This window comes from Oncorhynchus mykiss, chromosome 12 (genome assembly GCF_013265735.2).
Source record: "Oncorhynchus mykiss isolate Arlee chromosome 12, USDA_OmykA_1.1, whole genome shotgun sequence".
Lineage (NCBI taxonomy): Eukaryota > Metazoa > Chordata > Actinopteri > Salmoniformes > Salmonidae > Oncorhynchus > Oncorhynchus mykiss.
Window position 1 is genome coordinate 30,402,752 of NC_048576.1, and position 241,292 is coordinate 30,644,043.

Consider the following 241,292-nt stretch of genomic DNA (forward strand, 5'->3'; position numbering starts at 1 on the left):
GTTGCTGTGGGGGTACAGGGCTCTTGACCGGGATACGGGTAGGCAGGTGGAAAGCATGGCCAGCCGTAGAAAAATTCTTATTGAAATTCTCAGTAATCGTGGATTTATTGGTGGTGACAGTGTTTCCTAGCCTCAGTGCAGTGGGCAGCTGGGAGGAGGTGCTCTTATTCTCCATGGACTTTAGTGTCCCAGAACTTTTTAGAGTGTGTGCTACAGGATGCAAATTTATGTTTGAAAAAGCTAGCCTTTGCTTTCTTAACTGCCTGTGTATATTAGTTCCTAACTTCCCTGAAAGTTGCATATCGCGGGGGATATTCGATGCTAATGCGGTACGCCACAGGATGTTTTTGTACTGGTCAAGGGCAGTCAGGTCTGGAGTGAACCTAGGGCTATATATGTTCCTGGTTCTAAATTTTTTGAATAGGGCATGCTTATTTAAGATGGTGAGGAAAGCACTTTTAAAGAATAACCAGGCATCCTCTACTGATGGAATGAGGTCGATATCCTTCCAGGATACCCTGGCCAGGTCGATTAGAAAGGCCTGCTCGCTGAAGTGTTTTCGGGAGCATTTGACAGTGATGAGGGGTGGTCGTTTGACCGCAGACCCATTACGGACGCAGGCAATGAGGCAATGATCGCTGAGATCCTGGTTGAAGACAGCAGAGGTGTATTTGGAGGGCAGGTTGGTTAGGATGATATCTATGAGGGTGCCCGTGTTTACGGTTTTGGGGTTGTACCTGGTAGGTTAATTGATAATTTGTGTGAGATTGAGGGCATCAAATTTAGAATGTAGGATGTAATAGTTGTCATCTACATTTAACTTATTTCCAGAATGTTCATATATAATAGTGTAGAACAGACATGTTTCACTATATTGTAAAAAAAAAAAAAAAAGGGGGGGGGAAAGGAGCTCTGTTCTACACATTGCAATTATGTTTGCAATGCTCTGAACGTTGCATCCCCAAAAGCACTACCATTTGGGCGTATCGCCTTCTGATAGTGCGTAGGTATTGCGCAATGCTACAGTACTCTTCCCCAAAAGCGCATCTTTATTGCTGCACGGATCGGATGAGTTCCTGCTTTTGCGGAAGCGAAATTGCTAGCGCTAGAGAGCAAATAAGCTTGCAAGGGTGGAAGAAAAGACACCATAAAATTAAGTGAAAAAAAATAAGAAAAATACATCCATCTACCGAAAGCCCGTCGAGGAGATGGGGGATAAGGCCGGCACTAGGTAAGGATTAATTCCTCCGCAATCTCTTATTTGCTGGTGCCTTGTGTGGAGGCGAGGGTACAGCGAGCTAGTTACACTAGCATTTGAGCTAACTAGCGAGACATTGGACTACTCAGCCTTCTCCACATGCATCAACTTCATATTGGTATTTACTAAGGCAAAGAGAGGACCTAGCTGTTTAATGAAACATTGGAGAGTAGCTAGATTATTAAGACAAAACTCCTATACTCGTAACATTTCGTTGACCGTGTTTTTATTACAGTATACAAAACAGAAACAGGTAGACCCGTGTGTTCCCTAGCTAGTTAGCAGCGGTAACTAGCTAGAATTGTTCGCGCGGGAGACTTCGCTTTCCTCTTGAATGCCTTGTACATACTAATGGCGATTTGATCTTTGTAGTTTTAAAAAACATGTTCTAACAGCTAGCTGCAGGGTGGGGTCAGCCGTGATGGCCAGCGTGGTGTGTGGGTTAAGTTCTCTCACACCAACAACAAGCTAGCTCAAAATGAATAAATGAGCTGACCATATGATTGATAGCTATGCTGTTTTGAGTAAACGAGCGTATAATTAATTAGCCGTCGTTTCTCTTGCTTGACTCAAGTGTTGAATGTTGATGATTATTTGGCCCTCATCAGTGACGTATATTTGACGTAGGTTTTACGCATAATCGCCCACATTGTTATTTTATAAATATCCTGCATGGAAATGTAAACAAACAAGCACACACGTCTGTCCAGCTATTGATGATATGTGCCATACACGTGATGGTTACTGTATATAGCATGATGTTGTAAAGCCGCTGCTGTGCACTGTCCATATCAAGCCAGGGCAATTTACCATGCAACTATTCATACACTTGCCTGCCTGACACATTTGATCACTTCAAAGTATTTTGCTCTTGGTAATCAGCTGCTTGCATCTGCCTCAGTATGTACAGTCTGACTCTGAGCAGCTGAACTTCCCCATTAGGTTATTTTGGATCAGTGGCTTCTGCAAGTGACTAAATAATGTGGACTAGAGTTGGTGGTTGTGCAGCATGATTCACTACTGACATTAATTGATTTGATGTTGAAATTCCTTGGTTATTCTGCTGTGGGCAGAGTCCCTTTATTCACAATAGTTTGAAATAAATGGTCAGGTTGTGTTTAGGGTCAAGGTCCTGTGGTTGAGTAAGTCCAGGTTAATAGATTATTTTTGTGTTGTGGTCTCTGAAGCGTCAGCAGCACTGGCAAAAGGTAGTGGGCCTGTGGCGTGTTTGAGGGGTGGGGTTTGGCTGATATCTGGTGGTGAGGTATGAAATATACCACTGGCTCGTAAATGAAGAGACAGCAGAGCTCTAGGCCAAGGAGATCTAAACTGAGTGTTTGCAGAGAAGACACATTCACCCTGGACCTGTGCTAAGGGGATATGCACCATGTAGTCTCAGAAACCCAGACCCTAGCTTGCTAGCTACTATTTGTATCCGGGGGATGTGGGCAATGAGCGGATAAGGCAGTGAAGTACACTGAATAAACCTATAAACGCAACATTTAAAGTCTTTGTCCCATGTTTCATGAGCTGAAATAAAAGATCCCTGAAATTTTCCAAATGCACAAAAAACGTATTTCTTTCAAATTCTGTGCCCAAATTTGTTAACATCCCTGTTAGTGAGCATTTCTCCTTTGCCAAGATAATCCGTCCACTTGACAGGTGTGGCAAATCAAGGAGCTGATTAAATAGCATGATCATTAAACAGGTGTACCTTGTGCTGGGGACAATAAAAGGCTACTCTAAAATGTGCAGTTTTGTCACACAGATGTCTCAAGTTTTGAGGGAGTGTGCAATTGGCATGCTAACTACAGGAATGTCCACCATAGCTGTTGCCAGAAATTGAATGTGCATTTCTCTACTATAAGCCGCCTCCAATGTCATTTTAGAGAATTTGGCAGTGCAGACCATGTGTATGGCGTCGTGTGGGCGAGCGATTTGCTGATGTCAACCAGTGCTTCATTTGTAAATCGGGAGGTGCCGGAAACAAAAAGTGAGCGCACGATGGGGGAGCTCTGAGGTACCGGAACGCATGAGGGGAGGCGGGGTTGAGGAATTAACGAAGAGGCAACTCGATTGAACTTAGATTGCATTTATTTTAATTTTTACATTGCAAAAAGTGACAATTATTTTTAATTCCACGAGAAGTACCGGATCCGGCCAAATATGTTCTGTAACGAAACAGTCCAAAACAGAGAGGTGCCGGATCCTGTTCCGGAAGGATATGGCTCAAATGAATCACTGATGTCAAAATTATGAACAGAGTGCCCCATGGTGGGGTTATGGTGTGGGCAGGCATAAGCTACCGACAACAAACACAATTGCATTTTATCGTTGGCAATTTGAATGCACAGGAATACCCCTGAGGCCCACTGAGGCCATTTTTTTTAGGTGTCTGTGAACAACATATGCATATTTACAGTGCCTTGCGAAAGTATTCGGCCCCCTTGAACTTTGCGACCTTTTGCCACATTTCAGGCTTCAAACAAAGATATAAAACTGTATTTTTTTGTGAAGAATCAACAACAAGTGGGACACAATCATGAAGTGGAACGACATTTATTGGATATTTCAAACTTTTTTAACAAATCAAAAACTGAAAAATTGGGCGTGCAAAATTATTCAGCCCCCTTAAGTTAATACTTTGTAGAGCCACCTTTTGCTGCGATTACAGCTGTAAGTCGCTTGGGGTATGTCTATCAGTTTTGCACATCGAGAGACTGACATTTTTTCCCATTCCTCCTTGCAAAACAGCTTGAGCTCAGTGAGGTTGGATGGAGAGCATTTGTGAACAGCAGTTTTCAGTTCTTTCCACAGATTCTCGATTGAATTTAGGTCTGGACTTTGACTTGGCCATTCTAACACCTGGATATGTTTATTTTTGAACCATTCCATTGTAGATTTTGCTTTATGTTTTGGATCATTGTCTTGTTGGAAGACAAATCTCCGTCCCAGTCTCAGGTCTTTTGCAGACTCCATCGGGTTTTCTTCCAGAATGGTCCTGTATTTGGCTCCATCCAACTTCCCATCAATTTTAACCATCTTCCCTGTCCCTGCTGAAGAAAAGCAGGCCCAAACCATGATGCTGCCACCACCATGTTTGACAGTGTTCAGGGTGATGAGCTGTGTTGCTTTTACGCCAAACATAACGTTTTGCATTGTTGCCAAAAAGTTCAATTTTGGTTTCATCTGACCAGAGCACCTTCTTCCACATGTTTGGTGTGTCTCCCAGGTGGCTTGTGGCAAACTTTAAACAACACTTTTTATGGATATCTTTAAGAAATGGCTTTCTTCTTGCCACTCTGCCATAAAGGCCAGATTTGTGCAATATACGACTGATTGTTGTCCTATGGACAGAGTCTCCCACCTCAGCTGTAGATCTCTGCAGTTCATCCAGAGTGATCATGGGCCTCTTGGCTGCATCTCTGATCAGTCTTCTCCTTGTATGAGCTGAAAGTTTAGAGGGACGGCCAGGTCTTGGTAGATTTGCAGTGGTCTGATACTCCTTCCATTTCAATATTATCGCTTGCACAGTGCTCCTTGGGATGTTTAAAGCTTGGGAAATCTTTTTGTATCCAAATCCGGCTTTAAACTTCTTCACAACAGTATCTCGGACCTGCCTGGTGTGTTCCTTGTTCTTCATGATGCTCTCTGCGCTTTTAACGGACCTCTGAGACTATCACAGTGCAGGTACATTTATACGGAGACTTGATTACACACAGGTGGATTGTATTTATCATCATTAGTCATTTAGGTCAACATTGGATCATTCAGAGATCCTCACTGAACTTCTGGAGAGAGTTTGTATGCACTGAAAGTAAAGGGGCTGAATAATTTTGCACGCCCAATTTTTCAGTTTTTGAATTGTTAAAAAAGTTTGAAATATCCAATAAATGTTGTTCCACTTCATGATTGTGTCCCACTTGTTGTTGATTCTTCACAAAAAAATACAGTTTTATATCTTTATGTTTGAAGCCTGAAATGTGGCAAAAGGTCGCAAAGTTCAAGGGGGCCGAATACTTTCGCAAGGCACTGTATATTCCCAGTCATGTAAAATCCATTGATTTAGGGCTTAATGAATTTATTTCAATTTACTGATTTCCTCATATGAACTGTAACTCAGTAAAATCTCTGACATTTTTGCATGTTGTTTATATTTTTGTTCAGTATAGTTCCACTATTTCAAACTGACATTTTATCATACAGATTTATAAGCCAGAACATCAAGCACATTGTGGGAGGCAACCTTGCTGTCTATATAGAGAATGCACCATGCTCTGTGTCCACTACACACTCACTAAGGTTAAATAATATACAAGTCAAACTTAGTACCCTATGCTGCTAGTGTGCTTATGTTCTCCATCACTGGTGGGAAAGAGTGGAGTATTCACCTTCCTCCCCTAGTCTTGCTCAGAAATAGACTAGTCAGTGGTCCCCCTTCATTCCCATATTGTCAATGAGTTGTTGACTTGTCCTTCCTTATCAGACAGTGGCAGTAACTGGGAGGTTCGATACAAAGATATTCTATCTAGATATTTTCATTTATGACAGAGACAATAGTTGTTCAATGCTTGCCAGTTAATATCCTCTTTCCTCTTACACACACACTGTGTTACACCTCGCCACATTCCCAATGGTTAGAACATGGTGCCTGGGACTCCTGAGTGGCGCAGTGGTCTAAGGCACTGCATCGCAGTCACTACAGACCTGGGTTCAATCCCAGGCTATGTCGGAACCGGCCGCTACTGGGAGACCCATGAGGCGGCGCACAATTGACCCAGCGTCATCCGGGTTAGGAGAGGGTTTGGCTGGCCGGGATGTCCTTGTCCCATCGCGCTCTAGTGACTCCTTGTGGCGGGCCGGGCACATGCACGCTGACATTGGTCGCAAGTTATAAGGCGTTTCCTCCACCACATTGGTGTGGCTGGCTTCTGGATTAAGCGAGCAGCTTGGCAGGGTCATGTTTCGGAGGACGCATGACTCTCGCCCTTCGCCTCTCCCGAGTCCATAAGGCAGTTACAGCGATGGGACAAGACTGTAACTAGAGATAAGGGGTAAAAAGTAAAAACTTTCAAACATCTGAAAGCCAAAGGTTAATTTAGTTAAATTGGCCGCAGTGTAGGTTTGTGGTCAGTTGTGGTCAAGTGTCAAACGCATTTACTTACTGCAGGCTCTATTTTAATCAACGTACCTTTATTCATGTAGTTTACTCATCTCTGTTTCCTTATGACAGCATGAAGTAGTATCACAACCTGTCCAGTAGATGGAAAGGTGTAGGACTGTTCAAAGCATTGAAAATCAAATCCGGATTCTGTTATCTTGATGTTGTGGTATATGGATCAGAATGGAAAAATCTTCTCAACAGCCAGATTGATCTGATCCTGAATAGCAAAAAAGAGGATTAGAGTCCGGATCATTCTGATCCAGATAAGAGTTTGGAAAAACTGGGCCCAGAGGTGTAAAAATCACACCCCGTACTTTATAGGGGCCTCAAACTCAACTCTGGACCTCAAAGCCAGTTCCACTGCTTTGTTTCATTGTTCCCCTCTAATCAGGGACTGATTTAGAGCTGGGACACCAGGTGGATGCAATTAGTTATCAGGTAGAACAGACCCAGCAGGCTCCGGACCTCTTAGGTTAAGAGTTGAATACCCCCTGTTATAAACTAGATCTTCCTGCTTGATAATCTCTTTCTCGCTTTCTATCTTCCTTATCCTTTCCCAGAGTCTTTAAGAAGTCAAGCCCCAACTGCAAGGTAAAGGACATGAGTATTGCATTTTTAGTTGTATCCTTTGATGCTTGACTTTGTTATTCATTGTGATATATTTGTCTAAGTACCTCTACTTCCCTCCTGTCTGCAGGTCACAGTATACCTGGGAAAGAGAGACTTTGTGGATCACCTTGACCAGGTGGACCCAGTCGGTAGGTGTAGGATGATCAATGAATTTACTGGTTAGAGCAGTGGTTCCCAAACTGGGGGCGCGCCCCCTAGTCGGGGTCACGAGGGGTCGGCAATGGGGGAGCGAGGAATCTGATGATCACTCCTAAAACCAAATTCTTGTGTTTGCAATTAGTGTTTCAAACAATTAATATTGTCTCATCAAAACCTCACCTCTTTACATTTTTCTTTCTTACAGATGGTGTGATCCTAGTGGATCCTGAGTATCTGAAAGACAGGAAAGGTATGGCGTCTTCCTTGTTCTCTACACTGTTTTGTCTCCTCAATTGTTTGACATTTGATATCACCCTCTTCAAATCCCTCCTCCCCAGTGTTTGTGACCCTGACGTGTGCGTTCCGCTACGGCCGTGAGGACCTGGACGTGCTGGGCCTGTCTTTCCGGAAAGATCTGTACATCTCCACCTTCCAGGCCTTCCCCCCCATCGCAGAGGAACGCAAAGCCAACAGCCGCCTGCAGGAGAGACTACTGAAGAAACTGGGCCAGCAGGCACACCCCTTCTACTTCACTGTGAGTCAAGAAGACACCCACACGCACCAGACCTGGGTTCAAATACTATTTAGTGCAGGGATGGGCAATGTTGATAGGGGTGGGGGCCACATACACTTTGCCATAGGGTGGAGGCAAATGTTTGCAGTTTTTAAATGATAACTGATGATCAATGGGCCTCGCGCTGGTCAGTAATTAGATCATGCTTACTACAAGTTTAGATAGTCTAGCGGCCAGCTAACTTACAAATCCCCCAAAAATTAGTGACTGATGATGCACAACCAAATTTTGAAAATTGCACATTGTGTATTCTATTATTCTAACTATCAATGTTTTTATTATTATTTATATTTAAAGTATTTTATTTTGAATTGGTCTGCGGCCTGCGTGCAGCCAGTTGCCCATCCATGATTTCGGTATTTAAATAGTGTTGAATATTGGAATGTATTTGGAAATACACTTGGAAAGTATTGTGTGTATGAACCCAGGTCTGACTGACACACACACACACATATACTTTGAGCCTGTAAAATAATACCAACAATATGGCACAACTGTGTGTCTGTTTCAGATTCCTCAGAACCTGCCGTGCTCAGTCACCTTACAGCCAGGACCAGAGGACACAGGGAAGGTACAGAAGCTTCAGCATCACTTTATGCAAACGTACACATTATAATATATGACTCCTATCTAAACGTAGGAATTTTCATGCCTGTAGAGTCAACAATTCAGACCCACATCACACTAATAATGCCTATTCTATAATTGATGTCCCTGTCTCTCCTCTTTTCCTGTCCTCCACCTTTCCCTCTTTAGGCATGTGGGGTTGACTTTGAGATCAGAGCGTTCTGTGCCAAATCGATAGAGGAGAAGATTCACAAACGGTACGAAAACCATTTTACTTTGTGTGTGTGTGTCTTCTGCAGGAGCTGTTTAGGGTCTGCGGTCCTTGAAAGTGTGTGATATGCATGTCTATTCTCTGTGTGTTTTTAGTTAGTCAGCAAAGGTGGTGATCTGTAAAGAATAACGTGTGTGTTGTGTAGGAACTCTGTGCGGCTGGTGATCCGTAAGGTGCAGTATGCCCCAGAGAAGCCTGGACCTCAGCCCATGGTGGAGACCACACGGAGCTTCCTCATGTCGGACCGCTCACTACACCTGGAGGCCTCTCTGGATAAAGAGCTCTACTACCATGGAGAACCCATCAGCGTGAACGTTCATGTCACCAACAACTCCACCAAGACTGTCAAAAGACTCAAAATCTCAGGTACCTGTTTACCCGTCTTTAATCAAAGTTTCATCAATTGTTTTTTTATGACTCTAGGCTCTATTCACTCTTCATTCCGTTTTTGTGTGTGTGTGGTTAACTCTTTCTAACCCTCGCTCTCTAGTGCGACAGTATGCTGATATCTGTCTGTTCAGTACGGCTCAGTACAAGTGTCCAGTGGCTCAGGTGGAGGCAGAGTGAGTATTTTACCTGACTATTATGCCTACATCTCTTGTTACTTTATTTCTCCTTTGCCTTTCCTTTTATACATGATTCCATTGATCCTTTTTCAGGCTTCCAAGACATCTCTCTTAATAATGTCTAGCGTGTGATCTTTTCCCATACCTTATTGTATAATATAATATTGTCCAGATCTATTGAAATTCCAGTTATGGCCCAGGTGTGCTGATAAGTGTGTGTTCCTCTCCCCAGTGACCAGGTGTCGTCTAGCTCTACGTTCTGTAAGGTGTACACCCTCACACCCACGCTAGACAAGAACCGAGAGAAGAGAGGCCTAGCCCTGGACGGAAAGCTCAAACACGAGGACACCAACCTGGCCTCCAGCACCATGTATGTTGACCCGCACGTACACATGTACACACACACACCTGTCCTCCAGCACTGTGTTGACGATGACCGACGCACACTCACACAAACGCTGTAGTCTGGCATCCAGGACCATGTTAGATAACAAGAACACTCACTAGCCCTCACTATGCGAGATATCACACACCACACACACACTCTAACTTGGCCACCCTACAAGTTTACATACACATGCTAGGGTAGAGGTTGAGCTCGTAAATGCATTGTGATTTATGTTTGAGCACAGCACCCTAGAAGATGCAAGAACCCATTCCTTACCGAGAACCTTTTTCATCATTCTTTCTTTCGCTTGTGTGTGTGTGTTTCAGTGTTAAGGATGTGACTAACAAGGAGGTTCTTGGAATCCTGGTGTCCTACAGGGTCAAAGTCAAACTGGTAATATCTCGTGGAGGGTGAGTTCTACAGGAGTCAGTGGTCAATATTAATATGCATGGTGTATTATGTGCAGGTCCTCACACACCCACAAACTTTTACTGACCAAAGACATGCTGTATTCTACAAACACAGACAAGCACATACTCAAAAACACATTTACACTCCCTCCTGCCTCATACACACAAACACTTTTGATACTCTGCCACTCCAACGCGTGTATAAACTCTGTAACCACGTCTGCCAGACCCTCACTAGTCGCCATGCTTTGTCGTCTCCCCTCTCGGTTGCGGTTGCCTTGGTTTTGAGTTCTCGCCTCATTTCATCTCTCCCCTCCTGTGGCTCGTCTCTCCCCTCCTGTGGCTCGTCTCTCCCCTCCTGTGGCTCGTCTCTCCCCTCCTGTGGCTCGTCTCTCCGCTCCTGTGGCTCGTCTCTCCCCTCCTGTGGCTCGTCTCTCCCCTCCTGTGGCTCGTCTCTCCGCTCCTGTGGCTCGTCTCTCCCCTCCTGTGGCTCGTCTCTCCCCTCCTGTGGCTCGTCTCTCCCCTCCTGTGTTTGTCCGCCCGTCTGTGCATCTCTCTCTCCATCCGTGCGTCTGCTCCTGCGTTGGGTCGTGTCAGGCTGCTGAGTGGCGTGTTAGAAAGGTAATATGATATCCCAGCCGCCACCTGCGTGTGTGTGGTGATCTTACTCCCCACCGCCATCTGTGTGTGGTGATCTTATGCCCTATCGCCATCTGTGCCTCTTAAGTGTGTGTGAGTGTGATGATTTTACATACCAGCTATTGTGTGTGTCAAATCTCACCTGCTAAGATCCTTTATAACTGCAGCCGTCCCAGTCTTCTACCTTTCTGAGTCACAGGGTCCTAACCCTAAGGATGGTGTGAGGTTTCATAAGGCTGTTGCGCAAAGCCACACTCATAATTCCATGCTGAGTTATCAATGCAGTGTTGAGGGTAATGAAGCTTGAATATAATAACACTGCACATCTTGGTGTTTAGGCTTTGATTTACGGCAATTCATTGTATATTACTAAAAAAAAAACTTTGGTAAAATAAAGTGCAACCCAGCACGGAAGAGTTCCAATTGGGTGAGAAAAACAATTGACAGCAGAGGAGGGTTGATGTGCTTTATTTCCCCCTTCACTGATCAAACATTTCACGAATCACTATTTCCTATGGGTTGTTTCCTGTCAGATATTGGATTATTCATGGTGCAATAGTATATCATCATCATGTACAGTAGCAGTCAACATTTTGGACACCTACTCATTCCAGTTTCTTTTTTTTTTTTAAACGATTTTCTACATTGTAGAATAATAGTATAAGACATCAAAACTATGAAATAACACATATGGAATCATGTAGTAACCAAAAAAGTGTTAAACAAATCAAAATTTATTTGAGATTCTTCAAAGTAGCCACACTTTGCGTTGATGACAACTTTGCACACTCTTCGCATTCTCTCAATGAGCTTCATGAGGTACATGAGGTCACCTGGAATGCATTTCAATTAACAGGTGTGCCTTGTTAATTTGTGGAATTTCTTTCCTTCTTAATGCATTTGAGCCAATCAGTTGGGTTGTGACTAGGTAGGGGTGGTATACAGAAGATGGCCCTATTTGGTAAAAGACCAAGTCCATTTTATGGCAAGAACAGCTCAAATAAGCAAAGAGAAACAACAGTCCATCGTTATTTTAAGACATGAAGGTCAGTCATTCCGGAAAATTAAGAACTTTGAACGTTTCGTCAAGGGGAAAACAAAAACCATCCAGCGCTATGATGATACTGGCTCTCATGAGGACCAGCCTCAGAAATTGCAGCCCAAATAAATGCTTCACAGAGTTCAAGTAACAGACATCTCAACATCAATTCAGAGAAGACTGCTTGAATCAGGCTTTCATGGTCGAATTGCTGCAAAGAAACCACTACTAAAGGACACCAATAAGAAGAAGAGACGTGCTTGGGCCAAGAAACATGAGCAATGGACATTAGACTGGTGGAAATCTGTTATTTGGTCTGATGAGTCCAAATGTGAGATTTTTGGTTCCATGTGTGGTTTCCCACCGTGAAGCATGGAGGTGTGGGGGTGCTTTGATGGTGACACTATCAGTGATTTATTTAGAATTCAAGGCACACTTAACCAGCAAGGCTACCACAGCATTCTGCAGCAATACGCCATCCCATTTGGTTTGCGCTTAGTGTGACTATCATTTGTTTTTCAACAGGACAATGACCCAACACACCTCCAGGCTGTGGAAGGTCTATTTGACCAAGGAGAGTGATGGAGTGCTGCATCAGATGACCTGGTCTCCACAATCACCCGACCTCAACCCAATTGAGATGGTTTGGGATGAGTCGGACCGCAGAGAGAAGGAAAAGCAGCCAACAATTGCTCAGCATATGTGGGTTCTCCTTTGAGACTGTTGGAAAAGCATTCCAGATGAAGCTGGTTGAGAGAATGCCAAGTGTGCAAAGCTGTCATCAAGGAAAAGGGTGGCTACTTTGAAGAATCTCATATAAAATATATTTTGATTTAACACTTGTTTTGGTTACTACAAGATTCCATATGGGTAATTTAATAGTTTCGATGTCTTCACTATTATTCTACAATGTAGAAAACAGTAAAAATATTGAAAAGCTCTTGAATGAGTAGGTGTCCAAACTTTTGACTGGTACTGTACATATGGCTGTTTCCATAGAATAACAATCAAATTGTTATTGATTGACATGCATATTATTGATCCTATGTAATCAATGGATCTTGTTTATATTCTGTGCATTTCCAGAGATGTGTCGGTGGAGCTGCCCTTCGTCTTAATGCACCCTAAACCCACAGAACTGCCCATATCCCGCCCACAGTCAGGTACCTACAGACTTCTACCACCTCTCCAGAAGTCCACTATCAAGGATTTATCTTAGTACTTTGGATGCATCTCAGTTCCTCTCTTCTCCTTCCCTTCATTTGCACTGAATTGAGAGTTGAACAAATCCTCTCTGACAAGCTTCCGCCATATTCTTCCATATTACATTCACATAGCCAAACATTTAGATCAGTTCAAATTAAGAGCGGAAGATGGGTACTTTCGAAGCTTGCTTTTTTTTAGACTGATTGGGAAGCAGTGAATTGTGTAGTGGAAACTTCTACTAGGCCTATGCAGTGTCTGAAAAGGGTTTGAAAATGGACACAGTCTTGTGAAATATTTGTCAGTAGTTTAGTTCAGCCCTGGACAACAGTCCCTCACATACACAAGCCCCTCAAATACATCATCTCACTCTGGTATTTCCTGCCTGTAAGTTGCCATGGAGACACTAAGCTGTTCCCATGGTGACGTCACGCTGACATTTCATTATATGTGTGTTCTAACAGCTGTGCCGGATTCGGACCCTCCCATCGACACCAACCTGATAGAATTTGAAACAAAGTGAGTATTCTTCTGGTCTGTCTGGCCATTGTAAGCACTGCTGCTTTACTATGATCAGAGACCCTAAGACTATTCCGTCAGATCTAAAACACTCCATGTTTCCTTGTTGCTTCTCGTCCTGCAGTAGTTTCTCCCAAGACGACGACTTTGTGTTCGAGGACTTTGCTCGCCTGCGGCTCAAAGGAATGGCTGACGACAAGGACGACGACTGCTAGAGCTCACGTGTGTGTGTGTGTGTGTGTGTGTATATAATATGTATATAATAAATATATATCACACACACAGTGGAATGAAGGCATGTGGTGGCCTCGTGGTCTGCTGAAAAGATCCTGATGTCACTCAGTGTTCATTTGGGGGGTGGCAAACACAGCACCATGTAAATGGTGACTTAATGTTGTGCCATGGCGATGCTGACTGATTGAAATGTCATGGCTGTTCACACCGAGGAAGAAATAGTGCCATTAAAAAGGAAGCGGGCTTTATATCATTTTTCCACCAATAATGATTTAAATAAGTATTTGTACAAATATTGATCACCTTGGTCAAGTATTGATATAAAACAAAGTTGAGTACCTGCTTAAGAGGGGAGAGAAGGGAAAACAGACTGACACCTTTCATCTGCCCCATCTTTTCATTCCTCTGAAATTCTACCATGTCATCCATTCTGTAAAAAAACATGTTTTAGAGGAAGTTTGATTCACCCTCTTCTGCAATATGAGGACAGACTATACACTACCACTTAAGTAAATGTGCACAATCTGGACCCTCACTGTAAAGCCTAGGGCACGCGTATTCAACTCTTACCCCTACGAGGTCTGTAGCCTGCTGGTTTTGTGATCTACCTGATAATTAATTGCACCTGCCTGGTGTACCAGGTCTAAATCAGTCCCTGATTAAAAGGGAACAATGAAAACAAGCAGTGGCACTGGCTTCGGGGTCCATAGTTGAGTTTGAAGGGCCTAGGGATACTCCTTATAGTCCGCCTCAATGCAGCAGCAAGACGTTCACTTCCCCATTTCGCTCAGACAGACACTTGCACATGGTCTAAGAGCATGAGTATTTTAGAATAATTTCTCGATCAGATTTCACTCCTGTGCTAAATTCCAAATCATCATCTCCTCCATTGGCACTGAAAGGACTGGATAGGTGTATGAAATGTAGGAAAATTCAAACTAACCAATCAGAAGGCAGGGTGACGCAATTACCATAATAGCGATACCTATCTAATCCGAGAAGTGTGTAGTGACAGGGCTAGCTATGGGTCAGTTTGAGATTCAGCATCACCTTGGCAGTGCAACAGCAGTACCAATGGAGCATATTTTTCAGCAGTGCTATGAACTGTTGTTTTGCTTCTATGGGGTACCTGTTCACAGCTCTGCTAAATGTGAATATTTAAAAGTGTTGCCACTGAGCTGAGTGCCATAATGTCTACAGGAAGGATGCTGATATGATTTTGGTGGAACATGACAGGAAACAATGAATATTATTACTGTGTCATTACCATGATTATTCTCAATCATTTAAGGAAAAAATTGTTTGCCATTTGTTTTTCAGAATTTTAAGTTTTTTATTAAAGGCAAAGTGAATTAACCTAAATTCTGTTGTAAATTGTTTGTACTTTCTACTAAGTCTCACATCCACAGACAGAAGTGAAGTTATTCGAGCAATTGACAAGATACAGTATCCAAAAATGGTCATGACTTCCTTGTCAGAAGCTCAAAGTGCAATTTCTTTATCAACAATGTTAGAGTTCAATTTGATTTGCACAGTAGGCAGTCAATGTTTTAATCAAGATCACGTGATTCACCATTTGGGTCTTAGTGCCACTGACACGTACCTACTTTGCTCCTCTGAGACAGCGAGTGACTTTTTCAAAAGACAGTCAAACAAAAGCAGGAAGCATTGCAATCACAGGACAGAGGTGTTTTAGTGAAAAATGACTGAACAGTTACTTTATTCTCATGGTATTTGAAAACATTGAGTTAGGTCTTGGGTACTAATTTACAAGCCTATACATACCGTATCTGAAATTCACAACAGTATTGATTAAAAGCCCACATTCAAATATCCTTCAATGTATACACACAAAAAAGTCACATTCAAGGTCTAGTTTTTTCAGTGTGTCTTACAGGAAGGAGTGTTTCAGTACAGGAGGCTTTTGGGATTAAAGGTCAAGGTCCATCCTGGGCAGTGTGCACCACCCTCCTCTGATCAAAGCAGACATTGACATTAGTTGGGACACAAGAGTGTGCCTGCCACTGCTGTGTGTTTCAGGAGAATGGACAGTGGGACAGTTAAGCACACGTCACAACATACAATGCTTTCGGGAAAGTATTCAGAACCCCTGACTTAAACAAAAGGTTCTGTTTTAGCCTTATTCTAAAAATGGATTAAATAAATACATCTCAGCAATCTACACACAATACCACATTTTTTAAATTTAACCTTTGTTTAACTAGGCAAGTCAGTTAAGAACAAATTCTTATTTTACAATGACGGCCTAGGAACAGTGGGTTAACTGCCTTGTTCAGGGGCAGAATGACAGATTTATACCTTGTCAGCTCTGGGATTCAATCTAGCAACCTTTCAGTTACTGGCATAACGCTCTAACCACTAGGCTACCTGCAGTCCATAAAGACAAAGCAAAAACAGGTTTAGAAATTTGACCAAATGTATAAAAAAAAAAAATCATATAATAATAATTTACATAACTTCAGACCCTTTGCTATGAAACTCAAATTGAGTTCAGGTGCACCCTGTTTCTATTGATCATCCTTGATGTTTCTACAACTTGTTTGGAGTCCACCTGTGGTAAATTCAATTGATTGGCCATGATTTGGAAAGGCACACAACTGTCTGTAAAAGGTCCCACAGTTGACAGTGAATGTCACAGCAAAAACAAAGCCATGAGGTCGAAGGAATTGTCCGTAGAGCTCAGGGACATGATTTTGTCGAGGCACAGATCTGGGAAAGGGTACCAAAATATGTCTGCAGCATTGAAGGTCCCCTAGAACACAGTGGCCACCATCATTCTTAAATCAAATAAGTTTGGGACCATCAAGACTCTTCCTAGAGCTGGCCGCCCAGCCAAACTGAGTAATCGGGGAAGAAGGGCCTTGGTCAGGGAGGTGACCAAGAACCCAATGGTCACTGACAGAGCTTTAGAGTTCCTCTGTAGAGATGGGAGAACCTTCCAGAAGGACAACCATCTCCGCAGCACTCCACCAATCAGGCCTTTATGGTGAGTGGCCAGACGGAAGCCACTCCTCAGTAAAAGGCACATGACAGCCCGCTTGGAGTCTGCCAAAAGGCACCTAAAGACAGACCATGAGAAACAAGATTCTCTGGTCTGATGAAACCAAGATCGAAATATTTGGCCTGAATGCCAAGCATCACGTCCGGAGGAAACCTGGCACCGTCCCTACAGTGAAGCATTGTGGTGGCAACATCATTCTGTGGGGATGTTTTTCAGCAGCAGGGACTGGGAGACTAGTCAGGATCAAGGCAAAGATGAACAAAGCAAAGTAGAGAGATCCTTGATGAAGTCCTGAGCACTCTGGAGCAGGTTCTCAGACTGGGATGAAGGTTCACCTTCCAACAGGACAACGACCCTAAGCACACAGCCAAGGAGGAGTGGGTTCGGGACAAGTCTCTGAATGTCCTTGAGTGGCCCAACCAGAGCCTGGAATTGAACCCGATCTACCATTTCTGGAGAGACCTGAAAATAACTGTGCAGCAACGCTCCCCATCCAACCTGACAAATCTTGAGAGGATCTGTAGAGAAGAATGGGAGAAACTCCCTAAATACAGGTGTGCCAAGCCTGTAGCATCATACCGAAGAAGACTCGAGGCTGTAGAAACTGCTAAAAGGTGATTCAACAAAGTACTGAGTAAAGGGTCTGAATACTTAAATGTGAGATTTCAGGGTTTTTTATTATTATAAATTAGCAAAAATGTATAAAAAATGTTTTGCTTTGTCATTATGGGGTATTGTGTGGAGATTGAAAAAAGCTATTTAAATCAATTGTAAAATAAGGCCAACGTAACAAAAACATTTAAAAAGTCAAGGGGTCTGAATACTTTCAGAAGGCACTGTATATCACTGTGATTAGAGTATGCATAAAGATCTACAATAGCTACCACCCAATGAGGATCATTTGAGGCCATTGGAAGTCTTACTCTGTATGGTGGTTGCTGGTTCAGTTGTAGGCCTACCAGTCGTCCAGGAGTTGGTCTGCTCACCTGGTCGCAGCATCTCTCTACGGTGATGCTTGTTGAGTCGCCGGGTGAAACGATGCCACCTGGTGAGTAAAAGCATTAAAATACTGTACCTATGTCTAAGTCCAGTACTGAACACCACCACTTCTCTTAGCCCCAACCCTTTATACATATTAGTTTATATGATAGGGGTTGAATTTAGATGGGAAAATACATTTTCAAAATAAAATATTCAAACTAAGTCCAGAACCATTGGTCTATCACCTTTCCTGTGTGTCATTGTGCCTGTTCACCCTCTCCGCCTCCTCCTTCTTCTCATCCATCCATCGCTCCAGAAGCTCTTCTTTCTCTCTCCAGGCCGCTGCAAGCCCCTCCTTCAGCTCCCGCTGCTCCAACCGCAGGGCTGCCAACTCCTTTGATTGGCTCGCCAATGCAAACTCAAACTCTGATAGGCTGGCCTGCAGAAGGTTGGCCTCCCTGGCTTGAGTGACAGCTTCCTTCCGATAGCGGGAGACTCTAATAGAAGATGGTGACAGGAGTCTATGTAAGCTTATATCAGACAAGACATTAGACAACCTCACAACTTATGCCTCAGTTTCATGCCTCATCTTTGTAGAACATTTCATGGATGCATTATTAAACCATATAGACTACTGTACCATAACATTAATGTATAAACAGATCTTATTGGTTGATCACTTACTGTGAGTGGCAGTATTGGAGCTCAGCATCTTTCAGGTACATGACAGTGGTCAGGTCAGAGACTGTCTGAGAGAGCTGGGGAGGAATAAGAGGAGAAGAAGATTGGACTAGTAAGAGCAGGTCAAAAATATGATAAACAATCACTCACCTGTGTACAAGGCTATTATGTGAGTAATCTATGTGAGGGCTGGGGTTGCCAGAAGCAGCACAAGACATCAGAGAATCCAACTGATCGGATGACGTAGAACCTTAATGTAGCAGTATCACACATACACACCTCCCTTTCCACAACTTGTGAAAAAGTGCACAATAATCTTGAAAATTGTGACTGAATCCAGTAAGATCATTTTAAGTCACCTTTTCTGTTATATGTTCACTCTCTCTGAGCTGGAGGTATAGTTCTCTGTGGTCAACCGTCAGCCCAACATCTCCTTCAGAACTGTGGAAAATATTGACATATCATTAGAGAATAGTCTTCAAATAATTGTTTGCAACACATTTGTAAAACTCAGCATTTTCCCTAGGTGTTGCCATTGTCCTACCTGGGTCTCTGTACCTCATCCCAAAGTGTATCCCGTAAATCAAGCTGTTCCGCTAGCTCGGACACTGAAAAGAGACAATCACAATATGTTGTCAAAGAATTAATGATTCAAATGTCATCAATACACAGATATCTCCGACAACTTACAGGTGTTAAAGATACCACTGAAGGGGTCCTTTTGTGTACAATCTCTCTGGAACAGTCTAGCGCGCACGTGACTCTTCCACCCTTCCATTGCTGTCTTTTCTCTGAAAATGTAAACGCCTTGTTCGAGGTTGCGATTGTTGATACAATTGAAAAACTTTAAATTGGCAAGAAACCTTGAATCAACACTGCGTCTGCCACGACATAAAACTTTCTGTGAGCAGTCCAGTCTATCACTTAACTTTGTGATATTTTAATCCCTCCACACTTCACATTCAATTCAGTGGCAGTCAAACCCAAGAGTGCCTGTGGTAAAACATACACTGGCAAAACAAACAAGCTATTTGCCTGGGCGTCAGTTTATACAACAGTACAATTGATCCAGTGGATAAATTAATTAGCTAATGTTGCCGTTGTACCAGGTCATTCTGTCTTTGTCTTACCAGCAATATACTTTTATCTGAAATTCACACACGAATGTATGCGCTAACCTTAGCTGCGCTGATGAATAATTAGTTGCAGGGCTGTGCTCACAAACTTCAACAGGACTGAGGATGCGGAGAAAAAGACTGCACAGTATACAGATCAAAGCAAAAGCACTGCTAGTCATGGCTGTCTGGGCTCAGCTGCAACAGGATGTCTTCTTCCCGCAGTATTATGGCGGTCCGCAAACAATCCTAGAGGTGCATGCCGCCACCTACTGTAGGGGTGGTACACTATAGAAAAATATCCAATGTAGGAAGGGGAAAAACGACAACGAAATCATACAAAATACAAAAATAGACACATAAAATTACATACAAAACGGTCACTTCCTTCAGTCACATCCCTACACAGGCACCTGTGAGGGCGGAACATCATTTGTCAGGATTTCTTGCAATGTATCGGATGTTAACACATTGAGTTCCAATGTGTTCTGCTGCACTCACAATGACTTCAATTTCTCAGATTTCATCTTCGTGTGTGCTGTGTAGTTTATCAGCAAAAATATACTACAAAATCAACATGCAATATATTTCACATGTAATATATCAGGATTCCTTGGTATCCGAGAAACGTTCACTTGTGTAGGCTCAGTTATCACTGTCTTCTCACGCTCCTTCAAATCTTCTCACCGCCTCCAGATAGGAGACACGCTGGAAAGCCCTTACTCTTGCCACCTGTCTCCTTCACCCTAACAGGGCAATCCGGGAAATCAGGCATATGTTTGCCACCAATGTTGCAGTATATAATCTCAGCTGGCACAGAATATTATTCCCTTCTGCATACACTTGATACATGTCCAAATATTTTGCATTTACTGTCTAGCCAAAAATATTTGCACCCTTGCACTTTTTGGAAATAATGAAAAAACAAATCCCAGAAAACTTTTGAAATTAAAACATATTTTGGTATCAGCATATTTATGTATTTGGTTTGCAGTTGAAAAAAAATTGTAATAATTTACTAAATGTTAGTTTATTCCACAAAGAAATTCTAAAATGACCCGGACAATTAGATTTCAAGCAGGTGATTCTCCGTTGCTTTGGAATTGAACTTACCTGTGGTGAGTTGCAGGGGCCTGCAATATAAAAATCCCTCATTCAACCAGTTTTAATAAAGGAAAGGACTCATTCTCCTGTTTTGTGCCACAATGAGGATGGAGAAAAGAAAGAAAACCAGAGAATTATCTGAGGAGGTCAGACACAAGATTGTAGCCAAGCATGGACAATCTCAAGGTTACAAGTCCATCTCCAGGGAACTTGATGTTCCTGTTTCCACCATATGTAATGTTATCAAGAAGTTTAAGGCCCATGCCACAGTAGCCAACATCCCTGGACGTGGCCGCAAGAGAAAGCTTGATGGAAATTTGCAGCGAATGATTGTTTGAATGATGGAAAAAGTACCTTGATCAATTGCCACACAGATTCAAGCTGACCTTCAGACACAACTCGCACCATACGTCGCCAACTCAATGAAAGGGGGATATGGTAGGAGACCCAGGAGGACCACACTGCCGAGAGAGACATAAGAAAGCCCGACTGCTATTTGCCAAAACACACCTGAACATGCCAAAATCCTCTGGGAGAATGTCCTGTGGACAGATGAGACCAAATTAGAGCTTTTTGGTGAAGCACACCATCTATGTTTACAGAAAACACAATGAAACCTTCAAAGAAAATAACAGAGATTCAGTGAGGTTATTGGGTTGCAATGTCAGACCCAGTGTCAGAGAGCTGGGTCTCCGTCGAAGGTCATGGGTCTTCAAGCAGGACAATGACACCAAACACACTTCAAAAAGCACCCAGGAATGGTTCAAAACAAACCACTGGACTGTTCTGAAGTGGCCAGCAATGAGACCAGATCTAAGTCCCATTCAAAACTTGTGGAGAGATCTGAAAACAAGAGTTGGGAGAAGGCACCCTTCAAATCTGGGAGAACTGGAGACGTTTGCACAAGAGAAGTGGGCCAAACTGCCAGTACAGAGGTACAGGAAGCTCATCGATGGCTATAGTAAGTGCTGGATTGCAGTTATTTTGACCAAAGGCTGTGCTACCAAATTTTAAGTCTAGGGTGTCAATAACTTTGTCAATGTCATTTCTGTTCATTTTTTAATAATTGTTTTGTTTGTTGATATATTAAGTTCTGAATCAAAAACAGGTTCTGTAATATTAACAGTAAAATAAAGAATTAGAGTAGAGAACAAATACTTCGGTCAATTTCAATGTATTTTTAGGTAATAATTGTGAGTTACTTGAAAAAAGTGCAAGAGTGCCAAAATGTTGCCCACTGTTGTATAACACTGAAGTGGCTTGTGCAAAAACCCTAAAAGGATATCTCATAAAGAAGGGAGGGACTCATCAAAAAACAATAACATGCAAGAAGTGGGTTTCCTGTGGTAGCATATTTCTGCTTTACCAAATGAGGAGAGTTACGAACTACACACCAGTCACCAGTTATACTTAAACTACATCTTTAATAATAAGCTTTTCAATAGCATTTGACTTTCAACAATTCACTATTTCTAATGAACCGTTGAGAAGTGACTACAGAAAAATACAAAGATCTTTTATAGCCAAGATACACCCCTCTCAACTTACATGACGAACCACAGATCTTAGGAACTGTTCACAAAGATTTCTTGAGAAATGAGTATCCCTTAGCCAGATAACATTCGCTATAAATTATTGTTCAGTTTGGTCCCTCAGACGAGGTTCTAATCTCGTTCCTGGTACTTCATAGTACAAAAACACCAACTCATCCAATGGCATATATCAATTATCAACTCTAGATACTCCCATCTCAAGTAAACCCCCTCTTGACCCCACTCCTGGACAAGCTCACTGAGGGGAGTGAGCCTCTAGGTCATACACTATCCCAGGATAAGTGTAAGATCAGAGAGGACATACAATGTTTCCAGACACTGCCATACACCTCCCCCCAATGGGAAAAGGAGGGAGTGACTGGCGCACAGACATTGTGGAGACAAGTAATTGGTTCCCCATTAATCACGCCATCCCTTCACATGGTTTAAGAATAGGTCATGTGGAAGGACCACCAGAGGGTAGGCTGGGCTCACTGATAGTAGCCCAACAAGGCATGGGAGACAAGGTAACCAGAGGCAATTAAGCACAGCTGACAGTACTAATGACATATTCTCCTTCCCCTATAAGAGAGAGTATGGAACCAGCAGAGAAGGAGGGAAAACTATCTCTGGAAGATGGCCACCGAGACAGATGAGCTGTCCATGAAGAACCACTAAGACGGTGACAATCCCGTGACTTTTGTTGTAGTTTAAAGATAATCATATTGTGTTCCTGTTTCATCTGGAGAAGAAGATGTATGTTTTTCCTTGGGAGATTTTCATTGATTATGTTGGAGTGTTTGTGTTGACCAAATGCCCTCAATAGAGAACTGTGTTCAATCAAGAAAACCTACTTCTGACTCGTTTATTCCACCTTCCCGCTTTAGAGTGACGCCCAATTACTTGGTCCGCTCACATTGGTGGAGAATGCGGGCATTAGGTGGACGAGTGACACAAGGATAAGTGAGTAAATCAAGATTCTTCGAGTAGACCCGGAGGAAACATTCAAGAACCAATTGATCACGGCACAGCAGACAACCATAGAACTCCTGCAACAACAGCTGAGCCGGCGAGAAGAACCTAGAGTTAAGCCAAGAGCGGCTGCTCACGCCATCTTACCTCGTCTCTCCAAGGAGGATGATATTGAGGCCTTCCTCACGACCTTCGAAAGGACGGCCACCTTGGGAGAGTGGCCGCCCACAGAATGGGCGAGCGCATTAGCCCCTCTTTTGACTGGGTGGCTCAGGAAGCCTATTTTGACCTGGATTTCCGCGAAGCTGCGGACTATGGGCGACTAAAAATCCTGTCCCGGTACCAGCTGACTGCCAGAGATAGGGCCGTAAAGTTCCATCAATGGACCTATACAGCTGATCAACCCATCCGTGCCCAGATCTTCACATTAATACGACTGACGAAACAGTGGCTAGAACCTGGAAAGGGAGTAGGACATGTGATAGAGACCCTCGTAGTGGACAAGATATTGGGGGAATTACCCAGTGACTTAAAAAGGGTTGTGGGGCAAGCCAACCCGTTGTCAGCCGATGACATAGCCCAAGCGGTGGAAACATATCGGTCTACAGGGGAGTTGTTAAAAAGTGACAAGGAGAAACAGAAGGATTCTTCCAATCCCGTACCACGACTCACCCCGGCGCGTCCGCCACCGAAACGTCCAAACCCCCTCCGGAGGTGGGAGAAGTCAGCCACCACACAGCAGGGTCGGTGTTATAAATGTCAGTCTCCCGACCATTATGCCCCACAATGTCCTAGCAAGGACGAGCCCATGGTCACGGAGTCATCACTGCCTACCCCCACACATCCCGTTTTGAGGGGGCAGGATCAACACTTTTGGTTAGCAGAGATAGCCCCAGCCCCAGAGATTCCGGTTCGAGTCGAAGGACAAGATGTGGTAGCCATTCTCGACTCGGGAAGTACGGTTACGTTAGTAGAGGAGCGGATGGTGACCTCCGCAACACTGCTACCAGACAAAGTAGCCGTATCTAGTATCCATGGAGACACCCACTATTACCCCACTGTGAATCTGCCTATTCTCACTCCAAAAGGAAGGTGTACAGTCAGGGCAGGGAAAGTGCCCCAGCTGAAGGTGCCATTATTGATCGGGAGAGACTGTCCCCTATACAAGGAGCTTCGGCAGATGACGTTATGCACGGGAAGAAGGGGGACAGGAAAGAAGAGAAAATCCAAGCCCGAGGTAGTAGTCCTACAAGGAGACGTAGCCGCGTCCTCGTCCTCTGCAGCAGAGGAAGAAATAGCGACCCAACGTTTACGACAGATATTCCAGGAAACCACCGATGAAGACACCTGTGAAGGGTTATACACAACGCAGGAAGGAAGGAGCAACCAGGCGCTAAGGGATATATTTGAAGCTCCATCCCAGGAGGGAACCTGGAAGGGATTCTCCTTGGTCACCCCTGATGGGGATGGGGAACAACCTCCACATCCCTCTACTGAGGTCCACCTGCCCCAGGAATTAAAGGTACAGTTCGGCACCTCTCCGCATAGAGACCCAGACCTACGGGAGGCCATGAGGAAGGTGAAGGTGATCGACAGGAGGAACGTCGACGGATCAGGTGAGCCCCTTCTTCCTTACTATGCAATCAGGCGGGGTCTCTTATACTGGGTCGTACGACGAAGGGGGGAAAACCAGGAACTACTAATGGTGCCTAGACCATACAGGGATACAGTTCTACAGTAAGCCCATTCCCACGTCCTAGGAGGACACCTGGCACGAGACAAGACTATTGACAGAATCGTGCAGAGATTCTATTGTCCCCGGGTCACCCGGGATTTGGCCAGGTATTGCAGGACGTGTGATCAATGTCAACGTACAGCTCCACGGTCACATCTACGTAACCCTTTGATTCCTCTCCCCATCATAGACTCCCTTTGAACGCATAGCTATGGACCTCGTAGGACCCCTCCCAAAATCCGCCAGAGGACACGAGTACATTCTAGTGGTTATAGATTACGCTACCAAGTTCCCGGAGGCCATACCCCTGCGTAACATATCGTCAAAGGGAATTGCCAAGGAGTTATTCATGATGTTCTCTCGTGTGGGCCTCCTCAAGACGATCTTAACCGATCAGGGAACCCCGTTCATGTCCCGGTTGATGAAGGACTTGTGTCGGTTATATCAGGTTCAACAGATACGTACAAGCATATTCCACCCTCAAACAGACGGGTTGTGTGAACGCTTGAACAAAACTATTAAAAGCATGTTGAGAAGAGTGGTGTCCCGAGACGGGAAAATCTAGGACATGCTTCTCCCACACTTAATGTTTGCCCTGCGAGAAGTACCCCAGGCATCCACTGGATTCTCTCCGTTTGAATTGCTCTATGGCAGACCCTGTCGAGGTATCGTTGACTTAGCCAAGGAGACCTGGGAGACCCAACCATGCCCCTTTCGATCCACAATAGAACATATTACCCTGATGAGAGACCGCCTGTCAGCAGTGTGGCCCATAGTCAAGGAGCATATGGAGAAGGCACAAAGGACCCAAGGCCGGGCCTATGATAAGTCCGCGACCCCCCGTGAGTTCAACGTGGGAGAGAAAGTGATGGTGCTCGTGCCCACGGCCGAACATCGCTTGCTGGCGCAGTGGAGGGGGCCCTAACGAAAAGGGTCTCACAGGTCAATTACCTCATCAAGCAACCTGACAGGAGGAAGATGGTCCAACTCTATCACATAAACCTGTTGAAGACGTACCATGGACGAGAGGAGGAAGTGGCTTTGATGGCCCTGGAGGGCAAAGGAAAAGAGGAGGCTCTACCACAGGTGCGCCGTGGCCAAACTCTCCTGCCGGAGCAGTCAAGACAGCTAGACAAGCTGATCATAAACTTCGGTCGAATATTCTCTCCATTCCCAGGACAAACAGATGTCCTGTTCCACCATATCCACACTGAACCCGGCAAGAAGGTGCATATCCGCCCTTACAGGATTCCTGAGGCTCGCCGAGTCATCGCTAAGAACGAGGTAAGGGAGATGTTGAGGATGGGCGTGATTGAGCCATCGACGAGTGAGTGGTCCAGTCCCATAGTCCTGGTCCCCAAATCCGATGGTAGTATGAGACTCTGCAACGACTTTAGGGGCGTGAATGCCATCTCTACATTCGATGCGTATCCCATGCCCCGCGTGGATGAACTCTTGGAGCGCTTAGGAAAGGCCAAGTTCATCACCACCCTGGATTTGACGAAGGGATATTGGCAAGTGCCGGTGGCTCCGGAGGATCGCCCAAAGACTGCCTTCGCCACCCCAGAGGGGCTTTTCCAGTATGTGAGGATGCCCTTCAGACTGCATGGTGCCGCTGCAACTTTCCAACGCCTCATGGATGCCATTCTACAGCCCCGTCAAGAGTATGCAGCGGCGTACATAGACGATGTGTTCATACACAGCGATGACTTGGATAGTCACCTCCTGCGATTACGGGCGGTGCTCGTGAGTTTGGAAGCCATAGGGTTGACAGCCAATCCAAATAAATGCTGCCTGGGCCTGTCTGAAGCGGAATACCATAGGGTACAACGTGGGGAATGGGAAAATACGCCCACAGGCAGAGAAGACCAGGGCAATTCGTGACTGGCCTCGACCCCGGACCAAGCGAGACGTTCGGGGCTTCTTAGGGATAACGGGATATTATCGCTGTTTTATCCCAGGATATGCAACCATTGCCAACCCCCTCACAAACCTCATCAAGAAAAACCTGCCAAACCAGGTAGAGTGGAAAGACGAGACGGAAGAGGCCTTTCAATTGCTAAAAGATGGCCTGTGTTCTGATCCCGTTCTACAGGCTCCGGACTTCTCACAAGAGTTCATTGTGTAGGTCGACACCTCGGATACGGCCTCGGGCCGTACTAGGTCAGGGTAAAGGTGAAGCAGAGAAGCCGATTCTCTTCATAGGTAGGAAGCTCAGCGATCGGGAACAGAGGTATGCTACCGTAGTGAAAGAGGCCTTAGCCATTAAGTGGGCCCTCGATCATCTCAGGTTTGCGTTAGTTACTGACCATGCGCCCCTCACGTTCATGGCTGGTAAGAGAAACAATAACAACAGAATAGCGAGATGGTTTTTGTCTTTACAACCGTTCTCTTTCCGTGTCATCCACAGGGCCGGATCGAGGAACGGGAATTCAGACGTGCTGTCCCGACGAGACCAAGACGGTGCGTCTGGCACCCGACCCTCCAGTTCGGGCCTGAGGGGGAAGGTATGTGGAAGGACCACCAGAGGGCAGGCTGGGCTCACTGATAGTAGCCCAACAAGGCATGGGAGACAAGGTAACCAGAGGCAATTAAGCACAGCTGACAGTACTAATGACATTCTCCTTCCCCTATAAGAGAGAGTATGGAACCAGCAGAGGAGGGGGGAAAACTATCTCTGGAAAATGGCCACCGAGACAGAGGAGCTGTCCATGAAGAACCACTAAGACGGTGACAATCCCGTGACTTTTGTTGTAGTTTAAAGATAATCATATTGTGTTCCTGTTTCATCTGGAGAAGAAGATGTATGTTTTTCCTTGGGAGATTTTCATTGATTATGTCACCCTTAACATTAGTGGACACAGCTATTTCAACCACTCCAGTTACTGACAGGTGTATAAAATTCAAGCACACAACCATGCATTCTCCACAGACAAACATTGGTAGTAGAATGGCCTTACTGAAGTGCTCAATGACTTTCAACGTGGCACCGTCACAGGATGCCACCTTTCCAACAAGTCAGTTTGTCAAATTTCTGCCCTGCTAGAGCCGACACTGTCAATTGTAAGTGCTGTTATTGTGAAATGAAAATGTCTAGGAGCAACAATTGCTCAGCCGCGAAGTGGTAGGCCACACAAACTCACAGAATGGGACCGCCGACTGCTGAAGCGCATAAAAATCATCTGTCCTCGGTTGCAACACTCACTACCTAGTTCCAAACTGCCTCTGGAAGCAACATCAGCACAATAATTGTTTGTCTGTTTGAGCAGGGCTTTTGAGTAGGCTAAAATAGCTATCTACAGTGAGTGAAACTGAAAGTGAAAAAAATTATCTCTCTCGCTTCATTTTGGAAGAAATTAATTTGTTCAAAACTGTTCAACTATTGTCTTTCTCTTTGAGTCAACTATTCACCATATTTTATGCACTGCAGTGCTAGCTAGCTGTATCTTATGCTTTCAGGACTAGATTAATTGTCTGATCTTTGATTGGATGGACAATATGTCAGTTCATGCTGCAAGAGCTCTGATTTGTCATAATTACTATGGAAGAGGGTGAGAACCATGAGTCTCCTAGGTATTGTATTGAAGTCAATGTACCCAAAGGAGAACGGAAGCTAGCTGTCGTCCGGCTACACCATGGTGATGTCCTACAGATTGCTGTTGAGGATACTGTAGCTCTTCATTACAAAACAGTGTGTTTTAATCAATTATTTGGTGACACACAGTACCAGTCAAAAATGTGGACACACCTACTCATTCAAGGGTTTTTCTTTACTTTGACTATTTTCTACATTGTATAATAGTAGTGAAGACATCAAAACTATGAAATAACACTTATGTGAATATATAGTAACCAAAAATGTGTTAAACAAATCAAAATATCTTATACATTTGAGATTCTTCAAGGTAGCCACCATTTGCCTTGATGACAGCTTTGCACATTCTTGGCATTCTCTCAACCACCTTCAGGATTTAGTCTCCTGGAATGCATTTCAATTAACATGTGTACCTTGTAAAAAGTACGTTTGTGGAATTTCTTTCCATCTTAATGCATTTGAGCCAATCAGTTGTCTTGTGACAAGGTAGGGGTGGTATACAGAAGACAGCCCTATTTGGTAAAAGACCAAATCCATATTATGGCAAGAACAGCTTAAATAAGCAAAGAGAAATTACAGTCCATCATTACTTTAAGACATGAAGGTCAGACAATGCGGAACATTTCTAAAACTTTGAAAGTTTCTTCAAGTGCAGTCGTTAAAACCATCAAGCGCTACGATGAAACTGGCTCTCATGAGGACCGCCACAGGAAAGGCCCAGAGTTACCTCTGCTGCAGAAGATACGTTCATTAGAGTTACCAACCTCAGAAATTGCAGCCCAAATAAATGCTTCAGAGTTCAAGTAAGACATCTCAACATAAACTGTTCAGAGGAGACTGCGTGGATCAGACCTTCATGGTCGAATTGCTGCAAAGAAACCACTACTAAAGGACACCAATGAGAAGAAGAGACTTGCTGGGGCCGAGAAATACGAGCAATGGACATTAGACCAGCAGAAATCTGTCCTGGGTCTGATTAGATTTTTGGTTCTTTGTGAGATGCAGAGTAGGTGAACTGGGGATCTCCGCAAATGTGGATCTCACCGTGAAGCATGGAGGAGGAGGTGTGATGGTGAGGGGGTGCTTTGCTGGTGACACTGTCTGTGATTTATTTAGAATTCAAGGCCCACTTAACCAGCATGACTACCACAGCATTATGATTATGATATGCCATCACATCTGGTTTGCGCTTAGTGGGACTATCATTTGTTTTTCAACAGGACAATAACCCAACACATCTCCAGGCTGTGTAAGGGCTATTTGACCAAGGAGAGTGATGGAGTGCTACATCAGATGACCTGGCCTCCACAATCAAAGGACGTCAACCCAATTGAGATGGTTTGGGATGAATTGGATGGCAGAGTGAAGGGAAAGCAGCCAACAAATGCTCAGCATATGTGGGACCTCCTTCCAGACTGTTGGAAAATCATTCCAGGTGAAGCTGGTTGAGAGAATGTCAGGAGTGTGCAAAGCTGTCATCAAGCAAAAGGGTGGCTGCTTTGAAGAATATAAAATCTATTTTGATTTGTTTAACACTTTTTGGGTTACTACATGATTCCATGTGTTATTTCATAGTTCTGATGTCTTCACTATTATTCTACAATGTAGAAAATAATACAAATAAAGAAAAACTCTTAAATGAGTAGGTGTGTCCAAACTTTCGACTGGAACTGCATATATTTTGTATAGTTTTATCAAAAAAGTATAACTTTTATGTTTATGAAATTCAATGAGGGTCCTCCCCTTCCTCCGTGGAGGCTGTTATAGCAGCACAGGGGGGACCAACTCCACATTAATGCCCATGATTTTTTAATTTTTTAATTTATTTCACCTTTATTTAACCAGGTAGGCTAGTTGAGAACAAGTTCTCATTTGCAACTGCGACCTGGCCAAGATAAAGCATAGCAGTGTGAACAGACAACACAGAGTTACACATGGAGTAAACAATTAACAAGTCAATAACACAGTAGAAAAAAAGAGAGTCTATATACATTGTGTGCAAAAGGCATGATGAGGTAGGCGAATAATTACAATTTTGCAGATTAACACTGGAGTGATAAATGATCAGATGGTCATGTACAGGTAGAGATATTGGTGTGCAAAAGAGCAGAAAAGTAAATAAATAAAAACAGTATGGGGATGAGGTAGGTAAAATTGGGTGAGCTATTTACCGATAGACTATGTACAGCTGCAGCGATCGGTTAGCTGCTCAGATAGCAGATGTTTGAAGTTGGTGAGGGAGATAAAAGTCTCCAACTTCAGCGATTTTTGCAATTCATTCCAGTCACAGGCAGCAGAGAACTGGAACGAAATGTTTGACAAGTGTACGTAGAACTCCATATTAATGCCCATGATTTTGGAATGTTCGACAAGTGTACGTAGAATTGCAGGAAATTAGCTTTAAAACAGTATAATTTTCCTGGGGGAGGTCAGTCCCCCATCCCCCGTCATTTGGTTGTGGCAGGGGGCATTGCAATTCACATAGCAAATCTCACTCCAAGCTTTCTTCAAAAATTGTTAGCCGTGGATAACACCCTTGACAGACGCCTTGCTTCGGAAATCCCATTCAAAACATCCCATTCAAAAATGTATTTGAGGTGCAAAAGCACGCTTCTTCTGTTCCACGGACAAACAAAATTCAGAATAAGACCAGCTCTTGCGACTCTCACCGACGGCAAACTCACCCAATGCATATATAACACTCCTCGTGACTTCAAATGAATCCCCCAGGTAACACATCTAGTGATTTCTTTGTTTCCATCAAAACTTTACTTATTCTGCTTCCTTTGTTTTTCACTTACTGTAGCCCACTCCCTGTACTCTCATTTTCACCCGAGCTGTCATCAGTTTCGAACACATCCAATTCCACCATCTTCTGTCGATCTTCATCATGTGTCCTCTTTCTAGAGGAGGTATAGGTCAGGCATCATGTGCACTGCTGCATAACAAATATACATATATATATATATACTATATTGATCTTCAAGAGGGGGAAAAAACAGAATTTCCCCTCAGAGATTAATATTGATTTATCTACCTATTCTAACTCATTGTCCATATACCTCTGATGTGTGTTAATGGTCTCTCCTCCAGGAACTTAGTGCTGGAGCTTTCCAAGGAGATGCACAATGCCAGCTCAACAAGAGATTAAGCTCAGCTCTCAGAACTCCCTCACACACACCTGTCTCAGTCTCCAGTATTTATGCTACAATAGTTTATGTGTCGGGGGGCTAGGGTCAGTCTGTTATATCTGGAGTATTTCTCCTGTCTTATCCAGTGTCCTGTGTGAATTTAAGTATGCTCCCTCTAATTCTCTCTCTCTTTCTCACTTTCTCTTTCTCCTTCTCTCTCTCCCTCTCTCTCTTTCTCTCTCTCTTCTCTCGGAGGACCTGAGCCCTAGGACCATGCCTCAGGACTACCTGGCCTGATGACTCCTTGCTGTCCCCAGTCCACCTGGTCATGCTGCTGCTCCAGTTTCAACTGTTCTGCCTGTGGCTATGGAGCCCTGACCTGTTCACTGGACGTGCTACCCTTGTCCTGGACCTGCTGTTTTGGACTCTCTCTCTACCGCTCCTACTGTCTCTAACTCTGAATGACCGGCTATGAAAAGCCTACTGACATTTACTCCTGAGGTGCTGACCTGTTGCACGTTCTACAACCACTGTGATTATTATTATTATTTGACCCTGGTGGTCATCTCTGAACGTTTGAACATCTTGGCAATGTTCTGTTATAATCTCCACTCGGCACAGCCAGAGGAGGACTGGCCACCCCTCAGAGCCTGGTTCCTCTCTAGGTTTCTTCCTAGGTTCCAACCTTTCTAGGGAGTTTTTCCTAGCCACCGTGCTTCTACATCTGCATTGCTTGCTGTTTGGGGTTTTAGGCTGAGTTTCTGTACAGCACTTTGTGACATCGGCTGAGGTAAAAAGGGCTTTATAAATACATTTGATTGATTGATTGATCTTGCCTTTAAATCTTCAGGTTGCAACAGGACAACTGCACAAGGGTTCCACATACTCTGACCACAAAGACTGCCAGATGGCCCTAAACCGGGAAGAATACACCCAGGTCAAACTGGGACGAAGCTCTGAGGTCATGCTGGATCTTCATAAGCTAAATGTTCTCATTCAGCAGATTCTTAATCTCCTCCCTGCAGGGTTACTATATCTTTAGTAACATACAGGTAGGGCAATTGCCATTTTGCTATGTAGAAATTTGTCTGTCATTAGCCTACTACCCCGTTTTTGTTACAGGAAATGCTAATGGCAATGGTGGCTTGGTTTGTTTCCTGTCACAGAATAACGCATTTTCATTTCTTTACATTGTTTTTGACTGTCAATATCAACAAATGTTTTAAATACAAATACATTTCTTTATGTAAAATGGATATTTTAATATATTGCACACTGAAGCAGGGATTGCGTCATTTCCGGCTACATGCAAGAAAGTGGCACATTTAATTTTCACATTTGTCTGATACCACTGGCAATTATTTAAAGGTTGAATTTCTGGCTCTACACTCCAATTATCGGTATTTGGTGGTCTCTTTTGATCCATGTTTCGTAATGTTGAGCTTTCCTTTATATTACTTTTTGACTTCTGACACCATGGAATATATTGCACACTTGAAGCGTCAGATAAACAACCTTCATGGGTCAAGTACAAGCAGATGATCACATGTAGTAATCAGTAACAGTGCCATCCTCAGACACTCCAGGTAAGTACATGTACATACATGACATATAGTGCATTCGGAAAGTATTCAGACCTTCTTGTTATGTTACAGCTATATTCAAAAATGGATTCAATTGTTTTTTTTCCCTCAGCAATCTACACACAATATCCCATAATGACAAAGTAAAAACAGATAATTTTTTCTTCTCACATTTACATAAGTATTCAGACCTTATCTCAGTACTGTGTTGAAACACCTTTGGCAGCGATTACAGCGTTGAGTCTTGGGTATGACGCTACAACCTTGGCACACCTGTATTTGGGGAGTTTCTCCCATTATTCTCTGCATATCCTCTCAAGCTCTGTCAGGTTGGATGGGGAGCATTGCTGCACAGCTATTTTCAGGTCTCTCCAGATATGTTCGATCGGGTTTAAGTCAGAGCTCTGGCTGGGCCACTCAAGGACATTCAGAGACTTGTCCCGAAGGATCTCATCAAGGATCTCTCTGTACTTTGCTCCGTTCATCTTTGCCTCAATCCTGACTAGTCTCCCAGTTCCTGCCTCTGAAAAAGATCCCCACAGCATGATGCTGCCACAACCATGCTTCACTGTAGTGATGGTGACAGGTTTCCTCCAGACGTGACGCCTGGCATTCAGGCCAAAGAGAATCTTGTTTCTCATGGTCTGAGAGTCTTTAGGTGCATTTTCGCAAACTTCAAGCTGGCTTTCATGCAGTGGTGTAAAGTACTTAAGTAAAAATGCTTTAAAGTACTACTTAAGTTGTTTTTGGGGGTATCTGTACTCTACTTTACTATTTATAATTTTGCCAACTTCTACTTTTACTTCACTACATTCCTAAACTAAATAATATACTTTTTACTCAATACATTTTCCTTGACACCCAAAAATACTCTACATTTTTTCAGGAAAATTGTCCAATTCACACACTTATCAAGAGAACATCCCTGGTCATCCCTACTGCCTCTGCTCTGAAGGACTTACTAAACAAATAATTTTCTTGTAAATTATGTCTGAGTGTTGGAGTGTGCCCCTGGCTATCCGTCAAAAAATAAAAAATAAAACAATTGTGATGTATGGTTTGCTTAATATAAGGAATTTTAAATGGTTTAAATTGTACTTTTTCTTTTGATACTTAAGTACATTTTAGCAATTCCATTTACTTTTTATACTTAAGTATATTTAAAACCAAATACTTTTAGACTTTCACAAGTAGTATTTTACTGGGTGACTTTCACTTTTGCTTGAGTCATTTTCTATTAAGGTATCTTTACTTTTACTCAAGTATGACAATTGAGTACTTTATCCACCACTGCTTTCATGTGCCTTTTACTGAGGTGCGGCTTTTGTCTGGCCACTGTACCATAAAGGCCTGATTGGTGGATTGCTACAGAGATGGTTGTCCTTCTGGAAGGTTCTCCCATCTCCACAGAGGAACCCTGGAGCTCTGTCAGATTGACCATCAGGTTCTTGGCCACCTCCCTGATGAAGGCCTTTCTCCCTTGATTGCTCAGTTTGGCCGGGCGGCCAGCTCTAGGAAGAGTCTTGGTGGTTCCAAACGTCATCCATTTAAGAATGATGGAGGCCATAGTGTTCTTGGGGACCTTTAAGAAACCCTCCTGTTCTCCACTCATTACCTGTATTAACTGCACCTGTTTGAACTTGTTACCTGTATAAAAGACACCTGTCCACACACTCAATCAAACAGACTCCAACCTCTCCACAATGGCCAAGACCAGAGAGCTGTGTAAGGACATCAGTGGTAAAATTGTAGGCCTGCACAAGGCTGGGATGGGCTACAGGAGCAAGCAGCTTGGTGAGAAGGCAACAACTGTTGGCGCAATTATTCGAAAATGGAAGAAGTTCAAGATGACGGTCAATCACCCTTGGTCTGGGGCTCCATGCAAGATCTCACCTCGTGGGGCATCAATGTTCATGAGGAAGGTGAGGGATCAGCCAAGAACTACACGGCAGGACCTGGTCAATGACCTGAAGAGAGCTGGGACCACAGTCTCAAAGAAAACCATTAGTAACACACTACGCCATCATGGATTAAAATGCTGCAGCGCACGCAAGGTCCCCCTGGTCAAGCCAGCGCATGTCCAGGCCCATCTGAAGTTTGCCAATGACCATCTGGATGATCCAGAGGAGGAATGGGAGAAGGTCATGTGTTCTGATGAGACACAAATAGAGCTTTTTGGTCTAAACTCCACTCGTCGTGTTTGGAGGAAGAAGAAGGATGAGTACAACCTGAAGAACACCATCCAAACCGTGAAGCATGAAGGTGGAAACATAATTCTTTGGGGATGCTTTTCTACAAAGGGGACAGGACGACTGCACCGTTTTGAGGGGAGGATGGATGGGGTCATGTATTGCGAGGTCTTGGCCAACAACCTCCTTCCCTCAGTAAGAGCATTGAAGATGGGTCGTGGCTGGGTCTTCCAGCATGACAACGACCCGAAACACACAGCCAGGGCAACTAAGGAGTGGCTCCGTAAGAAGGATCTCAAGGTCCTGGAGTGGCCTAGCCAGTCTCCAGACCTGAACCGAATAGAAAATCTTTGGAGGGAGCTGAAAGTCGGTTATTGCCCAGCGACAGCCCCGAAACCTGAAGGATCTGGAGAAGGTCTGTATGGAGGAGTGGGCCAAAATCCCTGCTGCAGTGTGTGCAAACCTGGTCAAGAACTACAGGAAACGTATGATCTCTGTAATTGCAAACAAAGTTTTCTGTACCAAATATTAAGTTCTGCTTTTCTGATGTATCAAATACTTATGTAATGCAATAAAATGCAAATGAATTACTTATAAATCATACAATGTGATTTTCTGGATTTTTGTTTTAGATTCCGTCTCTCACAGTTGAAGTGTACCTATGATAAATAATTACAGACCTCTACATGCTTTGTAAGTACGAAAACCTGCAAAATCGGCAGTGTATCAAATACTTGTTCTGCCCACTGTATGTGCATGCGTGCATGCTTGCGTGCATGCATGGGTCTGTGCATGTGTATAAGCTTGAATGTGTGTGTATCCATCCAGGTGTCTGGTCTGTCGCGGTGGCTGGGTGATCAGATGATACCTCTCTGCTCCATCCCTCCCTGGGCTATCGCAGTCATCCTCTGTCTCCTCACCGCCATCTTCACTGAGTGTGCCAGCAACGTGGCTACCGCTACACTCTTCCTGCCCATCCTAGCCTCCATGGTACACCCACCCACACTCAACCAACCACACACACACACTTCTCTCTCTCCCCATCTCGCTCACACACACAAACATACTCGATTGCTCTCCATTCTGAGATCAAGATTCCTTTTGATAAAATTGGATTGTACTGAATAGAGCTGGTCAATAGGGGATCTGAGCCAGGCCTACTACTGAAGAGTCTGAAGAGATAAGCAAATAGCGAGAGAAGCCCGAGGGAAAGAGCTGAATGAGTGAAAAGTCAACTCAGAGAGAAAGAGGGAGAGCGAGAGAGAGAGAGAGAGAGAGAGAGAAAACAAGACAGGTTATTCACACTAATAGGTCACATTAGAGGCCAGACATTGAGACTGTAACAGCACTGTGTGTAGAGCTCTCAGCTCTGTTCATTCAGTGACAAGAATCTTTGATAACTGAGCCAACACAGAGCCACACACACTTTCTTTCATCCTATTCACATCCACATCGCAGGATAATAGGCTACTAATTGTGCATGTACTCATATGTGTGCATGCATGTGCATACGTATGTGCTGGCTAATATGTGTGTGTTCTATTGCAGTCCCAATCCATAGGAGTGAACCCACTGTATGTGATGGTACCCTGTACCCTCAGTGCCTCCTTTGCCTTCATGCTCCCTGTCGCCACGCCTCCTAACGCCATCGTGTTCTCTTATGGATACCTGAAGGTGTCAGATATGGTGAGAGCCCCACTTTTGACCTCTGCTTCTATGGAAACCTACTATACAGTAGGAAGTATGAATAATAAGTTAATGTACTGTATGTTGGCATATATTTCACCCTACCACCCCACCTTAAATCTAAACCTCCTCCTCGCACCGTATTCTTCATCCACCTTCACCACCATCCCCTCAACCTACCACCACCTCAGCTTTAACCCCTCTCTCTCCTCTAGGCTAAGACAGGTATAGTGATGAACATCCTTGGGATCCTGTGCATCACTCTGGCCATTAACAGCTGGGGTAGAGCCATTTTCAACCTGGACACCTTCCCCTCCTGGGCCAACACCACCGCTAACATCACTACAGGAGGATGAGGGGGGGGGGGGGGGGGATGACCCCCAAAAACACCATCATATGCCCCTGTACTGCAATACCACTGCTACCGATGCCAAAAAGGGGATGAGGGAGGAGGAGACCACTGACAACCCTCACTGGGGCAACAGAGGGCTGGCCATGGGAACACTGGTTTACTGGTTTATTATCAGTGTATTTTATACTTATTATGTACAGATAATATTATTATATTATATGGTAATGAGGGAGCCTTAGAGAACTCTGATGATAAATAACTTGTAAAAGCCAAGACACGCTGTAATACTGTAACTTATATTTGTATTAATAGCAATATTGTGATATCAATTGATATTATATAAATATATTATCTTACATAAAATTACAGTGCCTTTGGAAAGTATTCAGAACCCTTGACTTTTTCCACATTTTGTTATTACAGCCTTATTCCTCATCAATCTACCCACAATAACCCATAATGACAAAGCAAAAACAGGCTCAGAAAATGTTGCTAATTTATTCAAATAAAAAACAGAAATATCACATTTACAGAAGTATTCAGACCCTTTACTCAGTGCTTTGTTGAAGCACCTTTGGCAGCGATTACAGCCTTGAGTCTTCTTGGGTATGACGCTACAAAATTGGCACATCTGTATTTGGGGAGTTTCTCCCATTCTTCTCTGCAGATCCTCTCAAGCTCTGTCAGGTTGGATGGGGAGCGTTGCTGCACAGCTATTTTCAGGTCTGTCCAGACATGTTCGATCTGGTTTAAGTCTGAGCTCTGGCTGGGCCACTCAAGGATATTCAGGGACTTGTCCCGAAGGATCTCATCAAGGATCTCTCTGTACTTTGCTCCGTTCGTCTTTGCCTCGATCCTGACTAGTCTCCCAGTCCCTACCGCTGAAAAACATCCCCATAGCATGATGCTGCCGCCACCATGCTTCACCGTAGGGATGATGCCTGGTTTCCTCCAGATGTGGCGCTTGGCATTCAGGCCAAAGAGTTCAATCTTGGTTTCATCATACCAGAGAATCTTATTTCTCATGGTCTGAGAGTCTTTAGGTGCCTTTTGGTAAACTCAGTGGGCTGTCATGTGCCATTAACTGATTAGTGGCTTCCGTCTGGCCATAAAGGCCTGATTGGTGGAGTGCTGCAGAGATGGTTTGTCCTTCTGGAAGCTTCGCCCATCTCCATAGGAGAACTCTAAAGCTCTGTCAAAGTGACAATCAGGTTCTTGGTCACCTCCCTGACCAAGGCCCTTCTCCCCCGATTGCTCAGTTTGGCCGGGCAGCCAACTCTAGGAAGAGTATTGGTGGTTCCAAACTTCTTCCATTTAAGAATGATGGAGGCCACTGTGTTCTTGGGGACCTTCAATGCTGCAGATAGTTTTTTGGTACCGTTCCCCAGATCTGTGCCTCGAGACAATCCTGTCTCAGAGCTCTATGGACAATTACTTTGATACTTAAATAAGGTATTTATTTTATTATTATTTTTGAAAAACCTGTTTTCACTTAGTCATTATGGGGTATTGTGTGTAGATTGATGAGGATTTTATTTTAATTTTATCCATTTTAGAATAAGGCTGTGACTTAACAAAATGTGGAAAAAGTCAAGGGGTCAGAATACTTTCCGAATGCACTGTATATTATACTATACTGTATTTCCCAGTATTACTATCCATAGAATGTAATCATAACAGAAAGGATTCCATTTTAGATTTGTTTGGTCTCAGAATTTCAATCATTCAAGTCTCATCGAATATTTGGTCAAACCAGTTTTTCAAACTTTGTGTGTGTCAATTATTTACAAAATTACGTCTACAGGACTTCATGAATGAAAAACGAAACTAGATGAAACATGTTTTCGCGGGCATTATTTTGAAACGCCTGAACACGAATACGCTGTACACAAGGGAGGAGAGTGAATAATCTTTTTTTTTTATAGCTATGTCATGTGATTTATTGGTCAATTTTGTTGTAAATGTTTGAATTTAGTTGACCCTGTGATTATGTTAAATGTTGATTCAATACATGAGATTTATTGTAGGCCTATAGTATGAGCGTGAAAAACGTATTGCCTATATGGGTAACGTTAGAAAAAAATGAAAAGAAAATGATATGCAGTGAGGGAAAAAAGCATTTGATCCCCTGCTGATTTTGTACATTTGCCCACAAGCAAAGAAATTATCAGTCTATAATTTAATGGTAGGTTTATTTGAACAGTGAGAGACAGAATAACAACAAAAAAATCCAGAAAAACGCATGACAAAAATTGATTTGCATTTTAATGAGGGAAATAAGTATTTGATCCCTCTGCAAAACATGACTTAGTACTTGGTGGCAAAACCCTTGTTGGAAATCACAGAGGTCAGCCGTTTCTTGTAGTTGGCCACCAGGTTTGCACACATCTCAGGAGGGATTTTGTCCCACTCCTCTTTGCAGATCTTCTCCAAGTCATTAAGGTTTCGAGGCTGACGTTTGGCAACTCGAACCTTCAGCTCCCTCCTCAGATTTTCTATGGGATAAAGGTCTGGGGACTGGCTAGGCCACTCCAGGACCTTAATGTGCTTCTTCTTGAGCCACTCCTTTGTTGCCTTGGCGTTGTGTTTTGGGTCATTGTCATGCTGGAATACCCATCCATGACCCATTTTCAATGCCCTGGCTGAGGTAAGGAGGTTCTCACCCAAGATTTGACGGTACATGGCCCCGTCCATCGTCCCTTTGATGCAGTGAAGTTGTCCTGTCCCCTTAGCAGAAAAACACCCGCAAAGCATAATGTTTCCACCTCCATGTTTGACGGTGGGGATGGTGTTCTTGGGGTCATAGGCAAACACGGCGAGCTGAGTTGGTCTCATCTGACCACAACACTTTCACCCAGTTGTCCTCTGAATCCTTCAGATGTGCATTGGAAAACTTCAGACGGGCATGTATATGTGCTTTCTTGAGCAGGGGGACTTTGCGGGCGCTGCAGGATTTCAGTCCTTCACAGCGTAATGTGTTACCAATTGTTTTCTTGGTGACTATGGTCCCAGCTGCCTTGATATCATTGACAAGATCCTCCCGTGTAGTTCTGGGCTGATTCCTCACTGTTCTCATGATCATTGCAACTCCACGAGGTGAAATCTTGCATGGAGCCCAGGCCGAGAGAGATTGACAGTTCTTTTGTGTTTCTTCCATTTGCGAATAATAGCACCAACTGTTGTCACCTGCTCACCAAGTTGCTTGGCGATGGTCTTGTAGCCCATTCCAGCCTTGTGTAGGTCTACAATCTTTCACTGACATCATTGGAGAGCTCTTTGGTCTTGGCCATGGTGGAGAGATTGGAATCTGATTGATTGATTGCTTCTGTGGACAGGTGTCTTTTATACAGGTAACAAGCTGAGATTAGGAGCACTCCCTTTAAGAGTGTGCTCCTAATCTCAGCTCGTTAACAGTATAAAAGACACCTGTCCACAGAAGCAATCAACCATTCCAGCAAATTAATTACTTAAAATGCAAATTAATTACTTAAAAATCATACCATGTGATTTTTTGGATTTTTGTTTTAGATTCTGTCTCTCACAGTTGAAGTGTACCTATGATAAAAATTACAGACCTCTACATGCTTTGTAAGTAGGAAAACCTGCAAAATTGGCAGTGTATCAAATACTTGTTCTCCCCACTGTATGCATAATATTGCAAATATAATAGAGGACTTTTATATATGGGGGATCGTCTCGTCTGACTACCGGATTGATATAATCTAGTTTATTGTAGCCTACATCTTTTCAAATTAATAGCAAGTTAGCCAAGGGTGCCACGGTAGCTTGATCAATCTGCTTAAAATGTGCATTTGTAAGTTATATTTTTAAGATGTATTTTCCTTTTTCCAGAGATGACTTTAAGCAATGCAGATAAGTGACATGCAGCGCCTAATAGCATTATAGAGCACCTGCATGATAGTCATTACAAAAAGATGCTCAACTGTTTAAAACAAATTCCAGAAAGTGTACAGAAGGTCACCGCAAGAGAAGACATGGCTAGAATCATTATCAAACACTATGGATTGGTTGAGTCTATGCTTGAGGTGAAGAGAGTGATGGACGAGATCCTAAGAAAGGACCCTACTGTTCAGAACCTACTGCTCCCCATTGTTAAGGACCAGAATAGGAAAATGCAGAAAGAAAATAAAGATATTACAATTTCACAGAAAGTGTAACATTAATGACTTTACATTCCCATTCCCATCTCACTTTCCATCTCTGGTCAGCAGAAATTGTTGAGTGCAACACGTTTGTTGATAATGTAGTTGTTGATTATTTTTTCCATCCCTGTAGGTAGGCATAAGAATCGCACCACATAATTGATTCGGAGTCCGAGACATCTAGCCACTGTTATACATTTTAAATATAACAAGTTTTGATAGCATTACAGACTTCTTTTTCTGTATTGTTTTCCTTACGAAGATTTCCCTTTAAATTAGTAACATTTCCTCAGGGTGTGTGATTGTTCAGTGAATGGTACATTTTTATGGAAATGATGGCATCGTATGCAGTTGTACTGTTACTAGGCAAATCAGGTGCGTTTTCACTGCTCTAGTGTAATGGTAAATTGCTCACCCAGTAGGATTTAAACATTAAGATGAATAAAATGCATTATTTTATTAAAATGACATTTTTTACTCAGGACAGAGAGTGAGAGAATCGAAGGACAAGGAGTCAGAACCAGATTATAAAGAATATACGTTTTCAAGCTTAAAATAAAATTGCATTTGTTTCAATCATTCAATTGAATTTATACAGTAGGTGTACAGAATGGCCATACATATTCTGAATGGATGTTCACTTGACAAGTTCTATGAACAATGGTGATTGATTTTATTTACTCCTCATGCCTATGTTTGATTAATTCATATATTTTGTTTTAAAGGGCAAAAGAAGAAGGGGCAAGGGAAAAGCAACAAGTTAGGCCCTGAGTTAGGGATCTTTTCACAAGTAGAATACAAATTAGCGTATTAGCCTTGTCTGAAATGAAGAAAAAAACAGATCAGACAGGTGGCCTCTGGTAGACAAATTGTTTGATGGAAATACACCATAGAATTTGAATAAAATGTCAGCTCTACCCATGTTATATGAAAGAACCACTTATAGTTTTCTACTTGACTTGACATCAGGGTCATCCTCCTCCCTCTTCCAAGCGCACTCTCAAATCCTGGGTAAGTGTTTGTCTCTTTTATTTATTTAAAATGTGGAGGACCAACATGACCACCATTACATGATGAGCAACATTGTCTGAGCCCTGAAGACTCATGTTAGCTCCCAAAGTTTGAGTCAAACAGATGTCTTGGGTTTAATACCTGGTTGGTCACATAGGCTGCGTTTACACAGGCAGCCCAATTCTGATTATTTTTTTGTGTGAAAAGATCTGACGTGATAGGTCAAAAGACCAATTAGTGCAAAAAAGATCAGAATTGGTCTGCCTGTGTAAACGCAGCCATTGACTGATCCTCTTTCCCCCTCTTTGGTCAGATGATAACTATCGCAAAGCGGAAAACCTTGGAATAACTCATGATAAAGTGATAATTGGGAAGATGATCACAAAGTCTGATTTGATACCTAACAAAAATAAAAAGGTTTTTATTTCAAGATGGGTCTGGTTGATGACACAGATTGTATCGAAGTCATTGTATTTGGAAAGGAGAGACACGACTTCTTCAAAAAGGGAATCTACTACCTGTTAAGGAATCTAATCATGAGCGACAACACAGTGAAGGTCACATGCAGAATCAATGTTTCCAAAACAAGCCCTTTCGAAGTTCCTAACTGGCTTGTTGAGGAGGCCTGGATGCTCATTCATCAGACAGTCCTCTCCATAGCTGATGCCAACGAATCTGATTCCGGCACCAAGATGAGCATTCAGGGAACTGTAATTAAAGATGTGTCCTCATAACTTTTTACAGACATATGACCTTCAATAAACCTTTTCTTGGTGAGTTTTGTGAATTGCCCCCTCTGTTCTAACTTAGGGGACTGGGAAAGAGAAAAAGCAGAGAAAGCTGACTGCACAGCGCTTTCTGGCCTTGCAGGACGAGACCAAAAAAAAACTCCATTGAGATCTGTTTCTGGGGGACCAAGTGAGCTGCGCTGCAATGGTTGGCATTGGAGACACTATCAGGGTGACCAATGTGTACTCCAGTGAGTATGAAGACAGTATTTCTCTCAACTCAACAAAAGAAACCAGGGTTGATATGGTAGGTCCCTGTCATCTAAACCATATGCACTATCTTCCAATCTTTCTCCTTCTAGATATGGTTATGATATCCATTCACGATTTTCAAAACACTTTTATTACCCGCTGTTTGTATGCAGATCCAGGCTGCTAAATCGAAGACTGTAATGTTGTCCATTCAACCAATTGCGTGCAATGACGAGGTGACCCTGGAGGCAGAGAGGATGGAACACTAAACACATTCATTGTGGCATTAGAACTCCAAAGACCTATGGGATTAAACATGATGAAAGTGTTGAGAAGATACTTGTTGATATGTTTCTACTCTCTGTGGAGGAAGAAATACACGGGAATAAGATTACAGCTCTAAAAAAAGGTGAAAGTCCAACCTGAATGATAAAATGTTTCCAGGTTGGAAAGTTTGATCATAGGCTGTGCAAATTCGGCAACCTAACCATTAACCAATGGTTTGAAAAGTCATGCTTGTGATAGTATATAATTCTAACATGTATTTCGACATTAACTTCTTCATTGTGTAATGACTTGTGTAAAATATGTATCTGGGAAAAGGTTATTACCTTGCTGGGATGTGGCAAACTGAAGTGATACACCACATTTGCTCATGAATACTTTCCATTTCTGTCTGATTTCTAGTGTATAAGTTTGGATGTAAACTATTTGTATTTCACCAGTGGCAAGGGTAGTGTCACGAGGTGTAAGGGGTTTCTATCGGTCTTTTAAGTAATAATAATACTGTGTAATTATGGAGCTTTTAGTAGATGCTGAAAGAGACATGGCTGATAATTACTGTTTATAATCAATACATGTTACTAAGAACTGATTCACTGTAATCTTAAAAATAATTATTAGAATTGTCAACTTGATAAATAGAATGGACAAACACTTAAGAGACAGCATGATTGTGTTTAGTTACATATACGTGAAGCTTGTTAAAGAGCAGTGATACTATCAAGAGCAGTGTACGGGCTTCTTATTTTATTCAACTGTTACCACGCACCAGCAAAAAATATAGCTCAGATGTGCTAGTGCCTTTTGATGTTTAATTTTGAAATTAAACTGCCTTGGCAATATGTCTTGTTTTGTTTCATGTTGCTTTGGAATTTTATTTTTTACATTTTTTTATCATCATATTCAATGAAGCGATTTCATTTCATTTATACTTCCAGTTTATTGCAGGGAACATCTACAAGAGACTGAAATCCTTCACATAAAGTACCATTTATACCTTTCACACCATTACACTCCGGAGAATAGCGAGGCCGGGGAAAATACAATAAACACATTAAATAAATGCATATTTAATTTGAACATTTTATACACCATCCTTTTCTGAGGAATTACTATAGCAGATTTAACTAATACAATAACTATTAGTTAGGGCTGGAGTCAATCCGTATTGCGGCAGTTCCACGTTATAGCTTGATTGAAATGTTTGGGACGTCCCTACCCTAAACCCTAACCATTTAAAATGTTAACTTCAAAGGGGTGACGTCCCAAGGATCCCAGCAAGCAAGGACTGTTCGCGGAGACTATTCACAGCTGCCTGAGATATTAGAGAAAGGAGGAGATAGGAATCCCATTGGGCAATGAATTGAGAAACGATACAGCCAGCGGTTGCTAAACTAATGGTCACGCAATCCCTTCTCAAAGTCAGGGTATGTAGGTGCTTTCAAGACAACTGGGAACTCGGTCAAATCAAGACATCAGTGATTTTCAGGTCGGAAATTCGGTGATCAATAAAGATGCCAGTGTTTCCGACTTGGAATTCCAGTTGGATGACCAATCAAAGGCATTTTTCACTGTCGGAGCTTATTTTTTCCCCTAGTTCCCAGTTGTCTTGAAGTCTGAGATTTCTGAGTTCCCAGTTGTTTTGAATGCGGCATGAGTTGAGAAACTGGCCTTTTTTCCTAGAAAGTATGTAATGGCACGATTCCAAAGCTATAAGATATTACAGAGAATGTATTTTTATTTTATTTAACTAGTTAAGAACAAATTCTCATTTACAATGGGTAAATGGGTATGGTACTCCCAATCATCGCCAGCTGTTATACAGCCTGGATCCGAACCAGGGACTGTAGTGACACCTCTTGCACTGAGATACAGTGCCTTAGACCGCTACGCCACTCGGGAGTCTAGAACAAGTTAATTATCTCACATCTCTGAAATATGTGTAATGTTGTACTTCTTGTTCACAACATTTATGCAAATTTTGGGATGAGCTAGCACCCAATTGACTCCCATTCACATCTTAGAGAATAGGGCCTATTGTGCCAAAATTGCATAGAATGCACTGCACAGCCCACAATGTCCGTTAATACGATTCAAATGGAGTTTCCCATCTCCTCAAAAGTATCTCTGACGCTGCATGTCGGCTCAATCGGAAATTGCCTTTACATTTTAACATGAATCTTCCGCGATATGGACTGATCCCAGACCCTATATTTTTACAGCATACAATTCACAACAGCACATAAATAAACACAAACACAAAATGTATTTAGCCATTTTTTTTTTTTTACATATCTCTTGATTTGCCTGACAGACACTGACCATCTATCAATTTGCTGTCAATTCAGGCTGATAATTACATATTTCTGTAACTGTAGTGGTCTGTTGAGTTGCATCTAGGAATTTGTGGTGAGTTATCTAGCATAAATGTAATGTTTGGTCCATGAGGGGAACAAGACTTACATTTTTATTGATCATTATCAATATTGTCAGTTAGCATTGATGGGTTACAGTTTAGGTCAATTCAATAAATAGTTGTATGCAAATACAAAGAATGATAACATTTCAATCAATAGCATAACAGAAAGGACTTATGTTCAATGTTTTACTATACAAATAGCTTTTTATCAGGTTGCTTCCCTTGAGAACTTAAATTAGTGTGTTTATAATCTTCTGATGCTTCAGGGGAATTTATGTCACCATGTACTCCTGCCTCTTGTTGAGTCTGACCTGGCAGAGTGACACCGCCCCCACTGCAACATAGATGGCTGCTGCAATGAAGCAGTTGATGCCAACCTGGTTATAGAGTCCATAGATGGTTCCCGGTGGGTTCTTACTGTGGGGCAGAGAGAGATGAGCCAAACAGATGAGTTTGGGGAAAACAACCCAAGCGAGGCAACATGGGATGGTTTACAAAGAGTGAATTCAAAGGGCATCTACACTAGTAGTCAAACTAAGCACCTAATGGTCCCTTTTCTTCACACCACTTACTCATTGCGGATGTCCTCCTCAGTGAAGGGCACATCCTCAATCAGCACAGCAGACTTTGCACTGAAGAAGATCCCCAACATCACCTGCAATACAAAAAGATGATACATATGTAGGGATGCACGATATATCGGTGAACATATCGGAATCGGACGATATTAGCTAAAAATGTGAATATTGGTATCGGCCGATGTCTAGTTTAACGCCCAATGTGCAAAACCGATGTCAAAGCTGACGTGCATACCTATATAACGAAGGTACATGACGTAATGACACCACGTAAAATTTAGCTCTGTACGTGCAACACAGCATTCCTAAACTAGCCCACAATGTATGCTGTGTGGATCGAGCAGTCAACAAGTCATGCAGTCATTTGAAAGAGTACCAACATTTCAGTGAGACAACTCAAAGGCAAAAATCAATTAAAGCCAAAAGAATGGAATTCATTGCCCTTGACAATCAACCTTTCTCTGTCATGGGTCATGTTGGCTTTCGCCGACTGGTCGAGCACTGGTTAACACTACTAGTAATAGTGTCACTGCTATTAGCTTCATGACATACATACTATGGAACGTCGTTTGGGTCTTTGCGTGTCAAAAAAGATACAGTGGCATTGTCAAAGCTGTACAAAAAAATCAGCAAACAAGCAACACCAGCCATGAACAATGTGTTTACAATACCGGGTTGATAATAAAGCATCATTTGTTCGACCGCAACTTCTGGGGTGGCTAGCTTTAGCTTGGTACCTAGCTAGCACCAATACAACAAGCCTGAAAACAATGACCAGTAGAAACTGCAGTCATTTTCATTTATTCTAAATATTAGCTAGGTTGCCACTTGTTGTTCACCTATTGAAATTGAACTTCAGTTCATGAAAATAAAAAGCTAGCCAGCTACTTAACCCTGTTTCCCAAAGCTTCATCTGGCTAGTGAGGCTTGACCGGACAGGGTTATGTGTTGTGAAGCCAGTCACAATAAAGATTAGGCACAATAGTGGAATTTGCAGTTTGCCTTCAAATTAAAAATATGTCAATGACTGATGGAAATGAATACAAATAGTAGAATTATGCCATACGTTTATTTTGAAGGCTAACCGCAAAGTCCACTATTGTGGCTAATCCTTATTGTGGCTAGCTTTACAGATGGGTCCGAACACCATTAATCAAATAAGAACTGTCTTAGAAATTAGGGTTATTTTAGGTGATGACACCTAGCTATATAGTTGGCTAGCTAACTATTGCTACTGAAACAGATGATGACGTTTTGCTATGTTTTTTGGGGAAAGAACATGGTTTGCATCCATGAGCTAGCTAGCTTTTTTTTTATGACCAGCACTGTAGGTGCGTGAGACAACTTTTCCAGTATCATAGCATAGGTATCGATGAATCGTTGTGACATATGAAATACGAGTGATAGTGTAATCAATGTGTAATAACTACATAAAACATTTATGAACGCGTTGAATTATTATGTGATGTGCAGTCAAATATCAGGTCCTGATTGGTCAAATAGTATAATAGTTATTTGATGAGTCAAATAGTGTTAAATAGTATCTTTTTTGATACGCAAATAGCCAAACCGCGTTCCATAGAAATCCTGATTGAGAATGAAACGACTGAACAAATGAACAAAGAAACAGCACAGCAAGTAAGTGAAAGAAATACGTTTTGATTATGAATTACTGGTAATGGGGCATACGTAAATGCGAACAAAATACATTTTTGGGTCAGTGTGGTGTGTATAACATTTATTTAACTAGGCAAGTCAGTTAAGAACAAATTCTTATTTACAATGGGCTACCCGGCCAAACCGCTGGGCAAATTGTGCGCCGCCCTATGGGACTCCAAATCACGGCCGGATGTGATACAGCTTGGATTCGAAACAGGGATTGTAGTGACGCCTCTTGCACTGAGATGCACTGCATAAGACCGCTGCGTCCATGTGTTAGCTATTTAACTGTACTAAAATGCTTAAAAGCCCGCTAACATGTTAAATATCGGTATAGTTTTTTGGTTGGGTAGGAAAATAAAGGATATCGGTATTGGACAAAAATGTAATATCGGTGCATCACTATACATATGTATTGCATTATCCACATTCAGTCTGGTCAAGAGTGTTTACAGGGTCAATTAGGGCCGAGTCAGTAGAGACATCCTGTGCATACAGGGTCGATTGACAAACTCAGTCACACAATCTGTCATGAAACATCAGCCAATTCATTCCACTGCTATATCTAGCATACCCGTACAGTTAGTCAAGAAGAGAGGTTCTAGCAACACCAGACTGTTATTTTATTTGGTTAGCTATAATGACCAGATTCTGGAAAATGCAAGTTATCGTTACTTAAGCCCACAATCAGCTATAGGCGTCTTATCAAATATGCTGATTGTTGACTGATATTGAAACGTGGAACATCTTGACACCTAGCTAGCGTTAGCAGATACTTTACTTGCAAGCGTGCGGGTGGGAAATACTGACTACAGTACTACTGTCTGTAAAAAAATAAAAATGTTTTAAAAAGTACTAGTCTGTAACGCTAACATTAGCTAGCTAGCTAATCCTTACCAACATGATGACTCCCCATATGCTGATCACTATTCCACAGGCGGCCATTTTCGGACCGCAGAATAAAAGAGATGGCATTCTTCTAGTTGATATTTTCTACCAAAATATATAATTTCGATACACTAATCTAAAACAATCGTTTTCTTTTCTCAATGGACGAGCGTCAACCTAACCTCCATCAGCTGACACTCGATTCATTCCGTAGTAGCCCTCAGTTACGCCCCGCCTTCTCCTTTCTCGACTCTCGCGCGACGACAATCAGCAACTATAACTAGCAAATATTTTTTGAAATAGCTAAATGTAGTTTGCGAACGAAAAAGTTACACTTTGTTAAGTCATTAGTCTATGTGACTCTGTCTGTCGTGTTAATTGTTGAAACGCTAAATCTTCTATGGTAGATAGATACCTCCTTACTAACGTTAGCTTTCTAAGATATTGTTGTTGAGTGGGATAGGAATCTAGCTAAGTCAGGTGGAGTCAGCAGCAGCACAAAATGACTTCCGCCTCTACTAAGGTAAGAACTGTCTAAAAGAGATCTTAAACAGTGCTGCTCAAATGTACTACTACTGATAATAATTATAATTTGGTGAGTGCTTATCTTTGTCCTATTTCACACATGTATAAATGTATTTTACGCATGTGTGGAATTGAAATATATATATTTTTTCGCATATCCCAACTCTACCCGAGACACCCTCGGAGAGTGGGGTCACGGTGCCTAGGTTTAGTCACAACGGCGACCCTGGAACAATTAGGGTTAAGTGCCTTGCTCATGGGCACATCGACAGATTTACTAGTTAACCATGGGCACCATGATGGTGTGCATTAGTCATACGACCCTAAGCTAATGCAGTACTATTGATATAAAGTAAAAATTGTCCATGCCTCTTTCTGTGACAGGTGGGAGAGATCTTCTCAGCCGCAGGAGCTGCCTTCACCAAGCTGGGTGAGCTTACCATGCAGCTGCATCCAGTAGCGGACTCCAGCCCTGCAGGGTGAGTGTGTACACTCACACACACACACACATGACAATATGGGGATTAAGGTGTATTCTCTGTACTTCTCTCCCCAGAGCCAAATGGACAGAGACAGAGATCGAGATATTGCGTTCAGCTGTGCAGCGTTTTGGTGATGATCTGAGCAGCATCAGCTCTGTGATTAAGGAGCGCACTGTGTGAGGACCCTTCCTTTTTCTTGCCATCCACATTTTTTTCCTATCCTGCCACACTTTTGCTCTCTTTCTCCCTCTATCTTTTATCATACTGCACCCACTCTTACCTGTCTTTTCCCACACTTTCATCCATTGATCTTTCATCTTTACTGCCTTCTTTCTAAAGAAGATGTCAGGTGGGGTTAATAAATCTGTTGGCAAATTATCTAGTTTACAATTGTATACATCCTGTATGAAAATCACATTACCAATCTGTTGCCTGTTTTAATGCAGAGCCCAGATAAAGACAACAGTGAAGAGGAAACTGTATGAGGACAGCAGGATGCCCCTCTCCTCAGACTCTCCCAAAAAGACCACCAAGAAGACCATGGCAGCCGCACCAGCACCCTTGGCCCCCACAGTAATTGCTGTGCCCACCTCACAGGTTGTCCTGAGCGCCTCCCCTATGCCCCCTGCCATCAAGAAACAGAAAACTGCAGGTGAGTGGAATGATATAGGCCTTTACCTCAAGGGGCAGGGATTACTTGACGAGTATGGCGTATGGAATTTAGTAGACTAGATTTTCATCCATAGTCAAAAGACCAAGACATTTTTGGGGGGAATTTTACCCCTTTTTCTCTCCAATTTTGTGGTATCCAATTGTTTAGTAGCGACTATCTTGACTCATCGCTACAACTCCCGTACGGGCTCGGGAGAGATACGTCCTCCGATGCACAACCCAACCAAGCCGCACTACTTCTTAACACAGCGGCAGCCGCACCAATGTGTCGGAGGAAACACCGTGCACCCGGCCCGCCACAGGAGTCGCTGGTGCGCAATGAGACAAGGATTTCCCTACCGGCAAAACCCGGACGACGCTAGACCAATTGTGCGTCGCCCCACGGACCTCCCGGTCGCGGCCGGTTACGACAGAGCCTGTGCGCGAACCCAGAGTCTCTGGTTGCACAGCTGGCACTGCGCCACCCGGGAGTCCCTACCAAGACATTTTTTGTAGAAATTACTTGAACCTTTTATCAAATCGATACTTCTGATGCATTTACTCCAAGCATTGGCTACTTTGAATGTGCAAGTTTATTAACATATTACATGTTTTCCCTGTCTGTGTGTAGATGTGACGCTCAGTGCTCTGAATGACTTGGATGTGAACAGCGACCTGGTGGACATTGAGGGACTGGGAGATGGATCCAACACCAAGCTCAATTTCGATCAAGGTGAATAATATCAGCTCCATCACTAGCTCTCAATCAATATGGTTCACATTGTGTCATTATGCTGAGGTCACAGGTATTTAGCTCAAAATATAGTTGTCTTCATTTGTTCTATGTTTTTAAATCTGTGTGGCTCATCTTGTTTTCTCAGAGAGCCTCAACCTGGACTCCAGCCTCATCATGAATTCCAGTGACTTGCCCCTCTTGTCTCGCTGACCTCTAACCCCACTGTACCCGTGGGTTGGAAAACCTGGGTCCCTCTATCACCAGAAAGCAGATTAGTTGGTATCCTTGTTAGAGCTATTTTGGACAGATTTTAGCAGATGCATTTTTATATCAATCAAGTGCTTCTCTATTCAGTCTGGCATTTCTACAGAGAAACCCTTCCATTTCACTCTGAGTTAAAAAAAGTGTTGCAGTGCAGGGGTGCGTTCAGTTTGATTATACATTTGTTATGTTGCAGAATGGTTTGTACTGAACGACATGTTTCCCCAACACGTTCTTGAACAGACTTTGAAGTACGTTTTCTCTGTTTGGTAGGTGTGGCTTGAAGCAATGAGTGAATATTTAAAGGGCAGCAGGGTGTTCCACAACCCAGTTCCCTCCCTGTTTTTTCAACTGGTTGTTCAGAACACTACCGTTTCTGTTGCTTTAATTATTTTCTTGTACTGAATGCAGCCATCGGGCAAATTCTGTTGAAAAAAAAAAATCTTGAAAGCAAACAAAATGAAACCGGGAGGGACTTACCAGAATCAGTCCAATAGAAACTCTTATTTAGCTCCGTTTACTTCCGCTGGGTTATTATACGGTTTCCGTAGTGTACATGTTGTGTACCACGGGTTGATATATTTATAAAGACAAGATATAGGCTAGCCAAGTATTATTTAATGTTGTTCAAACAATGGTTGTGCATGACATGATTCATTTTTATGCTGTTTAGTAAAATGTTAATATATTTTTTTTGTCTGTTTCACTGTGCTTTTTCACTGTGAATTGTGACACAGTGTAGCAGTTCGACTGCCATCTAAGGTGGTTATAAAGAAAGCTTGCAGAAATGGACAGGTAACCATATACAATTATCTATGGAGACAAAGGAAAGTCCACAGGTTTTCTGATATAATACAGTGACTTTTATTATCATGATTTTATTTATATATTTAAAAGTTGTACATTATTTCCCCCCCCCACCCCCCTAAAACTAGACACATTTTGTGTCAACTTTACAGGCATGAGAAAGGTTACTCGGAGGGAATTAATATAGTTTCTCTCACTCTCTATTAAAAGTTCCATTAAAAAATACAATCTTCTTTTTATGTAGACTTTTCTCAAAGCTATTTACAGTTTGAAAATACTTGAATGGTCTGGCAGATGTGCTTTAGTTCCTTTTCACCTCTTCTTTCCTTTCTCACCTCTCTCTTTCATCCTATCACTCTTCTGTAGGCCTCATTCTAATGTCAGTTTGAAAATCAGAAGAAAAAGGAGCCCTCTAACACTGACATGTCATTTTTGGAGAACAAAATTTAAGATTGTGGCTGATTTTTGTAAAATGACAATGAAAAGGAATACTAAAAGAATCAAAGAACATCTGTAAATTATTATACAAATGTAGTGTTTTGACTGGGGGGGGGGTGTTGCTGATAAAGCATGCCAATCCTGTGGGTCAACTGCAATGAACATCAACAGGAGATTAAAATATTTTATATTTGGCTTCACATCATCTCCAATATATATAGTTCTTCCTCTGCAACAGGATGGGATTGGTGAAACTACCACTGATTATTATTGCCATTTGATTGCAAGTTAACCTCTGGCTAACTGCAGATACAATTGAGTTAGTTATGAGATAAGAGATCTTCTATTGATGTTCATGTAATTTAACCTAAGTATGCATTTACAGGATCTTCCCATACTCAGGAAATAGTATAAAATACATGTCGAAAGCCACCTTATATTTCTGTACATAATTTGGGGTTGGCAATGTGAGTTGATTGATGATCTACATTGTCTCAAACATACAGCTTTTGAGATAAATTAAACTGACCCTGGTTGTCAATTTAAACAATGTATGCTAGCGTCATAGAATATTTTGGGCCAAAGGAACCAAACTACATTATTGAGAACAAGTTAACATGAATAGAACTTAAAACAACTGGAGTTTTTATTTCCCTCCAAATTCACTGATTGTCACTGAGGAAAAACAAACAAAGTTTCTAAATCTGGGGTTAAGATCAGAAGATGACCCTCAACCCTTGCTGACCTAAGCACTTCTTTGAGACAGGACAGAGACCTGATGAGAAATTAACAAATTAAGCAACAAATACAACGCAACAGCATGTCTTAATCAGGATCCCATTTGTGTAACAGCAATATTGATTAATAATGTGAAACTAATACTGTGCAAAATCTTAATTGGAAGTAGAATGTTCCGTCCACAAAAAGGGAGACAAAATATAGATAAAAGAATCTGTCTGTTGCTGTAAAACTCAGCTCTGGAAAGGGCATTTGAAGAGTATTACACATAGTTACTATCAATAACAATATATTTTTTGTTGTTGTAAAAGACACTTCTCTAAGCAACTTGTACTCTATTTCACAAGTCAAAAGGTCTGGAGGTCACAGACTCATGCATGGGATTAAAAAACAGAACTTTCCCATAGATTACATCAACCCAAACAACATGATATACCCATGATGTCACTTATGATATTTCACAATATCGATGAGGGTCCTGAGCATGTACAACCATACCAAATTACAGAAGTCAAATAATAACATTCATGTAATCAATGGGAAAATGTGATAACACTCCAAGGGCTACCCTTTTTAAAGTAGTATGCATGTAGAGAAAGGGTAATATCACGCACTACCCAGAGGACTGAGATCACCAGTCGAGGTCCTTTCTATCAAACTAAAGTTTACACACACCTGTCAAGAGGTGAGTATCCACGCCAATCTCTCATTAGGTTTAGGCCATAAAGGACCAGGACTTGGTGGGTCCTCTGGGCAGAGCTTTGCCTAGGGATTCTATATCCCTAGGCAAAGAACCCACTCCCAGTCCTGCCTTAAAGGCAGCCCTACTTATATCAGTATTCACATATTAATACACTATTCACATAGACAAACTGAGCCACCGCTGGCTTGACAGTCTGCTGTGACACCTCATCTTCATGTCTCATTTTTGAGCGCTTACTTCTGGACTATCAAAGAATACTGGACTATTGGGTCACGTTCAGTGGGATTACAACATGCCCTCACCATTACCCCTGAACACAACACAAAAGGCCTTTTAACACCTCTAACTTTGATATAAACAAAAGCCCAACAAGGAAAAGTATAGTCTCTTCACTCCTGACTTCCTTTGGCAGGGCATTTCATGCAACCTTCTGATTAACAAAGCACAGGTGCCAGTCTTTGTGTAACATCTATATATTATCTTGATTACAACTCAAGACATGATTACTTCAGGAGGCAAGGAATATGATGAGTTTCCCCAAGGCTCTGATGGTTTGAGGGAGAGGAGCGCTCTGATAGGCTGTGAGTAGAATCTAGGACTGACTGTAGTCCTGGTCTGTGATAGGCTGCTGGTGTTGTGGTTTCTAGATATTGGGCTGGTGAGAGGTGAATGAGGGGGGAGGAGACAGGTACAGGGTACTACCCTGGGGACTAGCACCACACACAGACACACCACCTGTAGGAGAACCAGCAGATGCCTGAGTCACACTGGGGGAGAGGGAAAAAAACAGGAAGTTAAAAGAGATGCAGCTAGCACCATATTCAAAAGTGTGCAAGAGTTTGAATGTCTCTAGTTCTCACCTGACTGTGTAACTAGTTCGGTGAGCAGGATCTGTTACCCCGGCAACAAACAGCTTCTTCGGCGGACCATCAGACTCCACTCCTCCTACATGACAGAACGACAGGATGAAAGAGAAGACACACACACACACACACACACACACCAAGGCTGAGTAAAGTAAGCACCATTCTTGAAGCACTGTTCTTACCTTTCCTTTTCAGTGGAGTCAGGGCAGGCCATCTCACAGTAGAGCTGACTGTTGGCCTGGCAGTGAAGGGACACTGTGTTAAATAGGATAGCTATAAATCTACACAAGTTAGTTTGTCAAGCAATGTGAAACTCAACTCACCCCCTAAACCTTCGAGTTGGACTAGGGGACGAATTAGGGGTGGTACCACTGTCCGGTAAATGGAATCCCTGTGAAAGACAGGACGAATATAAGTAAATATGAGAACTCTTTATCCATCCATTTATTCATCATCTATCCATCAATCCTCTCTCCATGCTTTGGTATGACAAAGCACTACAGTCACATGCAGAGGGAGTACTCACCACTGATGAATGGTCATGCCAGTGACTGACAGGAGGGACCAGGTTGGAATCACTACAACAAGAGAGAGAAAACACAGTTAGAGAGAGAGAGAGAGAGACTGTGTGTGTGTGTGTGTGTGTTTACCTTACCTCAGTTTCTGAAGACTCCCCCTGAGTGTCATCTCCATATTCTCTTCCTTGAATGAAAATACACACTTTCAGTCAGTGGTCATACACACTGAAACACCAATATGAGCATTTACATAAGATAACCTCACACTAAACTGTACTAACACACTGGCTAATGTATAAGCAAACACTCAAACCAGCATCATTACTCAAAGGCAGGCATTTGCACAAATAGAGGGAAGAGGCCCACAATATCCCTAACCTTGTCCTCACCTGCCTTTTGTGGTCTGGTCTCTCACCACCCAATGAGAAAGGGGACAGGGGGACAGCCTATGGAATCAAGACTGAATGTATTATTGTTGGTCTGTTGATGGAGTAACTTACAGAATACTGAATGATCACACACACACTCACCAGAGAAGGGCAGCTGGGGTTGACAGAGACACTGCTCCGTCGATACCGGGGTGAAATAGTTGGACTGAACACTGTCATACCATCGCTGTTACGTGGAGGGAAACAAACAAACAACTCAGAATCATTCCAAGGCAAACATATTACAAACATGACTGCAAAAATCTAATTTCATAAATGACAGACAATTCTATTTCAATCAAGTAGAATATCAATTCCAATAACCTGACACTCGTGATCATGGGGGCGCTGTTCGATCTACGAAGAGCCCCGCCTCCGCTCCCGGCAGCTGCGCCTGCGCACTGGTCCACTTCCATTCGTTCCATTTCTTGAAATCACCGGCCTCCAGCCTAGCAGCGCGAGCTGCTGGCCTAGGAGCGCTCAGAGGCGGCGTACGGCCCTACTCTATCCGGGTGAAAGCCCGACCTGCAGGCCTCACACACAAACCTTTCGGTCCAATTCAGAGCAGCTAAATCAGCGGGAAATGTCCTTGGTGTCTTCCCTCTATCTCATTTTTGTAAGATGAAGTCAGACTTGGCTCAAAGTTACAGCAAGCGACTATTCGTAACTAGCTAACCTTATAAAGTACTCAAATGCAATTCCTGTTGTCGCACAAAGGCTAAACAAACACATACTTGACCAATACTGTCAACTAGAGAGATATATCCCTTACAATAACTTTTAAGGGAAATTAGGTTAGGCGGCCAGCTGAGACGTGACTTTTTAGGGTTAGCTAGCTAGCTACAGTAGCTAACCATTAACACTCCAACTTGGCTAGCTAGCTAGTAGCTAACTAGTCAGAGAATAAAACACAACAGTCCTCAACAAAACATTTGCGTCGTTGAAAAGTTCCATCCTCCGGTTAAGTTGTCCATTGCGTCGTCAACGAAATCGACAAAATATCAAAAAAATGTTACTATTTATCAAAATAGAACTAATTGAAAGATTTCACAACATAGTCCTCCACCAAATAGAGGCACTTCGTAATCTGTCATAACAGCGCCTCTCCCTGGTTAGATATAATATTGCATGAAGGAGATTCACTCCAACAAGGCTGGAGAGACGAATGAGCACCTTGCCTGACTGCATCACTTTTTCCAAACAGATTTTAATAGCAAACATGCAAGATAAGGTTTGGATAGGGGTTGGGAATAAGTCCAGGTTTTTAGGGTGAATATGAGGCTGGTTTTTGCCCCTAGGGGTGGTATGCCTATTAAAATCAAATGTTATTTGTCACATACACATGGTTAGCAGATGTTAATGCGAGTGTAGCGAAATGCTTGTGCTTCTAGTTCCGACAATGCAGTAATAACCAACGAGTAATCTAGCTAACAATTCCAAAACTACTACCTTATACACACAAGTGTAAAGGGATAAAGAATATGTACATAAATATATATGAATGAGTGATGGTACAGAGCGGTATAGGCAAGATGCAGTAGATGGTATTGAGTACAGTATATACGTATACATATGAGATAAATAATGTAGGGTATGTAAACATATTAAGTAGCATTGTTTAAAGTGGCTAGTGATATATTTTACATCAATTCCCATCAATTCCCATTATTAAAGTGGCTGGAGTTGAGTCAGTGTGTTGGCAGCAGCCACTCAATGTTAGTGGTGGCTGGTTAACAGTCTGATGGCCTTGAGATAGAAGCTGTTTTTCAGTCTCTCGTTCCCAGCTTTGATGCACCTGTACTGACCTCGCCTTCTGGATGATAGCGGGGTGAACAGGCAGTGGCTCGGGTGGTTGTTGTCCTTGATGATCTTTATGGCCTTCCTGTGACATCGGGTAGTGTAGGTGTCCTGGAGGGCAGGTAGTTTTCCCCCGGTGATGCGTTGTGCAGACCTCACTACCCTCTGGAGAGCCTTACGGTTGTGGGGGGAGCAGTTGCCGTACCAGGCGGTGATACAGCCCGACAGGATGCTCTCGATTGTGCATCTGTAGAAGTTTGTGAGTGCTTTTGGTGACAAGCCAAATTTCTTCAGCCTCCTGAGGTTGAAGAGGCGCTGCTGCGCCTTCTTCACGATGCTGTCTGTGTGGGTGGACCAATTCAGTTTGTCTGTGATGTGTACGCCGAGGAACTTAAAACTTACTACCCTCTCCACTAGGTTGAAATACAATGGTTTGTTATGGGGTGCCCAGTCCCCTAGCCCAGTTGTAATTCCAACCCTGTACTGGATTACAATAGTACATCAAAGTTGATTTTATAACAGCTTAAATCAGTGACTGCGCAGTTGTCCTTCTATAACAATTACTTTGTTGAATTGGACTATTGAGACTTCCTCCATGGTTTCCTCTAGGATTGTCCTCAACATGTTTAGAGTGTTCTGACTGTGCTATTTGTGCTGGCTGCTGCTACTGGTCCTATGCCTACAGCTTTTTCACAAACGCTTTTCCATTAACAGAGGCAGGGGAGGGAACAGTAGTCAGCAATAATATTTGTGGTCCAGGCTTCGTGGGTCACTGGCTGCTGATAAGCAGGGGCAGAGCTGCTTACTGTCCCAGCCTGTGTTGTTGCAACATCCCATTTTATACACCAGCTGTCCTTTGGCCTGGAGAAAGGGGTGGAGGGACGGTTATGACTGGGAAATGTATGAATGGAGGTTGTGTGTGTGTGCGCCTTCGCAAAAATGTGTGAGTGATTGAGAGGGACAGACATGTTTTGTAAATTAATACAGAGTTTAAAGATGTGTGAGGGTGTCAGATTAAGCAATGTGCAGTGTTAGAGGACCAGATAAAAGGGAGGCTCATTAACCTACCTCTCTTAAAGATTGGCTAATTATCACAGGACACTCCTTGTAATAACCAGTCTTTGTTGGCTGGTGATCACACAAATTAAGTTAAACACGAGCAAGAAATAGATCACACTGTTCAGGATGATAACTTGACCTGCATTTAATGTCAACATGCCGACTGAGAAAGTAACAAATGTAACAAGTCCAAATGAAATAAAGTGCAAAACTACTAGGTGTCCCAAATAGAAAGGTAAAAAAAAAAGACACACACACACACACACACACACACACAAATGTACACTTAAACAATTCCGTATTTGTTCTGAATGTAAAATCTCCTAAAAGACAATCCCAGAAGACTTTGACTCATTGTCTCGACGAATCTCCCCCTCCTTCTTCTTTTCCGTCTTCTTTTCTCTCTTCACCTCCTCCTTCTCTCCCACTCTGTCTTTCCTCAGGATCCTCAGTGGCCAGAGAGAGGGGTTGCGGTGCTGGTCATGCCGACTGGCCGTGTCACAGCAGGGGACACTCTTGTCTCCAGTGAGAAAGTACAGGAGAGCGTTCAGCCAGGCATTACAGGAGGCCAGTGGCCTAGTGACCTTGTAGCAAATAGAGATTGTCTTCATGGCATTGCATCCTCCCATCTGACCCCTCCTGAGGAGCAGGAATAGTGTCCGGGTAACGTGGAAGGGGAGGAAGCAGAGTGCGAACAGGAGAGTGATGGTGATTATGGTTTTGATGGACTTGCGGCGCCTGCGGATGTAATGGGAGTGCTGTGAGCTGGAGATGGAGATGGACGTTCTCTCCCTGCGCCCTTCTGACCCCCCACCACCTCCCTCCTCATCTCCCCCCACCTGGGAGCTGGATGGGGAATGCAGGGTCCTAAAGATGGTCCTGACTACCTGGGAGTAGCACCATGCGATGATGGTGAATGGGACGAAGAACCCCAGTAGGTGCAGGACGAGGCCGTACGGGACGTATTCTGCAAACTCATTATCAATAGCATCATCCCAACAGTTCACAAACACATTCGGCCCACCACCGACTACATCTCCACCCCCCTCCTCCTCAGATCCATTCCCCCGCTCTCCTGCCCTCCCTCCACCACCTCCTCCTCTCACCACATACCCCGTCTGGGCAAACCTAAAGATGGGACAAGTAAGCACGAACACCACCACCCACACCATGGCGCAGGTCCCCCTCACAGCCCCCCTGCTCTCCAGGGTGATGGTCCTCATGGGGTGGCAAATGCCCAGGTAGCGGTGGACGGAGATACAGGTGAGGAAGAAGATGGAGCAGTAGAGATTGAAGTAGAACAGGAAACGCACCAGGCGACACATGAAGTCTCCAAACACCCAGCGGTCTTGCAGCATGTAGCTGGCCACCAGGAAGGGCAGAGACAGGCCGTACATCAGGTCCGTAGTTGCCAGGTTCACCATGTAGATCAGAGACGTGGTCCAGCGGCGGGGGGCATTGCCGTGGCGACAGCCACCATAGCGACGGCAGGAGCGCACCAGGACAACGGAGTTAAGCGTCAGGCTGAAGAAGAAGGTGAGGGAGTAGCAGAGAGGGAGGAAGATGTACTTGTAGGACTCGTCAATACTGCAGGGGGAGGGGGAGAAAGAGGGGGATGGGGTGAAGGAAGAGAGGGTCTCTGTCACAGATGTGCTCTCTGTGGTGTTGGAGGCTTGGCTTATACTCATGGCTGACTGTGGTTGTTTTTCTCTCTTCTGCAGCGTCTCATGTTCCTTTTTCATCAAGCCTTCCTTGGGGCAAATTCTTCTGCTTGTCTAGTGTTCCTGTCATTTGCTCTCTCTCAGGTGTGGTTGTCTTCTAAACTGTTCTCTCCAGGTTTGCAGATAGTTTGAAGGAAGGAATGTTCTCTGCATAAGGGAGAAAACAAGTGCTTTAGTTTGGAAATACTCACTAGAAATGTTTTTAGCTGATTATGGACAATTCTCGGTCTATTGGCTCTTCAATCAGTAACACACTCTTCCGGAAACTCTCCATTCATCCATACTGCATTTCTGATCCACTTTGACCATGAGTACACTCAAGCCCATGTTTTGGAGTAGATTGATCCACTGTCCAAGAATGTGACATATTTTGAATGTTTATGCTAAGTATCAAGAATGGAAATGGGACCAATGACTGTGGGTTCTTCTTGTGTGTTGTTGTGCACAGTGTGTGTGTTTGTGTATTTGTATGTTTGTTTTCTTTAGAGGATGCACGTAAATGAATGCTAAATCAGTTGGAAAATGTTGTTTATGTGCTCAATGTTTACCTTCCTCATGTTTATCTTCCATGTTGGGAGTGTTTATCACACAGAACTCTCTCATGGCCTTCCAGTGGAAGATAATTGGTTGAAACTTGGTTTAGTTATTCCAGAAGCCTTCACATGTATCTCTTTCTAATAACAAGTTGATTGGAACATTTAAAGGAGCACATTACCTCTTGGTGCAGGGGGGGTGTGTATTTCATGGGAAGGTGCAGTGAAAACTGTCTTGGTCCCGATGGACCTCCTATGACCTTCGCTGGTGCTGTAAATAATTAATATCCATTCATTCAGACAGATATGCAGAACGGAAACCCAATACAAGCAACTGCAGGCGCTACTACTGCAATTTTTTTGCAACATTTTATTATCATCGCTTCAAATGACGTGTATTGAACATATTAACCATTTTGTAAAATCAAGAATGTGTGGAAATTGGGTATTTATACAATTTTAAATGTTTTATTACAGCAGTAAGGAAAATATTTATTCATCATCCTCTGCATGTTTGTGGGGATGGTGTTGATATTTTCACTTTGTTGTAATAATTCATGTTATGTATATTTAATGTGAGTACAAAGCAATGCCTACAGCAGAGTATTATTTTCTGTTAGGTTTAAAGTATAAATATAATATCTTACCTGGTTTTCTGGTGATATAGATGTATTGTCCTTTGTTTGTCACTTAAAAAAACACCAGCCTGTTTCTTCTCCTACTTTTGTCCCCGTACCCATTGAGCTCTTCAGTAAAACACTGCTAATATGTAACATTAACTTCCGCTTACCTTTAACACACTCATATATCTCTATTTTATTCCTCTCCTCCTCCTGCTCTCTCTATCTCTCCTCTGGTGCGGGTTAGTCATCCCTGACTCTGTTGCTCAATTATCCCTCCTCCCTCTGTTTTACTTTATCCTCGTCAATACCCTCCCTCTCCCTCTATTTTTGTCCTCTAAATCATTAGTGCTGAGCTAGTCAAGTGAAGGTACGCAATGGTACACACACACACTCATTTGCTTGCTCGTATGCATGTACACACACTATAGATTCAAACAAATAAATGAAAATCTTGTACTGACCAGCTGGCAGGTGTCTTCACTGACATTTTCAACATGTCCCTGATTGAGTTTGTAAAACCAACATGTTTCAAGCAGACCACCATAGTCCATGTGCCCAAGAACACAAAGGCAACCTGCCTAAATGACTACAGACCCGTAGCACTCACGTCCGTAGCCATGAAGTGCTTTGAAAGGTTGGTAATGGCTCACATCAACACCATTATCCCAGAAACCCTAGACCCACTCCAATTTGCATACCGCCCAAACAGATAGACAGATGATACAATCTCTATTGCACTCCACACTGCCCTTTCCCACCTGGACAAAAGGAATACTTATGTGAGAATGCTATTAATTGATTACAGCTCAGCGTTCAACACCATAGTACCCTCAAAGCTCATCACTAAGCTAAGGATCCTGGGACTAAATACCTCCATCTGCAACTGGATCCTGGACGTCCTGACGGGCCGCCCCTAGGTGGTGATGGTAGGTAGCAACACATCTGCCACGCTGATCCTCAACACTGGAGCCCCACAGGGGTGCGTGCTCAGTCCCCTCCTGTACTCCCTGTTCACCCACGACTGCATGGTCAGGCACGACGCCAAAACCATCATTAAGTTTGCAGATGACACAACAGTGGTAGGCCTGATCACCGACAACGTCGAGACAGCCTATAGAGAGGAGGTCAGAGACCTGGCCGGGAGGTGCCAGAATAACAACCTATCCCTCAACGTAACCAAGACTAAGGAGATGATTGTGGACTACAGGAAAAGGAGGACAGAGCACGCCCCCATTCTCATCGACGGGGCTGTAGTTGAGCAGGTTGAGAGCTTCAAGTTCCTTGGTGTCCACATCAACAACAAACTAGAATGGTTCAAACACACCAAGACAGTTGTGAAGAGGGCACGACAAAGCCTATTCCCCCTCAGGAAACTAAAAAGATTTGGCAAGGGTCCTGAGATCCTCAAAAGGTTCTACAGCTGCAACATCAAGAGCATCCTGGTTGCATCACTGCCTGATACGGCAATTGCTCGGCCTCTGAACACAAGGCACTACAGAGGGTAGTGTGTACGGCCCAGTACATCACTGGGACTAAGCTGCCTGCCACCCAGGACCTCTACACCAGGCAGTGTCAGAGGAGGGCCCTAAAAATTGTCAAAGACCCCAGCCACCCCAGTCATAGACTGTTCTCTCTACTACCGCATGGCAAGCGTTACCGGAGTGCCAAGTCTAGGACAAAAAGGCTTCTCAACAGTTTTTACCCCCAAGCCATAAGACTCCTGAACAAGTAATCAAATGGCTACCTGGACTATTTGCATTGTGTGCCCCCCCAACCCCTCTTTTTACGCTGCTGCTACACTCTGTTTATCATATATGCATAGTCACTTTAACTATACATTCATGTACATACTACCTCAATTGGGCTGATCAACCAGTGCTCCCATACATTGGCTAACCGGGCTATCTGCATTGTGTCCTGCCACCGACCAGCCCCCCCTTTACGCTACTGCTACTCTCTGTTCATCATATATGCACAGTCACTTTAACCATATCTACATGTACGTACTACCTCAATCAGCCTGACTAACCGGTGTCTGTATGTAGCCTCGCTACTGTATATAGCCTGTCTTTTTACTGTTGTTTTATTTCTTTACTTACCTGTTGTTCACCTAACAACTTCTTGCACTATTGGTTAGAGCCTGTAAGTAAGCATTTCACTGTAAGGTCTACTACACCTGTTGAATTCGGCTCACGTGACAAATATTTGATTTGAGCTAGCAGCATTACAGACACACACACAGTGACAGCACACAACATGAAATAACTAAGGTTTAATGAATGCAAAATTGTTTTTTTAAGTAAATACTGAAAAATACTTCAGAGACAAAAAAGTTAAATGTTACTTCAGGGCACTCAACCCCTTCCCATAGCTATGAATCTGCTATCACAGTTCATTCTTCCATCAACCTACAAATACACAAGATTGTGAAAGTACGACATATAATAATTGCTTGACAAGGCACAATAGGAGTTTTACCTGACTATATAACTTGAACAGGAAAGAGGGGGTCAGTAACTAGAGCCTGGTGTTTGCTACTGGTGAGGTCACATGGTCAGGAAAATCTCTTTAACCTAGACATAATGAATGCAACAAGGCAATTCCACTCCAGCATGGCCCAATTTATTTTTAGAGTATCTCAAAATGTTCTGGCAATTCTCACATAAAAACTTAATTGAGAGGAAGGATGTTTAACATGCCTTATACATTTGTATCACAAACCATTTTTTTGAAAATCATGATGAATGTGGCCATTTTAGGCTCTTTTAGACCCTATAATCTGTGAACCGTACACGGTACAGCCATCTTGGTGTAATTATACTCCTTATAGTGTGCTTTAAAATATGGATTACGGCTGTATTCTGAAAAAAAAATCCCATTAATTTATTCAACATTAAAAATATTATCAACATCTCAAAGGTACCCTTTTTGATTTTGCTTATTTTTAGACATCTTGTTTAGAACAATATACTCTTCAAACACATATTTCGAAGGTGGGCTCTGCTAATTTTGAAGAAATTATCCATTTAATACATAGAAATTAACATTGGTTTAAGGAAGGACCTATCACAGTTCCTTTTGAATCCATTTTTCCTTTCACTGTGTTGATGGTGCTCATAAAATTGTTTTTAACTTTAAAAGTAGCAGAGCCCACTCTGGAACATTGATGTACTTGTAGAGTTTATAGTTTAAATCAATATTTCTAAAAAGGGCCTAAAATGACCACTATAATCATTTTCCAAAAAATGGTGTGTGTCACAAATGTAAAAAGCCTATCAAACATTCATCTTCCCAATGACGTTTCTATGTGATAATTGCCAGAACAATCTGAGATACAAACTTATTTTCGGGCTTTGCTCACATGGAATCACACAATAGCAGCTTTGTGGTTTCCTATGCTGATAGTAGTTATAGTTATGGACGCAAACCACCTAGGTATATCACAAGAGTCAACATACATGTCAATACCCAAAGGCTTATAGGCAATATAAGTGGACAATTCCCTTACATAAGCAACTATACAAGAGGATAATTATCCTAAATTAGAAACCAAGAAGCTTCTCCACCAAATTGTTACAGGACAGTTCCCCTTAGCCTGAATATGTAACCCCTTAGCTTGTTTTACACAGGCTGTAAGTGTACAATTCCCTTACATTAATAAGTCAAGGATATTGCAATTTTTACACAATGAAACTTGTGGAAAAGCTGGTATCCCTCAGATATGTAAATGGTTTAAACTATGGCTGTGAAGATTCTCCGTCTGAAGAAATAATAAAAATATGATTTTTCTTACCACTGGCAATGGACTAGGAGTCAGATATTAGAAATGTTTCAAACATCACAAATGGCTTAAACTCCTCTTTCTGATATGAAATATTTGTTGTTAATTAAGTGCATGCATCAATCAAAATAGGTCCTAATACAGTACTCTCTCCACTAATGATGATAATTAAGATTATGCTGTTCGAGATCAGGGGGGATGATGAGGAGAAAGTTATCCATCAAATGTATTTATAAAGCCCTTTTTACATCAGTAGATGTAAGTAGATACAGACACCCTGCCTAAAACCCCAAATAGCAAGCAATGCAGATGTAGAAGCACGGTGGCCAGGAAAAACTCCATAGAAAGGCAGGAACATAGGAAGAAATATACAGAGGAACCAGGCTCTGAGGGGTGGCCAGTCCCCTTTTGGCTGTGCCGGGTGGAGATTATAAGAGTACATGGCCATTTAAGGCCAGATTGTTCTTCAAGATGTTCAAACATTCATTGATGACCAGCACGGTCCAATAATAATCACAGTGATTGTAGCGGGTGCAACAGGTCAGTACCTCAGAAGTAAATGTCAGTTGGCTTTACATAGCTGAGCATCTGTACCATGCCTGTGTAATGTGGATTGCATTATGATGCCGGTCCAAGATGGTGCTCATTAGTGTTCATCAACATTTCTCCTTTTTATCGAAGAATCATATGTTAAGTAGGATATTATGGCAACACTTCTGACAGTCTCATAGTGGCATATCTTGGACAGCATCACTTTATCCACTGTTGAGCACAACGACTTCCTGTCCTGTGCACCTGTGGGTGAGGGTTATGTCAGATCCTGTACGTCCAGGAGCATGGCGTCCTGTTTGGTTCTCAGCTGGTCCCTTATCAACAGGTGACCCACCAACTCTGAGCTCAGGTCTGCAAGAATATAATAGAATATTACTTTGCACAAAAACATATAGATCCTGAAACACAAAAACCGTACAGCAAGCACTCACCTGCCAGTTCATTTCCTGACACATTATTACCATGTAATAACCACCTTTTTTTCCCATGTAACGACTACGATTTCCATGTTATGATCATGATTTGCATGTTTTTAATTTTTTTTTATCTAACCTTTATTTAACTAGGCAAGTCAGTTAAGAAGAAAATCTTATTTACAATGACGGCCTAGGAACAGTGGGTTAACTGCCTTGTTCAGGGGCAGAACGACAGATTTGTAATTTTTCAGCTCGGGGATTCAATCTAGCAACCTGTCGGTTACTGGTCCAACGCTCTAACCACTAGGCTACCTGCCGCCCCATGTAAAGACCATGATTACCATGCAATGACCGCCTACTGACCGTGTATGTCGTGGTTGAGTGAGGTCCTGAGGGAGTTGAGCTGCTGTATTGAGCAGGTCTGCAGGTCACAGCGTTCCAGATGCGTCCTCTTAGTGATCACACTACTGCAGGCAAGGTGCTGTGACACACAGGAATTATTTACACATACCAATCCTTACCTCTCTCCCACCACATGCCCACTGTTTCCCTCTATTTCTTCCAACCCTATTTCTTTCACTCCACAGTCCACATTTCTCCATTCTTCTCACCTCCTCTTTCTGTTCAGCTAACAGCTTGTTTTTGAGCGCACTCAGCGCGGCCCTCACTTCCAACTTCAGGCCAGAGGGGTGGTAACCATAGCTACCTGGTCCTATAGAACCCTGACAAACAGGAAACAAAACAAACGCATGGCATGGGTACATATGCATATCTTCATATTTGGCCCTAGAGTGCCGCAATGTGTGTAGGTTTTTGTCCCCGTTTTGGGCTGTACTATAAAACAGGAGGGACTCGCTCACTTCTTTGACAGCCCCCTCCTCATCCTCACTCTCACTGTTGTTGATGTAGCATAACTGTAGATTTTTTTGGTTGTGGAATCTAAAATAAGAAAATAAAAAGCATGAACACTTAAAAGAGAGAACATAAATTATATGGTTTCAGAGAATAAAGAATGAAGTTGAGAATGAGATTGACTGTTTTTGACTTTTGTTACCTAGACGAGACGACCGTGACTCGACATCTTCCGTAGTCCTCCTCATCCTCCCATTCATCTTTCCTCCACAGCCCACCCTGCCTCTCTTCCGCCCAGCCCCCTGACACACTCCCCTGTTCCGACCCACTCGTACTCTGAAAGAGAGGAACAGAGGGAGGGATCAGGGATGGAGGGATGACATGGGAGGAGGGAAGAGGTGAGATGTGTGGTAGCGGGGGAGTTGAGAGTGTAAGCAATAGGTGTCATTAAACCCATCATCGCAGTCTTTTTCAATGCCGGTGGATATTATTAACATGTATAAAGCAAAGAGAGTAGGATTAAGTTGCCCCTAAATGCCGATGGGCACTCTGACTATTTGCATTGACCCCCCTTTTTAATTTTTCAATTACATTCTTGCACTGGCTCTATGCACTCACTAGACTCTCACACATACTACACTGACACTCCAACTACACTCCAACACACACACTTCACATACAGTGGGGCAAAAAAGTATTTAGTCAGCCACCAATTGTGCATGTTCTCTCACTTAAAAAGATGAGAGAGGCCTGTAATTTTCATCATAGGTACACTTCAACTATGACAGACAAAATGAGAAAAAAAATCCAGAAAATCACATTGTAGGATTTTTAATGAATTTATTTGCAAATAATGGTGGAAAATAAGTATTTGGTCAATAACAAAAGTTTATCTCAATACTTTGTTATATACCCTTTGTTGGCAATGACAGAGGTCAAACGTTTTCTGTAAGTCTTCACAAGACTCCATGCAGATATCCTCCATGCAGATCTCCTCTAGAGCAGTGATGTTTTGGGGCTGTTGCTGGGCAACACGGACTTTCAACTCCCTCCAAAGATTTTCTATGGGGTTGAGATCTGGAGACTGGCTAGGCCACTCCAGGACCTTGAAATGCTTCTTACGAAGCCACTCCTTTGTTGCCCGGGCGGTGTGTTTGGGATCATTGTCATGCTGAAAGACCCAGCCACGTTTCATCTTCAATGCCCTTGCTGATGGAAGGAGGTTTTCACTCAAAATCTCACAATACATGGCATACATCACATACATTCTTTCCTTTACACGAATCAGTCGTCCTGGTCCCTTTGCAGAAAAACAGCCCCAAAGCATGATGTTTCCACCCCCATGCTTCACAGTAGGTATGGTGTTCTTTGGATGCAACTCAGCATTCTTTGTCCTCCAAACACGACGAGTTGAGTTTTTACCAAAAAGTTATATTTTGGTTTCATCTGACCATATGACATTCTCCCAATCTTCTTCTGGATCATCCAAATGCTCTCTAGCAAACTTCAGACGTGCCTGGACATGTGTCCCCCTGCTTAAGCCAGTACGTCTGGCACTGCAGGATTTGAGTCCCTGGCGGCGTAGTGTGTTACTGATGGTAGGCTTTGTTACTTTGGTTCCAGCTCTCTGCAGGTCATTCACTAGGTCCCCCCATGTGGTTCTGGGATTTTTGCTCACCGTTCTTGTGATAATTTTGACCCCACGGTGGTCTTGTATGTCTTCCATTTCCTAATAATTGCTCCCACAGTTGATTTCTTCAAACCAAGCTGCTTACCTATTGCAGATTCAGTCTTCCCAGCCTGGTGCAGGTCTACAATTTTGTTTCTGGTGTCCTTTGATAGCTCTTTGGTCTTGGCCATAGTGGAGTTTGGAGTGTGACTGTTTGAGGTTGTGGACAGATGTCTTTTATACTGATAACAAATTCAAACAGGTGCCATTAATACAGATAACGAGTGGAGGACAGAGGAGCCTCTTAAATAAGAAGTTACAGGTGTGTGAGAGCCAGAAATCGTGTTTGTTTGTAGGTGACCAAATACTTATTCTCCACCATAATTTGCAAATCAATTCATTAAAAATCCTACAATGTGATTTTCTGGATTTTTTCCCTCATTTTGTCTGTCATTGTTGAAGTGTACATATGATGAAAATTACAGGCCTCTCTCATATTTTTAAGTGGGAGAACTTGCACAATTGGTGGCTGACTAAATACTTTTTTGCCCCACTGTACACTGCTGCTACTCTGTTTGTTATCCATCCTGATTTCCTAGTCACTTTTACCCCTACCTACATGTAATATTACCTCACATCCCTGCACATTGACACGATACTGGTACTCCTTGCATACAGTATAGCCTCGTTATTGTGTTACTATTTCCTTTTTTTATCCTTATTTGACCATTGTATTTGTTTGTCTTACTTTTTAACTCATTTTTTGGGGAATGGCTCATAAATAAGCATTTCACGGTAAAGTCTCATCTGATGTATTTGGCCGCATGTGGCAAATACAATTTCATTTAATCTATGGTCAGTGTTGTGTTGTTTCTGATAATTATTAAGGTCAGGGTTTGGGGTGGGTAAGCTGATCTCAGAACTGTCACAACATCTTCACACTCCCTTCATGCCCGCTGACCTTTGCCCTTTCTCTCCTCTCCTCCTCCTGTTTCTCCAGTTCAGCGATCCTCAGGCTCAGGTCTTCCCAGTGCATGATGGGTAGGTCCTGGTCGTCCTCAGAGGACTCTCCATTCTGACGAAGTCGCCCTGCCCCTTCCCCAGCAAACGGCTGTGTCTCATCACTCTCCTTCTCCTCCGCTGTCTCCTTCTCCGTCTCTCCCTCCATCCTTCACCCTGTTGTGGTGGGCAGATGCCAGAGAAAGGGAGGCCAAGGAAGAAGATTTGATTCATTTTAATTTGGTATAAAGTGATTCACGGTGGGTTGTCTCTGATAAATAAATAAAGTTTGTTTATCAATTAGCAGCTGCCAACACCATTATACACTGTGCACAATCTTACAATAGGATACCAGGATACTCAGGGGAAAAAAACAACAAGTATTGCTTAGAGACGTTGGGAAACACTTGGCCTGAACTGTAGGAGAGACTAGTCTATTTCCTAATAGTGAATTGTTTACCTTTCCCATCAACTGAACTAAGATTACATGCACTAGACTACACCCAAAATTCCCACTCTGTTTTAAAAGCTGGAAGTAAATAATTTTCAGACTCGCTATGTCTGACTGTAGAACGATTGCGCTCAGATTTCTTGCCATGAATGTGCTGGAAGGCGCGCACGACACGAATACAAAGTAACTCTTCTCCATTGATATTTAACTCACACACACACTGAAGACTTGTTGTTTACAAGTTGAACATTGAAAGGGGCGGGTGGCAAGCAGATACTTTGATTTACCTATTCCAGACCGTGGTGCAGTTTTCCTATTCCCAACATCGCGGTCTCCTTCTCTTGTTTGTGTCTTTTAAAATTTGATAACGTACGGTTTCCCAGTGGTGTATCGTTTTAATAGCCCACAATAATCTATTAACTTGATTAAACTCTTCCTTGAAGTTAAGGAAACACCCTGCCTGCCTGCCTGTCTTTCCCGTACCCCTTCCCTTTCCTCCCGCCCCCTCTTTCCTCTGAGACGTTCCCACAGATTTTTAACCTCTACCTTCTGCAGCAGGGGAAATACGACCGCTTCCTACATCCAATGCGCCACCAGTTGAGCCCTCGGTGCATATCCCGTTTAATTATTGTTGTGTCGGGTTCCTGTAAGGGTTGACATGACATACAATATCCATTTAAGATTAAAACGAGCGGGTGTGATCTGACTCTGGTCCTACATTTCGATCGCGAAACAATGTAAAGGAGAGTTCTAAGAAAGGGTTAGAATATACTCTTAGGTGTCCAATTTCACAATTTTTGGAGATGACGATTCAAACCAGATGGGAATACCCGGTGGGAAACAGAAAGTCACGAGGATTGCTTTTAGTGACAGTCATATGCATTATAGCATTTGGCGAAAAAACGTAAACATCTCAATATTTTGTTCAAATAATGTCATTCTTTATAAGGGACATGTAAAAAATATTAAAATAGTAATTTAATAAAAAGTGGACAATTGGTTCTATTATTTTCTTGTAATTTTTTATTTCCGTGAAACTGTGCACTTTTGACATTGGAAACACATTTTGTAATGTTAATTAAGGATTATATTGAAATACAATATTCAAAAAAATATTTAATATTGATTCATGTGACAATAAGATATTATATGTTTTCTATTTACAATAAGTGAAAGAAACTAAGTCGGTGCATTTGTTATAGACTACTCACATGACTTTATCTAGGATTGTGGATGAAAATGTATATATTACTTACATTTACAATACATAATGTCAAGGTAACATTTCAGGAGAGAAGACCTAGGTCATTTTGTCCATTTATCCAAAGCTTTCAAGCAGGGGCGCAACTATGGTTTTAGAAGTGGGAGGGATATTACTATTATTATATATTTTAAAATCTAGCCAGATAAACACTCCAAACAGCCAACTCGACCGCTTGGAGGCGTCCGCATGGACCTAAAGTATACCGTTGCCTCGTTTTGTATAACATTCCAATTATAAAACTGGGGGGTGACAAAAATGAAATTTCAGTAATTTCCTATTTTCTACTCCCCTCTCCCAACCTGGTCTAAGAGCATTTCATATTATTGTGTATTCTGTACGTAAATCCGTCCCACTCCATTTGTATGATATGTTGCGTTTCGTATGGTATGTATAATTTGTGAATGTCCATCACCCATTTCGTATTTTATGATACAAATTACAATTTGTATTATATGTTACGAATTTGCTAAACGTACAATGTTACGAATTTGCTAAACTATAAATATATTACGAATTTGCAAACTGAACAATATTTTATGAATTCTAGCTAGGTGGCTAACATTAGCTAGCTGGCTAATATTAGCTAGGCGTTAGGGGTTAAGTTTAGGAGTTAGTTTAAAGGGTTAGGGGAAGGCTTAGCTAAAAGGGTTAAGGTTATGGTTAGCTAACATGCTAAGTAGTTGTAAAGTAGTTAAAAAGTAGTAAGTATGCTGTACAAAAATATAACCACAACATGTAAATTGTTGGTCCATGTTTCATGAGCTGAATAAAACATCCCATAAATTTTCCATACGCACAAAAAGCGTATTTCTCTCAAATTTTGTGAACAAATGAGTTTACACTTCATAAGGGAAGTGAATCAGTCATTTTAAATAAATTCCTTAGGCCCTAATCTATGTGTATGGATTTCACGTGACTGGGAATACAGATATGCATCTGTTGGTAACTTAATTTATAAAAAGGGCCATAGGGCTGTGGATCAGAAAACCAGTCAGTATCTGGTGTGACCACCATTTGCTTCATGCAGCATGACACATCTCCTTCGCATAGAGTTGACCATGCTGTAGATTGTGGCCTGTGGAATGTTGTCCCACTCCTCTTCAAAGGCTGTGTGAAGTTGCTGGACATTGGCAGGAACTGGAACATACTGTCGTACATGTCGATCCCGCGCATTCCAAACATGCTCAATGGGTGACATTTCTCATTTGCCAAGATATTCCATCCACCTGGCAGGTGTGGCATATCAAGCAGAGAGCATGATCATTACACATGTGGACCTTGTGTTGGGGACAATAAAAGGCCACTCTAAGAGCTGCAGTTTTGTTGTTACACAACACAATGTCACAGATGTCTAAAGTTGTTACACAAGGCCATTTTAGAGAGTTTGGCAGTATGTCCAATCAGCCTCACAACCGCAGATCACGTTACTACACCAGTTCAGGACCTCCACATTTCGGCTTCTTCACCTGCATGATCATCTGAGACCAGCCACCTGGACAGCTGATGAAACTGTGGGTTTGCACAACCAAATAATTTCTGCACAAACTGTCAGGAACCGTCTCAGGGAAGCTCATCTGCGTGTTCGTCGTCCTCACCAGAGTCTTGACCTGACTACAGTTCGGCATGGTAACCAACTTCAGTGGGCAAATGCTCATCTTCGATGGCCACTGGCACACTGGAGAAGTGTACTCGTCACGGATGAATCCCGGTTTCAACTGTACAGGCCAGATAGCATGTCCATCGTGTGGGCGAGCAGTTTTCTGATGTCATATGGTGGTCACACCAGATACTGACTGGTTTTCTAATCCACGCCCCTACCATTTTTTAAGGCTTCTGTGACCAACAGATGCATATCTGTATTCCCAGTCATGTGACCTCCATAGATTAGGGCCTAATGAATGTATTTGACTGATTTTCTTGCATGTTGGGTTTATAACTTTGTTCAGTGTAGTTGAAAAGTTGCTAATTAGCTAAAATTGTCTGTGATGAGATTTGAACTCGCAACCTTTGGGTTGCTAGACATTTGCGTTATACTGCCACCCATTTGAGTGCTTGTTGTCTTAAGTAACCATCTGTCTTACGTAACCATACCAAACATTACATATCATACTAGTGTCACTGTTCTGAATTTACCCATTTACTATGTTACATCTAGTCCCTGAGACCAAGCTGCCTCTCCTCCTCATTCACCAGCCTGTAGTTCCTGTTGCTCCCACTGGGTGTCGGTAATGAGTCGATCATTTAGCTGCCTGTAGTTCTGTGGGTGAACATGTCTCTGCCTCCATACCTCCTCATACAGGCTCTGCGTGACAGGGGGCAGAGGGGGAAACATCCCAGTCTGAGCAAAGGTCTGGGCACTGGTCCTTGTCCATCTTCAGCATATGTTTGAGCTGCACCCCCCTCTCCGCCTTCCTCTTCATCTCTCTCTGGTCCTCCTCTTGCATCTCAGCCCGTGACCGCAGGGCCATGGAGCCCTCCGTCACTGCAAGGGCAAACTGAAGAGAGAGAGGGGTAGTGAATGAGAGATGGTGAGGGAGAGGTGGGATAGCCAGACATTTTGTTCAACAAAAAATAAGATGATCAACAACATCAACCATCTTAAAGCCTCCTTCCTCGCCTGGCAGTGAAAGTGGGGGAAGGGGCAAATAATTTTGCAGATGCCTATGATGAAGAGTGATGGGAAGGCTGGAGGCATCAGGAACCTGTAGAGTGGGTTACCAGGTGCTCCTGGATCTCCAGGCCCAGCTGGGCTGGCTCCAGGAAGGGGTAGCTGAAGTTGTAGCCTGTACTGAGCAGCAGGACCTGGGCCTGGATAATGGACCCATCCCGGAACTGCAGAGACCCACCCTCCTGGACCTCCACCACAGCCTGGTAGACCAAATAGGGCAGAGGGAAGGGCAGGGGCTCAGAGTCACCTGGGCATTAGATCAACCCAGTTCTAGTGAGATGTCCAGTCCTGAGGTGCCAGCACCCAGCACCACCACCGACTGACCTGAGATAGGCCCTGTGTGGCGGTATGAGTGACTGTAGATCACTTTGCCAATATATAGAGACAGGGGGATGAGAGAGGGATATAAAGAGAGATGGCATGAGGCAAAGGCCATGAGTGTTTCCTGACCACCTAACCTGGCCCAGACGTTTTCCAGATCAGGTCATATGGTCAGGAAAACCCAGGCATTAGATATACACTACATTAGCAAAACTATGTGGACACCCTTTCCCTTCACTGGAACTAAGGGGTCTAGTCTGAAGCATGAAAAACAGCCTCATAACGTTATTCCTTCTCCACCAATCTTTACAGTTGGCACTATACATTCGGGCAGGTATCCTTCTCCTGGCATCCGCCAAACCCAGATTTGTCCGTCGGACTGCCAGATGGTTAAGTGCGTGATTCATCACTCCAGAAAACACGTTAACAGTGCTCCAGAGTCCAATGGCGGCAAGCTTTACACCACTCCAGCCGACGCTTGGCATTGCGCCTGGTGATCTTAAGCTGTGTGTGGCTGCTCCGCCATGGAAACCCATTTCATGAAGCTCCTGACGTTGCTTCCAAAGGCAGTTTGGAACGTGGTAGTGAGTTTCTTTATAACACTTTGTGACATATGCTTATGTAAAAAGGGCTTTACAAATACATTTGATTGATTGTTGCAACCGAAGACAGACAATTTTTACGCGCTACATGCTTCAGAGGTCCCGTTCTGTGAGCTTGTGTGGCCTACCACTTTGCGCTGAGCCGTTGTTGCTCCTAGACATTTCCACTTCACAATAACAGCATTTACAGTTGACCGGGGCAGCTCTAGCAGGGCAGAAATTTTACAAACTGTCTTGTTGGAAAGGTGGCATCCTATGATAGTGCCACGTTGAAAGTCACTGAGCTCTTCAGTAAGTCTATTCTACTGTCAATGCTTGTCTATGGAGATTGCATGGCTATGTGCTTAATTTCATACACCTGTCAGCAACAGGTGTAGCTGAAATAGCCGAATCCACTAATTTGAAGGGGTGTGGCCACACCTTTGTATATATAGTGTGGGAAGAGAGAGAGAGGGCTAGATGGTGACGCTGGTGTGCACCTTTAAATCGCTCAAGCCCAGGGATGGATGGGATGTGGGGGTCAGAGTAGTGCCTACGGGGAGAAAGGGAGAAAGGGGTCAAGGGTTAGGGTGTAAACGACAGGGGTCTGTTGTCAAGTGAATGTCTAAAGCACATCCACATCTCTTACCCGCTGCAGATTAACACAGAATCAAATGTTTCAGTGTTACGTGATCCCGACTTGTCACGTGAAGTCACCTCCCATGTCGTTATTTGTCCCTTCTCCTCTGTTGCCATGGTGACAGGGATCCCCTCCTCCACCACGGTGCTGAACTAACAAATTGCGGGGGAGAGATGGGTTGAGAGGCTTTAGAGTCTTGTCCTATGAAAACTAATAAACGTTTTCCTTTTTTCACCTGAAATCGATGAGTGTGGACATTCCTTCTCTACCCCTGACAAAGGACCATGAGTCATTGTGTGTGAGTGGACGGTACCTACCTTGATGTTTGGTGTGATGCGGTGGCTCTGGCAGTATCTCTCCAGATATCTCTGCACTTCCTGGTGTCCTTGGAAGGAGTAGGCTGGGGGTCAAAGGGGAAGTCAGGGAACATCATCACCTCCTTTGGCAAGTTGGTCCTGCATAGAGGGAGGGACAGTAAAACACGAGACACACAATAAGACCTGGGTCATGTCAGAGAGAGAGAAAAACAGAGAAAGAGGGGTGAGGTTAGAGTGTTACAGTACCTGAGGTCTCTCTGTACATGCTGCTGTGAATGGGCAGCCCGTTGTCATAGCTACCGGTACATTCCTTGTAGAACCAGGTGCCACCCACATGTTCCGTGAGCTCCTAGGCGACGGGTGGTGCAAAGGTGTCTGGGCGGGACAGGATGTGACGTGCGGCACACAGAACTGCATCTCCCTCACCCACCACTGCAACTCGCAGCTGGTGCATCGTCACGGTCCTATCAGAGGACACAGACAGACAGGGGGACATGCCAATCACAAAGCCTTGAATACAATTACATCTATTGGACCTATTCAGGAGGGTGTTTATAGCATTACAGCTAGAGAACTGAGTAATAACTGAAGAAAACTGACAGGGGCACTATGAAACAACACTGACACCCAATAGACAATTTGAACTGCCAGCTGCCCGAATTTTTTGACAGATTCCGTATGAAAAGCGTTATATGCACACACACACACAGACTTTACAAATGTGGGTCTGTCAAAGTAAAAGTCCTGCCCCACGGGCACAGTAGTTTGAAATGGAATTGTATTTAACTTCTGGCTTCCCATGGACTGTTTCTGTGCAACCCAGTACAATTGACAGCAACACTAGTGTATTTAAATACACTTGCATTGCTAAAAGCATCTACTCAGGCAGCACACCATACAATCAATTGCCCTTTGGGCCCCCATAATCATTGCTCTCGAAAACCCTACACTCTCAAAAACCGTTCTTTATAAGTAGGGTTTTACGTAAGCCAATAAATTCACCCACTGTTGTGACCATGTGAACTACAATTATGACACTGTGTTTTAACATTTTGAAAGTCAATTTTAATCTCTTCCAAACCGGTTTTCGAAACATATGCTGATATGCTGATATTGATATCAAAGAGAAAGAATATTTAAAATAAAAAATATTGTTACTGTAGCATTTTTACACAGATTCACTAGCTGTGGGTGCCTCCAGTTAACAAACTACACTTCCTCCCCAGTTAAGATCACACACAGGTATTTGGAGAATGCTAGAAAGCTAATTAGCACAGGTGGCCAAGCCTAGTCTCATAGACTAGATGTAACATAGTAAACATGAATCCGGAACACTCAAATTGGTATGATATGTTACGTTTGGTATGGTTACATAAGACAGATGATTACTTCAGGCAAAAACAAAAGGAAGGTGTTTGGTCGGGGTCGATGTATAATGCGAATGTCTAGCAACCTAAGGGTCGCAAGTTCAAATCTCATCATGAACAACTTTAGCATTTTAGCTAATTAGCCACTTCAACTGCTTTTTAGCTACTTTGCATGTTAGCTAACCCCCTAAGCCTTTAAAATAATTCCTAACCGTAAAACTTAAACTTGACAGATCCATTGGATTCACTAATACTTTCATCATGGACAACATGCAAAGTGTAGCTACAGCTTTATATAAAAGTGTTGTACTGTATACAATTGCTGGTATCAACACAGTCTTCTGTGGCTAAAGCAGTCTGGACTGGTTGAAGCAAAGTGGGAAGGATAATTTTTTTAAGTGTTTCAGTCTGCCGTGAATCATCATAATTCATACACCAGTAAGCATCTATAGATAACATGCCAAGATAGCTACATGTACATACGTTGTCTCAACTGTATCAAAGTCATTTTCATTTTCATTGCTAGCTATATAGCTAGCTAGCTAGACAGTTGCATACAGATACTGTTATAACTTGCTTCGTCTTGCAATGAGCCATTGTTTACGGATGATTCGTTGCGGGATGAAGCAACGTTAAGACAGCTAACTGAGCTGCCAGTTGCATTCTGCTTTTAATTTTTTTTTAAACCACAAATATTTAATTTATTTAACTAGGCAAGTCAGTTAAGCACAAATTCTAATTTACAATGACGGCCTACCCCGGCCAATTGTGCACCGCCCTATGGGACTCTCAATCATGGTCAGATGTGATACAGCCTGGAATTGAACCAGGGACTGTTGTGACACCTCTTGCACTGCGATGCAGTGCCTTAGACCAGTGCACCACTGGGGAGCCCAAATGTTGATTGCTGATGTGCTAAGGCATGCATGAAATGATGATAATATTTTTCATGTTTGCCAGTTTGACATGTTTAACTAGCTAGCTACCGAAAATAGCTACTGTTGTGCGAATGCTAATTGATTAGCAAGCTAATCAAACCTCATGTTACGTTGTAGGGACACATGCTAAATTTGCTAGCTAGTTATTGGATTATAGATTGAGGTAATTTTTTTGCATGTTCAACTAGCTGGCTAGCTAACCAGCTCATAATTATGAAGTTAAATGTTAGCTAGTAATCGTGCATCTGCATTGTCGTTGTTGGACTAAGTTACGTCTGTACAGGGCATTTTAGTACAGCTGTAGCAGTCAACAGGGAATAACAAGCTATAGGATATGATTTAATTAATGTTTTAAACCTATTTTTCTTTCAGCATAAACCTGCTCTCCGCCGCCAGTACAAGGAGATGATTGAGGGTAAACAAGCAACACTTCAGGTATTTTGTCTGTGTACTTTGAGCTTATTGCTTGGACTTGGGGGTCATTTAATGTTATTACTGGTATGTTATGAATGTTATTACAAGGTTTTAATGTATTTTCAATTTTTGTCTGCTTTCCTCCTTTACAGCTTTAACTGTCTGGAGCTTTCACTCAGATGAAACCAGGTTTCAGCTGCTGTGCAATGTTGATGTCCTTCCTCCCAGAGTTGTGAAAGCATCTCCCGGACGGGTTTTGAGATTAAAAGCCATGGACATTACATGTCCTACTCCAAAGGGAAATATGCTCTCAGGCTAGATTCCTTTGTTTATATCATAACATGACCTGAACCAAAGTTACTCAAAGGATCTTATGATATACGCTTAAGTCTAGATATTGTTTTTACCTAAGCTTTTGTGTTTGTGTGTTTTAAGTACCTTTAGCACATGTAGTGAAATATTTCATTGTTTTTTTACGCACTACCTCACTGCTTTAGCACAATGCCACATTCGCATGTGTTCCAATATGCATTCTTTAAGAGATGGGTGGGTCTAAGGCTTTAGAGGGTCCGAACGATGCTAAATGGGCATTAACAAAGAACAGCACTGTAGCTGTTCAATGTGAAAGGTTATCTTTATTATATAACAATAGACAATTTAATACTGTAAATGGTTTGCCTAATGGGGTAACTTGGTGAGATAATGTTCTGAGAATCCAGTTAGGCAATTTGGTTAAAGTAGTCCTTTTCTAAATATATGTTTCCCAAGGATTAATGTAGAGCAAGTGTGAAGGTTTATTTGTCACATGCACAGGATACAGAAAGTATAAATGGCACAGTGAAATGGTTACTTGCATAGTGGAGTCTTCTGTTTAGACATGTAGCTAGCTAGCTAGCTAGCTAAACAATGACCCATAATCCCAACTCATAACATTACTGCCCTGCATGAATCTTTGAGTAGCTAAAGATAACCAACTAGGTTCAATGTTAGCTAGCTAATATTAGGCTATAACTAGCAATGCAAATGGCTTTGAGATACGAATATTACTACACAGATCATACCCGTAACGTTAGCTAGCAAGCCAGCCAGCTAACGTTAGCTAACAGTACGCTTTAACTTGCAATGAAAACGACATTCTGACAAACTTAGAAATGTATATCTGAAAATGTAGCTAACTAGACTCTCTTACCCGTCGGTAAACAGTGGGGCAAAAAGTATTTAGTCAGCCACCAATTGTGCAAGTTCTCCCACGTAAAAAGACGAGAGAGGCCTGTAATTTTCATCATAGGTACACTTCAACTATGACAGACATTAATGAGAAAAAAATCCAGAAAATCACATTGTAGGATTTTTAATGAATTTATTGGCAAATTATGTGGAAAATAAGTATTTGGTCACCTACAAACAAGCAAGATTTCTGTCTCTCACACACCTGTAACTTCTTTTTTAAGAGGCTCCTCTGTCCTACACTCGTTACCTGTATTAATGGCACCTGTTTGAACTTGTTATCAGTATAAAATACACCTGTCCACAACCTCAAACAGTCACACTCCAAACTCCACTATGGCCAAGACCAAAGAGCTATCAAAGGACACCAGAAACAAAATTGTAGACCTGCACCAGGCTGGGAAGACTGAATCTGCAATAGGTAAGCAGCTTGGTTTGAAGAAATCAACTGTGGGAGCAATTATTAGGAAATGGAAGACATACAAGACCACTGATAATCTCCCTCGATCTGGGGCTCCACGCAAGATCTCACCCCGTGGGGTCAAAATGATCACAAGAACGGTGAGCAAAAATCCCAGAACCACATGGGGGGACCTAGTGAATGACCTGCAGAGAGCTGCGACCAAAGTAACAAAGCCTACCATCAGTAACACACTACGCCGCCAGGGACTCAAATCCTGCAGTGCAAGACGTGTCCCCCTGCTTAAGCCAGTACATGTCCAGGCCCGTCTGAAGTTTGCTAGAGAGCATTTGGATGATCCAGAAGAAGATTGGGAGAATGTCATATGGTCAGATGAAACCAAAATAGAACTTTTTGGTAAAAACTCAACTCGTCGTGTTTGGAGGACAAAGAATGCTGAGTTGCATCCAAAGAACACCATACCTACTGTGAAGCATGGAGTGGAAACATCATGCTTTGGGGCTGTTTTTCTGCACGGACTGATCCGTGTAAAGGAAAGAATGAATGGGGCCATGTATCGTGAGATTTTGATTGAAAACCTCCTTCCATCAGCAAGGGCATTGAAGATGAAACGTGGCTGGGTCTTTCAGCATGACAATGATCCCAAACACACCGCCCGGGCAACGAAGGAATGGCTTCGTAAGAAGCATTTCAAGGTCCTGGAGTGGCCTAGCCAGTCTCCAGATCTCAACCCCATAGAAAATCTTTGGAGGGAGTTGAAATTCCGTGTTGCCCAACAACAGCCCCAAAACATCACTGTTCTAGAGGAGATCTGCATGGAGGAATGGGCCAAAATACCAGCAACAGTGTGTGAAAACCTTGTTAAGACTTACAGAAAATGTTTGACCTCTGTCATTGCCAACAAAGGGTATATAACGAAGTATTGAGATAAACTTTTGTTATTGATCAAATACTTATTTTCCACCATAATTTGCAAATAAGAGAACTTGCACAATTGGAGAACTTGCACAATTGATGGCTGACTAAATACTTTCTTGCCCCACTGTACATGGATGAATGCTTCTCCATATCTGTCACGGATGCCCTTAGTTTTAAGATGTAATCTGGAGATAGGTGTTTTACACAACAGCCTTATGCATGTTCTCTTTTCGACTCCCTCAGCATATTTGAAATCAAAACCCTTGAATTTTCTCCATCTCTGTAGCTATCATACTCTGCTTCCACTGGGAATTCCACTGATTTCCAATCTCCGTTCTCCAAAAAGTGGAGAGCATTAGCAACACTTTTGCAGTTCTTCGTGCTATCTTTCAAAAAAGCTGTGTTAGAAAGGATTACTTACACATACTGAGCAGCTCATGTTATAGACAGAAGTGTGCTACATGGCAGACCAATCCAAACTCATCTAAGTATAACAGGGTTGGTTTTCTTTCATTATGGGTTGCCATACGACCTATGGAAACTCCCCCTTCACGTGATGTGATTGAGATGCTTAATATCAAAGATGTTTACAGTCACGCCAAACACTAACTGTACCTGTGTGACCTGTCACTATAAAAGGCAGTGTGGCGTGACATACTGTCTTTACTCCACTCTCATGTTTATGTGTTTTACATTACGAGATTACTATTAATCCCCTTCACATTATTTTCTCACGGAATTATGATTCTTTAACGATTTGAGGAGGTGCTGTGAGTAGTTGATTTTTATCAAATCTACTCCCCCCTCTCTCGTTATTGTGCCTTTCCATACTAGCTAGCTTTTATTGCTTCTTGTTGGGCATTTCCATCCTTGTATGTTCGCTAGCTAGCTAGTTAGTTTCAGGTCTATCCTGTTACCTCAGAAATTAGCTAGTAGCTAGCCACACATAGCTACCATAGCTAGTTAGCTTGCTGTACATGTTGTTGGAATTTGTTGACCCGCAGTGTCATGCCAGTCCTGCTTGACTGCCACACCAGTCTGTACACGGAGCTGTAGGCTACCAGTCCTCGATTGACCGAGTCCACCAACGCTGAGACTGACAGTCCACGTTTGACTGTGTCAGTCAGATAGCTTTATATAGGGGGCAGTTTCAAGCCCAGACCTTGATACATGTTTAAGTGGGACCACAAAGCACGACACGTCAGAGCCAAATGGTAGATTAAGTCACTGGACGGTCATATGGCAAACATTGAGTCTGCCCTCAAGAACATCCTGGCCAGGCTTCCCCTGCCAGGACCAAACCTAACCTCTACCTTTGAATGGAGCATGGTTGTTGAATCGGATGACACTGACGTATTGTCCACAAGAGCCTCCCACTCTTATGACAACAGACTATGACAACAGACAACAGACTACCGCCCCAATAGATCCACAGACGATGCAATCGCCATCGCACTGCACACTGCCCTATCCCATCTGGACAAGAGGAATACCTATGTAAGAATAGTGTTCATTGACTATAGCTCAGCATTCAACACTATAGTACCCTCCAAGTTCATAAATAAGCTTGAGGCCCTGGGTCTGAACACAGCCTTTGCAACTGGGTCCTGGACTTCCTGACGGGCCGCCCCCAGATGGTGAAGGTAGGAAACAAAACCTCCACTTCGCTGTTCCTCAACACAGGGGCCCTACAAGTGTAAGTGCTCAGCCCCCTTCTATACTCCCTGTTCACTCAACTCAATCATCAAGTTAGCAGACGACACAACAGCAGTAGGCCTGATTAGCAACAATAACGAGACAGCCTACAGAGAGGAGGTAAGGTCCCTGGGAGTGTAGTGCCAGGAAAATAACCTCTCACTCAATGTCGACAAAACAAAGGAGCTGATCGTCGACTTCAGGAAACAGCAGAGGGAGCACGCCCCTATTCACATCGATGGGACCGCAGTGGAGCAGGTGGAAAGCTTTAAGTTCCTTGGTGTACACATCCCTGACAATCTGAAATGGTCCACCCACACAGACAGTGTGGTAAAGAGCCTCAGGAGGCTGAAGAAATTTGTCTTGGCACCTAAAACCCTCACAAACCTGAACTTTTACAACTTTTCACGCCTGGTTTGGGGGCAGGACCGAACCATTTCATATAAATAGAGGGTGGCAATACAGAGGCTCCCTGGATGTTTACTTTATTTTAAAAAACAAGAAAATAAATCATTAGTTTTATTTTACATTGTAAATATAACATTATATTAATGATTATAGGCTAATCATTTAATATCGATTTTTTTGACCTAATGTTCCCCCCCCCCCCCCCCCCCCCCCATATGCCCCTGCCAGTGCATCAATTCTGGCACCAAAAGGCTCTTGAACAGCTTCTATCCCCAAGCAATAAGACTGATATATAGCTAACAAAATAGCTGCATGGACTATCTGAGTCAACCTTGTATCCTCATTGACCTTTATATTTTTGTCTCTATGCACACTCACACACTCACTCCATCATCTGCTCACTCACACATGACATGCACCTACTTTTATACCGACTCTACACACACGCACACACACTCACATACAAGCTGCTGTTACTCTGTTGATCTTATATCCTGATGCCTAGTCACCTTAACCGTATACATAAACTCAGCAACGAAAGAAACTTCCCTTTTTCAGGACCCTGTCTTTCAAAGACAATTCGTAAAAATCAAAATAACTTCACCGATCTTCATTGTAAAAAGTTTAAACACTGTTTCCCATGCTTGTTCAATGAACCATAAACAATTAATGAACATGCACCTGTGGAATGATCGTTAAGACACTAACAGCTTACAGACGGTATGCAATTAAGGTCACAGTTATGAAAACTTAGGACACTAAAGAGGCCTTTCTACTGACCCTGAAAAACACCCAAGAAAGATGCCCAGGGTCCCTGCTCATCTGCGTGAACGTGCCTTAGGCATGCTGCAAGGAGGCTTGAGGACTGCAGATGTGGCCAGGGCAATAAATTGCAATGTCCATACTATGAGAAGCCTAAGACAGTGCTACAGGAAGACAGGACGGACAGCTGATCGTCCTCGCAGTGGCAGACCACGTGTAACAACACCTGAACAGGATTGGTACATCCGAACATCACACCTGTGGGACAGGTACCGGATGTCAACAACAACTGCCCGAGATACACCAGGAATGCGCAATCCCTTCATCAGTGCTCAGACTTTCCGCAATAGGCTGAGAGAGGCTGGACTGAGGGCTTGTAGGCCTGTTGCAAGGCAGGTCCTCACCAGACTTCACCGGCAACAACATATGGGCACAAACCCACCGTCGCTGGACCAGACAGGACTGGCAAAAAGTGCTCTTCACTGACGAGTCGCGGTTTTGTCTCACCAGGGGTGATGGTCGGATTCGCGCTTATTGTCGAAGGAATGAGTGTTACACCGAGGCCTGTACTCTGGAGCGGGATCGATTTGGAGGTGGAGGGTCCGTCATGGTCTGGGGCGGTGTGTCACAACATCATCGGACTGAGCTTGTTGTCATTGCAGGCAATCTCAACGCTGTGCGTTACAGGGAAGACATCCTCCTCCCTCATGTGGTACCCTTCCTGCAGGCTCATCCTGACATGACCCTCCAGCATGACAATGCCACCAGCCATACTGCTCGTTCTGTGCGTGATTTCCTGCAAGACAGGAATGTCAGTGTTCTGCCATGGCCAGCAAAGAGCCTGTATCTCAATCCCATTGAGCACGTCTGGGACCTGTTGGATCGGAGGGTGAGGGGTAGAGCCATTCCCCCCAGAAATGTCCGGGAAGTCACAGGTGCCTTGGTGGAAGAGTGGGGTAACATCTCACAGCAAGAACGGGCAAATCTGGTGCAGTCCACGAGGAGAAGATGCACTGCAGTACTTATTGCAGCTGGTGGCCACACCAGATACTCACTGTTACTTTTGATTTTGACCCACTCTTTGTTCAGCGACACATGATTCAATTTCTGTTAGTCACATGTCTGTGGAACTTGTTCAGGTTATGTCTGTTGTTGAATCTTGTTATGTTCATACAAATATTTACACGCTTAATATTTACATGTTAAGTTTGCTGAAAATAAACGCAGTTGACAGTGAGGGAATGTTTCTTTTTTTTGCTGAGTTTATCTACCTTTATCACTCCAGTATCCCTCCACATTATAAATATGGTATGTTATTCATATTTCTTCTTATTTCTTGTTTTTTTTCTAGTATTACATTGTTATTGATTATTGCATTGTTTGGTTTAGAGTTAGCAAGAAAAGCATTTCATTGTACTTGTGCATGTGACATTAAAACCCCTGCCATCTGTGGCATTGTGTTCTGTGACAAAATTACACATTTTAGAGTGGCCTTATATTGTCCCCATTTCAAGGTGCACCTGTGTAATGATCATGCTGTTTAATCAGCTTCTTGATATGTCACACCTGTCAGGTGGATGGATTATCTTGGCTAAGGACAAATGCTCACTAATAGGGATGTAAACAAATTTGTGCACAACATTTGAGAGAAATAAGATTTTTGTGCATATGGAACATTTTGGTGATCTTTTATTCCAGCTCATGAAACATGAGACCAACACTTTATATGTTGCGTTTATATTTTTGTTCAGTATACATGTACTTTCTACCCATCCGTCATGCCTCACTTTAGCAGAAGATGGATGTAAGGCAGTGTTTCGGCCAAATCCAGCATTCTTCCCAAAGGTGCTTTCATCATCACGTGCTAACCAGCCATTAATTATAGTGACATTTCTTCCGCCTTCTCACAAGAGTGTCATGAGTTGCATACACTTTGCCCAATTAGGACATTGAGTGCATATCTTGCTGAAACAAGAGCTGTTTGTCAAACAGAACAGCTTTTTGTGTGTTATGGGGAGAATACCATAGTGCGGCACACAATTGGCCCAACGTTGTCCGGGTTAGGGGAGGGTTTGGCTGGGGTAGGTCATTGTAAATTAAGAATTTGTTCTTAACTGACTTGACTAGTTTAATAAATGTTAAATATATATATTTTTAAATAAACACCAAGGGTGTGATGTCTCGAAGCCGAGACTGGAACATTATATTACCACTGCAGTATCAAAATCAAAATGCTGCAGTAGGTAGACCAACTCCAGACAGCGTAGTTGCACACTCCACCAGGGGTATGGACACTTCATGGGCCATGTTATGAAGGGCCTCCCTGGACTCTATCTGTTCTGTTGCAAGTTGGGCTAGACTCCATTTTATGTCAACAAGTCAGTGGGCCCTATGGTTCTGGACAAGGCACGCCCGTGGACCTTGTACATACTTACTTATCAACCATCAGTGAGATGGATGTTCTATACAGAGGCCTTCCACTCTTGGTGGTGTTGCACCCAATTGAAGCCTCATGTTGTAAGTTCTAGCTTTCAGTTCGCTTGTGTATATGGTTGTGTACCACAGTTGAGATTCTGTGTTGCCCTGTTGGGTAATTGTAATCTGTTGCATCCTGTGGTGGATGCAAGGAAGTCCCAGGGACTCATCTGGACTAAGTTAAATGGTGAGTTATCCTACTCTGTTGTCCGAATTACCTCTTTGGTACAGCCTCTCCTGTAGGTTGTTTGGTGACCCGTTATGAAAACAATAGAGAACATTGGGTTACGGGTGTAACCATGGTTCTCTGAGTAGAGTAACGGGTCGCCACGCTTTCATGTCGTTCCTCCACCTCCGTGGGGTTTGAGTGAAGTAACAGACAGTATGTCATGCCACAGTGCTTTTTATAGTGGTAGGTCACGTGGGTAAAATAAGGGTGTGGCGTATGCCATAGGTCATGCTTACAGATGGGGGGAGATTGCGAACTTCAGTTCTTCCCAGTCTGATATTGACGTGCAAGTGGGATGTCACGTCCTGAAATACTGTATTCTATTTTCAGATTTACAATGTGTATGAGTTCTCTATGTACATGTCCTGATGTGTATAAATATGTGTACGGTACTTGTTAGATATTGGGGGCATCCTGAGATGTGCTTTTGTTATTGCTGTAAGTGTCACGGATCTCTCCGGTACAGCTGCTCATTTTGTCCACCAGTTCTGGAGGTCGACGTCACCAGCCTTCTAGGCTTCACTGAACTGGATTCGTTATCATCAACCCCGATTACTCACACCTGGTTCCCATTTCCTCTGATTAGTATGTTATATATGTGCCTTCTGTTCTCCATTGTCCTTGTTGGTTATTGTTCCCATGTCCGTTGGTTGTGTGACTACCTATGCGTTGTTTCAGCTTCTGTGCCGTGTATTTTTGTGCATTACGGGTCTCGTCCTGTGTCATTCTACGACGTTTACCCTCACTCTTTCGTTTGGGTACGTCCCAGTGGTTTGTATACGTGTTTGTTTTGGGTGTATTAAAAACCCCTATTATGTATTCATGCGCCTTTCTCCAAATCCTTATTACCAGCGTGATAGTAAGAATGAGTTAGCTAGAATGATATAATTTTAATGGTCACATTAGCTACCTGCTAATTCAGTTATTTCCATGCTAACAAATGAAACAAATCTACAAACACCAACACAGTTATACTGCACATCTAATGTGCTTCCTTGCCTCTTATCGTCAGGTACTACATGTGTATTGTATTTTGTACAATTTTGGTCATGTTTGATTACAAAATACCCAGTCTGATATTGACATGCAAGTGACAAATCAAGAATCTACAACCATCAACATACTGTTGTCTTGCACATCTAATATGCTTCCTTGTGTCTTATTGTCAAAATAAACACCAATCATCTGGGATCACTGGCTGGACAGTCCTTTCTTTAAAAACGCATGCTAGCTAAGACAGTTAGAGTAGCTAGGTAGTCTAACTTGATTAATAGCGTGACATGGTTTATTGGTAGCTAGTTATGAGTTTGGGAGATTGCAAACCTATCTGGGCTAGCTAAAGCCAACTTCATACAATTGCTAGGTTATAGAGAAAAAAATATTTTGCATGTATTTTTTAACAGATCAAATCTGAGGGGGCATGACGCCTCCGGGTGTAGACATTGGTATCATGGAAATAAGGCAGCATTTATCATCCTGGGGTCCCGGTTATGTTGATTTAGCTTGATAGATACTATAAGGGCTATAATGCTCATGCCTCTGGCCCCCTGCTGAGCTGAAATGTCACTGTTTCCCACAGCTCTACCTGCCCCAGACAGAGGGCCATAGTTCAATGCACCCTCCTGTTCTCACAATTCTCTGAATTACAAAACATATATTTTTTAAATCATTCAATCAAAGCATCCAATAACTTAACTGGGAGTGGAAAGATGAAATACACTTGATATTCTTTGACTGAAGACTGTCAGTATGAGATTGATACAGTTTTTTTTTGTAGTCAGTCATGTTCTCTTGTGGTGTTGGTGGACTTAATCCTGTCCTGCGGCGTTTTGTGTGTGGAGGAATACGCTCCTAGTCACTACCCACCATATGTGTGTTAGAAAAAAAGACCTGTTGTGGTAATGAATGGCATATACTGTACAGAGGGGTCCACAATTATTTGCACCCTTGATAAACATGAGCAAAATAGACTGTATACAATATATAATACAAATACTGAGCTGTATTGTACGCTCACATTTTGACTTATTTTATACTAATACAATTGCTCAGAAAGATTTATTTGAACAAGTAATAAATATATTATTGGCTCCTCTGTTTTCAGTACTCCAGCACCCTACCCTTGCAAGGATATTGACACTGAACCTTTTTCTAAAATGTTTTATGAGATTAGATAACACATTAGGAGGGATCTTAGACCATTACTCCATACAGAATCTTTCCAGATCCTTGATGTCCTCCGTCTGTGCTTATGGACTGCCCTCTTCAAAGTCAAGACTGAAATGGCCATTGCAAATTGCAGATTGTTTTGTCAATTAACAATTTCCTTGTGGATTTTGATGTGTGCTTGAGGTTATTGTCTTGCTGGAAGATTGTCAGTTTCCTGGCAGAGGCAACCAGGTTTTTAGCTAAATTGGTTATTACACTTACTGAAAAGCAACTATCATACAGTGCCTTCAGAAAGTACTCTGACCCCTTGACTTTTTCCACATTTTGTTAAGTTATAGCCTTATTCCGAAATGGATAAAACAAATGTAATCCTCAGCAATCTACACACAATACCCCATAATGATAAAGCAAAAACAGGTTTTAAGAAATGTTTGCAAATGTATTAAATACAAAAACAGAAAAACCTTATTTACACAAGTATTCAGACCCTTTGCTTTGAGACTCAAAATTGAGCTCCGGTGCATCCTGTTTCCATTGATCATCCTTGAGATGTTTCTACAACTTGACTTTGGTAAATTCAATTGATTGTACATGATTTGGAAAGGCACACACTTGACTATATAAGGTCCCACAGTTGACAGTGCATGTCAGAGCAAAAACAAAGACATGAAGACGAAGGAATTGTCCGTAGAGCTCCGAAACAGGATTGTGTCGAGGCACAGATCTGGGGAAGGGTACCAAAAAACTATCTGCAGCATTGAAGGTCCCCAAGAACACAGTGGCCTCCATCATTCTTAAATGGAAGAAGTTTGGAACCACCAATACTCTTCCTAGAGTTGGCTGCCCGGCCAAACTGAGCAATCGGGGGAGAAGGGCCTTGGTCAGGGAGGTGACCAAGAACCTGATTGTCACTTTGACAGAGCTTTAGAGTTCTCCTATGGAGATGGGCGAAGCTTCCAGAAGGACAAACCATCTCTGCAGCACTCCACCAATCAGGCCTTTATGGCCAGACGGAAGCCACTAATCAGTTAATGGCACATGACAGCCCACTGAGTTTACCAAAAGGCACCTAAAGACTCTCAGACCATGAGAAATAAGATTCTCTGGTATGATGAAACCAATATTGAACTCTTTGGCCTGAATGCCAAGCGCCACATCTGGAGGAAACCAGGCATCATCCCTACGGTGAAGCATGGTGGCGGCAGCATCATGCTATGGGGATGTTTTTCAGCGGTAGGGACTGGGAGACTAGTCAGGATCGAGGCAAAGACGAACGGAGCAAAGTACAGAGAGATCCTTGATGAGATCCTTCGGGACAAGTCCCTGAATATCCTTGAGTGGCCCAGCCAGAGCTCAGACTTAAACCAGATCGAACATGTCTGGACAGACCTGAAAATAGCTGTGCAGCAACGCTCCCCATCCAACCTGACAGAGCTTGAGAGGATCTGCAGAGAAGAATGGGAGAAACTCCCCAAATACAGATGTGCCAATTTTGTAGCGTCATACCCAAGAAGACTCAAGGCTGTAATCGCTGCCAAAGGTGCTTCAACAAAGCACTGAGTAAAGGGTCTGAATACTTCTGTAAATTTGATATTTCTGTTTTTTATTTGAATAAATTAGCAACATTTTCTGAGCCTGTTTTTGCTTTGTCATTATGGGTTATTGTGGGTAGATTGATGAGGAATAAGGCTGTAATAACAAAATGTGGAAAAAGTCAAGGGTTCTGAATACTTTCCAAAGGCACTGTAATTTTATGTAAGATAATATATTTATATAATATCAATTGATATCACAATATTGCTATTAATACAAATATAAGTTACAGTATTACAGCGTGTCTTGGCTTTTACAAGTTATTTATCATCAGAGTTCTCTAAGGCTCCCTCATTACCATATAATATAATAATATTATCTGTACATAATAAGTATAAAATACACTGATAATAAACCAGTAAACCAGTGTTCCCATGGCCAGCCCTCTGTTGCCCCAGTGAGGGTTGTCAGTGGTCTCCTCCTCCCTCATCCCCTTTTTGGCATCGGTAGCAGTGGTATTGCAGTACAGGGGCATATGATGGTGTTTTTGGGGGTCATCCCCCCCCCCCCTCATCCTCCTGTAGTGATGTTAGCGGTGGTGTTGGCCCAGGAGGGGAAGGTGTCCAGGTTGAAAATGGCTCTACCCCAGCTGTTAATGGCCAGAGTGATGCACAGGATCCCAAGGATGTTCATCACTATACCTGTCTTAGCCTAGAGGAGAGAGAGGGGTTAAAGCTGAGGTGGTGGTAGGTTGAGGGGATGGTGGTGAAGGTGGATGAAGAATACGGTGCGAGGAGGAGGTTTAGATTTAAGGTGGGGTGGTAGGGTGAAATATATGCCAACATACAGTACATTAACTTATTATTCATACTTCCTACTGTATAGTAGGTTTCCATAGAAGCAGAGGTCAAAAGTGGGGCTCTCACCATATCTGACACCTTCAGGTATCCATAAGAGAACACGATGGCGTTAGGAGGCGTGGCGACAGGGAGCATGAAGGCAAAGGAGGCACTGAGGGTACAGGGTACCATCACATACAGTGGGTTCACTCCTATGGATTGGGACTGCAATAGAACACACACATATTAGCCAGCACATACGTATGCACATGCATGCACACATATGAGTACATGCACAATTAGTAGCCTATTATCCTGCGATGTGGATGTGAATAGGATGAAAGAAAGTGTGTGTGGCTCTGTGTTGGCTCAGTTATCAAAGATTCTTGTCACTGAATGAACAGAGCTGAGAGCTCTACACACAGTGCTGTTACAGTCTCAATGTCTGGCCTCTAATGTGACCTATTAGTGTGAATAACCTGTCTTGTTTTCTCTCTCTCTCTCTCTCTCTCTCTCGCTCTCCCTCTTTCTCTCTGAGTTGACTTTTCACTCATTCAGCTCTTTCCCTCGGGCTTCTCTCGCTATTTGCTTATCTCTTCAGACTCTTCAGTAGTAGGCCTGGCTCAGATCCCCTATTGACCAGCTCTATTCAGTACAATCCAATTTTATCAAAAGGAATCTTGATCTCAGAATGGAGAGCAATCGAGTATGTTTGTGTGTGTGAGCGAGATGGGGAGAGAGAGAAGTGTGTGTGTGTGGTTGGTTGAGTGTGGGTGGGTGTACCATGGAGGCTAGGATGGGCAGGAAGAGTGTAGCGGTAGCCACGTTGCTGGCACACTCAGTGAAGATGGCGGTGAGGAGACAGAGGATGACTGCGATAGCCCAGGGAGGGATGGAGCAGAGAGGTATCATCTGATCACCCAGCCACCGCGACAGACCAGACACCTGGATGGATACACACACATTCAAGCTTATACACATGCACAGACCCATGCATGCACGCAAGCATGCACGCATGCACATACAGTGGGCAGAACAAGTATTTGATACACTGCCGATTTTGCAGGTTTTCGTACTTACAAAGCATGTAGAGGTCTGTAATTATTTATCATAGGTACACTTCAACTGTGAGAGACGGAATCTAAAACAAAAATCCAGAAAATCACACTGTATGATTTATAAGTAATTCATTTGCATTTTATTGCATTACATAAGTATTTGATACATCAGAAAAGCAGAACTTAATATTTGGTACAGAAAACTTTGTTTGCAATTACAGAGATCATACGTTTCCTGTAGTTCTTGACCAGGTTTGCACACACTGCAGCAGGGATTTTGGCCCACTCCTCCATACAGACCTTCTCCAGATCCTTCAGGTTTCGGGGCTGTCGCTGGGCAATAACCGACTTTCAGCTCCCTCCAAAGATTTTCTATTCGGTTCAGGTCTGGAGACTGGCTAGGCCACTCCAGGACCTTGAGATCCTTCTTACGGAGCCACTCCTTAGTTGCCCTGGCTGTGTGTTTCGGGTCGTTGTCATGCTGGAAGACCCAGCCACGACCCATCTTCAATGCTCTTACTGAGGGAAGGAGGTTGTTGGCCAAGACCTCGCAATACATGACCCCATCCATCCTCCCCTCAAAACGGTGCAGTCGTCCTGTCCCCTTTGTAGAAAAGCATCCCCAAAGAATTATGTTTCCACCTTCATGCTTCACGGTTTGGATGGTGTTCTTCAGGTTGTACTCATCCTTCTTCTTCCTCCAAACACGACGAGTGGAGTTTAGACCAAAAAGCTCTATTTGTGTCTCATCAGAACACATGACCTTCTCCCATTCCTCCTCTGGATCATCCAGATGGTCATTGGCAAACTTCAGATGGGCCTGGACATGCGCTGGCTTGACCAGGGGGACCTTGCGTGCGCTGCAGCATTTTAATCCATGATGGCGTAGTGTGTTACTAATGGTTTTCTTTGAGACTGTGGTCCCAGCTCTCTTCAGGTCATTGACCAGGTCCTGCCGTGTAGTTCTTGGCTGATCCCTCACCTTCCTCATGAACATTGATGCCCCACGAGGTGAGATCTTGCATGGAGCCCCAGACCAAGGGTGATTGACCGTCATCTTGAACTTCTTCCATTTTCGAATAATTGCGCCAACAGTTGTTGCCTTCTCACCAAGCTGCTTGCTCCTGTAGCCCATCCCAGCCTTGTGCAGGCCTACAATTTTACCACTGATGTCCTTACACAGCTCTCTGGTCTTGGCCATTGTGGAGAGGTTGGAGTCTGTTTGATTGAGTGTGTGGACAGGTGTCTTTTATACAGGTAACAAGTTCAAACAGGTGCAGTTAATACAGGTAATGAGTGGAGAACAGGAGGGTTTCTTAAAGAAAAACTAACAGGTCTGTGAGAGACGGAATTCTTACTGGTTGGTAGGTGATCAAATACTTATGTCATGCAATAAAATGCAAATTAATTACTTAAAAATCATACAATGTGATTTTCTGGATTTTTGTTTTAGATTCAGTCTTTCACAGTTGAAGTGTACCTAAGATCAAAATTACAGACATTACTCTACATGCTTTGTAAGTAGGAAAACCTGCAAAATCGGCAGTGTATCAAATACTTGTTCTCCCCACTGTACACACTCAAGGTTACACACACAAACACACCTCGCTGCCCTTAGCCAGAGCGAAGCCTCCTCCTAGCAGCAGTACAATGCTCCAGGGCATCTTCCTCTGGGCCACCTGCCAGGTCAACAGGGCAGGGGTGGGCCCGCGGTGGGGCTCTGAGAGGAGAGGGGCACAAACATGTCAAGCAATTTCTACAGTGTGTGTGTGTGTGTGTGTGTGTGTGTGTTTCACCTGTGTCAAAGCTCTGTGTTCTCCAGAAGCAGAGGTAGCGGGGGGGCTCAGAGGGCAAGACGAACAACAGCACGGCAACAAACACTGCCACTGTGGCATCAGTCACAAACCTGGAGAGGTTGGATGGTTGGAAGGTAAGGCCCCAGTAAAACAATCCTATAGGATTTGTGATTTTTCCACCGGAATCCTGTAGGATTCTCACAATCCTATAATATTTTGTTTTACCTCTATCAGAATCCTATTGGAATCCCGTTGGACTACTTTTTTCCTATTGGAAATCAAAAGTAATGCTATTGGATCCTATAGGATTTTGTGTCACCTCTATCAGAATCCTATTGGAATGCTGTTGGACTACTTTTTCCTATTGGCAACCCTATTGTAGGATTTTGTGTCACCCCGATCAGTATCCTATTATAACTGTTTTCTTAATTAAACGCATTAAATTATAGTTTGTGGCTCTGCAGAAAATCACTGGTTTTCTAACATGAGCTATTCTTGCAGTTTTATCCTTTACTGTGTGTGAATGCAAGAACTGTGAGTACAGTATTTGTTTCCTTATGAAGTTTTCAATGTTTTAGTCGTATTTCCGTCATTGTACAGAATTTCAAATCAAATCAAATTTAATTTGTCACATACACGTGTTTAGCAGATGTTATTGCGGGTGTAGCAAAATGCTTGTGTTTCTAGCTCCAACAGTGCAGTGATATCTAACAAGTAATATCTAACAATTTCACAACAATACACACAATCGAAAGTAAAGGAATGGAATTAAGAATATATAAATAGTTGGATGAGCAATGTCAGAGAGGCATAGACAAAGATACAGTAGAATAGGATAGACTACAGTAAATACGGAGTTTTGGTTTAGCATGTGTATAGAGAAGAAGCTCGTGGAAGAGGTTCCTACACATTAGTTAAGTTTTCCAAATTTTCAGTTTGCATTCCACTTTCTTACATATCATATTTAATTGGTGAGTTCATAAGTCATACCTTTTTGATTCAAATGTCACACGAACTGAGGAGCAGAAGACCTGTGTTGTAATAACATATTAAAACATGTAATGACGCATTCACTGACTGTTGTCTGCCTGGGCTTAACCATACAATTTTGGCTTGTACTCTGTGTTATACTCTCTCTATCTCTCTGTTTCTCAATATACTAACTGCACGGGAAACCCCCACCAGGGTGGGGGTTTAAGATAAAACACACTGACAACCCATGAATATACACTGCTCAAAACCCTTTGGGATGGGCTACAAAGACAAAGAACTCTGTCAAGAACCAATGGGATACTGACAACAGGCTGGAGAGGTCTGTCTATCACCTACGAACAACCAACCAGGAGCCAGGACTACTAGAATCTACCTACGTCATTTCAATGTATAAATGTACTGCCCAAATATGTTGTACGCCCTCTTTTTCCGAAAGCTCCCTAAGGGTTGGACGATAGGAGCCGTGCTGCACGTTTGCCAGATATCACTATGCTCGATTAAAGGCCTCAAATATACCGTATCCGCCTTGTCCAGAGTCTCATCTTGGTCTTGTTTCTCCAATAACTAATCATTTACACCTGTAACTGACGTTTCAACCGCAATGGCAAACGTGAATGATAATGGCGCCAACTCCAATCCAACTATTACAGAGCCTCATGAGGTCACACTCCCCACAGATCTTCAGAACCTCCGTACGGTTCTGGTCTCGGAAATTACAGCTACCATTGCCACTCAGCTCAAAACTGCCATTGATGCTGCTCTGGCCCCCTTCTCCACCGTCCTGGATGGTGTCCGAGCCGCTGCAGATGAACAAGGCCGCCAAATTGACGGCTTTGAACATGACCGGTGTGATGACAGTGACCGCATATTAGCACTTGAGAAAACGGTCGCCTGGCTGAGCTCCGAAAACCAAAAGCTGATTGACAAAACCGATGACCTGGAATCCCGTTCTCGCGTTTGCAATCTTTGTGTTGTTGGTATACCAGAGAAATGTGAAAGAGGGGACTCATTTAAGTTCATGTCCGAATTCTTTGCGGATGTGCTGGGTCCAGCCATCGATCCATCACCCCCGAAGCTGGATAGAGCCCACCGCATTGGCCCCTCCCCTGTGAGTGGAGACGACAACTCCAAGCCTAGAGTGTTTATTGTCTGTTTTCACTACTACTGTGACAAGAAGCGCATCCTCCAGAGGCAGGGCAAACACCAGCGACACTTCTGTGGACGCAAGGTGTTCATCTTTCTTGACCTCAGCTTGAATGTCACCAAGAAAAGAGCTAAATTCCTCGATGTGAAATGTAAAATTCATCAGAAGAAAGTGAAATTCTCACTCCGCTTTCCTGCTCGTCTGCACATTGAACACTAACGTTATTGAACTCTGATAAAAATGACTAATACTGTCTTGTGTGGTTGTCATTTAAGCTACACATTTGGGAGGTCCTTTTTATTTGGCTAGATGGCTAGCATAGTAATGCATGGCTACAATTCCAAGCTTTCTTTCCTTTGTTGTTTTTTTCTTTCTTTTCGTCTAGACACTTACTGAAGGACTTTTCACCACTTTATTTCGCCCTATTGATCATTTGTACGTGTAAAGACACTGCCCCTTTTCTGTTTTGTAACAGGGTAGCATACTGTGGGACACTTATTTGGCCATCCTTAAGACACATTGTACGTGCTGCACTGATTGAAGACTCCCTGATTCAGGACAGTTCCGTTTCACTGTTATGGGGTGTTTGTTTTGGTTATCTGTTGACCTTCTTTACCGTTTTGTGAATGCCTTTTCGATTGTATTTCACTACTGGTGCTATGGAGCCTCTCCGCGTTAGGATAGGAAGGTTTTCTGCTTATATGCACCGAAGCTGCACCGTTTTCTGGCCTTTTTTTTGCTTTGCTTTTTTCATCAGTTTTCTCTGATATCTTTGCAAATGCTTTATCTGTTTTCACACCTTTTTCATTTCAATATTTTAGATGGCTAACAACGCTAATAATAGTATAATGGGAATAGGTAGGCCTAATCCTATAAAGTTTGTATCTTGGAATACTAAGGCAATGAACAATCCTGTCAAGAGGTCTAGGGTCTTCTCTCATTTCAAAAAGCTAAAAGCAGATGTGGTATGTTTTACAAGAGACCCATTTACACACTAAAGATCACTCAAGGCTACAAAACGAATACATTTCTCTACTACTAATGTTATTTCAGACAGTCATGGGAGATATTTAATCATAACTGGCACCATTTGACACACACCTGTAGTAGTGGTCAATGTATATGCTCCCAATTTTGATGATGTTGAATTTGCCAATGGGTTGCTGGGGAAAATCCCTTCTCTGAACACCCATCTTTTGATATTTGGCGGGGATCTGAATTGTGTTATTAGCCCGGCTTTGGACCACTCCAACCACAAAACTATGTCTCCTTCTGCTATGTCAAAGTCTTTCTCAGGTTTTATAGTTCAGAATGGGTGTACAGATCCCTGGAGATTTCAGAAACCCCAGGCAAGAGAGTAGTCTTTCTTTTCACATGTACACCATTTTTTTTCTCATATTGACTATTTCTTTATTGATCATAAGTTACTTCCAAATGTCAACTCTTCTGAATATTTAACCATTGTAATTTCTGACCATGGACTTTTTGCCCTCGACATAGTCCTATCTGCACAAACTCGTACTCCTTTTTTCTCCAGTCTGATGCAGACTTCTGTAACGTTATCTCCACTTCTATTGATCTTTTTTAAAAATAAATCAGACAAGCTCAACCTCTCATTCTTTCTTATGGGAATCACTTAATACCTATCTTAGAGGATACATGATTTCTTATTCTTCTCATTTAAACAAAACTCGGAAAGCTAAACTAGAAGAACTCTAAAGCCATCCTTGACTTAGACCATCAATATGCCCTGACGCCATCTCCAGAGATATATAAGCAACGCTTGAACTTACAATCTGAATTCAATCTCTTGTCCACTACAGATGCAGAAAGGTTACTATTGCATTCACATGGTACCTACTATGAACATCGTGACAGGGCAAGTCGTCTGCTCGCACACCAATTAAAACACAGTGTTGCTACCCGTCTGATTCCCCAAATGAAAGATTCCTCTCATACTTTGATTTCTGACCCTATGGGGATCAATGACACCTTCAAATCTTTCTATTTCTCCGTGTATACGTCTGGATTTCCATCAGATACGACCAATATGACTACATTTTTGGGTGAATTGGAGACTCCCACAGTTGAGGCTGAAACTGCAGATTACCTTGATTTCCCTCTCAACCTTGAAGAAGTTATTCAGTCTAACAAGTCAATGCAGAGCGGCAAGGCTCCAGGGCCTGATGGGTTTCCAACTGGGTTCTTTAAGAAATTCTATACCAAGTTAGCCCCTTTACTTTTATCTATGTATAACACATCACTTGAACAAGGCTCATTGCCACCTACACTAACACAGGCTTCAATAGCACTTCTCCTTCACTTTCTGTTCTTATTTTAGGCCCCTAAGTCTCCTTAATGTGGATGTAAAGGTGCTGGCGAAGGTGATAGCGAGGCGTCTGGAAGTAGTCTTACCAGGACTCACATCGCAGGAACAAACCAGCTTTATAAAGGACAGATATTCATTTTTTTTTTACATTCGGACGCTGTTTAATATGATTTATTCTAAACAATTCTCCAACTCCCCTGAGGTGGTAATCTCCCTAGATGCAGAGAAGGTATTCAACAGAATTGAGTGGGAGTACCTATTTGCTGTCCTTAAAAAAATTGGATTTGGAGACAAATTTAGCTCATGGATCCGTCCCTTGCATACATCGCCCCAGTGTCTGTACCAATGACACTCATTATGATTATTTTGCCCTGGAATGTAGAACATTCCAAGGCTAATCACTGTCCCCTTTATTATTTGCTGGCGCCATTGAGCCCCTTTCAGTATCTTTACGGGCATACTCCTCTTTCCAAGTTGTAACACGGGAAGGAGTTGAACATAGGTTATCATTATATGCAGATGATTTGTTACTCCATGTAAATAACCCTGTTACCTGTTTAAATTCTATCCTTTCCATTCTGGTGAACTTTGGCTCCTTCTCCGGTTACAAGCTGAATCTCCAGAAAAGTGAGTGCTTCCCAATCAATCCAGCAGCGCTACAGCTCCAGCTGACAGACTTGCCATTTCAGCTTAGCCGCTCTGGTTTCAAATACCTTGGCGTGAACGTAACTCGTTCATTACATTCTCTTTTTTCTGCAAACTTTGCAGCAGCAGAGAATTTAAATGAAAACTGATTTTCAGAGATGGGGTAGCTTACCACTATCACTTACAGTATTAATGGCACCTGTTTGAACTTGTTATCAGTATAAAAGACACCTGTCCACAACCTCAAACAGTCACACTCCAAACTCCACTATGGCCAAGACCAAAGAGCTGTCAAAGGACACCAGAAACAACATTGTAGACCTGCACCAGGCTAGGAAGACTGAATCTGCAATAGGTAAGCAGCTTGGTTTGAAGAAATCAACTGTGGGAGCAATTATTAGGAAATGGAAGACATACAAGACCACTGATAATCTCCCTCGATCTGGGGCTCCACGCAAGATCTCACCCCGTGGGGTCAAAATGATCACAAGAACGGTGAGCAAAAATCCCAGAACCACACGGGGGGACCTAGTGAATGACCTGCAGAGAGCTGGGACCAAAGTAACAAAGCCTACCATCAGTAACACACTACGCCGCCAGGGACTCAAATCCTGCAGTACCAGACGTGTCCCCCTGCTTAAGCCAGTACATGTCCAGGCCCGTCTGAAGTTTGCTAGAGAGCATTTGGATGATCCAGAAGAAGATTGGGAGAATGTCATATGGTCAGATGAAACCAAAATATAACTTTTTGGTAAAAACTCAACTCGTCGTGTTTGGAGGACAAAGAATACTGAGTTGCATCCAAAAAACACCATACCTACTGTGAAGCATGGGGGTGGAAACATCATGCTTTGGGGCTGTTTTTCTGCAAAGGGACCAGGACGACTGATCCGTGTAAAGGAAAGAATGAATGGGGCCATGTATCGTGAGATTTTAAGTGAAAAACTTCTTCCATCAGCAAGGGCATTGAAGATGAAACGTGGCTGGGTCTTTCAGCATGACAATGATCCCAAACACACCGCCCGGGCAACGAAGGAGTGGCTTCGTAAGAAGCATTTCAAGGTCCTAGAGTGGCCTAGCCAGTCTCCAGATCTCAACCCCATAGAACATCTTTGGAGGGAGTTGAAAGTCCGTGTTGTCCAGCAACAGCCCCAAAACATCACTGCTCTAGAGGAGATCTGCATGGAGGAATGGGCCAAAATACCAGCAACAGTGTGTGAAAACCTTGTGAAGACAGAAAACGCTTGACCTCTGTCATTGCCAACAAAGGGTATATAACAAAGTATTGAGATAAACTTTTGTTATTGACCAAATACTTATTTTCCACCATAATTTGCAAATAAATTCATTAAAAATCCTACAATGTGATTTCTGGATTTTTTTTCTCATTTTGTCTGTCATAGTTGAAGTGTACCTAGGATGAAAGTTACAGGCCTCTCTCATCTTTTTAAGTGGGAGAACTTGCACAATTGGTGGCTGACTAAATACTTTCTTGCCCCACTGTATAGTAAGGATGCTGTAAAAATGAACAGTTTACACAAATTCCTTTACCTATTTCAAGCTGTCCCATTGTTTTTACCGAAGTGTTTTAAAAAAAAGTCAATCAATCAGGCTGTTGCCACATTTATCTGGGGAGAAAATGTACCCAGAGTCGGTAGATCTTTACTTCAGGGCTGCAAGTTTAGTGTAGGGCTGGCACTAACCAACTTTTTATACAATTACTGGGCAGCCTACTTTCAGAAATTGCCATTCTGGTTACATGCTCCAGATACCCAATGGTGCCACCTAGAGGCACATTCTTGTATTTCTGCTTCTCTTCCTGCTTTACTCTGCTCTTCTCTCCCAACATTCCCCTCTCGCTATACTCGGAATCCTGTAGTGCTTTCCCCACTTAAGATTTGGTACCAGTTTCGACAACATTTTAAATTCTCTGCTGCATCTACTATGGGTCCTATTGACAAGAATCACATATTCCCCGCTTCTCTAATAGATAATGCTTTATCTTACTGGACAAGGAAAGGTATTAAGTCCTAATTTTTATAGTTTTCCCAACCTGGCCTCTAAATACTCTCTCTCCATCTAACTTTTTCCATTACCTTCAAATTAGGCATTGTGTCTGCTCCCAATTTTCTGGCTTCCCTGCTCCACCCCTTGCCAACCCTGGGATGGCATATTGACTCTATTACCTTGACAGAAAGCAGTAATTTATCAGATCTATTTGTATATTTTGTCATTGGACAAACACTCCACCAACAAAATTAAATCTGCTTGGGAACGGGAGATGGGTGTTGAATTTACACAGGAGTGGTGGGATGAGGCGATTGATAGAGTACGCTCCACTACATATTGTGCTCGTCTTGGTCTCATACAATTTAAGGTTTTACATAGGGTGCATTTTTCCAAATCCAGATTGTCTGACATGCATCCAAATGTAAATGATGAGTGTGATAGATGTCATGTCTCACCATGAGACCTTAGTCACATGTTCATTCAATGACAAAATTACTGGGATTCTATTTTTAAAACTTTATCTGGAGGTGCTTGAAATGAACCTGCAGACTTGTCCCTTGAAAGCTGTTTTTGGTATTCCAGAAGACTTGTTCTCCTTGGACCCCAAAAATGCAGATATGGTTGCTTTTACATCCTTATTAGCTTGACATAGAATTAATCTCCAGTGGAAGTCTGCTCAGCCCCTCTCTACTTCTCAACAGTTCAACGATGTAATGTTCTTCCTAAAGCTTGAGAAAATTAAGTATTCTTTTAGGGGTTCCAATGATACATTTGTTAGAAAATGGCAACCATTTATATCATATTTTAATGGCTTGCAGAGGCTCCCCTCTGATGAGATGCTTTAAGGTTTCCCAGTAAGCATTACCAGAAGTCATTACATAATAGGTACAATCATCAATATAATGCTATAATGCTGTTTTTTTAATCTCTTATTCATATCAATATTTAAACTGCATTGTTGGTTAGGGGCTCGTGAGTAAACATTTTATATTAAGGTCTACACCTGTTGTATTTGACGCATGTGACTAATACAATTTGATTTGATTTGATCCAGTCCAAGCAAGTTTGTCTAAGGTTTACTGATCATTTATTTATTTATGTTTTTGTATATTGAATCTGTATTGAGTTGTTTGTATACCCCCCCCCCCCCCCCCCCCCCGTATTGTTGAATGTTTATTTGTTGCGATATCTCTGTAGAATATTTGTTTTTGAGGACAGAATTGAGGGAGGGTATGGGATGGGAGGGAATCAAGGTGGGTTGACTGAGGTAGGGCGGAGAGTTAGAGAAGGGACTAGGGGGGGTTGGGTGGATGTCTTGTATGGAGGGAGGGAAGGAAGGAGGGTGGTTGGGATATGGTAACATCTTTGTACTTACATTGATGTACATTCTGTAAAGCTTGAAGAAAAAAATACAAATAATAAAGAATACAGTAAATACGTAAACATTATTGAAGTGACTCCTGTTTCAAATATTAAAGTGGCCAGTGATTTCAAGTCTATGTATACAGGGCAGCAGCCTTTAATGTGCTAGTGATAGCTATTTAACAGTCTTGAGATGGCCTTGAGCTATTTTTCAGTCCCAGTTTTGATGCACCTGTACTGACCTCGCCTTCTGAATGATGGCGGGGTGAACAGGCAGTGGCTCGGGTGGTTGTTGGCCTTGATTATCTTTTTGGCCTTCCTATGACATCGGGTGCTGTAGGTGTCCTGGAGGGCAGGTAGTTTGCCCCCGGTGATGCGTTGGGCAGACCGCACCACCCTCTGGAGAACCCTTTGGTTGTGGGTGGTGCAGTTGCCGTACCAGTAGGTGAGACAGCCCGACAAGATGCTCTCAATTGTGCATTTGTAAAAGTTTGTGAGGGTTTTAGGTGCCAAGCCAAATTTCGACAGCCTCCTGAGGTTGAAGAGACGCTGTTGCGCCTTCTTCACCACACTGTCTGTGTGGGTGGATCATTTCAGTTTTTCAGTGATCTGTACGCCAAGGAACTTGAAACTTTCCATCTTCTCCACTGCGGTCCCGTCAATGTGGATAGGGGGGTGCTCCCTCTGATGTTTCCTGAAGTCCACGATCAGCCCCTTTGTTTTGTTGACGTTGGGTGAGAGGCTATTTTCCTGGCACCACATTCATAGGGTCCTCACCTCCTCCATGTAAGCTGTCTCGTCATTGTTGGTAATCAGGCCTACTATTGTTGTGTCATCTGCAAACTTGATGATTGAGTTGGAGGCATGCATGGCCACACAGTCATGGGTGAACAGGGAGTACTGTATAGGAGGGGGCTGAGCACACACCCTTGTGGGGCCCCAGTGTTGAGGATCAGCAAAGTGGAGAAGTTGTTGCCTACCTTCACCACCTAGGGGCGGCCCGTCAAGAAGTCCAGGACCCAGTTGCACAGGGCGGGGTTCAGACCCAGGGCCTCAAGCTTAAGAGCTTGGAGGGTACTATGGTGTTGAATTCTGAGCTATGAACAGCATTCTTATATAGGTATTCCTATTTTCCAGATGGGATATGGCAGTGTGCAGTGCGATGGTGATTGCATCGTCTGTGGATCTATTGGGGCGGTAAGCAAATTGAAATGGGTCTAGGGTGTCAGCTAAGGTAGAGGTGATATGATCCTTGACTAGTCTCTCAAAGCACTTCATGATGACAGAAGCGATAGTCATTTAGTTCAGTTAATTTTGCTTTCTTGGGTACAGGAAAAATGATGGTCATCTTGAAGCATGGGGGGGACAACAGACTGGGATAGGGAGAGATTGAATTTGTCCATAAACACTCCAGCCAGCTGGTCTACGTATGCTCTGAGGGCGCGGCTAGGGATTCCGTCTGGGCCGGAAACCTTGCGAGGGTTAACACGCTTAACTGTTTTACTCACGTCGGCCACAGAGAAGGAGAGCCCACAATTCTTGGTAGTGGGCCACGTCGGTGGCACTATGTTATCCTTAAAGTGGGCGAAGAAGGTGTTTATCTTGTCCAGAAGCAAGACGTTGGTGCCTGCCACATAGCTGGTTCTCTCTTTGTAGTCCATGATTATCTGTTGACCCTGCCACACACGTCTCGTGTATGAGCCATTGAATTGCAAGTCCACTTTGTCTCTATACTGATGTTTTGCCTGTTTGATTGCCTTACGGAGGAAATAACTACACTGTTTGTATTCTGCCATATTCCAAGTCACCTTGCCATGGCTAAATGTCATGGTTCGCGCTTTCAGTTTTGCACGAATGCTGCCACCTGTCCACGGTTTCTGGTTAGGCTAGGTTTTAATAGTCACAATGGGTACAACATCTCCTATACACTTCCTGACAAACTCAGTCACCATATCAGTGTTTTCGTCTATGTTGTTCCATGGAGGCTACCCAAAACATATCCCAGTCCGCGTGATCAAAACAATCTTGAAGCGTGGATGCCGATTGATCAGACCAGCGTTGAATAGTCCTTAGCACGGGTACTTCCTGTTTGAGTTTCTGCCTATAGGAAGGGAGGAGCAAAATATAGTCGTGATCAGATTTGCCAAAGGGAGGATGGGGGAGGGCCTTGTAGGCATCCCGGAAGTTAGAGTAGCAGTGCCGAGTGTTTTAGCAGTTCGAGTACTACAGTCAATCTGTTGATAGAACTTCGGTAACTTTTTTTCTCAAATTTGCTTGGTTAAAATCCCCAGCTACAATAAATGCAGCCTCAGGATATGTGGTTTCCAGGTTTCACAAAGTCCAGTGTAGTTGCTTGAGGGCCGTCGTGGTATCGGCTTGAGGAGGAATATACACGGCTGTGACTATAACCGAAGAGAATTCTCTTGGGAGGTAATACGGTCAGCATTTGATTGTAAGGTATTATAGGTTGGGTGAACAAAACAACTTGAGTTCTTGTATGTTATCACAATCACACCATGAGTAGTTAATCATGAAACATACACCCCCATACTTCTTCCCAGAGAGATATTTTCCTGTCTGCGTGATGAACTGAGAACCGAACTGGCTGAACGGACACAGTATATCCTGAGAGAACCATGTTTCCGTAAAACAGAGTATGTTACAATCCTTGATGTCTCTTTGGAAGGATATCCTTGCCCTGAGCTCATCAACTTTATTATCCAAAGACTGAACATCAGCGAGTAATATACTCGAAGCGGTGGGTGGAGTGCGCGCCTACTGAGTTGGACTAAAAGTCCACTCCGGGTACCTATTTTCCTTTGGCTGTGTTTTGGAACAGCCTCTGGAATCAGTTCAATTGCCCTGGGGAACAAAGAATCCGGTTCGGGAAAGTCGTGTCCCTGGTCCTAATGCTGGTGAGTTACCGTCGCTCTAATATCCAAAAGTTCTTCCCGGCAGTATGTAATAACAAACATTTCCTGGGCTAATAATGAAATACTGCAAAGTTTCCTAAGAGCACGACAGCCCATCTGTCGACACCATTTCCCATATGTTAGCTTATTAGAAACTCAGCTCCGGGCCCTTCGATCTAAAGTGCCCAAATTCAGCATTTTGACATGTCCCTCCGTCAAACCTGTGTCACTTCTAGGAAGATTTTAACCCACTTAATCCCCAAATGTGTCCAAGTTTCACCATCATTGTAAAGCCCTAGATATTTTGTTTATTTGACAGTCATTTTTGAAGATCCTTATTTATTCTATGTGATTAGTGATTCATTTGCCCCTCATTTTGTCAACCATGTTACGTGAACTGAACTCTCGTTTTAATATGGTAAAAAACCATTTTAAAGAAACATTGAACATCTAATAGTCAAGTCATCAGTCAAAAGCAGGAAAGCTGGTTCTACTCTTTTTGGCAATTTTCTGGTGTTTTTTGGTGGAAAACTGAGTGGCTTGAGCATAACACATCAACCCTGTTACCCATAGATAGACAGGTACAAAAAATATCGATAAATGTGAAGCTTGTATTCAATTGCCACTCCCTGTTTGCACACAACAGCCCACTGGGCACAGACATCAATTCAATGTCTATTCCATGTTGGGTCAATGTAATTTAATTGAAATTATGTGGAAAGAACGTTGACTCAACCAGTGTGGGCCAAGTGGGAAGCTTTCATTCCCCCTGTAACAAGGGGATTTATGGCTGATTTAAGAAGAAATCATAAACCTTGTTATGGTCAACCTTTTTACTTTATTTGGCACTTAATAAGCACTTACTATATTAATTTACAAAAAAAATCCTCTTGAGATGGGAAAACTTGTTTGATGAAGTTGAACATGTGCTCTTTATGACAGAATGTTAAAATTAGGTGAAAAAAAATTGACCACGTTACACTTCTCAAAAGGCACCAAATTGGTAGAATGACCCAGCAATTGGTACAACGCAAATAGTCCGAGTAGCCATTTGATTACCTGTTCAGGAGTCTTATGGCTTGGGGGTAAAAACTGTTGAGAAGCCTTTTTGTCCTAGACTTGGCACGCCGGTACCGCTTGCCATGCGGTAGTAGAGAGAACAGTCTATGACTGGGGTGGCTGTGGTCTTTGACAATTTTTAGGGCCTTCCTCTGATACCGCCTGGTGTAGAGGTCCTGGATGGCAGGCAGCTTAGTCCCAGTGATGTACTGGGCCGTACACACTACCCTCTGTAGTGCCATGCGGTTGGAGGCCGAGCAATTGCTGTTCCAGGCAGTGATGCAACCAGTCAGGATGCTCTCGATGTTACAGCTGTAGAACCTTTTGAGGATCTCAGGACCCATGCCAAATCTTTTTAGTTTCCTGAGGGGGAATAGGCTTTGTCGTGCCCTCTTCATGACTGTCTTGGTGTGTTTGGATCATTCGAGGTTGTTGTAGATGTGGACACCAAGGAACTTGAAGCTCTCAACCTGCTCCACTACAGCCCGTCGATGAGAATGGGGGCGTACTCGGTCCTCCTTTTCCTGTAGTCCACAATCATCTCCTTAGTCTTGGTTACGTTGAGGGATAGGTTGTTATTCTGGCACCTCCCGGCCAGGTCTCTGACCTCCTCCCTTTAGGCTGTCTCGTCGTTGTCGGTGATCAGGCCTAACACTGTTGTGTCATCTGCAAACTTAATGATGGTTTTGGAGTTGTGCCTGGCCATGCAGTTGTGGGTGAACAGGGAGTACAGGAGTGGACTGAGCACGCACCCCTGGGGGGCTCCAGTGTTGAGGAACGGCGTGGCAGATGTGTTGCTACCTAAACTCACCACCTGGGGGCGGCCAGTCAGGAAGTCCAGGATCCAGTTGCAGATGGAGGTGTTTAGTCCCAAGATCCTTAGCTTAGTGATGAGCTTTGAGGGTACTATGGTGTTGAAGACTGAGCTGTAGTCAATTAATAGCATTCTCACATAAGTGTTCCTTTTGTCCAGGTGGGAAAGGGCAGTGTGGAGTGCAATAGAGATTGCGTCATCTGTGGATCTGTTTGGGAGGTATGCAAATTGGAGTGGGTCTAGGGTTTATCGGACAATTGTGTTGATGTGAGCCATTTACCAGGGATTCAAGGCTGTAAGTTAATTTACAGTATCACTAATAGAAAACTCAGATCTTGGAACCAGTCCTATTGGTCTCCTATAGGATTTTAATAGGCACTTTTATAATCCCTAGGCTAGGTGACAAGTGGCTGTGATTCAAGTATCTGGGAGATCTAGGCTGATAGAATTTTATTTTATAGGATCCTATAGGATTTCAGTATAAGAATCCAATAGAACAATCCTATCAGATTTTGGAACCAGTCCTATTGGACTCCTATAAGATTCTATTCGACAGGATAGGTTCCAGAATCTGATAAGATTTGCTGTTAGATTGTAATATGATTTTTTTCTATTTGAATCCTATAGGATATTTTGACTGCGGGGGTTAGACTGTGTAGGGTTAGGAGGCAGCAGGGGATTAGGGAAGGGGTATACAGGGATTGGGAGTTGGGGAGAGGTACAGCAGAGGAAGGCCGGGGAGAGGCCTTCCAATCCTTTTCTGAACACTAACTAATTATAACCCAATGACAATGTGATGAGGGACTTTACAATTGGCTCCAAACAGGACCTTAAATGTACAGTTGAAGTCTGAAGTTTACATACACTTAGGTTGGAGTCATTAAAACTCGTTTTTCAACCACTCCACACATTTCTTGTTAACAAACTATAGTTTTGTCAAGTTGGTTAGAACATCTACTTTGTGCATAACACAAGTAATTTTTCCAACAATTGTTTACAGACAGATTATTTCACCTAAAATTCACTGTATCACAATTCCAGTGGGTCAGAAGTTTACATACACTAAGTTGACTGTACCTTTAAACAGCTTGGAAAATTCCAGAAAATGTTGTCATGACTTTAGAAGCTTCGGATAGGCTAATTGACATCATTTGAGTCAATTGGAGGTGTACCTGTGGATGTATTTCAAGGCCTACCTTCACACTCAGTGCCTCTTTGCTTGACATCATGGGAAAAGCCAAAGAAATCAGCCAAGACCTAACAAAAACAATTGTAGACCTCCAAATGTCTGGTTCATCCTTTGGAGCAATTTCCAAAAGCCTGAAGGTACCACATTCATCTATACAAACAATAGTACACAAGTATAAACACCATGGGATCACGCAGCCATCATACCGCTCAGGAAGGAGATGCGTTCTGTTTCCTAGAGATGAACGTACTTTGGTGCGAAAAGAGGCTGGAGGAAACAGGTACAACAGCATCTATATCCACAGTAAAACAAGTCCTATATCGACATAACCTGACAGGCCGCTCAGCAACGAAGAAGCCACTGCTCTTTAACCACCATAAAAAAACAGACTACGGTTTACAACTGCACATGGGGACAAATATCGTACATTTTGGAGAAACGTCCTCTGGTCTGATGAAACAAAAATAGAACCGTTTGGTCATAATGACAATCATTGTTTGGAGGCCGAAGAACACCACCCCAACCGTGAAGCACGGGGGTAGCAGCATCATGTTGTGGGGGTGCATTGCTGCAGTAGGGACTGGTACACTTCACAAAATAGATGGCATCATGAGGATGGAAAATGATGTGGATATATCGAAGCAACATCTCAAGACTTCAGTCAGAAAGTTAAAGCTTGGTCGCAAATAAGACTTTCAAATGGACAATGACCCCAAGCATACTTCCAAAGTTGTGGCAAAATGGCTTAAGGACAACAAAGTCAAGGTATTGGAGTGGCCATCACAAAGCCCTGACCTCAATCCTATGGAAAAATTTGTGGGCAGAACTGAAAAAGTGTTTGCGAGCAAGGAGGCCTACAAACCTGACTCAGTTACACCAGCTCTGTCAGTGGGAATGGGCCAAAATTCACCCAACTTATTGTGGGAAGCTTGTGGAAGGTTACCCGAAACGTTTGACCAAAGTTAAACAACTTAAAGGCAATGCTACCATTGTATGTAAACTTCTGACCCACTGGGTATGTGATGAAATAAATAAAAGCTGAAACACATAATTCTCTCCGCTATTATTTTGACATTTCACATTCTTAAAATGAAGTGGTGATCTTTACTGACCAAAGACAGGGACATTTTTACTAGAATTAGGAATTGTGAAAACTGAGTTTAAATGTATTTGGCTAAGGTGTATGTAAATTTACGACTTCAACTGTACACAGAAAGCTAACATTAATAATATGCATATCAATCTCTCATGGCTCAAAGTACAGGAGAGAATGAATTCATCACTATTTGTTTTTGTTAGAAGTATTGACATGATGAATGCACCGAGCTGTTTGTTTAAAGTACTAGCACAGCAGACATCCATCCATACCCCACAAGACATGCCATCAGAGGTCTCTTCACAATCCCCAGAACTGACTATGGGAGGCGCACAGTACGGCATAGAGACATGGAGCTCTATTCCACATCAGGTAACTGATGCAAGCAGTACAATCAGATTTTTAAAAAGACACAAATACACCTTATGGAACAGCGGGGACTGTGAATAGACACACAGGCACAGACACACTCATACATATCCACATGTACATATCCACAACACGTACACTCTACACGAAAGGTGCACATGGATTTTGTATTGTAGATATGTGGTAGTAGAGTACAGTAGTGGCCTGAGGGCACACACGTAATGTGTTGTGAAAAGTGTTATGAAATGTAATTTCATGTCACATTTGTAATTGTATATAACTGCCTTAATGTTGCTGGTCCCCAGGAAGAGTAGCTGCTACCTTGACATCAGGTAATGGGGATCCTTAATAACTACAAATACAAATAAAGAGTGGATTGACGTAATGGACAGAGTATGTTTGATGACCTTAGCCCCAGTTTGATCCAGGATTCTGCTATAATCAACACCTGTTTCCATGGTGATGTGCCCATTCATAGATTGACAGACGTCACATATGCCCTCTGTGATAGGGTGGTCACATGACCAGATAAGAGAGACCGCAGTGTGTGCCTCTCCTGCCCATCGATCTGTTTGTCATAAAGAAGTGTGCTTACTCTCTCATTCACTCTAGTGAGATCATGTTTCCCAGACTGTGTGTGCATGTGCCTATGCAAGTCTTTGTGTGTGCCGGTCAGAGCGTGTGTACGTGCACAAGTTTGTGTTTCTGTGTGTCAAAGTTCAGAACATGTTTATTGATGCAACACAGACGGTTTACTCTGTGAACAACACGTTTTGTACATTTGTGTTTGTTTTCTCCTGTTCCCCGTGTCCTGACACTTGTTCTAACAGAAGGTTCTGGGGCTAAAGACAACTCAGGTAATCTATCCTTCAGATCAAGCTTGTGTTACTGTGCATGTGTCTGTATATTTCCACCTGCTAGTGTTTTGTGTGTGAGTCTGTGTGGTTGAGTATATATGGTGTGTAAAGTATTTCACTGTGTGGTGTGTGTTACATACTCTGCCTTTGTGTTGAAGATGTGGGTTGCCCATCCGTTGATGAAGCCTGGGCTTCGTGTGAACCACAACACCACCAGCAGAATGAAGAGCCCCAGGACACTCAACTCTCCATAGGACACTGGCCCCAGACGACGATGCTCCTCACGGATCAAATCATACGCTGCATGTTCTTTCTCTGACTGCACAGCACCACAGCCCCACGTACGCTTCAGACTAGAGAGGAAGAGGGGGAGAAAGGGACAAGAGAAATGAGTGGGGGAGCAAAAGAGAAGGGGGTGAGAGAAAGACAGAGTGAGTGAGAGAGAGAGATTATTTAAGCGAATAGGTCAGATAAGAAGCAGAGTGAGTGAGAGAGATAAATTATTTAAACTAATAGGTCAGATAAGAAGCAGAGTGAGTGAGAGAGAGAGATTATTTAAACTAATAGGTCAGATAAGAAGCAGAGTGAGTGAGAGAGAGAGATTATTTAAACTAATAGGTCAGATAAGAAGCAGAGTGAGTGAGAGAGAGAGATTATTTAAACTAATAGGTCAGATAAGAAGCAGAGTGAGTGAGAGAGAGAGATTATTTAAACTAATAGGTCAGATAAGAAGCAGAGTGAGTGAGAGAGACATTGCCCTATTTGGCCTATGCAAACCTTTACAAATATCATGTCGTGGTTGAACTGAGAGGAGAGAGTAGAGTTAAAATAATGCACTGTGATGCTCTGGCCAGGTCACTCACTCGAAGCCGATGAAGACGAGCTGGAGCCAGAGCCAGGCCAGCATCAGCATTAGCAGCATTGTGGGGAAGGCAAAGGCGAACCACGAGGCAAAGTTAACCACGTCACCGTTCTGAGGGAAGAGTCTGACAGTGGGTTTCTGTTAAGAACTTCACTTCTCAAAAATGTTAAATGCCAGTTGATCAACACGATATGTTCGGATACCCATATCTATATTATATATATAATATAGATATGGAATATGCACTAACATTTGTGAGGTGTATGTCTGTGAGAGGTACATATGCTATGTGTGTGTGTGTGCGTGCGTGCGTGCGTGTGTTACATACTGGCTCATCTGCCCTGTGAGGACGAGGTTGGGTCCGGTACCAGTGAGAGTGGCAGTGCCTCCGATGCTGGCAGCGTAACACACACACAACGTCAAGCCTTTACACATTTTTGTCCTCTCCTTCTCCTCCTCTTCCTCCCCAACCTGCTCCTCTGCTTCAGTCCCCTCCTTCAAGACCATGGACACTACCACTTTATACAGAGAGGAAGGGGGAGACAATACCACTATATATTAGAGAGGTTTGGGAATCAGGACTACCAAGAGGTCCTAGCCAAAGTTGTTAGTTAGGCAGGCTATAGTGTGCCTGTTGCCTGTAGACATACAACCTACGTCTATATTTGTCTGAAATCGCCATGTACATGTAACTGTATTATGGTGTGTTGGTGAGAAGGCAGTTCTCCAGTCTCACCTAGCCCCCTACTCTGACCTCTGCCCCCAGCCCAGTGCCCCTCACCTGGCTTCCCATCAGTCAGAGAGTTGTCCTGGTGAACTGGTTTGTCTGGGGAGTCCAGTTTATCCTCTGTGGCTGGTTTCTCCAGTGGAATGTGATTGTCCTGGATGATAAGTTTGTCCTGTGGGTTTGAACTGTTCTCCAGTCTTTCCTCAGGAATCATAACATTCTCCTGGCTCTGGGGGATGGGCAAGGGCTTCTCCCCATTCTGTGGGCTGTTGAGCTGCTCCAGGACAGCCTGGACAATGGGGACCATCATAGCTGTGGTGGCTGTGTTACTGATCCACATGGACAGGAACGCTGTCACACCCATGAACCCTAGCATCAGACTGGCGTGGACAGCAAAAAGGGGCCAGTGTATCAGAAAGAGAAAAGAGGAAGTGGAGAAAGAGGAAATAATGCTAGGCTTTAGCTCAGTGGGTTTACATGGTCTTGAATTTTGCAGACAATCCTGATTTGATACCTGAAAAACTGATAAAGATAGACACCTGTGATTAGCTACTCACAGGGCAGGCCGCACCCCCACAGCAAGTAGAACCCTGAGGGCGATGCGCTTGTGAAGGTTCCATGTCTCCACGGCAACAGCCACCATCAGACCGCCTACAAACAGCATGTTGGTGTCCTTCAGGTACTGCATACACACCTGATACAGATGTAGGATCTTACTTTGATCCAGTTTGCTACAGCAGGAAAATAATCTCTCAACAGGAAATGTCTATTATTATGTGGATTATAATTAATGGACATTTTTGTAGGGGTTGATACAATATATACACAAGTATGTGGACAACCCTTCAAATGAGTGGATTTGGCTATTTCAGCCACACCCTTTGCTGATAGGTGTATAAAATCGAGCACACAGCCATGCAATCTCCATAGACAAATATTGGCAGTAGAATGGATTTACGGCAGAGCTCAGTGACTTTCAACGTGGTGCCGTCATAGGATAACATTTTTCAAACAAGTCAGTTCGACACATTTCTGCCCTGCAAGAGCTGCGCTGGTCAACTGTAAGTGCTGTTATTGTGAAGTGGAAATGTCTAGGAGCAACAACGGTTCAGCTGGGACCGCCGAGTGCTGAAGCGTGTAAAAATCGTCTCTCCTCAGTTGCAACACTCACTACTGAGTTCCAAACTGCCCCTGGAAGCAACATCAGCACGAGAACTGTTCGTTGGGAGCTTCATGAAATGGGTTTCCATGGCCAAGCAGCCGCATAGAAGCCTAAGATCACCATGCGCAATGCCAAGCGTCGGCTGGAGTGGTGTAAAGTTTGCCGCCATTGGACACTGGAGCAGTGGACACGCGTTCTCTGGAGTGATGAATCACGCCTCACCATCTGGCAGTTCGACGGACAAATCTGGGTTTGGCGGATGCCAGTAAAACGCTACCTGCCCCAGTGCATAGTACCAACTATAACATTAGGTGGACGAGGAATAATAATCTGGGGCTGTTTTTCATGGTTCGGGCCCCTTTGTTCCAGTGAAGAGAAGTCTTAATGCTACAGCATACATTGACATTCTAGACGATACTGTGCTTCCAACTTTGTGGCAACAGTTTGGGGAAGGCCCTTTCCTGTTTCCACATGACAATGTGGAAATAATTTATAAATAATTTATAATTAAGCAATTTTTTATGTAACTAGGCAAGTCAGTTAAGAACAAATTCTTATTTACAATGACGGCCTATCCCGGCCAAACCCTAACCCGGACAACGCTGGGCAAATTGTGCACCGCCCTATGGGACTCCCAATCACAGCCGGTTGTGATACAGCCTTGAATCAAACCAGGGTCTGTAGTGATGCCTCTAGCACTGAGATGCAGTGCCTTAGACCGCTGAGTCACTCGGCGAAGAACTTGACTGGCCTGCACAGAGCCCTGACTTCAACCCCATCGAACACCTTTGGGATGGATTGCCGACTGCGAGCCAGGCAAAAATCGCTCAACCTTACTAATGCTCTTGTGGCTGAATGGAAGTAAGTCCCCACAGTAATGTTTCAACATCTAGTGGAAAGCCTTCCCAAAAGAGTGGAGGCTGTTATAGCAGCAAAGCTGGGACCAACTCCATATTAATGCCCATGATTTTGGAATGAGATGTTCGACGGGCAGTTGTCCACATACTTTTGATCATGTAGTGTACATTTTCGGTAAGGAAGAATCAAGTCAAAGTGGAAATTACAAACTTCAAAAGCCTTTAACCTCAAATACTCTACAGGTTTTACATTTCCTGCATTGCAGTAAAGATCTCCAGCAGCAGGGTGCTCAAATGAAGATCCTACATCTTTACGCACGTACCTGCTTGGACTCCATGATGCCAAACAGAGGGAAAAGGACAGCGGGCAGGAGAGCAGTCACCGCTAGTGGCAATACCTCAGTACACCAGTACACTGCCATCAGAGCTATCACATAGGCACATCTTGCCTCCTGCAAACACACACAGTTACAATACTCTATTTAGAGCCATATAGAAGTACAGAGAACCCAAATATTATTGAGTTCAAAAGGACACAAACACACACAAAATAACTGAAGCACATGAACACAATGTTCTGTGTCTGGTGGTGCCATTGTATAAACATTGATCTGCGATGTGAATTCGTCGAGCTCAAGTAATGTAAACTTGAACTTCAACACCCTATGGTGTGACGAGGAAATGTTTCCTCCCTCTTCTACGCCAGGAGTGGGCGGCCCCGGTGCACAACTGAGCAAGAGGACAAGTACATTAGAGTGTCTAGTTTGAGAAACAGACGCCTCACAAGTCCTCAACTAGCAGCTTCATTAAATAGTACCCGCAAAACGCCAGTCTCAAAGTCAACAGTGAAGAGGTCGACTCCGGGATGCTGGCCTTCTAGGCAGAGTTGCAAAGACAAAGCCATATCTCAGACTGGCCAATATAAAGAAAAGATTAAGAAGGGAAAACGAACAGACACTGGACAGAGGAACTCTGACTAGAAGGTCAACATCCTGGAGTCGCCTCTTCACTGTTGATGTTGAGACTGGTGTTTTGTGGGTACTATTTAATGAAGCTGCCAGTTGAGGACTTGTGAGGCATCTGTTTCTCAAACTAGACACTAATGTACTTGTCCTCTTGCTCAGATGTGCACCAGGGCCTCCCACTCCTCTTTCAGTTTGCGCTGTTCTGTGAAGGGAGTGGTACACAGCATTGTATGAGATCTTTAGTTTCCTGGTAATTTCTCGCATGGAATAGCCTTAATTTCTCAGAACAAGAATAGACTGACGAGTTTCAGAAGAAAGGTCTTTGTTCTTGGCCATTTTCAGCCTGTAATCAAACCCACAAATGCTGAAGCTCCAGATCCTCAACTTGTCTAAAGAAGGCCCATTTTATTGCTTCTTTAATGAGCACAACAGTTTTCAGCTGTGCTAACATCATCGCAAAATGGTTTTCAAATTATCAATTAGCCTTTTAAAATGATCAACTTGGATTAGCTAACACAACGTGCCATTGGAACACAGGAGTGATGGTTGCTGATAATGGGCCTCTGCACGCCTATGTAGATATTCCATAAAAAATCTGCCGTTTCCAGCTACAATAGTCATTTACAACATTAACAATGTCTACACTGTATTTCTGATCAATTTGATGTTATTTTAATGGACAAAAAAAATGCTTTTCTTTCAAAAACAAGGAAATATTTAAATGACCCCAAACTTTTTAACGGTAGCGTATGTGCTGCGCAAATTCAATCAGTGTTCAGACATGAGTAATTATACAGTTTTGGAATCCTTATTACTTCAGCTCCCCTACTTCCCATGGCTATAACCTTCTGTCTTATGTAACCATACCAAATGTAACATATCATACTAATTTGAGTTGTCACGGTTTTCCGTTTACTATGTTACTTGTAGTCTTTGAGACCAGGCTGCTTAGCGGGGCAGTTCTATCTTAAGAGGACAAGAAAGGGTTAAAGACAACACCAGAGTTCTGCGCTAAGTTCACCCCTGGCGCAAGCTGAAAGAATGTGTCACCCCCTTGTCACACCAGGTCCTGACCCTGTTACCCTCTGTACATTTGTAGGAATTTCCATTTTCTGAATTGGCAGAAAAAGTGCGCTCTTCTGAAAAAGAAATCAACATAATACATCTGTGTGTCTGTGCATGCGTGTGTGTTTGTGTGTCTGTGCATGCGTGCGTGTTTGTGTGTCTGTGCATGCGTGCGTGTTTGTGTGTCTGTGCATGCGTGCGTATTTGTGTGTCTGTGCATGCGTGTGTGGCGGAGGTCTAAAGGAATAAATGTTAAAGTCAAAATCAGCATGTGTCAGGTGTACAAATGAATAATTCATGAAATATCTAACAAGACGATAGAATACTAGTAGGCTCTTACTAAAATATTTTAAATCATTATACAGATAGCGTACTCTTGGTGCAGAAATCAGAAAGACTAGGCCTAGATGGGGTCAAGAGGACCCCTGGAATATGTCTGTTCCAGAAATTTGGTGCATACCGTGGTTCCGATCAGTAGAGGCAGCGGGAGGAGCAGGAACGGTGTACAGAACAGAATCACCCCATCCTTGAACATCCACATAATCTGGAGCGAAGACACCATCTTCGCTAGATCAGAGAATACTGACATAAATTAGAGTTGCAGGGAAGAAAGCAACAATTATGAGGGAGAGCTCAGATACCTCCAGATACCTCCGGCTTTACAGTTGGGACACAACTGCACTTGACATCTCTCTGTCTCTCTCTCTACTCTCTCTCTCTCTCTGTTTTTTTACTCTCTCTCTCTGTGTGCATGATGTGTGTGTGTGTTCAAAGGGGTGGCAACACTTTTGAGTGGCATTCTTGTGCGTGTGTGAGTGAGTGTGTGTGCGAGCTAGAGAGAGAAAAAATGTTGAGTAGCATTTATACTTAAACATTAACTTAGAAAAAATAGGAAAATAAACACGGCTCTCTGAAACTAGAATGTACTGTATTCTGAGAGAGACATAAGGGGGAGGAGAGAGATAGATACATAGATAGATAGGGTTTCCTTGGAACAGCAGTACACACACACACACACACACACACACACACACAGACACACACACAGACACACACACACACACACACACACACACACACACACACACACACATTATTTGACTTCAGATCCTACACTGCCACCCTATGGCCATTTTTGTACATACACTCAGTCCTTAACATGATATGTCACTTGAAACGGCCAACATGGTCTGAGAAATTAGAGTTGAAACAGAGATAATTTTCTTCAATTTTATTTGAACATGGAAAACCCCTTGCAGATGATCCTTCATACAATATGGCCAATCATCTTCTTCATTGTCAGTGTAATCCAATCAGTGAAAACCTCCTTTCCCGCATTTCAGAGCCAGGATTTCAATGAGCAGAAGGCTACTTGTTCTCTGCAGTCAGCTATTTGTAGCAGGTAAAGGTCTAAATCAGTTATGCTGACAGATTCCTGCCTGTATACATAACATAATCAATTGGCTTGTGAGTTAACATGTGGGGGCTGTGAGGTGGTGTCCTTTATACTACCCTAATGGAAGGCAGTAAACAGACAGTCACCCCAAACCACCCCAAGGGGGCTGAGCAGGTGATGGCCTGATTCACAGGTGCATTGTGGGGTGGCAACGGCTGTGCCAAGGTCTTGTGTGGGCATAGGGCTGGAATGGGGCGGCCTGTGCAAGAAAAACAATATCCCCCACCCCCTCCCCAAACGACACCCTCTGTGTTTACTCTATTTTACCTAAAGGGCTCGCTAGAGACAGAGGATAAGGATTAGGCCCAAAATGGTGTAATAGCAACTCTGATTCATATAAAAACAATCTACAGTGCTTATGTTGGGTTTCCTCCATTAGGGCTGATAGAGGGAGACACAGTGTTGTAAATAAAGTCCATGCATGTATTAATAAAATTGGAACATATCAACTCTCATGGTCACAGACACTTCAGTAGGCGGACATTTGACATTTGCCACTGTCGTAGAGCTATCTGTGAGGGTTTCCAAACTCTTTCTAGGAAAATGTGTTTGTAGGTCAGAGAGAGTAATATCACAATCCAAACTACACCCCGCATCTTTCTCTGAGATAAATAGAGACATTTAGGCTGTGTTTACACAGGCAGCCCAATTCTGGTATTTCCCCCACTAATTGGTCTTTTGACATCAGATCTTTGGACATTTGATCTTATTTGGAGCTGATATGATTGGTCAAAAAAATATTACTGACAATAATATCAGCATTCTGCTGCCTGTGTAAAAGCTGCCATAGACGTCCTTACTAGTCTGGTAGATATTAAGATTCTCATTGTAAGGGTCCCCCTTATTTGGACATTTCAAAATGCATCTGTCCTCCTCCCTCAGGGATACCACTGATCTGATGAGAGCAGAAAGGTGAAAATATTGTGCTACTGGGAACTTTTACATGAATTGCACCTGCTAAATGTTTCAGATCAGTGATATGTCTGTGAAATGAGGGAAGGAAGGAAAGAGAGAAGGAATGAGAGAGGGAAGGAATGATGCTGCTCAGTGCTCTCTGTCCGGGTTGCAGAGCCAAAGCTCTTATAAAGACAGATTGGACCTGTGGGTCACATTTTCTGGTAGAGTAGTCGCTCTGCTGAATCAATGCAGGGTTGAACATTAACTGGCCAATGAGGGGGCTGACAATGTAGAATACTGTGCACTACAGGATCCAGCTAAGGGAACACTCACCGTGCCTGTCTGTCTGTCTCTCTGTCTGTCTATATCCTAATCCTTTTTGCCTATATTACCTATCCCCTGACCAAACATCGGCTGGGTAAGTTTTTACCATCTCGATTTTCTCTTTGATAGAGGCTTGGAAGGGATTGTGGCGTTAGGGAGTCGGTAGGTTTATTGGCACAGTGCATGAAACCATATACTTCTACTGTAGTAAGTGCTTTTTATTTAAAGCTATTTGGACCATGTATGGCTGTAGCTATTTGTTTACTAGTGATATAATAATAGCACAAACTGTTTTTTGTAAATAAGACTACAGAGCCAGTTGTAAATGTAAATGTACACTAAAATCACCAATCAATAAATATCCCCACTACCACTATTTCTACTACGTCTATGAACGCTAATGATTCTATGCAGAGTCATATATTTATCTATATATATATAGATATATATATATATATATAGATATATAGATATATAGATATAGATATAGATAAAAATGGTATATATATATATATATATATATATATATATATATATATATATATATATATATATATATATGATACAGGTTGCAGTAGTGAGGCCAGTGTTTGCTGTTTGTGGACTTTAGAAGTAAAACAGAAACCTTTGGCCCTCTGACAAACACTTGTGGTCCCAGAGCAAAACACCACCCATCTCTGCACTGTAGAACCAGGCTTATGCTGCGCCACACTGACCACTAGCCAAGAAATCCTGCTTTTGATTGGCTCTCTTTTCCTCTCAGCCAATCAGTGGTCCCATGTCCAGCAGCAATAGGTAATGTGTTATTGCTCTGTAAAAGTGAGTGGTTCAATAATTGCTATGCATTGATAATCACTGTTATTGAATCTTAAATATCAAAGTTACTGTGACAGGGTAGGAACCATCGTTTCGGTCCATGTTTCCCAGGGGACTATAATTGGTGTTGAACATGTAAATGTATAAAAGCACCGTAGAGTCCTTTTCATGTTAGAGCTTGGTACTGGAACAGTCATTGTTTGGAAAGGTGGTGTGATGTCAAGTGTTAATTCTGTGAGCAACCATTTTTGTGCACATGTTCATGCTGTCTGGGAAGAAGTGTTTGGCGTGTGGCCATTGTTCTGGAAAGTTGTTTCCAGTTGATTTGTGTTGGGAGAGGCTTTGTTAGTTTTGGATCTAAGCAGTGTCCTCCCTTATTAAGGGAAGTGTTGGTTGTCACTGTTTTTTGGTCACTGTGTAACTTAATTTGGTCAATCTAGTCATGTGAAGGCACTGTTGCACTTTAGAAAGGAACTGAGACCCAAGAACCTTTGGGTATCCATGCTGTGTTTTTTTATGCGTACTTATCTATTTCTATACAAGCAAACCTAACTTAAAATTTAAAAAAAAAAAAAGTTATATCTGCCCCAGCCTTTCCTCTAAATGGGCCTTGAACCTGTAACCTTACATTATTGTACAGGTTTGTTCTGTTTTGCAGGCTATCTGTTGGGATATGGTGCTGTATCTGGCTGTGCTCTTGCTGCTCTGCCTCTGTCGGCAGGGACTAACTGTAAGAGGGCCAACTGTAACCCTACCCTGAAACACATCAACCTTTCTTAAATATCTAACCTTTTTAGCACCCTAACCCTACTCTGGTCTTTAGTCTAACCCCTAGACTGTCTCTCGCTCTTTCAGGATGAAACTGGTATGGTAGCTCCTGAGGACCACTCCTGTGGAGAGCAGGTGTTCAGACAGGAGGCCTGGCGGTCAGTAGGAGGTGCTATTGAGAGACTGGGCCGGCAACTACTGGACAGCCTGCAGGCAGGGCCGGAGCAGCCCAATGTCATCATATCACCCTTAAGTGTGGCCCTCGCACTAGCACAGCTATCACTGGGTGAGGCGTGTGAGAGATCATGTATAATGTTAAGAGTGTATAGCTGAGATTGTATGTGCGCGTTAACTTTGATCTCCAAGACTTAATGTGCTCAACATGGTCGTTGCCCCTCAGGAGCTCACAACGAGACCCAGAAGTTGCTGCTCAGTTCTCTACATGCCCACACTGTACCCTGCTACCATCACACCCTGGGCAGCCTGCTCCAACACCTCACCAACACTTCCCTACAGGTGGCCACACGCATGTACCTGCGCCCAGGTGTGTGCTTCCAGGATGAGTAGATGTCAGCGCTGCAGCTCTGTACCAGAAAATGGCAATCTACTAACATAATTATAAAGCACATCCATTGTAACTGCTGTAAAGGTCTTACCACTTTGACACTTGGTATATGTTGTGTTCACCTCTCTCTCAGAGTTTGAGGTGTACCAGTCCTTTATTGCAGAATCCCTGCGTAGGTACAGATCAGAGCCTGCCCCCCTGATCTCAGTGGAGGAGGTCAACCGATGGGTGGAGGAGGCCACCAAAGGTCACATGACCAATTTCCTGCCCAGTATTCCGCACGACATGGTGCTAATGCTTATCAATGCTGTGCATTTCAAAGGTATGACTTTTAACTCCCTGTCTTTAAAATAAAGGTTTGGAAACTGTACACCATACAGCAGTGTCTACCCTTTACAACTGTGGCTTGTTCTCCTGTTGTCTCTGGTAGGTGAGTGGGAGGCTCGCTTTGACCCTCAGCTAACACAGAAAGGGGAATTCTACCTGGACAACAAAAACTTTGTCCATGTGGACATGATGCGCTCAGCCAAGTACCCACTGAGCCTGTTAGAAGATGGGGAGCTTGGAGCTCAGGTGAGCTGGGCTGGCTGTTCTGCACTGTTGCTGTTCTGCACTGTTGTCTTAAATTTCTATATTTTTGACATCCTCCTACTGGAGATTCGTTTTGCTCCTGAAACATTGATAATAAATACTGTCCTTGTCCACCTTTCTTTTAATATTTACAGTGCAGTTTGTGCATTATCCCATTCTAAAATATATCTCCCACCCCCCTTCTGTTTGCAGGTTGCACGTTTTCCGTTTAAGGGAAACACCAGCTTCCTAGTAGTGATGCCGTTGCCAGGAAGAGGAAATGTGTCATCGCTGGTGGCCAAGCTAAACATCTCGGACCTGTACAGGCGTCTACCTCAGGAGAGCACCATGCAGGTCCAACTGCCAAAGTTCACCCTGCAGTACCGTCAAGAGCTACAGGAGGCGCTGTCCAGCATGGGTGAGCACAGAAGTGGTCTAGGAAATTCCAGACCTAGGACCATTGCACTAGGTCTGGGAGTCATGTTGGATTTTCTTGGCCAATTCGGCGTGGGTGCTATTCAGACAGACGACACTCCAAACAAATCACAAGTTTGGGTAGGCGGTGCAAAAACTAAATGAATAATCCCCTCAAACATGAGGTGTACACACAATGCGGTCATTTTTGCCACAGCCGGTCAGTGGTTGTAAGCTTGTAACGCTAATGTCATGGCGCATGCAAACTACTCAGCTAGGAACTTGCGGAGAATCAACTAACTGCCGGAGATGTTTGCGGCAGGGCTCTGGATGGATTTTCCGGCAGCCAACTCCGCTCTTTCCTGTCTGCCAAACTGACATTTTGTCTTAATACTGATGTGAAATCTGGAACATTGGTAATTTGTGGGAAGCATCCAGTCTGTCTAGAGACTAGCAGAGAAAGGTCAATAGTTTTGGCTGCAAGTTTTTCCCCTCAGGTCTGAAACTATTCCATGAGTCAGGTGAGCTAGAAACAGGTGTTTTACATCAGTCAACAGTGTAGGATGGATGAATGCTCAATCAATCTCTTCTCTCTCAGGTTTGGGATCTCTGTTCTCTGGTCCTGATCTGTCCGGTATATCGGCGGTTCCTCTGCAGGTGTCCAGTGTGCGTCACGCTTGCGGGGTGGAGCTCAGTGAGGAAGGGGCCGACGCATCTGCAGCCACCTCTGTTACCATAATGCGCTCCGTTCCCATCTTCTTTGTAAACTCCCCCTTTCTGTTTGCCCTGGTAGACCACACCTCCCTTGCTCCCCTCTTCCTGGGCACTGTCACTAACCCTGCCCCTGACACCAGCCCGATGCACATTGACAGTCAACTCGGTGATGATCCCCATGGCAACAATACCCAAAGTGACAGCACTAATAGTAACAATGTACAGAGTGACGGTCCCCATAGCAGCAACAATGTACTTTGACCAGCCATAGTGAGAATGCAGTGTGGCGCCTCGGCACCCCCTGAATGAAGTGGAGGGGGAACTCCAACAACCAAGTGGCAGGGCAAAGATCCTGTGCCAACCCCTCTCATACAGTTCCTTCCTAAACCAACTTTGGTTGGGGCAGGCTGGGCATCAGGCTGGGCATCAATCTCTCACTTTTCTGCCCTGAACAATACAGCCCAACCAGCCGGTCACATATGGATCCTAGCCCTCATATAGCAAATCCATTGACACAGTTCCCAGACCAACATCAACCCCAGCCCCTATGCCTAGACACCTGACTTCTCAGTCCCTCCCCACTGTATGCCCCTGGATTTAGGAGAGACCATGGACCTGTCCCATACTACTGTGTGGATGAATACTCAAATTTGTTGCCATTTTCACACTTGGTTGTGCACTGTCTTACACTATTTGTGCTTTGATCTGATTATTCCCACCTCTGGTATTGATTAAAGAAAAGGGATGAAGTCAATGTCTTAGTAGTGGATGTGATCATGTTACTGGAGTTTTGGTATAAGAACTGATTATTTTATTTTAAATGGGCTTATGCTAGGCCTTATACCCCAACTTATTTAAATAATCAGGAATCGCTATTTCCTGGTTGCTAAAATTCTAGTAGTTTTCTTAATTTCAGTTTGACAAAACAAGCAAGTATAGTGCAGATAATCATTGTACCATCTAAACCAGTGAAATATATTTTCTAGAACCAAAAATACTGATATCAGCTGTTTGGCGCTGGTGTACAAAAGTAAAAGACAAGAAATAGAAGCATAGAAATAAAATGCATCTCCCGTATTTTAGACTTGCTTTCAATGAGTGACAGATCTATAACTAAGGTCTGATTTTGATTGGGTCGCCCAAAAAGTTACATATTGCAGAATTAACTCTTCTCCAGCACATTCTTGCGATTCAAAAAAATAATTCACGTTTTAGGTCAATTGATTGCGCGTGAAATTTGACATACTGTTATGTTAGGGCAGTGAAGGAGAGAAGGGACCATGAATGTGCCTTTCGCTCAAAGCAGCCATCCGGCTTCTTGCTAAACCCAACCGGCTACATCCTCTGCTACGTCAGAGCAGGGAGGGGGAAAGTTGGCTCCACGGCTCTCATACACCGCTGTGTGCGTCGCCCCGCTATATTCAGCACTACGCGAGAGACGGCTGCTGAAGACACACGGGCGGGCGACGTGGCCCATATTCGCGCTGAAAGGTTAGTCGCGTTTACGCATCATATGGGATGTTTTATCAAGTTCGATTGCACGGAATGAAAGACTCGGGCACTAAACCTTAACGGTATTTTCTTTTCTCCAGTCAGAACCTCCTGTGCAACATTTACAGAACGGAGTAGACCTAGTAACACTTTAGTAAGCAGGACTTGTTTTTTTGTAAAGCTTTTTAATCAGGCTTTGTAGTGTTATGGTGTTTTGAAGCCTTCCTTTTATGATAAATCTCCATATCAGGAGTGAATAATCCATGCTTTTGACTTAAGTGCACAATGTTATGGTGAATTTGGTCCACTGGTCCCTTTTCTTTTCCAGTAGGCTACTTTTCACTGGTAACAGAATTTCCATACAAGCTGCTGAGCAGGGCGCCAAGGGAAACACGCCAAGACTAACCTTTTCCAGAGCCCAAACAACTTATTGAATTGTCCCTGTTTTTAGTCAGTTCTATATCACAGTAAACACTCAAGATGGTTTGAATCAACTGCAAACCTATCTAATAGAGAAAATACTAAAGACATGTCTAGACTCCATATGCAAGGTGATAGAGCAATTGAAGAACACTGTGCACATAGTGGTCCGTACCTCAGGACCTGCAGGATAGACATTCTCATGGCAGGAGATTAATTGTTCGTGGCCTGAAAGTATGGGAGTCAATAGATGTGAGTGTGTAGGAGAGCAGTGGTTTGGTGTCCAAACAACTTTTTGTGCCACCCCCCCAAAAAAGAAAAAAAAGATGACCTATAGTATCATTAGCCAAACATTGTGGTAATTTACCATGCTTGATTGTGTATGGTTGTGTGGTAGAGGGCAGCCTCAGTACAGAGAGGTGGTCTCTCTGTGGGTTTGGCTGGCTTCTTTGGGTGGGAAAGAGATGAAGTGCCTGGGTTAACCATCAGGCCTGCAGAGAGGGGGCGGAGAAGAAGAAAGGAATTGAGAGAAGTGTGTGTGGTCTGAGGTTCAGTGATGGATGTTTCTTTTCATCAGGAAAGCCAGGAGAAGCTCAATGACAACCAGATGTGCTGGGGGAACAAGAGAGTATGTGTGTGTGTGGGTAAAAGAGAACGTGAGAGGGAGAAGGAAAGAATGAGCGGGGGTGTTGGGAGTGAGAACTGGCAGAGTTATACTACTATTCTGTGTTTGTGTGTGGTCTGAAAAATCATCCTCCTCAAACTCTCCATAATCTCCTGTCACCTTTCACTTTGTCACTTCTCTGTCTGTGTCAATGAGTCTGCTCACCTCTCTGGACTCTGTATGACCCTATTCAACCCACAAAGCTCATTAACATTACTAGCTGTGTTAGTGTGACTAGCTAGTAAACCGGTGTGAACAGTCTGCCTCTGCTTGTGTTGTGCGTTAGCTACACTGTGTGTGTGGAGAGCCAGAAGTTTGGGATATATTACATGGTTTACACGCTACCCAAACCGGACCCGTCACGTGCGCAAGCATTGCAAAATAAATGTACACACACATGTTATTCGATCATTGCACCCACAATGCTTGCACGCACCAACGAGCGTCTGCGTTGGCCAGCGCCAAAATAGAAGTTGCTTCTATTTGTGACGCCGAACATTGCGTTCGGCGTCACAAATAGAAGCAACTTCTATTTTGGCGCTGGCCAACGCAGACGCTCGTGCAAGTCCTGCCTCCCATTTCCTCATTGTCTTTTAGAAGCATATACCCACATGCCATCTCCTCATTGGTTATACCCACGTGGGTGATTGAAAGATGAACTGAGGTCAGATGGTCAGTTGTGGTAATTAGATGCCATATAAAGTCCAAAGAAGAAAAAGCCTGGAAGGAGGAGAGTTGACTAGAAACGATTCGGTTGACCGTTTTCTGTGAAGATTAATTGTCGGAGTAGTGAACCTTGTGCATTTCAGGTAAAATAACAACCCAGGACAAATTAGCTAGCAACTGCAAGCTAGCTAGCTAAATTGCCATAAATGTTTAATGCTTTTCGACCTGTCCCCAAATTAATATAATTGGTTCAGAGTTTGTTTTGATATTTCAACCTGTGTGTCGTGATCACGTTTGGTGTAGGGGGACAAAATACATTTTCGCATGACTGCACGCACAGACTGTTTGGGCATGGTTTCAGTCTCTGCTCAGTAAGAGGAAGAAACGGAGCTCAGTTTGAACACACAAACATGTAAACATCACCGCCTAGTGAGAGCAAGAAAAGAAGAGGGAAAAGAAGAGATGCTGACAGGATTTATCACAAGTTAAAACTACATTCTCCCACAGGAGCCCTGCAGCCACTCACAGTCAAAAAATCTGACTCACACACTATGGGCCAGTTTCCCTGACACAGATTAAGCCTAGGCCCTGGACTAAAAAGCATTCTCAATGGAGAGAGAGTGTATGTTTGAATAATAATGTGTGTGTAATTGAGTTTGTGTTGCAGGATGATGCGGACGACCCTGTTGCTGTGTTTGGGGTTCCTCCTCTCCCTCTCTTATGCTCAGTTGGTGAGACCACTCCACATCGCTGTTTTCACTCTCAATTCTTTCTTATGCTCTCAGGTCTTTTATTCACTCCGTCCCTTTGGCTTTCCTATTCTACACTTCATCTCACATCTTCCTCTAGTAGATTCACCACAGTCTTTCCATCTCTACGTCCCTCCATTTTCATTCTGGCTTGCCAATTCCGAACAGCATCACTCTTTGTCACATCACTTCTCTATCTCCTTATTTTTCTCATTCTCCATGAACAAGCCATGTCAATAACCCTCCTCTCTCTCTTCCTGTGTCTTTCAATTGACCAATCCCATGCAGTTGGAGACAGAGGAGGCGGGAGGGGAAGAGGAAGCTGTGGAGCTCTTTACCACGCCCAGAGCAAAGATGGCCGCTGCCACCTCTGACTTCGGCTACAACCTGTTCCGGGCCTTGGCGGGTCGCAACCCAAAGACTAACGTGTTCCTGGCCCCCATCAGCATCTCTGCAGTGCTCACTCAGCTATCCATGGGTTAGTAAGCCTCAGCACTGTTATACTTTATATCACTGTCTGCTATTTATCTGGTATTTAATTGGCAAATTTGTAATTACATATTGATCTCTCTCTCTCAGGAGCGTCTCCGGATCATTCAGAGAAGTGGTTATACAGAGCTCTGAGGTATCACACCCTGCAGGACCCTCAGCTCCATGACACACTCCGAGACCTACTTGCATCACTCAGAGCACCTGGCAAAGGCCTCAGCATCGCTGCACGTGTCTACCTGGCCCGCAGTGAGTGTGTGTGTGTGTAAGCATGCATGTGTCTCAGATCATTTTGATCAGTCTGTGTGTGTTTTGATTATGTGTATGTTTGTTGACCTGTGTGTATCTCTCTAGGATTGCGTCTGAAGCAGGAATACTTTGGAGTGGTGGAGAAGCAGTATGGGGTGCGGCCCAAGACTCTGATGGGCGGGGCTAAAGATGTGAATGAGATCAATGATTGGGTCAAACAGCAGACGGGCGGCAAGGTCGACCGCTTCATGTCCAAGGCCCTGGGACGGAACTCTGGTGTGGTTCCTCTTGGCGCAGCCTACTTCAAAGGTAAGGACAGTCTGTCTGCAGTCCAATTCTCTACCTTTCTCCCCAAAGTGTGCAGTCGTTTATGGGATGCTGTTTGTGTGTGTAGTGAAGTGGATGACTCGGTTCAGCAAGAGTGGAGTGATGGAGGACTTCCAGCTTGTTGGAGAGGCTCCTGCCCGCATTTCCATGATGCAGCAGGACAATTACCCAGTGAAGATGGGTGTAGACCCAGACCTGGGCTGTACAGTGAGTACAGATGCAGTATATTCAGCAGTTATGCTTTTTCCAGTGGTCATTACTTTCTTAACTAGCCAGTTATCAAGTTTGCCTCAGGGAAAACATTTATTGATGACCCCCCACACTCCCTCTCCCTTTCTCTCCAGATTGCTCAGATCCAGATGCAGGATGATGTCAGCATGTTTGTGTTCCTTCCTGATGATGTCACTCAGAACATGACCTTGGTGGAGGAGAGCCTGACAGCTGAGTTTGTTCAGGACCTCTCCATGACCCTTCACCCCGTGCAGACGGCCCTCACACTGCCTGTCCTAAAATTCAGCTACTCTACTGACCTCCTGCCACTGCTCACTGACCTGGGTGAGTTTCTTCTCCTCCCTCCTATCTTCCTCTCACTCCCTCTCGGTCTTCATTTTGCTCTTCTGCCTTCACATCTCTCATATCCTCTTTCTCCATCTCTCCAGGTCTCGACGAATTTCTGGCAGACACGGACCTGACCAAGATCACGTCTCAGGTGGCAAAACTCAGCAGCCTCAATCATAAGGTTGTCATGGAGATGGCCCCAGAGGGCACCCAGTATGCCAGCTCCCACCCCGCCTCCACACCCCTTTCGTACTGCGTGGACCATCCCTTCCTGTTCCTGGTGAGGGATGAGGCCTCGGGGGCACTACTCTTTATTGGCAAGGTGGTCAACCCACGCAATCTGAGGATATAAACACAGACACACACTGCATTCTAAGCAGGTCCTAGGAGGGTATCAGCCATCGTTAAGCTTAAGCTTCTTTGTGTCATAAATGCACAATATGAGAGGGTGGATAAGCAGCTAGATTTACCCATTGATCATATAATACAGTTTCTTAATCATGTATGAAAACCATGCATACCATTCAGACTACAAGTTCAGACCAAAAGTCTGAACACTCACAACTGATAGTCTCAAGTTGTTTTCAGGGAAAATAATTTGTGATTGAAAAGTACACCTCTCATAATATTTAAATAAAGGCACATACTTTAACCCCCCAAAAATACTCTTCATAATATTGTCAACTGCGATGCAATAAATAAACATTGAAGTTAAGTCTTTCTGTTTGTCTGTCTGACTCCATAGAGGGAGTTGTATAACTTTATCCAGTTGACATACAATAGCTGCTTCCAGTAAAGGGTTATTTTGGAAAGAAATTGGACTCTTGGATGTTCTTTCCTTAGCTATTGTGCTGGTAAACAAAATTAAAGGACGAACACAAACATATGTGACCGACCGCCTTGATTCGGTCTTATGTTGCATAATTTGAAATTGTGTTTTTTACATTGGATAAAAGCAGAGACACAGAGCTACAAAATTGTATTTCATACACTGCATTTGAGGAACAATGGGAAAGTAATTCTGCTTTGAAAGTTGATTAACTTAACCTCACTTTTGAGAAAATGGCCTTTGAATGTTTTGGTACCTACTGGAGAGCTGCATCATTCACACACTCTTAAGCTTTAGCCGAGCGTTCTGTCCTAACAACGACGACAACAGTCAAGCACCCAAGCTAACGTTGGCTAGCTACTTCCAGACACAAATGAGAGAACAGCTCACTGACCATTTTCTCGCCCTTGCAGAGCTGGTTAGGCTGCTTTTATGTTACCCAGAGCTTTGGTGACTGCAACTCTGCAACAATTTACACTTTTTTTGACAACGTTTACAGACACCGGCTATATTCAACGGGTGTTGAGCATTCGTAAATTTGTCAGTTATTCTGCGCTCTGGCACACTAGGAGTAGATAGCCAGAGCGAATTTACCAGCTACGTCTATCAACGATTGTCGCAGTGAATTTCTATTGAAATGGATACTTGCGTAGTGGAGTCTTTTGTTAAGACATGTAGCTAGTTAGATAACTAAAAAATGAGCCATAATCCCAACTCATGATGTTACTACCCAGCATTAATCTGCAGGTAGCTAACCAACCAGGTTCAATGTTAGCTAGCTAACATTAGGCTATAACTAGCAAAGCAAATGGCTCTGAGATACAAATAATAAGATCATACACATAACATTAGTGAGTGAGCTAGCCAGCTAACTTTAGCTAGCTAGCTAACAGTACACTTTAACTTGAGACTTTGTCAAAATTAGAAATGTGTCATATCTGAAAATGAAGCTGCTAGACTATCTTACCCGTCATACATCTTGAATGGACGCCTCTCCCTGTCATGGTTGCCCTTCTACTATGCCAGTGGTTCCCAAACTTTTTATAGTCCCGTACCTCTTCAAACATTCAACCTCCATCAGTGTACCTCCTCTACCACCAGGGTCAGCAAACTCTCAAATGTTGTTTTTTTGCCATCATTGTAAGCCTGCCACACACACACAATATACGATACATTTATTATACATAAGAATGAGTGTGAGTTTTTGTCACAACCCGGCTCTTTGGACGTGACAAAGAGCTCTTATATGACCAGGGCACAAATAATAATCAATAATATTGCTCTTTATTTAACCATCTTACATATAAAGCCTTTTTGTTCATTGAAAATTGTGAACAACTCACCACAGGTTAATGAGAAGGGTGTGCTTGAAAGGATGCACATAACTCTGCAATGTTGGGTTGTATTGGAGAGAGTCTCAGTCTTAAAGAATTTTCCACACACAGTCTGTGCCTGTATTTAGTTTTCATGCTAGTGAGGGCCGAGAATCCACAATCACATACAGTACTGTTCAAAAGTTTAGGGTCACCTTAGAAATGTCCTTGTTTTTGAAAGAAAATAAAAACAATTGTCCATTAAATTGATCAGAAATACAGTGTAGACATTGTTAATGTTGTAAATGACTATTGTAGCTGGAAACGGCAGATTTTTTATTGAATATCTACGGAGGCCCATTATCAGCAACCATCACTCCTGTGTTCCAATGGCACGTTGTGTTAGCTAATCCAAGTCTATCAGTTTAAAAGGCTAATTGGTCATTAGAAAACCCTTTTGCAATTATGTTAGCACAGCTGAAAACTGTTGTGCTCATTAAAGAAGCAATAAAACTGGCCTTCTTTAGACAAGTTGAGTATCTGGAGCGTTAGCATTTGTGGGCTCGATTACAGGCTCAAAATGGCCAGAAACAAAGACATTTCTTCTGCAACTCATCAGTCTATTCTTGTTCTGAGAAATTAAGGCTATTCCATGTGAGATATTGCCAAGAAACTGAAGATCTCGTACAACGCGGTGTGCTACTCCCTTCACAGAACAGCGCAAACTGTCTCTAACCAGAATAGAAAGAGGAGATTTTCACGATTGAGCTGTTGTGGGAGCAGCTTGACCTTATGGTACGTAAGAAGAGCCCATCAAGCCAATCCAACATGTAGGAGGTGCTTCAGAAAGCATGGGGTGAAATCTCTTCAGATTACCTCAACAAACTGAAAATTTGAATGCCAATGTCTGCAAGGCTTTAATTGCTGCAAATGGACGATTCTTTGACGAAAGTCAAGTTTGAAGGACAACATCTCGACTATATTTCATATTCATTTTGCAACTCATTTCATGTATGTTTTCATGGAAAACAAGGGCATTTCTAAGTGACCCCAAACTTTTGAACGGTAGTGTAGGTACGTGTTTGCAAAGGGCATCAGTGTCTTAACAGCAAGATTTGCCAAGGCAGGATACTCTGAGCGCTGCTGAGTATCTCGGTGGATACTGCAGTGTACCCAAGTGGCGTCGGGAGCAACTGCTTGCACGCGCGTTACCACTCCACTATGTCTCCCTGTCATGGCTTTTGCACCATCAGTACAGATACCAAAAATGGCAGCAGCTACGTTTGGCTACTTATGGACCGTTAGTGGAATTCCCGCGATAGAGTAACGGTTAATGTGATTGTATGTTAATTATTTGACTAGGCTACCTGTATTTGACATTGTGTTGTTATTACGATGAACACCTAGATGGCTTAATTTTATTTTTGGCAGTGAAACAAGGCAATTTAGGCGCGGGAATAAAACTCACCCAAATGTATAGCCCCATCTGACATTATAAATGTACTGTTTGAAAATGTGATGAGATTATTTTTTTTTTACATTTAAAAAAAGTGAATTTAATTTTTATTTGGCAAACCCCTGACGGCATTGCGCGTACCCCAGTTTGGGAATACCTATACTACGTGATACATAAAAAAAGCCATGTTAGACAGGATTACCTACACATACTGACCAACTCAAATAGACAGAAGCGAGCTATATGGCAAACCAATCCGAACGCCTCTCTCGGCATGTCCAGCCCACTCATTATCTCAGCCAATCATGGATAGGAGGTTGCTGTTTTTTTTCTGTGGCTAAACCAACTAGGCTCGTAATTTAACAATTGTATTCATATTTACATGGCATACACGTCTGTTATTAAGGCACATGGAAGTTCACATGTTCCAGAAGGCATTTCTACCAAAAAACGCATTTTGATAAAAGGAAATGTACGTTCAAATGCCTCTCCTGTGAAGTAGTGACGTGGAACATATGCCTTGCTTTCTGGAACGGGTCACATATACTCTTCTCCTTCTTCTCTGTACGTCAGAGCATCTTTCAAATTAAACATAGATGAAGTGTGTGTGTGTGTGTGTTTGCATGAAGTCTTGTTTCTTGTACGAGCTGATTCGAAATACATTTTCCATGTTTGGGAAGAGATTCCTGTGGCCACGGTAACCCTCCCCAGAACAAACACAACCAAAGCCATGCCTGGAAGACATCAGTCGCTGATTAGAGGGGAACAATTAAAAAATGCAGTGGAACTGGCTTCGAGATCCAGAGTTAAGTATGAAGGCGTGAATCATGACTCACTCTCTCTCTCCATGCCACCCCTCTCAGGCCCCCATTGTGGCCACTAGAGGGAGCCCTTTATCAGGGACAGCGCTGAGGAGGCAGAGAGAGAACAGGAGGAGAGTAATTCATAGTAATTCATATCCCTGTCAGTAAACATGGTTAACCTTTGGCTTTAAACCATTCACCATTTCACAACTTCATGTTTTCATAGCACTATGGGTCAGATTGTCTGTAAGAGGAAGTCGCACACGCACGAACACACAGACAGAGGAAGCAGTGTGCAGACATGGGATGCAGTTTCACAATGGAATAAAATAAGGGGAGATGTGAATGAGGTAAAGATTAGTCTGTGTACATAGACTAAAGAGGAGAATTCTGACAAATTATTTGAAGACAGTTGACAGACGTGCTCGCCAGCACACCTCTGTGACTAGCTGACTGGTCATTAAGGGATCAGAGATAAATAAAATACGATTTGTATACGTTCAATTACTTATGCAGAAGTAATAAATGTATACAAATGTAATTTAACTTATCCCAAAAAATCTTTACCCTAGGATACTTTAACTGGTGACTAACCGGGAGATTGAATTGCCTTCATCAGGTCACTACAGTCCCTGGTTCGAATCCAGGCTGTATCACATCCGGCCGTGATTGGGAGTCCCATAGGGCGGTGCACAATTGGCCCAGCGTTGTCCGGGTTTGGCCAGGGTAGGCCGTCATTGTAAATAAGAATTTGTTCTTAACTGACTTGCCTACTCACTCACTCACTCACTCCCCTATACCCCAACATAGTGTTCTGGAAGCAGCAGTGTTAGAGCCAGCAAGCAGACACACTCACAATTCAAGAATGATGTGTCTCTCTGAAATGAAAACAGGAATTGGGACTCTTTGCCTTTTGACTCTGTGGGACATGGCAGGACTCCCAGATGTTAACTCTGATATTCTGAGATTCAGGTGCATTCAGATATCAGATATATCAATGTTATATTGGCAGGTCCACACACACAATCGTTCATGCACCAGCTTGTGTCACCCCATACCTGTTTAAGACAGTAAGTCAGCAAGACACAGTTAATCTATGAAGTAAAAACATGCCATCTCCTGCCAGGACTCCTTGACACAACCTTTTCTGCAGTGAAAGGATGAGGACTGAACATGTCTGTTGATAGAGTTTATTAACCTTGTGTATCATCACTCAGGATGGCAGTTATAAATGCTTGGCTCAGGTTTCACAACATCCCCGCCCCATCTCCACCTCCCTCCTCTCGCTCCCCTTGGAGAGCAATGCCCCTCTTCCATGTCACATGGGTTCACATTAGTTCATTAAATGCATGATTTCTTCCCTGTTTGGAAAGGGCCTTTGAACTCACAATGCTTGCCTACCATAACTCAATACATGACAAGAGCAATGGAGAAACAGATGCCTTGTGGGGAATTGTCCATCAAATAAAAATTCCACTTTATATGATGAGGTGAAAATATTTACATTTTTTTCTTTACAGGATAAGATTATAAGCATGATATATTATTGGAGTTGTATATATGTAAGGAGCCTCCTCAATCTATAATGCATTTTTTTTTTAAGTATACGTTCAAGTATACGTTGTTTACAAAAGGACAAAAAGTTTGTAAAAAATCAGTAGAAAAATATATGGTATATAAAAATGGTATAAAAACAACCAACATCTGAAGACTATTAGTTTGGTAAGTTTGGTTATCTAATGCTCTCTTTGGTCTGATAACGCTGATCTTCAGTTCATAGATCAGGTGTCTCCTGTAATACTCACTATAGGTAGAGATTACCCTCTAGAGGTCTAGGATTAGCTTATAGCAGCTTATCCTCCCCAAGTCCTAACCTTAACTATAAGAGGTATAGAAAAAGATCTGACCCTGTTTCAGTGGATAGGGAACCACCCAGACTGGTCCCAGAGAATGACATGCTATAGTAAACGTGCCATGGCTCAGATACAGCACTTCCTGTACACATTATTACAGTCAGTTTGGTCGCAGTAATGGTGTACTTTCTCTATGCACAGTTTTGGGAGAAGGGAACTATGTAGTTCAAGCAGTAATTGAAATACATTTTGCAGTAGCTTGGTGTTACTTGAACTAAATTAAAATATGGCAGTATTTTTAGTAGGTAACTAGAAAGGTATAGGATAGCCTGAACATGTGACAGTTGGTTTGGTGTTTCTAGCTTGAATGGTTCAAGAGTTACTGTTGGTGAGGTATTTTATGCAAATTTGAATAGTTCTAGTTAATACGCGTTTTAAGAATTGGAAGTTATGATAGTCTGAACATGTGAAAGTTGGTTTGGTGTCTCTAGTTTGACTGGTCTAAGAGTAACTCACTAGCAGTAAATCTATGCAAATGTGGGACACATTCATGTAGTTATAGTTAATGATTTTAAAGAAATTGAAGTAGGTATAGCCAGAATGTTTTAAAGTTGGTCTTGTAGCTTAGCTTAACTGGCCAAGGAACTGGTTTATTTTGATAAGCTACCCCTGTATTCCTATGGTTCTCATTTAAACTCATGTTCATTTTTGCACATTTATAGTTAAAGTATACCTAGTTTAAGAAAATCCTTTGACAGAAAATCTAAGTTGGGTCAGTCTGAACACTTCATTGTTGGTTTGGAGTTAATAGCTTAATAGAGATTGGTCTAGAATCTCAAATGTTTTAATATATTTTTTTTTTACAATTGAAGTCTATGACCCTTTTTTTCCCCATTGAAATGCATTGGGAGCTCATTTAAATATTGATATGGTTCAAAAGGTATAAATGTTATCAAAAATATTAGTCTCAAGCAACCCAAACCCAAGTCTGGGCATTTGGAAGTTGGTTTCGTGTTAAATCGTTTAAGCTCGAGCGGCCTAAGAAATCACATAATAATAATATGAGTATGTAAGAAATCTAGAGTTGCACAGCTAATTATTTTTTGCCATGTAGGGGTGTAGTTAACTACTGGAACTACACCCTACTTTTTTGCAAAAATAAAATGGGTGATGCAGAAAAAAACGAAATTATTGACTTATTATTGACCTGCCAAATTATTTTTTTTCATTTAGCAAACGCGCTTATTCAAAATGGATTCATTTTTGTACTGGTCCACCATGGGAATCAGACCCCCAACCCTGACATTGCAAGCACCATGCTCTGCCAATTGAGCCACACATGACTTAATTCTCACTCGCCTCTATGTGTTTAATAGGCAAATTACACATTCTGTTGATGCCCCAAAGTGACGTGTTATTGCAACTGGTAGTCTATGACATTTCAGATGTCATTTTTATTTTTATACATTTTCACTAAGTAGTTTGGATGTAGTGAACTCCTTTTTCAAAGTCACTTTAGTTTAATAAAACTACATATTTTTGTTAGAGGGTAGCTTTAGTGTAGCTTAACTTCTTACAGTGTGAAGTAATTGCTAGCTTGGTAACCTATATTTTCAGAGTAGCTTCCCCAACACTTTCGAAGCAGCTCTCATTTCTGTAGTCTTCATCGTGACCCTCTGGGGGATAAAAATAGACTTTCTACGCAGTTCGCAATTTAGTTCTTTCTTTTTTATTTTCTCCTTCTCTATCAGGCCTCTCTCATGCTGCCATATTCTGCAATTCTTTGGTTTTCTTGTCTGGACTCTGCTCTCTGTCAATCATAGTGTATCCCTGTCCTGCCTGCTGGCCTTGTTTTCCTGCCCTATGTCTCAGGACCAGGAGGGAGAGCAGGAAGCAGACAAATGCTCCGGTGACAAAGAATGCCTGCAGACCCAGGAACCTGCACACAGAAGAGAGGGGGGAATATCAGACATACTGTATACTCTATAACAGGCCTGGATCTAAGAAATACAGTATTGAAAATACTTTTAAATACTTGAACTGTGTTTGATTTAGTTTGCCTGGTAAAATGGTCCGTAACTACTCTATGCTAAATCAAGCGCATCTCAAATACTTTCTAGTATGGTTGACATGGCTGACATATCTGTTGGCTCTTGCCTCTGTCTGAAGAGGTCCATGTTGTAGTAGTGACAGGACGTGTTCCTCCCACACTTCTTCCCCCAGATGATACAGGTGGTGTCTATGGCAGTGCCATACAGAACTGGGGCTGGCAGGAACGCTGGAGACACACATACACAGAATTATAAACACACATCCATGCACGCACGCACACAGACATGCATGCACACACTGTGTAAACATAGATTTAGATGAGTGCCTGTGAGGGGATTCTTCTTGAGTGGCAGTGTTTTTATATTAATTATCCCCGTAGAGTCTTATTTCCATTGTGCACATGGTCCTGCTTAAAGGTAGAGTCAGCTAAATGACATTGCATGAGCAGCAACGCAGATATTGCGATGAGTGAGATGCTTCACACTTTACAACGTGGTAGTTTGGTATTGCGCTCCAATGCTCTTAGTTGTTGTGGAAATTGACCCACTATGCTGTTTGCTTTGTGCATCTACGTCATATTGCTGACTCTACTGTACCTTTAATGTCACCTAACAGGACGAACAGAGTAAAATTCAGGGTTAAATATTTAAAAGGCAGTTTCCCAGACATTTGCTGTTAAAATGATGGATGTCTGCTCGAGCAGAAAAGTAAATCCCTGTAGGTCATTTATCTACATTTCTTGGAATCCAAGGCAAAGAGGTGGGTGTGGCTGTCTGTGTAATGCTGATATACAGTGTCTTCAGATAGTATTCACACCCCTTGACTTTTCCACATTTTGTTGTTTTAAAAGGTGGGATTAAAATGGATTTAATTGTAATAGATCTACACAAAATACTCTGTAATGTCAAAGTAGAAGAAAAATATGAACATTTGTAAAAAAAAAAATGTAAAAAATTATAATAAAATAAAAAAAGTAGGAAAATAAACACTAAAATGTTTTGATTACATAAGTATTCATACCCCTGAGTCAATACGTACACATTAGAATCACATTTGGCAGTGATTACAGCTGAGAGTCTTTCTGGGTAAGTCTAAGAGCTTTGCACACTTGGATTGTACAATATTTGCACATTATAAATGTCTTAATTCTTCAAGCTCTGTCAAGTTGGTTGTTGATTATTGCTATTATTGCCATTTTCAAGTCTTGCCATAGATTTTAAAGACAAAACTGTAACTAGGCCACTTATTCAATGTTGTCTTGGTAAGCAACTCCAGTGCAGTGTTTACTGTATTTGGCGTTGTGTTTTAGGTTGTTGTCCTGCTGAAAGGTGAATTTGTCTCACAGTGCCTGTTGGAAAGCAGGCTGAACCAGTGATGTATTGTGTTGGATTTGCCCAAAACATAACGCCTTGTATTCAGGACATGAAGTTCATTTTTGTCCATTTTACTTTGGTGCCTTATTGCAAATAGGATGCATGTTTGGGAATGTTTTTTTTATACTGTACAGGCTTACTTCTTTTCACTCTGTAATTTAGGTTAGTATTGTGAAGTAACTACAATGTTGATCCATCTTCAGTTGTTTCCTGTCACAGCCATTAAACTCTAACTGTTTTAATGTCAACATTGGCCTCATGGTGAAATCCCTGAACGGTTTCCTTCCTCTCCGGCAACTATATCTTTGTTGTGACTCGGTGTATTAATACACCATCCAAAGTGTAATTAATAACATCACCATGCTCAAAGGGATATTCAGTGTCTGCTTTTTAAAAACATTTTTACCGATACCAATAGGTGCCCTTCTTTGCGAGGCAATGGAAAACATCCCTGGTCTTTGCGATTGTATCGGTGTTTGAAATTCACTTCTCAGCTGAGGAACCTTACAGATAATTGTATATGTGGGGTACAGAGATCAAGTAGTCATTTAAAAAATATATTTTAAACACTATTAATGCACACAGTGTAAGCCCATGCAACTTATTTTATGACTTCTTGTTAAGCATTATGTGACTTGTTACTCCTGAACTTATTTAGACTTGCCATAGCAAATGGGTTGAATACTTATTGATTCAAGACATTTTCAGCTTTTCATTTTTAAAATCATAATTTTAAAAATTAAAATCATAATTCTACTTTGACATTATGTGGTATTGTGTGTAGGCCAGTGACACAAAATCTAAATGTAATCCATTTTAAATTCAGGCTGTAACACTGTAACTCACCCAGCACTCTGAAGAGCATGTACTGAACCCCCACAGCAAAAGACTTATCCTCTGGTCTCACTGTCCTGGAGAGGAAAGTGGGAGAGAGAAGGACAAATTGATGGAAAGGGTAGATGGGACGGAGAGTGAAAGGATGGGTGATGGGTAACATCAGTAACAGAATCAGAGCTGGTGTGAAGAAGCTACTGGCCAGCTGGATAGAACCGCGTTTAAATCAGAGTGAATCACAACAGCTGAACGGATGCAGTAAACCATGTCAGACTTATCTCTCTCACACACACACACACACACACACACACACACACACACACACACACACACACACACACACACACACACACACACAACCCCCATCCACTTTATCTTGAAATCTTTGTTGTTGCATGCACCTTAGATACTGCTTTTTCCCTACATATAATCATTGAACATTGGTCACTTTAATAATGTTTACACACTGTTTTACAGACTTTATATGTATATACTGTATTTTAGTCATGGCTCAACCTATGTAACTACTGCTGTACACACCATTTCTACTCATATACTGTCCATTCTGTCTGTACACACCATTATATATATTTATCTTCCTGAACTCTGACATAGCTCGTTCTGATATTTCTTAATTTCTTTTCCCTTTTGGATTATGTGCGTATTGTTTTCTAGGCATTGGAGAATGAAACAAACATTTTGCTGCACCTGCAATAACATCTGCAAATCTGTGTACGTGACTTTGATTTGCAGATGCTCTCCCTCTCCCTCTCTCCCTCTCCCTCTCCCTCTCCCTCTCCCTCTCCCTCTCCCTCTCTCTCTTTCATTGGTGTGTGTGTTCAGTATGTTAGTATCATGTTAGGCCTGTGTGTGTGTCTGTTCTACCTCAGTATCATCATGTAGGATGGGGTCTGTGAGAATGATGCAATGAAGCAGGTGAGAGCAGAGAGAACCATGAAGGGCAGGAGGAGGTGTTTACAGTCACTACCGCATGTCCCTGGCAATGCATAACCATAGGATCCGCTGACCCCTATGCAGCCACAGTCGGTGTATTTCTGTCAGAGAGACAGAGAGAGTCACATGACGTTAACCACTGGCCAATCAGACTCACACCATTGCATCTGGCAGTAACTGTTGGCATTGGTAGGTATGAATGAGAATCTCACAAAGACGTTGAAAAACCATTATCAAGAAACAGTCTATCTGGCTTCAAGCAAAACAAATATTATTCTCCCAGGCTTTGTGAGATGGTGGCGTGTGTGCGTGCATGTGTATGTGTGTGTTGGTTCAAGAATGCTGAGTCTGGCTTTAAACTCTGTTTTCCATGCAGTAGGCATCGGGTTGTGACAGTAAAGCAGAAGTGAGGCCCCTTTAGAGTCTGTCTGACACGTCTACTACCTTGAAACCCATCATCTAGGGTTTCTTCAGTCATTCTGCATCTTATATGATTTCATTTTCTCTGCTTTCTTGTTTAAGCTCATGTGCAAATATAATACATGGAAGATTCATTGAATGGGAATGGTTGGCCAGGAGAAGTTAGGATTCGGCCCATTAATGGATAGGCAGGTGTAGTGGTTTACCAGGATTTTGCTGGTGTTGTCATCCAGTACTTTGGTCAAGCAGCCTGCATGACAGGGCGATCTGAACTCCACCCCATCTGAGCCACACACGGGGTTAAAGGCCTCAGTTGGACAGGAGCACCCAGAGCTACACTCCAAAGACCTGTTCTGTCTGAGAACAGAAGAAGATGTAAGAGAAATGGTGCCTGGTACAATATGGAAACATATGGCTTAAGTGTTGTTTTAAGGAGGGTGGAGAGGTGAGGGTAACCTTTTGAGACGGCAACCTACTTGGTGGGGTAGACGCCAGTGACCCTCTGTGTGGAGCAGCCGAGGAGGAGGAGAGGCAGTGCAGTGAGTACACACATCAAGATGGCTGATGTGCACATGAGGGCGGAGCCTCTAGTAGAGATTTTCAGCCTCCTCATCAGAGCCCCGCCCAGCACAATGCCCAGCACCGCCAGAGGGATGTTCACCCCACCTACAGGCACACAAAGATCAAAGAGTAAGGGTCACTCAGAATAAAGCAGTAGGCACGTTCCAGATCATGTTAATTGCAGTCGCCCTGCACATCTCAGAAGACAGCTATGTTAATATGGTTCCGGAGACATTAAACACTGTGAGATGTGCGCATCCCGACTTTGAGAAAGACAATCTGGAACACAACCAATGTTTCCCATTACTTAGGCAGGGTGGTTCCCTAGCTCTGTTAACCACCTCCTAAAAATGGTCAGCCTTATTTGGTTGTCATGGAAAATGTTGATATATTGGCAGCTTCAGTTGCTAACACTGAAGATTCTGCACCCCGCCAAAGAACTGGCTACAACACTGGGGTAAAGGGCAAGTAAATCCTATCCAGATTTGAACCTGTTCATCAAAGAGAACACATTGTATTCCAAGGCTGTAAACACGGGTGGCAGGGGTTTGATTGGCTGTGCTCTGCACATACAATGGAGTCTTTATCGTCTGGACAGCATCTGTGAATGATTACCTCCAGTTGATCATTAATCTGACAGATTTTTATGCAGATTTTTCTACTATGCTAATTAGATTTGGGGCGGCAGAGTAGCCTAGTGGTTAGAGTGTTGTAACCGGAAGGTTGCAAGTTCAAACCCCCGAGCTGACAAGGTACAAATCTGTCGTTCTGCCCCTGAACAGGCAGTTAACCCAATGTTCCTAGGCCGTCATTGAAAATAAGAATTTGTTCTTAACTGACTTGCCTAGTTAAATAAATAAATAAAGATTTCCACAGGGCGAGGACATTGACTTTAGAGGATTAAAATTGTTTATGTGGTAGTTTTCTATGCGCCCTGTGCTTTCCATAGGCCATTGGAGAGTTGAAGCATAATTATCCTCAGCTAATACTGTGTACAGTGCCTTGCGAAAGTATTCGGCCCCCTTGAACTTTGCGACCTTTTGCCACATTTCAGGCTTCAAACATAAAGATATAAAACTGTATTTTTTTGTGAAGAATCAACAACAAGTGGGACACAACCATGAAGTGGAACGACATTTATTGAATATTTCAAACTTTTTTTAACAAATCAAAAACTGAAAAATTGGGCGTGCAAAATTATTCAGCCTCCTTAAGTTAATACTTTGTAGCGCCACCTTTTGCTGCGATTACAGCTGTAAGTCGCTTGGGGTATGTCTCTATCAGTTTTGCACATCGAGAGACTGCATTTTTTTCCCATTCCTCCTTGCAAAACAGCTCGAGCTCAGTGAGGTTGGATGGAGAGCATTTGTGAACAGCAGTTTTCAGTTCTTTCCACAGATTCTCGATTGGATTCAGGTCTGGACTTTGACTTGGCCATTCTAACACCTGGATATGTTTATTTTTGAACCATTCCATTGTAGATTTTGCTTTATGTTTTGGATCATTGTCTTGTTGGAAGACAAATCTCCGTCCCAGTCTCAGGTCTTTTGCAGACTCCATCAGGTTTTCTTCCAGAATGGTCCTGTATTTGGCTCCATCCATCTTCCCATCAATTTTAACCATCTTCCCTGTCCCTGCTGAAGAAAAGCAGGCCCAAACCATGATGCTGCCACCACCATGTTTGACAGTGGGGATGGTGTGTTCAGGGTGATGAGCTGTGTTGCTTTTACGCCAAACATAACGTCTTGCATTGTTGCCAAAAAGTTCAATTTTGGTTTCATCTGACCAGAGCACCTTCTTCCACATGTTTGGTGTGTCTCCCAGGTGGCTTGTGGCAAACTTTAAATGACACTTTTTATGGATATCTTTAAGAAATGGCTTTCTTCTTGCCACTCTTCCATAAAGGCCAGATTTGTGCAATATACGACTGATTGTTGTCCTATGGACAGAGTCTCCCACCTCAGCTGTAGATCTCTGCAGTTCATCCAGAGTGATCATGGGCCTCTTGGCTGCATCTCTGATCAGTCTTCTCCTTGTATGAGCTGAAAGTTTAGAGGGACGGCCAGGTCTTGGTAGATTTGCAGTGTTCTGATACTCTTTCCATTTCAATATTATCGCTTGCACAGTGCTCCTTGGGATGTTTAAAGCTTGGGAAATCTTTTTGTATCCAAATCCGGCTTTATACTTCTTCACAACAGTATCTCGGACCTGCCTGGTGTGTTCCTTGTTCTTCATGATGCTCTCTGCGCTTTTAACGGACCTCTGAGACTATCACAGTGCAGGTGCATTTATACGGAGACTTGATTACACACAGGTGGATTGCATTTATCATCATTAGTCATTTAGGTCAACATTGGATCATTCAGAGATCCTCACTGAACTTCTGGAGAGAGTTTGCTGCACTGAAAGTAAAGGGGCTGAATAATTTTGCACGCCCAATTTTTCAGTTTTTGATTTGTTAAAAAAGTTTGAAATTTCCAATAAATGTCGTTCCACTTCATGATTGTGTCCCACTTGTTGTTGATTCTTCACAAAAAAATACAGTTTTATATCTTTATGTTTGAAGCCTGAAATGTGGCAAAAGGTCGCAAAGTTCAAGGGGGCCGAATACTTTCGCAAGGCACTGTATATGTCAAATACTGGAGGTGTGCAGATTTGACTGAAGAAATCACTCTCCATGGAGTGGAATTTTCATTTGGTCCATTGGTTGCATTTCCATTTGGTCCTATTTCTATTCAAAGGAACCGTAATCTAAACCAGGATGTTCCACAGAGATAACGAATAGTGTCTCTCACCGATCATCATGTTGGAGAAGGAGGCGGTCTGGGTGAACTGGCGCTCTATGAACTTGGCCATGAAGGTGGCAAGGCCGGCTATCATAGCTGCCAGGTGGACCTGTGCCAGCACCACCAACAGGTAGACGGGGTTTCGCAGGGTCCGCAGGGCGATACGGGGGAAACCTGGGAGAGAGAAGGGGAGGGGAAAGAGAGGGAGACGAGGGGGAGAAGGAAGAGGCGAGCGAAGCCGCTGCTAACTGCTTCAGATCATATTTAACAAGGGATGAGAAGCAACAATAGAGGAAGAGAGAGACCACCACAACTACTTTTCATATACTATCAGTATCATGACAGGGACCGTCACCCTCAACACCATGTAGTTACCCACAGACACAATGAAGGGAAATGGAAAGGAAACAGACGGATGTGGTCTTATAAAAGAGTCTAACTTTTGAGGAACTGTTTGAGGGTGAGCTCCTGGACGAGGTCTGGCAGCGGTTTCTTTTCCTCCTCGGCTCTGGGTTCTTTGGCATTGCCTGTAGCTTCCTAACCAGGGGAGAGGAAGATCCACAATGATGCTCTTTACTCGTGTTAAAACAGATTTGAGTGTGAATACGGTACAGTAAACATGTAATCCTGCCTGTATTGCATTAACTCTCTCTAATAGCCTTTGCAGAGACCTGGGTCACACGATGTGGCAAAGAGATGATTGCGAAATGATCAAATGTAAAGTGTATTTTTTATTTTATTTCACCTTTATTTAACCAGGTAGGCTAGTTCAGAACATGTTTTAATTTACAACTGCGACCTGGCCAAGATAAAGCAAGCAGTGCAACACAAACAACAACACAAAGTTACACATGGAATTAACAAACATACAGTCAATAATACAATAGAAAAAGTATATATACAGTGTGTGCAAATGAGGTAGGATAAGGGAGGTAAGGCAATAAATATGCCATAGTGGCAAAATCATTTCAATTGAGCAATTAAACACTGGAGTGATAGATGTTCAGAAGATGAGTGTGTAAGTAGAGATACTGGGATGCAAAATTGCAAAAATAAATAAATAACAGTATGGGGATGGGGTATTTACAGATGGGCTATGTACAGGTGCAGTGACCTGTGAGCTGTTCTGACAGCTGGTGCTTAAAGCTAGTGGGGGAGATATGAGTCTCCAGCTTCAGTGATTTTTGCAGTTCGTTCCAGTCATTGGCAGCAGAGAACTGGAAGGAAAGGCGGCCGAAGGAGGAATTGGCTTTGGGGGTGACCAGTGAAATATACCTGCTGGAGCTTGTGCTACGGGTAGGTGCTGCTATGGTGACCAGTGAGCTGAGATAAGGCGGGGCTTTACCTAGCAAAGACTTATAGATGACCTGGAGCCAGTGGGTTTGGCGACGAATATGAAGCGAGGGACAGCCAACGAGAGCATACAGGTCGCAGTGGTGGGTAGTATATGGGGTTTTGGTGACAAAACAGATGGCACTGTGATAGACTGCATCCAATTTGCTGAGTAGAGTGTTGGAGGCTATTTTGTAAATGACATCCCCAAAGTCAAGGATCGGTAGGATAGTCAGTTTTACAAGGGTGTGTTTGGCAGCATGAGTGAAGGATACTTTGTTGCGAAATAGGAAGCCGATTCTAGATTAAATTTTGGATTGGAGATTCTTAATGTGAGTCTGGAAGGAGAGTATACAGTCTAACCAGACACCTAGGTATTTGTAGTTGTCCACATATTCTAAGTATGCTGCAATGCATTGCACTCAAGTTACATGCCAAGCTTTAGAGCTTTTAAAGCTCCAGCATTCAAGAGACAGAGAGAGAGAGAGAGAGACTGTGTGTCTGTGTGTCTGTGTTTGTTTTTGTGTGTGTGTGTGTGTGTGCGTGTGTGCACGCCAAGTTATGTTCTGGCATGTTAACGTGATATCCAGACTCTTTCACTATTGAGCAAGACCTGGCACGAGTATTCTTCTTTGTGCTAGATGCCTGATTAGAGAAACATGAACCAAAATCTGATTTAAAAAAAATATTTCAGAATGATGGATAGGAGCCAAGACCTTATTCAACAAGGTCAAACCACATCACTCTCACTTGCTCTGAACCACATGTGTTCTATGAGAGAAGATTGTGCAACTTTCTTTAGAGTCAATAAATCATAAATACATGTCATGACTGTGACACAGCTGGTACACAATCACCTCTTTTGGCATCTGTTGGGGGAAGAAGAGGTAGGGCAGTGAGGTGAGAAAGAGGAAGGAGGCTGCCACGACAAAGCCCAACCACCAGGCTCCCACCCAGCGAGGGTCCCCTCTCTCCAGACCTATCTCATCTGCAGACAGGAGAGAGACATGTTACTGTACTAGTGGCAAAGTACATTATCAATAATAAAAACACAAATATTTGATGAAACTATTAAATCAAATAGTAAATTGAATCAAATGCACTGTATGTATAGAAGTGTACCCTGAGCACAGTTCCTGGTTTCAACATGTTATAACGTTTTCAGCAATTTTAGACAGTGTTAAGATAAAGTTGTTTTTTCCCTTGGTATCATGCAACAGAACATTGAATCTCCGTCAAACTGATAGCAGTTTCCAGGAAGAAATCACAGTCTTTCACTTTCAGTCATTGAAAATGAATGTGGAGCTTCTCCCAGTGAAAGAGAGTGATTTCTTCCTGGAAACTGCTATCAGTTTGCCAGAGGTTAAATGTTCTGTTGAATGAGGTCAAGTCTGGCCTCTGGCTGGGCCACTGAAGGACATTCAGAGAATTGTCCCAAAGCCACTCCCACGTTGTCTTGGCTGTGTGCTTAGGGTCGTTGTCCTGTTGGAAGGTGAACCTTCGTACCAGTCAGAGGTTCTGAGTGCTCTGGAGCAGGTTTTCATCAAGGATCTCTCTGTACTTTTCTGTTTTCATCTTTGCCTCGATCCTGACTAGTCTCCCAGTCCCTGCAGCTGAAAAACATCCCCACAGCATGATGCTACCACCAACATGCTTCACCATAGGGATGGTGCCAGGTTTCCTCCAGACGTGACGCTTGGCATTCAGGCCAAAGAGTTCAATCTTGGCTTCATCAGACCAAATAATCTTGTTTCTCATGGTCTGTGAGTCTTTAGGTGCCTTTTGGCAAACTACAAGCGGGCTGTCATGTGCCTTTTACTGAGGAGTGGCATCAGTCTGGCCACTCTACCATAAAGGCCTTCTGGAAGGTCCCATCTCCACAAAGGAACTCTAGAGCTCTGTCAGCCTGACCATCGGGTTCTTGGTCATCTCCCTGACCAAGGCCCTTCTCCCCTGATTGCTCAGTTTGGCCGGGTTGCCAGCTCTAGGAAGAGTCTTGCTGGTTCCAAACTTCTTCTATTTAAGAATGATGGAGGCCACTGTGTTCTTGGGGACCTTCAATGCTTCATACATTTTTTGGTACCCTTCCCCAGATCTGTTTTTCAACATAGTCCTGCCTCTGAGCTCTACGGACAATTCCTTCAACCTCATGTCAACAGTGGGACCTTATATAGACAGGTGTGTGCCTTTCCAAATCTTGTCCAATCAATTTAATTTACCACAAGTGAACTCCAATCAAGTTGTAGAAACATCTCAAGGATGATCAATGGAAACAGGATGCACCTGAGCTCAATTTAGAGTCTCATAGCAAAGGGTCTGAATACTTATGTAAATAAGGTATTTCTGTTTTTTTATTTTTAATACATTTGCAAAAATGTCTAAAAAACGTTTTCCGCTTTATCGTTATGGGCTATTGTGTGTAGATTGATGAGGATCATTTTTTTTACATCCATTTTAGAATGAGGCTGTAACGTAACAAAATGTGGAAAAAGTCAAGGGGTCTGAATACTTTCCGAAGGCACTGTATACAACTTCCTTATAAGTTATATCTAAATATTTGCTCTTGCAAGAATGAAGTCATGTTCCATTAAGCTGCACTGTCTGTGCCTTGCAGAAGGCGCTAGTTCAGGCTTGAGGAAACACACACACGCGAGCACAAGCACACACAAACACACGCACACACACCCAGACACACACACCTCAAAACAATGGGGAATAATCTAGTATTACCTAAATTGACTTCAGCAGTCCTTTGAACAGTTTTGAACATTTATCAAATCATAGACAATGCTCTCACACCTTGATAAATGAGATGCATTAAACTGGAAAGCTGAGATCAATGAGAGCAGACTGCAAATACAGGACACTGGCCCATGATTGTTGTAAATCCAGTTTTAGAGGTATCTGAAGCATTGCAGGGTGAGAACATGTCTGTAGTGGTGGCTTTGGTTCACACAGAAGGAGGTTGAATATTTGCTTGTTAGAATTCACAGGAGTGGAGTGAAGATAAGGTCGTCGCTATCATTAACATTATTCCAGCTAGTCTTCATTAACACCTGATTTTATTCACTGCTTCAAACTCAGGCATGTAAAGAAAACACACCTAACGTGACCCTTAGTACATAACCCACCCTATATTGAATTCCAACCCTAACCCTAGCTTTATGTCCACATCCCGGTTCAACACTAACCCTAGCTTTATGTCCACATCCCGGTTCAACACTAACCCTAGCGTTATGTCCACATCCCGGTTCAACACTAACCCTAACTTTATGTCCACATCCAGGTTCAACACTAACCCTAGCGTTATGTCCACATCCCGGTTCAACACTAACCCTAGCGTTATGTCCACATCCCGGTTCAACACTAACCCTAACTTTATGTCCACATCCAGGTTCAACACTAACCCTAGCTTTATGTCCACATCCCGGTTCAACACTAACCCTAGCTTTATGTCCACATCCCGGTTCAACACTAACCCTAGCGTTATGTCCACATCCCGGTTCAACACTAACCCTAACTTTATGTCCACATCCAGGTTCAACTCTAACCCTAGCTTTATCTCCACTTCCTGGTTCAACACTAACCCTAGCTTTATGTCCACTTCCTGGTTCAACACTAACCCTAGCTTTATGTCCACATCCCGGTTCAACACTAACTCTAGCTTTATGTCCACATCCCGGTTCAACACTAACCCTAGCTTTATGTCCACATCCCGGTTCTACACTAACCCTAGCTTTATGTCCACTTCCTGGTTCAACACTAACCCTAGCTTTATGTCCACATCCCGGTTCAACACTAACCCTAGCTTTATGTCCACATCCCGGTTCAACTCTAACCCTAGCTTTATGTCCACATCCCGGTTCAACTCTAACCCTAGCTTTATGTCCACATCCCGGTTCAACTCTAACCCTAGCTTTATGTCCACATCCCTGTTCAACACTAACCCTAGCTTTATGTCCACATCCCGGTTCAACACTAACTCTAGTTTTATGTCCACATCCCGGCTCAACCCTAATACCCTGACTACACCGCGCTGCAAAATAAATGTAGAAATCTATGTTATTCAATTATTGCACCCACACTGCTTGCGCGCATCAACGAGCATCTGTGTTGCCAAGGGCTAAAATAGAAGTCCTTTCTATTTCTGACGCAGATCGCACTGCAAGTCCTGCCTCTCCCATCTCCTCATTGGTTTTTAGAAGCAGGTATCCACGTGCCATCTCCTCATTGGTTATACCAACGTGGTTGATTGAAAGACGATCTGTGTTGCTGGTTGTTGTGGTAATACTATGAAAGTTTAGATGCCAATCACGATATAAGTTCAAAGATGAAAAAGCCTGGAAGGAGGAGAGATGACTAGAAACGATTCGGTTGACCATTTTATGTGTGGATGAATTTTCGGAGTAGAGGACCTTGTGCATTTCAGGTAAAATAACAACCTAATGATTATATCCCAGGACAAATTAGCTAGCAACAGCAAGCTAGCTAAATAGGACAAAATAGCTAGCAGGTTTGGTGTGGGGGGACAAAATAAATTGATCCACGATGGCGCAACCGCACAGCCGGTTTGGGTTCTGTGTAACCCTAGCTTTATGTCCACATCCCAGTTCAAACCTCCCAGTTCAAACCTAACCCTATCTTTATCTCCTCATCCTGGTTCATCACTAACCCTCAATCCTCGTTAAATTTTGGTGAAACTCATTGTCAGTAGTGTGATAAGAGAAAACATGACCCCTGGATGTTCCTTCCCCATATCAACTCCAGATGAAACACTTCTGACATGCTGTGAACATCTGAGGAGTGCCTGGGACTCTGTGTGTGTGTGTGTGTGTGTGTGTGTGTGTGTGTGTGTGTGTGTGTGTGTGTGTGTGTGTGTGTGTGTGTGTGTGTGTGTGTGTGTGTGTGTGTGTGTGTGTGTGTGTGTGTGTGTGTGTGTGTGTGTGTGTGTGCGTGCGTGCGTGCGTGAGCGAGCAAGTGTGCTTACCTTTGGACATCTTGTCGATGTCGACATAAAATTTCAGCATGAAGGAACCCATCATGAAACCAAATGCAGGACCGATAGACGTGACAGCCAGGAGAATACCTGCAGGGGGGAACCACAGTCAGACATAACACTCCTGTTGTGGGGTCAATACAGTTAAACAGAAAATAAAGTGTGATTGCTCATGATTTGCTTCTCCCCAGATCATACTTCCGAGTTGATGAAAGGAAAATGAAAGTCTGCTCATGGTTTTTAGACTAAACATGACACAGCCTTGAGAGCTGCAAACAATGAGTGGATACAATACATTCACTTTTGTTTCATTGCTATTTTTTTCTCATTCTGCACCAGGGTTATGTGTGAAATGTCGTCTCATCTAGTACTCCATCTAACATCCCTGCAAGTATTCCCAGTATTGGAGGTTATAGAGTGCAGGCAAAAGTTGCAGGAATGTTGCAGAAGTATGGTGGAACGCTCCCTCTTAAAAAACAACTATGATCTATTGATTTGTAGTTTAAAAAAACTGATGTTTTGGCCCAAAAGACCTGTATCAGAATGTGTATTCCCAGTATTCCAAGAATTTTCTGTGTATCCCAGTCATTCCCAGTGATCATACCGAGGTAGAAGGGAGAGTTTCTCTTGCTGGCATAGTCATCAATGTAGGAGATCCCGAAGGGTTGGATGGGAACGCCGCCGATTCCCAGGAGTAGCTGTCCCAGGAGCAGGAGCGGGAATACGCCCTGCTGAGCATGACTCTCCTGCTGTGTGCAGCTGTGATTGGACAAGGGTGTTTGGAAGGAGCTCTCTAATTGGCAGAGACCAGAGTTGTCATCCTTGGATTCTATGGAACAAAGGTAGAGGTAGGAAGGAGTTAGAAATTAGGTGATAACAAGTATTTTTGTTTTGAGATTCAAACAAATGTGTGTTTGTGTGTGCATTTGAATGTGTGTACGTGTCTGCATTTGTGTGTGTGTGACTTACGGCTGATGTGGACTGTGTACTCATAGGGGCCACTGATGAAATGAGGCAGGGCCATCATCAAAGCAGCCAGACTGGCCACCAGTGCCCCTCCACCGATGAACCGTGGCCGGTGAACACGGCTACCAAAGAAACTCACAAACACTATCAGGACCGTGTTCCCCACCTACACACACACACACACACACACACACACACACACACACACACACACACACACACACACACACACACACACACACACACAGACACACACACACACACACACACACACACACACACACACACACACACACACACACACACACACACACACAGTCTTGTATGGCTAACCTTGCCTTGAGGGGACAACAAATTCAGGCCCATTTAAAATCCTATTTTCCCTAACCCCTAACCCTAAACCTAACACTAAACCATACTCCTATCCTAACCTTAATTTTAACCCTTAACCAAAAAAAACTTTTTACATTTGTATTATTTCACCTTTATTTAACCAGGTAGGCCAGTTGTGAACAAGTTCTCATTTACAACTGTGACCTGGCCAAGATTAAGCAAAGCGATACGACATAAACAACAACACAGACTTACACATGGAATAAACAAACATACAGTCAATAACACAATAGAAAATTCAATATACAGTGTGTGCAAATGAGGTAAGATAAAGGAGGTAAGGCAATAAATAGGCCATAGTGGCGAAATAATTTCAATGTAGCAATTAAACACTGGAGTGATGCGCAGAAGATGAATGTGCAAGCAGAGATACTGGGCTGCAAAGGAGCAAAAAATAAAAATAACAGTATGGGGATGAGGTAGTTGGTTGGGCTATTTACAGATTGGCTATGTACAGGTGCAGTGATCTGTGAGCTGTTCTGACAGCTGGTGCTTAAAGTTAGAGAGGGAGATATGAGTCTCCAGCTTCAGTGATTTTTGCAATTCGTTCCAGTCATTGGCAGCAGAGAACTGGGAGGAAAGGCAGCCAAATGAGGATTTGGCTTTGGGGATGACCAGTGAAATATACCTGCTGGAGAGCGTGCTACGGGTGGGTGCTGCTATGGTGACCAGTGAGCTGAGATAAGGTGGGGCTTTACCTAGCAAAGACTTATAGATGACCTGGAGCCAGTGGGTTTGACGACAAATATGAAGCGAGGGCCAGCCAACGAGAGCATACAGGTTGCAGTTGTGGGTAGTATATGGGGCTTTGGTGACAAAATGGATGGCACTGTGATAAACTGCATCCAATTTGCTAAATAGAGTGTTGGAGGCTATTTTGTAAATGGCATCGCCGAAGTCAAGGATCGGTAGGATAGTCAGTTTTACGAGGGCATGTTTGGCAACATGAGTGAAGGATGCTTTTTTTGCGAAATTGGAAGATGATTCTAGATTTAATTTTGGATTGGACATGCTTAATGTGAGTCTGGAAGGAGAGTTTACAGTCTAACCAGACACCTAGGTATTTTTAGTTGTCCACATATTCTAAGTCAGATCCGTCCAGAGTAGTGATGCTGGACGTGTGGGCAGCGATCGGTTGAAGAGCATGCATTTAGTTTTACTTAAATTTAAGAGCAGTTGGAGGCCACGGAAGGAGAGTTGTATGGCATTGAAGTTCGTCTGGAGGTTAGTTAACACAGTGTCCAAAGAAGGGCCAGAAGTATACAGAATGGTGTCATCTGCGTAGAGGTGGATCAGAAAATCACCAGCAGCGAGAGGGACATCATTGATGTATACAGAGAAAAGAGTCGGCCCGAGAATTGAACCCTTTGGCACCCCCATAGAGACTGCCAGAGGTCCAGACAACAAGCCCTCCGATTTGACACACTGAACTCTGTCTGAGAAGTAGTTGGTGAACCAGGCGATGCTGGTTGATTCAAAGACCTTAGAAAGGCAGGGTAGGATAGATATAGTTCTGTAACAGTTTGGGTCTAGAGTGTCTCCCCCTTTAAAGAGGGGGATAACCGCGGCAGCTTTCCATTCTTTGGGGATTTCAGATGATACGAAGGAGAGGTTGAGCAGGCTAGTAATAGGGGTTGCAACAATTGCGGCAGATAATTTTAGAAAGAGAGGGTGCAGATTGTCTAGCCTGGCTGATTGGTAGGGGTCCAGATTTTGCAGCTCTTTCAGAACATCAGCTATCTGGATTTGGGTGAAGGAAAAATGGGGAGGCTTAGGCAAGTTGCTGTGGGGGGTGCAGGGCTGTTGACTGGGGTAGGGGTAGCCAGTTGGAAAGCATGGCCAGTGTTAGAAAAATGCTAATTGATATTCTCAATTATCGTGGATTTATCGATGGTGACATTGTTTCCTAGCCTCAGTGCAGTGGACAGCTGGGAGGAGGTGCTCTTATTCTCCATGGACTTTACAGTGTCCCAGAACATTTTCGAATTTGTGCTACAGGGTGTAAATTTATGTTAGAAAAGCAAAGGCTAGCTTTTTCTAACTGCCTATTGGTTCCTAACTTCCCTGAAAAGTTGCATATCACTGGGGCTATTCGGTGCTAATGCAGTACGCCACAGGATGTTTTTGTGCTGGTCAAGGGCAGTCAGGTCTGGAGTGAACCAAGGGCTATATCTGTTCTTGGTTCTATTTTTTTAAAACGGGGATTGCTTATTTAAGATGGTGAAAAAAATAACTTTTAAAGAATAACCAGGCATCCTCTTAACCCTAACCCTAACCCTAACCCTAGCTACTAATCCTAAATCTAAAACTAACCTTAGCTCCTAACCCTTTATGTAATTCTAACCCTAACCCTAATTCTAACCTTAACCCCAAATCCCCTAGAAAAAGCAGTTGACCTTGTGGTGACTAACAAAATGTCCCCAGTTGGTCAAAAAAAAATATATATATATATTCTTGTGGGGACTTCTGGTCCCCACAAGAATAGTTAAAAACGTCCACACACACACACATCCCTTAACACACTCACGTGCACCCTCTCACATGTGAAAATTAAAAGTACATCTTCTGAAAAGAATCATCTTAACCCGATGAATTTGCAACAAATCAGCCTGTTATCTGAACCAGCTCAGTAGAGTGGTGGGGTGCATGGCATGCTCACCTCATTGAATGAGGCCAGGATGCCAGACTTCTGGCTGGAGAAGCCGTAGCGTCTCTCTATAGTGGAGATGGAGCTCTTCAGATACCCAGACACCAACAGTTGGGCCAGCTGGAGCATACCATGGCATAGCACGAAGAACTAGTGGAGAGAGAGGCTGACAGACTGTAGATACGTGTAGTAGGAATCATTCATAATTAATATAACAGATCTGATCAATGGTCTACAGAAAGCTCAAAAGTCTCATTCAAATATTCAGGGGAACTTTATGTGGAACCTTGTCATGTTTCACGTATGACACCTTTATGTAAAGAAATGATGTAATATAACAAAACGTAATGCTAGTGTAGTTACCTGGAGGGCTATAGAGGGTCTGGTTTTCTCTCTTTAGAATGGCCACTCTGTAGGCCTATGGGTAACTTTATGAGGATTTTAACTCCCAGAACATAATGTGTTACACGTAATACAAACTGCCTAACCCTAATCTTTTTAAAGTCATTCTTTATTTGCCAAGTTTCTTATCTTTTAACTCTCCTGAAGATACAGTTTCACCAGGAAGTAGGCTCATGTAGTTAAAAGACACACACAAGAAGCCAAGTTTATGTGTTTCTAACTCAAGGGAACACTACAAGGATGTGCTGAAAACACCAGGAAACACAAATCTAAGGTCCATCGTCAGAGAGGAAAGGGAGCTAATCTTCCTGGGGCTACAGAGGAAAATCACAGTAGACTACAGGACACACATCAAAGTTTTCACTACATTAAGAAATAAACTACATTTCCGATTGCAAAACAAGGAAGATTTGCTCCCTTTCCTCTCTGACGATGGACCTTAGATTTTTTTGCCTCCAGTCCACAACATGAGGATATGCTGTCAATTAATGGAGCTTAAACTTTTTAATGTTAGCACGCTAGCTGTCTCTGTGACCCTAACATCACAGAATCCAAGTCTAAATCTTCTGGACTCCTGAACAGCAGTCTGTAGACATAGATTTGCCCTTTGACCTCACTGGGCTTTTTCGACATTGCAGATTATTTACAAATCAGCTTAAATCATAAATAACTACAAATTATTATTTGGAGATCAGTCAATTTACTCACAACGCATCACAGATTTGATGCTCTCGAACACTGACACTCACTGAGACTTGGGAGTAATGATGTGAGAGGTGAGAGACAGGAGTAAACAATTGCGTAAAAAATACTACATTTTCATACCTGAGCAAACGTAAAGATACCTTAATAGAAAATGACTCAAGTAAAAGTGAAAGTCACCCAGTGAAATATTACTTGAGGAAAAGTCTAAAAGTATCTGGTTTAAAATGTACTTAAGTACAGTGGTAGAAAAGGTTGTCATACCTGAGTAAAAGTAAAAAGGAAACGCTATACATCAAATTCCTTATATTCAGCAAACCAGACGCCACAATTTTCTTGTTTTTAAATTTACAGACAGACAGGGGAACACTCCCACACATCAATCATTTACAAATGCAATATCTGTGTTTAGTGAGTCCGCCAGATCAGAGGCAGTAAGGATGACAATGTGTTATTGTGATTGGTGCATCAATGGGACCTGCCTGAGCAATCGAAATATAATGAGTAGTGTTGGGTGTCAGGGAAAATGTATGGAGTAAAAAGTACATTATTTTCTTTAGGAATGAGTAAAAGTAAAAGTAGTCAAAAATATGAATAGCAAAGTACAAATACTTCAAAAAATGACTTAAGTATTACTTCAAAGTATTTTTACTTAACCTTTCTAAAGGAAAGTGTGGGTCCCACGCCGGACGGTTGAGCTAACGTAGGCTAATGCGATTAGCATGAGGTTGTAAGTAACAAGAACATTTCACAGGACATAGACATATCTGATATTCATAGAAAGCTTAAATTATTGTTAATCTAACTGCACTGTCAAATTTACAGTAGCTATTACAGTGAAATAATACAATGCTATTGTTTAAGGAGAGTGCATGTAGTTATGAACTTGAAAATGTCTTGATAAACCAATTAGGCACATTTGGGCAGTCTTGATACAACATTTGAACAGAATGCAATGGTTCATTGGATCAGTCTAAAACTTTGCACATACACTGCTGCCATCCAGTGGCCAAATTCTAAATTGAGCCTGGGCAGGAAAAATACGTATGTTTTTTTCTTTGTATTATCTTTTACCAGATCTAATGTGTTATATTCTCCGACATAAATTTCACATTTCCACAAACTGCTAAGTTTTTCCTTTCAAATGGTATCAGGAATATGCATATCCTTGCTTTAGGTCCTGAGCTAAAGGCAGTTAGATTTGGGTATGTCATTTTAGGCAAAAATTGAAAAAAAAGGGGCGAATCCTTACTTTACACCACTGGGAGTAAAATGTAATAAACACAAACCAATAATTTTGGAAATTGTACACACAACAGCAACAGTCGAACGGTAAAATGCAATTTTGCTCATCAGTAGTGTTGCGTGGCGTTCTAAAAAGTAAATCTACTCTCATAGATTTCTATTCATTTGCTACTACTGGTGTGTAATTGACATTTGGCGCTAGTTGCAAGTGGAAATGTTATTTGTAGTTTTGAGGTGGCGCAGCCTACCTTGATGCTGTTGAAGGGGCTCCTGCATCTGGTGGGAGGCTTCGACCTCAATTGTTCAGAGTTCATCTGGAGGTCGCTGGCCATCATACCTGTCCGACTCAGTGATCCAACCCAGGAAGTAGAAAATCTATTAATGTCACAAGATTTCCAGTCAAGTTATTTTCCTTGTACTCTGGTTACTTCATATCTTCAATCTTTATATTCACTTTGTCTCTCTATAATTTGGACTCCAATAACACTTATACTTACTTCTATATCTGCTGGTGTTCTGTATCTACTGCCATTGTTAAAATCAGGTAGAGGAGATGTGCAATTCATTTAAATCATATTGAGATGCAGTGCTCTGAGTTATATTCATTTTGAAGTGAAACGATCTTCATTCACATCATAATGTTGAGAGAGAGAAAAAGAGAGAGATTAAGAGAGAAAGAGAGTGGGGACAGAGAGATCAACAAATTGAGACCAACAGAGACAGATGTAGAGAGAATTTAGGGGGATATGCCTGGATTCAAGTTGTCCACCATTTCTCATTACAAAGTGAATGTGAAAGTCAGTGAGCATTACTCCATTACAGCCCATAAAGAATCCCAAGTTGTGGTGACATGCTGGAGAGATCATGACTTTAAGATGAACTTTACCTCTGAGTTTTACAACAGTTTGGTAAATTACTGTGCACATTATGCACCAGATCACACTAAACAATTCACAAATAGCAGATATAAATCTGACCTGAAGACCACACAGAAGAGAGGTTGCATGGCACTGGCCACTAGAACACACCTTAGAGAAGCATTTCCACATGCAGTATATTCTTACTGTGTGTTCTTACAGTAAAGCAGTAAAATGCTGCAACATACAGAGTCTTCAGAAAGTATTCACACCCCTTGACTCTTTCCACATTTTGTTGTGTTACAGCCTGAATTTTGTATATAAAAAAAAAATTGTCACTGGCCTACACACAATCCCCATGATGAGAAAGGTGCTTCGACAAAGTATTGACTCTGAAGTGTGAATACGTATGTAAATGAGATACTTCTCCATTTCATTTTAAATACATTTGCAAAAACTTTTTAAAAAACACGTTTTCACTTTGTCATTATGGGGTATTGTGAGTAGATGGGTGAGAGAAAAAAAATCTATTTTGAATTGAGGCTGTAACATAACAAAAAGCATGTTTGTGTAACATGGGAGTTGGTGTGGCAGCAGTCAACAGAGATAAGATGGGAAGGAGACGACCACCAATCAGTTGTGGAATGTCAACAAAAACAAAGACTGCACCATAAAATACCACACCAGTGGGACTGGCATTACTGCGGACATAGAAATATCCAACTCCATTTCAGACTCCTCAAATGTATACACACAAAATCAATACCTTTTAGATTTTAGTGCTAACACCTTGGTGTTCATTGTTAGGCGCATGCACCAAATGCCAAAAGGCCAGTTTCAACCACAAATACAGTTGATGTCGGAAGTTTACATAAACCTTAGCCAAATACATTTAAACTCAGTTTTTCGCAATTCCTGACATTTAATCCTAGTACAAATTCCCTGTCTTATCAGTTAGGATCATCACTTTATTTTAAGAATGTAAAATGTCAGAATAATAGCAGAGAGAAGTATTTATTCCAGCTTGTATTTCTTTCATCACATTCCCAGTGGGTCAGAAGTTTACATACACTCAATTAGTATTTGGTAGCATTTGGTTGCCTTTAAATTGTTTTAACTTGGGTCATACGTTTAAGGGTAGCGTTCCACAAGCTTCCTACAATAAGTTGGGTGCATTTTGTCCCATTCCTCCTGACAGAGCTGATATAACTGAGTCAGGTTTGTAGGCCTCCTTGCTCACACACGCCTTTTCAGTTCTGCCCACAAATGTTCCATGGGATTGAGGTCAGGGCTTTGTGATGGCCACTCCAATACCTTGACTTTGTTGTTCTTAACCACAACTTTGGAAGTATGCTTGGGGTCATTGTCCATTTGCAAGACCCATTTGCGACCAAGCTTTAACTTCCTGACTGATGTCTTGAGATGTTGCTTCATTATATCCACATAATTTTCCTACCACATGATGTCATCTATCTAGAAGTGCACCAGTCCCTCCTGCAGCAAATCACCCCCACAACATAATGCTGCCACCCCCGTGCTTCACGGTTGGGATGGCGTTCTTTGGCTTGCAAGCCTCCCCATTTTTCCTCCAAACATAGCGATGGTCATTATGGCCAAACAGTTCTATTTTTGTTTCATCAGACCAGAGGACGTTTCTCCAAAAAGTACAATCTTTGTCCCCATGTGCAGTTGCAAACCGTAGTCTGGCTTTTTAAATTGCGGTTTTGGAGCAGTGGCTTCTTCCTTGCTGAGCGGCCATTATGTCGATATAGAACTCATTTTTCTGTGGATATAGATACTTTTGTACCTGTTTCCTCCAGCATCATCAACAGGTCATTTGCTGTTGTTCTGGGATTGATTTGCACTTTTTTCACATAAGTACGTTCATCTCTAGGAGACAGAACGTGTCTCCTTCCTGAGCGGTATGACGGCTGCGTAATCCCATAGTGTTTATACTTGCGTACCATTGTTTGTACAGATGAACGTGGTACCTTCAGACATTTGGAAATTGCTTCCAAGGATGAAACAGACTTGTGGAGGTCTACAATTTTTTTTCTGAGGTCTTGGCTTATTTCTTGGGATTTTTCCATGATGTCAAGCAAAGAGGCACTGAGTTTGAAGGTAGACCTTGAAGTATATCCACAGGTAAACCTCCAATTGACTCAATTTATATAAATTAGCCTATCAGAAGCTTCTAAAGCCATGACATAATTTTCTGGAATTTTCCAAGCTTTTTAAAGGCACAGTCAACTTAGTGTATGTAAACTGATGACCCACTGGAATTGTGATGCAGTGAATTATAAGTGAAATAATCTGTCTGTAAACAATTGCTGGAAAAAATTACTTGTCATGCACAAAGCAGATGTCCTAATCGACATGCCAAAACTATAGTTTGTTGACAAGACATTTGTGGAGTGGTTGACTCCAACCGAAGTATGTAAACTTCCGACTTCAACTGTATGCTGCACACAGCAACCTGTCCTCTGACACATAATCTCTACACACTGCACAGTACATTAGATTACAGTGTCTGAATTACAGATAGTAGAGTTAGTGGATCACAGTTAAAAGAAGTAGTACAGAACAGTACAGTTGGTCACTTACTCTGTAGATGAAGCTGAGGTTTAGTGGTTTGTTCTGTATCCACTCCTCAGATGTCGACTCACACAGAAAGTGATCTTAGTTGGAACCCCAGGAGGTAGCTTTCACTCGATGAAACAAGGCGTGCTCAACTTTGAGAAATTCCTTGAACTGGGCAAGTGACTGAACAGATAGGGGGAGGAGAGTGTGGCTGGGAGTGGGAGTGGGGGTGTGGGTGGGAAGGAGGAAAAGGGAGGTAAGTTAACAGTATAAGAGAATACAAGATAAGAGAAAGGAGATAAACCCTACTATCATGTGGGTGGAATGTCTGAACATAACATACTGTACTGGTTGTTAGACAGCTATGCACGTTGTTTATTTGGTTTACAGTAAAGACTGAGCGCAATAGATCTGAATTGAATGGTTAATTTGGTGTGATATACATTTGAAGTCGGAACTTTACATACACTTAGGTTGGAGTCATTAAAACCTGTTTTTCAACCACTCCACAAATGTCTTGTTAAACGAAACTATAGTTTTGGCAAGTTGGTTAGGACATCTACTTTGTGCATGACACAAGTAATTTTTCCAACAATTGTTTACAGACAGATTAATTAATTTATAATTCACTGTATCACAATTCCAGTGGGTCAGACGTTTGCATACAATAAGTTGACTGTGTCTTTAAGCAGTTTGGAAAATTCCAGAAAATGATGTCATGGCTTTAGAATCTGCTGATAGACTAATTTACATCATTTGAGTCAATTGGAGGTGTACCTGTAAATATATTTCAAGGCCTACCTTCACACTCAGTGCCTCTTTGCTTGACATCATGGGAAAATCAAAAGAAATCAGAAAGAAATTGTAGACCTCCACAAGTCTGGTTCATCCTCAGAGCAATTTCTAAACGTCTGAAAGTACCATGTTCATCTCTGCAAACAATAGTACGCAAGCATAAACACCATGGGACCACGCAGCCGTCATACTGCTCAGGAAGGGGATGCGTTCTGTCTCCTAGAGATGAGCGTACTTTGGCGCGAAAAGTGCAAATTGATCCCAGAACAACAGCAAAGGACCTTGTGAAGATGCTGGAGGAAACAGGTACAGAAGTATCTATATTCACAGTAAAACAAGTCCTATATCGACATAACCTGAAAGACCGCTCAGCAAGGAAGAAGCCACTGCTCCAAAACCACGATAAAACCGCTATGGTTTGCAACTGCACATGGGGACAAAGATTGTACTTTTTAAAAAGAAATTTCCTCTTCTCTAATGAAACAAAAATATAACTGTTTGGCCATAATGACCATAGTTATGTTTGGAGGAAAAATAGGGAGGCTTGCAAGCCGAAGAACACCATCCCAACCGTGAAGCACGGGGGTGGCAGCATCATGTTGTGGGGGTGGTTTGCTGCAGGAGGGACTCGTGCACTTCACAAAATAGATGGAATCATGAAGTAGGAAAATTATGTGGATATAATGAAGCAACATCTCAAGACATCAGTCAGGAAGTTAAAGCTTGGTCGCAAATGGGTCTTGCAAATGGACAATGACCCCAAGCATTCTTCCAAAGTTGTTGCAAAATTGCTTAAGGACAACATAGTCAAGGCATTGGAGTGGCCATCACAAAGCCCTGACCTCAATCCTATGGAACATTTGTGGGCAGAACTGAAAAAGCGTGTGTGAGCAAGGAGGTCTACTAACCTGACTCAGTTACACACACTCTGTCAGGAGGAATGGGCCAAAATGCACCCAACGTATTGTGGGAAGCTTGTGGAAGGCTACCCGAAACATTTGATTGCTACCTTGATTAGCGTTAATAATCCTTTTAATTATACTGAACAAAAAGTAACGCAGCATGCAACAATTTCAAAGATTTTACTGAGTTACAGTTCATATAAGGAAATCAATCGATTTAAATAAATGAATTCAGCCCTAATCTATGGATTTCACATGACTGGGAATACGGATATGCATCTGTTGGTCACAGATACTTTAAAAAAAAAGGTAGGGACGTGGATTAGAAAACCAGTCAGTATCTGGTGTGACCACCATTTGCCTCAACGCAGCGCGACATCTCTTTTGCATAGGCTGTTGATTGTGGCCTGTGGAATGTTGTCCCACTCCTCTCCAAAGGCTGTGCGAAGTTGTTGGATATTGGTGGGAACTGGAACTCACTGTTGTACATGTCAATCCAGAGCATCCCAAACATGCCTGGAGTATGTCTGGTGAGTATGCAGGCCATGGAAGAACTGGGCCATTTTCAGCTTCCTGTAATTGTGTGCAGATCCTTGCGACATTATCATGCTGAAACATGAGGTGATTGCGGCGGATGAATGGCACGACAATGGGCCTCCGGAGTTTGTCAAGGTATCTCTGTGCATTCAAATTGTCATCGATAAACTGCAATTGTGTTCGTTACCATAACCCCACCGCCACCAATCTGTTCACAACGTTGACATCAGCAAACCGCTCGCCCACATGACGCCATAAACGTGGTTTGCGCTAGTGAGGCCGGTTGGACGTACTGCCAAATTCTCTAAAATGACATTGGAGGCAGCTTATGGAAGAGAAATGACCATTAAATTATCTGGCAACAGCTCTGGTGGGCATTCCTGCAGTCAGGATGCCAATTGCAAGCTCCCTCAAAACATGAGACATCTGTTGCATTGTGTTCTGTGACAAACCTAATTGTTTTTAGTGGCATCTTATTGTCCCCAGCACAAGGTGCCCCTGTGTAATGATCATCTGTGTAATGACCATCTTTTTGATATTGCACACCCGTCGGGTGGATGGATTATCTTGGCAAATGAGAAATGCTCACTAACAGGGACGTAAACAAATTTGTGCACAAAATTTGAGAAAAATATTTTCTTTGTGAATATGGAACATTTCTGGGATCTTTTCTTTCAGCTCATGAAACATTGGACCAACACTTTCCATGTTGTCTTTATATTTTTGTTCAGTGTAAATAACACTATTCTGACATTGGCCTCTGGTGGTTGGATATCCTCAGGACTCTGATCAGGCTGCAATGGCATCATATCACCAGGAGGTGGTAATACAGTGCTTTGCATGGGATATTTCCGTAAAGAGCATGCTACAGAAAATCACAGAGAACCTGTACTATACAACCAACTGCAAGACAAAACTCACAGCAGCAGTCTTCAAACGTGTAATTGGAAATTTTGAAAAGCAATGATATCTTGGTCTGAATCACAGGCCTACTGAATCACAGGCCTACACTTAGGTTTAGGTTAAGGGTAGGGTTAGTAGATAGTTAGTTGAAATGTTACTGATAGTCTGTCAAGCATCTACAGATGGACTATCCAAGTTAACTGCAAAATCCAAACTTGTCAAAATTGTTTAATTTCTCGTTCAGCCCACTCCTGATTTTGGCTTCCGGTCTAAGGCATTGCATTTCAGTGCAAGAGACATCACTACAGTCAATGGGTCGGATCCAGGCTGTATCACATGCGGCTTGATTGGGAGTTCCATAAGGCGGTGCACAATTGGCTCAGTATCGTCTGGGTTTGGCTAGGGTAGGACGTCATTTTAAATAAGAATTTGTTCTTAACTGACTTACCTGGACAACGCGTCCGATGTTGCGGGCCAGTAAAACAGATTTTGTTGTCTAATTCATTATGGCATTTCTTTGTGTAAACAACTGTTTTCCCATTTTCAAGGCAAGTGACCATAATCTTCGGGCAACCAAAAAATACTGCTGACTTGGCCAATGGGAAAGTGCTTTTCAGTCTCTGTGTAATGTATGACATAATGATTAATCAGTTGCAAAACGGTTTTATGATGACAGTTTTTCTAATCAGGTCACATAGTTTTAAACTAGAAAAACTCCTGGCCCTATAGGGAGGATAAAACCCTGTCAAACTGTAGCAACCTTGTACTTGTTCAAGGAATTATATTTGAAAAGTAAACTAATAGGGGTTTCCGTTATATGTGCATTAACACAGTCTAGCCTATGTAATCACTATTTGTTGATTTAATACATTTTTTAAATAAAAAATGGCCCAGGTAGCCTAGCCAACTAAAGTTAGAATATAAACAACATTTTAAACAAAATATAAACAACATTTCACATTTTAACACAAATATATTTGCTTAGGCTATAAATACTGTAGTGATCCTGGTTTATAAGTGCGGATATGGAGAATGTTGAGGGTTCGAGCAGCGCTCCCTGTTTTCCACTTGGTTTCCCATGGGCAGATGGGACAGGGCGCATAGAGGCCAGGCACGCAGTTGATCAGCCTGATACAGCAAGTCAGATCGTTAATGTGTAGGTGTAGGCTGCTACAACATTTCTGTAAAGAGTTTTTGCTTTTGTCTGATGGGAGTGAGCTTTCTATAGATGCTTGACACACGCGACCTGTGATTTCAGTGAATCTGATCAAGACACACACACACACACACACACTCACACTCACACTCACACTCACACTCACACTCACACACACACACAAACCAGCATCACTCTGATGAGAAGGACATAGAGTGCGAGTTGACGAGGCAAGTCAGTCTAAAAAACAGTAGGCCTACTTTGTCCCTGTTTTCAATGCTTTTGCTTCAATTTAATAAACCAAATCAAAAGTGGTGGGGGGCTACCCCACCAAATTGAAAAGTGCTGAGGCAAATGCCTGCTCGCCACACGTTTCCTGTTGTCCCTGCAGTGGACACAACACTACAGGGTCCATATCTATTATATTACTTTTCATTGAATGTTGCTTAGACTGATTTTTTAATTGTGCAAGAGGTATAAGACCTGAGAGGCGCAGCAGTCTAAGGCACTGCTTCTCAGTGCTAGAGGTGTCCCTACAGACCCTGGTTCAATTCCAGGCTGTATCACAACCAGCCGTGATTTACCAGGGTGGCAAGTAGCCTAGTGGTTAGAGCGTTGGGCAAGTAACCGAAAGGTTGTTAGATCGAATCCCTGAGCTGACAAGTTAATGTCTGCTGTTCTGCTCCTGAACAAAGCAGTTAACCCACTGTTCCTAGACTTTCATTGTAACTAAGAATTTGTTCTTAACTGACTTGACAAGTTAAATAAATCAATTACAGCCTCTCAAATATTGTGAATCTTTCCAGAGCAAAGTAATAGGTTTTCAGAATCTGACCTTGGCAGTCCTTTTCTTATACAATAAAGGCCTTGGATGTGTTTCCAATTCTTGTTGGAAAGGAAATGCCTAAATGCATTTCGCTACACTCGCATTAACATCTGTTAACCATGTGTATGTGACAAATAAATTTGATTTGATTTGATTTTGATTTGATACATTAAAGTCATCATTATCATCATCATCACCTCCGATGTTGTAGTGGACGCCGGTTCAATGGTCAATTAATTGTAATTAAATGTGTCAAGGACTAGGGGTAGCCTACTAGTGAAAAGGAACATATTTGGTGAGAGAATAACAGGACAGCACAGATTTCCAGCTGAATTGGCAACATTATGTACTTATTTTCAGATGGTCAAATTCTTGAGTTAGGGCCAGTTCTTACTCTCATGTCCTTGAGTTTCTATGACAACTAAAGTTCTGTTTGCATTTTTCTCCTCCTAGCACCATGGAACACTGTTATTAACAAGGAGCTCAAGGGAAAAATTGGCTCCCTAATGTCTGCTGTTTCATCACCTCTGCCCCCAGTCAACACGCCCCCCCATTAGAATAGCATGGACCTCTGAGAGACTAGAGGATCCATAATGAACACTAACCTAATGGCTCTGCCTAACACCCATAGGGATGAGTGGAACTGTTGCACTGTCATTATCAAGCTCCATAGTGAGATGACTTCAACAAACACCTATTAACAGGGTCTGATAGTAATTAGTCTTTGGGAGCCAGAGATTGTGTTAATCAGACGGCTACGTTAATTCTAATGAGATAAGGCCATAATGTTGTCTCCTGGTATTTGAGGCCCAACAGCTCCACCTCTACCTCATAGTCACAAGACTGATTGGTGTTTGGCTTTTGGGCCTTGGGTTTTTCTGTATTGTCTACTAGAGTGATATAGTTTAGACAACAGTTCACACTTTGAATTTTGCTCAGTCAGTATTGTATAGTCTGTGTTCATAATGAATCCCACTCCTATTTCAGACAATAATAGGCCTACATAAACTTAAATTTTCTGTCTGTAGTTGTGATACTATTTTCTGTGTCCTCACTCCTACCTAAAGTATGCTCTATAACCCTGTAGTGTCCAGTGGAAAACCTTGCTGAGAAAGGAAGAGAATGCCCTGGAGGGCCATCCCAGGGTGCATCATCCCAGGGTGCATCACTTCACCACCTCTAATTCAATTATCTCTGGGTCATCAGCAACACCTATGAGGCCAGAGGGACCGTTCACTACCTACAAGACCACACACACCACCTCCTTCACACACATACATACATACAGAAGCACACACACTCACACTGACCACATCAACCATAGTCCCTAAAGGAGTACAGTGCAGTCATCTCTGATCTTCTGAAGTAAAACTTTAGTTTGTTGACCGGACAATGAGTGAGTCTGCACAGTGCTTTCTCACCAGTGGCTGTTTGGAGGGGGTGAGGAGGCTGTCCCTACAGAGACCTCATTAACCCCCTGGTGTTACATGGTGTGATTAGTGGCTCTATGACAGTGACTGGGGAACTCATTAGTCAGACATGGGCTCTATACTGCAGCAACAAGTTGCAACACTGACAAACAAGCATGTGTGATGAAATAGCAGAGTAAATCTTACACACAGATATGCCTATACACCAGGGTTGGGGTCAATTTGGATATAATCAGTCAATTCAGGAAGTAAACTGTTGGCACTACATCTATCTTAAGTGACTTCTCAATAGACTAAAAAGGAGAAGCTATTTATTTCAAGTTTTGTAATTAAAAATTCAAATCACTTTCTTTGAATTGACCTTAGCCCTGCTTCAAACAACAAGCAAAATAGCAAAACATTTCTGATATGTATTTGCAACTCAATTGCTAAATAATTTTTAAAAACTTCGATTCCTTCAGAATATAACTTATAAAAGCTCAATGAGCTTAGTTCAACTGGCACCCCATCAGAACTCAAAATATAAGATTGTTTTACTCCAATGTTTGAAAACATTGTAAATGTAAACAAACACTGTTCAATCCTAAAAATATGCTTAAAACAACTAAATTGGATAACTTAGATGGTCGGTCCTTGCATCAATAGCTACAGTATGAATTTAAGAGTGGTTACATTTATTCAGGCCCATCTCAGCTTTTTACCAAAACAGAGGCTGGATGGCTGCTTTGTTATTTTTTCAACTCCGGATTGCCCCTTTAAATATACATTTTGAAACAATACATTTTTTCAGACCAATATCCCTGCTAGCCAGCGACACACCCAATGCTTAGCCTAAAATTTGTACAATTAAAGTGTTTGGGACCTGATGGAAGGCACTAATACAAATGTTTTTAAAAATTTTAAATCATTTACTAATTTATGTCACCATCCATGACTATCATCATCAAATGTGTGTTCCTTATCTACATTTTTCTCAGGATTATGGTACTGTAGAACCTCCTAACATTTATTGGAGCTAGTGGGAAGCGGTAGCTGATGATGATCATAAGAATGACGATCATAGATGACCAGGTGAGAGGCATAGGTCTGTAAGGTCTTACGTGGACTGCCCTTGTCACTCCTTCTCATCAGACAGGCTGACAGGATCTTGGCGTAGCAGAAACTGATGATAAAGAAAGGTGCTGCTGCTGAGAGTCAAAGACAAGTCATGCACAAACCTGGAATGACATGAAGAATACACTTACTTGCCGTAGATGTTGTTGATGGGGGTGGGTAAGCAGGCCAGGTTCAGGATGGAGCGGTTGCTACAGTAGACATGCCTGATGAGGTTGCCACATAGGGAGGTACACACATTCAAAGTGAAGAGCACAGCTATAAAGCTGATTGCTCCTGGCCAGCACGATCACAAACACCATGGGCCATGGTCATGATAGCATGGTACCTCAGTGGTTCACCGCCACAGTGGTGAACTGCCACATGCTGTACCTGCAGTTAGAATAGCATAGAATAGTCCGTATCTGGTGTGACCAACATTTGCAGAGTGACACTCCTTAGCATAGAGTTGATCAGGCAGTTGATTGTGGCCTGTGGAATGTTGTCCCACTCCACTTCAATGGCTGTGCGAAGTTGTAGGATATTGGCGGGATCTTAAACACACTGTCGTACACGTATATCCAGAGCATCCTAAACATGCTCAATGGGTGACATGTCTGGTGAGTATGCAGGCCATGGAAGAACAGGAACATTTTCAGCTTCCAGGAATTGTGTACAGATCCTTGCAACATGGGGCCGTGTATTATCATGATGAAACATGAGGTGATGTCGGCGGATGAATGGATTTCGTCACGGTATCTCTTTGCATTCAAATTGCCATCGATAAAATGCAATTGTGTTCGTCGTCCGTAGCTTATGCCTGCCCATAACATGACCCCACCACCACGGGGCACTCTATTCACAACATTGACATCAGCAAACCGCTTGCCCACTTGACGCCATACACGTGATCTGCAGTTGTGAGGCCGGTTGGATGTACTGCCAAATTCTCTAAAACGACGTTGGAGGTGGCTTAATGTAGCAAAGTTAACATTAAATTATCTGGCTCTGGTGGACATGCCTGCAGTCAACATACCAATTGCACGCTCCCTCAAAACTTGAGACGTCTGTGGCATTGTGGTGTGTGATAAAACTGCACCTTTTAGAGTGGCCTTTTATTGTCCCCAGTTCAAGGTGCACCTGTGTAATGATCATGCTGTTTAGGCAGCTTATTGATATGTCACAACTGTCAGGTGGATGGATTATCTTGGCAAATGAGAAATGCTCACTAACAGGGATGTAAACAAATTTGTGCACAACATCTGACAGAAAAAATGCTTTTTGTGCATATGGAACATTTCTGGGATCTTTTATTTCAGCTCATGAAACATGAGGCCAACACTTTACATGCTGCGTTTATATTTTTGTTCAGAATACAATGTTTTTGATCCAACCTCAGTTTTCTCCAGAGTTACAGGCATTAAACTCTGTAACTGTTTTAAAGTCGCCTTTGGCCTCATTTTGAAATCCCTTAGTAGTTTGCTTCCTCTCTGAGTTAGGAAGGACAACTGTATCTTTGTTGTGACTGGGTGTATTGATAAACCATCGAATGTCATTAAAAATTTCACCATTCAATGTCTGTATTTTTAACCATTTACCAATAGGTGCCCTTCTCTGTGAGGCATTGGAAAATCTCCCTTGGAAAACCTCCCTTGGAAAACCTCCCTGGTCTTTGTGGTTGAATCTGTGTTTGAAATTCACTTTTCAACTGAGGGACATTACAGATGTGTGGAGTACAGAGATTAGGTAGTTATGGAAATGTTTTTGTTAAACACTATTATTGCACACAGAGTGAGTCCATGCAACTTATTATGTGTCTTGTTAAGCACATCTCTATCCACAGTTTCTGGTTTTGTCACGACTCCGACCGAAGGTGGCTCCCCTTCCCGTTCGGGTGGCGCTCGGCGGTCGTCGTCGCCGGCCTACTAGCTGCCACTGATTATTTCCTCCCCCTCCCTTATGTGTTCATTGAGTGCACCTGTTTTGAATTCTGTATAATTAGTGAGGCTTTATTTAGTCAGCCGGCCCGCCTGGTTCCTTGTGCGGGATTAATTATTGTGACCTTCTGTGTTGTGTAAACTTGTCTGTAACGTCTGTGAGTTACGTGCTTTCCCATTTCGTGGGTCTTTTCTGGACCGTTTAAGTCCCCCTGTTTGGGGCGTTTGTTTTGTTTACGCCCTGTGTTTTCGTGGGGTTGGCTTATGTTCACCGTTGTGGTGCATTAAAATAGCACTCCCCTGAACTCTCTGCTTCCTGCGCCTGACTTCTCACCCACTACACTCAGAACGTTACAGAATCCCGCACCCTGAGGAATGGAGTCAGCAGGAGCAACAGCCAATCCCCTCCCATCGATGGAGGAAAGGGTTCTTCATCATACCACCGTTCTCCATCGGATCGGAACGGCTATGGATCAAGTGATGGAGAGAATGGACCGATGGGAGAGAAGTGGTCTCCTCTCTCCACCTTCGGCTCCCCCCCCTCAGGACTCCCCATCTCCCGACTCCAGCACCCTCCGTCTTACGCTCCCGAGGGTCTATGATGGAGCGGCGGCGGGGTGCCAGGGGTTCTTACTCCAGCTGGAACTGTACCTAGCCACCGTCAGACCCACTCCCTCGGGAGCGGAGAGGGTGAGTGTCCTCATCTCCTGTCTCACGGGTCGTGCTCTGGAGTGGGCGAACGCAGTCTGGAATGGCCCAGACTCAGCGAAGGAGCACTACCCAGAGTTTTCCCGCCGCTTCCGCGCAGTGTTTGACCACCCTCCAGATGGCCGAGCAGCGGGAGAGCGACTATTCCATCTCCGGCAGGAGAAGAGGAGCGCCCAGGATTACGCGTTGGAGTTCCGGACCTTGGCAGCAGGATCTGGGTGGAACGACAGGGCTCTTATCGACCATTACCGGTGTAGTCTCCGGGAGGACGTCCGCAGGGAGCTAGCGTGTCGGGACACCGCTCTTTCCCTGGATGAGCTAATTGACATGTCCATCCGACTGGACAATCTGCTGGCTGCCCGCGGGCGTTCGGAGAGGGTCCTGTGTGTTCCACCACCCAGCACCGTCACTCCCGTTCCGATGGAGTTGGGAGGGACTGTGCCGAGGGGTACCGGAGGAGGAGGCTCCCTCTGCACCAGCTGTGGTCGGAGAGGACACACGGCCGATCGGTGCTGGGGGGGTCCGTCTGGGAGTCGAGATGGCAGGCGGAACATTTCTCGATCACCCCAGGTGAGTCAGCACCAAACTCACCCAGAACCCCCTGTTGGTCACATGTTTGTCTTGATTTTTTTCCTTAAATTTTTCCCCTCTTCCCAGCATAGGGCGCTAGTCGATTCAGGCGCAGCTGGGAACTTTATGGATCGCGGACTCGCTACTAAATTAGGTGTTCCGCTTGTGCCGATAGATTCTCCCTTTCCCGTGCACTCCCTAGGCACCTTCCTAGAGGGAAGTTACAACCCCTCCCCGTTCCACAACGGCCATGGTCACATCTATCCGTAGACTTCCTGACCGATCTTCCCCCGTCTCAGGGGAACACCACGGTTCTGGTGATTGTGGATCGGTTCTCTAAGTCCTGCCGTCTCCTCCCGTTGCCCGGTATCCCTACAGCCCTACAGACTGCGGAGGCATTATTCACCCACGTCTTCCGGCACTACGGGGTGCCGGAGGACATCGTTTCTGATCGGGGCCCCCAGTTCACGTCCCGAGTATGGAGGGCGTTCATGGAGCGTCTGGGGGTCTCGGTCAGCCTGACCTCCGGTTATCACCCCGAAAGTAATGGGCAGGTGGAGAGAGTAAACCAGGAGGTGGGTAGGTTTCTGCGGTCGTACTGCCAGGACCGGCCAGGGGAGTGGGCGAGGTACATCCCCTGGGCCGAAATGGCCCAGAACTCACTACGCCACTCCTCTACTAATGTGTCCCCTTTTCAGTGTGTGTTGGGGTACCAGCCGGTCCTGGCACCGTGGCATCCGAGCCAGACCGAGGCTCCTGCGGTGGAGGAATGGGTGCAGCGCTCCAAAGAGACCTGGAGGGCCGTCCGGGAATCCCTTCAACAAGCTAGTGGACGGCAGAAAAGGAGTGCTGACCGCCACCGCAGTGAGGCCCCCGTGTTTGTACCGGGGGACAGGGTCTGGCTCTCGACCCGAAACCTGCCCCTCCGCTTGCCCTGCCGGAAGCTTGGGCCGCAGTGTGTAGGGCCTTTCAAAGTCCTGAGGAGAATAAACGAGGTGTGTTATCGATTACAACTCCCTTCCTATTATCGTATTAACCCCTCGTTTCATGTGTCTCTCCTCAGGCCGGTGGTAGCTGGTCCCCTACAGGACGGTGAGGTGCCGGAGGTCCCTCCTCCCCCTCTGGACATCGAGGGGTCCCCGGCGTATACGATACGGGCCATTCTGGACTCGAGACGCCGGGTGAGGGGCCTGCAGTACCTCGTGGACTGGGAGGGGTACGGTCCGGAGGAGAGGTGCTGGGTACCGGTGGGGGACATTTTGGATCCGTCAATGTTGAGGGATTTCCATCGCCTCCATCCGGAGCGCCCTGCGCCTCGTCCTCCGGGTCGACCTCGAGGCCGGTGTCGGCGCGCTGCGGGAGCCGCGCGTCAAGGGGGGGGTACTGTCACGACTCCGACCGAAGGTGGCTCCCCTTCCCGTTCGGGCGGCGCTCGGCGGTCGTCGTCGCCGGCCTACTAGCTGCCACTGATTATTTCCTCCCCCTCCCTTATGTGTTCATTGAGTGCACCTGTTTTGAATTCTGTATAATTAGTGAGGCTTTATTTAGTCAGCCGGCCCGCCTGGTTCCTTGTGCGGGATTAATTATTGTGACCTTCTGTGTTGTGTAAACTTGTGTGCACGTCTGTGAGTTACGTGCTTTCCCATTTCGTGGGTCTTTTCTGGACCGTTTAAGTCCCCCTGTTTGGGGCGTTTGTTTTGTTTACGCCCTGTGTTTTCGTGGGGTTGGCTTATGTTCACCGTTGTGGTGCATTAAAATAGCACTCCCCTGAACTCTCTGCTTCCTGCGCCTGACTTCTCACCCACTACACTCAGAACGTTACAGGTTTGGGTAGGTTTTAATAGTCACAGTGGGTACAACATCTCCTACAAATTTCCTGATAAACTCAGTCACCGTATCCGGGTATTCGTCGATATTATTCTCAGAGGCTACCCGGAACATATCCCAGTCTGTCTGATCAAAACAATCTTGAAGCATGGATTACTATTGGTCAGACCAGCGTTGAATAGTCCGTTGTACGAGTACTTCCTGTTTGAGTTTCTGCCTACAGGAAGGGAGGAGCAAAATGGAGTCATGATCAGGTTTGCCGAAGGGATTACAGGGGAGGGCCTTGTAGGCGTTTCAAAAAGCTGAGTAGCAGTGGTCCAATGTTTTGTCAGAGCGAGTGCTACATTAAATGTGTTGGTAAAACATCTGTATTGGCTTGAGGGGGAGTATACTGCAAAGTTGCTTAGGAGCTAGAAGCACGGCTGCCTTAGAGTACCTCATGTTAAGCTGTAGACCACACTATTGTCACGCCCTGACCTTAGAGAGACATTTTATTTCTCTGACCTTATTTGGTGAGGTCAGGGTGGGATGTGGGGTGGGCTTTCTATGTTCTGTATTTCTTTGGTTTTGGCCGAGTGTGGTTCCCAATCAGAGACAGCTGTCTATCATTGTCTCTAATTGGGAATCATACTTAGGTAGCCTGTTTTCCCGCCTATGTTGTGGGATCTTGTTTTTTGGTCTACTTTTTCAGACAAACGTTACAACTATCTACCAAGAGAGTTTTCATCTATATTTTTCGTAGCCATCTATTTCCCACCACAAACCGACGCTGGCACTCATCGAGCTGTATAACGCCATAAGCTAACAAGAAAATGCTCATCCAGAAGCAGCGCTCCTAGTGGCCGGGGACTTTACTGCAGGCAAACTTAAACCATTTTACATCATTTCTACCAGCATGTCACATGTGGAAAACTCCCCACACAGCGACACGAACAAAGCTCTCCCTCACCCTCCATTTGGTAAATCTGACCATAATTCTATCCTCCTGATTCCTGCTTACAATCAAAAACTAAAGCAGGAAGTACCAGTGACTCGCTCAATACGGAAGTGGTCAGATGAAACAGATGCTAAACTACAGGACTGTATTTTCCGGGATTCATCCAATGGCATTGAGGAGCATACCACCTCAGTCACCGGCTTCATCAATAAGTGCATCGACGATGTTGTCCCCACAGTGACCGTACGTACATATCCCAACCAGAAGCCATGGATTACAGGCAACATCCACACCGAGCTAAAGGCTAGAGCTGCCGCTTTCAAGGAGCGGGACACTAATCCGGATGTTTATAAGAAATCCTGCTATGCCCTCAGACGAAACATCAAACAGGCAAAGCCTCAATACAGGACTAAGATTGAATCCTACTATACCGGCTCTGACGCAAGTCAGATGTGGCAGGGCTTGCAAACTATTACGGACTACAAAGGGAAACCCAGCTGTCAGCTGCCAACTGACGCGATCCTACCAGACCGGCTAAATGCCTTTTATGCTCGTGTTGAGGCAAGCAACACTGAAGCATGCATGAGAGCACCAGCTGTTCCAGACGACTGTGCTATCATTCTCTACATAGCTCAACATTCACAAGGCCGCGGGATATGTACTCAGAGCATGCGCAGACCAACTGGAAAGTGCCTTCACTGACTTTTTAAACTTCTCCCTGACCGAGTCTGTAATAAGTTTTAGAACACCTATTCATTCAAGGGTTTATTTATTTTTATTTTTAGAATAATAGTGAAGATATCAAAACTATGAAATAACACATGGAATCATGTAGTAACCAAAAAAGTGTTAAACAAATCAAAATATATTTTATATTTGAGATTTTTCAAATAGCCACCTTTTGCTTGATGACAGCTTGGCACACTATTGGCATTCTCTCAACCAGCTTAATTTGGAATGCTTTTCAAACAGTCTTGAAAGAGTTCCCATATGCTTAGCACTTGTTGGCTGCTTTTCCTTCACTCTGCGGTCCGACTCATCCCAAACCATCTCAATTTGGTTGAGGTCGGGTGATTGTGGAGGCCAGGTCATCTCATTCAACATTCCATCACTCTCCTTCTTGGTAAAATAGCCCTCACACAGCCTGGAGGTGTTTTTGGTCATTGTCTTGTTGAAAAACAAATTATAGTCCCATTAAGCCCAAACCAGATGGGATGGCGTATCGCTGCAGAATATTGTGGTAGCAATACTGGTTAAGTGTGTCTTGAATTCTAAATAAATCACAATCACTGTCACCAGCAAAGCACACCCACACCATAACAACTCCTCCTCCATGCTTAACAGTGAGAAATACACATGTGGAGATCATCTGTTCACCTACACCGCATCTCACAAAGACAGCGGTTGGAACCAAATATCAAACATTTGGACTCATCAGACCAAAGGACAGATTTCCACCGGTCCAATGTCCATTGCTCGTGTTTCTTGGCCCAAGCAAGTCTCTTCTTGTTTTTGGTGTCATATTATTTGCTTTGTGATTGGTCAAAAACTGTAAACAACTTGTTAAGTCATGTGCATCGGTTCTTGCATATAGTTTTCATATTTCCCAGTTGTTTTGAATGCAACATTATAGTGAATGGCATTCTGGGATTGGGGAGTTTTCTCTTGTCACACGTAAAAAAACATGGCTGCCATCATAAAGAATTTAGCTGCTGTTAGCTTAGTTGACATGCATTTATTTTCTAAACAACATTCCATAAGTCCCTTGTGCTCACCAGAGATGTGATACATTGTAAACAAGTCTAGCTGTTAGGTCGCTAACTTATGTTTTGTTTTTTTGTCAGCGCAACCTGTCATTGAGACTGGTTTATGGAGTGAGTTTGGCTGTGGAGGGGTTCCGTGTGATGCTTGGATGATGAAGTTTGCATTTATCTTTTACAATAAATGGTACAATTGAGGGATAAAGTTTAAGACCTTTATTTTCCATCAGTACAAAAAAAGATTTAGATGCTGTTCAGACAACAATGGTGTTTAGACGCCTGTATTGTGTCATACGTTCTTTTGCTATTGTCCCAATCACATATTTGAGATTGTACACTGCATGGACCACTCAACAATGATCACAAATATGTGATCGTACGCACCAAAGGGTTAACAGCTTCTAGCCACAAGCCATAAGACTGCTGAACAATTAACCGGACTATTCCATTGACACACCCCCCTTTGTTTTACACTGCCGCAACTCGTTGTTTATTATCTATGCATAGTCACTTTACCCCTACCTACATGTACAAATTACCTTGACTAACCTGTACCCCCGCACATTGACTCAGTACCGGTAGCCCCTGTATACAGCCTAATTTTTGCTATTTTATTGTTTAAATTTTTTACTTTATTTTATTTAGTAAATGTTTTCTTAATTCTATTTTCTTTAAACTGCATTGTTGTTTATGGGCTTGTAAGTAAGAATTTCATGGTAAGGTCTACTACACCTGTTGTATTCGGCGCATGTGACAAATAAAATTAGATTTGATTTATACAAACATGGCGCCACACATAGCTGGCATATAGCTTAGTATTAGCTCATCATAATCGGTACATAATCATAATCAAAAAAGCATTTTACACACATCACATGTGTCCATTACAATCTATGCAAGAATCCGAATGCATGATTTGTCACCAGAACCTGAAAACATGTGAATTAAACAGTAAGTACATTATGCTCCATACATATATACAGTATGCTACAGTAGAAAAAACAACAATCTACAGAAAATAAGGCACTTACTTTGATAGGAACGCACACACGTCCAAAGTTAATATGTTGCACGGAAAACAACAATGAAGGCAATGCGAGCACCAACCAGAAAAAAAGTGCCAGGGGGAAAGCATTTGTGCTTTCGACTCTCTCTCTATCACACCTGCTCTCTCTAACTCTGAATGATCAGCTATGAAAAGCCAACTGACATTTACTCCTGAGGTGTTGACCTGTTGCACCCTCTACAACCACTGTGATTATTATTATTTGACCCTGGTGGTCATCTATGAATTTTTGAACATCTTGGCCATGTACTGTTAGAATCTCCACCCGGCACAGCCAGAAGAGGACTGGCCACACCTCAGAGCCTGGTTCCTCTATAGGTTTCATCCTAGGTTCCTGCCTTTCTAGGGAGTTTTTTTCTAGCCACCGCGCTTCTACATCTGCATTCCTTGCTGTTTGGGGTTTTAGGCTGGGTTTCTGCAAAGCACTTTGTGACTGATGTAAAAAAGGCTTTATAAATACATTTGATTGATTGATTGAGATGCGCAATGTATTCACACTTGAGAGAGAGAGAAGCCTGTCCAGCTCAGTAAAGTCTCAAACCTAAATTGTCCATAACAGTGAAATAAATGGGCTACTCCCTACGTGAATTATTGAGGAGGCTGAAAACACCTCAATTCAAACTGTTGTTAGAAAATCAAACTTGTTCGAAAATAATTTGAAATTGTCAAGTTGTAACATAGCTTATACATAATAAGAAGGCAGCATGCCTTGGTTTGAGGGCAGCGCAGGTTAACTGTCCTGTTGCGAAACAATAACATTTTGAAACAGTGAGTGCATTCCGACATCATGCGCATAAACAAAATTCACACTGGGGCGACCATTAGAGATATTTGGAACTCACACATGAAAAGGTTAAAGGAACATTCGTAAAGTGTTCTAAGCTGTCATCTGTCTCCAGAGATGCCCCCTAAGAATCCCGACACTTGACTACTTGTTGGTGTTCTCAGGGTGTCGTATGATGGATGGATAGAAAGATGGAACAACTCCTACTGGGGGGAGGAGCATTAACAGTATAAAGGACAGTCACCTCTTGCCCAGTAAGGACTTAATCACCGTCTGCTCAGATAGGTAGATAGTAATTTACAACTAATATTGTTACTATGGGCTGTGCAAAATAAAAAATCAAAGTAATACAATAATAAATTGACTATGCTGTGTAGATAATCAATGATAAACTCATTGTGAATAGCTCGCATAGTTATTAGGTGACTAGGGGACTGTACACAGCTCTCTCTCTAAAGCATGTGTGTTCTGAGGAGGTTCCTCCTGTGCTATGCTTTTTACAGGACTCTGATGTTGCGCATGGAGAACGTGTCCTACGTGGCCCTGAGGCAGCCCATCGTGTTTGAGCTGGAGGGCTTTGAAGTGTCTCGGAGCCATGGTTACCCCCTGTTTGCCCTGGTCCTGGCCATCTACTTCCTGGTGCTGCTCGGGAACGTGGTTGTGATGGGTGTGATTGCAATAGATAAGACGCTACACAAGCCTATGTACGTGATGGTATGTAACCTGGCTGCCTGTGACCTGCTGGGAGGAACGGCTGTGATGACTCAGCTCATGGTCATCTTCCTGATGGGGGAGAAGAGGATTCCATACAACAGTGCCTATGCTCAGGCCATCTGTGTTCACACCTATGGTGCAGCTGTACAGACCATACTGTCAGCCATGGCCTATGACAGGTATGCAGCAGGTCATGGTAGATGAAAATGTCTCACATTAAAGTAAAGTTCTGCCTAGCTGTACTCGTCTATGGGAGAGTGAAATGTTCTCTCAGGGCCACATGTATTAAGTTGTTTCCACAAGTGCAAAAATGGAATCTGTTATTGTTAAGAAGGAATAATACTAATAGTAGTAAAATAATGCATTATACTCAAATTACAGGTATGTGGCAGTGTGTGAACCATTGAGGTACCATGCAATCATGACCACGGCCCACATGGTTTTTGTGATCTTGCTGGCCTGGGCTGTAGCAATCATCCTTATAGCTGTGCTCTTCGCTTTGAATGTGGGTACTCCACTATGTGGCACCTACATCAGGCATGTCTACTGCAGCAACCGCTCCATCCTGAACCTGGCCTGTGTGCCCACCCCCATTAACGATATCTACGGCAAGTTTGTGTAAATGAGGATTGACCCCCGCCATTATGTAATATCACTGCAATTTTATCTTGTTTTGTCATTCACCTTTTCTTTCCCATTACTTGTATTATGACATCTTCATCTCATTCCAGGTCTATGCATGACTTGTATTATGACATCTTCATCTCATTCCAGGTTTGTGCATGACTTGTATTATGACATCTTCATCTCATTCCAGGTTTGTGCATGACTTGGATTCTCAGCAGCAGTTCCTTCCTCATCATCTTTTTCTGCTATTCCAAGATCCTGTCAGCCTGTCTGATGAGGAAGAGTGACAAGGGCAGTCGTAGTAAGGCCTTACAGACCTGCGCCTCTCACCTGGTCATCTACTTGATCTTCGAAATTGTCAGCCTCATCATTATCCTCAGTAACCGCTTCCCCCAGGTCCCAATGAACATCAAGAAGTTCTGCACTATCCTGATCTACATCGTTCCCCCTCTAATTAACCCTATCATCTATGGATTTGTCACTAAAGAGTTACGCACAAGCATTATAAAGCTGTTGAAAACACGGGTTGCACCCAAACTGTAAAATGTTTGACAGTTTACTGTGGCATCCCTACCGTACCCATCGTTCCAGATAGAGAACATGCATATAATAATAACAGAGGTCATCTAACAGGTTGCAGGGGAAAAAATATGGCCAATGTAAAATAAACCTGAATGAAGTGAATTTACTGTAGTGGCCTCCAGTGGGTCCCCAAAGTGCTGTACAGTATGGCTTAGTGAGCATTGAATGTGTAGTGGGCTTGTAGTAGGAATACAGTATTTGTTTGAAAACAATTCTAATTAAAAGTTACATTCCAAAAGAGATAGCAGATAATACAAGCATGACATGATGTGTGTCTCTAGCTCATGCTGTTTAATTTCCATGGTGGTTAGAATATGACACATGACTTTGTTGTGCCATTGTGAATTTGTGTAGCTGTTACATTTGTTTTGTTATACAAATGACAGCATGTTCAATGTGAATAATAAGTAAACATACATGGTACCATTAATTGGGAATGCCTACTTTAAAAAAATATCTTTTTGCAGCCCTTATAATAATATACAACTGAAACACAAGTTTCTTGATTTGCGCCATCACTTGGAACATAATAATATGAAATAAGGAATGATGGGACTATGACGTGTGGCAGGTAGCCTAGTGGCAGGTAGCACAAGTCGACTAGGTGAATAATCTGTCAATGTGCCCTTGAACAAGGCACTTATAGCGCATTCAGAAAGTATTCAGACCCCTTGACTTTTCCCACATTTTGTTAAGTTACAGCCTTATTCTAAAATAGATTAAGATCTTTGTTTTTCACCATCAATCTATACACAACACCACATAATGACAAAGCAAAAACAGGTTGTAATTATTTCATGCGCATTTATAAAAACATAAAAAACGGAAATATCAGATTTACACAAGTATTCAGACCCTTTACTCAGTATTTTGTTGAAGCACATTTGGCAGTGATTATGGCCTCAAGTCTTCTTGGGAATGACGCTACAAGTTTGGCACACCTGTACTTGGGGAGTTTCTCCCATTCTTCTCTGCAGATCCTCTCAAGCTCTGTCAGGTTGGATGGGGAGCGTCGCTGCACAGCTATTTTCAGGTCTCTCCAGATACGTTAGACGGATTCAAGTCTGTGTTCTGGCTGGGACACTGAAGGACATTCAGAGACTTGTCCTGAAGCCAATCCTGTGTAGTCTCGGCTGTGTGCTTAGGGTCGTTGTCCTGTGTGAGGTCATGAGCATCTGGAACAGGTTTTCTTCAAGGATCTCTCTGTACTTTGCTCCGTTCATCTTTGCCTCGATCCTGACTAGTCTCCCAGTCCCTGCCGCTATAGAACATCCCCACAGCATGATGCTGCCACCACCATGCTTCACAGTAGGGATGATGCCAGGTTTCCTCCGGACGTGATTCTTGGCATGCAGGCCAAAGATTTCAATCTTGGTTTCATCAGACCAGAGAATCTTGTTTCTCATGTACTGAGAGGCTTTTAGGTGTCTTTTAGAAAACTCCAAGCGGGCTGTCATGTGCCTTATACTGATGAGTGGCTTCCGTCTGGCCACTCTACCATAAAGGCCTGATTGGTGGAGTACTACAGAGATGGTTGTCCTTCTGGAGCTCTGTCACAGTGACCATCGGGTTCTTACTCACCTCCCTGACCAAGGCCCTTCTCCACCGATTGCTCAGTTTGGCCTGGTGGCCAACTCTAGGAAGAGTCTTGGTGGTTCCATTTAAGTATGATGGAGGCCACTGTGTTCTTGGGGACATTTTTTGGTACCCTTCCCCAGATCCGTGCCTCGACACAATCCTGTCTCGGAGCTCTACGGAAAATTCCTTCCACCTCATGGCCTGGTTTTTGCTCTGATATGCACTGTCAACTGTGGGACTTTATATAGACAGGTGTATGTCTTTCCAAATCATGTCCAATCAATTGAATTTACCACAGGGTGACTCTAATCAAGTTGCAGAAACAACTAAAGGATGATCAATGAAAACAGGATGAACTTGAGCTCAAATTCGTGTCTCACAGCAAAGGGTCGGAATAGTATTTCTGTTTTTTTTTATTTATTTTTTTTATAAATTTGCAAATATTTCTAAAAACCTACTTTTTCTTTGGTTATTGTGTGTAGTTTGATGAGGACCGCAATTATTTAAATCAATTTTTGAATAAGGCTGTAACATAGCAGAATTTGTAAAAAGGGAAGGGGTCTGAATACTTTCAGAATGCACTGTGTCATGACTGTCATGTGAGGATCACAATGGGTCAGATCAGCTTTGCATTGACTGACAATATGCAGACCCTCTCCCCCCTGCAAAGGGGGGAGGAGGGCAATGGCCGTTTTAACACCCAGTCGTAAATTAAGCAGGAGAGGACTTTCTCTCTACCCTCCAGTATTGGCTAAAGGAAAGTCCCCTTGTCTCCAGAGACTTTTACCCACCCAAAACTCTAACGTCTAAAAAGTGGTTACCGGAACAATAATTCTAACATTAAGAATGTGGGGAATGGTCAGTGGGGAGATATGGAAAACGAATTTCATGTGGTTGATTATTTTGTGGTGTCATTGAAAATCTTATGGAGGAAATATTGTAACTTGGAAAGTATGGCCATTACAGGTATGAGGTTTCATCCGGTACGTTGAGCATATAATATGAAAAGTAATGAAGGTATTTGTGTTAAGATAGGAATGTGATTTTAGTTTTCTAATGAGGTAATCGTTTTGGATAATATTTAACACAGTAACTAGCCATGCCCCGAGTGAGCTCAGAGAACTTGTCAGCCTAACGGAATGCCCTTTTTGACCAAGACTGCATAAAGGCTTGGAAGAGAAATCAACCTTTAGACCAGGAAATGTGAAGCGGAGAGCTACATGTTTGAAATTGTTGAAACTTTCAACCTCATCACGAGGTGAAGAAAATGAACTCACCTACCAGACCAGAACCCCGCCAGTCTGCAGCTGCACGTGTACAGTGATTACGAACTTTGACTATCTACACGAGGTGGAGAAAGGAGAAGCTCACCTCAGACAATCACTGGTACAGCTAAGTAGCTGTTCTGAGGAATAAACAACCCATGGAGACCTGACAACTAAGAAGAAGGACATTGTGACCTCTGGTGGACAATCAGAGCATGTACAAGTGGGCATGCTTCTTTCCAAGAAGGCTTGGTTTCGACAGAGATAAACAACGAACGAAGGCATTTCACACGTAAATACGTTCATGATTTCTTACTCCAAACGGGCGGCGGTTTGTGTGCAAAGTATATGATTAATGTGAGAATAGTTGCAGAATGTGTCCACGATAAATGTCCCTTTTCTCTATCTCTCTCTTTTCCCCACCCCTCTTCATTCGTTGTGTATAAGCCACCATATTTTGTCAGTCCAATAGGGACCATTGTCTCATGTAATAAGTGTGTTTCTAGTCTGTGTTATTATTTAGTTAGCTAGTAAATAAATCATTAAACCAATTTGTGTAGTACTGAATAATGAGCAAGGCTGGGGTTTTTGCAGATGCATGAGGGTACGACTGTTCAGAATGATGATGATATGATCATTTTTATTGTATTTTTTTTATTTAACCTTCATATCATTCTTAGGGCTAGGCCCCTTTTTTCTCAATTTCCGCCTGAAATGTGCCCAAAGTAAACTGCTTGTTGCTCAGGCCCTGAAGGCAGGATATGCATATAATTGGTACCATTGGAAATAAAACACTTTGAAGTTTGTAGAAATGTTAAAATAATGTAGGAGAATATGACACAATAGATATGGTAGGAGAATATCCAAAGAAAAACCACCCGGAAATGTTCTTTTTTTGAGAGCCCATGCTCTTGCAATGGAAAGTATAGGGGCCTACTGAATTCTAGGTCCCAGGATGCAATTCCTATGGCGTCCACAGGGTGTCAGCAGTCTATGTTCAAAGTTTCAGGCTTATTAGTTTTAGTACAGGGACACAGTCTTGGAAATTTGTGTATGCACGCGCGATGAAGACAGAACGCACCTGCTAAAATCGGTTTCCTATTGAACATACTTTTATCTGTAAGAAATATTATAGTTTGATTACATTTTAGGATATCCAAGGAGTAAATACAAACGTATTTTGACTTGTTGAAATAGATTTTAGGAGTATATTTTCGGATTCCTTTCTCTGCATGTTAAACGAGTGGATTACTCAAATCGATGGCGCCAACTAAACTGACTTTTTGGGATATAAAGAAGGGTGTTATCTATCAAAATGACACTACATGTTATAGCTTGGACCTTTTAGATGACAAATCAGGAAGATTTTCAAAACGTAAGTGAATATTTAAATGCTATTTGTGAATTTATGAAACCTGTGCTGGTGGAACAATATTTTGATGTGGGGCGCCTTCCTCAAACAATCGCATGGCATACTTTCGCTGTAATGGCTACTGTAAATCGGACAGTGCAGTTAGATTAACAATATTTTAAGCTTTTAACCGATATAAGACTTGTATTTTCCTAAATGTTTATTATCCATCATTTTTATGATTATTTATTTGAATTGTGCGCCCTCCAGTTTCACCGGAAGTTGTCCAGCTAGCGGGATGCTTAGCCCCATTTTCTAGGCAAGTCAGAGGTAAGAAGTTATGATTAATATGTTGACTGTTTTATGGAGGTTGTAGGTAAATTCGGGAGATGGTAACTCTTTAAACAACTTCTTCCAAATTAGTTAAATGTTTCATGATTGATTTAATCTTGTAACAATTAAACATAATTAGTGGATTAAATAAATAACAGTCATCAGATTAATGAAAGTCAAATCATGACAACTGTATGTACCATCTCTCAAAACTCCTTAGGGATCAAATCCCGTTAACGGGATCAATTTGACAACATCCGGTGAAATGGCAGAGCGCCAAATTCAAATTAAATTATTATAAATATTTCATACAATCACAAGTGCAATACACCAAATTAAAGCTTTACTTCTTGTTAATCCAGCCACCGTGTCAGATTTCAAAAAGGCTTTACGGTGAAAGCAAACCATGCTATTATCTGAGGACAGCACCCATCAAACAAACACAGACAATCATATTTCATCCCGTTAGGCGCGACACAAAACTCAGAAATAACGATATAATTCATGCCTTACCTTTGAAGAACATCTTTTGTTGGCACTCCAATATGTCAAATAAACATCACAAATGGTCCTTTTGTTCGACTAATTCCGTCGTTATATCTCCAAAATGTCCATTTATTTGGTGCGTTTGATCCAGAAAAACACTGGTTCCAACTCGCACAACATGACTACAAAATATCTAATAAATGACCTGTAATCTTTGTCCAAACATTTCCAGCAACTTTCCTAATACAACTTTAGGTATTTTTTATTAATAATTGATAAAATTTAAGACGGGATAAACTGCGTTCAATAGTGGATACAAACAAAGTGGAGCGAGCTTTCAGGTCGCGAGCCCCAACCACAACAGTACACTACACTCGACCCTCGTTCTGAACATCCCTACTTCTTCATTTATTAAAGGAAAAACATCAACCAATTTCTAAAGACTTCTAAAGCCTCTCTTGAAAAAGCCAAACCTTGACCCAGAAAATATAAAAAACTATCGGCCTATATCGAATCTTCCATTCCTCTCAAAAATTTTAGAAAAGGCTGTTGCGCAACAACTCACTGCCTTCCTGAAGACAAACAATGTATACGAAATGCTTCAGTCTGGTTTTAGACCCCATCATAGCACTGAGACGGCACTTGTGAAGGTGGTAAATTACATTTTAATGGCATCGGACCGAGGCTCTGCATCTGTCCTCGTGCTCCTAGACCTTAGTGCTGCTTTTGATACCATCGATCACCACATTCTTTTGGAGAGATTGGAAACCCAAATTGGTCTACACGGACAAGTTCTGGCCTGGTTTAGATCTTATCTGTCGGAAAGATATCAGTTTGTCTCTGTGAATGGTTTGTCCTCTGACAAATCAACTGTAAATTTCGGTGTTCCTCAAGGTTCCGTTTTAGGACCACTATTGTTTTCACTATATATTTTACCTCTTGGGGATGTTATTCGAAAACATAATGTTAACTTTCACTGCTATGCGGATGACACACAGCTGTACATTTCAATTAAACATGGTGAAGCCCCAAAATTGCCCTTGCTAGAAGAATGTGTCTCAGACATAAGGAAGTGGATGGCTGCAAACTTTCTACTTTTAAACTCGGACAAAACAGAGATGCTTGTTCTAGGTCCCAAGAAACAAAGAGATCTTCTGTTGAATCTGACAATTAATCTTAATGGTTGTACAGTCGTCTCAAATAAAACTGTGAAGGACCTCGGCGTTACTCTGGACCCTGATCTCTCTTTTGAAGAACATATCAAGAGCATTTCAAGGACAGCTTTTTTCCATCTACGTAACATTGCAAAAATCAGAAACTTTCTGTCCAAAAATGATGCAGAAAAATTAATCCATGCTTTTGTCACTTCCAGGTTAGACTACTGCAATGCTCTACTTTCCGGCTACCCGGATAAAGCACTAAATAAACTTCAGTTAGTGCTAAATACGGCTGCTAGAATCCTGACTAGAACCAAAAAAATTGATCATATTACTCCAGTGCTAGCCTCTCTACACTGGCTTCCTGTCAAAGCAAGGGCTGATTTCAAGGTTTTACTGCTAACCTACAAAGCATTACATGGGCTTGCTCCTACCTATCTCTCTGATTTGGTCCTGCCATACATACCTACACGTACGCTACGGTCACAAGACGCAGGCCTCCTAATTGTCCCTAGAATTTTTAAGCAAACAGCTGGAGGCAGGGCTTTCTCCTATAGAGCTCCATTTTTATGGAATGGTCTGCCTACCCATGTCAGAGACGCAAACTCGGTCTCAACCTTTAAGTCTCTACTGAAGACTCATCTCTTCAGTGGGTCATATGATTGAGTGTAGTCTGGCCCAGGAGTGGGAGGGTGAACGGAAAGGCTCTGGAGCAACGAACTGCCCTTGCTGTCTCTGCCTGGCCGGTTCCCCTCTTTCCACTGGGATTCTCTGCCTCTAACCCTATTACAGGGGCTGAGTCACTGGCTTTACTGGGGCTCTCTCATGCCGTCCCTGGAGGGGGTGCGTCACCTGAGTGGGTTGAGTCACTGATGTGTTCATCCTGTCTGGGTTGGCGCCCCCCCCCCCCCCCCCCCCCCCCCCCCCCCTTGGGTTGTGCCGTGGCGGAGGTCTTTGTGGGCTATACTCAGCCTTGTCTCAGGATGGTAAGTTGGTGGTTGAAGATATCCCTCTAGTGGTGTGGGGGCTGTGCTTTGGCAAAGTGGGTGGGGTTATATCCTTCCTGTTTGGCCCTGTCCGGGGGTGTCCTCGGAGTGGGCCACAGTGTCTCCTGACCCCTCCTGTCTCAGCCTCCAGTATTTATGCTGCAGTAGTTTATGTGTCGGGGGGCTAGGGTCAGTTTGTTATATCTGGAGTACTTCTCCTGTCCTATTCGGTGTCCTGTGTGAATCTAAGTGTGCGTTCTCTAATTCTCTCCTTCTCTCTTTCTCTCTCTCGGAGGACCTGAGCCCTAGGACCATGCCCCAGGACTACCTGACATGATGACTCCTTGCTGTCCCCAGTCCACCTGGCTGTGCTGCTGCTCCAGTTTCAACTGTTCTGCCTTATTATTATTCAACCATGCTGGTCATTTATGAACATTTGAACATCTTGGCCATGTTCTGTTATAATCTCCACCCGGCACAGCCAGAAGAGGACTGGCCATCCCACATATGCTCTCTCTAATTCTCTCGTTCTCTCTCTCTCTCGGAGGACCTGAGCCCTAGGACCATGCCCCAGGAATACCTGACATGATGACTCCTTGCTGTCCCCAGTCCACCTGACTGTGCTGCTGCTCCAGTTTCAACTATTCTGCCTTATTATTATTCGACCATGCTGGTCATCTATGAACATTTGAACATCTTGACCATGTTTTGTTATAATCTCCACCCGGGCACAGCCAGAAAAGGACTGGCCACCCCACATAGCCTGGTTCCTCTCTAGGTTTCTTCCTAGGTTTTGGCCTTTCTAGGGAGTTTTTCCTAGCCACCGTGCTTCTACACCTGCATTGCTTGCTGTTTGGGGTTTTAGGCTGGGTTTCTGTACAGCACTTTGAGATATCAGCTGATGTACGAAGGGCTATATAAATAAATTTGATTTGATTTTGATTTGATTTGACATCTAGTGGAAGTGATAGGAACTGCAAGCAAGTGCCTTAGAAATCTAGATCCCCGTAGAAAACCCATTGAAAAGAGAGTGACCTCAAAAAATAAATCCTGGTTGGTTTGTGCTCGGGGTTTCATCTACCAAATAAGTTCTGTTATACTCACAGACATAATTCAGTTTTAGAATCTTCAGAGTGTTTTCTATCCAAATATACAAATAATATGCATATCCTTCTGGGCTTGAGTAGCAGGCAGTTTACTTTGGGCATGCTTTTCATCCGGATGTGAAAATACCTAGCCTAGAGAGGTTAAAATACATTAAGTCTCTCCACAATACACTGGAGAACTTGATTCAATAATAAAAAAGTGTTCACTTATTAGAGACCATATTCACAAAGGATCTCAGAGTATGATGGCTGAACTAGGATTAGGTTTGAGTTTCAGATCATAATTTATAAGATTACATGGACAGAAGGGATCTGATCCTATATCAGCACTCCTATTCTGAGATGCTTTATGAGTTTGGGCCCAGATCTTCTCATATCGGTGAACATCTGAGAGAAAGAAGGAAATGAGGAAGGAAAATAGGAAGGAAGAAATAAAGGAAAGGAGGGGAAGCGAGATGACTCTGCTGTTTCAAAACACATTTGTTTGTCAGGATTGCATCTTGTTGCTGCAGTCCGACTAATGACTACCCCAGTCACTGGCATAGAGCCACTAATCACACCATGTAACACCAAGGGGTTAATGAGGACTCTAGGGACACAGACTCCTCACCTCCTCCATACAGCTACTAGTGACTCAGCACTGTGCAGAAACTCACTCATTGTCCATCCAATTAGACTAATCAACTAAAGTTTTACTTTCTGAGTTTAGAACTGACTGACTAACATCATACCATGGCTTTGATCTCATGTCAGGGATGCTGTATGATGATGTAAACCTGACAAAGACCCTTACAGGTCAAAATATTGTTAATAAACTTTGGACGCATGCTCTCATTCAAAGATGTTTCTTTATTTTTACTAATTTCTAGAATAATAGTGAAGACATAACACATATGGAATCATGTAGTAACCAAAAAAGTGTTCAACAAATCAAAATATATTTAAGTTTTGAGATTCTTCAAAGTAGCCACCCTTTGTCTTGATGACAGCTTTGCACACTCTTGGCATTCTCTCAACCAGTTTCATGAGGTAGTCAGTCACCTGAATGCATTTTGAATTCACAGGTGTATTTTTATTCTTAATGCGTTTGAGCCAATCAGTTGTGTTGGGACAAGGGTGCTATACAGAGATAGTCCTATTTGGTAAAAAACCAAGTCCATATTATGGCAAGAACATGTCAAACAAGCAACGAGAAAGGACCGTCCATCATTACTTTAAGACATGAAGGTCAGTCAATACAGGACATTTCAAGAACTTTGAAAGTTTCTTCAAGTGCAGTCGCAAAAACCAATCGCTATGATGAAACTGGCTCTCATGAGGACCACCACAGGAATGGAAGACCCAGAGTTACTTCTGCTCCAGAGGACAAGTTCATTAGAGGTACCAGCCTCAGAAATTGCAGCCCCAAAAAAAGCTTTGCAGAGTTCAAGTAACAGACACATCTCAACATCAACTGTTCAGAGAGACTGCGTGAATCAGGCCTTCATAGTCAAATTGCTGCAAAGAAAACACTACTAAAGGACAACAATAAGAAGAAGAGACTTGCTTGGTCCAAGAAACATGAGAAATGGACATTAGACCGGTGTTAACCTGTCCTTTGGTCTGAAGTGTCCAAATATGAGATTTTTGGTTCCAACCGCCATGTATTTGTGAGACGTAGAGTAGGTGAATGGATGATCTCCACATGTGTGGTTCCCACCATGAAGCGTGGAGCAGGTGTGATGGTGTGGGGGTGCTTTGCTGGTGACACTGTTGGTGATTTATTTAGAATTCAAGGCACACTTAACCAGCATGGCAACCACAGCATTCTGCAGCGATATGACATGCCATCTAATTTGTCCAGAATATATTTATGAAATATAAAACTTGAGCACATTTTAGAACATGGCATATATTTTAAAATATCTGTTAATTTAATATACTTTTAGCTTTTCTTTACCTCGGGTACCTTAGCATTAGGTTGCAAAAGTGGAGTTTGAATGCAAAAGTTAAATAATTGAGTTGTAGTTTAAGATAAATTGTGCAGTTATTGAGGTATAGCCTACCTGTCACTTACGAAACATAGTAAGTTTAGCTGTGTGTATTTAAAAAATAGCCCCAGCCCGCCTTCAACTGACAGAGCACCTGTTGCAATTTTGAATTTTATTCTGATGAAGGAGAAGAACAGCTGTCACCACCAAAAATCTTTTTCATGGCTAATGGCATTTAATTTGATTGTATTTTCATAATATTGGTCCATCTTGGTACACATTTGTAGTAAGTACACTCATCATGAGAACACTCTTCTGGTCTTGGTGGATGGAATATTGAAGCACCGTTAGGTGCAGCTCGTTGCATTTCTTGCAGGGTCGTCTGAGATTTAAATGTGCATATGAAAACCATAACTTGCACACAGATTGGTAGAAATGGTGAGATGAATTGGAATTCCACATTGGCATTCCACAAAGGTTGAAGAGTCGTTGTGTAGCCTGTTACCAGCAACTTCAAGAGAGTAACGACAGAATCGGCAAAAGCCATTCTGTCGTCACGTTTTTTTCTGGTTATCTTCGTCTCTGGCTCCCTCTTGAGTCATTTATATCTTTCATCAAACAGAGCACTTAAACATCAAACAGAGCGCTTAAACATCAAACAGAGCACTTAAACATCAAACAGAGCACTTAAACATCAAACAGAGCTCTTAAACATCAAACAGAGCACTTAAAGATCAAACAGAGCACTTAAACATCAAACAGAGCACTTAAACATCAAACAGAGCGCTTGTACATAATGGTTCTGCAACAGTACCTTACAACAAAAAAAAGAGCTTCTGGATATCAGGACAGCGATCCCTCACCTCGGATTAGATAAAGATTTTTTCTTCAACAAGCAAGACGCACAGGACATTCGCCAAACACCCGACAGGGCCAACATCCCCGTTATTTGCAAGAGGAAGAAACGCAGGTACAGGGGACACAGAGCGGTCACGACAACGCAGACAAAAATTCCAAATTATATCCATAATGTCGACAGAAACATGTCAAATGTTTTTTTATAATCAATCCTCAAGGTGTTTTTCAAATATCTATTCGATAATATATCAACCGGGACAGTTGGCTTTTCACTAGGACAATGGCCGCAAAAATCCCTCTGAGAGCCCCCACCTGACCACTTATGTAATGAGGTCGTTCACGCTCATTCTTCAAAATAAAGGCCTGAAACTATGTCTAAAGGCTGTAGACACCTTAGGGAAGCCATAGAAAAAGGAATCTGGTGGATATCTATTTCAATGGTCAATAGGGATGCTTAGGAACACAGAGCTTTCAAAATAAGAGTCACTTCCTGATTGGATTTTTCTCAGGCTTTCGCCTGCAATATCAGTTCTGTTATACTCACAGACAATATTTTTACAGCTTTGGAAACTTTAGAGTGTTTTCTATCCTAAGCTGTCAAATGCATATTCTAGCATCTGGTCCTGAGAAATAGGCCATTTACTTTGGGAACGTTATTTTTCCAAAAATAAAAATAGTACCCCTAGCTTCAAGAGGTTATTAAGAAGCAGTGCGGCTTGGTTGGGTTGTGTTTCGGAGGACGCATGGCTTTCGACCTTCGTCTCTCCCGAGCCCGTACGGGAGTTGTAGCAATGAGACAAGATAGTAATTACTAACAATTGGATACCACTAAATTGGGGAGGGAAAAGGGGATAAAAAAATAAACTAAAAAAATTAAGTTGAATGAGACGGAATTCACGACACAAGAGGTTTACAAATGTTTCATGTTAGGCTATACAAATGGATTTTATCAAACAAAACAAACATTCACTGTGTGGCTGGGACAGTTGGCATTGCCACCAGAGGAAGATCTTCAAAGGTAAGCAATTTATTTTATTGTTATTTCTGACTTTCGTGACGCTGATGCTTGGTTGGAAAATGGTAGTAATACTTTTGTGTGCTGGGCATTGTCCTCAGATAATCGCATGGTATGCTATTTGCCGTAAAGCCCTTTTGAAATCTGACAAAGCGGCTGTATTAACAAGACGTAAAGCTTTTAAATGATGTAAGACACATGTATTTACATGAATGTTTAATATTACGAATGGTGTATTTAGAATTTTAGCGATCAGCAATTTCACCGGATGTTGGCCGGGTGGGATGCTACCATCCCACCTGCCCATAAGAAATTAAAGGTTCTCGCTGATGTCACCATTGCCCTCGATTCTAAGCAATGTTGTGCTGCTATTTTCATTGACTTGGCCAAAGCTTTTGATACGGTAGACCATTCCATTCTTGTGGGCCGGCTAAGGAGTATTGGTGTCTCTGAGGGGTCCTTGGCCTGGTTTGCTAACTACCTCTCTCAAAGAGTACAGTTTATAATGTCAGAACATCTGTTGTCTCAGCCACAGCCTGCCCCAAGGCTCGATCCTAGGCCCCACGCTCTTCTCAATTTACATCAACAACATAGTTCAGATAGTAGCAAGCTCTCTCTTCCATTTATATGTAGATGATACAGTCTTATACTGAGCTGGCTCCTTCCTAGATTTTGTGTTAAATGCTCAACACATTTAGTTTGATGGTACACTGTCCTTCTCTCAGCACATTTCAAAGCTGCAGGCTAAAGTTAAATCTAGACTTGGTTTCCTCTATCACCCCAGCTGCCAAACTAACCCTGATTCAGATGACCATCCTACCCATGCTAGATTACGGAAACATAATTTATAGATGATAAACTTGGATCAGAGAGCAAGATTTGGAGCACTGCAAGGCCTTAATATTTCCACCAGTACCAACCACAGAGTTCCAACGAGAAGGAGCCCAGCTGGAAGGAGGTACAGGAGGTTGTCAAGAGGGCAAGCTCAGCCCCTGGACTGAGTGGTGTGCCCTATAAGGTCTACAAATGTTACTACATCCAGCTCTGGAGAATCCTGAAGGTGATCTGGAGGAGGGGCAAAGTTGCTCAACAGTGGAGATGTGCATAAGGAGTATTGATTCCAAAGGAGGAGAATTCTAAAAACATCAAGCAGTTCAGAACTATCTCGCTGCTCATTGTTGAAGGAAATATAATCTTCAGGATTGTGGCCAGGTGTCTGACAGACTACCTCCTGAAGAATTCCTACATCGACACATCAGTCCAGAAAGGAGGGATCCCGAAGGTGCTAGGGTGTCTGGAGCACACAGGCGTGGTCACACAGCTAATCAGGGAATTCCGGGAGAACAGAGACTTTGCTCTGCTGTGGCTGGACCTCACAAACACATACAGTGGGGCAAAAAAGTATTTAGTCAGCCACCAATTGTGCAAGTTCTCCCACTTAAAAAGATGAGAGAGGCCTGGAGTTTTCATCATAGGTACGCTTCAACTATGACAGACAAAATTAGGAAAAAATGCAGAAAATCACATTGTAGGATTTTTAATGAATTTATTTGCAAATTATGGTGGAAAATAAGTATTTGGTCAATAACAAAAGTGGTTTTGATTTCACAACCTGCAGTTAGTGAAAACACTGCATTCAACCCTCTGTAAGTCAGTCAGTTCTTGACGTAAAGACTTGACACTCTGGATTCTGTAAAAGCCTGCCCCAATGAGGATATGTGCCTTAAGTGCCTTAAATAAGGCCTGTTTTGAAGGGTTAAAAAAGTCACATATTTCCAAAATGTCATATGTGTGATTAGGCAACCCTTATGAACTGTAAATCAGTCAGTTTTCACATCAGATGTCCAATAAAAAACTCACACACACACACAGCTAGGATTGAGTGACACAATGTGGGGCTTACAGACCCTCAGAGCCTGCAATAGATACCGGCGTTCGCACTATCAAAGAACCGTCAGACCTAGAGCTCTGAAACATTATAAACCTGTTCAAGAGCTTAAGTCGATAGTGCACAGTGAGTTATGTGGCTCTAGAAGGTTCTCAGGCCTAGAAACTGCCTCGTCCATTTGCAATAACTTCAATTAATTTTGAACGTCGCGAAAATGACAACATTCAGAAAAGTCCCAGAATCACAAGACTTTAAACTGCCTCGGCCCATAGAGACTGACCCTAAAGTTTCTGGCCGATAGCTCGTCCAGGGACCCTGTAACAACCCCCCAAAAAGCTGCTCGGGCTTCGAATGACCTATTGACCCAAAACACGGGATTCGGGATCGCCTCAGCTAGGCCTAATCATATTGTCAGACCTGGGCCCGCAGCTCGGAAGTAGCTATGTTTTTGAAGTTTTTTTAATGGTTTCAACAGAAGGCGCTATGAATTGTGGGTCAGCTTTGAAACATGTGACAGTTGGCTTCTAAAAGAGTTGGACAAAGTAAGATTGGTGTCAGTATCTATAAGTTGGTCGGGTAGGCTGTTTTCTGGTTTGAGCCGGCTGAATTTAGGACCACACAAACGGCAAAGCTTCTGATAGGCTGGTTTATAGGACCAGCACGGGAGAGATGATCAGAGGCAGCTGCTGTCTGTGTTGTGCTTTAAGTCCAAGTTGTAAAAGCAAGGAGAGCAGAGACTGGCTACTCTTTAGTTGACAGATTTAGCTGGCAAGGTAACTGCTGTTTTACAGAAAGAAGAAGAAACAAATATTTCTAGTGCTGAGCTAGTAGTGTAACTGAAATTTTACGTTAGCTAATGTTTCACCCCCTTTGGCTGAAGTGAATGAACTAGACTAACAGCCAGTTCAGCTCTAGCTAGCCTCTACCTATCTGTCAGGTAGCAGTATCTAACAGCTGTTGTGTGTGTGGAAATGTTTTGTCCCGTTTCAACAGAAGTACATTTGATGATGTACTATTGTACCATTAGTTAGCAGAGCTAGCCAACTAAAATGAGCTTTTACTTTTGCCTCAATCTCACTAGACCTGAATCAAATGATGAAACCAGCAGCCAAACCATTGAAGATCAATATTCTGATTTTTTTTTCAGCGCAATGTGAGTTTTTATTAGTCTGTATAGCAATCTAACGTTATTGATCTGTTATTTTCCCTAGCTAATTCCTTACTTTTCACACTTAGACGACATACACAGCTTTACAGGCTTCACTGTCATGGTGCAGTCATTGCATAACACTATGCTCATCATGTCTTAGCAGGACAGGTTCCCCTGCAGGGTCAGACAGCCAGGGAAGACCAGTCTACAGGGCTCAGGAACATTTTGCTGTATATTATAGCAATCAGTGAATGGATACAAAGTTCCATATTGAGTTGATGAGTAGGCTACAGTCTGGGATCTGGAAATAATGGTAATTTCAATTACTGAACCATTGATTCTAATCATGGATAATATAATGTATAAATGTACACCAAGGTCATTCTTTGTCATGCCACATCTGAGCACGATCATATGGTGATAGGGGTCTCATCGGGGTCAGGCAGTCAGGGAAGACCAGTCTGCGATGGAGCTGAGGTGAATTTTTGCCGATACAGCACTATTTTCCCTGTGAGAAAAACACTGGACAAGCAAGACGTTTCAAAGATTGATACTATTTAAGGCAGTCTGACAAACCTCTAAAGTTGATTTCCAAACTATTTCCTGATGACACAAAACATGTAAAACAAAAATGTGAGGAAGACCTGGGAGATATTATTGATACTGATGAATGTATAAAGATAGAATGCTCTGTTAGAATGTTAGAATGCTCTGTCATGTTCATATAATCTCAGAAATAAATGACTGCACTTTCAGACCATCCATAGAATGTACTATATGCCAGTAAAACTGAATATCATGCACTCAGAAATGTAATTCTTCTACCGGAGGTGTAAAACACAAAACGGGACATATTTGCATATGACATGGTCTTGTGAAGAGTATGTTCTTCTATCTCAGCATGTCTACAGATTCTACCTTCTCCCTGTTTTTGTTTGCTTGGAAATGTTGATACTGGAGACTGTTATCAGAAGAATCTGTGTAATCTAGCATTTATAGTTGCTAAGAAATTCATTGGCATTAATTGGAAGGTTGGTTATCCTCCCACAATGGATGGAAGAAATGTCAAGTTATGTATCACTTGATTTGATTCATTACAAGATTAATGGCATGTAATGTGCAACTTTCATAAGTTCTGGATGCCTTATATGGAATACAGAACGACAAAAGGAGTGTGTGTTGAAAACATGCCCACGTCAGGAGAGATAACTATTTAGTCAATCCCTAGCTGCTGGGTTGCTCAGTCCTGGCCCTGGGGGTCAGACATGACATACTGTTGGTTGTCACTTTGGCCTTGGCCTAATACACCTGGAACCAATAATGAATGTTTCACTAAGATCCGTCTTTAAAGGTAGATTTAACGTAGATGCCGAAAGTAAACAGCTGAGTGGGTCAATCTCCACAACTACTAAGAGCTTTGAAGTGGGAGGTTCAACTTCTCAGCTGTTTTGGTCCCTTATGTGGCAGGTAACTGTGTGAAGCAAACTCGTGCAGATGCGCAGATACTCTGTGGGAGAGTGAAGTTTTGCATCTCACTTGTCACAATATCTGTGATGCTGCAACGTCACTTTGCTGAGAATACCTTTAAATAAAAGGTTAAAATCAAGGTCATGTGACATGATAAACCAAAACACGGGGGCCTATATATGAGTCACAGAGAGGGCAGTAAAGACTTTTGTAAGTATTAATTGAGGAACCAGGTGAGGAGGGACACAATCTTGTCATGTAGCATCAATGATATCTACTATAACTACTGTAGTTCAAGCCACTGTCAGCAACATTAGAATAGAAAGGTATGATTGGACTGGTGCCCAGTAAGTACAGACTTACTTTTGTAAGTATTATTAGCAGACAAATGATTAATTTTCTAATGACTATGCTAGCTATGGTTCCATACATAATCAAGCTAACGTTGGCTAACTAGCTAGCTAGCTTAAGAATAGCTTGCAAAATAACATTACCTAATAGATTTAGGTAGCTAGTATCAGACTACAACGCTAGAGTTACAAACTCTTAATAACAATGACTTGGACAACAGTCTCCAAAAATTAAAAAATATATAATACGAGCACAACATGTACAGTGTTGGTCCCATGTTTCATGAACTAAAAGATACCCGAAATGTTCCATACGCACAAAAAGCTTGTTTCTCTCAAATTTTGTGCACTAATTCCATACCCACAAAAAGCTTGTTTCTCTCAAATGTTGTGCACAAATTTGTTTACATCCCTGTTAGTGAGCACACCTGACAGGTGTGGCATATCAAGAAGCTAATTAAACAGCATGATCATTACACAGGTGCACCTTATGCTGGTGACAATAAAGGGCCACTAAATATTGGTCACACAACACATTGCCACAGATGTCTCAAGTTGAGAGAGCATGCAATTGGCATGCTGACAGCAGGAATGTCCACCAGAGCTGTTGCCAGATAATTTAATGTTAATTTCTCTACCATAAGCCGCCTCCAACATCGTTTTAGAGAATTTGGCAGTACATCCAACCGACCTCACAACTGCAGACCACGTGTAACCACGCCAGCCCAGAACCTCCACATCCGGCTTCTTCACCTGCGGGATCGTCTAAGACCAGTAACCCGGACAGCTGATGAAAGTTAGGGTTTGCACAACCAAAGAATTTCTCCACAAACTGTCAGAAACCATCTCAGGAAAGCTCATCTGCATGCTTGTCTTCATCACCAGGGTCTTGACCTGACTGCAGTTCGGGGTCATAACCAAATTCTGTGGGCAAATGCTCACCTTCAATGGCCTCTGGCACGCTGGAGAAGTGTGCTCTTCACGGATGAATCCCGGTTTCAATTGTACCGGGTCGATGGCAGACAGCATGTATGTTGTCGTGTGGGTGAACAGTTTTCCAATGTCAATGTTGTGAACAGAGTTCCCAAGGTGGCTGTGGGGTTTGGTATGGGCAGGCATAAGCTACGGACAACTAACACAATTGCATTTTATTGATGGCAATTTGAATGCACAGAGATACTGTGACGAGATCCAAAGGCCCATTGTTGTGCAATTCATCCGCTGCTATCACCTCATGTTTCAGCATGATAATGCACGGTCCAATGTCGCAAGCATCTGTACACAATTCCTGGAAGCTGAAAATGTCCCAGTTATTCCATGGCCTGCATACTCACCAGACATGTCACCCATTGAGCATATGTGGGATGCTCTGGATTGACGTATATGACAGCTTGTTCCAGTTCCTGCCAATATCCAAATACTGACTGGTTTTCTGATCCACGTCCTTACCTTTTTTTTTACGATATCTGTGACCAACAGATTGATATCTGTATTCTGAGTCATGAAATCCATAGATTATGGCCTAATGAATTTTAATTTCAATTGACTGATTTCCTTTTATGAACTGGAGAGGTTGCCCTCTGTTATTGTTTGAACTACATATTGCCACTTTAATAATGCATTTGAATGTAAACAAAGATGATTTCTAGTTCATTAGTAAGATTACTTTTAACATTTTGAGGAGCAATTTACATTGGGTAGATATGAAAAGGAAGGTAAAATATATTTACGAAATTGTTAGAATCACCAGACACAGAATACGGCTTGACCCGGAATAAAAAGTAATTTCCATTCATAGTTCATTACAGCTTTTCAAACCAGCTACACGGTGATCAAGGAAGACACTATCTATTGCTTATGGAGGTGCAATTTAGCTGAAGGACATGACATGAGTAGCATGGAGAAAGGAACTCACACATTCTATTTAATCTCAAAGCCCAAATGGGCCACATCCCACAGGCTCTAACTTGTTGCTTTCCTCATTAGCTTCTCCTCAAAATGTGTCACTAGAGTCATGACGTCCATGTTTACATCTTGATTGACAGACTCCTCTTCCTGTTGTTGGTTTTGTTGTAAATAAAGGGCTGTGATGTTGTTTGTGCACACAGTCTGGAGGGGTGAAAGAGAACATAGGAATCAACGTGGAACACTGAAAAGAGCTGTGGAAGACTTAATTGCCTGTGTTAGTGCTGAACTCCAACTCTTCACATCAGGGACAATTCATATTTTGTTATATAGTGTGGAATGTGGTGATTCTAATGACAAATGTAATGTGTTTTGGTGCACATAATGTCCATACAGTTTTGTTAGGGTAATGTTGGCTAGCTACCTATGATATGTGAAATGTGAACCTTCCAAAACAATATATAGCTTTCTTTGCTAGCTAGCTAGCTATCCAGCTCTCATCTGACTGATGATAGCTAATGTTACAGCTGCAAGCAGGAGTTGGATAGAAAACAAACATTTCTCCAGCCCTATCCCTCAGCTGTTTACCAAATAATGTTGCGGGGCAGCCGGCCCCTCTAAGTAACCCTGTTTATCTGCTACTGATACCACAAACATCAGTAGATTGCTTTTTAAGCACCCACACGTTGTGTTTTGACACTGATTCCCCAGGTTTTTACTGCTAATCTTTTTAAATTCTCCTCTCAAGGTTCTGAGCTGCCCTCTCACTGGGGAATGGAAAACCGCACATACAATGACCACGTTCTCCTCCTGGAGGGGTTAAAGGTCCCTCAACAGTCCACGTACCCTGCCTTCACCCTCCTCCTCATCACCTACATCTTTATCATGGTGGCCAACATCGGACTCATAGTATTGATCTCCATGGAGAGGAGCCTGCACCAGCCCATGTACATCCTCTTCTGCAACCTGCCTCTTAATGACATAGTCGGGGCTACAGTGATGATACCTCGTCTGTTATGGGACATTTTGACCACAGCTCCTGAGCGATATATCACTTACATAGAGTGTGTCATTCAGGCTTTCTGTGCTCATTTATTTGCTACCACATCACATACCATTCTCATGATCATGGCCTTTGACAGGTATGTGGCCATCTGCAACCCCCTGCGGTACGCTACCATCATGACAAACAAAATGGTTATCAGGTTGTCTATGTCTGCCTGGGGGGTGGCCATAGTCTTAGTGGGGATTTTGCTGGGCCTCACCATCCGCCTGTCACGCTGCAGGTCTAACATATTTAACCCTTACTGCGACAACGCCTCCTTATTCAAGCTCTCCTGTGAGAGTGTGCTTATAAATAACATATATGGTTTCACCTTTACTGTTGTGCTGTTTGTCTCGTCCATTGGCAGCATCAGTCTCACCTATCTCAAGATCGCCATTGTATGTCTGAGCAGTAAAAACAGCTCTTTAAACAGCAAGGCCCTGACAACCTGCAGCACACACTTACTAGTCTACCTCATTGTAATTGGATTTGGAGTCACCATTATCATCCTCCATCGCTTCCCAAAATATGCAGAACTTGGCCAAATGTGTAGTGTGCTGTTCCCCGTGATCCCTACTTGTCTCAACCCCATAATATATGGTTTACAGACTAAAGAGATTAAACAGAGGATATTTAGAGTGTTTCACAGAGCCAAGGTGGCTGCATGATGTTGTGTTAAATCTTTAACAAAAATATATGATATACAGTGCCTTCAGAGAGTATTCACATCCCTTGACTTTTTCCACATTTTGTTGTGTTACAACAAAGCCTGCATTTAAAATGGATTAAATTGAGACTTTTGTCACTGACCCACACACAATACCCCATAATGTCAAAGTGGAATTATGTTTTTCGAAATTTTAACAAATTAATAAAAAAAAATGTACACTGAAATGTCTTGGGCCAATAAGTATTCAACACCTTTGTTATGGCAAGCCAAAATATGTTCAGGAGTAAAAATATGCTCAGTGTTACTAGTGTTACTACTGTTTAGCATAATTTCTGAATGACTACCTTATTCTGAATGACTACCTCTGTACCCCGCACATACAATTATCTATTAGATCAGCTCTGAAAAAGATCTGATGTGGTTGGTAAAATGACCAATTAGAAAAAATATCAGAATTGCGCTGCCTGTGTAAACTGTTTTGAAAAACAATGCTGAACTGTATTTTGAAGGGTTATGTTGACATTGGGATTTTTTTGGGCAGTTTTTAAAAAATAAATAAATGGGGGGGGGGGGGGGGGAAGATCTATATATATATATATATATATATATATATATATATATAAGTAAGGTCCTCAGTCGAGCAATGTATTTCAAAACATAGATTCAACCACAAAGACCAGGGAGGTTTTCCAATGACTCGCAAAGGGCACCAATTGGTAGATGGGTACAAATAAAAAAGCAGACATTGAATGTCACTTTGAGCATGATGTTATTAGTTACACTTTGGATGGTGTATCAATGCATCCAATGCATCAAGGCTTCCTTCCTAGATCAGTTGACGGAGAGGAAGGAAACTGCTCAGGGATTTCACCATGAGGCCAATGGTGACTTTTAAACAGTTACAGATTTTAATGGCTGTGATAGGAGAAAACTGAGGATGGATCAGGGGCATTGTAGTTACGCCACAATACGTCATTGATAGCGGGAAAAGAAGGAAGCCTGTGCAGAATAAAAATATTCCAAAACATGCATCATGTTTGCAACAAGACACTAAAGTAATACTGCAGAAAATGTAGTAAAGCAATTCACTTTTTGTCCTGAATACAGAGTACTATGTTTTGGGGCAAATCCAATACAACACATTACTGAGTACCACTCTCCATATTTTCAAGCATAGTGGTGGCTGCATCATGTTATTGTAATCGTTGAGGAGTTTTTCAGGATGAAAAAGAAACAGGAAGGGGGGGGTGTTCTATGAATGATTTATAGATTTTGACATGCAAATCATCATACAAGAGTATCATACAAGAGTATTAGTTAATTACAAACAATGCCCACAACCTATACGCTGATGATATCTTACTAACACTGTCATATCCCAGCTGTTCAATACCAAGTCTGGATATAAAGTGAATTCCCAGCTAACAGTACAAGAGAGAGAGAATGTTTTTTTTATGTTACCCGTAAAGTTCCCCTGACGTTTGAGTGTCCAGTTTTCCGTTAGTTAGGGGATCATACAAAACTTACCCAGATCTTGGTTACCATGTTCTCAGAATTTAAGATATTAATGTTCTAAACACGTTTCATGGAAGAACATTCTTGTGTATCAGTTGTCAGGATGTCACCTGATGGTCCCAAAGAAATGGTCTGTGTATGTTTGGTAGGAGGTTGACAGAATATTCTCCTAACCCTTAGAAAACTGGAAACAGGAATATTCTTGAAACGTAACAACAAAACATGTCTAGAACATGAATATTGAATATTCAGAGAACATGGTAACCACGGGTAAGTTCTGTTTGACATTAAGGGAATGGTCTCTTGGAAACAGTCCTTGCAGATCACTGTAACATTCCTATGAAAATGTTAGGTAATGACCAAATGAGACTTAAGAGAATGTTCTATAATGGTGTGGGAACGTTTGTTGTTAGCTACGTTGGAGTAAGCGAGGCTATTCATCTGACCCACCAGACTTTTCCAGCCCAACTTGGTACTGCTCATTTCGTATTGAAATCAAATGGTATGAAATGCCTTGGGATAAATATCAGGTCACTAATCAGTAAGATATTTTAATAAAAACCATCAGGGATGATTGACATTAAGAGATGGACAGTTTTACCTTTATCACTATGCGGTAGAGCAGAGGTGATAAAGATGAACATACTCCATAGACTTTATTTTCTCATGTCAGTTATACCACTTCAATTCCCTCAGCATTGATTTAAAGAGATAACCTGTTTATTTTCAGGCTTCTTCTGGAAAGACACAATCATTTACTATAAAAAACTGCCCATGTTCCAGATGTGCATCTTTATTACTTATCATACAATGCAAGATAAGCATTTTCATGGGGCTATAAAAATGTGAGAACAGGAGGCAGCTGGAAGTGGCTGGAGGAGAATATTGGGTAACTTTTCATTTTACAGACCTCTAATGTAAATACATAGTAGCAAACTAAATAGGTAGTAACAATTGAGTCTTTAAAGTGACTGGTGATACATTTATTACATACAACTTAAACATTTTAAAATGGCTGGAGATTTGAGTCAGTATGTTGGCAGCAGCCACTCAATGTTAGTGATGGCTGTTTAACAGTCTGATGGCCTTGAGATAGAAGCTGTTTTTCAGTCTCTCTGTCCCAGCTTTGATGCACCTGTACTGACCTCGCCTTCTGGATGATAGCGGGGTGAACAGGCAGTGGCTCGGGTGGTTGTTGTCCTTGATGATCTTTTTGGCAGGTAGTTTGCCCCCGATAATACGTTATGCAGACCTCACTACCTTCTGGAGAGCCTTACGGTTGTGGGCGGATCAGTTGTCGTACCAGGCGGTGATGCAGCCTGACAGGATGCTCTCGATGCTCTCGATTGTGCATCTGTAAAAGTTTGTTTTCGGTGACAAGCCAAATCTCTTCAGCCTACTGAGGTTGAAGAGGCGCTGTTGCGCCTTCTTCACCATGCTGTCTGTGTGGGTGGACCATTTCAGTTTGTCCGTGATGTGTACGCCTAGGAACTTAAAACTTTCCACCTTCTCCACTACTGTTCTGTCGATGTGGATAGGGGGGTGCTCCCTCTGCTGTTTCCTGAAGTCCACGATCATCTCCATTGTTTTGTTGATGTTGAGAGTGAGGTTATTTTCCTGACACCACACTCCCGAGCGCCCTCACCTCCTCCCTGTAGACCGTCTCGTCGTTTTTGGTAATCAAGCCTACCACTGTAGTGTCGTCTGCAAATTTGATGATTGAGTTGGAGGTGTGCATGGCCACGCAGTCATGGGTGAACAGGGAGTACAGGAGAGGGCTGAGAACGTACCCTTGTGTGGCCCCAGTGTTGAGGATCAGCGGGGTGGAGATGTTGTTTCCCACACTCACCACCTGGGGACAACCCGTCAGAAAGTCCTGGACCCAGTTGCACAGGGCGGGGTCGAGACCCAGGGTCTCAAGCTTAAAGATGAGTTTGGAGGGTAGTATGGTGTTAAATGTTGAGCTGTAATCGATGAACAACATTCTTATATAGGTATTCCTCTTGTTCCAGATGGGTTAGGGCAGTGTGCAGAATGATTGTGATTGCGTTGTCTGTGGCCCTATTGGGGCGGAAAGAAAATTGGAGTGGGTCTAGGGTGTCAGCTAGGGGGGAGGTGATATGATCCTTGACTAGTCTCTTTAAGCACTTCATGATGATGGAAGTGAGTGCTACGGGGAGATAGTCGTTTAGTTAAGTTACCTTAGCTTTCTTGGGAACAGGAACAATGTTGGCCCTCTTGAAGCATGTGGGAACAGCAGACTGGGATAGGGATTGATTGAATATGTCTGTAAACACACCAGCCAGCTGGTCTGCGCATGCTCTGAGGACGCGGCTAGGAATGCAATCTGGGCCGGGTTAACACGTTTAAATGTTTTACTCACGTTGGCTGCAGTGAAGGAGAGCCCACAGGTTTTGATATCGGTGGCACTGTATTGTCCTCAAAGCCAGCAAAGAAGTTGTTTAGTTTGTCTGGGAGCAAGACGTCGGTGTCCGCGACCGGGCTGTTTTCTTTTTGTAATTCATGATTGACTGTAGAACCTGCCACATATGTCTTGTGTCTGAGCCGTTGAATTGCGACTCTGCATTGTCTCTATACTGACGCTTACCTAGTTTTATTGCCTTGCGGAAGGAATAGCTACACTGTTTGTATTTGGTAATGTTTCCGGTCGCCTTGCCATGATTAAAAGCAGTGGTTTGTGCTTTCAGTTTTGCACAAATGCTGCCATCAATCCACAGTTTCTGGTTGGGGAAGGTTTTAATAGTCACTGTGGGTACAACATCACCGATGCACTTGCTAATAAACTCGCTCACCAAATCAGTGTATAATCAATGTTGTTGTCTGAGGCTATCCAGAACAAATCCCAGTCCACATGATCAAAGCATTCTTGAAGCATGGAATCAGATTGGTCAGACCAGCGTTGAACAGACCTGAGCAAGGGCGTTTCCTGTTTAAGTTTCTGTCTATAGGCTTGGGAGCAACAAAATGAAGTCGTGGTCAGATTTGTCGAAAGGAGGGCGAGGGAGGGCTTTGTATGCGTCGCGGAAGTTAGAGTAGCAATGATCCAGAATGCTTCCAGCCCGGGTTGCGCATTTGATATGCTGATATAATTTAGGGAGCCTTGTTTTCAGATTAGCTTTGTTAAAATCTCCAGCTACAATGAATGCAGCCTCAGGTTATGTGTTTTCAAGTTTACATAGAGTCCAATTAAGTTCTTTCAGGGCCGTCAAGGTTTCTTCTTGGGGGGGATATACATGGCTGTGATTATAATCGAAGACCATTTTGATTTGTTTTAACCCTTTTTTGGTTAGTACATGATTCCATATGTGTTATTTCATAGTTTTGATGTCTTCACTATTATTATACAATGTAGAAAATAGTAAAAATAAAGAAAAACCTGGAATGAGCAGGTGCGTCCAAACTTTTGACTGGCACAGTACATCAATCAGTACAAAAAGCAACACTGTGTAGAGTGCGATATGTGAAATCACAGGGCCATTATATATGAAACAATTTCAACATAGTATCAAATAATAGGCTGTATCCAATACTTGCTGGTGAAAAAAACTAAAGTAAAAAGAGACAAAATCGAGACTTAAGAAGGAGAAGCATAGAAGACTGAATGTCTTCTTATGATCCTGAGAAAAACATGATGTCTTAATGTTCCTAAATCATTTTCAGAACGTTTCAGAAAATCTTTAAAGGGGCCCAAAGGGAACGTTGCCTAATGTCCTTAGACATCCCCTGTTTGCTGGGGCATAGAACGGATCTACCACTTATCAGACTTGCTTCCAATAAGAATGACAGATCTATAACTCACACTTCTATGTGAATATGGTGAGGTCCCCCACAAAGCTACATAATGGACCTTAAACAATAAAAAGAATGTGCAAATGCCCCTATTACTTTGATTGATTGTTAGATGGTGGTGGCTAAAGCTAGGGGACATTTGTGGCTGTTTAAAGAAAACTAAACAGTGGATTACAGTTCCTCCTGGTCAGGGTGACAAACCATCTAACATCAAGTTGTAAACTACTGAACTTCCCCTTTAATCTCTTGAAGACAAATTACCTTGTAATATTTTGTAAATTTGCAACGCCCAAGTGGACAACATCCCACAAGCCATGTTTGTTACTTTCCTCATTAGCTTCTACTGGGAATTTGTGTCAATGGAGTCATGACGTACATGTTTACATCTTGACTGACATATTCGTCATCACATTGTGGGTTTTGTTGTAAATAAAAGGCTGTGATGTTGTTTCTGTAGTAAGTCTGGAGGGGTGGGATAGAACACAGGAATCATCTTGGAACACTGAAGACACTGAAGAAAACTGTAGAAAACCTACTTGCTTATGTTAGTGCTTAACTTCAACTCTTCATGTCAAGGACAGTTATTATTTTGCTATCTAGTGTGGAATTGAGTGATTCATATATATAATTTAATGTGTTTTGGTGTATGAAATGTCCATACATACAATCTTATTTGGGTATTGTTGTCTAGTTATCTGGCTATCAAGTAAGGATATTAACTTACTTAGGTCAGCTGTTTGCAGAATATAGCTATTTAGCTAAATAGCTGAGATCACTTGTGTCATAAAAACCTTCCATAACAATGTATAGCTTTCTTTGCTAGTTAGCTACATCTCGTCTGACTGATGAAAGCTATACAGCTACCAGCTGGAGCTGGATAGAAGCTAACCCCGAAAAAGCCCCATACCTCAGCTGTTTTCCAAATGAACTGGCAGGGCAGCTGCCCCACAGTCTGCCCCTTTAAGAAAACAGTTTATCTGCTACTGCTACCACAAAATCAGTAGATGCTTTTAAAGTTTGTGTTTTGAAACTGATTCCCCAAGTTGTACGACTAATCTTTTCAAATTCTCCTCTCAAGATTCTGAGCTACTCCCTGACTGACGAATGGAGAACTACACGTACCCTAACCACGTTCTCCTTCTGGAGGGGTTAAAGGTCACACAACAGTCCGCGTACCCTGCCTTCATCCTCTTCCTCATTATCTACATCTTCACAATGGTAGCCAACATCGGACTCATATCATTGATCTCCATGGAGAGGAGCCTGCACCAGCCCATGTACATCCTCTTCTGCAACCTGCCTCTTAATGACATAGTTGGTGCTACAGTGATGATACCTCGTCTGTTATGGGACATTTTGACCACAGCTCCTGAGCGATATATCACTTACACGGAGTGTGTCATTCAGGCTTTCTATACTCATGTTTATGCTACAACATCACACACCGTTCTCATGATCATGGCCTTTGACAGGTATGTGGCCATCTGCAACCCCCTGCGGTACGCTACCATCATGACAAACAAAATGGTTATCAGATTGTCTATGTCTGCCTGGGGGGTGGCCATAGTCTTAGTGGGGATTTTGCTGGGCCTCACCATCCGCCTGTCACGCTGCAGGTCTAACATATTTAACCCTTACTGCGACAACGCCTCCTTATTCAAGCTCTCCTGTGAGAACGTGTTCATAAATAACATATATGGCTTAATCTTTACTGTTGTGCTGTTTGTCTCGTCCATAGGCAGCATCAGTCTCACCTATCTCAAGATCGCCATTGTGTGTCTGAGCAGTAAAAACAGCTCTTTAAACAGCAAGGCCCTGACAACCTGCAGCACACACTTACTGGTCTATCTCATCGTGCTGGGATGTGGGTTTACCATTATCGTCCTCCACCGTTTCCCAGCCTTTGCAGACCTGCGCAAAGTGAGCAGTGTTCTGGGTAGTGTGGTCCCTACTTGTCTCAACCCCATAATATATGGTTTACAGACTAAAGAGATTAAACAGAGGATCTTTAGAGTGTTTCACAGAGCCAAGGTGGCTGCATGATGTGTTAATCTGACAGGAAAATAAATGATATATCATATGATGAGAACTGTGTGTGGCATTCATGAAACAAGGGACCAGTTCTGAGGGACCAGTTTTCTTGAATTGGATGCTAAAATTAATTGAAAACCATTATTTCTACAGTGATATTCCACATTAAAAATATGTTTTAAAATGTATAACATACAGCCACCCTTGTATGTGTTAGTACTACTGAAAAATGTCCTCATTCCTGCTCTAAAGCAAATATAAAACTAGGAAGAGCTCTATGTGGTTTTCAAATTGACTTTTATTTTTATCTGGTGCAAGGTTTTTGGGGAGTGTTCCATGAATCATTTATAGATTAAATGTCCACATGCAAACCATCATACACGAGTATTACTTTCAATTATTCCATCAAGAGGTCTTCCTTGTTGTGCAAAGTTTTATTTTAATTTGTGACACTTACAGAAAAGGCAGAGGCACAAAAATGAAATGTGTGGATACTTTATTTTACAGTGCGCTATTTCCCTGATATTTAGAAAGAACATTGTCAGATTGTAGGTACACAAGAAATAACCTAATGATTACTCTTTGGTTTCTTTTAGATTAACTCAAAACATGTATCATTACAAAACATATAGTACTGTATCTGGTAGTCTGTACAATGCAAATGAACAGGAATGTACAGTTGTTATTATTTTTGTGTTCCTTATCAATAAACTATTAAATCAAAATGTATAGAGTTGTGCAATATACATCATGATCCAAATGGTGAACAATAATGTTGTTCGGTTTAGTTTCTAAAAGCGTTAAACATTTAGTTTTTCTGCCTTACGAAAAACAATCAATAATTGAAAGTAGTGACTTGGTATTATTTTGGAATCTGAAAATGATTACTCTTTTTAGCCCATACTAAACTATTTTAAAAGTAGAGGCACAGGAGAGGAGCACTTCTTTGGTTTATATTTAATAAATGAGGTGCTCTTTGATCAAGGGATACTATATATGTATAAAAAGTTGGTGCTGGATAGTAAACAATGCCAGGAAAGCCTTTGTGCAAACAAACTTCAAGAATGAATCAAGACACTCTCATTTAGTGTAAAACATGTAAAAGCCTTTGTTGTTTTAAGGCAAGAATGGCAAGAATAAAAAAACACAGCGCTGCGGCTACAACAGCCTTCATCCTGGTGACAAAGAATATTGTTGAACAAACAGGTGTATATCCCAACTTTTACAGGAAGTGGTTCAATAAATGATATATATATATATATATATATATATATATTATTTTATTTAATCTTTATTTAACTAGGCAAGTCAGTTAAGAACAAATTCTTATTTACAATGACGGCCTACATTTAAAATGTAAAGGCAACAACAACTAAAATTGGGGAAAAAACATTCAAAATACAGAGATAAACAAAACAAACATTGCATAACGAGAATGCAACACCTCAAAATAAAAGCAAAATCATAAAAGAAAAATACATACTATGTACACATGCGTTCATGTTACCAAACTTAAATAAGAATGGAGAACAAAAAATTGAGAAGAAAAAGAAAATCACATATATATCTTACAGGAAGGGAGAATAAAACATTTCCCAATTTAGACCCTGCAATACTGTTGATTTAATTTAAAGATCCAGAACGTTCCACGTTGTAGGAGACGTTTGAGATGGCCATTGGTTTCAGAGAGTTTGGGCTGCCATGGCCAGCATGTCTGTAATGTTTAGCCTTCGGAAACTTATCGTTAGCAGTTCTTATAGCATAAGTATGTTCAAACACCCTGTCCTTGAGCCTTCTCTTAGTGCGTCCTATGTAAAATAACCCACATGGGGCTATAAATAATCCAGCCTGTACACCATATACAGTAGGTAGTGTAGCAGTTGCACTTGGTATTTGTTTTTACGATATGATGGCAGTGATTGCAGTTACCACACGGTCTGCGCATATTTATTAACAGCTGGTGCACGACATCTAAGGAAGTCTATAGATTTTGCTCGCCTGAAGTAGAGTATATTGTGATAAATTGCAGGCCACACTACTTGCCTAGAGACTTTTCAGCTATACTTTTCCTGGCTGTTTATTTACCACCACAAACAGATGCTGGCACTAAGACCGCACTCAGTCAGCTGTATAAGGAATAAGCAAACAGGAAACCACTCCCCCAGAGGCGGCGCTCCTAGTGGCCGGAGATTTTAATGCAGGGAAACTTAAAATCAGTTCTACCAAATCTCTATCAATATGTTAAATGTGCAACCAGAGGGAAAACAATTCTAGATCACCTGTACTCCACACACAGAGACTCTTACAAAGCTCTCCCTCGCCCTCCATTTGGTAAATCCGACCACAACTCTATCCTCCTGATTCCTGCTTACAAGCTAAAATTAAAGCAGGAAGCACCAGTGACTCGGTCAATAAAAAGTGGTCAGATGAAGCAGATGCTAAACTACAGGACTGTTTTGCTATCACAGACTGGAACATGTTTTGGGATTCTTCCAATGACATTGAGGAATACACCACATCAGTCACTGGCTTTATCAATAAGTGCATCAAGGATGTCGTCCCCACAGTGACTGTACGTACCTACCCCAACCAGAAGCCATGGATTACAGGCAACATTCGCACTGAGCTAAAGGGTAGAGCTGCCGCTTTCAAGGAGCGGGACTAATCCAGAAGCTTACAAGAAATTCCGCTATGCCCTGCGACAAACCATCAAACAGGCAAAGCGTCAATACAGGGCTAAGATTGATGCCTACTACACCGGCTCCGACGCTCGTCGGATGTGGCAGGGCTTGCAAACTATTACAGACTACAAAGTGAAGCACAGCCGCGAGCTGCCCAGTGACACGAGACTACCAGACAAGCTAAATCACTTCTATGCTCGCTTCGAGGCAAGCAACACTGAGGCATGCATGAGAGCATCAGTTGTTCCGGGCGACTGTGTGATCACGCTCTCCGTAGCCGACGTGAGTAAGACTTTTAAACAGGTCAACATACACAAGGATGTGGGGCCAGACGGAATACCAGGATGTGTGCTCTGGGCATGTGCTGACCAACTGGCAGGTGTCTTCACTGACATTTTCAACATGTCCCTGATTGAGTCTGTAATACCAATATGTTTCAAGCAGATCACCATAGTCCCTGTGCCCAGGAACACAAAGGCAACCTGCCTAAATGACTACATACCCGTAGCACTCACGTCTGTAGCCATGAAGTGCTTTGAAAGGCTGGTAATGGCACTCATCAACACCATTCTCCCAGAAACCCTAGACCCACTCCAATTTGCATACCACACAAACAGATCCCCAAATTATGCCATCTCTATTGCACTCCACACTGCCCTTTCCCACCTGGACAAAAGGAACACCTATGTGAGAATGCTGTTCATTGACTACAGCTCAGCGATCAACACCATTGTACCCTCAAAGCTCATCACTAAGCTAAGGATCCTGGGACTAAACAACTCCCTCTGCAACTGGATCCTGGACTTCCTGTCGGGCCGCCCCCAGGTGGTGAGGGCAGGTAGCAACACATCTGCCACGCTGATCCTCAACACTGGAGCTCCCCAGGGGTGCGTGCTCAGTCCCCTCCTGTACTCACTGTTCACCCACGACTGCATGGCCAGGCACGACTCCAACACCATCATTAAGTTTGCAGACGACACAACAGTGATGATCACCGACAACGATGAGACAGCCTATAGTGAGGAGGTCAGAGACCTGGCTGGGTGGTGCCAGAATAACAACCTATCCCTCAACTTAACCAAGACTAAGGAGATGATTGTGGACTACAGGAAAAGGATCACCGAGCACGCCACCATTCTCATGGCAAGGAAACTAAAAGGACTTGGCATGGGTCCTGAGATCCTCAAAAGGTTCTACAGCTGCAACATTGAGAGCATCCTGACCGGTTGCATCACTGCCTGGTACGGCAATTGCTCGGCCTCCAACCGCAAGGCACTTCAGAGGGTAGTGCGTCCTGCCCAGTACGTCACTGGGGCAAAGCTGCCTGCCATCCAGGATCTCTACACCAGGGGAAGGCCCTAAAAATTGTCAAAGACCCCAGCCATCCCAGTCATAGACTGTTCTCTCTACTACCGCATGGCAAGTGGTACCGGAGTGCCAAGTCTAGGACATAAAGGCTTCTCAACAGTTTTTACCCCCAAGCAATAAGACTCCTGAACAGGTAACCAAATGGTTACCCCGACTATTTGCATTGTGTGCCCCCCAACCCCTTTTTTTATGCTGCTGCTACTCTCTGTTTATCATATATACACAGTCACTTTAACTATACATTCATGTACATACTGCCTCAATTGGCCCGACCAACCAGTGCTCCCACACATTGGCTAATCGGGCTATCTGCATTGTGTCCCACCCACCACCCGCCAACCCCTATTTTTACGCTACTGCTACTCTCTGTTCATCATATATGCATAGTCACTTTAACCCGTCCTACATGTACATACTACCTCAATAAGCCTGACTAACCGGTGTCTGTATATAGCCTTGCTACTGTTTTTTTCAAATGTCTTTTTACTGTTGTTTTATTTCTTTACTTACCTACACACACACGCACACACATACCTTTTTTTCTCACTATTGGTTAGAGCCTGTAAGTAAGCATTTCACTGTAAGGTTGTTGTATTCGGCACGTGACAAATAAATTGATTTGAAGTTATTCTCCTACCCTGTAAGAGATATGTGGTTTATTTTTTGTGTTCTGTATCTCTGTATCTTGAATGTGTTTTTTCCCAATTCTATTACATATGGTAATGAACTGAGTCACTTCCTGTGAGAGTTGGCATATACACCTGTTTCTCCACCAATACTCTTTATTACCCTGATGAAGGCTGTTGTAGCCGCAACGCGTCTGTTTTTTTCCATGCATAATCCGTAAAACAATAAAGGCTTTTGAATTTTTACATTAAATGATAGTGCCTTGATTACTTCTGGAAGTTTGTCTTTTCTGGCATTGTTTACTATCCAGCATCAACATATTTTTTTCTTTAGTATTTTAAAAGTAGACTGTATTGAGTGTTTTGCGGTCAGGAGAATTTGCTTACTATTTTGTGGCCAGGACAGCGTGTTGAGTTTTCTGTCAGAGTTTTCTGTCAGTGCTGAGTACAGCACTGACACGATGATACACACCTACAACATTAACACAACATTAATGCAACATTAAGACAACCGCAATGTGACAATGATACCTCCCCACCCCAAAAAAATAGAATAAATGCAAAGTTACACATTATTATACAACAATGATACGCACCTACAACATCAACAATGTTATTTAACCTTATCACAACATTATTAACAGCACGACCTGGATCATATTTACCCATAAGCATTTACACAGCATTATTAGGAAGGGTTGGGGTCAATTCCATTTAAATTCCAGTCAATTCAGGAAGTACTCTGAAATTCCAATTCTTGCCCATGCTTTTCAATAAGGAAAAAATCATTCAAATTTGAATTTGGATGAATACATTTCTGAATTGAATGGAATTTAAATTAAATTGACCCCAACCCTGTTATTAGGATTATCACAGCCCTGCCACCATGCCACAGACCTCTCTCAACCAACAACGACTGAAGAGCATCAGTACAATATGCGACACACAATTAATACAACACTACCATCTCTTGGTGGGAACGCATTTTGCATACTGGTAGACATTAACAGTGAAAGGACACAAATCTGAGGACATGGGTAACCAGAGTAATGGCACAAATATCAGACAAACTCTTCAGCTGGTGATTGTAGAATTCACAGTGTTGACTGAAGGATGTCTGATGGCAGAGTTAAACAGACATGGAAAGAGAGGGAGGGGGAGGGGGAGAATGAAGAGGAGGGTCACCTCTGGAGAGAAGTTTCCCACTTTTTTTTTATTTTTTTTTTATTTCACCTTTATTTAACCAGGTAGGCTAGTTGAGAACAAGTTCTCATTTGCAACTGCGACCTGGCCAAGATAAGGCATAGCAGTGTGAACAGACAACACAGAGTTACACATGGAGTAAACAATTAACAAGTCAATAACACAGTAGAAAAAAAGGGGAGTCTATATATACATTGTGTGCAAAAGGCATGAGGTAGGCAAATAATTACAATTATGCAGATTAACACTGGAGTGATAAATGATCAGATGGTTATGTACAGGTAGAGATATTGGTGTGCAAAAGAGCAGAAAAATAAAAATAAATAAATAAAAACAGTATGGGGATGAGGTAGGTGAAAATGGGTGGGCTATTTACCAATAGACTATGTACAGCTGCAGCGATCGGTTAGCTGCTCAGATAGCAGATGTTTGAAGTTGGTGAGGGAGATAAAAGTCTCCAACTTCAGCGATTTTTGCAATTCGTTCCAGTCACAGGCAGCAGAGAACTGGAACGAAAGGCGGCCAAATGAGGTGTTGGCTTTAGGGATGATCAGTGAGATACACCTGCTGGAGCGCGTGCTACGGATGGGTGTTGCCATCGTAACCAGTGAACTGAGATAAGGCGGAGCTTTACCTAGCATGGACTTGTAGATGACCTGGAGCCAGTGGGTCTGGCGACGAATATGTAGCGAGGGCCAGCCGACTAGAGCATACAAGTCGCAGTGGTGGGTGGTATAAGGTGCTTTAGTGACAAAACGGATGGCACTGTGATAAACTGCATCCAGTTTGCTGAGTAGAGTGTTGGAAGCAATTTTGTAGATGACGTCGCCGAAGTCGAGGATCGGTAGGATAGTCAGTTTTACTAGGGTAAGTTTGGCGGCGTGAGTGAAGGAGGCTTTGTTGCGGAATAGAAAGCCGACTCTTGATTTGATTTTCGATTGGAGATGTTTGATATGGGTCTGGAAGGAGAGTTTAGAGTCTAGCCAGACACCTAGGTACTTATAGATGTCCACATATTCAAGGTCGGAACCATCCAGGGTGGTGATGCTGGTCAGGCGTGCGGGTGCAGGCAGCGAACGGTTGAAAAGCATGCATTTGGTTTTACTAGCGTTTAAGAGCAGTTGGAGGCCACGGAAGGAGTGCTGTATGGCATTGAAGCTCGTTTGGAGGTTAGATAGCACAGTGTCCAAGGACGGGCCGGAAGTATATAGAATGGTGTCGTCTGCGTAGACGAGGTAGGAGTCGCTGGGCGGCGCCCATTTTAGCTATCGCCACACCGATGAGGATGTAGGAAGTAAAGAAGAGCACGCCGTGGTGAGCAGCGCTACAAGGGAAAAAGTCTGCAACATGATACTATCCACCAGCCGAGGATGGGTCGGACAAGCAGTGGCGCACCACGTTGTGTTTGCAAAACAAAAGCCGCATTGCAATGGCAGTGGCCGAGAGGGTGCAGATGGGGTCTAAGGTCCACGCCCCGATGATGAGGGGCAGGAGGACAGGTTGGGTCATCACAGCGGTGTAGAGGAGATGTTGTGGAGGAAGAAGTACACGGGGGAGCCCAGCTTCGGGTCGGTCTGCAGCTGTAGGATGAGATAAAGAGAGGGATTAAACTGTGATGTAATAGATAGGCGCAGCAGGGACTTTTTACTGACAATGTGACTCGTCCAGGGAAGAATCTGGGTTCAAGAGTCCTGACTCCTGAGGAGTATAGTGTAGTCTACAGGCCCTCAGTGAGCGGATCTGAAGGAAACCTTTTGATCACTTACACTTACTACAACACTTGTTCTCTTTTATAACATAACGTTTTTTTCTCACATGCTTTGTAAACAACAGGTGTAGACTAAGAGTGAAATGCTTACTTACAGGCCCTTCCCAACAATGCAGAGAGAAAAATAGAAATAGTAGAAAACATAGAAATAGTAGAAAAAATATAAAATTAAAATAAAAACACAAGGAATGAAAAAAATAACACAAGGAATAAATAGACAATGATTAACGATAACTTGGCAATATACACAGGGTACCAGTACCGAGTTGATGTACGTGTACAGTGTACAATACCAGATGATCATTCTGTTTCCTCGTAGGATGATGACAAACAGAACCATTCTGTTTTCCACCAGGCCCTGGATGATGAAGAAGGTGACAGGGTTGCGCAGGGTGCTGTTCATACCGCTGGGCCAGTGAGCCTGATAGGAACTTAGACAAACCGAGTGCCGACAGAGAAAGACATTGATACCGTGTACACAGTGGTGGAATAAGTACCCAATTGCCATACTTGAGTAAAAGTAAAGATACCTTAATAGAAAATGACTCAAGTAAAAGTGAAAGTCACTCAGTAAAATACTACTTGAGAAAAGTATAAAAGTATTTGATTTTAAATATACTTAAGTATAAAAAGTACATTGCTAAATTATACTTAATTATCAAAAGTAAAAGTATAAATTATTTCTTATTCCTTCTATTAAGCAAACCAGACGGCACAATTTTCTTGAATTTTAAATGTATGTTTAGCCAAGGGCACACTCCAACACTCATAATTGACAAATAAAGCATTTTTCTTTAGTGAGTCCGCCTGATCAGAGGCAGTGGGGATCACCGGGGATGTTCTCTTGATAAGTCTGTGAATTGGACCATTTCCCTACACTCCTAAGCATTCAAAATGTAATGAGTACTTTTGGGTGTCAGGGAAAATGTATGGAGTAAAAAGTGCATGATTTTCTTTAGGAATGTACTGAAGTAAAAGTAAAAGTTGTCAAAAATATAAATAGTCAAGTAAAGTACAGATACTCAAAACAACTACTTACGTAATATTTTAAAGTATTTTTACTTAAGTACTTTACACCACTGTGTGTACACATAGAAGAAGCACATTCTGAACGAACATGGTTTAGTACAGTTATATTTTGGTTACTAAAGTAGTTACATTAATACATGCTGGGTCAGCACTCTCTCAAATGTTGTTTTTTTGCCATCATTGTAAGCCTGCCACACACACACTATACAATACATTTATTAAACATAAGAATGAGTTAGTTGTCACAACCCGGCTCGTGAGAAGTGACAAAGAGCTCTTATAGGACCAGGGCACAACTAATAATAATCAATACTTTTGCTATTAATTTAACCATCTTACATATAAAACCTTATTTGTTCATCGAAAATTGTGAATAACTCACCACAGGTTAATAAGAAGCGTATTCTTGAAAGGATGCACATAACTCTGCAACGTTGGGTTGTATTGGAGAGTGTCTCAATCTTAAATCATTTTCCACACACACTCTGTGCCTGTATTTAGTTTTCATGCTAGTGAGGCATGAGAATCCACTCTCACATAGGTATGTGGTTGCAACAGCACAATTTGCCAAGGCAGGATACTCTGAGCGCAGCCCAATCCAGAAATCTGTCAGTGGCTTCTGTTTTAAATTCAATTTTCACAGAACCACTTGTTGCAATTTCGATGAGGCTCTTTTGTTCAGATATCGATAAGTGGACTAGAGGCAGGGCATGAAAGGGATAACAAATCCAGTTGTTTGTGTCATCCGTTTCGGGAAAGTACCTGCGTAATTGAGCACCCAACTCACTCAGGTGCTTCGCTATATCACATTTGACGTTGTCCCTAAGCTTGAGTTCATTTGCACACAGAAAAATCATACAATGATGGAATAGACCTGCGTGTTGACTTGTTATTGCAGACAGAGAGGAGCTCCAACTTTTTAATCAAAGCCTCAATTTTGTCCCGCACATTGAATATTGTTGCGGAGTGTCCCTGTAATCCTAGATTCAGATCATTCAGGTGAGAAAAAAACATCACTCAGATAGGCCAGTCGTGTGAGAAACTCGTCATCAAACAATAGGTCAGACAAGTGAAAATTATGGTCAGTAAGGGAAAACTTTAAGCTCGTCTCTCAATAATAAAAATAAATGTGTCAATATTTTGCCCCTTGATAACCAGCCCACTGCATGTTGTAAAAGCATTACATGCCCATATCATTGCATAGTGCAGAAAATACACACAAGTTCAGGGGCCTTGCTTTAACAAAGTTAACCATTTTGACTGTAGTTTCCAAAACGTCTTTCAAGCTGTCAGGCATTCTCTTGGCAGCAAGTGCCTCTCAGTGGATGCTGCAGTGTACCCAAGTGGCGTCAGGAGCAACTCCTTGCACACGCATTACCACTCCTCTATGTCTCCCTGACATGGTTTTTGAGCAATCAGTACAGATACCAAACCATCTTGACCACCAAAGTCCATTTGAGGTCTCAAAGCTGTCCAGTACTTTGTCCTGGTTTCCAGTGGTTTGCAGTAGAGGATGTCTTCCTTAATTGGCCACCCAGAAACGTAATGGACATATACCAGGAGCTGTGCCAGGCCCGCCACGTCTAACTCATCCAGCTGTAACGCATAGAACTGGCTTGTATGCAAAGCAGTAATTGTTTCAAAACATCTCCTGCCATGTCACTGATGCGTCGTGAAACAGTGTTGTTTGATGAAGACATTGTCTGTATAGTTATTTTTGGTATTTTGTCCCAGCCATATCCGCGGCAACAGGAAGAATTAAGTCCTCCACAATAGTATGTGGCTTGCCTGTCCTAGCCACTCGGTAGCTCACCATATAAGATGCTTCTAGCCCCTTCTTATTAATGGTATCTGTTGCTTTTAAAAAATGTCTTACTACTCGAAAGTCGCCTTAATTCTCGCTCAAAACTCCCGTGGCCTATTTCCATATTGCCACGTTTTGTTTCTAGATGTCTGCACAAGTTGTAAGATAGTACTTTTGCACATATAACACACTGCGGCTGAGAAAAGGCACTACTCCCAATATAAGGGAACCCCAAATCAATGTAGTTCTCATCATATTTTCGCCTCTTCGATGATTCAATGTCCCTGTCTTTTGTTCGGTGCTTTCCCGGGTAAGGGGGCAGTAGCTCTTCGGCTGCATCAGATTCACAACAGTCAGTGTCTATGCTAGCTAGGCTAACAACAAATGTAGAATTACTGATGCTAGCATTGGATGTGCTCGTGGAAGCAGAACAACTTGTGTCGTCGACAGGTGCAGGTGTAATACTGCTGGTAGTAGCAGTACTACCAGTAGAGCTGGTATGTGTCTCTATGGCCTTACTTTTTTAAACCATTTATCAATTTTCAAGCAAACGGAATGAGCAGTAGCTACGTTTGAGTACATACGGACCGTTAGTGGAATTTCTGCGAGAGAGTAACAGTTAATGTGATTGGTTGTTAATTATTTGACTAGGCTACCTGTATTTGACATTGTGTTGTTATTTTCGCTGAACACTAGATAGTTTACTTTTATCTTTGGCAGTGAAACGACTCAACTCAGGCGAGGAAAGAAATCTCACCCATATGTATATGTAGTGAGGTGTGTACTGGCGGCAGAGAAGTCAGGCGCAGGAGAGCGGAAACTGATTTACAACGGTGTCATTTAATATCCATAAACCACCGTCAACAGAACAATACAATAAATGGGTGAAACGAAACCCGGTAAATACCAGCATACCATGTATAAGCACTACAAGAAACAATTACCGACAAGGACATGGGGGGGAACAGAGGGTTAAATACACAACATGTAATTGATGGAATTGGAACCAGGTGTGATGAAAGACAAGACAAAACCAATGGAAAATTAAAAGTGGATCAGCGATGGCTAGAAGGTCGGTGACTTCGACCGCCGAACGCCGCCCGAACAAGGAGAGGGACCAACTTCGGCGGAAGTCATGACAGTATAGCCCCGTTGGAAAATATAAATGGACTGTTTGAAAATGCGAAGAAGAAAAAATGTGAATCACATTTTTATTTGGCGTACCCCGATGGCATTGCACGTACCCCTGGGGCAACTCCTTGTGGTGGGCTGAGCGTCTGCAGGCTGACTACGGTTGTCAGTTGAACAGTGTTTCCTCTGACACATTGGTGCAGCTGGCTTCCGGGTTAAGCGACTGAGTGTTAAGAAGTGCGGCTTGGCGGGTCATGTTTTGGAGGACGCATGACTTGACCTTCGCCTCTCCCGGGCCTGTTGGGGAGTTGCAGCAATGAGACAAGATAGTAATTAGATATATAAAATAAATAAAAAATATATGCACTTCTGTTCAAAAGTTTGGGGTCCCTTAGAAATGTCCTTGTTTTTGAGAAATTAAGGCTATTCCATGTGTGAAATTGCCAATAAATTGACTACTCCCTTCCCAGAACAGCACAAACTGGCTCTAATCAGAATAGAAAGAGTGGGAGTCCCCAGTGCACAAAAAGAAAAGCATATTAGAATGTCTAGTTTGAGAAAGCCTCACAAGTGCCCGCAAAACACAGTGAAGAGTTGTCTCCGGGATTCTGGCCTTCGAGGTAGATTTGCAAAGAAAAAGCCATATCTCAGACTGGCCAATAAAAATAAAAGATTAAGATGGGCAAAAGAACACAGACAATGGACAGAGGAACTCTGCCTAGAAGGCCAGCATCCCAGAGTCGCCTCTTCACGGTTGACGTTGAGACTGGTGTTTTGCGGGTACTATTTAATGAAACTGCCAGTTGAGGACTTGTGAGGCATCTGATTCTAAAATTAGACACTAATGTACTTATCCTCTTGCTCAATTGTGCACCGGAGCTTCCCAAACGTTCTATTCTGGCGAGAGCCAGTTTGCGCTGTTCTGTGAAGGGAGTAGTACACAGCGTTGTATGAGATCTTCAGTTTCTTGGCAATTTCTCGCATGGAATAGCCTTATTTTCTCAGAACAAGAATAGACTGATGTGTTTCAGAAGAAAGGTCTTTGTTTCTGGCCATTTCGAGCCTGTAATTGAATACACAAATGCTGATGCTCCAGATACTCAGCTAGTCTAAAGAAGGCCAGTTTTATTGCTTCTTTAATCAAACAACAGTTTTTTTTCAGCTGATCAATTAGCCTTTTAAAATGATAAACTTGGATAAGCTAACACAACGTACCATTGGAACATAGGAATGATGGTTGCTGATAATGGGCCTCTGTACACCTATGTACTGTAGATATTCCATTACAAATCAGCTGTTTCCAGCTACAATAGTCATTTACAACATTAATGTCTACACCGTATTTCTGATCAATTTGATTACATTTTAATGGACAAAAGATGTGCTTTTCTTTCAAAAACAAGGACATTTCTAAGTGACCCCAAACTTTTGAACGGTAGTGTATTTTACACATACAAAAAATATATAGCTATAATATCATTAGGAGAAAAGAGTCTGTTTTGGAAGAATGCGAGAACATAAGGCAAAGTATATGTAAAGAGGTAGAAAGAAGCAGACAGACAGACAACCAGAGGGGGAAGGAAGGACCGAGAGAGGGAGCAGGTTTCTGAGTCAGCGGATCAGGCTGTGGTAGTAATCAGGGCAGAAGTGCAGCATGGCTGTTCTTTCCTCCTTTGGCACCCTCTAAGACTGAATCAGAGTTAAGGAGTAAGCAAGAAACGCAGAGAACCACCTCAAGGTCGAAATCCCTCTCACAGAGTGGCAGGATGATTTAAAACACCTATTCAATAGAACTGCAGAGAGTTAGACAGATTACAGGAGCACTGACCCTCTCTCAACACCATGACAGCCTGATTTAACATGGGATCTTCATTAGAGAGATGGAGATTTAAAGAACTTATTGAGGTGGTGACCTGTATCTAAGATATATGACAGAATGATTTAGAAGGGTAGGACTGGTTTTGGGAATGCTTAGTGAATCTTAAAACCTGTGTACCTTTATTTGGGAATGGTGGGGGGAATTCATCTGAAGGGTAGTTCACTTGTAGGTAACTGTAGCTCTCTGCAGAATATTGTGTCTGCCATGAGGAGGGCCACACACAACCACAGAATAGGGACCACTCAATAGAGTTCCCTGCACACAAGTCGTGTTTTAATCAGGGTGTAGCCTGAAGAGAGCGGGGCATTTTTATTTTTATTTATTTATTTTATTTTTAACCTTAATTTAACTAGGCAAGTCAGTTAAGAACAAATTCTTATTTACAATGACGACCTACCCAGGCCAAACCCTAACGACGCTGGGCCAATTGTGCGTTGCCCTATGGGACTACCAATCATGGCCGGTTATGATACAGCCTGGAATCGAACCAGGGTCTGTAGTGACGCCTCTAGCACTGAGCACTGAGCACTGCCTTAGACCGCTATACCATTTTTAGAGGCATTATTACAGACCACTTCTCAATTTGTTTGGTTTCCGACATATATTGATGGTGAAAACTGGTGCTTATTTGGGAGGATGCAGCTTTGCAGAACGATCAGACAGAAACCTGGATCCTTCTGGTGAGCCACATTTTGGTCGGCACTGTTCTACAGAACACATTTATGTCTGATCATTCTGCAAAGCTGCATCCTGATTAAGCCCCAGTTTTCAATATTGATATTTGTCGAAAACAAAAACAGTGACAGGACAGGCAGGGTCAAAACCAGGAGGGCGAGAAAAAGAGACACTGGGAAAAGCAGGAGCTGAGACACAAAAACACTGGTTGACTTGACAAACAAGACGAACTGGCAACAGACAGAGAACACAGGTATAAATACACAGGGAATAATGGGCAAGATGGGCGACACCTGGAGTGGGGTGGAGACAATCACAAAGACAGGTGAAACAGATCAGGGTGTGACAGTACCTGGTGCCACCTGGCGTCCTACCTGGGCAGGTATGCATCCTGCCTGGTCGCATACCTGTTTGACCAGGGTAACAGTGGTGGAAGTCAGCGATGAGGGCTGGGTCCAGGATGTCTCTAGCGGGGACCCAGCACCTCTCCTCCAGGCCATAAACCTCCCAGTCAACCAGGTACTGAAAACCCCTGCCCCGTGGTCGAACACTCAGGAGGCATCTCACCATGTACACTGGATGGCCATCAATGACATGGGGAGGAGGGGTGGGCCTGGAAACAGAAGACAAAGGGCTGTGAGACACAGGCGTAATCCTAGGCACATGGAAAGTAGGGTGAATAAGGAGGGTACGGGGTAACAAAAGACGAACAGCAGTGGGGCTCTAGAGACTAGAGATGGGGAACAGGCCGATGAAATGGGGGGAAAGTTTACGGGAGAGCCATACCCTCTGCCCGAGCCGATAGCGTGGAGCAGGGGTTCGGTGGTGATCCGCTTGTCTCCTATACCTGGAGGTGGTCTTCAACAGAGTGGCCCGGGCTCTCTTCCAGGTACGGCGACAGCGGCGGATGAACATCTGGGCAGAGGGATTGCTGACTTCCTCCGCACAGGGAAGAGCGGAGGCTGATAACCCAAGGAACACTCGAAGGACGAGAGACCTGTGGCAGAGCAAGGAAGGGTGTTGCGAGCGTACTCAACCCATACCAGTTGCTGACTCCAGGTGGTAGGGTTGACAGAGACTAGGCAGAGAAGAGTCGTCTCTAAGTCCTGATTGGCTCGCTCCGACTGGCCGTTGGACTGGGGGTGGATTCCGGAGGACAGGCTGGCCGACGACCCGATGAGCGTGCAGAACGCCTTCCATAACCGGGACGAGAACTGCGGACCCTGGTTCAGAGACCATGTCCACTGGGAGTCAGTGGATCCGGAAGACGTGCTGCACCATAAGCTGGGCCGTCTCCTTGGCCGAGGGTAGTTTGGGGAGAGGGATGAGGTGGGCGGCTTTGGAAAACTGGTCCACTGCAGTCAGGATGGTAGTGTTGCTCTCAGACGGGGGAGACCCGTGACAAAATCCAGGGATATATGGGACCAGGGACGGTAAGGGACAGGCAGCGGTTGGAAAACACCAGCCGGAGCTTACCGAGGAGTCTTGTTCTGTGCACAGACCATGCAGGCGGCAACAAACACGGCAACTTCTGGAACCATAGTAGGCCACCAAAGCGTTGTCGCACGAAGGCCAGAGTCCGACGAGAGCCCGAGTGACAGGCAAGCCTGGAGGTGGTCAGACCACACAATGAATGGATGTTCCACCCCTTCTAGCCAGTGCCTCCATTCCTCCAACTCCATCTTCACCATGAGAAGCTCCCGATTCCCCACATTGTAGTTCCTCTCCATGGCATTGAGGCGGTGGGAGAAGAAGGCGCAGGGATGCAGCTTAACTTCACTAGGGTAGGGGGCAGCATTCGGAATTTTGGATGAAAAGCGTGCCCAAATTAAACTGCCTGCTACTCAGGCCCAGAACCTAGGATATGCATATATTGGATAGAAAACACTCTAAGGTTTCCAAAGCTGTTAACATAATGTCTGTGAGTATAACATAACTGATATGGCAGGCGAAAACCTGAGGAAAATCCATCCAGGAAGTACTATTATTTTGACAGGCTGTTTTTCCATTGAAAGCCTATCCACCATACAAAGACTTAGGATCCAGTACACGATCTCTATGGATTCCTCTACATGTGGCCAGTCTTTAGTCATTGTTTCAGGCTTTTACTCTGAAAAATGAGGGAGATACAGCACTTTCAATGAGTGGACAGTGGAAATTTCCAGACATGAGTCTAGCGTGTGATCGGGAGCGCACATTTCTTGTTTCTCCTTTTCTATTGACGAAGCTTTTGTCCGGTTTAAATATTATTGATTATTTATAACAAAAACAACCTGAGGATTGATTTTAAACATCGTTTGACATGTTTCTACAAACTTTTATTGTACTTTTTAAAACTTTTCGTCAAGATGTTGAGAGTGGTTTTCTGTGACTAGGCGCTGACCTAACATAATCGTGTGGTGTGCATTCGCCGTAAAGCCTTTTTGAAATCGGACAATGTGGTTGAAATTACAATACGCTTTCTTTAAAATGGTGTATAATACTTGTATGTTTGAGGAATTTTAAATTATGGGATTTCTGTTGTTTTGAATTTGGCGCCCTGCAATTTCACTTGCTGTTGCCGAGGTGGGACGCTACCGTCCCACTGGTGCCAGAGAGGTTAAGGTCCAGGGCATAACGTTGGGACAGGACAGCCCCCACTCCGACATCTGAAGCATAGTCCTCCACCAGGAACTGATGGGAGGGGTCAGGATGAAGCAGGATAGGACCAGTGGTATCAACTGTCAGGCTGTATCGCCTCCTGGTACAGCAACTGCTCCACCCACAACCATAAGGTTCTCCAGAGGGTAGTGAGGTCTGCACAACGCATCACTGGGGGCAAAATACCTGCCCTCCAGGACACCTACACCACCCGATGTCACAGGAAGACCATAAAGATCATCAAGGACAACAACCACCTGAGCTACTGCCTGTTCACCCCGCTATCATCCAGAAGGCGAGGTCAGTACAGGTGCATCAAAGCAGGGACCGAGAGACTGAAAAACAGCTTCTATCTGAAGGCCATCAGATTGTTAAACATCCACCACTAACATTGAGTGGCTGCTGCCATACATGTAAAAAATGTGTCACTAGCCACTTTAAACAATGCCACTTAATATAATGTTTACATACCCTTCATTACTCATCTCATATGTATATACTGTACTCGATACCATCTACTGCATCTTGCCTATGCCGTTCTGTACCATCGCTCATTCATATATCTTTATGTACATATTCTTCATCCCTTTACACTTGTGTGTATAAGGTAGCTGTTGTGAAATTGTTAGGTTAGATTACTCATTGGTTATTACTGCATTGTCGAACTAGAAGCACAAGCATTTTGCTACACTCACATTAATATCTGCTAACCATGTGTATGTGACAAATACATTTTGATTTGATTTGATGAAGCGGTATTTAAGGTCCTGGAATGGTCGGTCAGCGGCAGATGACCACGTGAACGGAACTTTGGTAGAGTTGAGTGCAGACCAGGGAGGCCAGGGTGCTGTAACTCCAGATAAAGCAGTGATTAAAGTTGGCGAACCCCAGGAAGCATTGCAGCTGCACCCTGGACGTAGGCTAAGGCCAATTCACCACCGCTCTCACCTTATTGGGATCCCTGGACACTCTCAGCAGAGATGATGTACCCCAGAAAGGGAATGGTGGAGCGATGGAACTCGCACTTTGCCACCTTAACAAACAACTGTTTCTCCAGAAGGCACTGGAGAACCTGTCGGACATGAAGCACGTGTTCTTGTGGGGAGCAGGAGAAGACGAGGATGTCATCAATATAGACGAAGAGGAACCAGTTCAGCATGGCGCAGAGAACATCATTCACCAGAGCATGGAACACGGCAGGAGCATTGGTGAGGCCAAAGGGCATGACCAGATATTCGTAGTGGCCGCTGGCCATGTTGGAGGCGGTCTTCCACTCGTCCCCCTCTCGTATCCGCACCAGGTGGTAGGCGTTTCGTAGATCCAGCTTGGAGAAAACAGTGGCACCCTGAAGTGGCTTGAAGGTCGAGGAAATGACTGGTAGCGGATAACGGCTCTTCACAGTATTGTCATTGAGTCCCCAGTAGTCAATGCATGGGCGCAGGGTCTTGTCCTTTTTCTCCATGAAGAAGAGACCTGCGCAAGCAGAAGAGGAAGAGGGACAGATAAATCCTGTAGCTAGGGAGTCCCCAATGTAGGTCTCCATAGCCTTGGTCTCTGGTCCCAACAGAGAGTACAGACGTCCCCGGGGCGGCGTGGTGCTCGGGAGAAGATCAATCCTGTAGTAATAGGGGCAGTGCGGCGTAAGGGAAGTGGCCGGGACCTGCTGAACACCTCCCGGAGGTCCTGGTACTCAGAGGGAATGGCGGGGAGGTCCAGAACAACTTCCGAGCCCCCAGGAAGACGTCTTGGGGCAGGTTGTGCCGACTTCAGACAATGGGTGTGGCAGAACGGACTGCAGCCCATGATAGCACCCATAGACCAGTTGATGAGGGAATTGTGTCGCTGGAGCCAAGAGAATCCCAACACCACAGAAATCTGGGGGGACTTGATGAGCACGAATTGAATAGTCTCTCTGTGATTCCCTGAAACATGTAGGTTGATGGGAGTGGTGTTATGGGAGACACGATTTATAGAGCACCCGTCCAGCGCTCTAACAAACATCCATGGGAATGGAGAGGGGCTGAGTAGCGATGTTCAGCTCGGAAGCCAGTGTGGCGTCCAAAAAGCTCTCATCGGCCCAAGAGTCAATGAGGACCCGGAGAGATTTGGACTGGTTTTCCCACAACATAATCACATGAAAAGGGGTGCGGGTAAGGAAAGGAGAAAAGTTCTCTATATGGCCCACCAGAGTACTCTCTCCTACCAGCGAGCCTGATCTTTTACTGGGCAAGTTTCATAGGCTTGTGTTACGCACGCCTCTTGGAGGGGGGAATGCGACACCCTGCTACACTTAACTCCCCATGGAGTGAAAGAGGTATGTGATTACAGGTGCGGGTAAGGATGACAAAGGCAGAGAATATTAACGTTTACAGGGAATTTATTCATCCTTCACACAGTAATTTGAGGAAAAGGGGAAAAGTAAAAGATCCCACCCTTTCATACCTTACCTGCCTTCCCACTTCTAACCTAACCTTTAGCACCACCTGGTGCGCTAACCAAAATACAGGGGGTGGTCCGCCCAGGTCTTACATAGTGTGCATAGACAGATTAAATACTACGGTTTTTATATGCCCTCAGGCCTCTTGCCTAAACACTCCCAAGGTGCGTTCCCCTTCCCACACTGGGAACAAATGAAACGCAGAATAATTTACCAATACTCTAAGTATGAAATTTCAGTATGAAAGTCCTATGAAGTCCTCTGAAGGAGCGGCTACAAAATAATATTTAAAAAACTTTCACTGACCACCACAACAATCCACATAGGACATAAAATGAAGCTCTCCTCTCTGACGAAGGAACACTAGCTTTTATCAAGCTGGAGAAGGAGTTGGTAATTGAAGAAACAACAGTATCCCCTGACGAGAGGGAGTGGTCAGAGCTCCAATCAGTGATGGGGCTGACCAATCAGCTGCTTTAGGAATCCAGGAAGCCATTTCCTGAAATAGACACACATACAAACCCACAACAACACAGAAACTGGGGAAAGTGACAGAGCGAAATCGAATTTCCTCTCCAGCCGTCATCCCCGCAGATGGTCAAAGCGATGAGGGAGTCAAGATCCGTGGGTAACTCCCGAGCAGCACGCTCATCCTTAACCACCTCCGAGACGCTGTGCAGGAACATGTCAAACAGTGCTTCCTGGTTCCACGCACTCGCCGCTGCCAAACATGCGGAAATCCAACGCATAGTCAACCATTCTGTGGGTATCCTGCCGGAACTGGATTAGCTTCCAGGCAGCTTCATTCCCGGAGAATGAGGCATCAAAAACCTTCCTCACCTCTCCCAACAAACACCTCCAGACTCACACACATGGCCGGCTGTAGTTCCCATACGGTGGTAGCCCAGGTGAGAGTCCTCCCAGACATCAGCGTGATGAGGTAGGCTATCTTGGAGTGATCCGAGGGGAAGGAGGAGGGCTGAAGTTCGAAAATTAGTGCACACTGAGCTAAAAATGCCTGACGGGTGCTCGGCTCTCCATTAAAGCGTTCCAGGGGAGGTAAACGGGGCCCCCGGGAAGGTGGAGTGGCCTGTGAGGCGGCGCTGCTAACCGCCAAGTTACTGAGGGGCGGTGGGGTTACCACCATGGTAGGCTGCCCCCCAGACAACCCACGGAATTGCTCCAGGAGCATGTCCAACGCCTGTTCATGGCGCTCAGCCAACATTCTGACACCCTCCATAAGACCACGAAGCAATTCGTCGTGCCTACAAATGGAGGCTCCTTTGGAAAAGATGGCGTTGCATCATGGCCAGTCACGTTTGAAGGTAAGACCCAGATGCAGACAACGTCAAATTAACAATGATTTAATAATCCTTCAGGGGCAGGCAATAGACAGGTCAAGGCAGACAGGGGTCAGTAAACCAGATGTGGAGCAACTGTACCAGACGGCAGGCAGGTTCAGGGTAGGCAGAGGTCAATAATCCAGAGGTGGGGCAACGGTACAGGCCGGCAGGCAGGCTCAGGGTCAGGGGCAGGCAGAGAGGTCAGGCAAGTGGGCTCAGAGTCAGGACAGGCAGGGTCAAAACCAGGAGGGTGAGAAAAAGAGAGACTGGGAAAAGCAGGTGCTGAGAAAAACGCTGGTTGACTTGACAAACTGGCAACAGACAGAGACACAGGTATAAATACACAGGGGATAATGGGAAAGATGGGCAACACCTGGAGGGGGTGGAGACACGCACTAAGACAGGTGAAACATATCAGTCCTTAATGAAACAAAACTCCCCAGTCCTTAATGATTACAAGCATATCCATAACATGAAGCAGCCATCACTATGCTTAAAAATATGGAGAATGGTACTCAGTAATGCGTTGTATTGGATTTGCACCGAACACACTTTGTATTCAGGACAAAAAGTTAATTGCTTTGCCAAATTCTTTTGCAGAATTACTTTAGTGCCTTGTTGCAAACAGGATGCATGTTTTGGAATTGTTTGTATTCATTACAGGCTTCCTTCTTTTCACTCTGTCAATTAGGTTAGTATTTTGGAGTGACTACAATGTTGAGCGGGTTCCTTCCTCTCCAGCAAGTAAGTTAGGAAGGATGCCTGTATCTTTTTAGTGACTAGGTGAATTAACACAAATGTTTACAAATATGCATAGACCCCCCCCCCCCCCCCTCGTCTTACGGTGTGCTGTTCTATCCTGCCGGTGCAGCGGTGTATCCCGCTAGCTGAATATCCATGTCGTCATTCAGCCACAATTCCGTGAAGCATAGGATATTACAGTTTTTGATGTCCCGTTGGTAGGATATTTGTGATCTTACCTCGTCTAGTTTATTGTCCAATGATTGCACGTTGGCGAGTAATATTGACGGTAACGGCAGCTTTCCTAGTTGTCTTCTGCGGGTCCGGATGAGGCATCCGGCACTTTGTCCTCTGTGTCACTCCCTTTTGCGAATAATTGGGATGTCTGCCCTGTGGGGTTTTTGGAGAATATCATGTGAGTCCTGCTTGCTGCTGTTGTTGTTGTTGTTGTTGTTGAAGAAATCTTTGTCTAATCCGAGGTGAGTGATCGCTGTCCTGATATCCAGAAGCTCTTTTCTTCTGTAAAATACGGTTGCAGAAACATTATGTACAAAACAATTTACAAATATCGAGAAAAAAAACACATAATAGCACAATTGGTTAGGAGACCGTAAAACGGCGGCCATCTCCCCCGGCGCCATTTTGCTGCCAAGGCAGATGTGGTGGATTGAGAAGCAGCCCATTCAAAAAACTGATATCCCTATTTTAAATTGACAGATCTGATGGGGATTTTTGTATTATTTTCATTAGATTGATGCACAGGTGCATCAATAGACTAGTATTTTAAGCGGTCCGGTTCAAAGAGTCGCCATCTGAATTCAGCCTATGAAAACCCTGTTTTCAACCGTGTGTGTAGTTTGGGAGTGTATGTGAACGGTTGTCATCGTAAACAGGATTAGTGTCTAAAGGAGATTACCCAGGACTCTCTGAATGGTTTTAAAGTTGAGATTACATTTATTTTTCCAATTAATTCACAAAGCTCTAATGATGTTAAAGGGTTATTGGATTACACTACTTTATGTCCTAATTTAGCTTCACGCTGGTTCTCTTTCATGTATCCTGTCCTATTCCTCACAACTGGAATGTATGAGTGTATAACAGTATTCCTTTCCCATTCATGGCTCACTGAAATGTTTATCTGGGCTTACAAAGTGGAAAAAGTCAGAGGGCTTTGAAAAGTACGAAATATTCAATACATTTAATGGCGTGGTTGCACATATGCTGCTATGCATTTTGGATACTTCTATATGGTACAAGACAAGTGATAAACATCAGATACATTATTCTTAAACATGGCCCATACCTATTATTTTAGCATTGTCATACTATACTGTATTTACACATCAAGTCTTCAAAAGTGTCAAGTGAGCACTCAGAGAAAGTGTGCACTTGTAAAGTGCTGTGGTTCCCATGCAGTGACTGGCAGGCCTGAGAAGTACACTTAACACACAATTGTCCAATGACACAGTCCATATGGAGTGTACTGGATTTTTCACATACAGTAAAAGGACAGAGAGCGGTTATAGTATATTAATACAAAAAGAAGAGTGTGTGTGTGTGTGTGAATGTGTTTAACTATTCTTGTTAAAGAAGAATAGTAAACTAACCAAAATTTGACCAATTAGGGACATTTTGTTAGTCCCCACAAGGTCAAATGCTATTTCTAGGGGGTTTAGGGTTAAGGTTAGAATTAGTGTTAAGGTTAGGAGCTAGGGTTAGTTTTAGGGTTAGTGTAAAGGTTAGGTTAAGGTTTAGGGAAAATAGGATTTAGAATGGGACTGAATTGTCGCTACAAGGTTAGCTGTACAAGACTGTGTGTGTGTGTGTTTGTGAAGAAGAGGACTGTACCTCTCTCGGTTTCTTCCTAGGTTCTTGCCTTTCTAGGTAGTTTTACCTAGACACCGTGCTTCTACCACTGCATTGCTTGCTCTTTGGAGTCTCAGGCTGGGTTTCTGTATGACCACTTTGTGACAAATGCTGATGTAAACAGGGCTTTATATATACATTTAATTGATTGACTGTTTGCATGTGTGTATGTGTGTATAACAGTCTCAGGGTGGCAGAAGATTTGCTTTGGCTCCATTCCACAGATTAAGTGTGTTCCTGTCTCCTCTACAAATACTTTAGATCCACGTAGAAAACATATGTATGGTGGCGATACAGAGAAACTGCCAAGTTCCCCACCACTGTATCAAGAGATTATCCTCCAATTAATCCTCTTCGTCACAGCCTTGGAACATAAACAGCTAGTATACTAGGTACAAAAACACATTTCCACATACAGTATCTCCTGTGGTAAACTTGTGAATGGTTTAGTTGGCCGCTACTGCCCCTCGGAGTAGGATAAGGTTGCCATTAGAAACTGAGCTAAGGTCTGTTTGGGATCCCCCTTAATGGTTAAGGTCAGTATTTGGGAAGGGTATGATCTGATCCTAGATCTGTGCCTAAGGGTAACTTGTACCCGGAGCCTTCTCCCTTTTCTCTCTGCACGTGCTCAGACAGCCTTGCCCATGATGAGGAGGCTCATGAGGAAGACCATGATGAAGAAGAGCCACATGAAGAGTCGGTCCATAACCTTGGCCACTTTCCTCCACTCACCCGTACGTCTCTGGGTAGAGCGCTGGTCGTGGTAGCAGCTGGCAATGTACTCGATGTTCCTGCATAGTGCTTGGTGCTGACACACACACTGGGCCCTCACCACCACCTCTCTCCTAACCCTAGCCTCTGCGCCTCCTAATGATCCTTTCCTTCTTTCTCCACCTCCTCCCACACAGCCTCTCTCTCCTCCTCCGCCTTTGCCTCTTTCTGCCGCCACTGCTCCGCCCATGCACACACTTTCTCCTCTGAAACCCTTCTCTCTTTCTGCCTCTCCTCCTCCTTCTTTCTCACCTCCTGCTGCTCCCTCCTCCTCCTCTCCAGCATCTATACTCACAAACAGGTCGTCTTTCCACCAACTGGGCTCAAACGTTTGGTATGAGCCTCTTTTCACATCCAGTCTATCCCCCTCCTCTTTCTGTGTTTTTACACCCACCCCAACCCCTTCCTCTCCACCCCTCCCTCCCAAGGACTCCCCATTCACATCCCAGTTGGTACTTCTGGTTTGGGGGTTGATATTGTGGTCAGGTGGGAGCTCGGGCGGGGCCCGTTTCTTGGGGATGCCGGTGAAGCAGTTCTCTCCCACCTCATAGACAAAGCAGATCCGTGCCAGGTAGTGCAGGATGAAGCGGCGGGCCCACTCAGGGACGGGACGCGCCTCCGGACCACAGTGATGGATGTTCATGATGAAGATGGTCAGGGCGGTCGACGCAGTGATCATCGTCATGGTAGCAATGTAGTACTTGCCTGTGGGGAAGTAGTGATCAGCAATACAGTCAATTCCATGTATAACAACTCTCACACATTCAAACATAATCATCATTATTCAATGTAATGGTGTACATTGACTTACATAATATCACTGCCTTCAGGATTCTAGACAGTGTTAAATAGACAGACAAGCATAATTGCTCCACAGAGGAAAGACAGAGTATAGGTTATCGAGTTGTGATTGCGGCACATTAAATTCGCTGGACAGCCACCATCGACTGGCCTCTGTACCATTACATTGACATTATCCCACAAACACCAACACAATTTATCACTTTGCTGATACCTTCTTTATTGAAAATGTAAAAAACAAATGTATTGAAATCCTATTGCAAAAGGTCCTACTTCACTTTTGTTTTACTCTGCCTGCATCTCAATGTTGATTCAAAATGCATAAGCACTTTTTGCTTGTCACTATACTATTTCACAATAAGATATGGAATAATATACTGAATAAACATACAAAATATGCTTCTTCTGTATTCATAAGGTCTCCCTGCTCTGTATCACATCTCCTCTATACACTAGCCAGGCAATTCAATTTAGCAGCAGAGAGAGGCTGTATGAGGATGTTGTGCTGAGTAAGACCCATTAAATATTTACTAAGCATCTCTGCCTGTGAGTTTATGGGAGAAGACCTACAAAAGTCTCTGAGGAGAGCTAGTCAGTCTCAGTTAGTGTTGGAGAAGGAGCTAAAATGGCCTCAAAAGCCCAGAGGAGAGTATATATTATCTGATTGCTATACTCATGGCACTCTCTCTCTCTGCCCATCTCTCGCCCCTTCTCTCACCTATGAGTGGTACGTTCTCCGAGGGTGGCATGCTCTCTGCCACTAGCAGCTGGAACACGGTCAGTGCCAGCAGCACGGTGACCCCCAGGGACACTTTCTCCCCAGAGTCAGCTGGCAGGTAGAAGCCCAACGGGGCCAGGAAGGAGATCATCATACAGGGGATGAGCAGGTTAAAGATGTAGAAGGAGGCCCTGCGTTTCAGGTGCAGGGTGTAGGTGATGTCTGGGTAGGGGTCTGAGCAGCAGCCGTACAGGATCACGTTCTTCTTGGCTGGCATGCCCAGAACCTATAGTTAGGATAGCATGGAATAGAATATAAATGAATGGCCTGCGGTGATCTAGCGGTTTAAGAACACTGATACTTTGAACCTCTGCCAGCATGGGTTCAAATCCAATCCAATGCTCTTTCAGCACACTCCGCCTATCTCTCTCTATCTTATCCAATAAACAAATTAAATACATGTATTGTGCATTGTTGAATAGAAACTATGGAAACAACTAGATAAGACAGTCTTATAAATGCAAAAGTGGTTTCAATCAATAAAGTGCTTTGCCCATACAAATATCAGCAAAAGCACTGCTATAAATAAAGGATAAAAAAAATGTCTAAATGAACTAATAAATCTGACCTCCCACTCTACATTGGCCACGAAGTCGGCCAGGTCAGCACTGTCCAGGGCGTTGACCAGGTCCATCTGGTTGCCGTTGTGTGTCCAGGAGCCGAAGGTTAGGCGACACTGCTGGGCATCGAACGGGAAGAAGGACACATCCACTGAGCACGAGCTCTTAGTGATGGCCGGCTGGTCCCACATGATCTGTCCATCGTTACGGATCACCACATTGGTCTCCATGGAGCTGGCGAACTGGTCATCAGCACTGAGAGGAGGAGAGCAAGGCGAGAGGAAGGGAAAGTGTGTGAGTGAGAGAGAGGGGAGATTGAAGGGAAAATTAGGAGTATGGAGGGAGGATAGAGGGGGAGAAGGAGGACAGGGATGGTGGGAGAAGGAGAGACAGAGGGAGGAAGGAAGAGAGGGAGAAGAGGCAGAGTGTGTGAGGAATTCATTGGTGAACAAAGAAGGCAATTAAAAGCATAGAAAATGTGTTCTTATCTACAATAGATACCGTCAAGTCACTAAAGACTCTTTAGAGGAGTGACTGGGAAAGGACAGAGAGCAGAAATGGAGGGAAGGAAGATGGGCATGGAGTGTCTCACAGAGAGACAAAGGATGTGATGACGGTCAGGCAGGATGATTGCCGGGGCGCAAGGAGAGTGGGGAGAGCAGGGGTGGAGCCCACCCCTCAGAGCCCACTTCTACACTCAGAAATATCACTACACTTCTGACCTTCATCGCAGGGACTGGACTGAACTTAGAACTTTAATAGTCATTACCCTAAAAGTTTGATTCTTCTCAGAAATCAAAGCTTAGGAACTGAATCTGCATTGCGTGGCATCTCCCTACTATCAATCGTCCTCCAACAGGGGTTTGGTAATTAAACATGTAAAGTGTTAGTTTAGGTATGGGATTATTGTGAGTCTCATGTAACACACAACATTCAAACTTGTCCAGATATTTCCAGGACAAATGATGTAGAAAGTATAGCCTGTTGTAAAAGGATTACTGATTCAGTTGTAATAACAACAAAGGGAGATTAAAACATAACAAGACTGTGAAAGAATGAAAAGCTGGATTATTCCGCTAATACAGTGTTTCCCGGTATATATATGAGAAAACCCTGTGCATCTAGGTCCGGGTGCTGGTTTAGGTAGGAACAACTAGTGTCCAAAAACAAGTTTAAAAACCGCATACTAGAAAAGACAGGCAACCAACCTTGTCTTTAGTTATATTTATTTTCCATTTAAGGTTAAAAAATGAAAAATAAACAGAAGTCAAGGTCAGTTGTCTGTATTTTCTAGTGTGCAGTTTTACAGTTGTTTTTGGAGAGTTTCCCAACTGTGGGCCAGGGTCCATTGGTGGGACAGGGCTGGTGCCTACTGCGTTATTGATTAAGACTTGATTCTGGCTAGAAACACTGTCAAAGTTGAATTGGCACATTGCAGCAACGAAAAACTTGAAAGGCTGTAGGTGGCCATAAATCATAACAAGTGCCAAGAGATTTTCCTGACCAGGTGGCCTAACCAAGACAAACCCTGGCACTAGTCATGGTGCAACAACAAGAAAGTCCTGCTCCAATACACTGTGATGAGCATCAGAAGTAGACTGGCTGCCTGGACACCCCGTGAGTAACGGCTTTTAGGGTGTCCAGCTTGTGTCCATGGCAACACAACAGAAATGTGACGATGAGGGTGAAGAAGAGGAGTATGAGGAAGAGGACAACAAACCCGTGCAGGGAGAACCGATATGTCTCAATACCAGCCAGACCTACTTGTTATATAGGACAATATCAGGCCTCCATACATAACTACTAGGTATACGGATGGTATCAAGACCATCGTAGTCCTCCTTCTTCCAAGTGAGGTAGGCGTCCGTCCACACCTGCCGGATCCACAGGTACGTGGTCAGGATCTGGTTACGCTCATCCTGCAGACAAACACACACAGGTAAAGAGACAACATGTACTGAAACACACAGGTCCAATGACTACAGGTACTGAAAACATACAGAAATGGTAGTATCAGAGGAGGCTGAGGTGTGCATGTGATGTGGGGTCATCATGGTGACCTTGTGCATGTGTTTGTGTGTTTACCATGTCGATTATCTGTGAGAGGGTGATCTGCAGTGTGACATTGATGATGTGGTCCGTGTCCTCCACTGGTCTCAGAGCGTTGGTGTAGTTAGCGAACAAATCAGTCAGCAACTTTTGAGCATACCTCCCATGAGCACCAAGACTCACTGCCACACAGAGAGAGAGAAAGACAGGGAGGAGGGGGGGGGGGGGTTATATTATTCAATATTTAAATCCAAGTCTCAGTTTCTCAAAGGAATGGGAAAAATTGGCTCTGCAGTATCCTAGCTCAATTAACCTTAGAACGACCTTGGAATCCACTTAATGATGTCCAGTCATTTGATAAGCTGATCACAAAGCTAGCTCTACATGTCTGCCTGGTCCCCCATGCATGACTCACGACAGTCATTACATTTGATAATGTTACAGCATCTTTTGGTTAGGCTTCTTCCTATATGTAGGCACATTTAAGGTATTGCCCTTTTGTGCGGTTGCCCTTTAACTGCAGGGTCACTGGCAGAAGCCCTGCTCCAGATGTTCTCCCTTAATCGCTGCATTGATGGAACTGGTGGGAAGTCCTGCAGTCTCTCAAGCCTTTCTTGAAAGAGTTCCTGTAGGGGTTTGGGCCAGCTTCTTGAGGTCCCTTAATATTTGGATTTTGGTTTGGCAAGAAACACACAAACAATGGCAACACTCATGTTTCTAAACCTTATGTTAATTTTTTATTATTTAGAAATTCAATTTGACAGAGACAGACCGAGGGTGAGAGAGAAAGTGACAAGGGAGATGGAGACAGAGAAAGGGGAAATGTTAGAGAGATTAACAGGGAGAAGTAAACAGGTGAAAAGGACAAAAAGATTAGGGGTGACTTTAGCGTGAGGGGAGGAAAGAGAGAAAGGGTTGGAGGAATGGAGGGAAGGAGTTAATTACTCTGGATATATGAGAGAGAAGGAAAGAGAGGGGGAACGGGGAAGGAGAGGGGGACAGAGGCAGATAAGCGGAAAGTTAATTACAAACAGTAAATGAGATAGTGTGTCCATCTAGAACGGCTAAATCCCTGTCCATTAATTTCCTACGCCCTGTGTGCCACTAAAGTTAGACACAATCAGTGCCTCTACACTTACTACTGCCAAACATTATTGTCACTCAATCTCAAACAATGCATGTGTGTGTGTGTCTGTACATGTAACAAATCAGTGTATGTGTGTGTGTGTGTGTGTGTGTGTGTGTGTGTGTGTATGTGTGTGTGTGATAGAGAGAGAGAGAGAGATGGGACAAACACCAAATTGAGACTCTGCAAGCAGAATTCTGCAAGAAAATCCTCCATGTAGAACATAAAACACCAAATAATGCATGCAGAGCAGAATTAGGCCGATACCCGCTAATGATAAAAATCCATTTAAATCCGCTAAATTCAACAACCACCTAAAAGGAAGTGATTCCCAAACCTTCCATAACAAAGCCATCCCCTACAGAGAGATGAACCTGGAGAAGAATTAACTAAGCAAGCTGGTCCTGGGGCTCTGTTCACAAGTCCCAGGACAGTAACACAATTAGACTCAACCAAATCATGAGAAAACAAAGATATGATTACTTGACACATTGGAAAGACTTAACAAAAATACAGAGCAAACTAGAATTGGGTGAAATACCACAGTGTGCCAGCACAGCAGCAGTATTTGTGACCTGTTGCCACAAGAAAAGGGCAAACAGTGAAGAACATATGTTTATTTTCCCTTTTGTATTTCAACTATTTGCAGATTGTTACTACACTGTATATAGCCATAATGACATTTTACATGTCTCTATCCCTTTGGAACTTTTGTGAGTGTAATGTTTACTGTTCATTTTTATTGTTCATTTCACTTTTGTTTATTATCTATTTCATTTGCTCTGGCAATGTAAACATATGTTTCCCATGCCAATAAAGCCCTTTGAATAGGATGGAGGGAGGGAGAGAGAGAGAGAGGGAGAGAGAGAGAATAGAGAAAGAGAATAGAGAAAGAGAATGTAGTTAGAATAAGACTTGTTGGCCTGATTACCCATCTGCAGTACTATACATGTGTGAATGTCATAGAGCCTCTGTAATATCCTGTACATACACCATGGATTGCATGTCAAACAACAAGAGGACTTGGTTACAGCACCAATCACATCTGTGAACCAGGCCATCACTGTAAACCTACCTCCTCATCACATAGCATTCATCCCATAACCTCAACCCCTATCCCCGAGCCCATAATGACTAGGTTCCACAGTTTTCCCTGGTCACGTCACACAGTAAATAAGCAGCAGTGTTAAGGATTGGAGGTTGGCTCTGGGTAGAGCTACGTTGCATGTAAAGCTGACCAGATGCGTCTGTTTGCCTTAAGTTAAAGAGACAGTTCACCACTAAATCAATGTTTGTCAGGTGTTGTCATACTTCAAAAGTGATCTAAAGTCCACTCATTATTCCATACCATCTTCTGTGTAAATCACACATTCAGAAAAATCTCTATACCTGAAATCCAAATGAATGGGAACGATGAGACCAATCTAATTGCAGCGTTATTGGGGTTGAACTACAACCTTTTGTCTGTACAGTTGGTGCAGCGTTATACAGGGAACTTGCTGTCCTTGATCAAGTTCCTGAACGTTACCCCAACTGATGCATCATCAGTGACACAGAGGGGGAATTATTTTTTTTGGTACCATGGGGTGCCTGTACATCTAGTCTAAAACAGTACAGGAGGGGCATTATGGCTCCTTCGCAGTGCTCTTAAGGACTTGAGTAGCTAGCTACTCCATAATTTTCTAATCCATATAGTGTGGTGTGTGTTGCCACAAGTCATAAGGCATCATACATCTGTGAGTAGCTTCTTCAGTCTGCTGATTCATGGCATTTTATTTATATTCATAGAGAGTATTTACTTGTCCTGCCTTGGGAGCCTGTATACTCAGCATAAGAATGTGAAAGTTACCTTGACTGTGTCACCTATAAAAGTGAAAAATTGTTCTAGCCTCTCATACAGAAAACTCTGTATCTGTCTCAGTGTGACTGTGAGTGCACGTGTTCGTGCTTAATGGTTGGATGCTCTTCATCTCACACATTGTGCAAAATGGCTTGCTGCTCTAATACTGTGTGTGTGTGTGTGTGTGTAATAATGTACTAGTAAAACTTACTTTGAGATTCTATAATTATGTCCACCTGTGTGTGGCCTGTATTGTTGCCGTGACATTGATTGCCATTGCCTCCTATGTACACTGAAGAAGGTCTTATACCCTAAATGTTTGGCGACAATACAAATAAGTCATGTCCTATTTTTGTTCTGTGTAATAATGTGTATGGCACACAGAGTGGTCCATTAACATGTTTATCTGCTTCTGAGATCAGTCAGCACCCCATCAGCAGCTCACTGGCTGTCATAGCCCCATTCTCTCTCAGTCCAGCTCAGCATCCATCTCTGTGCCAGTATAAAGTGCTGCAGCCACACTGCAGAGGGCTGCTGTCCCACTACTACATTCACTGGGCCACAGCTCTCTCTCTCTCTCAACTCCTAATGGAACAGCAGGTTTACTCATCTGTTCTTTAGTTCCTCGTTCTCCTCATTGTTTCTATCCCTCTTATGTGTTCTCTCTCTCAGCTCCTAATGGAACAGCAGGTTTACTCATCTGTTCTTTAGTTCCTCATTCTCCTCATTGTTTCTATCCCTCTCATGTGTTCTCTCTCTCTGCCACTGTAATCACCTTTCCTTCTCATTCTCTCCTTCGCTCTTTCTCTCAGTTACGCACTCTCCACCTCTCTCTATTTCTCCCTCCTCTCTCTCTCTCTATTTCTCCCTCCTCTCTCTCTCTATTTCTCCCTCCTCTCTCTCTCTCTCTCTCCACCTCTATTTCTCCCTCCTCTCTCGCTCTCTCTCTATTTCTCCCTCCTCTCTCTCTCTCTCTCTCTCTCTCTAATTCTCCCTCCTCTCTCTCTCTCTATTTCTCCCTCCTCTCTCTCTCTCTATTTCTCCCTCCTCTCTCTCTCTCTATTTCTCCCTCCTCTCTCTCTCTCTCCACCTTTCTCTATTTCTCCCTCCTCTCTCTCTCTCTCTCTCCACCTTTCTATATTTCTCCCTCCTCTCTCTCTCTCTCCCTCCCTATCTCTAGAAAAGCAGGTTCAGTTGTTTGGTGGGTTCATGAGGTGTGAGTTTAGTCAGCGTTTTTCTCCAGCATTAATCTAAGGGCCCTGGTGCTAACGGACCATCACATGCCAGCTGGCAGACACTTGTCTAACTACCTACTGTATTGCCCAAAGTGCACACAACACACGGACATGAGAGGGAACATACAGTGCCTTGCGAAAGTATTCGGCCCCCTTGAACTTTGCGACCTTTTGCCACATTTCAGGCTTCAAACATAAAGATATAAAACTGTATTTTTTTGTGAAGAATCAACAACAAGTGGGACACAATCATGAAGTGGAAAGACATTTATTGGATATTTCAAACTTTTTTTACAAAAAAAAGGAAAAATTGGGCGTGCAAAATTATTCAGCCCCTTTACTTTCAGTGCAGCAAACTCTCTCCAGAAGTTCAGTGGGGATCTCTGAATGATCCAATGTTGACCTAAATGACTAATGATGATAAATACAATCCACCTGTATGTAATCAAGTCTCTGTATAAATGCACCTGCACTGTGATAGTCTCAGAGGTCCGTTAAAAGCGCAGAGAGCATCATGAAGAACAAGGAACACACCAGGCAGGTCCGAGATACTGTTTAAAGAAGAAGTTTAAAGCCGGATTTGGATACAAAAAGATTTCCCAAGCTTTAAACATCCCAAGGAGCACTGTGCAAGCGATAATATTGAAATGGAAGGAGTATCAGACCACTGCAAATCTACCAAGACCTAGCCGTCCCTCTAAACTTTCAGCTCATACAAGGAGAAGACTGATCAGAGTTGCAGCCAAGCCATGATCACTCTGGATGAACTGCAGAGATCTACAGCTGAGGTGGGAGACTCTGTCCATAGGACAACAATCAGTCGTATATTGCACAAATCTGGCCGTTATGGAAGAGTGGCAAGAAGAAAGCCATTTCTTAAAGATATCCATAAAAAGTGTTGTTTAAAGTTTGCCACAAGCCACCTGGGAGACACACCAAACATGTGGAAGAAGGTGCTCTGGTCAGATGAAACCAAAATTGAACTTTTTGGCAACAATGCAAAACGTTATGTTTGGCGTAAAAGCAACACAGCTCATCAC

The 241,292-nt window shown here is 43.0% G+C and overlaps 16 protein-coding genes and 1 pseudogene across 33 annotated transcripts; 8 read left to right on the forward strand and 9 right to left on the reverse strand.

The window, feature by feature from the left end:
• The first annotated feature begins 986 nt into the window (after positions 1-986).
• Positions 987-14,962, forward strand: LOC100335038 (red cell arrestin). 2 transcript variants are annotated; one of them, NM_001172094.1, is given in 15 exon segments: positions 1,190-1,231; positions 6,983-7,013; positions 7,120-7,180; positions 7,396-7,440; positions 7,529-7,725; positions 8,276-8,335; positions 8,521-8,588; positions 8,748-8,968; positions 9,093-9,165; positions 9,401-9,538; positions 9,883-9,966; positions 10,564-10,587; positions 12,731-12,807; positions 13,312-13,366; positions 13,491-13,736. In NM_001172094.1, coding segments are annotated over 15 exon segments (1,248 nt in total). In that variant the 5' UTR covers positions 1,190-1,208; the 3' UTR covers positions 13,582-13,736.
• Positions 14,963-15,290: 328 nt separating this feature from the next.
• On the reverse strand, positions 15,291-20,151 carry si:ch1073-143l10.2. Of its 7 annotated transcripts, none has more exons than XM_036937379.1 (9): positions 19,901-20,151; positions 19,463-19,687; positions 18,975-19,075; positions 18,829-18,892; positions 18,644-18,725; positions 18,288-18,361; positions 17,849-18,100; positions 17,546-17,667; positions 15,291-15,627 (listed from the first exon to the last, which is right to left on the reverse strand). In XM_036937379.1, the coding sequence occupies exons 2-9, from the start codon at positions 19,579-19,581 to the stop codon at positions 15,596-15,598; spliced, it is 846 nt and encodes a 281-aa protein (XP_036793274.1). In that variant the 5' UTR covers positions 19,582-19,687; positions 19,901-20,151; the 3' UTR covers positions 15,291-15,595. The 7 variants fall into 7 exon arrangements, with proteins under 7 accessions (XP_036793274.1, XP_036793276.1, XP_036793272.1 ...); XM_036937381.1 differs by having other exon boundaries at positions 15,291-15,573; positions 19,415-19,687; XM_036937377.1 differs by having other exon boundaries at positions 15,291-15,573; positions 19,901-20,150.
• A 15,916-nt stretch (positions 20,152-36,067) lies between these two features.
• LOC110537413 (solute carrier family 13 member 5-like) lies at positions 36,068-37,699 on the forward strand. Its single transcript, XM_021623437.2, has 3 exons — positions 36,068-36,230; positions 36,789-36,926; positions 37,142-37,699. Exons 1-3 carry the CDS (start codon positions 36,102-36,104, stop codon positions 37,280-37,282), a joined length of 408 nt encoding a protein of 135 aa, XP_021479112.2. The 5' UTR covers positions 36,068-36,101; the 3' UTR covers positions 37,283-37,699.
• Positions 37,700-44,634: 6,935 nt separating this feature from the next.
• LOC110537417 (ribonuclease, RNase K b) lies at positions 44,635-49,705 on the reverse strand. The gene is made up of 3 exons (XM_021623441.2): positions 49,268-49,705; positions 46,706-46,788; positions 44,635-46,550 (listed from the first exon to the last, which is right to left on the reverse strand). The coding sequence occupies exons 1-3, from the start codon at positions 49,343-49,345 to the stop codon at positions 46,406-46,408; spliced, it is 306 nt and encodes a 101-aa protein (XP_021479116.1). The 5' UTR covers positions 49,346-49,705; the 3' UTR covers positions 44,635-46,405.
• Positions 49,495-52,872, forward strand: LOC110537416 (chromatin complexes subunit BAP18). The gene is made up of 6 exons (XM_021623440.2): positions 49,495-49,781; positions 50,168-50,262; positions 50,340-50,441; positions 50,712-50,917; positions 51,548-51,649; positions 51,798-52,872. Exons 1-6 carry the CDS (start codon positions 49,761-49,763, stop codon positions 51,860-51,862), a joined length of 591 nt encoding a protein of 196 aa, XP_021479115.1. The 5' UTR covers positions 49,495-49,760; the 3' UTR covers positions 51,863-52,872.
• Positions 52,873-53,783: 911 nt separating this feature from the next.
• LOC110537415 (protein FAM122A) lies at positions 53,784-57,533 on the reverse strand. Its single transcript, XM_021623439.2, has 9 exons — positions 56,736-57,533; positions 56,514-56,598; positions 56,373-56,429; positions 56,121-56,167; positions 55,992-56,043; positions 55,789-55,856; positions 55,648-55,703; positions 55,460-55,544; positions 53,784-55,366 (listed from the first exon to the last, which is right to left on the reverse strand). Exons 1-9 carry the CDS (start codon positions 56,834-56,836, stop codon positions 55,243-55,245), a joined length of 675 nt encoding a protein of 224 aa, XP_021479114.1. The 5' UTR covers positions 56,837-57,533; the 3' UTR covers positions 53,784-55,242.
• A 1,864-nt stretch (positions 57,534-59,397) lies between these two features.
• On the reverse strand, positions 59,398-62,505 carry LOC110537418 (P2Y purinoceptor 3). Its single transcript, XM_021623443.2, has 3 exons — positions 62,169-62,505; positions 61,704-61,792; positions 59,398-61,135 (listed from the first exon to the last, which is right to left on the reverse strand). The coding sequence occupies exon 3, from the start codon at positions 61,007-61,009 to the stop codon at positions 59,591-59,593; it is 1,419 nt and encodes a 472-aa protein (XP_021479118.2). The 5' UTR covers positions 61,010-61,135; positions 61,704-61,792; positions 62,169-62,505; the 3' UTR covers positions 59,398-59,590.
• Positions 62,506-64,401: 1,896 nt separating this feature from the next.
• On the reverse strand, positions 64,402-71,660 carry LOC110537419 (schwannomin-interacting protein 1). 2 transcript variants are annotated; one of them, XM_021623445.2, is made up of 7 exons: positions 71,411-71,660; positions 70,376-70,590; positions 67,948-68,081; positions 67,754-67,832; positions 67,505-67,615; positions 67,257-67,374; positions 64,402-66,828 (listed from the first exon to the last, which is right to left on the reverse strand). In XM_021623445.2, exons 2-7 carry the CDS (start codon positions 70,580-70,582, stop codon positions 66,734-66,736), a joined length of 744 nt encoding a protein of 247 aa, XP_021479120.2. In that variant the 5' UTR covers positions 70,583-70,590; positions 71,411-71,660; the 3' UTR covers positions 64,402-66,733. The 2 variants fall into 2 exon arrangements, with proteins under 2 accessions (XP_021479120.2, XP_021479119.2); XM_021623444.2 differs by lacking the exon at positions 71,411-71,660 and adding an exon at positions 71,152-71,386.
• A 2,488-nt stretch (positions 71,661-74,148) lies between these two features.
• Positions 74,149-76,920, reverse strand: LOC110536844 (annotated as a pseudogene).
• A 14,449-nt stretch (positions 76,921-91,369) lies between these two features.
• On the reverse strand, positions 91,370-118,083 carry LOC110537420 (solute carrier family 13 member 5). Its single transcript, XM_036937384.1, has 12 exons — positions 117,782-118,083; positions 115,615-115,743; positions 113,830-113,966; positions 113,327-113,652; positions 112,874-113,063; positions 112,547-112,669; positions 111,824-112,036; positions 94,905-95,014; positions 94,713-94,828; positions 92,834-92,995; positions 92,138-92,275; positions 91,370-91,922 (listed from the first exon to the last, which is right to left on the reverse strand). The coding sequence occupies exons 1-12, from the start codon at positions 117,908-117,910 to the stop codon at positions 91,782-91,784; spliced, it is 1,914 nt and encodes a 637-aa protein (XP_036793279.1). The 5' UTR covers positions 117,911-118,083; the 3' UTR covers positions 91,370-91,781.
• A 1,826-nt stretch (positions 118,084-119,909) lies between these two features.
• On the forward strand, positions 119,910-124,599 carry serpinf2 (serine (or cysteine) peptidase inhibitor, clade F, member 2). Of its 4 annotated transcripts, none has more exons than XM_021622441.2 (8): positions 119,910-120,092; positions 121,455-121,544; positions 121,670-121,868; positions 121,983-122,126; positions 122,281-122,469; positions 122,578-122,720; positions 122,931-123,135; positions 123,730-124,599. In XM_021622441.2, the coding sequence occupies exons 2-8, from the start codon at positions 121,488-121,490 to the stop codon at positions 124,104-124,106; spliced, it is 1,314 nt and encodes a 437-aa protein (XP_021478116.2). In that variant the 5' UTR covers positions 119,910-120,092; positions 121,455-121,487; the 3' UTR covers positions 124,107-124,599.
• Positions 124,600-125,167: 568 nt separating this feature from the next.
• LOC110537421 (pigment epithelium-derived factor) lies at positions 125,168-130,178 on the forward strand. 3 transcript variants are annotated; one of them, XM_021623447.2, is made up of 8 exons: positions 125,168-125,336; positions 127,742-127,817; positions 128,124-128,313; positions 128,415-128,573; positions 128,679-128,882; positions 128,968-129,107; positions 129,245-129,455; positions 129,560-130,178. In XM_021623447.2, the coding sequence occupies exons 2-8, from the start codon at positions 127,755-127,757 to the stop codon at positions 129,808-129,810; spliced, it is 1,218 nt and encodes a 405-aa protein (XP_021479122.2). In that variant the 5' UTR covers positions 125,168-125,336; positions 127,742-127,754; the 3' UTR covers positions 129,811-130,178. The 3 variants fall into 3 exon arrangements, with proteins under 3 accessions (XP_021479122.2, XP_021479123.2, XP_021479124.2); XM_021623448.2 differs by having other exon boundaries at positions 125,174-125,336; positions 127,754-127,817; XM_021623449.2 differs by lacking the exon at positions 125,168-125,336 and adding an exon at positions 125,469-125,490 and having other exon boundaries at positions 127,754-127,817.
• Positions 130,179-135,035: 4,857 nt separating this feature from the next.
• LOC110537422 (solute carrier organic anion transporter family member 2B1) lies at positions 135,036-161,004 on the reverse strand. 5 transcript variants are annotated; one of them, XM_036937385.1, is made up of 16 exons: positions 160,837-160,990; positions 157,873-157,900; positions 157,624-157,750; positions 155,039-155,176; positions 151,990-152,152; positions 151,625-151,849; positions 151,012-151,110; positions 146,882-147,012; positions 145,133-145,229; positions 144,702-144,866; positions 141,822-142,011; positions 141,552-141,702; positions 140,857-141,026; positions 139,984-140,048; positions 137,870-137,990; positions 135,036-137,651 (listed from the first exon to the last, which is right to left on the reverse strand). In XM_036937385.1, the coding sequence occupies exons 3-16, from the start codon at positions 157,708-157,710 to the stop codon at positions 137,471-137,473; spliced, it is 1,983 nt and encodes a 660-aa protein (XP_036793280.1). In that variant the 5' UTR covers positions 157,711-157,750; positions 157,873-157,900; positions 160,837-160,990; the 3' UTR covers positions 135,036-137,470. The 5 variants fall into 5 exon arrangements, with proteins under 5 accessions (XP_036793280.1, XP_021479126.2, XP_021479125.2 ...); XM_021623451.2 differs by having other exon boundaries at positions 157,873-157,997; XM_021623450.2 differs by lacking the exon at positions 157,873-157,900 and having other exon boundaries at positions 160,837-161,004.
• Positions 161,005-178,561: 17,557 nt separating this feature from the next.
• Positions 178,562-179,926, forward strand: LOC110536845 (olfactory receptor 52D1-like). Its single transcript, XM_036939501.1, has 3 exons — positions 178,562-178,935; positions 179,294-179,364; positions 179,574-179,926. The coding sequence occupies exons 1-3, from the start codon at positions 178,562-178,564 to the stop codon at positions 179,924-179,926; spliced, it is 798 nt and encodes a 265-aa protein (XP_036795396.1).
• A 19,678-nt stretch (positions 179,927-199,604) lies between these two features.
• Positions 199,605-200,543, forward strand: LOC110536846 (olfactory receptor 8U1-like). The gene has a single exon (XM_036939502.1). The coding sequence runs from the start codon at positions 199,605-199,607 to the stop codon at positions 200,541-200,543; it is 939 nt and encodes a 312-aa protein (XP_036795397.1).
• Positions 200,544-206,283: 5,740 nt separating this feature from the next.
• LOC110537424 (olfactory receptor 146) lies at positions 206,284-208,658 on the forward strand. Its single transcript, XM_021623454.2, has 2 exons — positions 206,284-206,414; positions 206,949-208,658. Exon 2 carries the CDS (start codon positions 206,975-206,977, stop codon positions 207,911-207,913), a length of 939 nt encoding a protein of 312 aa, XP_021479129.1. The 5' UTR covers positions 206,284-206,414; positions 206,949-206,974; the 3' UTR covers positions 207,914-208,658.
• A 22,426-nt stretch (positions 208,659-231,084) lies between these two features.
• On the reverse strand, positions 231,085-235,287 carry LOC110537425 (neuronal acetylcholine receptor subunit alpha-10). The gene is made up of 3 exons (XM_021623456.2): positions 234,011-235,287; positions 233,383-233,668; positions 231,085-232,568 (listed from the first exon to the last, which is right to left on the reverse strand). Exons 1-3 carry the CDS (start codon positions 234,230-234,232, stop codon positions 231,721-231,723), a joined length of 1,356 nt encoding a protein of 451 aa, XP_021479131.2. The 5' UTR covers positions 234,233-235,287; the 3' UTR covers positions 231,085-231,720.
• Positions 235,288-241,292: the final 6,005 nt, after the last annotated feature.

What these genes read in the sequence shown, in the direction of transcription:
- LOC100335038 (XM_021622436.2), top strand. Translation starts at nt 1,209, where the DNA reads ATGGGGGATAAGGCCGGCACTAG. An exon ending in CACACCCCTTCTACTTCACT is followed by an intron (nt 7,726 to 8,275) that starts GTGAGTCAAGAA and finishes TGTCTGTTTCAG; the next exon opens with ATTCCTCAGAACCTGCCGTG. An exon ending in GACCAGAGGACACAGGGAAG is followed by an intron (nt 8,336 to 8,520) that starts GTACAGAAGCTT and finishes TTCCCTCTTTAG; the next exon opens with GCATGTGGGGTTGACTTTGA.
- si:ch1073-143l10.2 (XM_036937377.1), bottom strand. Translation starts at nt 19,581, where the DNA reads ATGACTAGCAGTGCTTTTGCTTTGATCTGTATACTGTGCAGTCTTTTT. An exon ending in GATGAGGTACAGAGACCCAG is followed by an intron (nt 18,726 to 18,828) that starts GTAGGACAATGG and finishes TATTTTCCACAG; the next exon opens with TTCTGAAGGAGATGTTGGGC. An exon ending in CTCCAATACTGCCACTCACA is followed by an intron (nt 18,101 to 18,287) that starts GTAAGTGATCAA and finishes ATCTTCTATTAG; the next exon opens with AGTCTCCCGCTATCGGAAGG.
- LOC110537413 (XM_021623437.2), top strand. Translation starts at nt 36,102, where the DNA reads ATGATACCTCTCTGCTCCATCCCTCCCTGGGCTATCGCAGTCATCCTC. An exon ending in TGCCCATCCTAGCCTCCATG is followed by an intron (nt 36,231 to 36,788) that starts GTACACCCACCC and finishes GTTCTATTGCAG; the next exon opens with TCCCAATCCATAGGAGTGAA. An exon ending in ACCTGAAGGTGTCAGATATG is followed by an intron (nt 36,927 to 37,141) that starts GTGAGAGCCCCA and finishes TCTCTCCTCTAG; the next exon opens with GCTAAGACAGGTATAGTGAT.
- LOC110537417 (XM_021623441.2), bottom strand. Translation starts at nt 49,345, where the DNA reads ATGCCATCTCTTTTATTCTGCGGTCCGAAAATGGCCGCCTGTGGAATA. An exon ending in TATGGGGAGTCATCATGTTG is followed by an intron (nt 46,789 to 49,267) that starts GTAAGGATTAGC and finishes TTTGTATTGCAG; the next exon opens with GTGATGTTGGGGATCTTCTT. An exon ending in GAGGAGGACATCCGCAATGA is followed by an intron (nt 46,551 to 46,705) that starts GTAAGTGGTGTG and finishes TCTGCCCCACAG; the next exon opens with TAAGAACCCACCGGGAACCA.
- LOC110537416 (XM_021623440.2), top strand. Translation starts at nt 49,761, where the DNA reads ATGACTTCCGCCTCTACTAAG. An exon ending in GTGATTAAGGAGCGCACTGT is followed by an intron (nt 50,442 to 50,711) that starts GTGAGGACCCTT and finishes GTTTTAATGCAG; the next exon opens with AGCCCAGATAAAGACAACAG. An exon ending in CAAGAAACAGAAAACTGCAG is followed by an intron (nt 50,918 to 51,547) that starts GTGAGTGGAATG and finishes GTCTGTGTGTAG; the next exon opens with ATGTGACGCTCAGTGCTCTG.
- LOC110537415 (XM_021623439.2), bottom strand. Translation starts at nt 56,836, where the DNA reads ATGGAACGAATGGAAGTGGACCAGTGCGCAGGCGCAGCTGCCGGGAGC. An exon ending in ACCCCAGCTGCCCTTCTCTG is followed by an intron (nt 56,430 to 56,513) that starts GTGAGTGTGTGT and finishes TTGATTCCATAG; the next exon opens with GCTGTCCCCCTGTCCCCTTT. An exon ending in CGAACTAGTTACACAGTCAG is followed by an intron (nt 55,367 to 55,459) that starts GTGAGAACTAGA and finishes CCTCTCCCCCAG; the next exon opens with TGTGACTCAGGCATCTGCTG.
- LOC110537418 (XM_021623443.2), bottom strand. Translation starts at nt 61,009, where the DNA reads ATGAAAAAGGAACATGAGACGCTGCAGAAGAGAGAAAAACAACCACAG.
- LOC110537419 (XM_021623445.2), bottom strand. Translation starts at nt 70,582, where the DNA reads ATGGAGGGAGAGACGGAGAAGGAGACAGCGGAGGAGAAGGAGAGTGAT. An exon ending in AGAGGAGAGAAAGGGCAAAG is followed by an intron (nt 68,082 to 70,375) that starts GTCAGCGGGCAT and finishes CCTCTCTTTCAG; the next exon opens with AGTACGAGTGGGTCGGAACA. An exon ending in ACTCAACCACGACATACACG is followed by an intron (nt 66,829 to 67,256) that starts GTCAGTAGGCGG and finishes ATATTCTTGCAG; the next exon opens with ACCTGAGCTCAGAGTTGGTG.
- LOC110537420 (XM_036937384.1), bottom strand. Translation starts at nt 117,910, where the DNA reads ATGTCAGTATTCTCTGATCTAGCGAAGATGGTGTCTTCGCTCCAGATT. An exon ending in ATCTTCAACACAAAGGCAGA is followed by an intron (nt 95,015 to 111,823) that starts GTATGTAACACA and finishes CAACCTCTCCAG; the next exon opens with GTTTGTGACTGATGCCACAG. An exon ending in TGCCCATCCTAGCCTCCATG is followed by an intron (nt 92,276 to 92,833) that starts GTACACCCACCC and finishes GTTCTATTGCAG; the next exon opens with TCCCAATCCATAGGAGTGAA.
- serpinf2 (XM_036936701.1), top strand. Translation starts at nt 120,983, where the DNA reads ATGTTAGAGCTTGGTACTGGAACAGTCATTGTTTGGAAAGGTGGTGTG. An exon ending in ACGCATGTACCTGCGCCCAG is followed by an intron (nt 122,127 to 122,280) that starts GTGTGTGCTTCC and finishes CCTCTCTCTCAG; the next exon opens with AGTTTGAGGTGTACCAGTCC. An exon ending in GGAGGCGCTGTCCAGCATGG is followed by an intron (nt 123,136 to 123,729) that starts GTGAGCACAGAA and finishes CTTCTCTCTCAG; the next exon opens with GTTTGGGATCTCTGTTCTCT.
- LOC110537421 (XM_021623447.2), top strand. Translation starts at nt 127,755, where the DNA reads ATGATGCGGACGACCCTGTTGCTGTGTTTGGGGTTCCTCCTCTCCCTC. An exon ending in CCCTCTCTTATGCTCAGTTG is followed by an intron (nt 127,818 to 128,123) that starts GTGAGACCACTC and finishes AATCCCATGCAG; the next exon opens with TTGGAGACAGAGGAGGCGGG. An exon ending in GCCACTGCTCACTGACCTGG is followed by an intron (nt 129,456 to 129,559) that starts GTGAGTTTCTTC and finishes CCATCTCTCCAG; the next exon opens with GTCTCGACGAATTTCTGGCA.
- LOC110537422 (XM_021623450.2), bottom strand. Translation starts at nt 157,710, where the DNA reads ATGATGGCCAGCGACCTCCAGATGAACTCTGAACAATTGAGGTCGAAG. An exon ending in AAACTCTCCCTTCTACCTCG is followed by an intron (nt 151,111 to 151,624) that starts GTATGATCACTG and finishes TCCCCCCTGCAG; the next exon opens with GTATTCTCCTGGCTGTCACG. An exon ending in CATGCTCTTCAGAGTGCTGG is followed by an intron (nt 137,991 to 139,983) that starts GTGAGTTACAGT and finishes GTGTGTCTCCAG; the next exon opens with CGTTCCTGCCAGCCCCAGTT.
- LOC110536845 (XM_036939501.1), top strand. Translation starts at nt 178,562, where the DNA reads ATGGAGAACGTGTCCTACGTGGCCCTGAGGCAGCCCATCGTGTTTGAG. An exon ending in TCAGCCATGGCCTATGACAG is followed by an intron (nt 178,936 to 179,293) that starts GTATGCAGCAGG and finishes CACCTACATCAG; the next exon opens with GCATGTCTACTGCAGCAACC. An exon ending in CCCCATTAACGATATCTACG is followed by an intron (nt 179,365 to 179,573) that starts GCAAGTTTGTGT and finishes ATCTCATTCCAG; the next exon opens with GTTTGTGCATGACTTGGATT.
- LOC110536846 (XM_036939502.1), top strand. Translation starts at nt 199,605, where the DNA reads ATGGAAAACCGCACATACAATGACCACGTTCTCCTCCTGGAGGGGTTA.
- LOC110537424 (XM_021623454.2), top strand. Translation starts at nt 206,975, where the DNA reads ATGGAGAACTACACGTACCCTAACCACGTTCTCCTTCTGGAGGGGTTA.
- LOC110537425 (XM_021623456.2), bottom strand. Translation starts at nt 234,232, where the DNA reads ATGGAGACCAATGTGGTGATCCGTAACGATGGACAGATCATGTGGGAC. An exon ending in TGGCCAATGTAGAGTGGGAG is followed by an intron (nt 233,669 to 234,010) that starts GTCAGATTTATT and finishes TCCTAACTATAG; the next exon opens with GTTCTGGGCATGCCAGCCAA. An exon ending in GGAGAACGTACCACTCATAG is followed by an intron (nt 232,569 to 233,382) that starts GTGAGAGAAGGG and finishes ACTTCCCCACAG; the next exon opens with GCAAGTACTACATTGCTACC.